The sequence below is a fragment of the Phyllopteryx taeniolatus genome, chromosome 1, assembly GCF_024500385.1.
Source record: "Phyllopteryx taeniolatus isolate TA_2022b chromosome 1, UOR_Ptae_1.2, whole genome shotgun sequence".
Lineage (NCBI taxonomy): Eukaryota > Metazoa > Chordata > Actinopteri > Syngnathiformes > Syngnathidae > Phyllopteryx > Phyllopteryx taeniolatus.
In genome coordinates this window covers 17,365,636-17,653,993 of record NC_084502.1, presented here as the reverse complement: position 1 = coordinate 17,653,993, position 288,358 = coordinate 17,365,636, and the positions used below count along the sequence as shown (strand labels likewise).

The 288,358-nt window shown below is 42.5% G+C and overlaps 11 protein-coding genes and 1 long non-coding RNA gene across 27 annotated transcripts in view; 6 read left to right on the top strand and 6 right to left on the bottom strand.

Annotated features, from left to right (window-relative positions):
* Positions 1-64,603: 64,603 nt before the first annotated feature.
* Positions 64,604-68,534, bottom strand: LOC133479731 (transmembrane protein 182-like). Its single transcript, XM_061777071.1, has 5 exons — positions 68,234-68,534; positions 66,957-67,050; positions 66,765-66,887; positions 66,556-66,693; positions 64,604-65,239 (listed from the first exon to the last, which is right to left on the bottom strand). The coding sequence occupies exons 1-5, from the start codon at positions 68,405-68,407 to the stop codon at positions 64,965-64,967; spliced, it is 804 nt and encodes a 267-aa protein (XP_061633055.1). The 5' UTR covers positions 68,408-68,534; the 3' UTR covers positions 64,604-64,964.
* A 37-nt stretch (positions 68,535-68,571) lies between these two features.
* LOC133479725 (actin-related protein 3-like) lies at positions 68,572-77,324 on the bottom strand. Its single transcript, XM_061777057.1, has 12 exons — positions 77,112-77,324; positions 76,709-76,764; positions 75,198-75,322; positions 75,007-75,117; positions 74,813-74,908; positions 74,612-74,719; positions 74,389-74,532; positions 71,256-71,429; positions 71,095-71,187; positions 70,901-71,026; positions 69,417-69,500; positions 68,572-69,334 (listed from the first exon to the last, which is right to left on the bottom strand). Exons 1-12 carry the CDS (start codon positions 77,153-77,155, stop codon positions 69,239-69,241), a joined length of 1,257 nt encoding a protein of 418 aa, XP_061633041.1. The 5' UTR covers positions 77,156-77,324; the 3' UTR covers positions 68,572-69,238.
* Positions 77,325-84,071: 6,747 nt separating this feature from the next.
* On the bottom strand, positions 84,072-88,952 carry LOC133479720 (ly6/PLAUR domain-containing protein 1-like). The gene is made up of 3 exons (XM_061777043.1): positions 88,568-88,952; positions 86,406-86,540; positions 84,072-85,335 (listed from the first exon to the last, which is right to left on the bottom strand). Exons 1-3 carry the CDS (start codon positions 88,614-88,616, stop codon positions 85,109-85,111), a joined length of 411 nt encoding a protein of 136 aa, XP_061633027.1. The 5' UTR covers positions 88,617-88,952; the 3' UTR covers positions 84,072-85,108.
* Positions 88,953-94,521: 5,569 nt separating this feature from the next.
* Positions 94,522-198,144, bottom strand: LOC133479653 (nck-associated protein 5-like). 11 transcript variants are annotated; one of them, XM_061776899.1, is made up of 20 exons: positions 197,960-198,139; positions 192,412-192,508; positions 171,796-171,869; positions 151,324-151,387; positions 140,602-140,735; positions 122,808-122,898; positions 118,241-118,414; positions 115,357-115,425; positions 111,372-111,410; positions 111,173-111,292; positions 108,325-108,429; positions 107,676-107,864; positions 104,060-107,592; positions 103,559-103,664; positions 102,914-102,998; positions 99,832-100,137; positions 99,173-99,294; positions 98,574-98,709; positions 98,106-98,272; positions 94,522-96,122 (listed from the first exon to the last, which is right to left on the bottom strand). In XM_061776899.1, exons 1-20 carry the CDS (start codon positions 198,076-198,078, stop codon positions 95,838-95,840), a joined length of 6,015 nt encoding a protein of 2,004 aa, XP_061632883.1. In that variant the 5' UTR covers positions 198,079-198,139; the 3' UTR covers positions 94,522-95,837. The 11 variants fall into 11 exon arrangements, with proteins under 11 accessions (XP_061632883.1, XP_061632890.1, XP_061632908.1 ...); XM_061776906.1 differs by lacking the exon at positions 115,357-115,425; XM_061776924.1 differs by lacking the exons at positions 192,412-192,508; positions 197,960-198,139 and adding an exon at positions 182,260-182,378.
* Positions 195,846-203,761, top strand: LOC133479714 (uncharacterized). Its single transcript, XR_009789054.1, has 3 exons — positions 195,846-196,679; positions 200,629-200,701; positions 200,787-203,761. It is a non-coding gene; the product is annotated as an uncharacterized LOC133479714 (long non-coding RNA).
* Positions 203,762-203,797: 36 nt separating this feature from the next.
* On the bottom strand, positions 203,798-219,190 carry LOC133479693 (oxysterol-binding protein-related protein 11-like). 3 transcript variants are annotated; one of them, XM_061777014.1, is made up of 14 exons: positions 218,804-219,189; positions 217,356-217,459; positions 215,030-215,098; positions 214,754-214,929; positions 213,541-213,620; positions 213,285-213,470; positions 212,932-213,130; positions 211,934-212,079; positions 211,702-211,842; positions 207,857-208,319; positions 207,590-207,776; positions 207,335-207,517; positions 204,619-204,772; positions 203,798-204,530 (listed from the first exon to the last, which is right to left on the bottom strand). In XM_061777014.1, the coding sequence occupies exons 3-14, from the start codon at positions 215,089-215,091 to the stop codon at positions 204,474-204,476; spliced, it is 2,034 nt and encodes a 677-aa protein (XP_061632998.1). In that variant the 5' UTR covers positions 215,092-215,098; positions 217,356-217,459; positions 218,804-219,189; the 3' UTR covers positions 203,798-204,473. The 3 variants fall into 3 exon arrangements, with proteins under 3 accessions (XP_061632998.1, XP_061632992.1, XP_061632983.1); XM_061777008.1 differs by lacking the exon at positions 217,356-217,459 and having other exon boundaries at positions 218,804-219,190; XM_061776999.1 differs by lacking the exon at positions 217,356-217,459 and having other exon boundaries at positions 215,030-215,120; positions 218,805-219,190.
* Positions 219,191-219,804: 614 nt separating this feature from the next.
* On the top strand, positions 219,805-222,952 carry gpd1c (glycerol-3-phosphate dehydrogenase 1c). Its single transcript, XM_061777027.1, has 8 exons — positions 219,805-219,963; positions 220,808-220,985; positions 221,259-221,399; positions 221,474-221,612; positions 221,698-221,810; positions 221,882-222,115; positions 222,453-222,559; positions 222,638-222,952. Exons 1-8 carry the CDS (start codon positions 219,923-219,925, stop codon positions 222,732-222,734), a joined length of 1,050 nt encoding a protein of 349 aa, XP_061633011.1. The 5' UTR covers positions 219,805-219,922; the 3' UTR covers positions 222,735-222,952.
* Positions 222,953-224,309: 1,357 nt separating this feature from the next.
* fam171b (family with sequence similarity 171 member B) lies at positions 224,310-233,167 on the top strand. The gene is made up of 8 exons (XM_061776888.1): positions 224,310-224,756; positions 225,116-225,349; positions 226,002-226,094; positions 226,185-226,337; positions 230,061-230,231; positions 230,302-230,415; positions 230,478-230,592; positions 230,669-233,167. Exons 1-8 carry the CDS (start codon positions 224,546-224,548, stop codon positions 231,960-231,962), a joined length of 2,385 nt encoding a protein of 794 aa, XP_061632872.1. The 5' UTR covers positions 224,310-224,545; the 3' UTR covers positions 231,963-233,167.
* Positions 233,168-234,946: 1,779 nt separating this feature from the next.
* On the top strand, positions 234,947-241,833 carry LOC133479636 (calcitonin gene-related peptide type 1 receptor-like). Of its 3 annotated transcripts, XM_061776874.1 has the most exons (13): positions 234,948-235,101; positions 237,176-237,241; positions 237,319-237,472; positions 237,563-237,673; positions 238,494-238,606; positions 238,682-238,773; positions 238,955-239,081; positions 239,153-239,306; positions 239,377-239,437; positions 239,510-239,576; positions 239,795-240,013; positions 240,153-240,194; positions 240,633-241,833. In XM_061776874.1, exons 2-13 carry the CDS (start codon positions 237,197-237,199, stop codon positions 240,837-240,839), a joined length of 1,392 nt encoding a protein of 463 aa, XP_061632858.1. In that variant the 5' UTR covers positions 234,948-235,101; positions 237,176-237,196; the 3' UTR covers positions 240,840-241,833. The 3 variants fall into 3 exon arrangements, with proteins under 3 accessions (XP_061632849.1, XP_061632840.1, XP_061632858.1); XM_061776865.1 differs by having other exon boundaries at positions 234,947-235,101; positions 238,494-238,773; positions 239,861-240,013; XM_061776856.1 differs by having other exon boundaries at positions 234,947-235,101; positions 238,494-238,773.
* Positions 241,834-248,364: 6,531 nt separating this feature from the next.
* Positions 248,365-274,225, bottom strand: LOC133479611 (collagen alpha-2(V) chain-like). Its single transcript, XM_061776816.1, has 55 exons — positions 273,973-274,225; positions 268,915-269,127; positions 268,083-268,304; positions 267,915-267,931; positions 266,071-266,103; positions 265,950-265,982; positions 265,814-265,867; positions 265,521-265,613; positions 265,343-265,420; positions 265,217-265,261; positions 264,241-264,294; positions 264,071-264,124; positions 263,877-263,930; positions 263,737-263,790; positions 263,606-263,659; positions 263,471-263,515; positions 263,344-263,397; positions 263,210-263,254; positions 263,015-263,068; positions 262,829-262,927; positions 262,704-262,748; positions 262,531-262,629; positions 262,400-262,453; positions 262,179-262,286; positions 261,986-262,039; positions 261,416-261,514; positions 261,248-261,301; positions 261,072-261,170; positions 260,942-260,995; positions 260,796-260,849; positions 256,125-256,178; positions 255,992-256,045; positions 255,821-255,865; positions 255,637-255,735; positions 255,431-255,538; positions 255,295-255,348; positions 254,532-254,585; positions 254,353-254,406; positions 254,218-254,271; positions 254,035-254,142; positions 253,361-253,414; positions 253,207-253,260; positions 252,958-253,119; positions 252,761-252,868; positions 252,575-252,682; positions 252,442-252,495; positions 252,261-252,368; positions 252,064-252,117; positions 251,883-251,990; positions 251,744-251,797; positions 251,564-251,671; positions 251,153-251,489; positions 250,868-251,058; positions 249,081-249,320; positions 248,365-249,001 (listed from the first exon to the last, which is right to left on the bottom strand). Exons 1-55 carry the CDS (start codon positions 274,067-274,069, stop codon positions 248,855-248,857), a joined length of 4,743 nt encoding a protein of 1,580 aa, XP_061632800.1. The 5' UTR covers positions 274,070-274,225; the 3' UTR covers positions 248,365-248,854.
* pjvk (pejvakin) lies at positions 274,204-283,352 on the top strand. Of its 2 annotated transcripts, none has more exons than XM_061776846.1 (6): positions 274,204-276,705; positions 276,784-276,979; positions 277,310-277,451; positions 281,283-281,400; positions 282,803-282,860; positions 282,953-283,352. In XM_061776846.1, the coding sequence occupies exons 1-6, from the start codon at positions 276,492-276,494 to the stop codon at positions 283,305-283,307; spliced, it is 1,083 nt and encodes a 360-aa protein (XP_061632830.1). In that variant the 5' UTR covers positions 274,204-276,491; the 3' UTR covers positions 283,308-283,352. The 2 variants fall into 2 exon arrangements, with proteins under 2 accessions (XP_061632830.1, XP_061632820.1); XM_061776836.1 differs by having other exon boundaries at positions 282,803-282,946; positions 283,006-283,352.
* A 708-nt stretch (positions 283,353-284,060) lies between these two features.
* pwp2h (PWP2 small subunit processome component) overlaps positions 284,061-288,358 on the top strand; it is a 14,928-nt gene continuing 10,630 nt past the window's right edge. Inside the window, exons 1-10 of the mRNA XM_061776828.1 lie at positions 284,061-284,323; positions 284,731-284,843; positions 284,911-285,005; positions 285,089-285,188; positions 285,274-285,417; positions 287,152-287,287; positions 287,378-287,610; positions 287,724-287,867; positions 287,943-288,013; positions 288,082-288,218. Coding sequence (XP_061632812.1) covers positions 284,306-284,323; positions 284,731-284,843; positions 284,911-285,005; positions 285,089-285,188; positions 285,274-285,417; positions 287,152-287,287; positions 287,378-287,610; positions 287,724-287,867; positions 287,943-288,013; positions 288,082-288,218 — 1,191 coding nt within the window. The 5' untranslated portion in view covers positions 284,061-284,305. The remainder of the gene's footprint in view (positions 284,324-284,730; positions 284,844-284,910; positions 285,006-285,088; positions 285,189-285,273; positions 285,418-287,151; positions 287,288-287,377; positions 287,611-287,723; positions 287,868-287,942; positions 288,014-288,081; positions 288,219-288,358) is intronic.

The following is a 288,358-nucleotide window of genomic DNA, read 5'->3' as shown; positions in this document are numbered from 1 at the left end:
AATAAAAACGTACCAATCACGAGAGATGATGTCCGCGGCATTCTACGAGCAGCAAATTTTTTGCCGTGTGCACGTCAAGTGACGCAGTCGGTCACGTGATGCAATGCGGCCATTGTCGGCTGCAGGAGCGTGGGAGTATAAAGAGGCCTTAAGTCGCGTTGCATGTTTAACATTTTGTCGAGTCTAAAGTCGTCAAATTCATGACTCGAGTCCAAGTCATGTGACTCGAGTCCACACCTCTGATACAAAGGCGTTGCCTGCAAAAGTTTTGACACTTTACTTTGGACATGTTACCATGCACAAATTTGCACTGTTCACTTCTGTAACATATTACACTTCTAACTGTTAAACAGGTCCGATGTCATTTTCTGGACTTGAATGGCACATTTGAACATCCATGAATTATTTGTTAAATTCATTGGCAGGTTATAGTCTGTCACGCTGCTATGTTATCCAACCATTTACAAAGCTAACATAGCATTTCCCATCCTACTTACACACCCAACATTGGACAGAACGGAGTTTACAGTAGATTAGGGGACCTCATCAATCATTGCCGAATGTGGGCCTGTGAAGCCCTTTCAGACTATTCAAATAAACTTGACTCGGCATAACATAAGCAAGATCAGGATTTACTGTCCCTAGCTATACTGTGGCAATTTGAACTGAACTGTACCACTTGGTGGAAGCATGTCTTTATCATGCTTGTACCTTTTTGGCTCAGGGAAAAGTACAAACCTGGGATTAACCTGGAATCCATCCGTCCAACCATCCATCCATCCATCCATCCATCCATTTTCTGTACCGCTTATCCTCACGTGAGTCACGGGCGTGCTAGAGCCTATCCCAGCTATCTTCGGGCGATAACCTGGAATCCAATACTTAAATCCAGTACCCAATAATCAGCCCAATAGCGTATATTAATGTAGATTGTACCTAAAGGGAGAGAAAATGACTTCTACTGTTGCTTTTCTGAATAGGCACAATGTCTTAAATCGTCACTGACATCAAGACTTTGTGGTAATACTCACTCAGCCCAATGGTCTCAAGTGCCCTTACATGTACTCAAAAATGGCTGAAGAGTGTAACAGAAACATTTTGGAACTATTATTGCAAATGAGACAAACCAGCTCAGCAGAGTTTGTAGAGATGTGTCAAAGTGATTGGTCGCAGCTGGTTGTAGACATAGCAGCCGGCCAATCAGGTTGTGCAAACAAGGAAGTCAAGTTGGGAGTTCAAAGCGCACCCTAATGACCCTTGGGTCTATGCCAGAAAGATGCACTCATGTTCATCGGAGAGCGCAAACACGCTCAAAGACCTCTGAACCTCTGCAACTGTCTGCCTCTTAAGGAGACTTTAACGGTGTTAATGCAATCACAAATAGTGTCTTCATAAAATAAAAATAAGCAGAAGGCAGTGACCACACACACGCAACAGGAAATTTGGATCCTATACAATCAGGGGTGTCCATTCTTCTCCATGATCTGCCCTTCAATTAGAGAAACACCAGCCTAATAATGATTTCTGACACCCAGGTGATGAATGATAGAAAAACAGCCAACCAGACACCTTCCTGTGTGTGTTTGTGCGAAAACATCTGGCCTGTCAAAAAGCACCACAGGACAGACATTAAAATGGCCTCAGTAGTCAAATCCCCACTACCTCCTTTAACGAAGCCTGGGCTTTGCTGAGCATGGGGACTCATGGGCGGTCAAACGCGGAGCCAATAAGCCATCACAAAAAATGACGCTGGCCTCTTTATGTCAAAATTGAAGGATATATTTCTTTAAATAATCGATTATCTGTCCAACACACCATACACCTTCTGCAAGAGCTCTTTCTTCTGTCCTATTCCACTCACCATCCTCTCTTTGACCAACACCCCATCCCCCCATCACCACAGAGCACCCTTCCATCTCGTCTTCTCAATCTGAGGGGTCCAGGAAATGAATGCTCTTTGTAGGATTAATTAATGGCGGGAGCTGGACAGACCTGTAATTGCTCCTCAGCAGAGGGAAGGGGGAGAAGAAAGTTTGGGCTGCAGTTTGTGGGAGCGCATGTTACGCGGTGCAAGAGTAGGGAGGGTGAAGGCACGGAGGGGTGTTCCTGAGTGCTTTGAACTAAAGAGCTCTGCCACAGTGGATTAAAGTGAGAGGGGTGAGATGGACGAGGGAGGAGGTGGGCGGTTGTGGGGGTGCTTTTGAAGTTACAGAGGTCTAAAAAAAAAAGAAGTTGTCTTGCAGAAATCCTGTCATGTAATCACCACTTTCACCTGTTGACATCGGACTCATTTTCACGTCAGATACTTTTGTTTACGCAAACTTGTTTGGTTCAGTTCCAAGACGAGAGCGCTTCTTCACCTGAGCTCATAGGTCAGCGGTGTGCCGAAGCCAACTCTTGGATCATTAGAACATTCTTTTTCCTGCCCTCCTCCCACACGCGTGCAGACATTCTACATCAGAGTGCAACTGATTGTGAAAGGTCGTAGACTGATTGGCGAACAGGTTCACTCTCTGAATTTTAACACTTTAACTTTGTTCTCAAACAAGGCTAATGTATTCTCTGCTGCTCTGCAAACAGTGAGAGTTTGAAAAAACTGAAAAACCAAGGGCGTGATTTTGGGCTGTCAATCCAAACGTAAATCAATATCATTTCATTCTAAGTCACATGGATGGAAACATCAAACCATTTCATCTAATCAATAATAATAATAATAACAACAACAACAACAATAATACTAATGATAGGCGGCACGGGGGACGACAATAATAATAATAGGCGGCACGGTGGACGACTGGTTAGCACATCTGCTTCTGAGGACCCGGGTTCAAATCCGAGCTCACCTGTGTGGAGTTTGCATGTTCTCGCCGTGCCTGCGTGGGTTTTCTCCGGGTACTCCGGTTTCCTCCCACATCCCAAAACATGCATCCATCCATCCATCCATTTTCTGAGCCGCTTCTCCTCACTAGGGTCGCGGGCGTGCTGGAGCCTATCCCAGCTGTCATCGAGCAGGAGGCGGGGTACGCCCTGAACTGGTTGCCAGCCAATCGCAGGGCACATAGAAACAAACAACCATTCGCACTCATAGTCATGCCTACGAGCAATTTAGAGTCTCCAATTAATGTATGTTTTTGGGATGTGGGAGGAAACCAGAGTGCCCGGAGAAAACCCACGCAGGCACGGGGAGAACATGCGAACTCCACACAGGCGGGGCCGGGGATTGAACCCAGGTTCTCAGAAGCAGATGTGCTAACCAGTCGTCCACCGTGCCGCCTATTATTATTATTGTCGTCCCCCGTGCCGCCTATCATTAGTATTATTAGGCCACCGTGCCGCCTCAAAAAGATGCATTGTATGTTAATTGAAGACTCTAAATTGCCCATTGGTGTGAATGTGAGTGTGAATGATTGTTTGTTTATATGTGGTGTGCGATTGGCTGGCTACCAGTTCCGGGTGTACTCAGCCTGCAGTTAGCAAGGATACGCTCTGGCACACCCGCGACCCTAGTGAAGATAAATGGTGTAGAAAATGGATGGATAATAATAATAATAATAATAATAATAATAATAATAATAATAATAATAATAATAATAATAATAATAATAATAATAATAATAATAGGCGGCACGGTGGCCGACTGGTTAGAGCGTCAGCCTCACAGTTCTGAGGTGCGGGGTTCAATCCCCGTCCCCGCCTGTGTGGAGTTTGCATGTTCTCCCCGTGCCTGCGTGGGTTTTCTCCGGGCACTCTGGTTTCCTCCCACATCCCAAAAACATGCATTAATTGGAGACTCTAAATTGCCCGTAGGCATGACTGTGAGTGCGAATGGTTGTTTGTTTCTATGTGCCCTGCGATTGGCTGGCAACCAGTTCAGGGTGTACCCCGCCTCCTGCCCGATGACAGCTGGGATAGGCTCCAGCACGCCCGCGACCCTAGTGAGGAGAAGCGGTTCAGAAAATGGATGGATAATAATAATAATAATAATAATAATAATAATAACAAATACTTACAAAACAAAAAACTTTTGTCAGGGCTTCAGCATACATAGCTAGACAGACAGACAGACAGACAGACAGATAGATAGATAGATAGATAGATAGATAGATAGATAGATAGATAGATTTTCCACGGATTTTTCTAATGCTGCAGCACCAAAGTAACACTGTCATGTACTTTATATGGAGTTGAAAGAGTACATTATTTTTTCCATTCGTGGTGTGAAGCACTATCAAGCATTCGACAACAGTTGACTTCTGGCTACTGCTGTGACAAAACGCTCTCAAAAATATAATTGGGTGTAATACTGATAAATAATTTTTTTGTATATTTGTTGGGATTTGTCATTTTTGCACATTTGTGGTGCAATTCAGAATTTGTTTTTAAACTTTTTTTAGATGCCAATTCAGAACTCATTTCAATTATTTCAAGCGTGATAGCAGAAGTTTTGTTGTCCACTCAAGGGTAAAGTGATGAATAAAGACAATTTTTAACAAATGTAGAAAGCAAAAGTAAAATATATTACATTCTTGCATCTTTTCAGTGACTTTTCCGCAGTGTGCTCTGTCAATCATGGTGTCTGTGATTGTCACCCATCAGCAGCTCATTGTGAAGCAAAATATGGACTAAGGATGAAGACACGATCATTCACTTTTTGGTTTGGAATTAAACTCCCTTGAGGCAGTCATCATATACATTGCTGACACCCAGAGGCCAGAAATTGTGCATTCATTCATTAATTATGGATGAGGGCATCTCAAATCCTCTGCCAGGTCCAGTCAGATGGGAGCCCGTAGCTGGACACGCTCTCCTGTACTTTTTGGGAGGAGTTTGATCACAGCACAGGCAACCTTGATAAACACAGCATGTTGGTGGTGTTTGGAAGGAATGCTCCTGCTTTCTCCACTGTGTTTTCCTGTTCAGATGAGGGGCAGTTGGTAGGACGCGGGGAGGAAACAGGGCAGGAGGAGGAGGAGGAGGTAGGAGGGGTCGCATCTGATTCGGCCATCACGTCCCACTAACAATTTCTGTCAGCTCCCCAGAAGTTCCTTAATGAGCCCCACCGACACGGCCCAAGGCGAGAGCTCTGCACCGGCCCAGTGAAGTGAGAAGTCTGCAGAAGACCAGCAACTCGCAGCTTTGCAATTATTAATCCGTTTTTTTTTCTTTTTAAACATCATCCTTCAGCCTGTTCATCTCACTGGCTCATTTTATTTTTTATTTTACATTTTTTAAAAATTGAGAACATTGAGAACAGGGAAGACTGATGCAGCAACGTTGGCAAACATCCATTTCTGTACTTAAAACTTAAAATATAAAAAAAAACTGAATTGTTCTATGGGCCAAGAAAATGTTGCACGTACACAATCTTTGCTTCCTTATACTTTACCACCGTTTTTCATTGGGAGATGTATTAATTTTTATAGCTACTGTAAATTGCTGTTAAAGCCTGCTTTCGAACAAACACATGCACGTGCGCGCACACACATCCATGCAGCCATGCACCCACACACACACACCCGTTTCTCCCTCGTTTCTCTGTGGACAAAGTTGCCCTCCGACATGCCCAAGGCCAAACGTAACCTTTGCACCAGAAAAGGTGAGGTGTTCTGTTCTCATTGTTTTGAGAAGAAAATGCCTTCAGAAGTAACATTTTTCTCCCTTCACATCTCATCTTTTCATCGGCTAGTATTTTTCCCCTCCTCAGTGGCCCCTCTATTCTCCATTGAGTGAACCCCCCCCCCCCCCCCCCCCCCCCAAATCCCCAACTGTTCTTCTTGCCATTAATACAGCACCCCCTACCATCCCTGATAGTCCCTATAACATTTTTATGCGCACTATGCAGCCGTACATCTACTGGCGACACGGGTGCTTCTTTTGAGCTCTGAATGTTGCAGGTGCTATAAGGAGGTCATGACCACTTGGACCCATATGCATGTATCCCCTCCATGACACAGGAAATAAAAAATGGTGGAAAAGCTGGCCTTTTGATGTAATGCTTCATCCACTGTAGGTGAGCCACATTTCCTCTTTGTGTTGACTTTTTTACTGTGCATGCCTACTGAATGTTCTTTTGTATCCTCATTTACTGTACATATACAGTAAATAGCAAATATTTTTTTTTGAAAGGTGAGTCAAGTTAAAAAACACGCTTTCTGAGCTTACAAGGGAGAGTATTTCTGGCTGGAAAGTAAATTTTACAGCATAATTTCTTTTCTGAGCTGCCATTTCATCCAACGGCAAATACTGTGCTCTTGAATAACAATTACTACATGTATTAATTGTTTGCACTTAATTATTTACTTTTACATATAATCCTGTACATTAAAATTGTTTTTGACACAAAATTATCAGTTGAACTGTAGATAAGAAAAGATTTTATCATAATCATTAACTGTAAATAGAATAAGTAAATAAATAAAAATTAGATTTTTTACTTATACAGATGAAAAAGTAGTTGGCAAATTCGGATTAAAAACGAAATCAGGTTAAAAAAAGTTTTTAAAAAATTCAAGTGCAACCTTGTCATGGATTAATGAAATTATGTTCATGCATTTGAATTTAAGCACTGCTATAAAGACACATGCACCTACACGCACGCACACACACACACACACACACACACACACACACACACCTACACACACACACAAACACGCACACACACACACACACACACCTACACACACACTTTCATGCAAATAAACTCCATGGTCAGCCAGGCTGAAAAGGCAAGAGAAGGCAGGAGCGTATGGCAAAACAGTGGGGTGACCACCCGGACCAGCCCAGACAGTCCTCCACCACTCACACATAGACAGACACATACTCACACAAACACAAGAACACTTACACGCTGTCCTCCCTGTTAACACACACCATTTCCATCCGTGACACTCTTTGTCTCTGCAACTGTACATTTTACACTCTGAGTGTGTGTATGTGTGTGCAAGTGTGTGCGTGTGTTTATGCATGTCAATGTGTGTATGTGTGTGTGTACGTGTGCGCATGCGTGTGTGTTTGCACGTGTGTGTGTGTGCGCTTCTGTGTATATTTGTGTGGAGATGGATGAAGAGGTGGAGGGGGGTTAAATTAGCTGGAGGCCTGTCTACACTTCCAGGCCGTGTCTGTGTGTGTACGTGTGTGTGAGAGAAGGAGCTCAGCGTAGGGGGCGGGGTGATGGAGAGCTGGCAGAAAGAACGTGTCACATGTATGTACCCATTTCTCCCATCCCCCAAAAAAGACAGCTAGCATGCCTGCCTTCCACGCCAAGTGAAGAAATGCAGATAATGCCACATGTTATGTGAGAGAGACAGAGGGACCCTGGAGCCAATCCCAGCTGACTATGTGTGAGAGGCAGCCTTTCCCAGAAACTGATCTCCTGTCAATCACAGAACTGACACCTAGACAGACAACAATTCACAGTCATAGTCACACCTATGGAAAACTTGATTACTCATTGAAACAAACGTATATGGTTTTGGACGGTGGAGTATACTCACAGTGAAACCACGCAATCACAGAAACAACATGTAAATTCTAGTAAGAGAGGTCAGACCCAAGATCCAAACGTGTGTATGCGTGTGTTTTTGTGTGTGAGTATATACACTAGCAGTTCAATCCCATTCAGTGTTGTGCTAGTGACCCCTAGGGGCAAAATGACTAATGATCTGCATGGATGAATATGCACACAAGAAATATTCAGCCACTCTGATTACAATAATGTACTTTGTGATGGCACATGTTAATCTACAAACCCCAAATCCAATAAAGTTGATACATTGTGTAAAACATACATAAAACATAATACAATGATTTGCACATTCTTTTGGACCTATATTCAAATGAATTCACTACAAAGAAAATATATTTAATGTTCAAACTGATGAACATTATTGTTGTTTTTTTGCAAATATTCTCTCATTTTGAAATTGTTCCCTGCAACATGTTCCAAAAAAAGACCACTTTGGGAACAATTGTGTGAGCCAATAGTCCAAAAGTTTAAATCACTCCCTTTTACCTTAACTAACATGGCCACCCACAGCTATATGTTGAATTGGGAATCTCCTTTTTCTCCCGCTCTTAACCACCAATCAATAGTTATCAAAACCGTTACGTGAATACATCTGTCACACGCAGATAAAAGACACGTTACATTAAGAACAACGTTTCTCAACGTACATTTGAAAGGAATTTAGGGATTTCCTCATTTACGGTCCAGGATCTCATCAAAAGATTCAAAGAGTCTGGAAAAATCGCTGCACGAAAGCGGCAAGGCCGAAAACCAACATTGAAAGCTCGTGACCTTCGATCCCTCAGGCGGCACAAAAACCGGCATCATTGTGAAAAGGATTTTGACATGGGCTCATGATCACTTCAGAAAACCGTTGTCCGTTAACACAGTTTGTTGCTACAGCTACAAATGCAAGTTTAAACTCTACCATGCAAAGCAAAAGCCATTTATCAACAACACCAAGAAACACTAGGTTCGAGCTCATCTGAGATGGACTGACGCAAAGTGGAAAAGTGTCAGACGAGTTCACATTTCAAATTGTTTTTGGAAATCATGGACGTTATGTCCTCCAGGCCAAAGAGGAAAAGGGCCATTCGGATTGTTATTAGCGCAAAGTTTGAAAGCCAGTATCTGTGATGGTTTGGGATGTGTGTTAGTGACCATGGCCTGGGTAACTTGCACATTGGTGAAGTTGCCATTTATGCTGAAAGTTCATACACGTTTTGGGGCACATATGCTGCCATCCAAGCAACAGCTTTTTCAGGGACATGTGGGAAGGGGTTTAAGTTTGTTGTAGATGTACAAGTGTTCTCTGCACATGTGTGTACTAATCCTTGCTCGCCCGCTCTCGCTGAGCCGCCTTGTATTCTATTCTCCCTGCTTTCCCTCATTCCTCTCTAGACCATTTAAGTCCCACAGAACCGGCCGAGTGACAGGCCCCATTCAGCAGCATGCTGGGGGCGACAGCTGGTGAGAGGCCCGAGTGAAAGAGCGCTGCCCCCGTTGTATGTACGGCAAAGGAAAAGACGGCTGGGACTGTGCAGAGCCACAGCTGAGCCAGGCCAGCGTCCCTGTCACTTCCTGCGCCTGCCAGTCACACAATTGGGAAATGATACATTGAGGGAATTTGTTTTCTGATTTAGTGGGTTCTTTCTGTGCCTGTCCTTCAGAACAACTTTCCTGGCTTTTGCTTAGATTTTGTCGCTTGACTCAAATTGTCAATTTAATCCCACGTACACATACATATTCAAAGTGGGTGGGTTGGGGGGCTTTCCTTTGCCCATCATGTTGTCCATGACAGCACCTTTTTTCTTGGCCCATCAGCCTTCACGTGCACCTGTGTGTTTTGGTGTGTGTGTGTGGGCTTCTGCCTAACGAGGGTCTCTAGTCCATATGTGACTTCCTCATTACCGGGCCACATGACAGGAACAGAGGTGCTGGCCAGTGGCCCAGTTGAGTTGACATCGCCAGACCCCAGACACCAGCAGGACTGTGTGTGTTTGTATACATGTGTGCGTGTATCAGTGTGTGTGCGCTCTCGGCCACAGATGCCCAAACCATGTGGGCCCCCTGTTCTCTCTCCCAGTTTGGACCACTAATTACAGGCTGGATCAACCTCACTTCCTTCACCATCCCTGTCTCTTTGTTTGGGTCTGTTTTGAAGTGATAATGGTATCACTGAGTTGTAGCGGCCGGCCAAGGTTGAAGGGACCAAATCAAGTGTTATATCCAGGATGGAGATGATCCACAACAGGAATATGGGTACGGCAGATGTCAAACTAGCAGAGCGGATAAGTTTGACGCACGCGGGGCTCACTAGTGCCAGTACCAGTGATGATTGACGGGTCTTCACCGCTTGTTGACTGCCTTCCATGACTTCCAGTCAACTTCACAGCTCCACATGCCGCACCTGGCAGGGGTACAGTCGACATACAAGGTGGGCTGTTTGCACAGCCGCATTTGTTGGGAATCGAGAACGACAACAAACGGCTTCTTTCATCTAGTTAGTAGTTGCATGCTTTTACCCAAAAGCTGAGCTCAACAATACACAGAAAACTGCAGGAACATCCATCCATTTTCTGAGCCGCTGTTCCTCACTAGGGTCGCGGGCGTGCTGGAGCCTATCCCAGCTGTCATTGGGCAGGAGGCGGGGTACACCCTGAACTGGTTGCCAGCCAATCGCAGGGCACATAGAAACAAACAACCATTCGCACTCACAGTCATGCCTACGGGCAATTTTGAGTCTCCAATTAATGCATGTTTTTGGGATGTGGGAGGAAACCGGAGTGCCCGGAGAAAACCCACGCAGGCACGGGGAGAACATGCAAACTCCACACAGGCGGGGCCGGGGATTGAACCCGGGTCCTCAGAACTGTGAGCCTGACGCTCTAACCAGTCGGCCACCGTGCCGACTGCAGGAACAGTCCCGCTTAAATTGTTGCTACAAAGTTGCAATAAACAAAAGTGCTGCAACTTCACCTTTTGGGAGTAGAAAAAGTTGTACAAATTAGCCAGTTTAATCTACAATGAATGTACCATTTTGAGGTCGCACACAATATATTCCAGGGCGCCATTTGAGGCATATAGGCAATTCTAATGATTCAATAATTATTTTAATAATAGAAGCCAAAATAATGCATTCAAAATAAAACCACACCATGCCAAAGTGTTAATTGACAACAGTAACAGTGAAATGTAAAAAACAATAAAAGCTAAGTAGGTCTTTGGTAACCTCCTGGTGCTCAAATTAATGACACATTGCTGACCCCAGACAACCATTTGACCTCTGACCTTTCATTTGTCTTGTTGCCTTTCTAAAATAAACATAGAGAGACAGCAGCCAGGCTGCGATGGTTTGCTTGTCTGCTTCACTGTCGATAAAATCATCACCAAAAATTATGAATGGTGATTAGTGGGACCATACAAACTTGTGTTGCAGCGTTCCAAGGAGCGACAACCTCATCACTGAATTCTCTATCAGTGTTTCATTCAAAGTGTCTGCCAAAATAACATCAAGCTTGAGTTACAAGGGGCAAAAGATCCTGTGCTCTCCAGAATTTCTTGTTTGACACCTTCGGCGAGCATGAAGCATGTCAACCTTGAAGCCATGTCATCTCTTCAAAATGCCAAAAAATCAAAACATGACCAGTGTCTTGAACTTTTTGACAGGATTGTGATGAACCTTAAGGCAGTTCGTCCATAAAAATTGAAAGATTTGGCGATCTATACAAAGATACAATTCTATCATATTCAACAATATATATATATATTTTTTTTTATTTTCCTACTGAGAAGGAAGGTTTAATAAAAACAAAAATAGTTGACATTTTGAACAAAGCATTCTAAAGTGTCTGTGCTTGGGTAACAGGGTCAGTTAAGCAATCGTAAATATTTTGTATTAAATGTTATTTCTGAATTATAATTACAAAAAAAATCAGTTTAATATACCTGCGATTGGATGGCAACCAGTTCAGGGTGTACCCCGCCTCCTGCCCGATGATAGCTGGGATAGGCTCCAGCACGCCTGTGATGAGAAGCGGCTCGGAAAATAGATGGATGAATGTTCTATCGCCACATTTGACGGGGATGACTGTTTTTTTTTTTGTTTTGTTTTTTTGTGCTCACACCGTCAGGTACTGTGGCACAAATAAAGTGCAACCCCAGCAAGCACTCCTGGTGTGTGTTGTCAATACTTGAGTACACACGCAGAGTCCAACACCAGAAGTTACACTTGAAACAAATTAAATCCAGTAATTATTAAAGAAGGCATGAAATATTGGGGTTGTGTATAAACATTTGGGGTGGCCACATTCTTTCTTGATAAATTGCACTGGCAAAAATACCTTATATCAACAATATGAATTATTGACAATGACAAATAAACATCTTGACTCTCTTCTTCTTCACTGTTAAGCCTTAAGTTGCTTCATGAGACTCTCTCCCACCCACATGCCTGACTCACACAAATCCACTCGATACCCTGGCATAAGCTACTCTCAAAAACTTAAATTGGATCAGCTAGTTTATGTTAAGCGTTACAATGCACTTAATTGATTCTTGTGTGCATACTACATTATTGACCAGAAAAGCTGCTAGAAAGTTGTGAGGGTTAAAATGAAACTTTTGTAAATTCCATAAAAGTCGCGCAGGTTAAATTACAAGCGCACTTCAAAATTAGTAAATAAATATTTTATTCATCCTCGAGGGAAATTCACAAATAATAGGTCAGGGTCTGTACAGAAATGGTACCTGGGTCCGAATCCAGACCTTACTATGGCTTTTGAGATCTTCTGCCATAGAGGTTTTATTCTGTTAACTTTTTTTATTTTTGTTTTTTAATCTTGAAGGGGATGCAGTTTTGGGATAATGCTCCCTCACTAAGCAGGTTCACTTAAAGAACATTTGTGGACAACTGCTCCACACTGCACTCAATCACTTTTGCACCAGTTGTTGTTTTTTTTTAACCTTTCTCTCCTGAGAAAAACAAAATACAAGCTTTTACTCTTTGGCTGCATGTGTGGCACGGTGCACAAACAACACTTGTTCTGTTTACTTGGAGCCGGTCACCTGGGTACTTATCTGCAACGGTTTCTGCTTATTGTGGTGTAGGGTGCATCTGAGTGGGATCAGAGGCATCAGGGAGGCTGCAAGGACGTGGGTGGTGTTTATAGGGGCTTCAGTGGTGTGTTATTGATGCAAACTTCTTTCAGGCTTTCTGGTTATGCAGCGGCTAGCAATTAGCTGAGCAATGTAGTAAGCAAGCTCTGTAGAAGGCCTCATTTCTGTTCATACCCTCAGGCTCTGTAATTCCTCCAAGCTCAGAATAACTGTCAGAACCAATCATAGGTAGCCAGGGAACAGCATACTGAGGCTTTCATTTGTGTGCAACATTGCATGTAGAGTACTTAGGACTGGAACTGTATTTAATGTATGCGGGACAGAGAGTTATGTGTTTTGTGACAATTACATCACTTGAAATAAAAACAGTAGAAAATACATATAATGGGTATGTGAAAGTGGATGAAGATTTATTGGCAAAATGCAAAAAGGCATGAAACATTCTGTAATCTTTGACCATGTGTCGTCTGCCTCCTTCCGTCCCCAACTGGGCTCTGTCTGTTGAATAGAAGGTTTTTGTCACACTTGCAATTCCCAAGTTTGTAGAAATGTAAAACATCTACAGAAGGTGGACCAGAAGATGGAAGTGGAGGTATCGTTGTGAAGTATAATTACTTCGCATTTGGGAGTTTGGGCTGGGGTGGGGCGGAAGCTCAGAAAGCAGAACCATAACTATTTGTGTTGCCTTTATAAAATGTTTTTTGTTTTTGTTTTGTTTTTTTAATTCTTCAGAAAATACATTATTTACTAGCTTAAATTGCTGTTCCTGAAAACCTCATGGAGATTTAAATGCCATCCTCCAAGGGTGAGCAGCTTGTTTCACACTTTCCCCTTCATTTGTAGAAGATTCAGCAGCAACGTTAACTATGGAGCCAGTTGTTAATTTCTTCTCCCACTTAGACACGACAGGAGTCAAACAGAAAATGTTTGAAATTTTTTGGGGGCTTAAATGTGGAGTTCGTTTAAGTCGTATTGGTGCATAAACAGAACCTGAATTTCATCTGATATTGCGTAGCAGGGTATCCCCGCTAGGCCTGGTTCCTTTGACCGTGAGGCCACGGGTCATGTGTTGTGTAGCTGGTTGGCCTAGGGAATCACCATTCTTAACAACAGCCTAATTAACACTAACAAGATATGATGACACAGGTCAGCCAAAGGTTACCTGCTTGGATTTAGGGGCATGGGGGTGTTTGACAATGGACCAGTCTTGGTCTGCAACACAAGATAGATTTTAGTCCACTATTCATATTAAATTGAGTAATTTGTACTCCCCCCCCCCCTCAAATTAAATGCTTTTCTTTTATTATGCAGTTTATGTGACACATTAGAGGCAGTACAAATGAAAGTAACATTATGAGTACATGTCACTATAAACCCTAGCCCATTTCAAAAGGAAAGCACCAATAATCAATCTTAGCGTGATGGCAAAAAAAAAAAAAAAATGCAAAGCAGTGAATTAACAAGCAGGTGTGAAAGACTGATTATTGATTTAATGTCAGCGGCCGGCTGGCACATACATCTCAGAGGTGCCGCACACTATTAAAATCTCTTAACGAGGGTAATTGCATTAGACACCTTTTTATGCCATTTTGTGCTTCTAATCGACGTGTAATAAGCAGTGACGGGAGACAGGGGCTGCTATTTTGCTGAGTCGGTGGCAGTGTGACGTCAGCTGGAGAGCAGCAATTCACCTTTTTGTAATCAGAGTACATTGCCATGCATGTGGACCACTTGTGCAGCCCATCTTCCATGATAGTGAGACATTAGCATTGATCAAAGACAAATATACAGCAATAAACAGATTTGTGGTTTAGCACCGATTTGTTGTCATTTAAAAAAATACCCCATGAATGTAAAGAAAAATGGCTGTTGCCACTATTGAGTAATAGAATGTCCTCAGGATGCAAAAGGACTTGAGCCCAGTCCTCAACAGATAAGGTTTGTTCTGCTTTGTACAGGGCCGTTGTGTTTGTAGACCAGTCTAGTTTACAGTTTTGATGAACACCCAGGTACCTATCAGAGTACACTATCTCCAGACGCGGCTCGCCCTTGAGGCAACACACTATAGGCAAATGGTAAGGGTGCCATGGCTTCCAGGGGTGCTTCACAAAATTTGTGGAAAAATAAATAAATCAATCAATCAATCAATCAATCTAATTATAATAAAACTACCTAATGAGAGTTAATTACTTTTAACCCTTAAAAATGGTAACAAAAAAGCTAACAGAGTCCAATGTTAATTAATTAATATGATTAGAACTGATATTAGGCGGCATGGTGTGCGACTGGTTAGAGCGTCAGCCTCACAGTTCTGAGGACCCGGGTTCAATCCCCGGCCCCGCCTGTGTGGAGTTTGCATGTTCTCCCCGTGCCTGTGTGGGTTTTCTCCGGGCACTCCAGTTTCCTCCCACATCCCAAAAACATGCATGGTAGATTAATTGACGACTCTAAATTGCCTGTAGGTATGCATGTGAGTGCGAATGGTTGTTTGTTTGTATGTGCTCTGTGATTGGCTGGCAACCAGTTCAGGGTGTACCCCGCCTCCAGCCCGTTGATAGCTGGGATAGGCTCCCTTGTGAGGAGAAGTGGCTCAGAAAATGGATGGATGGATGAACTGATATTACCAAATAAGACCACCCCCCCAGACCATATAGCAATTGAGCTGTGTCATTAATTTATTACAATGTACTGTTAAGTGGCTGACTGGTTAGCACATCTGCCTCACAGTTCTGGGGACCCGAGTTCAAATCTGGCCTCGCCTGTGCGGAGCTCACTGTTACTGCGTGGGTTTTTTCTCCAGGTATCCCAGTTTCCTCCCACATTCCAAAAAACATGCATGGTAGGTTAATTTTAGAATCTAAATTGCCCAAAGGTGTGAATGTGAGTGTGAATGGTTGTTTGTCTATGTGTGCCCTGCAATTGGCTGGTGACCGGTTCAGGGTGTACCCTGCCTCTCGCCCAAAGTCAGCTGGGATAGGCACCAGCATGCCCGCGACCCTAGTGAGGAGAAGCGGTACGGATGTTAAGTAAGGATGTTAAGTTTAAAACTTAGCTTAAATTTCAAGCAGTTAACCTCAATCAACATAGTATGCTAATTAGTAAATAACCAGTTTTATATTTCTGTAGCTATGTGGCTTGAAGGGGTCTTCCTCTTAATTGTTTTAGATCATCATCAGCAGGTGTCTACATTGGTATTATCTATGCTTTTAATTATGTGTTGTATTTACAGCTGGCTAGTTAACATTTTTCCTGCTTGTAATAGTCAACCAAAATACTGTTACTTTTTACCCCTTAAGATATCAGATTTGTAACCTTTGTTGTTCGTCATGCTACAGTCCAAATTGTCCATCCATTAATTTTCTGTACCGGTTATCCTCAGTAGGGCCGCAAACGTGCTGGAGTCTATCCCAGCTATCTTCGGGCGAGAGGCGGGGTACACCCTAAACTGGGTGTACTCTGAACAGGGCACATATAAATAAACAACCATTCAGAATCAGAATCACAATCATCTTTATTTGTATGTCCAAAAAAAAACACACAACGATTTTGTCTCCGGTAGTTGGAGCCACTCTAGTACGACAACAGACAGTCAATTGACAGAGAGCACTTTTGAGACATAATGACATTGAGAAAAACAGTTACTGAGCAATAAAAGGTTGCTAGTTATCTGGTAATGCCGGTACATTTTATTTTTTATTTTTTTGACAATTGTGCAAAAAGATGCAGAGTCCTCGAGCACGTAGAGCAGTTTGAATGACTAATATAGCAATAGTCCGGTGCAATTACCATTATGCAAAGGGCGCCGAGACTTCAAGGAGTGTATGCAAGTTTAAAGTGACTAGTAGCGCGATAATCTGGGACAATTTCGATTGTGCAAATGTTGCAGGTACTCTCCAGTCAGTGTGCAAGTGGTGCAGATGCTACTATGGCATGAGTGGCCAATATTGGTCAACAACAGATATGCCAATAATGGTGCAGTGTGGAGAGACCACTACAGTGAGTGCATGAGTAATGTATAATTGGCCCGACAGAAATGTGACAACAAACTCAAGACAAAAAAACAATTGGCAGCATGTTGCAATGGGGCGGCACGGTGCAGACTGGTTAAGAGCATCTGCCTCACAGTTCTGAGGACCGGGGTTCAACACCCGGCCCCGCCTGTGTGGAGTTTGAATGTTCTCCCCGTGCCTGCTTGGGTTTTCTCCGGGTACTCCGGTTTCCTCTCACATCCCAAAAACATGCATGGTAGGTTAATTGAAGTATCTAAATTGTCCCTAGGTGTGAATGTGAGTGCGACTGGTTGTTTGTTTATATGTGCCCTACGATTGGCTGGCAACCAGTTCAGGGTGCACCCCGCCTCCTGCCCGATGATAGCTGGGATAGGCTCCAGCACTCCCGCGACACTTGTGAGGATAAGCGGCTCAGAACATGGATGGATGGATGTTGCAATGGAATTTTAGGTTAGCTGTTTAAGAAGTCTGACGGTGTAGCGGTACACTCGCCTGACTTTGGTGCAGGCAGCGTGGGTTCAGTTCCCACTCAGTGATGGTGTGAATGTGAGTGTGAATGGTTGTCCGTGTCTATATGTGCCCTGTGACTGACTGGCGACCAGTTCAGGGTGTAGTCCGCCTTTCGCCCGAAGTCAGGTGGGATATGCTCCCGCGACCCTAACCAGGATAAGCGGTGTTGAAAATGGATGGATGGATGTTTAAGAAGTTGATGGCAAGAGGGAAGAAGTTGTTGGAATGTCTGCTAGTTCTTGTTTGCATTGATCGGTAGCGCCTACCTGAGGGAAGGAGCCGGAAGAGCTGGTGACCAGGATGTGGAGGGTCCAAGAGGATTTTGCACAATCTTGTCTTAGTTCTGGCAGCGTGTCGGTAGGGGGGTACCGACAATCTTTTCAGCAGTTTTGATTGTCTGTTGCATTCGGAGTTTGTCCTTTTTTGTAGCACCACCAAACCAGACTGTGATGGAAGAACACAGGACTGATTCGATGACCGCTGTGTAGAACTTCCTCAGCAGCTCCTGTGGCAGGCCGTGCTTCCTCAGAAGCCGCAGGGAGTACATCCTCTGCTGGGCTTTTTTGAGGACGGAGTTGATGTTGATTGCCCACTTCAGGTCCTGAGAGACTGTAATTCTTTAGTCAGCTGGTTTCTAGCTCAATTATACAGGGCCCTGTCCCCGCTTTGATATGAGTCCTCCTTAGCTTTGCGAAATTGCTTAAGTTTGGCAGTGAACCACGGTTTGTTGTTATTGAATGTGCGAAATGACTTTGTTGGTACACACACATCTTCACAGAAACTACTATAGGATGTGACAGTGTCCGTATATTCATCCAGGCTGCCAGCTGAATTTTCAAAGACACTGCAGTCTGTGCAGTCTAAACAGCTTTGAAGTTCTAGCTTTGGTTCATTGGTCCACTTTTTTAATGTTGTCACTGTAGGCTTCACACATTTAAGTTCTTGCCTGTATGTCGTTATTAAGTGAATTAAGCAGTGATCAGACGAGCCCAGGGCTGCACGAGGTATGGCACGGTATGTTATTTAGCGTAGTATAGCAGTGGTCTTATTTTCCCTGGTAGGACAGTCGATGTGCTGCTTGTATTTAAGGAGTTCGTGGTTGAGTTTAGCTTTGTTAAAGTCCCCGAGAATAATGAGGGGTGAGTCCGGGTGTTTTTTTTTTCAATTTTGTTTACTTGTTCGGCGAGCATTAGCAGTGCGGCGTTCGTGTTAGCTTGATGAGAAATCTAAACACCGGCGAGTATGAACGATGCGAACTCACAAGGCGAGTAGAATGGCTTACAGTTCAAAAACAGCAACTTTAAATGTGGGCTTCAGTGTGTGCTGAGCTCCGTGACCTCCGTACACCATTTTTTGTTGATATAGAAGCATATCCCGTCGCCTTTTGTATTCCCCGATGATTCCATGTCGCGCTCTGCGGGGTGACGATGGAAGCCGGGAACCATGACGGCGCCATTGGGTACAGCCTCATATTCGCACTCACATTCACACGTACGGGCAATCAACATACCATGCATGTTTTTGGGATGTGGGAGGAAACCGGAGTACCCGGAGATAACCCACGCAGGCACGGGGAGAACATACAAACTCCACACAGGTGGGGCCGGGATTTGAACACAAGATCTCCTCAGTACAGTGAGGCAGATGTGCTAACCAGTCGGGCCACCGTGGCGCCCCAAATTGTCTAAACAATGTTAATTGTTTTCAACTTAATTAACAGTTCTGAGGAGCGGGGTTCAATCCCCGGCCCCGCCTGTGTGGAGTTTGCATGTTCTCCCCGTGCCTGTGTGGGTTTTCTCCGGGCATTCCGGTTTCCTCCCACATCCCAAAAACATGCATGGTAGGTTGATTGACAACTCTAAATTGCCCGTAGGTGTGAATGTGGGTGCGAATGGTTGTTTGTTTGTATGTGCCATGCGATTGGCTGGCAACCAGTTCAGGGTGTACCCCGCCTCCTGCCCGATGATAGCTGGGATAGGCTCCATCACGCCCGCGACCCTAGTGAGGAGAAGCGGCTCAGAAAATGGATGGATGGATGCAGTTTATGTTTTAAATTGAGAGACAGACAACAATTAAAGACAATGGGCGGGGGGGGAAGTGCTATTCAACTTATAAAAACAGGTAAATCGCCACAGGAACGCTGCAACATATACAATTTCGGCAATACTGCTTGCCGTGCTTCTTCCACAATCATATAAATGTTTACATAAAATAACAAATGCTTGTTTATTTGCATCTCATATATTGTTCGACAAAGTTCGACAAATTATGTGCCACTTGTGTTGGTCTATCTCATGAAATCCCAGTAAAAGCATTAACATAACAAAATGTGAAAATATTCAGGAGGTATGAATACAGTGTATATACAGTATAATGTATGCATGTACAGTATGGCTGAATAGAACTATATAGAATGCTCAGAGAGGGCACATAGTCCGAGCAGCGGGGCGGCCGGGCTTTCATACCAATTGGCGACCTGCCGAGTCGCCACTCTGTAGATGCTGCAGGAGAGGTCAAATACTCAGTGGCCCTCAAACGCACACGCGTGCACTCTGAGCGATGACAAAAACAACACAGCTCTGTGTGCACACTCAACACTCGTGCACAAGAGTGGAGGATGAATTAGGTCGGCTTCGCTGGTCAAACAGCATGAACACATCCACAGCAGGCCGCTAAACACACATTATCCTCACTAGAACACCCTTACTATAAAACAGGAGCAGAACAATCAGTGAGTGGGCCGCCTCCATTTGGACCTCCCCACTGCTCAGTGTGGCACCGAGTCATGAGTGCACCTACATATAAACACACACACACACACATATGCACACACACACACACACACACTCGAGAACTTAGTGAAATAGAGCCAAGTTGGTTGTGTGTGTGGAGATTCTAATTCTTAGGCTCGTGATAATCCATGAAGAGCAAATGAAGTTCTTCCTTGTTTTTGGAAAACATTTCACCATTTATCCAAACTTTTCACCATTTATCCAAAAGCCGTCTTTACTTCTCACTGATTGCGAGTGGTCTCTCCAGTATTTTTTTTTTTTTAATTTCCTTTTTGGTCACAGCGGCGCTGCAAGGCAGAAATTGACGCAGAACCTATTTTTGAAGTCGACTTAGCCGAATTATTTGATATTTTCCCCCAGCCCTATCAACATGCCTATTATTATCATCAATCAACATCAGTCTCATATATGGAGTGCTGAAATAATTAATACATCTACCCTTCTATTTTCCATACATGCAGCTTGTTTTCATTAGAGTCCAGCTGAGTTGGACTTTGGGCGAGAGGCTTGGTACACCCTGGCCTGGTCACCAGTCACTTGCAGGTCACGAAGAGACAACAACCATTCACACTCACATTCATACCTATCTATTCTTTAGTTTACCAACAGTGTTTTTGGAATGCAGCACAAAATCCACACAAGCAAGAGGAGAACATGCAAACCTTTCAAGGAAAGTTAAGATTTAAACCCATAACCTCTCGACTGTGAGGCAGGCGTGCTAACCACTGACACCATGCTGCACATAATTAAGACCAAAGGTCCCGAGTATGGAGCGATATGCACTAATGGTGACACTGGCCTGTCCATTGTGTGACAACAACATACTGGCCGGCATATATCAGGGTTAGGTATAGCAGTTCCTGGTGCCTTCAGTGAGACTGCAGATCTTTCATCAAGGTTAAAAATTAGAATAATCTGTGATGCTAGCTAATTATGAAGCTGATCATCAGCAACATATTGTCATTTCCTAATCATCTATATAAACATAGAGTGACTCGGCCACTAAATAGGGTGGGAGGAATAACAATCCTGCTCTGTGTTCTTGCCCGCATGCAACTCGATCATAAATATATGCTGTTGCACTTTTTACATCAACTACTTTCCATGCAAATATCACATTTTATGGCGTCTCTTGAAGTGATGTGCTTGCATCTTGAAAGACATCCATCAAGGTAGTGGATAAACAATGTAACAGGCCATCGCAAGCCCATGATAACCTCAACTGCTTTTCTCATCTACTTTCATGTGCTTTGTCTCCTTTTTTTTCTTATTTACCCCCACCACCACTTCAGAAGCTCATTACCTTGGCACATAGTCCCAGACGGAAATTATAACACGACTGGCAATGGCAGTCGTTAGAGGCCTTGTCAATTCATCGGCGCGGGCAGAGAGGAAAGCAATCGGCAGTGGGGTCAGCGATGAAGATGTTCATTCCCTATTCATCTTCCGGGAAATCAATTTACACTGCATCGGCATCACAGGGGCTCAACAAAAGCCGTGATAGGAAGGAGGAGGGAAACATCTTCTGAGACAAAGATGGAGGAGAGCGTAGGATTCATTTAGATACAATCTAATCAATGTCAGTCATCTTGTTCCTTTTTTCTCACTACCTGAAGAAAACCAGCAACTCACTGCACGTTCGAAACTGTAGTTGCTTTTCTATTTTCATTCTGATGCTAAACTGGCATTAATAGCAACCGAACTACCAACATATTTCTACTCACTCCTCAATTGAATCCTTCAACATATGCGTCTGTATTCTTGTAGGCTGCTGGCAGGTGACACAGCAGCTCACATTATTGTTGGTTTCCTGCAGGTTTCAGCTTCATGCTTCATTAGTGGTGTTTGGTTTATAGGAAACTGAAGACAAGGCGGATAAAAGGAAGATAGAGGAAAGTAATTTTCAGCAGAAATGAACCCCAATACCACACTGACACTGTCCCTTCACAATAAAATGTCTTGAATGTGAATGGCAGCTCTGTGCCAGACACGGAGGTCAGGTGAGAAACATTCAATTGGAAAAAGGATAGACCTCCACTTTGTGCGCATGGAAGCATGTGTCAGTGTGTGTATGTGTGTACGCTTTCATTCCAGGAGATGTCATGCTGTTTGAGCAAATGCTTCTCTGTGAAGGCCATCCACTGCCTGCTGCTGGTGCCATCACCCCTGCTGCATGAAGTCTGCCTTGTGCCAACGCCACTAATGCCAGGAGCCTGCATGAACCCTCAACGCCCCCCTCCCTTACCCTCCATCTCAACAGAGCAGATGTCACTCAATTGCCCTCCGCCTCCTCCTTGCAAAAAAAAAAAAAAAAAAAAAAACACCAACTAAGCACCCCAACAGGCGGCCGCACCAGTGTGCCAGGCAGGCAACACCCAACATGTGCGTGGTGCGGGTGGTTGGGTGTTTTTGGTGTTAGGGGAAGGCACAGCATGGAAGCGTTGTCGAGATTTCGCACTTCATTGCCCTCCTACCACCCACCACCAGCACCCCGCCTGAATCCCACAGCACAATAAACCACTCACCGCCCCAGCGATCCCACCACACCCAAAGCCTCGCTAGAAATTCGCCCATGCCACATGCACTGGCACAGATACAGCCCCTACTACAACTCCCATCCACCCTCCCTCGCCCCCAAGTTACCTATCCTCACCCACCACATTGCAAAAAGAGACCAACTTTCTTCCAAGATGATACACCCTTTAGGTAATTGACGTATAGTGATCTCCCGTTATATCGTGGTTCACCTATTGCGGACTCAGTGCTTTACAGATTTTTTTTTCGTATTCATATCGTGCATAATTCTTTTGGATTTTGAGTGTATGCTGTACTTTTTGGGGTGATAATGTAAACTCTTCCCAGCCTAAAACATTAAAAGTACCCAAAAAATAATAATAATAAATAATAAATAAATAAAGAAAAAGTCCTTAAAACCCGTATTACAAAGAATATAATGTATAATACTACAGTCCATTCCTCCATGTTCAAGAGTTTAAAAGGTGGTTACGAATATAGAAAGTGTTTATAGGAGTATGGTAGAGGTTAAAAGGAGACTGTGGAAGATTAGTAAGAGTCTGGGGAGGTTCATCCATCCATCCATCCATTTTCTTTCACCACTTATCCTCACTAGGGTCGCGGGCTGCTGGAGCCTATCCCAGCTATCTTCTGGCGAGAGGCGGGGTACACCCTGAACTGGTCGCCAGCCAATCGCAGGGCACATAGAAACAAACAACCATTCACTCTCACATCCACATCTAAGGGCAATTCAGAGTTTTGGGGAGGTTTATACATCTTTAAAGTTTTTTTTTTTTTTTTTTTAATAAATAAATAAATAAAACATACAAATAAAAAAATGTAGTTGATACTTTGCAGATTTCACCTATTGTGGGGGTGTTCCGGAACCTAAATCCCACGATAAATGAGGGATTACTGTATTCTAATTCTGTTCCCTAAGTCCTGTTACTGTATATGTGGCGCGTGCGGCATGTGAATCATAATTAGCTACTCTGGGGTGAGCAGAAAGCGAAGCACCTCTCACCCCACCCCTCTAAAAAAAGGGAAGGGAACTACAGGATGAACAACGTTCCAAAATATTTCATTCAGTTTAACCTCCCAACCATGTTTTTACCACAGAAGTGCATATATGTTCAGCCCCTTTGGCATTTGTTTTCACTTCAGGCGCTGACAAAAATAAAAGGACAATAACATTCCTCTGTCAAGCCACTGTAGATCTTATCTGAAAGGGAAGCCTGTATCAATAACCTTGCAGCCTTCTCTTCCACAAGGAGGTTGAACGGCAGGGGCTAGCTGCAGGGACGGAAGATAATGGGATTGAGGTGGTACTTAAATCTCAACGAACCATGGAAGCTCAAGTAATTAGTGGATGCGATCCATACTGGGGGCGCTAAGCGTCAGAGTTAATGCTGCCCAGCTCTCTTTCATATACTGTAGTTGAACCAAAATAGGTCGAGTTATGTGCTGGAAGCATATTATGATGGTTCATGAATAGCTTTTCCAAGGGGATGAGAGTATTTACCTGCTCAAAGAGGCATCCCTGTATTTTTATGGTCATGTTTTTGGGTTGTTGGGTCCCCTATAGTGGAATATATTCCCTCCCTCAATTAGATCTTCCGCCTTCAGTGACATTTTTCACAGTCATTTCACAGCAGTGTCAGAGGAGACAGTCAAGGCCCAGTCTTTCTATTTAGCCCTCATTAGGGCGAACAATGGACTTCCCTGCCATCTAATTAGACATGGTTAATGAGCAGAGGAGGGCCCCAGCAAAGTTCTGTCTTCAGCAGGGGAGGTGGTCAAGGGTCCACAGAAGGTGAGAAAGTGTCTCAATTCAAACCATTCTCTAGACAGTTGTTGAGAAAGAAAAATGAAGAAGAAGCCAAATAGTTCGAAATTTTCTGACAAGTATTTGCAGATTAAACCTTACATACACGGTTCGGGAAAAATTTGATACATTTTGACATTAGACAGGGAAAGAAAATCCCATAATGACGTTAAGTTTTGGATCTTTTTGACGACCCTAAAATTTGATAACTTTTGCTGAAGTGATCCAAAATACACCAAAATGAAAATATTTTAAAATGTCATTCTTTTGTTTTGGTGCTACAAAGTTTGCGTTAGGTTGTTCTGCAACACATTTGACCTGTGTCTCCTCTGATGAATTTTAGATATACTGGCATGTGTTCAATCAAGGAAGATGGCGGTAATGGTGGAAATCTTGAAACAGCGAAACCGTACATGTCATAGATACAGTATGTGTATCTATTATGGGACAGTTGTAACAGTGTTCAAGAGTGAGCTTGAAACAGCAATGAGAACTCTATGTGTTCCCACCATACATACATCTGTCTGCATGGAAAACGAACAGCGCCCGCATTGCATCACGTGATTGACGCACTTGACGCGCACACGGCACAAATTGTCGCTGCGCACAGAATGCCGCGGTGATGCTCTCTCGTGATTTTAGTCACATGCTGTGATGGCCTACTCAGCTTTCCCCATGGTTCCACATACCACCGCCGCCTCCGTCTTCTTGATCTAGTTTGCAGTATAGTTAAACATATCATCTGGTCATCTGGGTCCATTTGTTCTAGCAGACACTGTTCCACGGTCACCATTGCTGTTGCTTTGTTCCTTGTTCCGGAAAGGAAAGTAAAAACGGCTGCCGGAAATGGCCATAAAATGCAGAGAAAACTCCACCCTGTAGTGTCATAGCCAATACCAGCCGTAGAGACACCCCCGAATTGGAGGAAAACTGCAGGACATTTTCAAAACAGCGTGCGTGGGTTGCGCTGGAGTATAAAGGCAAACTGCGCGCAGGATAGCCACAGTGATGTCAGCGCGGTCGCCGCCTGCGCGAGTATAAAGAAGCCTTAAGAGGTTGAATGTCACACCAGTGTTAAGCGTAGTGTGAAGTTTAACACTTGAGACTCACTGCCCACTCCCGCTGTTGTGCTGACATTGCCACACAGCTAATCATCTCTTTGCGAGGAGCCGCAACGGCTGTGAGAATGCATACTTCAGACATAACTATGTCCTGCTACTGCCTGAAAGAGGCAGGCAAATAAATCCCTGCTCTGCTGTTACATCTTTGATACGCCAATTTACCGGGAATCCGGCGTGAAAGTGGATACCAAGAAAAGACACAGCTGGCTAGAACGCAGGGCAGGCTCGGAGCTGAATGGCTGATTCAGAAAAAGTAGGGCCAAGCCGACATGAGCAGGTAAAATCCATAATACAAATGGAGTAGACTCATGAGCAGGGCCGATTCTAGCATCAAACGTTTAAGGGTGCTGACAGTCTTGGTGACAGAGTACATCCGATGGGGGGGACATTCGGGCACACACACAATCAAAAACAACACTAAGCCTTATATGACAGTTAGCCAGCAAACATGCACCCACACGCACACGCATACGCACATACATACACACACACACACACAACTTTAAACGTTATAAAAAAGGTATGCTACAGCGAGCAGTGGGTAAATTAAAGGTGCCATATTTTACCAAACCAAAATCGGCCTATGTCTCCACTCTCGAGCCGGCGCTGTCAACGTAACACGTGTGCGCTCACAAGTGGGTCTTCTACACGAAAGTGGAAACAAAACTGGGTCAAACAGAAGTAGCTGTCAGAGGGGCCTTTTCTGGACACTCGTATGACAAAACCAAGGTGTTTTTTTAAATTAAATTGACACTTTTATACTAACTCCATGTTAGAGTGTCACTCTATGGAGGTCTAAATAGCCAAAATATGTGACCTCTAAACACATAAATTAGCATTTAGCAAGATTTGAGGTGGCATTTTTCTAAATACGATGGTGTTCTCCCACCTACGGGTAAATGCAGAAAAATTTGTGCCTCGTAATGATAATAATGTGTTAGTAATGAGCGGTAGGAGATTTGGCACATATCCTGGTTTAAGCAAGGTCGACTTAAATCACTAATCCATATGACCAAATAAACCACAGATGTTGCTCGCCGCTCAGAACCAAGTCGAGGAGAGGTGGGAAGAATAGGGTGAATCAAATCATTTGTGAGGGACAGTCAATGGAAGTTACACAACACGAGAAGCACAGCACAGATTCTTCGGCTCATCTATGACAAGTGCTACCTAACACTATCTTTAGCAGTTCCCCAGTCTGACTGTTTAGCCCTTTTTTTACTTGTTTAGAAAAGTTGTGCACGATAGCCCACCTACTTCAGTCTTCATTCATAAACAACGCGGCGGCTGCTGGTCGCATCTGTGATCAGGCGGTTGCGCTGAGGCTTTAACGACATTAATCATTTGTTGTCTTAATTAAAGAGACACTGCAATTAAATAATTAACATACATAATGTAAATAGTATTTTTGGGGGAAAAAAAATAAATTATTTTCGGACTTCTTTTACCACGTCAATCAGACACAGACGCTATTAGATTTGTGATTGGATGATCAAGGATGCAGAGGCGGAACTTCTGCCTACAAGCGGAACACCTTTCCACCTACGCCTCGGAATGGCGTAAATAACTAGTTTTCATTTTTACAGAAATGCGTTATGCACAGAATCAGTGATCGTCATGCAGTCCGAGAAGAAGCAGAACATAAATCCTTCTGTGCGTCCATGCCAAGACCGTTCGCAAACCAAAATAATATGTAAACAGAGGTAATTTTTCTACGAAAATGTTGGCCGTTAATAGAATTGTTTGTAAAATGGGTACACAAAGGTTCCACTGTACATACATACAGTATATTACTACATTAGTTTTAAACAGTGGCACGGTGAACGACTGGTTAGAGTGTCTGCCTCACAGTTCTGAGGACCCGGGTTCAATCCCTGGCCCCGCCTGTGTGGAGTTTGCATGTTCTCCCCGTGCCTGTGTGGGTTTTCTCCGGGCACTCCAGTTTCCTCCCACATCCCAAAAACATGCATGGTAGATTAATTGACGACTCTAAATTGCCTGTAGGTATGCATGGTTGTTTGTTTGTATGTGCCCTGTGATTGGCTGGCAACCAGTTCAGGGTGTACCCCGCCTCCAGCCCGTTGATAGCTGGGATAGGCTCCCTTGTGAGGAGAAGTGGCTCAGAAAATAGATGGATGGATAGTTTTGAACAAAAAAAGTGAAACGCACATTTTGAATAGTTTTTCACAATTGTTCCACAAATTAAAGGGTGATTAATATGTAACATTGACGTTATAATATTTACTTGCATTGCATTTGTTTCTTAACCTGTAGTTGATGTTGCCACTGCATGAGTCCAGCTCACAGTAGAATTTCTGACCAAGTCATACTCTGCAAAAACATCATCACTCGGGCCAAATGAAGGCCTCAGCAAACATGATCCACATATCAAGAGTTAATAGTGGAGGCACAATGTAAATTAGAGGAGCTCCACGCAGAGATAACAGTTAACGCGTGAAAAAAAGCTGTTAGTTAATGTATGGCATGAAGATACAGTGAAAGTCTATTTCTATATTACTTCACTGCTCTTTGTTTTCATACTTTGAAAACAAGGCTTTGCATTGCAGCACACAGCAGGGTAGCTGTTTTTAAATTACTATCTTTTTCCATAAATCACTGCTTTTCACACATCCCACATTAAGGCACATTACATTAGATGGAGGCCAACGTCTACCTGAGCTACAAGCAAGTAGCGTTGCTCTCTAAAAGGGACGTGTGCATGTGAAATGGGAGTTTTGTGAGCTGAGAGGCAATTTAGAGATGGCAAAAACAGTGTTATCACCGCACTGCAGAGTCTGGCTGTAGCCTGGACATATACATACGTTGTATAAATGCACACACACACATGCAGGGAATTACGTCAAGGTCAGGGTGTGCAGAAATAACTCAGGCTAATTTCACATATTTGTTCTCAGGGCAGCAGAAATGCATTTTACCAGACCTACAGAGAGTCATTTGCAATGATACCATTGAAAGTGACACACGCAAGCAAAATGCTAATCAAACAAACCCATTTCCCCTTAACAGCTAAAGCAAACAAACGGGCCTCAACTTTCCCATTCAAGGCAGAATGACAGCAAAACACAAGACACAGCGGCAAACGCCGTGCTTCTTTATTCACGATACATCAGCCGCACGCTCTCCTGTGAAAAATATCAACTTCAACTTCAAGAAAAGACGGGCGTTTTGTCTGCCTTTGTTGGGCCAGGCTTGATATGGTGCGTGGGTCTTTCAAGCCATTTATTAGACTCAATTTCTTCCTGTTTTACATGTGCAGATGAGGTTTCAAGCAACTAGCAGCAGCATGAAGGCACAGCAGCGCTATTATGGGGAGAGAATGACAACGTGCATGGGTAAAGAGCGGGAGGAAATACAAGAGGTTGGGGAAAAAAGAGTTGATGTAAAGAAAGCGAAGGAGATTGGAAGGAGGTGGTGATAGAAGTGATGTGAGACTGCAGTGATGGGATGTGTGTGTAGATTGTAAATCCATGCAGGTTATGCAAATACAAACACTTTGGTCCTCTCTTATTGTGTCCCTAATCTTTTAACTATCCCTCATGGTTTCCAAACAGTTCCTGAAATGCTTCAGCCTGAAGCACCTGACAGAGTCTTGGGTTTTGCTTGGCTTCAATGTGTCCAGCAAGTTTCCATAGAGAACCACAGGATTTGATTTATGGTGATCCAAACTAGAAACCATTCTCTTGGCCCGTCCATTTCACTAAACCTCCTGACTGAGATCAAGCATTACGCTATTGCACGCAACAGCTCCCTTGAGGAAGATGATGTCCACATTTGCCTTACCTTGGAGCCTTGATTTGTTTCTGCGTCCAAATGTTTTGCAAATGTTACCAGTTTCCAGCCAGTGGGCACAAGAGGATGCTAATTCATGCATGTTTCCTTTCACATGTCTTCGCTGCCAGCATCTGTCCAAACACTCAAAATGAAACCTATATACTGTATTTTCAAATAAATCTACTAGCTCTCCTATTCACGCTCAAGATTGTTTTCTTATTTACTTGCAGAGAGCCGAGATTCTTGTAGAATCCGATGGCAACACCATCTTTCACCATTTTCTTGGGTTTGGAAAGCACATGTGTTGCTCTTTTTCTGCCAGGGAATTTGTGAAAAACAATTCAAAATGTGTGGTTCACTTTCTTTCTAGAAAGAGAGAGAGAAAGATAGAGATTATCATTAATTTATTAATTTGGGGCCTTTACGGTTACGGTCTTGCTGAAGTTTGTATTTTGTTCTTTTTATAAAGAAAGGTGGAGCCAAAGTATGCTATAGGTTCACCTCGCAGCTTACAGGTTAGTTTCATCTGTTGCCCTTTTTCCTTTTGTCTCTGAAAATTAGAATTTTCTAGTTGATCAAATGAACATATGACTATTACAACATATGAAACTTTTTCAAATTCCCATAAACCTATGCAGAAATGTATGGAATGCAGCACAAAATAACCCTTTCAACTTTGTTCTAGATCCATTTGGGTGGAGGGCGTTGGAAATCAAATACTTTCCTGGACAGAAAAATAACATAAAAAAAACATATAGTAGGTGGGACTCTGAAATCAGCGTTGCTTTTAGAAAACCGTCGTTTTTTGTATAATGCATAGTGCATTTTTATTGCAGGTTCTGGCAGTAGTCTGGTCACACTACTTTAACCTAGATCGCCATCTAGTGGTCATGCTCAATCCATCTCCCCTGAAAACGACCCAAAAAAACAAACAAACAAACAAAAACGCCACTTCCTTCTTGTCAACCACTTTGTGTGCGCCTATCGGCAGAATGGAAACGTGTTTTATCACGGAGGAATATTTTATTGATGCTTTATCACTCCGTGTGTTTCAATAGTGTATGTTGACGTGGTCTGGTTATTTAATGGTATAAATTTACAGTCCAATTAGGCCAGTATTACCTTTTTTAATTTTTTTATTTAATTGCAACATTTAATGTGACTCAGAAGAGAAAGTTCACGTGATCTTTGTGTGTGTGTGTGTGTGTTTGGTAAAAAAAAAAATCCGCACCATAAAACTCAAGCATGCAAGTGCAGTCGCAAAAAATGTACTTGATGCATGATGCATGGATGTGTGCACATGTGCAGTGTGTTTCCAGAGGCGGTGCACCTTACCTCTCTGTAATGAAATCACACGGGTCAGCAAGGCCGCAAGACTCAGGCAGGTCACCCAACAGATCGGAACTAAGCTGCTTTGACCTGGCCTGGTACTGCATGCCAAACTTACATATACACACACACACAAGTGCACACACACGCGCACGCACACACACACACACACACACACACACAACACAAAACAGACACACACAAACACAAAACACACACACACGCTACACTATGGAACTTCAAGTCCAGTCAAGTGCTTCACACACAGAAGTCGGACTTATTTCAAATATATTTTCTTTTTTCCATTGGGTCGCTGTCCTTTAAGGATAAAATTATGAAATGAAATCAACAGGCAAAGTGATTCATGTGGCTGCAAACACAAAACTGCTACATCAGATTAGACTTCAGCAACTTGTGTTCCACTAGGGTTATTATGGGCTAAGCTTTAATCATTCCTCTTCTATTTGTTGCGTCTCATATTGCCCGGGGACCTCCATTAGAATGAAATTAAACAGTGGAAATGTAAATATTGACAACACACACATTATTTATTCCACAAGCAACAAGATCAGAAAATTGCCACTGCATTGTGCTAATATGAAAACATGTATTTGCATTAAGTAACAAAGAAATGCAAATCCATGTTACGGAAGAACATGGTCACAGCTTCTTTCTGTGACCTTTACAGTCATCAGTATGTCTGAGGTTAAAAGTCAACAACTTCAAGGCCGTGGTCCTCCAGAAGCCTTCACAATTCTGGAAGAGAATAATCAATTACCACAAGGCGGATCTTTGCCGTCACGTTGCTACGCGGATCCGGCATACATCCATCCATCCATTTTCTGAGCCGCTTATCCTCACAAGGGTCGCGGGAGTGCTGGAAACTATTTTCGGGCAGGAGGCGGGGTACACCCTGAACTGGTTGCCAGCCAATCGCAGGGTACTCACATTCACACCTACGGGCAATTTAGAGTCTTCAATTAACCTACCATGCATGTTTTTGGGATGTGGGAGGAAACCGGAGTGCCCGGAGAAAACCCACGCAGGCACAGGGAGGAAATGTAAACGCCACACAGGCGGGGCCGGGGATTGAATCCCGGTCCTCAGAACTGTGAGGTAGACGCTCTAACCAGTTGGCCACCGTGCCGCGGATCTGGCAGGTCCCCATAAATTTGAATGTAAAACAAGCTTACCAGTTCAGGGTTAAACACGTAATTAGTCGGGACAAGTTGATGCAAGGAGCAGCCTTTCTCGGCAGCGGCCCTCCGAGGCATCGGGATCTCGCATGGAGATATTAGAAATGCAATTGTCCTCTGCAGACGCCTGTTTGTCTGCAAATTGACTTTTTTATTATGCACTGGGTGCAATAATTAAATATTCGATGCCCTGGGTTGGTGCAGTTACTGAACCACACCGGGGAGAGTTAACAGGTCCTGACGTTTGTTTGAAATAATGTTTATTTATCAGTACTAATACAAAGTGCCCTGGACTGTCACACTCCTGCGACCTGCTCCGCATTTCTCCAGGCTTTGCATAAACCACATGCATCCAACTGTGGGGAAGGATGCTGAGAACTTCACAAAAACTAAGAGTTATCTTTTGTTTCCTTACTGTCCCCATGAAGCCACATCCAGATTAAACTATTTGGGTGAACTAATAAATAAATACATGAACACCCAAGCAGTATCCACACAGGGGAATTAATACATAGATAAATGGCCATATTTATTCATAATCTCAAAATGGATCAGATCAGAGAGGTTTAATAGACCAGATACGAAATATTCTGCACTATGTGTTCACATGTGGACATGTCAATGCCATTCAGCATCATGGTGTGATTTGCAAGTCATGCAGTACAGAGGAGCCACCAAGGAGAAGATAAAAGTCCACCGAAGAATAGGAGGGAGACAAATGGTGGACTGAGGATGGAGCAGCTTTCACGTGGGTAAGTGCTCTTGTCTTCACCATTCTTTTGGCCAGTTTCTCGAGTAGAAGAAACTCGAGTAATGCAAGCCACGGTGGGTCAAGGTGAGGTTTACACCCGTTTCCGTGTTCAGGCTCACGCATAGTTGGGTCTCTGGTGTTCATTTTTTCACTGGCAACAGCAAGTGGAGGTCTTCTATTGAGACAAATATGGTGAGCAGGGGGCAAAGTTGTTAGAGTGCTATTGCTGACAGGAACCAACAACTTCTAATCGTCCTTCATTGCAGTGTTTGACAGATGTGAGTAGCACTTGTGAAAGTGTGGGGGAAGGTGAGGGGAGGGTGTGGGTGCGTGGGGGCGGTTATGCTGTGGGGGGGCACGGGGGTGTCAATGCAGGGGCTGAGGGAGTGTGTGCGAAAGCACTGAATTGAAAAAAAAAATAAACAAATCAGAAACAATTAAGTGTGAACTCTCATGGAATATTCATAGGCGAGCAGCCTTTCCATGACAAGCCATCACGCCACCTCAAGTCCATTTTTTTTGGTTCCTGCTCTCCGTGTCCTGTTCATGGAGATGTGGCTGCCACTTAAATCAAATTAGTCATGAGCAAATTGAATCAACAATTAGAGCAAAAGAGCTACATGGCATTAGCGTCAGTTCAGTCATGTTTGTCAACCGATCAGAAAAAGCGCTATTCTTGTTTTTCCTGCGGTCCTTTAACTCCTCGCCGGTGCGTTCAAAGTCACGGCTGTAGCTCAGGGCAGAAGGCCCCTGCGTCCTTTTTCTGCCATGGTCACCTACCGTCACAGCAGCATCAGGGCCTTGTTTCTTTGCCAAAGTGAATTTGTTTCCTTCGCCGACTCTTTGATGGATCCGGTGGCTGCGCCTCTCTCGCATGATTTCTATCGACATCTTTCACTCGTTGCCACTGCGACATTTTTGTCAAAAACATGGCTGGCGGAAAGGAACCCGTCCTCATTATGTAAATATCACTGACAACATGTTCGCTTTTATAAATCAGAAGTCAAATTGCATTTGAGGACCTTTGGAGATACTGTCAAGACTATTTCAATGTAGTTTTGTTGTTATGTTGACACCGAAACGAATGTAGTTAACTTTGAGTGTGTTCATTTGTTGTTATACAAAATACAATTTGGCTACCAATTGGCAACAAACACAAGCTTTAGATTGTATTTGCAAAACATTCCTAGAAGTCTCACAAAGATTTACATGCTGTCCATGAAAGGCCCTCAAACATGGCTTTATTAGGCATATCATGTTTTGTTGCGGGCCACATTGTAGGTACCGTTTCCCTTCAAGGGCTGATATGACTGTGAAACCATGAAATAAATATTCAATCGCCTCATCATAGTATTACTTACAGTATGCAGTACACAACAAATTGATGGATAGTGTAGAAATCAGAAGTCAAGGATAATAATTTCTTCAATTATTATTCAAGGAACAGTAAAAAGGAGTTTGGCAACCAAAAAAATGCTTGCAATATCGCAACATTAGTTTAATTATTATTTGTTACATTTGACGATTTGAAATTTTGGTAGAGATTTTGGCAAGAATCATGGAAGTTGGCACAAATGATTTGCTTTCAGGGGCCACGTAAAATGATGTGGCGGGACGGATGTTTCCCCCGTGCCTTGTGTTTAAAACCTGTGCCCGAAATTCTCATTATATTTAAAATTTTTTAGATGTTGTTGTTTCTGTTTGAGAAAGTCCATTTAGTAACATACCTTGGTAATATTCAATATCCAGCTAATATAAGGAAAAGTCATAGCATCTGTGAGTGCCTGTCCATATGATTCTGCATCACAGGAAGTGATTCCTTTGTGAGCAAGGCACCAGAATCTCCCAAAACTTCTCCTAGGTCAACTACACTAGCAATACATTTTTATATTATTGCTTTAGGTCATCCCTGCTCACCTTGTGTCCTTTAGGTCATCCCGGCTACAGTGTGTGCTTGCCATGTTTACTACTGTGATGGTTTACATTTTGTAATATGCATGTAAAATAGTGTGACTTAATGACAATAATGATGATTCTTCATTTTTTTTTTTCTTTGTGTCGGCAAAATGTCAATAAGAGGGGTAAAATTTGGGGGCTAAGGTTTTTCACTCCTTCATTTTCAGGCCTCTCTCAAAACAATACAAGGGGAAAAAAATATGATAATGACAATAATAATTATTTTAAATAATAAAATGTTTCCACCTCCCATCCTTGTCGCAACTGAAAAGTGCTAAGGAAACATGACGCCTTGATATTAGTCGAAAAAGCACAAAAAAAGAAAGCGAGAAAAGAAAAAAAAAGATCAAGAGTTGATTTTAATATTCATGACTTTTCTACCAGCTCAGTTCAGCAGTTTTGATGAAGCATTAATTAAGAGCCAGAGGGGAAAGCAAACAAAAATAAGGAGCTGAATGACTAATGATGGTGGCGTAGATGTGGATCCTGCATGGGTACGAGCACCAGTGGTGTGGGCGGCCAGGCGCACCTCTGCAGACATCACGCTGACCGTGGAAAGAGATCACAGTTCTCACAGGCCACTAGCCAGCTGCACAATAAAATACAACAATTATATAGATTTATATAGATTTTTTTTCATTATTATTATTTTCACTCTTGCACTTGGTCAACATTTCCAAAGATTTTGCAATTGGCATTATACTGGGAATTCATTAATTGTTTATTATTATTCCTAAATGAGTCACCATTTACAGTTTAAATTCAACGTATTTGAAATTTAGGTCTATTATTTCAAAATTCAGCTTCGAATTAAAAACTAAATGAGGTTAAAAAAAAGAAAGAAGCAGACAGGAAAAGGCAATAGGATCAATTATATTCCATTATCATTGTTATTTTTGGGGGGAGGAGACAGGGTCAGGTAAGGATAATTTTATTTCATCAAAATTCTCTTCACAAAGGCAGCGCATTGCAATTAAATAACCAAGGTTTAATTCATCTGTCTGCATATTTTGAAATACATGAATGCTGTATGTACAAGATTTTACATTACATTTCTTGTATTCCATTAGCAAATTTTTGATTTAAAAAAGTCTTATATATACAACCAAAAAAATGTAAAATAAAGGCAATTCAAATGTTATGAAATCAAATGAAGATGGGATTTAATTGGTATTTTCCATAATTTCCAAATTACACTTTTGTGACTGCCCAACATCAATTTGACTAAGAGTTTTTAACTATATTTTATTAATTAAGATTTACACAAAATTGCCCTTTGGTTTCTTTCATGTCAGCAAAAATATAAAAATGTATTGCTAGTGTAGTTGATGCAGAAAAACATATTTGCAAAATATGAACATACATTCAAATCATTATTGTCATTGCTCCAAAATGTTAGTGCAGCCACAATTTACATCTTTTCGCCTCCTCCTAAATTGAAATAAAGTTATTTTCTTGTCTCATTCTTAGAGAGGGCAGAAATAAAAGGGTGTTTGAAGAAAGGCTTTGCAGTCTATCCTGCCACAAAAAGCAGGGATGCAGGGAACAAGAAAAGAAATAAATGATATTGTTGCAGAGGTATTACCCTTAAGCCTGCTCCTGATACTTGATTGTATTGGTGAATTGTAAGCAGGTATTTCAGCTCAGCGGTGTCGGTGTCCAAGGCCTACCAGCTGGTATTGGACCGCAGTGTGACAGGGAAGAGAAAGCCGTTCTATCCCAGCCTGTAAATCTACACATTGTGATGTGCACGCACAGACGGAAATGCCAAGCAAACAGGATCTACAAGATGCACATATGGATGGTAGAGCCGTTTCAATCACGGCAACAAAATGCTCCCATTAATGCAGCAAAGCTAGAGCTCTAAAGTCTTTATATTATTCTTGCTTTATTTTATCTTTGACTCAGGATAAAGTTTGGGGTGCTTCAATGAATACAATTCAGTTCTGAGGTCATTTTGTGGGTTTGTGAAGGTTTTTTTTAACAATTTTGGAGCCCCACTAAACCATACAGAGAAAAAAAAAGCATTGTCAATTTTAGAAGGTTTTTGTGATAGAAAGTGACACTCTCACATATTAAAATATTCTCATTGCTGATTGTTCTGTTAAGGTAAAACCTGAACATTGCTGGTTACCTAGTTGGAACACTTAACAAATGGCAGTATGTGTGTTGTGTGGGGGAGCAGCCTCACCACCTTTCACAATTCATTACCACAAATTAGGGTTCAATAAAATTTCTATTCAGAGATAATTAGGATTTCTTTTGGCGACAAGCTGGAGGAGTGTGTGTGTTGGGGGCTGCGGGCTATCTGGCACTGCCAGGTCAATGGGGTGGAAGGACACAAACCGCCTGACCACAAGCGTCCGCAGTCACACACAGAAAAAAGGCCTCGTGCTCACCTGCTGAGCTGTGGAGACGCTCCAAATTAAATGAATTATCTCGGGCCCCCCATTTTAGGCAACGAGCATGCACATAGAGGATGGCTAATAAGGTTGTACGAGAAGGTTGTTCTTTCAATAATTAACACTTTCCGCAGAGCACACGCTAACTGTCGTCACATTGCAGCGAGAGTGAAATGTCTGCTGGGGTGACAGAATCCGACCGAGAGCAACTAAGAGTGCGAGACTGTGATTATTTCCTTCAACTATGCTTTATCTTCTCTAGCACTGTCCTTCATATTTTCATCTTAAACCCACAAACTCATCTTTGTAGTTTTAACATGACTAATTGTATCTCTGAAGCGTGTAAAATAAGATATAACTACGTGCACTTTTTAGTCTTACAGAGCATATAACAAATAAAAAATAAAAAGTGGCATGTGATTGTTATTTGGGAGAACTCATAACAATTGTGAGGTCTTTAGTTTTGATTACTTTCAAGTGTCTTTGGCTGCTTCTGTCATCCATTTGGTTCTTTCTTTGGGCTGTTTGTGCCCTTCATCCTCCTTTTTCACTTCCTCCCTTTCCTCGGGTCGCCTTAACATTGGCTGCGGTGCCGGCGCGACTGCAGGGGCCGTGTGAACCAGCGAGTCCGGTCACCTCGCATCAGTGTCGGCCTGGAATGCGCCGTGGCCTGGCCCCAGCCAGGGACGCCACTCTGGGGGGGGGGAAGCGGGGAGGGGGTCGAGCAGGTGTTCGGTGTAGAGTGGGCAGGGTCTGGGGGATGGATGATGTTGATGTTACATCCCTGCTATCCATTGTGGTCGGGTGAGGTGGACACAGAGAGCCTGTGGGTGCCTCCCTGCAGAGGTCACCATGCCAGATCAGAATCACAGGGTGTCTTTGCTTATTAAGTGGCCTCCCGATGGTTCGCTGACACTACATGACAACCAAGCCTGCTCAATGCTAAAAAAAAAAAAACCTGGTAAAGGTATTTCTGCTCTGCTGTTATGTTGGTCTTCTGAACTCATATGAAACCAGAAGTGTAGGATTTCTTTTTTCCACTCCTTTTGGAACGAAAGAAGTCTTTTACTCTACAAACATTCCACACTCTCTGATCAGCAATTATGCACTTTCAAGATACTAAATACTGTTGGCGACCCTCTGGGGACCACCACAGCCTGTAAACACACTTCTCTCCACAACATGAAAGGAAGAAAACGACCATTCATACACATTATGCGTAAGTGGTATAGTCAATGATGTTGCATTGATTTTACTGTGAGTGTGAATGTCTGTCTCACCGCGTACGTGTTTATGCTTTCCCTGTGTGTCAGAAGGCTTGTCACTAGAACAGGTTGGATCCTAAAAGAGAAACGATCATTTTCACCATCAACGTCAATGTAATAAGTGATCTGCTTCTGTGTGGTTCAGCAACACAGAAGGTGTCTTACGGTGAGAAGATTCAAAACAATGCAGAGCCCTGTGATCACCAGTTTACGTTCTCTTTTGTGAGATGCAGCGAGTGGACATATTAGCAATGCACTTGAAAACAAATTTACGTAAAGACACACAGAGGCCAACATACATGCAGGAGATGAATGCACCTGCACTGTGGGAAAGATCTGTTTGACCTTGACCTCATAGGAAGGCGCAAGTATGGATACCAAGGTTGCTTGGGGCTCTCCATAAAACACATTTATCTGCTGTTTAGAAAGTGCTGCCATATACTCTATTCACATCTTTTTTCTGACTTTTTTTTTTGAAAACCCAATCAGTAAGAGCACATTAAAAACACAGATAATCAGTTTTAAGGGTATGCCAGCTCAAATGTTTGGTAGGTCATGTTTTTAAAGGAATAATTTTACATTTACGACATTTGAACGCAAATAAAGGTGCGCTGTTGTGTCCCTCACAGTTGACATGGTGATGGTAATAACCACTATGATCATAATTTATATTTTCTGCAATATATCCATGCATTGAAAATAACAGCAATGAAACAATACAAAACAATTTCAAAATAGAGTAAATGAACTGTCCCCTCACATTTGAGCTGTATATTTCTTAAAAAATAAACAATAACTAACTTTTCTTCCTGTTTTTTGACGTAATTCGTTTTTTTCCCCCATCAAGTTAAATTATAACCATTTGATAGAGGCACCTATTTTTAAACTAGAAATGGATGGATTGAATAGATGATTTTTGTTAGAACTTTACTAAGGAAATATAAAATGCAAATGATTTTATGTTGGTTGTTCAAGGGTTAAACTGGTGAATGAAATGGTTCCAAGCAGGGCCAGCCTGCCCATAGGGCGGGGTTAGCAAATGTTAAGGGCGCCGCAGCCTCAAAGGGGCGTGGCAAAAAATTGGGGGGTGGAACAAAAATTGAAAAAGAATTTGCTTTATGGAAAAAAATAACACTTTTTCCTCTACTAACCCCCCCCCCACCAGCAACACACATCAATAAACACACATAAGAGTTCCTTACACTATTATAGGGCAATAAAAACATGTAAATACATAAAACGGTTTTATTGTTAAATTAAAAAGTTAAACAACAGTGACAGCCTTATTTGTTGTAGAGAAAATTAAAAAATGAATAAATCTGAGGTTGGAGCTTGATGTTATAGAAATGAGAAATTTGTGTATTAGGTTTCTCTCTTACTACTTACACTTATTTACAATAACATATTATCTCTTATTTTCATAGATATTTCTTAGAATCCTAAATATAATTAAAATGCAGATGCCAATGAACTTAAAGCCCCTCACTGAGACAAATGTAAGAAATGAAACTTCTTGATGAACTGTCAAACTACTAAATGCCAAAATAAAATGAGACAAAAGGAAAATGTTTCTTGGTCATTTAGTAAAATTTAGATGAAATCTTCCATCCCTGACTCAATTTCTTTCAAGTGGGAAAGCTGCACATATTTGCAATAACTTGACAACCAACATTTACCATCAAAAACATAGACAACATAGATTCAAATATAAAGAAATATCCTATTAACATTATTACAAATGAAAATACCAAATATCTGGCTGATTGGTTTACTGATTACTCTCTGTTGAGGTAGGGGCAAATTTATTGATGTGACCCCAGAGAACTGTGTAAACATGTCGAAATGACCAAAAAGGGGGGGAAGACAAGAAAAGGTCAGGTTGTTGCTATTTTTGTTTTGTCCCATTACATGTCGCAACAGCAAGTTACTCGGATGATTTGGCACTAACAATACAGTAATGAAATGAAGAAAATGTTCTGTTTTCTATTTTAAAAAATTTATGCTATCTATTGAATTGAAGGCAATGTTTAAAATCTCGCCTAAAGCGCCACATTGGCTAAGGCCGGCCTTGGTTCCAAGCAGCCGAGACCTCGCCAAAGTTCACATGCTCAGGCCGTACAACCAGGGTGTAAGAGCGGGCTCAGGAGGTGGTGTTTAGGCGGTGACGTGAGGTGAAGTGACAGTTGACAGTTGCCGCGTACTCCATCAGGCTGCCAGTGTCACACCTGGCAGCTGTCAATCACAACGCTCCCGAACACCTCGCTCGCCGACACCACCGCGGCCGCTGCCAAACATGCCGGGAGTGTTGACATCCATCCACACGCGAGTGCTGGCCCACTACGACTGCACTCGTCTTGTCAGGGTGAGCAAGAGGGTTTGGGTGGGGGTTAGTCCGAGAAAGGGAAGCAACCAGCTATTTACATATCACACAAAAAGGTCACAAATAGCCTGCAGCCACTGTGCTAATTACAGTACGTTACAAAAAAAAAAAAAAAAAAGCTAAATTGAAAGAAAAAAACAGACTTATCTAAGTATGTGATGAGATGAAAACAGGTGATGAATTGAGTGAAAGCAGACACAGAGTGGCCAGCACCTCAAAAAGAAACTTGCTTCGAGGTCAGAAGTTTGAAATAAAGGCTTTTCACTACAAATACAAAAAATTGAAAGGGTCCTGCCGCTGTCTAACCATGGCAGCGGATGGATGGTTAGACGGTGGTCCTAAAGCGAACCCGTGTAGCACGGCCCTCCCAAAGTAGACGTACACCATATGACGCTGTTCAGACAGACGAGCGTGTGGGATCTCCTGTAGCCGAATAAGCGAATCAACCTTTATAATTCATTGTGACAAGCTGACAAGGAAAATGAGTGTAAAATTTTATACTTACATGAATTTTTGTGTCACACCGCCGTCTGTGCACTTGTTTTTCCGCCTGGCCATAGCCGAGGGCTTCTTTCTCTGTGGGCTCGGCGGACCTTGTTTCCAGGCCTTCAGACACATCGCCCTTCGCCCTAGTGAATTTGCTGATTAATTTTGGATGCAACCCTTAATTAACACCCCAAAGGAAAGTGTAGACTTCTTAGCCTGTATTTGCTGCAGAACAGACAAACTGAAAGAGTCTGAAGAAGGATGACCTCAGGGAGATAGACGCGCTGATGTCCGAACTGACATTAAAGGAGCAACATGAAGGCCCAGTGACGCTGGGCCGAAACCTACACAAGGGCGATGCCTCAGGAGCTTCCAGGCCTTTTAATCAGCGGCTGGAAACGAGTTCCCTATTAGTCTCATTTCATTTGCTCTAGCCTCGGTAAAGAAGCAAAGCTCGGCTGATGCCACCCGACGCTTGAAACATGCTGCTCCTGTGCCAGCGCTGGTGGCGCCTCCGGCCCACTGTCATTAATTGGTGCCACTCTCTTACTTCCAGTGAAATTGGCAGGTGACGGAAAGGAGCGAAATAAAAATGTGATTTCGCTCGTGTTGTTGTTGCTTTTTTTTTTTTTTTTTTTTTTTTTTACCTCCTTCCGCCTCTCGTCCTAACATCAGAGCGGATTTCGCTAATTGGGTTGAATGGCACCCATCTCGCCTTGTGACAGCCAAGCAGGATGCATGTGAAGCTGCGGGCAGCTTGGAGAGCTCTCACCCGGCTACACTAGCTTGTAAGCGACGGAAGTGGGAAGCGCGGGGGTGTGGGGGGGTCAGTCACAGGGATGGCGGCCTCACTTTTGTCAGACCTTGAACTAACAAACTAGGGCTTTGTCTCACTGAGGTTGGGAGGACGCACACATCTCGCGAACCGCAAAAAATAAAACACACACAAAGGAAGTGAAATGGGGGTGTAACAGTCCCCACACAGTGGAAGAAGCACTGACTGCAGTATCCATATCTGCCATGTCCAATTTGCGGTAATAAACACTCGTACCACCCACCTGTCATCTTGTGCATCTTTGGGTATTCGCCTCAGTTCCTTTGTGCTCACGTTCAAGGAAAAAAGGCAGAAAAGCAAAAATCCATTTACAAAAGGACAAGAAGTGCAGGTGTAATTGGGACATTTGAGGGGTATCTGGTTTCAGGAACAGCGGCGAAAACCAAGCCCGTAAGATGAGAGTGTCAGAGTGGCCAGAAAGGAGATCCTGATCACCTCAGTTTCAAGTCTCATTTTCCGTACATCAACTCTTCGGCATGGTCTTTGGCTGCAATGATCGGGCGAGTATATGGAACAAATTAAGGATGATATCAATTAACGTGACTAAAAGGGGCTCCTACTCCAGAGTCCAGTTGCACTAAATGATCTCCTCATCTTTTGTTTCCCTCCACAGGATTCCATTTGCAATCTCGCCATTTTCCAGGCCCAAACAGTGCAGCCGATTGTTGCCAAAAGCCTGCAAGGCCCTACGAGAATCTTTACCATCAGGAGTCAGGACGGCATGCGAGCGGGCTGTAATGGATCCATCCATCCAGCTATGCCGCCCTTCTCTCCATGGCCCTATCTCAGCTCGACAAGCATGATTTGTATCAAATTTGTTGCTCCTGAGTGTCGATGACAAGTCACCCAGTGAGATCCCAGAAAGTGGACATTCAACATAGGATGCTAATTATATTACAGAAATACAGGTGCATCACATTGTATGAAAGCATATGTCGAGAGGTGTCAAATCACTCAGCACTTTACCCGAATTCCTTTGCTCGGCATTCCCATCAACCTATCTCATCAGAGTTACTCAGGTGCAGCTATTTCTTTTTCTTGAGCACGCGTCCAGCTTGCTTATTTGGAGGAGTGCCATCAACAAACGTGGGAGAAATCACCAGCAGTTGAGGCAGAGAGGAACAAAATGATCAGTACAGAGCGTTTGGTTTAAACCTGCGCCGTGAACCCTGATGAACGTCAACCATACCGTCCGTCTGCGACAGATGCACGGAATTGTTTACCCTCTACCTTCCAATCACACTGGCTCCGCTGACAGGCCGCCATTAGCTCCGACAGCAGGCCGGCTGCAATTTAGCCTCGAAAAGGAAATATATGTATGAAAGGCAAAACGGTGGGACCTGATACCTTATTGATGGAGCGTCAGCCCTGTTATCTTTGGGCCCAATTTGATTTCAAGAACTGTGATTTACATTTCACTGGGATTACACCTTTTAATGCTGCACCAGAAGTGGGCAGCGGCTGAAAGGAGGTGGCGACGGGAGTGATGGGATGAAGGGTGGCGGGAGCAGTGGGGGGTTCAAACGATGCATTTCCAGGTCCTCAAGTGGAGAGGATTACAATTACAATTAAAAATCAAAGGCCCCTGCGTGTCCATCAAACAACTGTCCGCTGCTGCCAAGTGGCCGCAGATGTAAAACCGCTTTGCAGCTAATTGTTCTTTATTATCGTTTGTTGGGATGTTACGCAATAAGTGTTATTACAGGCAAGGTCCAAATGGAATGCTAATGGGAGCGGGTTAATAAAAATCCACACATCACCATTAGTACATCAACAGCTGTGCCAGTAGTAAGGTTGAATGAGATTGTTCATGTGGTCTGGTCCACGACAACTTCACCAGATCAAAAGAAATATGTATTCCTATATTCCTATGTTATCTGCATACCTTGTGAGACCTCAATTCATTGAGTATCAATTGTTTTTTTTTTTTTGATTGTTTGTTTTTTGCAGTTTTTGCCTCAATCACTGAGAAAAAAGGAATGTGAAAATAAGACTTCGACGTCGACACCATAGGCATCGTCTCACTGGGAAGTTAAGGTGTAGGGTTTGACAGTATTTACATTTAACCATTCGTAGCAAATAAAGTATGAATACTTAAATCTTTCAGGTATCAGTACTGTACTTGTACTTTACTTTTACTTCCTATCTATCTAGTCTATCAAAATGTGCTCATTACTTTTTTCACCCTCCACCGATGACAGTTGAAGTAATGATTAATTGAGATCTAGGGGTATTATAAGCGGCACGGTGGACGACTGGTTAAAGCGTCTGCCTCACAGTTTTGTTCAATCCCCGACCCCGCCTGTGTGGAGTTTGCATGTTCTCCCCGTGCCTGCGTGGGTTTTCTCCGGGCACTCCGGTTTCCTCCCACATCCCAAAAACATGCATGGTAGGTTAATTGACTCCTCTAAATTGCCCCTAGGTGTGAATGTGAGTGCGAATGGTTGTTAGTTTGTATGTGCCCTGCGATTGGCTGGCAACCAGTTCAGGGTGTACCCCGCCTCCTGCCCAATGATAGCTGGGATAGGCTCCAGCACGCCCGCGACCCTTGTGAGGATAAGCGGCTCAGAAAATGGATGGATGGATAGGGGTATTATAAAGCAGAAAATATAGGGATGAAGATCAGAGTTGGGTGCGGGGGAGTGGGGTCGGGGGGTCCAGAAATTTTTGGGCATTGGTGGGGGGAGGTTTTTCTTAATTTTTTTCTATATTATTCCCTGTGGGACACCCAGGAGCCCTCCAAATGCTCATCACCCAGGGACAGTAGTCCACTTCACTACCCTGCCGTGACTGTTGCAAAGTCCAAACTAATTGTAAGTCAAAGCTAGAACAGATTTTGTTTGACCTTAGAGGTTCCACTGTATTATTATAATATTTCTGTTGATAGCTATTTCTTTATAGAAACGTGGCTTTGTTGTTGCTCAGGGTCCATTTAAATTGAAGGGATATTTAATTTCATTTTGGGGTGTTTATCAAAGTTTTGGTATCCTCACAGACTTTCAAATATTGTTCAAAGTGGATTAAATGTACAGTAATTAAAAATAGTGCATACAGTTTGAAGCATTCAGATGTATTACAACGAGTTAACCAAAGGATGTTTTCAAACCATGGTTGTTGTGGACCTAAATTAAACTGGGTCATTTAACTGACTGGTCGTTGTTGTCGTGTCTGCCCTCTTTTTGTGCATGAAGCCTGCCCCCTTACTGCATCATAATCATGTGCATTAATTCCGTAATTCTGATCACAACATTGCACATATTTTTTTATTTATCTGCTCAGAGTCAGTGAAATTATGCAAAACACACTCTGTGTGCAAAACTGCATGCATTATTATAATTATTATTTGTGATTCTGACACATTTCCTTACTCAGAGGCAAAGACACCCATTGAAATCAAAATTACACTTAAATGTCACGTGGTTTTATCCACGTTTATAAAACGTGGTATAATTATATCAAATGTGTGCATCCTAAACATGGGCCCGCAGCAGCTGGGAGACTTGTGACAGACTAACGCCAATTTGAATTGTAAACACTTGGTTGATGCAGGCAAGTAGAGCACCTTAAGGACTGCTTTCCTGCGAATGAAGAAAAACATTAGTCTGCCTTTGTTGAACTAATTTCAATCATTAGCTGAGCGTTCAAAGCGTGCAGCTCCTTGAGAAGGCTGCCACGACAACAGCATCTCAGTTACTCCAATAGCCAACAGTCTATCACCCAATCATTTCTGAGCCAAGTTATAATAGCAGACCCCTCATTCAGCGGGGTGTAAGCCTCTTACACAAAGACAGCAAAACAAGGTGCTGACAAAGAAGAGTGAACTCGTTTGCCTCGTTGATGGCCTTTGTGCACCACGGGTGAGCTGATGTCTTCATTCATTACCCAAAATAGTCCCATCTTGTGTGACTTAAAGAAGAATTCAGAACGTAACGTACCCAGTCACAAGCAAACAGCACGAGACCGTGCGGCTGTACATGCCGAGGACGTCTCCCATATGGGCATGCATTGTGATAAAGGCAGGGGGGATTAGTTCCATACAGATGTTCACCTCTGTTTCGGCAGCGGCCGAGTCCATCTGTCTTTACAGTGAGCTACTTAGCACGTCGCCATAGCAGGCATATGGACTTTTCACAAAAGGTTACCCCACATAAATTAGGCTGAATGACAAGCTGTTGATGACAGGCGTCTCTCTTTCTCTATTATAGGACTAAGTACATCACATTATACTGTACAGCTACAGGTAATACAGCCTTCCTCGTGTAACCAATATAACCATTTTGAGGTGAGAGGATACAGAGCAGTTAAATGCCACTGAAAAATACAACTGTGCAAATAGGTTAATTAATACCTCTTGATTATTATCTTCATAAGGGCAGAATATTTGATACAGCTCTTGTAAATATCATGTGATTCTGTTGAGTCTGTTGAATGTAATCAGTGCTTAAAAATATTGAAAAGAAAAAAAAATGACATATGCACCTCTGCACAATTTAATAGTGTACTGATCAGGTTCTATTAATTGCAAAATTACAATTTGCTAGGATTGTGTGCTTGTCTAATCAAGAGTATCACAGCTACTACATTTTAGGACCTTATAATTTGAATTGTTTCGAAGGGAAGAAAAAATACGAAATGATAATATAATGGTAAATGTTGATTGCACAACTTTCCCATATTTTAAAAACAAAATTAGGCTGACATCTAGTGGACAATTGACGCGTAACATTCACATGACACGCACGACACTTTTCGAACAGTGAGTGCATTCTGCATTTTCTTGTTCTCATATAAAAAAAAAATTTAAATATGAAAATAAACATCCTAATGGTTTTGAAGCTTGCTTCTGCATGAGCTACACCATTATGACCAGCAATAATTCACCACAACAGAAATGACTTATTGTAAACCTGCCTGCGATCAGAGCGGGAAAGTTCCACCTCCTCCATCGCCAAGTGGTGGATTCATTGAGGCTTTGTTACGCAGATCAGTGTGGGGGATGTTCAAAGGATGGCGCTGGCTATTTTGGGGTCACTTGCCGTCTTTCATGTGCTCCTTTTCTACCCAGGCCAGAAACAAGAGGTCATGGCAGCCCAGATGCGTCACACCCGTGGGAGAACCGACCACGAGAGAGCTCAAGTGTCCCATCCACATCCATATTCATGCAAAGATCATATACAGTTGGTTTAACCTTGTCCTCTGATGGCCAACTTGGCTGACCAGCGCAACAACAGTGAAGGGAAGAGCCTACCAAGTTTTTGGCACATGAATATGAAACGCAAATAAACATGAAAATCATGTTAATTAATCAATAATAATAATAAATATGTTTGAAAAGTCAAGAGTGAACTTTGAAAATAGACTATTTGATATCCCGAGCACGCAAGAGAATATTTGCTTCATGATGAGTCTCTTACTGAGATAATGATGGGAATGTTGTTAATGCTGTGTTTTTATGCTGTGACTCAGTGACTGCAGCTTGATGAGAAGTCAACAGTGGCAGCACGTCAACAGAGGGCGCTAGGGTGCCACACCACCGCTGCTGACTCACATTGAAAATGACCAAAGTGAATGAAATGAAAGAAAGTAATTGCAAAGAAGATATTATCACCAAGGTATTACAAATATGTATATATATTTTAGATTAGTAGGATAAACAGTATACAGTTAATGATGAGTAAAATCGGCATGTTTACATCTGGTTGTTTCATTCTATGACACTACTTCCGGTTTTGGGCGCAGCGACGTTTGCCATTAACGTTCGTTAAATCGTGACATGCGCAGTGGGGTCCTGTACAATGCAAACGCTATATTGCTGAGGTAGGACGTTGAATTCCAGCACCCGTTAGCCAATAACGTTAAATGAGTTATTGTTAAACCCTTCCATGCCCATAAATGGAAACCAAGTCAGCCTGTGTCACTTACGGTCCCATTCTCGCACCAGCCAGTCTGCAGCGTTACAAATGTAGAAAATGCCAGGACTAAAAACAGTGAAATAACTATTTATTAGAAGATGGATGGATAATTTCGAAGCAATTTTGTAGGTAAGATACATTAAATTGTTGTCCGCACTGAGAAAGCAGCCCTAGCTTTTCACTCGGTTTAAGAATTGAGTTTTGCCACTTGACCGATCATGAATGATTGGTTAGAGACTACAGAGTTACTGATGGTTGTTCATGATTTTCCAAGCCTGAGTTTGATCCCCACCAGATTAACAGTTTTCTTTCAGCTTGATAAAAAAATAATAATAATAATAATAGGAATTAATATCAATAATAATAATAGATACATTTTATTTGTAATGCACCTTACATGAAATGGTTTATCTCAAAGTGCTACAGAACAACATTAAAAGAGATAAGACTTGGAACTATGGTACATCTGAAAGAAGCAGGGCAACATCGAAAGAAACAATACCAATGAAGGAAAGAAAACTACTAAAAACAATGTCCACATAAAAGAAAATGATTCTAACCAAGCGGCACGGTGGCCGACTGGTTAGAGCGTCAGCCTCACAGTTCTGAGGACCCGGGTTCAATCCCCGGACCCGCCTGTGTGGAGTTTGCATGTTCTCCCCGTGCCTGCGTGGGTTTCCTCCGGGCACTCCGGTTTCCTCCCACATCCCAAAAACATGCATGAATTGGAGACGCTAAATTGCCCGTAGGCATGACTGTGAGTGCGAATGGTTGTTTGTTCCTATGTGCCCTGCGATTGGCTGGCAACCAGTTCAGGGTGTACCCCGCCTCCTGCCCGATGACAGCTGGGATAGGCTCCAGCACGCCCGCGACCCTAGTGAGGAGAAGCGGCTCAGAAAATGGATGGATGGATTCTAACCAAAAGGTTTTCTAAAAGGGTGCGTTTTCAAGCCTTGCTTAAAAGCATCCACAGGCTGTGGTGCCCTTAGATGGTCGAGGAGAGCGTTCCATAGACTGGGTGTGGTGGAGCAGAAGGCGCGGTCACCCGTTAATTGAACCGTGGTCCTCAGAGGCTGGAGAAGGCTTGCCTCTCCAGAGCGCAGGTGACGTGTGGAGGAATAAGAGGTAAGTAGTTCTTTGTGGTAGAGGGCAGCAATGCCATGGAGGCATTGGTGGGACAGCAGGGAGACCTTGAATTCGATCCTGTATTGGACAGGAAGCCAGTGGAGGGATCTGAGGATGGGTGTGATGTGATGGTACTTCCGCACTCTCATCGGGATCCTGGCAGCGCTCTTCGGTATGTATTGCAGCTGCTTCCCGATGGGGATCCCGATGAGAAGTGCATTGCAGTAATCCAGCCTGGAGGAGACAAAAGAATGGACAAGTTTTTCGACATCGGAGGGAGTGATTGTGGGGTGGAGTTTAGCAATGTTTCTGAGGTGAAAGAAGGAGGTCATCCAGAGGTGTTTGATGTGGGGCTCAAAGGTCAGGTGACCCAGAGCATTGTTTAAAAGCTCCGAAGGGAAAAAATGTGTGTGCTTGACATGCGCTTGAAATTTGGCATGTTTTTTGCCGAATTGTCCGACGTAATCATCACACACCACAATTAGATTCCTTCACTAGCAGCATTCTGTGTGGAGTGTGCCGCGCCATCTCCTCGCCATGTAATTACCTTAGAAAGCAGCACCTCAGCGATTGAGCCTCCTTTTCCATGTATCATAACGGCCCGCAATTTGAATCAGTTGGATTTTTTTCTCAACAACACAGAACAATTGGCCTTGATCTTCGCTACTCACATACAAGTGACCCTCCTTGTTTTGAGGCATCAATGAAGGAGAGCCCTCGTTTGGAATGTGCAGAGTTCATTCCATCTAGAGCACAGGTGTCAAACTGGTGGCCCGGGGGCCAGATCCGGCCCGCCACATAATTTTATGTGGTCCGCAAAAGCAAATCAAAATCACTTTTACAATTGTGTTCTGGTGCAATACCCTTGAGATATTTGCAAGCATTTTTTTTGTTACCAATCCCCCTTTGAAAAGAAATGTAATAGTAGAAAAGCATGTTTTTATAGGCTTTCAAAACTGGTTACTGTATACTGTAATTACAGTGTATATACGGTGTGTATAGTGTAATTACAGTATATGAGGTAATCTTTCATTCATATGGGTCCACAGTCGTAGCGGCCCTCCGAGGGAAGTCAGAACTGCGATGTGGCCCGTGACAAAAATGAGTTTGACACCCTTGATTTAGAGGGTGATCTGGTGGCATAAGGCAAGAATCTAGTGAAACACAGTACAGGAGGTTTTGATATGAATCAATGTAATGTACCGCCAATAAAAGATACAAGAATATTAGTGTCAGCGCAGAAATTGGAGAGCTGTCTTTTGTTGGTGATTTAGATGATGTTCGGTAGTAGTTCACTTGCTAGTGTGGGTTCAGTTCCCACTCAGTGACTGTGTGAATCTGAGTGTGAATTATCATCTGTCTCTATATATGCCCTATGTAGAAAAATGGAAACGTTTTGAAATGCATACCAGGCCAGTTGATAACGACGTCACTTTATAAAGAAACACAATATGCAACTGTTTTTTTTCTAGGGTATTATCTATAACTTTATTTCAAATATTCTTTAACCTGTGGAATATGCCTGTTTAAAATTTGATTATCAGTATCTATATAATGTGACTGTTGGGGTGTTAAATGTATACTTTGCAGCACAAACGCTACAACAGCATTGTCGTCTGCCATGGCAACACTTAACACGCATGCGCAGTCCTCCCGTTTTATAGACAACTATTTTCAGCATTTACACCAAAACAACAGTGTCGTTTTCCAAAATGTCTACTATGGGAACCATTGCAAAATGTATGCGTTTACAGGCTCCAAACATTATTAACATGAAAACGAACAGCCAAGACAACATTGTTTGATTCTGTTTCTGTTGGTCTTGAATAAAAGGTTCCTGAAACGTGACTCATTTGATTTTTGGGGTTTGATCTCTTCACTTTGAGATCACGGAGAGCTTAACAGCAGCATGAATGCTCCTCGCACAAGCAGCTGGGTGAGCTGCCTGTAAATGACACATTTCTGACATGTAGCATTTCCTTCAAACCTTATTAGACAAGTTCCAGGTTGAAGTCCCTCTCAGCCTCTCAGTTTCTTATCACTACTTCTCCTGAACCAATCATTGAAGCCCTTACTAGTACATGGAGGCTTATAGTCCTGTGTTGGCGGCTTCCAACTACACTGGGTGCCAAATGATCAACAAACCATTGCAACTGTTGACGCATCATTGCTCTTGATATGAATATGCATTTGAGGAAAGACTCATTTGTCATTTCAGCACAATTTCCACGATAAAAGTTCTATTTGGGTGCACAAAAACATTCATAAATCGTGCAATGAGAGCACTGGGGTGGAAAGGGAATGCGGATGTGGGCAGATAGGCAAATGCCTGCCTTCTTCTACTGTTCAAATAGATTGCGGCTGGAAGAAATGCACCTGAGTAGCTTCACTTGTCAGAAATGTTACTGAGAAAATATAAAGAAAGAAATATCAAATAAATAAAAAGCTGTTTATGTAAACACCTTTGAAAATACAATTTTCTTTTTTGCGACCTGGCAACATACTTTAAGATCATAAGAAGATTATGGAGGTGTAAGAGATTTAATATGAGAGAGCTTTCTGACTGGCTGACCCAGCGGGCATACAACAACCCTGAAGAGCTGAAAAATAACCCTTTCTACATTCACCGGCAAGAAGGCTTGTCAAAAGTCAAAATTCGTTTAAACTGTCAAACAGGTCCTCAGAATGCAGCTAAGTCGAGAATTCAGTCTTGAACTCCTTGTTTAGCAGGACTCAAAGAATAGAGCAACAGCGAATCATTTCAACCAAGCAGAGATGATTGTTATAGTAGTATCAGAGAAGGATTATCTCTGACAGCAAATCTTCCCTGCCAAGTTCTACTTTATTTCGCCCTGTTTCTTTGCCAGGCTCTCTTCCTGCTTGGCACCTGGACGGATTCCGAGCCTTTATTTATCGATGGCAACACAAACAGTAGTGCAGCGGTGTCAAACAAGTTTTAGCTCAAGTGGGCAGGACCACTATTGTATTCATGCCCTAATAAGCTATAAATAACAACAATTATCCCTCCCCATTTTTCTGGGTGCAAATAATAACAAGTACATTTGGAAATATTCATATTCATTATTATCTTATTATAAATCACGAGCAATCTTTAATTTCTTAACAAAAATTTCAACACCACAATACATTTGATCAAACTTATGATTTAGAAATAATTGAAAATTTACATCAACCCTATTATCACATCCATTTGGAAATCTTGAAAACCTCAACTGACTCTTCACACCATACAAATTAAAGTGGGGACTAGAATGAAAGTACAGTTATTCACTTAACTTTAAAATGTATACATAAAAATACATACAAGTTGTGGCAGTGCATGAAAAGACATAAAAGGGTTCAACCAAGCCAACCTCTTTTGAACTGAAGCTGTTGAGTGACATTTTGCAATATTCCGTCTCTTAAAATATTTCTACAGTAGGTATTCAATTTAACAGAACTGTATTCTTCACAGTGCAAAGGTGGCACACAATTTTATTTGAAGTAGGTTTACTTTGCTCCTGAAATATGGAATCTTGCATAGACGAAGCATATCCTCATAGTAGTTTGAAGGTTGAATTTACAGTCTTGACATCAGACAGATTGACAGAGTGAAACTAGAAAATGAAGACAATAAATGTATTTGCTATGACCATCCATCCATCCATCCATTTTCTGAGCCGCTTCTCCTCACTAGGGTCATGGGCGTGCTGGAGCCTATCCCAGCTATCATCGGGCAGGAGGCGGGGTACAGCCTGAACTGGTTGCCAGGCAGTATTTGCTATGTCTATTAAGGAAATACATATTCATATATTCATAGTAGTTTAAAATATTAAAGTATTCATAGTAGTTTAAAATGAGCTACTAATATAATAGTCACCCAGTAGCTTGCCATAAAAAGCTGGCATACTCTAGCCAAAACACAATTAATCTATGAGGTCTGCACAAACAATGAGCAACTGATCTCCAACGATTAGCATGCATCAAATTAGCTTGTACAGCTACAGTAACTAAAGAAGTGACGTTCAGATTTTCCCTGTCAGGGGTCACCACATCGAGTGACACACACGATTTGTTTGGCACACTTTTTACGCCGGACGCCTTCCTGACATACCCCACCCATTTTTATGCGAGCTTTGATAAACCCATGTCTCAATTCCTTTCACCAACTCATTTTTCACTGCATTTTTACACTTGAAATAACTTAACATTAACAACATATGATATGATACATACAGATGTTGCTTTCGCATACATGGACTGGAAACCCACTCATCCTTTTTCCCTCTCAGGTACATGCAAGCATGAGTCACATCACTTCCGGTTCTAAGGTGCTTGTGTCAAAATAAAAGTTTACATTTCAAAATACGAGTCAAAGTACAAATGAACTTAAACTTGCCTGGCAGGCAGAACAATCCCCACAGGCCGGATTGGACCCCCTGAGGGACCACTTCTGGCTGGCGGTCCATCCATTTGACACCCCTGCATAAGTGTCTTTAACTTCTTGTCATTTACTTTTTTGATGGTGCACGAGGTGGACAAAAGTAATGAAACATATTTCTTACATAATTAATCAGTCAGTGTTGGGCTACATACCATAATTTCCTCTAAATTTCAATTATTAGTGTTTGTTAGTGTTAGCCATGCCATGAATAGGGAAAATCCATACACTAAGTAATTGACGCCCCCCTCATTCATAATTGGCTATAGATGCCACAAGATAGCGGCAAAGCACTACATTTGTTAAAATGACTTACCCGACGTAGTTCCTTGCCACCAATATGGTACCAAGATGCCACAAGATGGATTGGTTATTGTTTTCAAAAACAATCGCAAACAGGTGAATCCGCAAGTCACAAATATGCAGGGGAAAAAAACTGCATTATGTTTCCAACTTTGTGAGATCACTTTGCGGAAGGTATTATCCAGTGGAGCATAACCATTGGGTGAGGCTGAGATGACCTCAGGTCTACTTTATTCCACAAGACTCAGAACAGAGCACTGACCCCAGTGTGACAATGTAATTTGTTTTATGATCAACACTGAGTGACATTGGGTCATTACATCACTGCACAACCTGACAACCTGCAGGCCTTTCTCATACATGCTACAGCAGATTATGTATTTTGGACATGTTTGCAACCTCTGTGTGTTTACGCAATACATCAGCCCCCTCCCACCGCTGGCTAATTCTCACCTTGCTGATGAATTCCTAGGCTGGCTGACAAATCACATAAGCCCAACAATCTCCAAGAGGTGGTGTAAGGCGACCAGACCAGCTCACTCAGCAAGTATGAAAGTAACATTAGATGTTAAATCAACACTAAGATGACGGACATGTGGAATTCTATCTCACAGCTTTTCTTGTGAGGAGGCCTTGTCACCTCCCAGGTGTTTTATTAACTGCTGGTGATGAGAATGTAATGCATTTTAGAGGAAAAAGAAGGGACAGCTCACTAAAACCTAATAAATGCAAAGAATATATGTTTCATCCATCAAAAAGTGTATTTTTTGTTTGTTTTGTTTTTTCAAATCTGTCATCCAGAAGCTCCGCCTCGGTTTTGTGAGCATCTGTGTGAGAGCGCAGCCTGCATCACAAGCCTCGAAGCCAAGCTGTTTGCTCAGGAATCTGGGCTCGAAAATTGTATTCCATCGACCATGCTTTCTATCAACACACAATTATCTGGGTTAATCATGTGGAACTGTGGCCAATTCACCTGGGGCTAAGGAACTAATGGCATTGGCATCCGGCCCTGCTTTAGCGGAATGGCACCTGCAGCAGGAACACTGAGATTTCCAAAGAAAAATGTGGTCTTATTTCGTCCACCTTGATGCTTCCTCACCATCCAACCCTCCCACTCCTTCTCTCTTGTTGCCAGTATTGTCACCCTCCTCCCTCCTCTGTTTCCTCCCATTCACCCTCAAACTTGTTCATCCTCCAGTTTTTTATCCATGTTTGTGCTTCTGGCATTTTTCCCACGACGCCCGACCTCCATCATAACAAAGTCAAAAAATATTCACACCTCATCTATAAAAAAAAATTCCAGCCTCACCACCTGTGTCACACTTGTACCGGCAGTAAAGGTGACATGGAAAATGATATTTTGCAAAAACAAGTTAGAGACTTCGCTTCCAGAGAGACAGCGTCTCGGATTCTCGCTGCATAATTAAGAAGGTAATTGAGAGCAGTCAGCCGGGTTTTTGATGCGAATGCTCTCGCCAATGCCCTCTTTGTCTTTCCAACACGACTTAGACTCAATCCCACCAACTTAGAGGACACCAGGGCTCATAATTAGACATCAATATAAACATATGTTTTCCAATCACAGATGTCAGCCATGTGTGAAATGGGTGTCACACTCTTGGAGGTCTCATTATTTGGCCGCCAGTCACAGAATCTATGCAATGTACCTCCACCTCTTCTCAGGATCTCAAAACAATGACGGCTGTGACAGCCTCACACCTTTGGACGGTGGAAGATGGGTTGCTCACTTTTTTCTTCACACCTGCATGACAGCTGAGACTGTGTTAATGTTCCGAGGGATGCTTTGAATCTTAAACTGCAAAAACAACAGTCAAAGTTGAAATTAAAAAAAAAAAAAAAAAAAAAAAAGTTGTCCAACTTTGACTAAATTCATGGGGAATGGGAATGTTTGGAATCCTATCGAGTTGTTCCAGAAGTGCATTTGTAGCCAAACATCTTAAAGGGGACATATTTTACCAAACAAAGTTTTGTTTCTAGCATTTGGGATGTAATATTGTCTCTATGGTGCCTCAGTAAACATGTCAAATATGAATTAACGCATTCCTGAGTTGCAAAAATGTTTCTGCCGAGAGGCCTGAAATCAGGTCATTCGAATTTCTCGAGCTTGTCTACATCATTAGCGAAGATCTCTTCCTACCTCTCCGCTCCGAGCCAGCCCTGTCAACATATCAAACATGTGCTCTCACAAGTGGGTCTTCTACACAGAGACAACCAATCAGAGGAAAGGGGGCGATCTTCGCCAAATATGCACAAAGCAGATACAAAGCTGGGTCAAACAGAAGTAGCTGTCAGAGTTCCTTTTCTGGACACTCGTATGACAAAACCAAGGTGTTTTCTTTTAAATTAAATTGACACTTTATACTAAGTCCATGTTAGAGAATCACTCGATGGAGGTCTAAATAGCCAAAACACAGGAACTTTAAAATCAGATGATTTTGATTCCCAATTTTATAAATAACCAGTCAAATGACTGCAATATGTGGCCACCCAACAAGCGGTTTGAACTTTAGCGGCCGAAAAGTGGATAATTATGTTGGTACATTACTCACATTAAATAGGTTTTGATGAAAGGCTCTGTAAGGTGATTTCAGTGATTTGTTCCCAAATACATTAAATATGTACTGAAAACCTATGCAAAAACTGAGAACAATTTAGTACTGAATTGCTTAGATGTATAACATTCAATTCTTTTTCACCTTTTCAGTTGTCTTGTCTAAAACCAAGCCCAAGTACACACCAAGGCTTTCTGGATTAGTCGGCTCCCCCCCACTATATAAGTACTGAGCGCCTTCATTCCAGACGACCTGGCCGCCGGTACGCTTGCTAGCCCGCTATCTCACTAACCCACAACGTTATGTGGACCCACAAACAACACAAAACCGAGTGAATGGGTGACTTATTGTACGATGCAGATGCTGGCCCACGAGCTAGCGCGCTAACGCACTACAGTGTTGGCGAGCTAGCTTCAGCGTCGTCCAATACAGTAAGTCACCGCCTCATGCGGTTTTGTGTTGTGCGTGAGTCCACAAAAACTAACAGGGAAAGTTAATTGTTTATTAAACACAGTGGCACACGTTATTCAGCCTATAGCTAACACTAGAGACATTTAAGCACACATTGTACAGCACAGGTGTCAAACACAAGGCCCAGGGGCCAGATCCAGCCTACCACATCACTTTATGTGGCTAGCTAAAGCAAATCATCAACTTGTGCATCAACTTCCACGATTCTTGCTAAAATCTGTACCAAAATTTCAAATTGTCATGTGTAATATATAATGTTAAAATATTGTAAGCATTTTTTATTGCCATTCCCTTTTTTAAACAGTAACTGAACAACCTATTATCCTTCTTCTGATTTCAAAATTGTTTATCCATTAATTTGCTCAGTAAATGCAAAAATAGGAGGTAATTAACCATTTGTATGGTTTCACAATCATAATGGCCCTCTGAAAGAAACCATAACTACGTGGCCCATGACAAAAATGAGTTTGACACCCCTGCCAAGTAGTTGAGTGACAGGTGAAAACCAAGCAAAGCGGGTTTTCAGCACTTTTAACGGACACGCCAATAGCGTCTCCCAGCTGGGAGGAGGGCTCTATTTTTCATGATTTTGAAGCCTTATTTTCTATATGTTACGATTTTTTTATTCATTCAAATTTGGCAGGCTTGTTAATAACACGCTTCTCTTTGGTATGTCAAATTTATAACACTTTTATATTTTTTTTCACTTTAAAGGGGCTTTAAGGACCCCCGCCAAAAAATGTATGCTGTAGAGAACTGATCCCAACTGTACTGCTTTGTGGAAATGGCGCTTTACTGTAACCATGATAACCAGACCATGGTGCACCTGATTCCAAGCAGGCTGACGCCCATGAGCCAGAAAATTTTACATGAAGGTTGCAGCTTTAAAGATTTGGGGACTAATTGAAAAACACTCAACAAAATAATCAAATTTAAAGCTTAAAGTTGCATGGTGTGCCGTTGCACACAAACAAAAAGGGCTTGGCTCATCGCTGTGGCGTCTGACATGGTTTAACATTCTCATAGGAGCCGCAAAACGCCCCTGAAGGCTCAGTTTAAGCTCCCCTTCTTTTACTGCCAATTAGGAGATAATGCAAGTGTGAAGCCCAATGAATCAATATGCAACAGCAGCTTTAGTTTGATAATTAATACCAGTGTCAAAAATAGATTTGAGATTTGGCGGTGTGGGCCTGATGCGATGGTACTCTAATTTTCCACTCAATGGTGCTGATTCTTTCTGCTAAAGCCTGTTAGCTCACTTAGGCCCTGCCATGAGATCCGATGGCATGCTGACATCTGCACTCTATCCCACCCAAATTAGTCCTGACACACTTTTCAATGAAAAAAATAAAAATGAAACAGTTGAGATAAGATGTCAAATATCACATAGAGGAAGGGATGGTGCCTGGGTGTGGGGGGTTTGAAAATGTTCTTCTTATTTTTGTTGCATTTTGGGGTAATGTCGTTCTGTTTATATTGCACCAAAGTTGAGAACTTGTAGCTGTAATTGATTATTTTCCAGGTGGCAGAAAAGTGACTGACTACCGCTGACTTGAACTGAAACAATGACAAAAACTTGTTGTGTATGGGGTTGCACCACCAGATATACCCCAAAAGGTTTTTCTTTTTAAATTATTTCCTGAAACAAAAACAAATCTAAAGTATAGCAGCACAAGTGGGTGAGGAGGATAAATTGAGAGGATGTCTGAGGGCATAATACCCTAACTTCTAAAGGTACTGACTGGGAACCAAGCCTCCATCATTGGCTTTGTGGACAGCGTTTTTCTCACAGGAATGTTTGGTCAGTGTGTAAATAATTTAGCAAAACAAAATGACTACCTTGCCAGTAGAATACAGCATGCTATCAATTTCAGCATCAAGAGAGCAACCGAAAAGTCAATTAATTAGACATTCCCTCAATGATCATGTTACAGTAGCTATGTCTGAATTTCCACCATATCTATTTTTGAATCAACTTACCTGTTAATATGTACAGTAAATTACAGCTGGCATATTGTTCCTCTTTCAAGGAATTTAACACATGTAACATCTTCTTTTCGATGGACACCTCACATATTCAAACTAGGTGGTAGAGAAGAAGGCTAAAATCATCTTTCAAGTCATTTTCCATGTTTTCTCAATCGTTCTGCCTTGGACAAATGACATACTGTAGATTCCATAAGTACATGTAACGTTATGGTGAAATGTGCAAGAGTAGGCTCTAATTGGCAATCCCTAACTAAACACCCCCTTTTCACTACCCACTCCTCCACAAGCCATGCCCAATAGCATGAGCAGCCGTACCGGTACAACATTTTTTTATTTCTGTTTGTAGAACAAAAGGAGGAAAGCACTCGTGGGTGAAATAAACTTATATTCAATCTTCTTCCCCATCGCTACCTTCCATTTCTAACATTGTGGGAAGATGATTGAGAAGCCAAGTGATCATATTAGGTGGCATTATGACAAGTTGACACAGTGACCAAATGAAGACAGTGGTCACGAATCAGGCGAGAGCCATTCTGAGAACAAGTACTCCAGTTCGTATCTACAGTATAAGTTCATTTGATCTGCTGTTACTTCATCATCTGTTGGCTTTCTGTTGTTTTAATCATGCGCAGCTGAGCATGATTCTGGCCTGCTTGAGCTCATATGTAGGGAAAAGGTTTGGCAAGGAGAGCCATGATGGGGTTGATATAGTCATAGCATCAGTCTGAGGTCAGAGAGGAGGTTAGAAGGTCTTAGATGAACAGGGGAGGCTAATTCTTCTACTTGGTTGAACAAAGTCCTGAATAATTGTGGCCCCTGGGTCAGCCTGCGGGAAACAGAACACGACGGGAGGAGCAAAGGGGAGGATTTTAGAGCAGATTGTGTCTGCCTTTTATGTGTTTTAAATTGACCTCTAAGTAAGTAACACCTCTCACAGAGAGGACTCACAAAGTGCTTTACATGGTTGAAAAGCAGTCACAAAGATTATAGGAACTAGGAATGCCTGCCTAAAATAAATCGTGTTTTTAACTGCTTTATAAAAATGTCTCCAGAAGAGGCATGCCACAATTCTGGGGCCAATGGTCTGCTCTCCCATCGTTTCTAATCTTGTTTGAGGGGCAGTAATAAAAAAGCAGTCAGCAGAACAAAGTGAACTAACAGGAGTGGACAATAAAATGACACCAGAACCATCAAGTATGGAGGAGCTTGACAATTGTGGGCTTTGTAAATGACTGTTAAAATTTTGTACTTAATCCTACAATAGAAACCAGTTGGAGATGGTCTACTCTAAACTAAAGACATTTTGTTGAGACGGGTCAAGAGAGAATTCCAAGTCAAGATGTGAGGAGACAAAAGTATGACTGATCATTTTGAGGGGTTACAGTTATAATGTTTCTTGATTTTTACCCCGCAAGGTTTCTCAAACTCTGATGCACATTTGTAGGTGGTGACACTAAACAGATGTCAACTTTAGGAGCCAAGCTGCCAACAATTAATATATACAATTAATTAATAGTTTTCATGGTATTCATTGCTGAACCAGTTATTAAATCCATGAGTTAACTTACTTGTTCCTCCCTGTCCTGTAAATGTTTACGTTATTTTCAATAAAATATGAAAACATATAATTGTTTGTGTGATATTAGTTTAAGAATACTGTTTATTCGTGTGATTTAGATGAAGATCAGACTATATTTGATGACCAATCTATGCAGAAATGTAAGAAAGTCAAAGGGTTCACATACTTTTTCCTCTCATTGCAATATAAGACTCAAATTGATTGAGGCAGTGGCATCGTTAGCCCCCCTAAAATGTTCTTAAGCCCCCCTAAAGGATTTGGTTTATTTAAAAAAATATGTTTTACAATTTATTTATTTTTTTAAACCCAAAATTTCTTGAATAAGCAGGGATACATGAACAATAAACCTTTTTGGGATTGGTTCGGCTTAACTCCTTCTTCACCACAACGGACGGATACAAAATCCGCATCACTGCAGACGTTGGACCGATCCGCCTGTCGATCTCCCGTTCCATTCTTCTCTCATTCGTGAACAAGACCCCAAGGTACTTGAACTCCTCCAATTGGGCCAGGATCTCCCCGCCACCGTTTTACGATTGAGGACCATGGTCTCAAATTTGGAGGTGCTGATTCTCAATCCAGCCGCTTCACACTCGGCTGTGAACCGCTACAGGGAGAGTTGGAGATCACGGCTTGATGAAGCCAACAGAATCACATCATCTGCAAAAAGGAGAGATGAAATACTCAGGCCACCAAACCGGATCACCTCTACGCCTCGGCTGCGCCTTGAAATTCTGTCCATAAAAGTTATGAACAGAATCGGTGACAAAGTGCAGCCCTCACCGGAAACGAGTCCGACTTATTGCCGGATATGCGGACCAAACTCTGACTCCGATCATACAGGGACCGAACAGCCCGTATCAGGGGGTTCGATACCCCATACTGCCGAAGCACCCCCCCACAGGACACCCCGAGGGACACGGTCGAACGCCTTCTCCAAGTCGACAAAACACATGTAGACTGGAACTTACATGCACCCTCGAGGACCCTGCCGAGGGTGTAGAGCTGGTCCACTGTTCCGCAGCCAGGACGAAAACCACACTGCTCCTCCTGAATCTGAGATGCGACTTCCCGACGGACCCTCCTCTCCAGCACCCCTGAATAGACCTTACCAGGGAGGCTGAGGAGTGTGATCCCCCTGTAGTTGGAACACACCCTCCGGTCCCCCTTCTTAAAAAGAGGGACCACCACCCCAGACTGCCAATCCAGAGGCACTGTCCCCGATGTCCACGCGATGATGCAGAGGCGTGTCAACCAGGACAGCTCCACAACATCCAGAGCCTTTAGAAACTCCGGGCGAATCTCATCCACCCCCGGGGCCTTGCCACCGAGGAGCCTTTTAACCACCTCGGTGACCTCAACCCCAGAGAAAGGAGAGCCCACCTCAGAGAACCCAGACTCTGCTTCCTTATGCTTGAAAATGGTGTTCGTTATGGACAATCCGTGATGAGCACAGAAGTCCAATAACAGAACACCACTTGGGTTCTGATCGGAGGGGGGGGGGGGCATTTCTGCCAATCATGCCCTTCCAGGTCTCACTGTCATTGCCCACGTAAGCATTGACGTCCCCCAGCAGAACGATGGTGTCCCCACCGGGAGTGCTCTCCAGCACCCACTCCAAGGACTCCAAAAAGGGTGGGTACTCTGAACTGCTGTTTGGTGCATAGGCACAAACAACAGTCAGGACCCGTCCCCCCACCCGAAGGTGGAGGGAGGCTACCCTCTCGTCCACCGGGGTGAACCCCAACGTACAAGCGCCACACCTGCTTGGCGCCTCTCACCGTGGGCAACTCCAGAGAGAGTCCAACCCCTCTCGAGAGGACTGGTACCAGACCCCAAGCTGTGTGTGGAGGCGAGTCCGACTATACCTAATCGGAACTTCTCGACGTCACACACCAGCTCAGGCTGCTTCCCTGCCAGAGAGATGACATTCCACGTCCATAGAGCCAGCTTCTGTAGCCGGGGATCAAATCGCCAAGGTCCCTGCCTTCGGCCACTGCCCAGCTCGCACTGCACCCGACCCCTATGGCCCATGGGAAGGGGGACCTACGGGGCCCGGCCGGGCACAGCCCGAAAGCGTAACGTGGGTCCCTGGCCACCAGGCGCTCGCCTTCGAGCCGCACCTCCAGGCCTGGCTCCACAGGCCAGCCCCGGTGACCCGCGTCCGGGCAAGGGAAACCTTGATCCATTCATAATTTTCATCATAGGGGTCTTTTTGCCGTGCTTTGTCTGGTCCCTCACCTAGGACCTGTTTGCCGTGGGTGACCCTACCAGGGGCGTGAAGCCCCAGACAACTTAGCTCCTAGGATCATTGGGACACACAAACCTTTCCACCACGATAAGGTGACGGCTTCCAGGAGGGGAGCCAGTATTGTATTTTTTTTTAATCTGTCCAAAAACATTACAAAGCAATTTCTCAGTCTTCGTTAACTGTAATGAAATTTTGTGGTCGTGTGCTACATTGGCTCACATCCTGTGCCTCTACTGGAGGCTTACCACCCCCCCCCCCCGATCCATAAAACCGAGTGACGCCCCTGGATTGAGATATCCATTTATTACTATGTTTTATTATTGTGGTTGTCTTTTGCATTGGTTTACAGCTGGGGCACTTGTTCTTTTTCAAACAAAAGTTATGACGTGGATTTAGAACCATGCTTGGATCTCATCAGATTGTGTTGGTGTTTTTACTGTTGTTACTGTTGGGTGTACAGCAATGTATAACAGCAATAATGGAGCTATGCTGTGTCATCAAGATCCATTTGCCGGGTGCACCGCCACACCCCGCCTGGAACTCAGGAAGTCATCACGATGCATGTCCACAATTGCAGTTTGAGACGCTATCACTTCTTTAAAAGCCAAGAGCCATGTGCGTGGCACGCTCACGTTTAATGACAGTCACCTAGCTCAGACGGGCAGATTAAAAGCACAATTGAAGTGATGGAGAATGTCTTGACAATTGCATCAAACGGCCTGTGTTTGCCTGTTTCCAATTATCCACTTGTAAGATTCCCCTCATTCCTTCATCCAAATCACACCTAACTGCATAAAATTGTATTTATGTAGGAACAAAAACAACAAAAACAAACACAGAATGATTGCCACTTTACAGTTCTCGCGTGTTCACTCCTCTGAAGGCCCTCCTTCATTGGACGCCAATAAGAAATATGATGACGAGGCAACACTGCTCTCTAGCGGGAGCGCCATGAAGTAACATCCCTGTCAGGAAATGGATTGTGACAGTCTCATTTATTATCTCCATCCCTGTGACCCAAGCATCTCTCTCACGTCCGAATCGTGTGCACATTCAAGCTCGACACCCCTCTTTTCAGCACTTCTGTCAAATCTAATTGATCATTTACAATGAAGGAAGAGTGGCTCTATTCATTAGATTAAAAAAATGATTTAAACTACAAATTAAGTATTCTAATTACCTTCACTGATGGAGGTCAGAAGAATCCTGTGGTTTATTTTATACTCGATGAGAGATGGATGATGTGTGCATTTGATGATGTGATGTAATTTACACAAAGTCTGATCTTGAACACAACATGCACTTAGTAAGGAGCAGAATGGTGCTAAAGAAGTGTAATTTCAATATTGTGTAGCTTAACCCTTACATAATGTTCAGGTCAAATTTGATCCATTTGGCAATTTAAAAAAAAAATCCCCAAATGTCATTCTTTCACCCGACAATTTGATGCCTTTCACCAAAGTGTACCAAATTACATAAAAATATGTTTGTATCTTACTGACTACTGAGGCTTTTCTGGGTCTAATTCAGCTTCTCTCTACTGAAATGGATTTTAGATTTACCTGTGTGTTACAGTAAATCAAGAAAAATGGTGGGAATGATGGCTGATGCTGATCTTGAAAAGGTGAAATTGTAGATGCTGTTGTATAAAATAGTTGTATTTTCTATGGGACAGAGATAACGTGTTCAAGAGGAATCTTAAATTAGTCTCGAGTACTGACTGAGTTTCCACCGCATTTGTACACGTTCCTGCAGAAATATGCACCTATTGGTTTTTGAAGGGTCATGTAGAAGAATCTTGAAACAGTAAGAGTCTACAACGTGTACAGTATATTTGTGTTTTATGGGACACTGAGGAGAGTGTTCAATGGGGAGTCTGTAACGGTCCCAAGGTTCCAGCAGAAACATTTCGAAACAGTGAAAGAGTTAAACAGCATAACAACAACAGCACTCATACAGAGGTCAAAGGTGTGAGATCTGCACAAAACAAGTACCTGTGACGTAGCAAAATTAAAAAAAAAGTATACATTTATTCAATCAAGATATATATATATATATCTATATATAAATATATATATATATATATATATATATATATAAGGGTCATAATCTTTTTAGGACCTTTCCCGAGCAGACATCTCAATGACTGAGGTTATAACATACAGACAGCTCCTCGTAGATGTTTTTATTTTTTTTAAATGTGGTTAAAAACAATACCGTTTCCTTTTTCTCTGATACATTGATTAAGGATTAATCATCAATTTATGAGTGCCAAATAGGCTTAAAAACATTTTGAAAAGATCTGTAGTTTACAATTTGATATAGACAATAATTATGAGGATATTCGTATTTGACCCGTAACATACTACATGTGTATGGAAAAAGAACTGTGTGTAATACTTAAGATGGACCACTCTTTACTCTTGATTGGACTTGAGTGACCTTACTTTACTGTATGCTTCCTTACATGCCACTTTTTGAGCCATATGATGATAGGTTCCTTTTAGCATAACAAATTGAGATACTGAGAGTCACAAGTCAGTTTGCAGCTCTGGAGATTGTGGCATTTTGTCTGTGCGGTGCGATCTTAAAGAGCGAGCGCTCTGCGCAATGACGATGAAGAGCAGGCCAGACAGCAGGCTAAAGAAGGAGGCCACGGGAGCCAGAAAGAACGACACTCCATTCTGAATGCTCAGGTGGAAAGACGTGCAGCCACTCACACGCTGCCCTTGAGCAAACTCCTCCAGTGTGTCCAGCACTTGGACCCATATCAGAAACATTAACACCACAGCGAACAGACACACGCCTGCAGGACAGACAGACAGATGAAACAGGGTGGGTGTATTTATAGTATTTGTCTTTTTCACTGGGGCAAATCAAGTTTTTGACACAACCTCCAACCAGACATGCACAACATCTACATGAGCACACGCAGCCAGGAGGACGTGTCCACATCAACATGGCTCATATTAAGATTTGACCTCAAGTAGATTGTGTTCTCAGTCACTGGAATCAGATTTTTTTATTTATTTTAATTTTTTTAAATCCTGGCCATGAAAAATATTTTCCAATTTTCTTTAAATTCAAGTATCATTTTCTGCAGTAAGTCCACTCTACTAATCATCCACCCGTGTAAGATTGCTCTACACATCACCATTAATGCTATGTTGTGCTGTTTTCAGAAATGACTCTTTTCACATATCTGATAGTGTTACAGTTTGGGGCTATATAGCGCCATTTATTGCTTTGGCATTTCAAATGTACTGCCATGTGAATAGTTATTTTTATTCCATTTGAAATGGACAGATTTAAAAATATGAGAATAAAAGTCAGTTGCTTCCATTGATCCGACACAAAGGAGTGGGTAGAAATAAAACCCTGTTAACCAAAATCTGTTCTTGCAGACTTCTCATGCCTATTTTACATCATTTGTATGTGTTATATACTGTAAACCTTCTGGATGTTTATTTTAGCTGCTGAATGAACCATTTATCGTCTACATTGTGTTTGGTACTGATATCACGATTGTTGCTAACACAAGATATAGTATTGGATACTGCTTCATCCTTTCAGTCTCAAGAAACGTAATTGTTAAAATCCTATTGTGCTCCTGTATTAAGAAATAATTTGGTAGCATTTTTGTGAGCTGCAAGTGATTATTGTCTGCAAATTTAATAATAATAATAATAAATAATTTTTATTAGGCGCTTTCCTTAAAACTCAGATGCTTTACAGACACAAGTTACTTTTAAGTTTGTTTAATTAATCACATTATAGATCAAAATGTTCTCATTTCATGGTTAAATGACACACAGTGAGTGTCCTTGAGTTGAAGATTTTGAAAACATTCGAAATATTCAGTTATCATGATGGTTAAACCTGAGAGTGCATTTCACATTTCACTGCTTTAATGGCCTTGTTTATGGTCGAATGTTGTCCTTTCATAATCATGTTACGTGCCACTGTGATGGTTTATTTCCTGGCCAAGTTGGTTACAAAGTCAGTCATTAAGTGTATGTTGAGGCAGAATCAAATTTCCTGTAAAAACTCTCTTTATGGGATATCATATAATCAAGCATAAACTGGTGCATTTGCCTGGGGAAAAAGGATATTTATACTTACCACCACAAAGCAGAAGGACTCCACCCACTTTATAGAGCTTGTGGTTGGAGAGAGAGGCAGTACAGATAACCGAGAGCCCACCAGTGACCACAGCGGCCACACCCGTGATGAGGAAGATGCTCCAAAAAGTTCTGAAAACTAAGAAAGTGGCACTGAGGTATACTGAAGACAGAGTGTGTGGAACACATGTGAAGGATGAGATATCCCACCAATGGCGGTGTGATACTCGTAGGGTTCAGCAGGTGAATCCCGTGAATTCACCCAAAACGGGTCCTTGGCAGGAAATGGGAAAAGGAACGCTGGCTGGCACACTTTGACATGTGGCCCTTTTACTGAAGAGTAAAAAACATTATATAAAAGCAGAGTCAAAATTATGCTGGGTTGGTGCAAAATGATCTTACATATCCAAACATCCCAAAGAGCGTATTTAGGAGATGTTGCTGGGAAGGAGCAGCGCCAGAACAGTCCCTCATGGAAGAGCACGCCGTCTGTGGCCTTGGGTCAGAACACCACTGGTTAATTATCAGCTATATGCATGGACATTTCAGTAAGGAAGGGGTGTACAAATGTTTTCCTCCGATGATCGCATACAGAAAAACGGAAGGATGCAAGGGCCACGTTGAAATTCTTTGATTTTATTTTATTAAAAACACTAAAAACAATCAATCAAGCAGCTATATATTGTTTACAGTATATACGATAGTAATTTAAAAAAATTGCAATGTCAATGCTTTCTTTTAAAGGTAATTAATCAAATAGTTTTGTCACTGTTTTGTATTATTCCCCCAAAATTATGTCGCTAATATATTTAGTAGAAGTCGCAGTAGTTGTCAGGGGCATCGCACCCATAGGAGCTGTGGGTGTCACAACACCCACACTTTTTCAAAAAACACTTTTTATACAGCACCCTCACCCCACCATCACCATTTTTTTAATAGCTTTGCAGGCTGTGAAATTATATTCTAGGTATAACAACAAAAATAGGAAATTATCAATGTATAATATATATATATATATATATATATATACATATACACATATATATACACAGTGGGTACGGAAAGTATTCAGACCCCTTAACATTTTCACTCTTTGTTATATTGCAGCCATTTGCTAAAATCATTGAAGTTATTTTTTATGATACAACTAGGGTTGTCATGGTGGACGACTGGTTAGAGCGTCAGCCTCACAGTTCTGAGGACCCTGGTTCAACCCCCGGTCCCGCCTGTGTGGCGTTTGCATGTTCTCCCCGTGCCTGCGTGGGTTTTCTCCGGGCACTCCGGTTTCCTCCTACATCCCAAAAACATGCATTAATTGGAGACTCTAAATTGCCCGTAGACATGACTGTGAGTGCGAATGGTTGTTTCAAAATGCCCTTGGCTGGCAACCAGTTCAGGGTGTACCCCGCCTCCTGCCCGATGACAGCTGGGATAGGCTCCAGCACGCCCCCGCGACCCTAGTGAGGAGAAGCGGCTCAGAAAATGGATGGATGGATGGGTTGTCATGGTTAGCAACATGCTTTTGGTGGTATGACAGAGGGTATTTAGAAACAAAGAAAAAAATATGTATTGCACTTAATTTCTATAAAACTGGGTCACAACTTTGCAACAATAGGAAAATGTGTGTCCCAGGGTGACAACAGTTGAGAACCACTGGTCTATGAAATACTGTACACTACCTCTGTCTGTCTTGATCCACTTCCTGGACGGCAGAGCTCAGCAGAACCCAGCAGCCAGTAGTCAGTCGCACAGGAAAAGAGAGTGGACAGAACCCCCAGTGCACCGAAGAACAAAGCAAAGAAGAGCAGCAGACTTAGGCGGACATTCGGGCTCAAGTGCCACCGCTCCGACATGTTGACGGTCGGCTCCACGTGTTTCCAGTGTTGGGAGCGTGGCTACAGGACGTCTCCGTCAGTCGAGGGATGAAAATAAACACTTGCATCATATGTCAGGAAGGAGAGGAGCAGATGCCACAACTAAATATAATGACATGCTGAGCAGAAAGTCAAGACAAGTGTCAAAACATCTCAACTTTTATTGGAATGGCAGCAATGACACCTGGATTCAATAAGTCCTACTTTATTTTAATGCATGACTACAACTTGTTTTAAAATGTGTCTGACAGGAAAAAGAAGTTCAGGAGTGGAGTGATGGTGATTTTCCCAAAGACTCAACTCTGTATCAGAGCATGGCTGGCTGCTGGGCTTCTTCTGGTGATCATGTTGCTCTCCAACATCAAAAAGACTAATTATTCCTCTACTTTTTCACTGATTCTTTGTAATGTCACATGAACTGTTATGAAGTATTCTTGTTCCAACACATTTTTTGAAGGACAATATTGCACATTTCTTGACTCATCTTTTATTTAGTCCCACCTCCTGACAGACAAGCTGACCCAGGTTTGTTCAAGCAGACTCATGTTGCGTTAGCCATATTACAATCCGGTGAGCACAAATTAAATATTTACCAGCGATTATTAAATTACTTGCAGGAAACGCGATTGGAGTCGTTGCTTGTCCCTTCTAATTGATGGAGGACGTCGCTACCATTGTTGGCAGTTTGTTTGGTCCGCTGTCACTCAATCTGAATGAAGGGGTCGATCGGAGAACCAAAGGCTCATGAGACCGCCACAAATGTGCTTCCTCCATTTCCCCTCCAGCTCCAGCCAACACACTCCCCATGCCTTAAGACATGACCCCGAACACGGGGTTGTGGCGGCAGATACTTGGACCGATTTCCTCATAGTCTTTCTTGGTGTGGCACACTTGGTAGAACTCGGGCTGCCGATACAGAGTTAACATTAGAAAAAAATAAATAAATCAAGAAGAAAAAAAATGGCAAGCAAAGTAGTTTCACACTCACTGTGGACGCCAACATGGAGCCCCCGAACCAGACGGCGTATCGCTGCATGTGATGTGTGATGACCTGCACATCAATGGGCTTTGGCTGCAAAAATACACAAACAAATAAATAAATCTCAATGGCAATCAGTCAAACGGAAATGTTTGAAGCATTAATCGCTTTGAAATGTTAGCAAAAATAAATGAGTCATTGGCACGCCCCACAAAAAGGTTTAGAGTTAGATGCCACAAGATGGCTCCAAAGCACTACTTTTCTCATAGATGGAGTTTGGTCCCATCTTGTGGCAGCTTATGCCTAGCTCAGACTACAGGATTTCAGCCCCGATATTGGCCCGTTTAGCTATCGCAGCCGATTTCCCAGACATATTTTGTCAGGAACGACAAAACTTCTTGTAGTGCGACATAATCCACGACCGACTATTTGGCCCTGCGACACCAAAATGAAAAGTCTAGCATATTTGATTTTTTGGGATATCTTCCATGTAGTTTGATATACCAACTACAACTCTCCGACAGTGCACCTTGACGTCGACCAATAGGACTGCGTATTGTGAACGGCGCATCGCCTCCCGTGCTTGCTGTTGTCAACATTTATTCACATGCAAAAAACAATGTTTACCGAAGCTTTAGAGCATGATTCGACAGAATGCCAGCATGTTTACGTACAACTGTTAGTGCCAGCACTAGCTTGCTAAGCTACATAATTTGTTTCCTGCTTGTGAGCTTGTGTATCGTATTAAAAGTATGTGAACATACCTCAAGCAATCCTTGAATGAACCGTCTCTCTCGATCGCCCCACATTTTTCCTCATTTTGTTAATCCCCCCACACACACACACACACAAACAATACATTGGCGCTGCACATTAGTGCTGTTATCACCATGGTAGCGAGTGTATCAGATCGCATTGACCAGTGACACGTTTTCTGGTTCCACCTCTCCGACAGTGTTTGGTTTTATAAGATAAGATAAAGCCCAGTGATCGTAAAAGACGGGATACGTTGGTATCGGAATAGATGTCGTGCAGTGCTGCCACTGTCTGACAAAGTGCAATCGTGAAAGACCAAATTTGTCTTGTAGTCTGATCCAGGCATTAGGGTGTTTCAGAAACACAACAACAATGGAATATGGTGGATAGGTTTAAAAAAAAAAAAAATAGAATTCTGTGAATAGGTGAATTTCCAAGCAGAAAATTGCTTATAAGCAAGGTAAAACTCTATTTATAGTCTGTCTACTATTATTTTAGTACTATAGTGATACAACAGATGATCGAGAGAATTTCGGTCAAAATAATCGTGTTTCAGGTTTGAGCTTGGTTAAAGCTCCAACCTTTTATGATTTTGTTTTATATTTAAAGGCAAACAGTGAAATAGTTTTTGTATAATCTTGTTAAATAGAACAGACAACTCCCTTGTGAAGATAGTCCAATAACTGTAAATTTGAACTTTACACATTTAATGCAGTTAATTTCTCTGTGCTCTATACCTTTAACTTGCCACCACTCAGTTCCTCACTGATTTTCAGCCGTGCGTCCACAGTCCGCTTGAGATCCCTCTGCATGCGTCTACCGAAGTCTCGGAACATAGTGGAGCCTCCAGAGAGCACAATGTTCTGTGGCACAGTTGACATTTTAACACAAACGTAGATGCACAGAATCCGCTTATATGACTCTTCTGTACCTTGTAAAGAGGGCGGCGGACATCAATAGGGCAGTTCTGAATGACCTCATCCACTACCTCCGAGATTGGCTGTGTAAAATCTGGGTTGGCAAACTACGTGAGAAGAAACGATTGTGAATTCCGTCTTTTGTAAATGTGGCCGGAAGCAAAGTCAAAGGTACCTCAGGGTGGAAGAAGATCTCAGGCCCTAGGAAGCGCTCATAGCCCACATCTATCTGGAACTCTTTCTTGGTGATGGCGTTGACACCTGTGTACTGCCTGATCCACTTGGACGCGTCTGTGTCGTACTTGTTAAATTCCTTTACAAGGTCAGGGCAGACATAACTGAAGCGCTCCTGTAATGACACACAATTACACACATGGAGATTCAAGCAGCACGAGAAAGTCAGTGGTACATTGATAGGATTGCAATTCGTGATCGCAATACATTTAAGGTCTATTACAGTGATCAACTGTGAGCATATTTACTTGATCAAACATGGCGGACATGTCCACGACAACAGACAGTCAGAGCTGAATGAATGTGGTTGGTAGACTTTACACCGATCTGATCGGTTTGATCGGTATCGCCCGATAATTAGCATTTCATACTGATCAGCCGATCCGATTTCATGTCATAATTTGCCAATCCGATCAATGACGTCATCGATCGGCTCTGCAAAAGACATTTACACCGCGTCGCCGTCGCGTATGGATGGATCCAAAAGCTAGTTTATTTTTAGCCTTGTCACATGTCTTGTGGCGTAGTACTGTAACTACCTGATGGCCAATAAAGTTTTTTCAATCTTGTCAGTGAACAAACACGTCGTCGGTGTGGGACTATTTTGTGGACAAACAACACGCAAGTTATTTGCAGTCGGTGCACAACTGAAGTACGTCGTGGGGAACGTCATCTAAATGCTTCAACACAACAAATTTGATCGGGCACCTGAAGAATGTACACAAGGAAGAGCATGCCACGTTCAAGCAATGCAGCGTGGAGAAAAAAAACTAAACAAACAAAAACCAAAGGAAAAGCCAAACGGACGCAAACTCTGGACAACACCTGTCCATATAGCTGGGACAGTGAGAAACTTAGAGTAAGCATCTCATTAACAGTATTTGTTAAAGTAATTTAATTGCAATAAAGTAATTTTATTACAGTAAGTTAGCACCCATTATTTTTGTCATGTTGTAATGTTGATTTGACCTAAACTTATGTCAGTGGCCAATCCTTGAATGCCCCCTTGAGGTCGTTGATGTTTTAAAGTCTGTTTTAAAGATGTTTTTAAGTCTAAAATGCTAGAGAATAATTTTGAAGATACGTACTCAGTATACTGTACACAAGTATATACAATAAATGAACAAGTCATGTAGACACATTGCTCCATCTTGTGATCGGATCGTGATCGGTTATCGTTTTTTTAAACTTGCTGATGAGCCCCAAAAATCGTGTCAAGCCTAGTGGTTGGATGTTTGGTGGTTGTCGGAAAGGCTGTAGGCGCAGAATGTCAGACACACTTCTGTCAAACTGCCCCAGGGCAGCTGTTGCTTCACAAGTAGCTTGTCACCACCAGGGTGTGCCTGGGGAGTGAATGAATAATGTGTGCAATTGTAAAGCGTCTTTTAGTTCCTTGAAAAGCGCTATATAAATTGAATACATTTTTATTATTATTATTATTAGGGGTGTCCCAATCTCATCTTTGAGATCGGAAATTGGTCCAATCTCAGCAAAAAAAAAAAAAGGATTGGCTCAGATCGGACTGGATCTAAATTCTCCGATTTTACCTCTCTTATACAAGCAGTCCATTCAATGCTCTGCTCCAGCACTGAGGTACTAACATAGTAGCAAGGAGTAAGAGTGAATGTTGCTTGCTTAAATTCCTTAATTGACACTCCAGTTGAAGTTCACCATATAACTGAATAGACATAACAAAAGAATTACACCTATTGGATGTTCAAATACATCACAGACTTAAGTTTCTTTCTTCATTTTTGTTCACAAAAATCGCTAGCTCAAAACAAAAACACAATGAATGAAAAAGACCAATGACGAGCAAACGAAAACAAACATCGTACTCACGGCACTTAAATCTCTCAAAATAATTAATATTGGTATACAAACGCTGTATAAAAATATAATAATATAACAATAATCTCTGGCATATATTCTTCAAACGCTGTGAAAAACAAGTTATAATAACATTAGCCCATGACTTCTACTTCTTTGTTACTGCAAGTGTGTATCTCATTGCGTGCACCACACTGCCCCTCAGGGGTCAAGACATGCACATCAGTTACTTTATGTAACCCGTTGGTTAATAATAAATGGGTCAGTTTTTATCATAGCAACTGTTAGTGATTATTGCTCTCTGTTTGAGTAATATGACTTGGTCAACACTTTTCTAACATGCCATAATACAAAATAAGTAAATTATGTATGATTATTGCTGAAATCAGATCGGACCGCTATCAGTATTGGCCAAAACTCAAGGCTGTATCTGTATCGGATCGGAAGTGAAAAAGTTTAATCGGGACATCCCTAATTATTATTATTAGAGTCAAACTTTTCCTGCTCCACTTTGCAAGTTGTAGAAGTAAACAGAAAGTAATAGTAAGTAAACATAATGACCAAACATGGAAAAAAAACATAGCTGAGGGGAGCGAAATAGATGTCAGAGGCTATTTTGACAACAGAAGTTGTGCAAGGTATATTGGCGCCCTCAAAAACAAGCAACACAACAAACTTGTTGCAAATCTGCTGCCAGCAGTGGCACACGTAGCATTAGCAGTTTAGCCACTGCTAGCGGTGCAGTCACTATAGTAGCATGAGGCAGATGCTCACACTGAACTAACCGTGTGGTAAACAGCCAATACGACTGATTCCAGCTACCTGACATCAGTCACTACAGTAGGCCGTCCCCCTAAAAGCTAATATCAATATAAAATGTATTGCAGTCTGAGTGTGCTACTTTCGGCTTAATACTAACAGTTTGTTTCTTTACATTCTATTTTATTATGGTATGTATTTATTTTACAATACAGTGCTACTTTATATTTTTAAAAAGAGGTATTTTTTCACGGATTGACATTTCAGTTCATTTTAATAGGGAAAACTGATTTGATAAATTAGTAAATTGAGTTACGAGAAGGTAAAGGGCCGAATTAAACTTGCAAGTTAAGGTACCGATGCGCATTAACTTCTCCTCTCTCTTTACTACCATCTGAGTCACTCTACTGCTTTCTTGTGACCCAGCAGAGAAATGAACAGAACAGATCAACAGAATTTTTTAATTCCAGGAAGGAAAAACTGACCTTGACAGCTTTAGCAGTCTCCAGGGACTGCTCAGGAGGGATCCCCACCTCTCGTTCCCTCAACAGCTGCTGGATGAAGTACGTGATGTCCCGACCCGCAATTGGGATGTGTTTGATGCAGCTGCCGATGACGTAGCCTTCAGCCTGGAATGCAAAGAAGAAACAGAATGAGGATGGCAACGTGTGAAAATAATCAAGCACAATGTCAGCCAGTAAAACGCACCACTGGGATAACGTGCGTGACGCCATCGCCGCTGTCGATCACTGTCCCCGTCAGGGTCCGCTCGCCTACCTGTCGGGACGTCCAGGAGGCTGCCAGCGCCAGGACAGCCTGCAGACGACAATTTTATCAACCCAAACTAAATATGGCATCACATAGTGATGCGGTTCCCCACTAATGAAAATGTTAGTCCTGTTTTTGTACCTGAACAGCAATGTAGAGACCTGGGACGTTGAACGACTCAAACATGATCTCTGCTGTGTACTCTCTGTTTTCTGGTGTGTTTAACGGTGGTTCTGTCTGGAGGACGAGATGCAGAACACATTATCACAGAATAAAACAATCTCGCTATCTCTGGGTAGATAGGCAACGTTGAACGTAGGAAACTGAGGTATTACCAAAAGGAAGTAATGATCTTCAGGTTCTGCCCGCAGATACTTGAAGATGACCTGCTCCATGAACCTCTCCATCAGGTCCCAGTCTTCCACGATTCCATGACGGATTGGCCACTGGGAAGGAGAAAATAAAAACAGTGTCAATCATCTACTGACGTGTGTAACCAGACTGCTTCTGCATGGCAAAATCTCACCTTTGTTGCATATGATGGTTTATCGATGGCTTCGTCCCCAATGAAAAAATCCAGATCGTCAACACCCTTCATCATCCGGCGCTGCGCCTGGTCGCCAACCTTGGCTGACTCTTTGATTGCAATGCCTGATCATGAAATAGTTGAGAAAAGAAAACAACAAAACTTGTTTTAAAAAGTCCTACCATGAGGCAAAATCACATGAGGGATTTAAAAAAAAAGAATGGATTTAATTTGACTCACTATTCTGATGGGTTTCAGCTACCATGAAAACATTTATTATTTAATATTTACTGTAAGAATAGATTTTGAAATCTTACTGTTAGTCTACAAAGCTCAGATTGACCTTTTTAGTTCACTGAGACTTCCAGACCCCTCAGGTTTGAGTGTTTCCAGAACCAGAAGTAAACAAAGTGAAGCAGCATTGTGTTTCTATGCTCCTTCACTGTGGAAGAAAACCTACACAACACCTGAGATTTGCTCCCACCATTGGCAGATTTGAACCTATCCTGATATTTTGTTGTTCATTGCTTCTTTTTCATAAATCAAAAATATAATTTCACCATCTTACTTTTGTTGTGTAATTTGTGTACCTATTTTCCCCTGTAGAGTATGGAAGCATATTGCATTCACTTGGATAAAAAAAAAAAAAAACTAAAAAGTAATTTTTTGGAGGGCTTTGTTTTTCTGACTATTTTTTTGTTTTTCAGACAAATTTTTTTCCACCTGTTTTTTCTGACTATTTTTTTGACAAATTTTTTGCCCACCTATTTTTCTCTAATTTTTTCTGGTTTTCTAACTAATGTTTTTTTCCACCTGTTTTTCTGACTAATTTTTTTGAGTTATCGGGACACATCGAACTCACGCGAGTACCTGCGAACTGCAAGTGACTCTTTGCGGACTCACTAATGGCGGATTACTGCTCGCACACCTTCAACCTGCCCATACACGTTTACCGGTTCAATTAAGGTGCCTGCGTAATGTCGACAAACTAATAACAATACCATCTATGTGACTCAAAGACAGGAGTATCTCCCAGTGTCTTAAACCCATATCAAAATAAAACTTGATCAAACTGAATAAGCCGGTCATGTTGCTTACTACGGATTCCGCAAAGAGTCACTTGCAGTTCGCAGATTCTCGCGTGAGTTCGATGTGTCCCGATAACTCCGGAAAAAAATTGTCAGAAAAAGAGGTAGAAAAAAATGTCTGAAAAACAGAAAACAATAGTCAGAAAAACAGGTGGAAAAAAATTAGTCAGAAAAACAGGTGGGGGAAAAAAAGTCAGAAAAACACTTGGGGGAAAAAAATAATCAGAAAAACAAAGCCCTAAAAAAATTACTCAGAAAAACAGGAGTTTTTGTTTTTTTGTTTTTTTTTTAATCCAAGTGAATGCAATACGCTTCCGTATTAGAGCACTATGAAGTTGACTTTTAAATGGTGCTACACAAATACACTTGCCTAGCCTTGAGTCACGCCATTCAATTGTGGTTCTCTCATCTCTTTTTACTTACATGACGGTATAATGAACTGGGGTTCCGTGTTTCCAGCATAACCAAGCTTTGTGTACCTACAGGGGGAGGAAGATCAACAGTCACTCTAAATTTGCATTTCCAGCGTTCAATGGGAATGCATCGGCAGCTAAAACATTTTGACGTGGTGGTTTGTGAGTGGAGAATGGACCAGGAAGTAGCATTAGCCTCAGTAGCTAACGGAAGAAACCGGTTTTAAATAGCAGCGCTATTAAACAAAGCAAACCTTGCCAATTTTGGGTGGCCCCTTCTCCCCCACTTGAAATATTTGGAAACTTTGACGAAACAGATAAGAGAGAAAAGCGGTACCACACAAAGCAGGGCGTTAGCCGGGAAATTGACACGCAAGCTGCTGCTAACAAGCACTAGCATGTTCCGCACCTACCCTGTGCCACAGTCGACAACGCAAGCCGGCAGTCGACCAGCCATGCTCGCTCGCCTTCTAGCCAAATGCAAGGTAAATATGCCGGGTGCCCGATACGGATGGACGTGCCGATTGCAGGTTATTTAAATCGCCGCTGCCTCAATGGACACAGCAGCCGCCACAATCGATGGATGAGCTCTTCCGGGTTCCCACACATTTGCTGAAGCAAAAAGAGTCGTCAAAGGCGAAACAATGACTCCTTGTGTATGGAACTAGCTACTGCATCAGGTTTTGTTCAATTACCAATGCAGCTGTGCCTTGAGATACGAGTTAGATTCTCCGGTGACAACACTCGTAACTCTAAACAGACTTCTCTCAAATCATCTTTCCCTATTAAAATGAATGGAAATTCCATTAATCTGATCCAGCCTACCCCCCAAAACATTTTTTTCTTGTAATGTGTTTTTTTAAATACGGAAAATAACACTCGATAACAGTTATTGGGGGCCAGACAAAAAGACATGTAGCCCAAATAATACAAAACACGTTAAACTTTAGAGAAGATGTATTTTTTCAAGTTGTGGCCATAGATTGAAGGCCCACCCCCAAAAAAATCTGTCCAAAAGAGATGAAGAAAAAGATTCTCAAGCTTTCTCAACAATTCAGTAATATATTGTTCTCAGTCTTTACACGTTTTCAGCACTTACCTTTGAACATATTTAATGTGTTTAGAAACAAAAGATGTCGAGGAGTTTAGTTCAACTTCAAAGGGTTCTAAATAATTTAGAATTGTCTTGTATAATTGTCTTTGCTTTGTGTTTAGTTTGAGAGTAAACTTCAACTGGGCGTGGCATTAAATATCTTGAATCAACCTTGAAGAATTGTTCACAATTTACCAAAGTGCTGCTTATTGTGAAGTGAGTTGAGTTGAGTTCACTGCCGCCATATAGCTCTCATATATCGAGTTTGCGCCCACAAGTCAAAGCAAAAAATAAAAAATAAATTGTCCGAATGATGGCTCGTATCTCGTAAAACTTTTTTGCTGTGTTTATGCTAATGTATGAAACTTCACAAAGGTGTGGATTTTGATCTGAAGTTGTATTTTCCATAAATAATGTACTTTTTTTTTTTACATCAGATTATCTCTATCGTGGCCACTATTGGTTCATTGAAATGCACGAAGAATACATCTTTTAAATCCTTGGTGATTATTAGATTGAATCATAAATGTTTGGGTAAAATGTGTATCATTCATGGCTCAACACTTTGAAAATGTTTGTGAATTTTCTGTTCTCTACCAACCTACACTATTGATCACCATTCTAGCTAGGACAGCCACTGCTTACTGCACTCCAATAATGGTGCAAATTAATGATGCATTTGTTTACAGTATTTGAAGAAGTGGAGATACCCTGTGCTGACAATGGAGAAGAAATACATTTTCAATTAATGTGAACGTTCCCTCTGGTGACTGTAGAAAGATGAAAAAGCTGGTGACTGAGCATATGTTTTAAAACATCGTTTTTGATGTTGTTTTCCAACCTGCACATTGTGCAAACAAACTAATTTGCAGGGTTACAAAATAAAAATGAATGGATATTTTACTGGACACCAATGATGGAAACTGATATTAGGTAAACACTAAATGCAATAAAAGTAGCAAAAACAAACAAACAAAAAACACTAATGACGTGTTTTGCTTGTCACAGTTGGCTGGAGCAAGTTTTGCTCTGCCCAACCAATCAGATGGCGGTTAAAAAAAAAAAAAGAGGACGTAGTGTAGTATATTTTAATAGGACCACAATCAGAGTTCCTTTGCAAGGGCCAAAATGTTTGGAGATCTGTATTCAAGCCAACCATCTTTTCTTTGAAGTTCTACATCAAAGGACTTCCTTCAACCCTTTGTATGTTTATTAGGGTTTTCATTCTCCGCCCAGATAGTAACATGTCTTGGGTTCACAACAGGTCTCCCGGTCTGCAAAGAGGACTGTTTTGCATCTTACAAGATGAGGGAACCGAGTGTGAGCGTAGCTAGAAGGTGAGGCGCCAACAGGCGGGTGTGATTCCAAATATGGTCATGAGGAACGGCCATCTGCTGGGTGCGCCCAGGGAGGGGCTAATTCCACGCCCAGAGAATTAAACCTTGATAAACTGAGATCCAGGGTTTTTTCGTTGTTCTGGCAATGTAAGCAGCTGTTATGACACTAAGGCTTGTTCAATAAATCGAATTAGCCCAAACGCCAAGTGTCTCGAAGTCTTCATTCATCCCATGCCCGACGGAAAGCCGCAGGTCTCCCGGGTGACATCCGACTCGGAACCACAGGCGAAAAAAATCCACCTCACCAGGAACCTGACATTGTGAAGAATTTGTTAACCCAACTATCCAGTACGGAGCCACAGCTATTTCATCCATATTGTGGACAGTGGCCACAATTTTCCATATCATAGTATCAAGGGCTTCCATCTAACAATAAAGAGTTTGAAAATGAAGGGAGGAAAACGCTAGAGGGCAATAGTGCACAATCCATAGTTTCCCCCCTTTGTATATTTATTTTCTGTGAGTACTGTAAAAGACTGTAGTAGCCATAATGCCAGCCATTTTGCTGAGGGACAATGTATTTCACGTTAAACTGCTGCTTTACCAGATTAATTTTCACATTAATCTTCCCTAATTTGCCGCTGTAACTTTGATTCCAATTAACTGTTTGCCTGCATTTTATTTGCAAGTAGCAACAATTAAGTAGTATATAACACAGGTTAGCCAATAGATTTCAGATCAATGTTCAATTGAGGAGATATTTTATATAGTTTATAACTAGACACGAGAGATGTTTGAGTCATTGCACTTTAGCTCCCCTCCCATCGTAGAGCGAAATAGTTCTGAGTTAAGATGTTATATATTTCTGCCAGAAGTCTGATGTGACTTGTTTGTGCGCACATCATTAGAGCCAGGCTTTAGGTTGACCTTACCCTTATTATTTTTAATAATGTGCTGCGTTTCCTGCTCCTTATCCCCTTCCGAAGGTGTGTCGTGGGCACAGTGACGGCCTGTGAGATCCTCCTTTGTGTTCGGTCCTAGCAGAGCCCATGTTGAAGCAGTATTAGAGCTGTGTGGTTGTTTGCGTATAAACCAATTCATGTGATTTAATGAGTCGTCAGTGTGCTAATAAGTCATCTGACTTGTCTCTCTATGTGACTCATCCAGTGGGAGCGGCTATGTTGTGCCTGTGGCGATGCATCCCTGAATCTGGTGCCTGACAATTTAATTTGCCCCTTTTCCACCTACAGATCAGGAACTTTGAGTTCCTGGTAGCAAAAGGTTCCCATGACCCATGTGGTTTGCACTTCCACTGTACCTATAAGTTCTGGGTAGCTTATTCAAATGAGAGTGTTGCTCATTACAGAGACTTGCTGGAGCTAAAAAAAATAAAAATAAAAATAATAATAATAATCCATCCATCTTCTGTACCACTTATCCTCACTAGGGTCACGGGCGTGCTGGAGTGTATCCCAGCTATCTTCAGGCAAGAGGCGGGGTACACCCTGAACTGGTTGCCAGGCAATCGCAGGGCACATAGAAACAAACAACCATTCGCACTCACATTCACACCTACTGGCAATTTAGAGTCTTCAATTAACCAACCCTGCATGTTTTTGGGATGTGGGAGGAAACTGGAGTACCCGGAGAAAACCCACGCAGGCACGAGGAGAACATACAAGCTCCACACAGGCGTGGCCGGGATTTGAGCCCTGGTCTTCAGAACTGTAAGGCAGACGTGCTAACCAGTCGGTCACCGTGCCACCTTATAAAAATAATAATAATAAAAATAATAATGATAATAATAATAATGAACTTATTGTTATTATTATTGTTATTCTTATTATTATTATTATTGCGGCATGGTGGCCGACTAGTGGCCAAACATGCATGGTAGGTTGACTGAAGACTCTAAATTGCCTGTAGGTGTGAATGTGTGCGTGAATGGTTGTTTGTTTCTATGTGCCCTGCGATTGGCTGGCAACCAGTTCAGGGTGTACTCTGCCTCCTGCCCGATGATAGCTGGGATAGGCGCCAGCACGGCCATGACCCTCGTGAGGATAAGCGGTACGGAAAATGAATGAATAATGGATTTTCGGAGAGTCAACGTGTATCGAACCGAAAAGAAAACAGTACCACAAAACCGAGATACAAACCAAACTCATCCATCCATCCATTTTCTGAGCCGCTTATCCTCACTAGGGTCGCGGGCGTGCTGGAGCCTATCCCAGTTGTCATCGGGCAGGAGGCGGGATACACCCTGAACTGGTTGGCAGCCAATCGCAGGGCACATACAAACAAACAACCAGTCGCACTCACAGTCACACCTACGGGCAATTTAGAGTCTCCAATTAATACATGTTTTTGGGATGTGGGAGGAAACCGGATTGCCCGGAGAAAACCCACGCAGGCACGGGGAGAACATGCAAACTCCACACAGGCGGGGCCAGGGATTGAACCCGGGTCCTCAGAACTGTGAGGCTGACGCTCTAACCTATCAGTCACCGTGCCGCACAAATCAAACCGTTGATTTTATTTTGCTTTGTTTTACTCTTGTGTCTGCAGCCCGGTCGGCATTGCAAATAACTTACCTGGAGAAATAAAAACACATGACTGATGGCGTGGGGCGGCACGTTGGGCGACTGGTTAGAGCGTCTGCCTCACAGTTCTGAGGTCTGGGGTTCAATCCCCGGCCTCGCCTGTGTGGAGTTTGCATGTTCTCCCCGTGCCTGCGTGGGTTTTCTCCGGGCACTCCGATTTCCTCCCACATCCCAAAAACATGCATGGTAGTAACCTACCATTGACGACTCTAAATTGCCCGTAGGTGTGAATGTGAGTGCGAATGGTTGTTTGTTTATATCTGCCCTGCGATTGGCTGGCAACCAGTTCAGGGTGTACCCCGCATCCTGCCCGATGATAGCTGGAATGGGCTCCAGCACGCCCCCAACCCTAGTGAGGAGAAGCGGCTCAGAAAATGGATGGATGGCTCTTATTATTGACTTATTATTGACTGATGGCTCTTATTATTGACTTTTTAAATAGAGCAGTGTGACATATTTTGGTATCTCTAAAAGTGTTTTGGAGAAGAAGAAAAAAACAGATTGTACATTACAAATGTTTAATATTTGTGCACATACAAACATACAAAGGCGGCACGGTGGGCGACTGGTTAGCACATCTGCCTCACAGTTCTGTGGATTGAGGTTCAAATCCCGGCCCCGCCTGTGTGGAGTTTGCATGTTCTCCCCGTGCCTGCGTGGGGTTTCTCCGGGCACTCCGGTTTCCTCCCACATCCCCAAAACATCCATGGTAGGTTGATTGAAGACTCTAAATTGCCCATAGGTGTGAATGTGAATGCGAATGATTGTTTGTTTCTATGTGCCCTGCGATTGGCTGGCAACCAGTTCAGGGTGTACCCCGCCTCTCGCCCGAAGATAGCTGGGATAGGCTCCAGCAGCCCACGACCCTAGTGAGGAGAAGCGGTACAGAAAATGAGTGGATGGATGGACAAACATACAAAGCATTTCCTTGTCTTCAGTATGGCAAATACAAGATTTTCTACAGACCAAAGGAGTTCCTGCCTGGCAAGTTTTGTTTTTCCAGTCCACACCAACCAATTGGCATTGATGATCCGCCATTGGAGGTCCTCTGCTGGCCATTGTTCGGCTCCACAGGTGTGCAGTGCTGACGGCGCGGCTGAGGAAAGCATGCACAACCGCATGGGCTTCGACCCGGTGACGACGAAAGCGACCGCAGCGTGCCGTGCTGTCCAGCGAGCACTGAGTTTCTCCAGCCTTCTCCTTTTCTGCCACACACGGCTCAGCCGAAAAAAGTACTAATTGGTGATTCAAAGTTTTGCTTTTCAATGTGTTTTTATAAGGCACAAAATGCAAATTTTTACCCACAAATTGTGGTACGAATCCGCTTATTTTTAGTGATGCCATAACACTATAGATACTGTAATTGCGGCTCTGTGAATGTGGAAAGTAACAATGTGATGCTAATGACAGACATTTGTGTAAACCAATTAGCATTCGTCAGCACAGACGGCCCCCTCAAGAGATCGTGGTAGGTTTAAGAAGACCTTGGTGGACATCCATCCATCCATTTTCTGAGCCGCTTCTCTTCACTAGGGTCGCGGGCGTGCTGGAGCCTATCCGAGCTGCCATCGGGCAGGAGGCGGGGTACACCCTGAACTGGTTGCCAGCCAATCGCAGCCCTGGTGGACAGGAGGAACTAAATAATCCTCAGGCAACCTTCTGTACCCTGGTAGTTTGTTTACAGTAGAAACATTGGGGGAACTCAAACTACCAGGACAGATAGGAAAGTTCCTGAAAAGGTTAATGCGGTGGAAAAAGGGCTATTGTCTTTTAATCGGGACACGATTAACACAAAGCTGGGAAACAATTTAGTGCAAAAGTACATGGTGGATGGCTTTAATTTTGGGGAAAAAAAGTGGTTTACATCATGGGTTTGTGTTTAAATTATCTATTCACCCTCTTGAGGTGACCATGAACCATCATCTATGTGAAGCTGTTACCAACAAACAAGCTTTGTTTGAAGCCACCTGAGGAGGAAAATGCAGAAAATAATTAATCAAAGAGTATTTGGGTGTTCTAAATGTTTTGTGGATCTATACAAAATGAGTACCTTCACAACTCTTGGCTCTGCACGGGAAGATTTAAAACAATAAGAGAAGTTCCACTGCAAAGATTTCCAGACTGAGACATCTGTTCTCATATAGAGTTAGAATTATGTCCATTCTGACTTTGCCAATAAGATAGGCTTGAAAATCCACTCACATGAAGCATTCACTATCCAAAAGGTAACCATAATGCTCTTTTTGCATTAAAAGGCATTTTATAACATAAAGTGCAGCACTGTCCTGGATGTATGACCTGGAAAAGTCATGCAAGTGAGTGCAAATGCCATTAAAACACTGGTTGTTTCAACGCAAGATTTATTGACAACTCAAATCAGAAGACGTTTCACTCTTCATATAAGATCATCAGAACAAAGCAATGATATTTTAACACAGTAGATTCTAAACAAAAACTATACATATTGAGGAAAGAATTTCATGCAAGCATGAAAGTGTCATTTATTTTGAAATAACTGAACATTGGATCATACACCAATCTGCTAAACACTAATAATAACCTGAAGCCGCTCACAAGTGGGAGTAAAATTGGGCTTATGGTCCTTCTGTTGCCTTCACCCAATTCCCACTTGTTGTTCTTGAGGTCTGGCTCTTACACCATGTGTAAAGTAACAATATATATATATATATATATATATATATATATTTATTTATTTATATATGGTGGATGACTGGTTAGCACATCTGCCTCACAGTTCTGAGGACCGTGGTTCAAATCCCGGCCTCACCTGTGTGGAGTTTGCATGTTCTCCCTGTGCCTCCGTGGGTTTTCTCCAGGTACTCTAGTTGCCTCCCACATGCCAAAAACATGCAAGCTAGGTTAATTGAAGACTCTAAATTGCCCGTAGCTGTGAATGTGAGTGCAAATGGTTGTTTGTTTATATGTGCCCTGTGATTGGCTGGCGACCAGTTCGGGGTGTACCCGGCCTCTCGCCTGAAAAATGTGAAATGAGACAGGGAAAAAGTATTGGACACATAAGGGAGGTGCAAAAATGCTCACTTGGCAACTACAGAAACACAAAGTGCAATGCAATTTATGAAACATATAGTAGCAGCTATGACAGCAGATAATGACCAGAGCAAAAGTCCACCTTATATTTTGTCACACAAAATGCAAAACAAAGTGTGCAGGATTCTAGTCCACAGTACAGACGGTGATTGAGAAGGTGTGTCCACTGAGATTCCCACTGGTACTGGCAGGGTTCATGATGTTCCTAAAGTATTTTTTGGATGTGTGCAGCAACAAGCTTTAATAAAAACCATCCACGATCCCATGGTTCTGACAGAACAAGCATGTATGCGTTGTGATGCAGGTAGTGTCTATGCCTGAGAAAGAAGCGGCAGAAGGAGAGTGATGATCCCGCTCATCTGTGGGCTGGGCGCTGCCATCGAGGGAACGGGCCGCTTCCTCTTGGGCCCGTTGCAGAGCGCTGTGTTGCAGCAGGAAATGCAGACAGAGTTCAGCCTCCCAGTGCAGAACTGCTGGTAGCCAGAGGAGGCGATGAGGCACGCTGCAGATGATGCACATGACTTCCGATAATGAATCCCTGCAAAGAAGGGACAAGTTGAATCATTCATTTACTCCTTCTGGAGCTGAACAATCTGCTGCATAGTCTCATAGCATTAGGCTGACAGTTATTTATTCTGGAACCCTACAGAGCCAAGTGACAGAGTAATACAAAATCTGTATCACAGAAACCAGACGCGATTATTGTTTTTTTTTTTTTTTTTTTGCACTTGACTTTGTGTCCATCATGGCAGGGTCATCTTAGGCCCGCCGCACACCGAGCGATGCGGCTGAAACCAACTGAACTGTCGTGCAGTCTGTGGGGTTCGGCAACAAATTTTCATTAGTGGGTTACCTTCGGCCACTGGTTTTGCTGTGACCTAAAATTTGAGTTGCAGGTGAACGGCGTCGGAATGTCGCAGATGTGACTGCCAATTAAAAATGCAATGTTCTATCACATGAGCTTTCACAACCAAAATATACATTTTCGGTTATACGCAAGATTCAGCAGGGCGCTGCCATTGCCAAGCCGTACCAGTAAAGTACAATACAGTATATACATTATTTTATAATAACATAATTATATAAATGACTTTTCTATATTTATAATATGTACATGTGGATGAAAAAGCAAAGCTTGGAGAATCCCTATCGCTGAAATGTACGCGAGTTTTTGCTAGAAAACCAGCTGACAGAGATGCCATGCTGGAACAATACAGTATATACAGTATATATTTATATTGTTTTACAAAAATATTTAAAATTTCATAAGTACCAGTGGAGGAAAAAGTGAAATGTTTCCCGATAAGAACACCGGGAGTTCCAGATTTTCTGTTGCAGCGAGTTGATTTATACTATTGCTGTCATTTTTGCTGTGAAAGATCATGTGATACAACATGGCATTTTTAATTGGCCATTACCTCTGTGAGTTGGGAGACTATTCACGTGCATTCAAAATTTCACTTTGCAGCAAAACTAGTTGGAGACGTGAAAAGTATTTGCAGAACTGTTCAGTCGTGTTGGGTAAGATTGAAAAGAAGTTTGCATCGACAAATATGATGCTTAGGACTGTTGCCACGTCAACAGGGTGAAGTGAAACTCGTCGCTCACCATCAGGTTTGACAAGCACCTCCTTCTGGCACATGTCCTGCACGTTGACAGTGCAATTGACGATGTACTCAGGCGTTGAGCAGTCATTGTGCTTCATCTCCTCACACTGGTAACACTGGATCTGAAGAGCGTCTCCTGCAAACCCCAGCAACCCAAGGAGGAAGGTGAAAGAAGATAGTGTTTATTTCTCCATTACGGAGCTTGTGTTTTCAGGGGTGGGGCACCGGCCATGATAGAATCAATTATATTTCGATGTGGATCTAGATAAAGGTCCAGATTCAGGATTTCCCCCCACCTTTTTGCTGTTGTTGACATTACAATATTGTGTTTCATTTTTCTACATTTTCCCTATGCATGACAACATCCAGGTTTTAGCAGTACCTCGGTATCCATGAAGGTGTGCAATTTGGTGGGATTCTTCGGCCAAGTTTCATTTTCATTATGGTTGGCTTTGTGTGATGTGTATCTGTTCTCCCTGTGCTCGATTTTCTTCAGGTGCACTGGCTTCCTCCCACATTCCCAAGAACATTAACACTAAATTCTACTGGTCGTCGGTGTGGATGTGAGTGGCTTTTTGTGTCGCTTCTATGATTGACAGGAGATCGGTCTATGGCGCAGGTGTGCCGAAAGGAGGGGAGTAATGACATTTCAAGGCCCCTAAAAAATTTTATTTTCAATTTGCCGCATTGAAATAGTAGAGCCCTAGTGATATTATTTTCACAGGGCCACAGCTTTATTGTGACCCTGCACTCTATAGCTGTATCAACAATTGACAAATGCATAAACAAAAGAGGAGTTATACATAAATCTGGGATTTTATCTGATCTGATCTGTCATCCATATCGTCATACCTTTTCTCTCTATTCATTTATTGTCACCTTGTTCTTGTTTCAGCATAAGTCATGTCTGCTTGCTTGTTTTCACACTCAAGCACGCCCACTCACAGTTTTCAAAGTCCACAAAGGCCAAACAAAAGGTATGGTTCCATATGGGTCCAAACAAAACTAATGGAGTCTTCTCTTTTGCTGCACTGGTAGTTTGAAATCACCTTGAGCTGGAGGGCAGCTGAGAATTTTTGGCAAGGATGCTGAGCACATAATGATGGCTGTGTCCATGAAGAGGAAAGGCCGTAAAATCACACCAGTGGTATTTTTAACAACCAGCTTTCTTTAAGGTCGGTTAAGTTCAATTTACAATGCAAACAGAGGGAGCTTGATGTTGTGCCTGAGGGGAAGTGCCACCATGTCATCTTGCAAACAACCCTTTTACTGGATACTTTTAAAGCTGCGGCGTATGTTTGTTCTACCAGCACTTCCACAGAAGCCTCGGTGACTGTGGCAAAAGCACATGTAGATAATACATTCTGTATGTGCAATGCATAACAGCATCAGTGAACCGTGAGAGTCGTATACTTAAATTAGTACCACTAATGTGAACCAATCATGCAAGCAGCACTCAATCAAGCCAATCACAGAACATCTGCTCATTGCTGCAATTATGGAAACGGTAGAAGCCATTAATCTGCCACGTTTGTAACTGATAAACACAACCAACCACACGAGAAAGCGAGTGAGTGGCTCCATCCGTCAGTTGGGATCAGATTGAGGATGCAAGCGGCTTTTTATTATTTCACAGGGACTCTGTCATGCTGGGAGGGGGGAATGCAACTTATCAGCATTAACAAATGGCATTCGATTATTCAGGAGGGAGAATTCAGACTGATAAGAAAATAAATGTAGTTCCTTGCACCCTCGAGGCAGTAGAAAGAAAATAATTGTTTTAATCAAAGAGTGCAGCTTCTTTTGAAAGGAGTCGACTACAATCACTCTGATTGCAGTTATGAGTCAAATCATTCAAAATGAATGCTCCCATTTTGAAAAGACATCGTGCCTAAACTGCGCAAACGAGGCTGGGAGCTACACAGTTCCAACTGTGCGCAAAAGTCATGTCAAAATAATAATAATAATAATAATAATAATAATTACACATGCAGCTGCGTTAAAGTTGTCTCACAATGGTCGCTCTTGAAATGTAAGAATAAAGATTTAAGCATCGAGAACAAACATATTACAATGTAAAAAGCAGATGGTGCACGTTGCATTTAAGTACAATCAACGTGCACATGCGCGTGGCTCCCCGCGAAAGGGGTTGGCTGCACCCACCTGCGTGAACCAGGACTCCAAAAAGAGTCGCCAAAACCAGCAGACGCATGTCTCCCAGGAGGGCATCCGACCGGGAGAAAGTTGCTCAAAAGGCTAACCGCGGGACTAAGCGTCACAGATGAAGCGCACACACGCTCGCCCTCGTCAGCATCCTCCACGCTCCTCGTGGGGCTCCGCCGCCACTGGACGCGCACGGCGAGCGCAGTACCCTTATAGAGAGCCACGTGACGGAGGCGCGCATCACGCAGGCATGATCACTTCTCCGCACTTAGGATTTCGCAAATTGGGACGTCTATACACACCTCTGTAAATTCGTGCTAGAGGTACGAAATGACTTTAGTGCAGGGGTGTCCAAACTAGTGCCCTGTTGCGCTCCACTATCCATTTTTTTGCAGCCAGTGGCACATACGATAACAGTTGACAAAAAAAGGGTGAAGGGGCAGAATAAAAAGTGTGGGTCTCAGAAATGAGAATGTGTGTGTGTTGGGAGGAGGGGGGTGGGGGTCTGGTTGGGTGCCAAACACACATCCATGTGTCCTGGTCTGTGGTTTAGTTTGGGTTGTGTTTAGTTTTGTTCCATATTTTCCTGTGTTCCATGTTTGTCTTGTGCTCATTTGGTTATTGTGTCCACCTGTTCTCGTCAACCTTCTACCTTGTGTCGACCAATCAGCTCTCTCCAGCCACTCGTGTCTTGCTCAGGTGTTCCTCGTTGTCGCGTCAATCTGTTTGTATTTAGTTCCCTTGTTTCTTTCACTTCTTGTCGGTTCATTGCTGTTGTCGGGTGTCTTTGCAGTATGTCATTGTCACTGTCTGTGTCATGTCGTGTCATAGTTGCCAGTTGCGTCATTCAGTTATTTCACCAGTCATGTCTTGTTTCTTGCTTTGGGTTTACTCAAGTGTTTCTTTGTTACTTTGTTTAGATTTTGGACTTTAATTTAGCATGTAGACTTTTCCATGATCCTTGTTTTCCTTTGTTTTTGGAATGAAATATATATCTTTTGTATATACTCCTGCACTACTGCGTTGCCTCCCTGTTTCCCTGCACTTGGGTCCTCTGTGTTTTTGCCTTGCCTTCCTCTCCTTTGACCACCCCAAAACGTGACACCATGGGTGTGACGCTCATAAGTAGTACGACTCCTACTTTGGTTTTGTATAGATATGCAAAATATGACATTAGCTATGCAAAGATTAAAAGTAACCTTTTACAATTAAAATAGTAAGACCATTTGTCGTCATACAATGGTGAATAAAGATATTTCCGTTTCAGATGCAAAAATGGGTCCTCTGCTCAGTGTGAAGGTCAGATTTCTCTTTCTTTTTTTTTTACCATATAACATTAATGATGGAACTGCTTCAAAAATGGTGAGCTTATTGCAGATTCCTCTTGTTTTAACTCTGCTGCTGCTGACTGCAATGGCAGATCAATTGTAATGGGATACAGGTATGCTGGCCACCCGCAAATGCTGAAAAATCAGTAACTGACTTATCACCTTTAATATAAAGTTGTTCCGGAGCAGTATCTAACTATAAGTAACTTAATACTCGTAACTATAATACAGTATAGAAACAATATATAATTGGTTACTGCATTGATGTCCGTCCATCCATCCATTTTGTGTACCGCTTATCCTCACAAGGGTCGCGGGCGGGCTGGAGCCTGTCCCAGCTGACTTTGGTTGAGAGGATGGGTACACCCTGAACCGGTCACCAGCCAATCGCAGTGCATTGATTTCAATATGTTGAATAAATTAATGTAAAAGAATGTAAAAGTGGCCCTTGCATGCTTTGATTTTTCTGCATGCAGCCCTTGGACATTTGGAAACCCCTGCTTTCGTATACTTCAATCAAGTCATAGTGAAAATGTTGATTTTATGATAGCATTGATTATGGTACATTTGTAGTCAAATATTTGTTAGAGCAACTTTGAAGTCTCACCTTACAGACACAAGAGCCATACAATCTGTAATTGTTAAGCTATGTACACGTACACTCAATAGCCACTTCTTTTGTTATACTTAATGTAATGAGACACAACATAAAACCTTGATTAACAATATATGTTGTCAAACAGACATTCGTTTCTGATTTTAATTTTCATTTTAACAATACAATATGTTTATGACTATGGTTGGCCTTTTCAGTGGTTTAGAACTGCATCAATCCAAGAGTTGTGTGCAGTACGTTGACCCTCTAATGTAGATAAATTATCCATCCATCCATTTTCAAAACTGCTTGTCCTCATTAGGGTCACTTATGAGCTGCATGGTGCCTATCCCAACTGACTTTGGGCAAGCGGTGAGATACACCCTGGATTGGTCCCCAGCCTTCACAACTACTGAATGTGGGACAGAGAAGTACTGGATGTAAACCCTTTGGAATGTCTCAAATTTCTGCATGAATCAGTCATGAAATGTGATCTGATTTTCATCTAAATCACAAGAATAAACAAACAGCGTATGCTTAAACTAATACAACAAAAACAATTATATGTTTTCATATTTTTATTGAAAATAACATGCACAGGACAGGAGATAAAAAAGTAAGTAAACTTCTAGGCTATGGATTCTCCAAGTGCTAATCAGACAAGATTGGAGGTGTGTTGTTGAATTGTTGACTTGTATAAAACTGGAAAGTCTTGATGTTTTGTAGTATATTTTAATAGTAACACAATCAGAGTTCCTTTGCAAGAGTCAAATGATTGGAGACCTGTATTCACACCAACTATCTTTTCTTTGTAATTCTACATCAAAGGACGTCCTTTAACCAGTTATATGTTTATTGGGGTTTCCTGCTCCTCCCTGACAGAAACCTGTCTGGGGTTTACAACAGGCGTCCCGGTCTTCAAAGAGGACTGTTTTGCATCTTACAAGATGAGGGAACCGGGTGTGAGCGTAGCTAGAAGGTGAGGCGCCAGCAGGCGGGTGCGATTCCAAATATGGTCATGAGGAACGGCCATCTTCCGGGTGCACCCAGGGAGGGGCTAATTCAATGCCCAGGGAAGGAAAACCTTGATAAACTTAGATCCAGGGGTTTTCGGGGGCTTTTTCGTTGTTCTGGCAATGTAAGCAGCTGTTATGACACTAAGGCTTGTTCAATAAATCGAATTAGCCAAGTGTCTCGAAGTCTTCATTCATCCCATGCCCGACGGACGTCGGAGTTCTCCCAGGTGACCTTCGACTCGGAACCACAGGCGAAAAAATACACCACAGTTTCATATACAATACATACGTACACACACACATTCAAAAAGACAGGTCTTTACAATGTCTAGGCAATACAAAATAATAACAAAACTATTAGAAAAAAATCCCTGGCCAAAATTAAACAGACCTAATGTTAAAGCACATTTTTTAGGACAGTTTATTTATTTAAATTTGTTGATTTATTTTTTTTAGAATAGTATTGCCTTTAAATTGTTTCTGAGTGGCAGTTGAAAAGTTGGATCACATATCAGAGGGTCGAAGTGCTACGGCGGTATGAAAACTCATTTTGCACAATTTGCCCTAAACCACACGTATGAAGGCTTTCATTCCATTGGGTAGTTTATTTATTTATTTATTATTTATTTATTTTCCTCCCATCAGTCCGAGCAACTCAATTTCATCCAATACCTCCATTTTGGTAGCTGAGCCCTGATGTGTGCATCAGTGTAATCGGTGTACCAGGAAAAGGTGCACAGACAAAGGTTCCGCGTTGTTAGAAACACAAAATGCGATTAAAAACCCTTAATTTTGTAACTATTTACTTTGTCTCTAATTAATTAATTTTGTTTAATGCATTGAAGTCCAATATATATATATATATATATATATATATATATATATATATATATATATATATCAGAATCAGAATCAGAATCAGAATCATCTTTATTTGCCAAGTATGTCCAAAACACACAAGGAATTTGTCTCCGGTAGTTGGAGCCGCTCTAGTACAACAGACAGTCAATTTACAGAACACTTTGGAGACATAAAGACATTGACAAAAAACAACAACAAACAACAATTGTGCAAAAAGATGCAGAGTCCTCAGTTCGAATGGCTAATATCGCAATAGTCCAGTGCAATGACCATTGTGCAAAGGGCACTGAGACTTCAAGGAGTGTATGCGGTTTAAAGTGACGAGTACTGCGATAATCTGGGACAATGGTTGTGCAAATGTTACAGATATATATATATATATATATATATATATATATATATATATATATCACTCAACAGACATCCACTGGCAACAAAAGTGAGTATACGCTAAGTGAAATCCATCCATCCATTTTCTGAGCCGCTTCTCCTCACTCGGGTCGTGGGCGCGCTGGAGCCAATCCCAGCTGTCATCGGGCAGGAGGCGGGGTACACCCTGAACTGGTTGCCAGCCAATCGCAGGGCACACACAAACAAACAACCATTCGCGCTCACATTCACACCTACGGGCAATTTAGAGTCTCCAATTCATGCATGTTTTTGGGATGTGGGAGGAAACCGGAGTGCCCGGAGAAAACACACACAGGCACGGGGAGAACATGCAAACTCCACACAGGCGGGGCCGGGGATTGAACCCAGGTCCTCAGAACTGTGAGGCTGAAGCTCTAACCAGTCGTTCACCGTGCCGCCATACGCTAAGTGAAAATGTCCAAATTTGCCCTAATTAGACATTTTCCCTTTGGTGTCACGTTAAAATATCTCTGGTGTGAATGGGGAGCAGGTGTGTTGAATTTGATGTTATTGCTCTCACTCACTCTCACAAATTGACTTACTCGGTGTGAAATCCGGGGCCTGTTTAATTTAAGGGAAAGCTGATACACTCACATAAGCCATGCTTATATTGTATGATTGTTGACAAGTGGATACACGGGTTTATTTTGCCATCTGTCAGCTAACGGAAAAACATTACATTTGTTCTGCCTGTCACTATACAGTATATGTCAATGGCATAGGTAGATAAACAAAGATATATTTGTAATTTATAAATATTATTGGACAAATTAAGTGAAATTGGATACTTTCCGCTGCACGCCTGATGACCCGTGGCGACACGTGGCACCCTGGTTTGAAATCACTGGCCAAGGCTGTAAGAAGCTAGCCAACACCCTCGAACGGAGCAGCAGCACAGTGGCCAAGACCGTACAATAGTTTAACAGGACAGGTTCTGTTCAGAACTGGCCTCACCATGGTTGACTAAAGAAGTTGGGCTGTACTCACGTTTGTAAGATGCTGTATTGCGGAGGTAAAATAACACATTACAGACGACTACAGTGATGTTCTGCATGATGCAATCTGAACAAGGAATTTTTGTACGACCTTAGACACAGTTTTGTTCTTTTAGGGAGGGTGATTTGTGTGGCCTGAGGGGCATTTAACTCTCGATGCACCACTATATTTTTGTTTACTGCTCTGTTTCTCCATAAAAAATTTTTAGACTGGGTGTTAAGCCAAAAGAGAGTAATACTGTATCCTGCTGTCTACCATCCATCCATCCCTCTATCGTTGTACCACTTATCCTCACTAGGGTCACGGGCTGCTATCGACCATTATTGTGATATCTGTGCTCTTGTTATCTCCTGAAAGGCAACATTTCTCATTAAATGGTGAAGGTGTATGTGCTACGGTACATATTGCGGTGGCACTGTGACCTATTACCCTCTGCACCCTGCAAGGAGCAACTCTTACTGATAAACAAAAGTGCACATGAAACATCCTGTTGCACCACCAGATCATCAGAAGAATATTAGCCAGATTATGGTGCAGAATCACCATGATAGAGATTAACTAATTGCATTTATTCAAGCAGCATAATGAAGCATCATGGGACTGCTTACTTGGAAATCCCTCTGCAATCTCCTATTCACAGATTGTTTGTAGAAAACTGATCACAGGCATAGCCCTTTGGGGTTCTTTCGCTTCCTTCCTGGAAGACTCAGTGTGCATTCTCGGACAGACAAACTTGGCTGCACCAGAAAAGATTTTTTCAGATTTATTTAGGAAATAGTTACATAAAATAGAGCATTAGTGTAACAGACAAGATTGCACGCAGGAATATTTATTATAATGAATAATTAATAGTATTTACCAAAGTAACACTGCTGGTAACCATTTCCGAGGGAACATTTAAGGAGAGAGGTGAATCACACTACAGTCTCATAGTACAAAAACATCGGTATAAATAGTCAACACCTAGAAAAATACACAAGCTTTCTGCACTCGCACACTATCAACAGTTTCATTAACAAATAATAATAATAATAATAATACAAATTGCGACACGCAGTCGGCTGTATTGATTAGCACCAGCTGGTCAAGTTCCAGATAGGAATTTGGCATAACATTACCTATATATGTCTTAAAATAAAACATTTGAGCTCTTTTTGATCAAAATAAAGAGTTCTATTCAAACAAGAACCCCAAAAGAATTCAATAAGAAAAGTTACAAGCCATTTTCAAAAGCACATTTGAAAGATTGGCAAAAAGAATGTATGTTTTTTTGTGTGTAGATTTGCATATATAAATCAGCAAAGCCCCTTCCAATATTATCTTATAGCACTTTTATTTACAAAATAATCATATGTCTGAGAGGTGATGTTTGGTTCTGGTTTGCTTCAGAAAACCAAGCATGAGTTGGACTACGCATCACGGAAACTGAGAAACAAACTATTCATGGTGTTTGTATGCGAGTCAACATCTTCCTGATGGTACAATCAATTTGAGTTCAGTTTGTTCCCTGAGCTACCAACAGTCTGTTAATCTGAGCTAAAGAGGAGTTTCGTAAATAAAGAATAACCTCCTCATTTGTCTCAAGAAGATGCGAGCCAAGAGATGTCAAACGTCTTTATGGATGCATTTAAACAACAAAGAACATGTTGGTAGACACTTTGACCAAGTCAAACCAAGTGTCCACTTCCTGGATATTGGAAGAACTCATCAAATTAGTTAACAACAAAACTGAGCCAGTTGCACTATGAAGGGCCACATATAGCAGCAGATTAAATTTCCTGGAAGATCCAAAGCAACTGCCAGTATAGTCATTGGCTTGACACCGCTAACAAACAGTGCTAACCCAAAAGGTCACCACAAGTTGCAAAGAGCCACGTATTGCTACCATCAAAGTACTGGATTTAACTTCCCGCCTCTAAGTGCTTTTTTGTTGGGCTCTTCATTGACAGAAGAGGTGCAGGACTGAAGTCATTCAAATCAGCAGACAGCAGCAGCGCTCGCAGCAGTCTGTAAATCTATGCTGTTGGACACCCAAATAATCACGCATGGGGAAAAAAATCCTGTCACACATCGTTGGAGATCTGGCTGGTGCAGGACGAAAAGCTGTTGTAGAGCGAGTCACTGAGGGAGCCTGCTGGATCAGCGCCAGCCTTGCTGGAGAAACCACTGGAGGAGGCAGGCTCGTCCACCTTGCTGCCACACAAAAAATCAAGCCTTCCACCGTCTGGGACGGTCTCTTTCTGGACGCTCAAGCTGCTGTGATTGAGCTTGTTAAATGACTCCAAGGTGACGTCCAGGGAGCCCGGCTGTTTGGGGCAGATGGCCATCTTCCCCGGCGAAATTTCCTTCTGCGGAAATACAAACATTAGAAATCTTCAGATCTCCTTACATTACACAAGCTGGTCAACACACCCATCCAAAGCACTTGTTGACATTCTTTAAGGTGCTTTGGAAAGCACACTGGAACAATCATGCTTTCTCTTGAGATGCCAGTAAATGAAACTTGGGAGCAAAACAACAAATTAGAAAGGTATTGAATAACATAAGTGGATTGGATGGGGGTGTTTGAGATGGTCCAGATTAGTTCTAAATATGGGCGAGTGGGGCTTTTTTAGCCTCCCTTACAAATCTGAACAACAACCTGGAGCATGAACACATTTTTTGCTGCAGCAACACACATGCCTGGTTTTTGCAGAAAGTCATTAAAACTACCTAGAAAACACACATAGGTGTGTGAAAGGTAAAACAACAATTCTCTCTTGCCCAGTCAATATTAGTATTTGTTCTTTCTCTGTCAAAATAAGGAGTGCAATATTTCACTTTTTATTTTTTTTTCTAGAATTTTGACATTTATATCTTGCAGCTCATGAAAACCCCCAATCCACAACATAAACAAATTAGGATATTACAAAAAAATCTAATGATTTTAAATATCGAAAGGTAGTAATTGGCCTTCTGAAAAGTATTTTCCCCATGTGTTGAATGAATCAGCATGACACGAGTTGTACTTTTTGAAAATAACTACTGAACTATATATAATGTATTCAGATGCACCTGTATATACTCTATATACAATAAATACTGTACATAAGGTGCTGTGGTTTTTAACTCAAGTTTGGGTCTTAAATCAGAGGAGGCAAGTATCTCATAGTTCACATTCCATGTTGAAATGTAATGTTCCCTTTCTATTCTCCATGCAGCCTAAAATTTCTCAAGGTAATACGAAGCCTGAGAAGGCGATGCATTTAGATATTTTGTCTATTCCTTTGGACCAAAACAACCAGGAATCTCTCCAACTCTATTGTTCCTGAGGCAATTTTATTCCCCGTCACTAACAAAAGGAAGATGCGCACGAGCAGGACAAGAATGAAGGGAGGATAAGTCCAGTGGGAGGAAGGATGATGAGCTGAAAACAACAGTGTGATGAATAGAAAAGAGAGACATAAAACTGAGAGGAAGACAGCAGGAGACATGTTCCTGAAAAGGAGGACTCAAAGGAAAAGGGAAGCAGACGCGGTTAGCGGGACTGTCAGGTGCTGTCAGGATGATGAATGGGAGGCCAACGTGGGCCATGAGGGCTCTGATGGGAGCCATTGAGCTTTGCATTGCTCTCCTGAGTGTTTGTGGAATGTTATTAAAAGAGCTCAAACCACAGATCTTTGACACCAGCCACCAAACTTCCCCAAACTGTGGCCGGTGGTGATGCCTCACAAGTGTGCAGGTCTGCAGCAGGTCTGGACGTGAAGAAATGGAGCAAAGATGCTTGCAATGCAGTGATTGGCTTCTAGGTGTAAATAAAACCTGATGGTCTGTTGCATCAATTCCTGCAGAGAAACTACTGAACTCATTTTAACTTTTTGTAATTTGTGACCCATACTAACTCTTGTTTTGCAGTAGTTATACTTTCACTTGTCCATTGTGTGTTTGGTGAATTTGACATTTTGCAGATTGCTTAAAAGTGCCTGCATCACTGCTGTGTGACTGACAGAATTACAATAAAGTTTGATTTGATTTGAAGTCATCTCGATTGAGTTCATCAAAGGCCAAGAATAAAAATCACTGATCAAACTCAAATGTCCACAAGTGTTGAGTCAGATGTTTTCCCCCCTCCAGAATATAGATTTTTGTGTCAGGGCCGGCATCAGGGCAGTCGAGGGTAGCTCGGCTGTCCTGCGGCGGCAGCTGGAGGCCATTTCACGGTCTCTGGCCCTCATTTGTCATTGGGCGTCATTAAATAAGGGTAGGCAAATACCCTCTGACACGAGATGGCGAGCCGATCGAAAGCAATTAGACAGCTTTTGCTATGAAAATCTCCCAACGTAAGCACTCACACTGACACAACTTGTGTTGAAGGGTGTTTCTTTGTGCAACAGGTCACACTGGCAGATCCTCCTTCTGTCCTTCTCCAGGTGAGAGAACATCTCATGTTGGTAGAAGTCCATGATTGACAGAGAATTTTCCACGCTGCCACTCCTCAGTGTCTTTTCACATGGGTCGACTGTAGGCGGGCGAGTTAACAGAAGACAAGCTCTGCATTTTTCACAAGTCTCAGTTAAATGATGCATTGAAGAAAACTGGGAAGTGGGACATTGGGATTGAATGTTTTGCATTAACGATGGGCATCTCCGTGGCCATTGCCAAATCACCGCATCCTGATGAAGTTAAGGTGGATCAACTTGCCCAGGTTCACTTGGAGGAACACTTCGAGAAGCATTACAATTTTCCTAATTGGAGGTCTGAAATGTCGACTTCCCTGTTTTCTAAAAAGAATCACTATTTCTTCCGGATAGGCGCCTGACCTAAGGTAACCACTTCGCTGCAGTTGATCCTTGAGCTTTGCAGGGGGCTCAAAGTCATTCCAGGTCGCTCAAGTTCTATCTCAGTGTCGCTGCCACTGCTGCTGCCTGAGTACGTACACAATCGCAGGGCTCTCTCCTGATTGAAAAAAAGAAGAATATTTAAAAAAAAACAATGCATGAAGCATCTTTTAACGTTCAGTCATTTCTGTTATTACTACTAGCAGTAATATTATCACAAGTCCCCTTGATAATAGAGGTACACAACCATTGCATATAATTTTGAAGCCTCATCCACTTTTTTCTCACTCTGTCAGCCTAAGCTGTCGAGGCAGATGGCTGCCCTAAACTGAGCCTTGGTTCTATTAATGGTTTCTTCCTGTTATAGGAAAGTTCTTTCACCATTGTGGCCAAAGTGCAATGCATAGAGTGTGGTCCTCCTGAAGCTACTCTATTTTGAAAAGTGCCTTTCAACATTTTTTTTTGTTTTTTTTGTGCACTTCCAAACTCAATTAAATAGGATAATGCAAAATGCAAACACAACAACAAACCATTTTTATCCTTACAAGTGTATTCTATGCATATACATCATTCTAACTTACGGCAGAAATGTCATGCTCCTTTGCTTTAATCTTCTGCCCAGTTTCATCGTCTTTGTCCTCAGTTGAGGCTGAACCACTGCTTCGTAGGGTAAACATACTCAATCTCTTGGTCCTGTTTGCACCTGCAAGTCCAAAGAAACAGCAAAAGGATGAGAAAAGAGTGGTGTTGGCACTCAACTATAGAGCCATGGCTGTGTTGAGGTGAAACAGGCTGCGGCATGAATCAGTCATCTGATTGCACCCAATGAACTTGGCCAAGAGTAAGGCTGGAGATGCTTTACGATCCACATTGACACGCTCATCTAAATGCATTTGTTTGGTGTCTACAGAGCACAGCGAGCTGCGCAAGAACATGAAGTCGCCAGTCTGTTAGTTAGTGCTGTATTCTTAAGTGGCCAAACAAGAAGAACATTTAATCTCAGCTGCTCAGCCCTATAGGCTAGAATGTAAATGGGTAGGAAGGTACAATAGACACTTTATTGATCACATAGGAAATTCTGGGTGGTGTTAAAAATGATGGCATCAAATCTTTCAATTTAGTGTCCAAGAGGTGCCTCTTGAGTAAAATAATTATGCATATGCCTCTAAAGGATTAAGGCATTGATGACTAATAACAATAAGAACCTTTTGACTGAGTAAGTTAATGGCTCTTGACTTACCAGCTGGTTTGGGCAATCGGGTCTGGGCATCCGGATTGGAACCACTGTAAGTAAGGGATGGGTCAGAGAAGGAGTGACCCAAGATTCCAGGAGCATGCAGGCTGGTGTTGGGTCGGGAAGGCACTTTGACACTGGGTTGTGAGCATTCTGGAGAAGAGGAGGGGGGCTCAGCTTGGAGTTCGGCGGTCACCCCATCCGGGCTGGAGTCACATTTTGGGATGTGGCGTCCGCTGGCTCTTGTGACAGAGTCAGGGAGAGGGAAGGTGCCAATCCCACTGTCCAGTGTTCTCATCTGACAGCTGGAACCTAAAGTGACAAGGAAATGTGACGACTAGGGGAAGCAAGGGTCAGCACAAAGGATGAGGAAAGAGGGCTTCACATGCAACGGAAAGGCTGGTGAGAGTACAGGCTATCTGTGGTGGGTTCAATCGTCGGTATAAGGGAGAGAGAAAAAAAACCATTTTGATCATGTTAAGAGGAATAAAATGAAATAATGTGTCATTGCAAGGTCAGATACTTCCTTGAATATAAACTGACACAGAGCAAGTCCCGCAACAACCTGAGGATGCACTGGAGTGATTGATCAGGGTTTACAGGTTTATTTTTATATTGACTATCTGGATTCTCAACAGGGTGTGTAGCCTCACAAACACACTCAAGGCTTACAGGCAAAAACAAAACAAAACAAAACAAAAAAAACAACCACTGATTTTCAAACTACAACTACTGGTGGCACATTATCTTTGGTATATCCATCCATCCATTATCTGAGCCGCTTATCCTCACAAAGGTCGCGGGAGCGCTGGAGCCTATCCCAGCTATCATCGGGCAGGAGGCGGGGTACACCCTGAACTGGTTGCCAGCCAATCACAGGGCACATATAAACAAACAACCATTCACACTCATGGGAAATTTGAAGTCTTCCATTAACCTAACATGCATGTTTTTTGGGATGTGGGAGGAAATCGGAGTGCCCGGAGAAAACCCACGCAGGCACAGGGAGAACATGCAAACTCCACACAGGCGGGGCCGGGATTTGAACCCCGGTCCTCAGAACTGTGAGTATTTAATGTTCAAACTGATACTTTATTGTCCATCCATCCATCCATTTTCCAGGCCGCTTATCCTCACAAGGGTCGCAGGCGTGCTGGAGCCTATCCCAGCTATCTTCGGGCAGGAGGCGGGGTACACCCTGAACTGGTTGCCAGCCAATCGCAGGGCACATACAAACAAACAACCATTCACACTCACATTCACACCTATGGGCAATTTAGAGTCTTCAATCAACCTACCATGGATGTTTTGGGGATGTGGGAGGAAACCGGAGTGCCCGGAGAAACCCCACGCAGGCACCGGGAGAACATGCAAACTCCACACAGGCGGGGCCAGGGATTGAACCCTGGTCCTCAGAACTGTGAGGCAGACGCTCTAACCAGTCGTACACCGTGCCGCCCTATAAATGCACCCGCCACCGAAGAGATCTTTTGCATTTCGACTCAAAGCGGTAACGTGCAGCGAAGTCACACGATTTGTGTTGTTGTACGTGCCCGTGTTTGCAGCATCTCTGGTATAGTTTATCGTAAACGTTTTTGAAAAAGTTGGTGTGACGAGTTCTTTTGACTCCAAACTCATCAAAGCATGCCTGTCTGGACCTTACGTTGCGCACTGTAACAGAAAAAGGCCTTCCCCAAACTGCACCCACACAATTGGAAGCATATGCAGTATTGCCCAAAATGTCTTACGAAGATGAAGAGTTAAGATTAAGGGAAAACTAAATGGTCAGGCTAACCCCAACCAATTGCTCAAGAGGTCTTCTGTCCTGAAATTTTTGTCCAATGAGGCTCTGCAAGTTGTTCATTCGTATAACATTTGTGCCAGTTGAAGAATTAAAAACAAAAACATTGCTCAAATTGTTTGGTGTGCACATGATGCATTTGACATCGACAGGTACGAGCAGCACCTGTGAAAATAATTTGATGTAAACATGCACTGATAAACAGCTTGTTGCTTGACTCACTTGACAACATTCGCTGCACAGCATTAAAATTCCGAGCAAATAACACAGGGGAGGGGTGTGAGTGTTTGGGGGATTGGGAGGTGGGGGGGGGGGGGGGGGGGGGGGGGGGGGTTTATATGTAGGAGAGAAAGCGCAGAGTGCAGGCAACCATAGATTACTAAATCAGGCCTGACAGTTCAAAATGCCCCCTATAAGCAAACTATAACAAGTTCCACCGTAATTCCAGCCGGAGGCAACAGCAACTGGACGTAATGTAGTTTTTCATGATCTGCTATCACATCCAGGCTGCATGCTCGGAGGCGAGAAGGCTGGTGTGATGATACCTTCATTGTTTGATGGTTAGCCTCTATTTGTTTTGATGTATTTATTGTTATTGTGCTCTGGACCATAAAAAGGCTTCTTTTTGCTTAGGCAGCATAAGTCAAAACATAGAGAAAGCTTCCAATTGACTTGCTCGTAGAGCTTCTTTTTTTTTTTGTTTAAATGTAGATTATTCTATAGAGAATGTCATCTGTTAGTTCATCTATCAAATTGGAATTTAGCTTTCTGGTTTGCTCCTGTTTCTCATAATAGTTTCACCTGAGGTTGTAAGCACCCCCTTTCTTCTCTTGACATCCATCACTGTGCTCACTTCTCATCGGCTCATCACCTCTGTATAGTTTTGCATTACCGCTGTCAAACATTTAATTTATATTAATAAGTGCTTAAGAACAGAATGATGTGAGATGGACTTTTTTTTGTCCGACTGGACATAATTTATTATATCTTCCGTCGAAGGTCGAATTTTATAAAGGTTACCTTGGTACTTTCCACAATAAAAGCTGTGATAACACAGCGGCCACTCAGTCATCATGACCTTTAAAGATAGATGCCTGAGTGACAAACATGCTGTATATCCCATCTGCTGAATAAGAGCATCACACTGCAATAATAACCATCATGTCTTCCAAGCTAATACATCTAGTTTGTTCCCCACTTCATTGGCTACTAAAGCATTGCCACATTACGTAACGTCATTCTGAAACACTGAAACAGCCAACAGTAACAATCAACAGTAACACTTACCCATCATGCGGTCCTGACCAGCAGCATCTGCCATGTGCAACTCTTTATCAGCCCTTATGTTGAGCTTCTGACTCATTAGGAGGGTCTGTGAAGTAAAAATCACAAAATGGCCTCAGTATGCAATGACTAGATGCTACACTTTCATCGTCAACATTGTAAAGTGGGTACATTAGTGTAGTCAATTATATAGTAGTTGCTATCGTTGGCAATTGGGTTATTCAAGTGTGAGGTGAAAAATGTTGCAGAGGTCATAAAGTGTCTTTCTTTTGTGCTGTTTAGTGGGTAGAAGATGGATGGAAGGCTCGGGAATGGTATCAAATGGCCCTTTGTCAAATTGAGTGCTTCTGATAAGGAGCCTCCTCATTGCTATCAAAACCCCACATCAGGATTAAATTTCCTGCATTATTCTGCAGGGCTCTCTTTTTGTCTGCATTTAGTCCTCTGTTAAATTTCCTTTTTCAGCTCTCAAGAACACCCCATCCATGTACAAAGTGGTGTGATTTTGAACAATGAAGACAGAAAGCAAAGGATTATTTAAGGTTCCTGTGTGTCCTGACACCTTAATTTGTGGTGAGATGTGAGCATATAAAAGGAGTCCAATCTATGAATTTGTGCTCATCCCAACAAAGCAAAATGTCCACTCACAGCAGCGTCTGGATAAATCTTCATGTCTCCCTTCATCTCAGAATGTTTCTTAGGCGTGGCGATCCCTGTCGGCAATGCAGTGACTAAGTTGCCCTTTCCAACAGTTCTGTGAAGAGATAAATATTGTTATTTAAGGATCTATTTAAGGCTGCTTAAAATCTTGCCTTTACTTGTGTGACCACAAAATGCCCAAAAACATGCTTCTCAGAGGGTGTGAAAAAACAACAGATCAATGGAGTGAAGCGATGCAATGTGCCTGTGTAACAGTTGTCATGGAGTCAGAGCTGGAACAGGCAGCTGTGTTTGAGATTTGTTTTTTGTTTTTCTCACACACATTGTGAGCAGTAGGGGCTCATGTTTGAATGAACACAACCTATTTGTTTGAAGGATTTGATACACTCGATTGAGACACAACTCAAGATAGCTGCAGTGACAGGAAGTAATCAGTAATTAATTAAGAGTAATTCATTTATTTTGTGATTGTCTTGTTGATTTACACACCTGCCAAGAAGCTCTTTCACAAACTGGTCTTTGCCGATGAACGCTGTGGTGCACTGGATCTGACTGGCAATCTGGCCCATTTGATTGTTGCAGTGGTCCATGATGGAGGTCAGCTTGTTGTTCATCTCTGAATGATTCTGCGCCTCCATAATGTGATTTTTCTTTTTCTCCTTCTTCTTGTCCAACTTTGTCTGTTTGCCTCCGAGCACCAAACCAATCTTCGTCTCTTTCCTTTCCTCTTTTCCTTTGGGCAAGTCTGCTTTCTTTCCAGTCAGAGCTGGAAGTTTGCTCTTCCGGAAGCCAAACCAGTTTGCCAGCGAGGGACCCGTCTTTTGTTTGGCCTCACTAACAACGACCTTCTCTTGTTCTTGACATTTTTGCAAATTTTCTTCAATTCCCATCATGACCTTCTCTTCAATAGTGCAGGCTGATGGGCAATTTTTTTTGTCCTCTATATCTGGGGGTTTGTTTGGCGAGTCTGTCTGGGTTTTTACTCTTGAGCTAAATTCTTCCTCATTAGGGCTGGTTGCTGTGCCTCCTGTCTCTCGCACCAGGTTTTCTGAATTACAAGGACAAGAGGCTGGAGGCTGAAAGTGTGAGGTGACTTGTCCAGGCTTACATACATTATTTAGACCATTTTTTTCGCTGATGGACAAACTGCACACCTCCTCCTGAGAGGGTGATGTGACTATCTGTCCCTTCACTGTGCTCTGAGATTCCTCACCTTTGGAGATTAATTTAGAGGTTCTCTCAGATGGTGCATTTTGATTGTTGGGCCTCAAACTGGGGGAATAGATTGGACTCTCTGCCAATCCAACACTGGGTACCTCCAGGGAACTCTGTCTCGACAGAGAGTTCCCCCTTTCTGTTGAGTTGGTGATGATCTGAGTTCTGATTTTTCCTGGACCCTCCAGAATATTGGTGTTGGGTTTCTCATTGTAGTTGGTGCTGAAACTCTGGCTCCGGGCTTTAGCACCATTCATTCCCAAGGCTGGCTTTAGATGGGATTTGGTAGTAATGGATATGGATCGAGAGAAAAGTTGACTACTCCTTTTCCCTTTATCACAGACATCCCCCTCCTCTGGTGTCAGAACGGGATTTACTGCCTCTTCCAGTAAGCTCCAGTGAACCTCACCTTTTGCCTCTGTAACAGACATCTTGGGTGGAGAATCAATACTGTACGCAGGCTGCAAGCTGTCACACTGGCTAGAGGCGTTTGAAGTCACAGTCTCCTTGGAAACTAAATTGATATGATCTTTCTCTTGCTTGTCTGGCAAAGAGGGACTACGTTTATGGCTGGGGGGATATTTTAAAAATGCTTTGAACCCCATCGAGATGCGAGTCTTTTGACCCTTTTCTGATGAGTTAGGGGAAGTCACAACTGGGCTTGGCGGACTGATAACATGTTTTAAGTTTTGTAGCTCTTTTTTCGTCTGAGGGGCTTCCTGAAGTGAAACTGATAAATTAACTGAGGATTTCTGCACAGACTGGTGGTCATATTCATGGGTGGACCCTCTCTTACTTGCAAATGAGCTATAAAGAGAGGACCCTCTGACGGCACAGTACGGAGGAGGGACATTCTTTGAGCTTTTAGGTGCATTTTCAGACTCCAGGTCAAAGCCTGAGTTTGTGGGAGGGAGGTAGTCTTTTGTGGTGTTCCGCGTGGGAGTGCCTGTAATAGGTGTCATGCCAGAGGGTTTTTGAAGGTGCTGACTGGTTTTGTCAACCAGTTTCTGAGGTGCAAGTGCAGTCCCATAGCCGGCATCCATGTCTACGTCTTTATCTTTAATGGGTAGTGTCGCTTGCATATTTGGTTGGAGAGAGGTGTAGTAACTTGGGGGAGGGCCCCTCACAGTGGTTGGTGTGGATGGCAGAGCCACCCCTATTTTATGTGCTTCAGGTGACCCCTCGTAATTTGGTTTGATCAGTAAGGAGGTGGTGCGACCAGGGGGAGGGGGTGGTGAAGGGGACCTGAGTTTGTTTGTTATGCTTTCACAGTGTTTGTCTCTGGTTGGCTGTTCACAATTGTCAGCATACTCTAAATGACTCCTTGAGAGTCGAGGTGAACTGGGGGAAGAGCCCTTACTCCATTCAGACCTATTGGTAAGCTTGGAGTTCACCACCTTCGGGCTCTGGGAGCTCTTGATGAACCTGGACATTTTAGTGATTGGAGGTGGGGGTGTTCTCTCCTGACTAGGAGTTCCTGAGTTTCCACTGTTCAGCTCAGTGGTAGTGCCCCTTGACAGTCTGATTGGAGATGCAGAAGGTTTATTACAACCTCGTAGTTTTGACCCACCAGCTACAGAACTGGCAGAATCATTTAGAGGCGGGATAGAATGTCCTTTGTTAGCTCGGCTGCTGGGTGGTTTGATTAACTTCCTCTGTGAAGTAAGCTGCATCGATAAACGATCTGAATTGCCCCCTCTGCAATTATTAGTTTTGCTAGTCCTGAGCTGATATTCAGATGGCTTCTCTGGAGAATCAAGGACTGTGTAGTTTCCTGTATGTGTGGATTTTTGCCTTGTTGGCTTTTCCTGAGGGGCTAATTCATTGTATTTATCCACTACTTTGATAACTGGAATACCAATTATAGGTCCACCACCCTTGGTAAGATTCTGAGGACTTAGTTCAATTGGCTCCCCTTGTGCATCAAATACTGCCAATATGCTCTCCTCGGACAGATAATTATTTGTCTCTTTAGGTGTCTTGACAGGTTCTGGTCTCCCATCCGCAGACTGGGCTCGTACTTGGTCCCTTTGCAAGCGTTGTGGCATGAGCGGCTTGAAAGTATCCCGGGACATCGTCTCCACTTGCTCTGTTCCTTGGCTTAAGGGCACCTGCAAATTCCTAGAATCACAGTTGAGTTCTTCTAGATCGTCCATATCTGAAAAGCAATTGGAACCTTCTGGGTCTGAAGGGGTAACATGCAGCACTGACACTCTAGTGAAAGCTGATGGCCGTCCACCCTCGGTGAGACAGCTGCTGATGAAACTTGTGAGTTTCTCGGGACGCTCATTTGAGTCAAATTCAGTGGGGGGCTTGGTCTCCACACCGTCGCCCGAGCTATTGTCACCCACACCTCCACTGTCTTGTTTCCCCTCCCAGCTACAGAGCGTGTCAGAGATGCTCTGGGAGAGCCTCTTGCAGTAGAACCAATTGTCCTTATTGGGGATGTCAGCTGCATGGCCGGATTGCACAAGCTCATCATCTGCATCGTCAGAATCATACAAAAACTTTTTTCCTACAAGAACCGATGCTCTTCCAACAAGGGTGGGCTTAGATAGACATTTACTGCTACTCTTGATACCAAGTGTGTAAATGCCTTCGTTAGAGTTCATACAGTCTTTGTAGCCGGACTTGGAGACCCTGGATGAAGATGAGGACCTTTGCTTCCTCCTCTGTAATTTTCTCAGTCCCTCTAGTATGTTGGTCTCCTTGCGCCTGGTAGGCGTATGTTCCTCCAGTGGGGCGCTGATGTTACCTGGGGCAGATGAACCCAAACTTAGGCTCTTATCCCAGGTGAGAGATGAATGCTGAGAGTGGGTCAAACACACAAAAAGAAGATTAAAATCCTTATCAAACATGCTTTTGGAGAAATGAAGAAAACAATTTTTACCACTTTCCCACAGGATCGGCCATCGTTCCAGGTGTAGGAGCCGCTAGAGAGTTCACTGCATGCGCTTGACAGGGACAATTCACTGCTGCTACAGCTGCTGCGTGGGTACACTGGCATCGGCGCTGTCAGACTCAGCTGGCTCAGACACTTTGTGATGGGCAAACCTAACTTTCCATTCAAAAGGATCTCCTGTGAGATATTCAAAATGAAAACGATTCTGAGATTTAGAAAACTGAACACCTCTGTTCGTAGGCTTATCTTTTATTTTGTATATGTACAATGTAAATTTAATGAACGTAACACAAGGAAATCTGCACATAGGTAACAATTTAAATTACCCTTTTTGGGCATTGTTATTTCACAGCCAACTCCTTTTCTTGCCTTAATACATAATATATAAGGTGACTAATGCAGCACATTGTCCCATAAAGTCATTTTTAATGATAACCATCTCGATCGATTACTTTCTGGTAACATGACAAGGATTTATTCCTCTTAGTGTTAACTGATACCATGAGCTATTTCTGCTAAGAGTGGGTAGGGGTCAGGTCTTTTGATACTAAGGGCTGTATTTTAATATCATGTAATGATTTCTTCAATAGCTTCAGGGCACAGTTTCGGTACCAGTACCAAAAAGAGAAAAGCTTACAGTCGAAGCAGAATCGGTGTTCCTGGACAGTAAGAAAGCCTTGCTTCTCTCGGGCTCTTGGAGCAAGTCAGCCGCAGACAGATCCATGATCCGTGACTGGAGTTTCTGGAATGCAAAAGTTATGAACACTTGACATCTGGGATTCTGGGGAATTAATAGGAGTCTTGCTATGAATTTGTGCAGCACATAGCACAAAATGCATGTTGAGCTTGAATGGGGTAACGTCATACAGTATATTAACATTATTTCTTCAAAAGATCCATCAGATCCTCCCTAATGGTTTCATGCACAGCCTGAATTCCAACTCACAGACATAAAGTTGGAATAAAAAAGAAGTGAACCAGAAATAATTGCGTGAGGGAATAAGGGACCCCTTTTAATATTTCCCCCAATTCATTTGCTTGAGTTTGAAGAAGACAAACCAAATAAAGCTCCATGTATTAACCTTACAGTTTAATTAGTCTGGCTTGCCCATGATCAAATTAACTTAATTTGAATTTCCTGCCAGAGCACAGTACAGTTTATGTTTGTATATGTTTAAGAAACAATGTCATAGTAAATAGCAGTTCAACAACCAGCTGCAACTGAAAATTTTCTTCATATGCCTTGAACATTTAGAGGGTAAAAAAAAGAAGCTACTAATGAGACACCAGTCGTTTCTCATGAGTAAACCTGAATGACTGCCTGAGGCCAAAGCACAAAACAGTATATTTAAAATTCTAGAGATAACCACAGTACTACAGCTTCTTGTAATTTGAATGCCATTTCTATGGTTTACATTTCCTAAATGTGTATGTGATATAATTTAGGCAACTTGAACGTTTTCATTTTTTAAAAGGTAAAATGTCAATGTCAAAGTGATCCAGCCTTCCTGGGAGTGGCTGAAGTGTCACAGAGTTTCTGATCTTATCGTAAGGTGTAAAATTTCACCTCCTCAGCATCCTCATCAAGCATTCAGTCGATAGTGTCGCTGGGTCAAGGAGGGAGGGGGTTTGTAGTCGGCCAAAAAGTCGAGTGGATGGCACGGCCGCATGGATTTTTCCCTTTTTAGGGTTCAAGGCCAGAATCAAAGTTGAATACACTGCAAAACATTTACAAGCCTGCAGTTTTTTATGTAAATACTGTACTTATATTTTCAACAAGAAGTTGATGACTGACAGTCTCACTTGTTCCTATCAACATTTCTAATACCAGGATAATAAATATTGGAGAGAAAGAAAAACACCCACTCTACACTGATTTGTCACTATATATAGCCAGATAAATCAGAAACACTCATGACAATATGTGGATACAGAACTCTTATGTGCTCGTAGTCAGCCTTTGTATACGAATAGCAAAGCCAGATAATTAAGAAACACTCTTTGACAATAAAGTGTATACACTTGTGTGTGTGGTCCTATTCAGCCTTTGTTTGTGATAATAGCAAAGGAAGATAAAAAAGAAACAGTTATGTAACAATAATGTGCATACTCTTTTGCGGTTCTATTCAGCCTTTGTGACATTAGCAAGCAAGAGGTGCTGCAAGTACAATAGCAGCAATGAGGTCATGCTCTGTCCTTGAGGCCCTGAAGTAGTGCAGCGTTTGTCCCAAATAATGGACACTTAATTGCCAATTGCCGGCCATATTTGATAAGCACTACAGACTCGTTAGGGCTGGCTGCACACCCATACTCCATCATTTCTAACAGAGCGCAACCATCATTGTTTTCTACCTTTTTCAAAAGCCCTGGTTAGACTGTTGTTCCTATAAGGCACAAATATGCAGCCTAAACTGGAGGCAGTGAAGGTGGGCGGATGGCGACGACACCATCGAATTCATGGTGGCTTTTTATCAGGGAAGCTCAAGATGCCCATGGGGAATGAGAGACCAGTTTAATTACTGATAAGCAAAAGCTTCAGACCTGGACTTCAAATACTGTAGCACACAATTAAATCTCGAGCACTTGAAGCTGCAGTAAAGAAGAAAGTTATTCAATGTTTTTACTAAATAACAATAATAAGTTTGCACAACAATCTGGATTGTTAATCATGCCCATTTATTCCCGTTCATTTCAATTGAGAAATAAAATACATAATCTTGTGATTGCGTTGTAGCTCAAACACCTTGGATTGCAAGAAAATCACTGCAGAGGCTGAACAAGCTCGACCTCAGTAACATGATTACTGTACCATCCACTTGAAGCCTTTGCCATGTTTCAGATTGACAACACACCCACTGCACTTGTTCTCTTTTTGCCTACTCCTCTTTCCCTGTGGCACTAGGGCTCACTGATAGCTTCATTTTCAACTCGCCGCTCTTCCCTTCTTATCTCCCTTGGCTCTCCTTTTATGCCTGTTGACCCTCTCTCTGTTCTATTAGATAATTTTTTTTCAGCCCTGACAGTCCTATCCACTTTTTTTTTTATTTTTTTTTTATCAGCCTGTTGTTTTCATATTGACAGTGTGGAGCCCTGTGGCCCCGGTGCTGACCTTCCATACCTGCAATATTATACCATCACTAACAACAGATGGGTGGGTCTGGCTCATTTCTTCAGCTTTCTTTCCTTCAGCCTGGCGCTTTGCAATAAAGTGCTTGTGTTCAGGTGGAGCTGCAATGATCTGAGGCAATTTCCAGCTAATCTAAAACCACATTGCTTTAGAAGGCAAGAAGTGCAAAGTCATTTACTTCACAGCCTCAAAGAGAAACTTGGAATATGAAGATAAACCAATCAGCACTTTGCAGCCCATTTTTTCATCAAATTCTCTTCATTATCAGCTGAGACCAAGCAGCCTAATAAGAGCAAACCAAGTGGAAAATACCTTCAGTTCAGAAAAGGTTCCTTGCTGTTGGGGTGACGCAGCCTACCTGTAGGAGCAGCTCGGAGGTGGGCTTGATACGTTGCTGGAACAAAATCCCCAGCACCCGATTCTGCTGCTCCAAATCAGAAACTCGAGTGCGCAACTTTAGACATTCTTCTCTCAGGTCCTGGTGTCAACACAGAGCCAGAAAATAAAACACTGTGCGTGTGAGCATTTGCTTCATGGAGGGGAAATAATAGACAAACCTTCTGAGTAACAAGTGCCTGCACGACTTGATTGGCGACCTTGAAAGGGATGCAGAGAGACAAGAGCAAGGTCAATCGTAAAGGGACATTTTATGGAAAATTTACATTTTGCTTGTAAACAAATTGGCTTTAAGGTGCCAACCCATCAAGTGTGAACTGATGCAACCAAGTCAATCTTTTGAGAGCTGTTATGAATTTTGCTGTACTGTGATGTAACAGTCTGGTTAATATACATGATACCACCCCCAGACCAAGTTCGACTTGGCAGCTAGACTGGGTGAAGATCTGCCATTTGCAAGCGACGGGCAGACTACATGGATACACTAGCACGCCAAAGCCAAAAGGGAAGCGGAGCTGCAGTGTTAGCACGGATTAACATTAGCTAAGAGCGTTGTTTGGCGAAGTTAATGACGTGTTTGGCGATGTGCATGTGCCCGCTGCACGCACACCGTGGACAGATCCGCACACTAATTGGCAAGTGTAATTTGGTGGCTTGGTGATAAAATACATCCCCCACTATTGAAAATACAAATGATGCTTTTCTTTCTCAATTAAGGGGCTCGCTTTTCTTCTTTCTTCAGTCTTGACAACAAGTAGCCACTCGCCGAGTAACACCCTAGCTAAGCCCCCAGTAATTATGGCAACAAAATCTTTACTCTGCATTGGCTCAGCGATACATTTGTTTAAGAAACTGAGTGTTTTCAAGTGGAAGTTAGATGTGCCAAAATACATGTGCTGCTCAAACCTTTACATAACATTTACATTTACATACTGTATATACTGTATAAACTAATGCTAAAGAACAAAATATACTGTAAATTAGACATTACACCGATTTTATCGGGCTGATTGGTATCGGCCGATATCTAGCATTTTATGCTGATCGGCTGATGGGCTTTAATGTCATAATTCGCGGATCCGATCAATGACGTCATTGATCGGCTCCACAAAAGACATTTACTCCGCGTCGCCGTGTGCACAGTATATTTGAATCCAAAAGCTAGTTTATTTTTAGCCTTGTCGCGTGTCTTTTGACGAAGTACTATAAATATCTGACGGCCAATGAAGTTATTTAAAACAAAAAAAACAAAAAAACATGTCGGCGGTGTGGGACAGACAACACGTCTAATGCCCGGATCAGACTACAAGACAAATTTGCTCTTTGACTACTGCAATAAAATCTTGTATTCCGATACCACCACATCCCGTTTTTTATGATCATTGGGTTTTATCTTGTCAACTCAAATGCGACCGGATACATTCGTTACCGTGGCGATGACAACAACAGTGGAGCGCGCCGACAGTATAATAAGGACAAAATGGGGAAAAACGTGCGTTGGTGGTCACCGGTGCTCAGGACAGGAGAGGACGTTCGTTTGAGGCTTGCTTGAGGTATGTTCACCTACTTTTAATACGATACGGCTCACAAGCAGGCAATAAAATGTTATGTAGCCGAGCAAGCTACTGCTAGCACGAACGGTTGGACGTAACCATGCCGCCGTTCTGTCGAATCATGCTCTAAAGTTTTGGTGTGGGTGAAGTAATTTACTAAAAAAAAAAAGTAATTTAATTACAGTAAATTAGCACCCATTATTTCTGTCATGTAATCTTGATTTGACCTGACTGATTATAATACACGATCTGACGAGAGCAGTGATTTCCAACCTTTATGGCGCCAAGGAACATATTTTACAATTGAAAAATCTCACGGCACACCAACAAAAAAAAATGTCACAAAAAGTGGATACATTAATTACTGTATTTACTGCCTGCCATCTAATAGAAGACCATTCATTTGTTCTGTCTGTCACTATGCCTCACTGGCATAAATATAGGAACAAAGATACATTATTTATTGTAAATATAATTTTTTTGAGCAATTAAGTACACAAGTATATATAGTAAATAAACAGGTCATTTAAATAGACACATTCCTCCATCTTGTGATCGGATCGGTGATCGGTTATCGTTTTTGAAAACTCGCTGATCGGCCCCAAACATCCTGATCGTGTAAAGCCTACTGTAAATGTATTACAACACAGACAAATCAAAAAGTTCAGCTACATGATGGCATATGGTAATAGAATGAATAGCAACCAAACATAAAAAAAATGAATACTTACTGGCAAAATTATATGCGTCCATTTTTGTGGGAAAAGATTATGAAAGGCCCCTATTATTAGTATTATTAATTATGATGATGATGATTATTTCTTCCATGGCTGGTGTCCCTATATTTTTCAGGTGCTTGAGTGAAAATTGACTGTTATTGCTTTAAAAGTTCAATTTCCTACCAGTGAAACAGAGTAATGTAGTGCCAGACCAGAGCAGAGGTGTATGTAGCGTAAGTGCTGTTGTGCTGGACCACGTGTTTACTCTAACCACAGTGTCAGTAGAGTAGCGGCTCGCATTACTGCTTATCGATCCCTCATTAAGTCCAAGTTGGCTCGGGAGTATTCATGGTTATTGAATGAGGAAAGGTGAGAGTAAATATGGTCAGTTGAGCCTCAGCATCTGATTGTACTCGTCTCTTATTTGACAACTTAATGTGTTTGCCCACACACTCAACAAGCTCATGTAAACAATAATCTTCTTTAATCACCCACTTTCATCTCCAATCTACTCCACCCTCCAGCAGATGCTGATGCTGTCTGCTTGCGTCCCCTCACCTTCCTCGGACCATATACTCCCACTCACAGTGATTCAGCAAGCAGCTACACTGATATTTTCCCCCCATGTGAAACCATAAGCAGCTTTCAGCTCGAAAACAACCACAAGGCAAAGATAATTGTGCTGTATCAAAGCCAACATACAGCTTTATGGACATTTTATCGTGCATTGACAGCATGTGAATTGACCTCAGGTTAAGGGTACACGGTAGAATAGTTGCATTCAAACTACGCCTCAGGGGCCATTGGTGGCCAATCATCCATTTTTTTAGTGGCCCGCAGCACGTACTAAAAATAACCTTTGATACAGCCCACATAGGCGGCACGGTGACCGACTGGTAAGCCTCACAGTTCTGAGGAGCGAGGTTCAATCCCCGGCCCCGCCTGTGTGGAGTTTGCATGTTCTCCCCGTGCCTGCGTGGGTTTTCTCCGGGCACTCCGGTTTCCTCCCACATCCCAAAAACATGCATGGTAGGTTAATTGAAAACTCTAAATTGGCTTTAGGTGTGAATGTGAGTGTGAATGGTTGTTTGTATGTGCCCTGCGATTGGCTGGCAACCAGCACGCCCGCGACCCTAGTGAGGAGAAGCAGCTCAGAAAATCGATGGATATATGGACAGCCCACATAGTTATTTTGAAGAAAAAAATGGGTGGTGGAGCAGCACGAAAAGTGTGGCTGTCGAAAAAGTGGAGGGGTAACCCATATCCCCCACTGGTGCGACACCCCTGACAATGGCTACTACTACTACGACTACGACTACTACTACTAGAACTACTACTATTACAGTACTACTAAATTGTTTTTGTATAGAGCTTTTCTAGAATGAAAGAAAGAAAGAAACAAAAAAACTTCACAAACAAAATAGTAAAATGTCTCTTCATCAAGGTGATAAAGATAATTTCATTTCAGAAGGAAAAATGGTTTGCTCCAATTTCTGCGCTGGCCAAGGTCTAATTTGTGGACATATGGAATTTAATGATCTTCAAGTAACTTTAAAAATTGTCAGGGTATTACAGATTGCTCTTGTTTTGGTTCTGAATGTGGAGATCTGTTCAGTGCAGGGTTGGATCTATTCCAGTGGGATACAGCACCGTGGGCACCCCCAAATCTTGAAACAATGTCAAACTATTGACCTTTTATCACCTTTAACAGAAAGCTGTGTGTAGCAGTTGTTCAATATATGATGGATTGATTTTAGTGTGTTTAATAATTTCAGTGGCCCTTGCATCCCTTGATTTTTGTTTATGCGGCCCTCAGAGGAAAAGGTTTAAACAACCCTGCAGTAGAACATGTGACAAGTGAGAAGGCCACTCACCTCATCCAGACAGCGTTCATACTGCTCCCTCTGGCTTTCATTCTCCAATGCCAAGACTGAGTTCCTCTCCTGGAAGGAACACGTGCTCTGTTCAGTCAGTGCTGTCAGTGTCGACATTGTTAATATGATGCAACAAAAAACGACAGTGAAGGAGGTGTATACAACAATCATGCTTGGCTTTAGAAAGGTCAACAGAGCGTCGGTGCAGCCAAAAAAAACCTCCAAGGTACCACAGAGGAAAAGGTCGTGGGGATGCGAGTCATGATACTGAACTTTGGGGTTCGGATCTAATAAGAATATCTCCTTCACTTGCAGAGAGACCAGTGACAGTGGTATTGATCTCTGGGGGTTTCCAATTTGTCAAAGGCCAGCAGCGTATTCGGAGCTGTCAGCCAGCTTGGCGCCACTCACCCTCTGCCCTTTTGGAGGAACTTGCCATTCTTCCAAGGAACACGAGAGACGTAATTATAGCCCCCGACATTCTGGGGGAGGAAGGTAAATTAAATCCCCAAAGCTTAAGAGATGGATGCAAGTGTAATGAGGAACAAGTTATTCTCTCAAGGAATGCTTCAACCCCGACTTCTTTCAGCAGTTCTTTAAGGCAAGCTGAGATAACTCCAGGACATCACCATGGTTACTGTAGCAACTCCTTCTTTCATCCGTATCACTCACTCTAAATAACACACTTAAATCATGTATTGCTCAAAGTATTGATCATAAACTGGGGTGACTGTATTATCTTGGTGTTGTTTTAACAGGTCTTCCATCAAACTGCACACATGTACCTAATAAATTAATTAGTTACCTTTTGCTTAGCGTACGCAATCAGCCGGTTTGTACAGACGATCTTCAAAATCTCATCATTCACATATGCATGTATAGTATTTATTATTCATGTACAGTTGACTGATATGTTGCTGCTCTCATTCTGCTCATTCTAATGCCCTGATGTAAATATGTACATACAATATATCCATCCATCCATCCATCCATTTTCTGAGCCGCTTATCCTCACAAGGGTCGCGGGAGTGCTGTAGCCTATCCCAGTTATCATCGGGCAGGAGGCGGGGTACACCCTGAACTGGTTGCCAGCCAATCACAGGGCACATAAAAACAAACAATCAGTCGCACTCACATTCACACCTAGGGTCAATTTAGAGACTTCAATTAGCCTACCATGCATGTTTTTGGGATGTGGGAGAAAACCGGAGTGCCCGGAGAAAACCCACGCAGGCACGGGGAGAACATGCAAACTCCACACAGGCGGGGCCGGGGATTGAACCCCGGTCCTCAGAACTGTGAGGCAGACGTTCTAACCAGTCGTCCACCGTGCCGCCCATACAATATATATTTATGGATATTTGATGCGTCTTTCTTGCTGCTGTAAAATCTTAATTTCCCCATTGTGGAAATAATAAACTAATAAAATCAATAAATATAATTAATAATATATTATTTTCTGTTTAAATAACTGCAAACATTCGCAAGAAAGAATGAGAATCAGCTATAATACAAATACAAATCTGCTTCTCTGACAATGTGCTTGCACTTCTGCTGCAAGAATAATTGATTGACATGCACTCATAAGCCATTGCAATTATTCAGTAGTACTGCGTATAAAGACTAATACAGTATATAGAGCACCAATGATTGAGACTGAAAAGCCAGTACGGACATAAAACTGGAAAATCTAAAGAGATCAAAAATACACTGGACCATTTTTCATTTTCTGAAATAAATGCTATCAATAACAATATTTGTAATTGGACTTCGGGGGTCATATTGTCAGTGGGTTATAGACCAAAACAAAAATGTAAATTTAATTAAATAACTAGCCAAATCATAGACATTTATATTTTTGCAGTGGTCTCTTAAAGGTCCCATATTTTGGCTATTTAGACCTCAGTAGAGTGACTCTCTAACTTGGACTTAGTATAAAAGTGTCAATTTCATTTCATAAAACACCTTGGTTTTGCCATACGAGTGTCCAGAAAAGGCCTCTCTGACAGCAACTTCTGTTCGACCCAGTTATGTACCCGCTTTGTCCATATTTGGCTAAGACCACCCCCTTTCCTCTGATTGGATGCCTCCATGTAGAGGACCCACTTGTGACAGCACACGTGTTTGTTATGACAGCGCTGGCTCAGGAGCGGAGAGGTAGGCGGGGATCTTCGCTAGTGACGTAGATAAGCTGGAGAAATTGGAATGACCTGATTTCAGGCCTCTCGGCAGAAAAACATCTGCAACTCGGGAATGCGTGGATGATGTTAATTCATATTTCACATGTTTACTGAGGCACCAAAGAGACAATATTAGATCCCAAATACTAGAAAAAGTTGGTTTGGTAAAATATGGCACCTTTAATTCTTTCCAGAGCTGTGCATTTCAGAACAAAACATGCCCCAGTGAAGTATAAGAATAAATGTGGACTGATAGTGATGAGATGCAAATGTTGTCATACTTTTATAAATCATCTGGTTTGAGTGCAGTTTGCCAATTTTTTGTTTCGTATAGCTGTAGAGCTGCAGGTCCAACAATAATCAATGGATTGCCGAGTGATGTATAGCATCTGCCTTGCTCCTGCCGCTCCACCAAGTGGTGCATCAATCACATCGTGTTGCGTGACAGGATTAAATGGCACCTAGCTTGTGATAAAGGTATTTCAAATGTAATTTGGAGGTAATGTTCTTCATCAAACTTGAAGGATGAGCAACAGGAAATCATCTTCGGCTGAATAATTATCTCTGGTGCTGTGTGTACTTCCTGTTAGTGAAGCTCTAGAATGTCGGTCTTAAGTTTGTTGACAATCAAGCGTGGAAGAAGAAAGGTGGGGGTGAGGTGTGTGATTTAAAAAAAAAAAAAAAGCTATCAGTAGAGAAGTTACCTCCAGGGTCTTGAGGCGTTCCAGCAGGAGCTTGGTTCTGTCATCGTTATCGTATGTTTGGCTGGTGTCGGCGTGCGGCCGCTTCCCAGATTCAGGCTCCACCTGAGTCGCCAGCAGGGGGCTGTTCTCTTCTGGGCAATCATGCTGCTTTTGCACTTCCTCTGAGAGTTTCTCCTGAGGCAAAAACAAAGAGGGCAGGTTAGAGGAGGTAGCGTGGGGAGTGTGGGGGGATTTGGCAAGAAGAAGCCATAGCATATGGGCTGAGAACAAAAAAAGAAGGATGACTAGCGTTTGGAAAGGGTGGAGGAAGCAGTGAAAGACAGAAATCACAGAAGGAGAAAATGACATACAAGATGAAAGAAGAGAGAAAGAGGGGAGCGGATCAAATGGGCAGATGGGTTGACGGGGAGGCAGCTTCAACTAAACATACCATAATCCCTAATCATGTTTCTCTTGTTTTCCAAATTGTAGCAACGACCTTCATGGCGCTCCCGTTTGGCCCTCCTACATCTCTTTGCCAATTATCTTTGGAGTAGATGGAGGTCTTGCTGGTATCCCGTAATTAACTACTGGTAATAATAAGCCTCTAATTAGGCACTTTCTGACTGGCTCAGGGAAAAAGATGGGGAGTCTGCCTGGTGCACAAAAACGGAACAAGAGTCACACACAAGCGTTCTTCATTCAAAATTGCCGCATAAGAGGTGTACCCGTTTTCCTAGTATTTTTTGGCCTGTACCTTTTAGACAGAACTCACGAGTGGGGACTTTGCCATGTCTGTTGGTGAATTTATACCGCCGACGCAGCTTCTCACAATCGGATCATTTTTGTTAGCATCTGGTGTGTTAGGGTTGGGCGATATAGCCTAAAATACATATCTCTGTATGAATTGAATCCCTACATGGTAACGGTATATATCGCAACATAAATTTGTATGAAAAACATGAATGAATGAAATGTAAAAATATGATGGAAGTAGTTCTGAATAGTTTGTGTAGTCCTTTCATCGATAAAAAGCGTGACATCCAAAACGACCAAAACAAAAACAAAGATATAATGTAGTTTTAAGAACATTTGTTGTGCAGTAATTCAAACTCAAAACTAACACATAACATTGCTGATATTGTAAATATTTAATATGCTAAATATAGTACAATATAGTACATTTGAAATTATTGGTTCTTCCTCCTGGTTGACGTATGTGATAATGAACTTTCTGGTTTTCTGACCTGACGTGTGCTTACGGTATGTGTAGCGGTTGTATTTTCTCTCTATAAACTAATAATTTACCTGCTTATTTGCTGTTCATAGTTCATTACGCTCTGCTGTAAAAGGGTTCCAGCCAGATTTTTGTGAAAAGTGTACTGTACTACCAAAGTAATTATTATGGTGTTTCGCGACCATACATTTCACAATAGCTTAGGGGTTTGCATGGCCTCTCCATCTTTTGTCTCCAACTTGATTTAATTTCTTGTAAATATACAATGCTTTGAAGAAGTATTGGCCCCCTTAAAACAATTCTGCAAGGAAGAGTGAGACAAAATATCACCACAGAGATGTGAAAGACTCATTGCGAGTGATAGAAAATGCTTGATTTCAGTTGTTGATCCTGAAGGTGGGTTTAGGGGCCATTACTTTTTCACACAGGGCCAGGGAGCTTTGAATAGTTTATTTTTCTTAGTAAATAAATACAAATTTAAAAACTGCCTTTTATGTTTGGTTGTGTTATCTTTGTTTGATATTTACATTTGTTGATGATCTTAAACTTTACTGGGGAAACAATACAAATAAATAAGAATTTGAGAAAGGGACAAATACTTTTTCACGGTACTGGATAAGGTTTTCAATCATATACAGTGCGACTGCATCTTAAAGTTTTGTGGTGGGCTCCATATGCTTGTTTGCAGAGGCTGCTCAACAGGCAGCTTTAAAAGACCCCATAATAGCTTCAGCAGAGAGAAGGGCAGGAACAATGTCCCTCGTGCTGCCCTTTCAAGTTATTGAGTTTGTCTGCTGAATGCACAGAAAGCAACTGCAGAGAACATGCTGGCGTTCTGTTATTCAGCAACTGGGAATTGACTAATAGCCCTCCATGTTTACGCTTGTCCACAAAGTCCACAGGCACCATTGTGAGACCTCACTAAGATAAGACATTTCAATCCTACCTTTTAGTTATATTCTTCTTTTATATCTGTCTCCATGTAAAATCATCTCCATCTCCAACCTTCTTTTTGTTCCTTTTATATGTTATAAAAAAGCTTTTGCACCTCAGGCCAACTACCAAACTATCAGTCAAACTGGCTCCTAATCCTCACTGGAGCACATTAGCAATGACATTTAGCCACATTATTCTGCCCTCGTTTTATTTTCCCTCATCACTCAATGGCAATACACAACAACGAAAGCATGCACTCACTGGAATAATCGGATTGGATGACCTTTTCTTTGAATCCCTTGATCACTTTGAGCATTTGAAGCTTAAAATAATTACAACCCCAATTCCAATGAAGTTGGGACCTTGTGTTAGACATAAATAAAAACAGAATACAATGATTTGCAAATCATGTTCAATATATAATTAATTGAATACACTACAAAGACAAGATATTTAATGTTCAAACTGATTGGCTAATTGGGAACAGGTGGGTGCCATGATTGGGTATAAAAGGAGCTTCCCTGAATTGCTCAGTCATTCACAAGCAAAGATGGGGCGAGGTTCACCTCTTTGTGAACAAGTGCGTGTGAAAATAGTCAAACAGTTTAAGGACAATGTCCCTCAACGTACAATTGCAAGGAATATAGGCGATTTCATCATCTACGGTCCATAATATCATCCAAAGGTTCAGAGAATCTGGAGAAATCACTGCATCTAAGTGGCAAGGCCGAAAACAGACATTGAATGCCCGTGACCTTCGATCCCTCAGGTGGCACTGCATCAAAAACCGACATCAATGTGAAAAGGATATCACCACATGGGCTCAGGAACACTTCAGAAAACCAATGTCAGTAAATGCAGTTCAGCGCTACATCTGAAAGTGCAACTTGAAACTCTACTATGCAAAGCAAAAGCCATTTATCAACAACACCCAGAAACGCCGCCGGCTTCACTGGGCCCGAGCTCATCTAAGATGGACTGATGCCAAATGGAAAAGTGTTCTGTGGTCCGACAAGTCCACATTTCCAATTGTTTTTGGAAGTTGTGGACGTCGTGTCCTCCGGGCCAAAGAAGAAAAGAACCATCCGGACTGTTATGGACGCAAAGTTCAAAAGCCAGCATCTGTGATGGTATGGGGCTGTGTTAGTGCCAAGGGCATGGGTAACTTACACATCTGTGAAGGCACCATTAATGCTGAAAGGTACATACAGGTTTTGGAGAAACATATGCTGCCATCTTTTTGCACAATTGTAAAAAAAAAATAAAAAATGTACCAGCATTACCAGATAACGAGCAACCCTTTATTGCTCAGTGACTGTTTTTTTGTCAATGTCTTTATGTCTCAAAAGTGTTCTCTGTCAATTGACTGTCTGTTGTTGTACTAGAGCGGCTCCAACTACTGGAGACAAATTCCTTATGTGTTTTTTGGACACACTTGGCAAATAAAGATGATTCTTATTCTGATCCAAGCAACGTCTTTTTCATGGACGCCCTTGCTTATTTCAGTAAGACAATGCCAAACCATATTCTGCATGTGTGACAACAGCGTGGGTTCGTAGTAAGAGTGCGGGTACTAGACTGGCCTGGCTGCAGTCCAGACCTGTCTCCCATTGAAAATCTGTGGCGCATTATGAAGCGTAAGATACGGCAACGGAGACCGCGGACTGTTGAACAGCTGAAGCTGTACATCAAGCAAGAATGGGAAAGAATTCCACCTACAAAGCTTCAACAATTAGTGTCCTCAGTTCCCAAACATTTATTGAATGTTGTTAAATAAAAGGTGATGTAACAAAGTGATAAACATGACCCTGTCCCAGCTTTTTTGGAACGTATTGCAGCCATACAATTTAATGATTATTTGCTAAAAACAAGCAAGTTTATCAGTTTGAACATTAAATATCTTGTCTTTGTAGTGTATTCAATTAAATATAGCTTGAACATGATTTGCAAATCATTGTATTCTGTTTTTATTTATGTTTAACACAATGTCCCAACTTCATTGGAATTGGGGTTGTAATTGGGTTGGTGCAATAAAGTATGCTGTTTTTCCAAATAAACCCTGCACATCTGGATGCAAAAGTATATATATATATATATATATTACCCATTCTGCAATGTTCTCATTTTTATATACAAAACAATGGAATACAAATAAGGCAAGTGTGCAAACATACTGTCAAGTGTGACCCAAAATGTGACCCTGTGAATATTACATATTCGTTCTATTTCCCTGCTCCACCCCAACAGCTTTTTATGCTAAATAACAAGGTCAGCCATGATTGCTTTCCTCCTTGCTAAACTGAAAAATACAACTAAGGAACCTATTCACATGAAGTCCTCCCATCAATTCAGATGTGTTACTGATATGATAAAAATTAGCCACATTTGTCTTAATTGTATGAATACATTGTTTACTTTGTAGGCCTTCATGATGTCCACTGTCTCTGTTGCCGTCTGCTCCATGACCCCTTGATTCTGCAGCAGTGACTGCACTGTCTCTTCCAACCTGCAAAGACAAGACATGAAATCAAGGGGGTCACTTTAAGCGATCCTCTCTCAAAGTTGCCGTTCAATGGTTTTCACAGTATTTATTTTTGTTGTTGTCAGATATTCTATAGAAACAGAACCTTGGATTAAGATTGACTCCCAAATTTTGCTTTGTAGCACAACATGTGCTTTCAAATGAGCAGCTGCATGCGTAAATAAAAGTGCAATCACAGCAGCAACCGCCGACCGAGTGACTTTGACCTTGAGGGCTCGGTCGCCTCAAAACAATCAGCCGCCAAACATGCAGGCTGCATGCATAGCAGGCATCCAAGGGAATAGTCAAAATTGCCCTCTATATTTTCAGCAGACCTCCCTTGAGCTGCAGGTTGAACTTTGACCCTGTCCTGCCTGCATTCCTCTTCTGTAAGGTAAAATAAGCAGCTCAAGTTGACATCATGCAGGTTTCTCAGCCTTTTTGGCAGCAAGGCATATATTTTACATAAAAATTTCACAATAAAAAGTATACAGCATACTGAAATCATGTCTCAATTCAGGGCGTACAGTGGGCGACTGGTTAGCTCATCTGCCTCACAGTTCTGCGGACCGGGGATCAAATACGGCCTCGCCTATGTGGAGTTTCCATGTTCTCCCCTTGCCTGCATGGGTTTTCTCCGGGTACTGCGGTTTCCTCCCACATCCCAAAAACATGAATGGTAGGTTGATTGAAGACTCTAAATCGGCCATAGGTGTGATTGTGAGTGTGAATGGTTGTTTGTCTATGTGTGCCCTGCGATTGGCTGGCGACCAGTTCAGGGTGTACGCCGCCTCTCGCCCGAAGATAGCTGGGATGGGCTCCAGCATGTCCACGACCCTCGTGAGGATAAGCGGTATGGAAAATGGAATGGAATGGAATGTATCAATTTACACACAAATTACTCACTGGTTGTTAAAATCTGGGCCTTAGTTGAAAACAATGTTATGCTGTTTTATGAATGGTTGTGAATACAGCAAGTAATGTTTCTGTAGGGCTTAATGCATGTGTTGTTGGTTTTGGGTCAGTCGTAGCCCAATGATTAAGATCATCACCTGCCACCATGGGGAGGTTCAAGACCCCGACCGGACCATCCACCAGCATCTCCCGGGTAAACGGCAGTGGTGTCCTTGACACCGATACCCAAAACTACTCCCCGGGTGTTTAAGTTGCCCCCTGCTCCAGTGTTTTCCACTAACAAGTGTGTGTGTGTTCACTGTGATAGGTAAAATGCAGAGAACAAATTTCATGTGCATGCATGCATGTTCATGACAATAAAGATGATTCTTCTTCTTCTTGTCATCTAGTGGAAGAGCATTTCATTGTTTTGCCTGTCACTATACGTTGGAATAGATAGATGAACAAGGATACATTATTCATTGTAAGTCAATATTTTTTGTAAAAATCAAATGGAAAAAGGTGAAGTTGGACAATCTCCTGTAGTACACCTGATGATCTCTCACAGTAAACTCAGATGGTTGGGAATTACTAATATAAGTCAAACATGAAGGTGGATTCTACCTGAAACAGGTGCCAAGAAGAAGGAGCATTTGTACACTTTGTCACATACAAACTGTTGCTAGTCGGCTGATCTCCCCTGCTCCATCTGATGAGTAAATGCAGAGAAGGTTTGTCTCACCATCTGTCCAGGCTGCGCTGCAAAGCCGCTTGTAATCAGGCAGCGAGCGAATGCGCAAAGAGTCGGCGAGGCAGACTGCTCTAGTGAGCACTTCAAACTGGCCTAAATCAGCAAATTGTGACATTGGCGGCTTGCTGTGCATTGTCTCAAGAGATGCGGAGATGCTTCCGGTGATCAGGCCATAACTATCAGCACAGTTTGGGTGAAACAAATTCACTTTGAATCTGATATCCCTCACTTACAATTCAGACTGCGCTTCTAATCCAGAACAGATGGCAAGTATCCTTGCTCATTTTGAATTCAAATAGATGAGTGTGTCGACAAGGCAATCAATCAGTATGTATGACTACATAATGTTAGAGTCTCATTGATGGACCATGCTGTGCTTATTTGAAAGTATAATTTAAAAAAATATCATTAGAAAATTTGTTTGGGTTCACAAGGACAGTGTGCCCAACATAGGTGCTGGCTCCATGCACTTTCCCTTTTAGGGAGTATTGTGGTGTTAAGATCAAAAGAGGAGCAATTTGGGGTCAAATGTGGGACTGTGACCAGGGGAAGAAAGTCACAAGACAAAAACAAAAGTTGAAACAAATTCTTTGACAGCATTGGTTGCTGCAATTCCCTTCACTCCCAATTCTTTTAACCAGATCACTGATCACGATCATCACCAAAAATTCCACTGTACCAATAACATGGCAAGAAGAAAACACTTCTGTGAGCCTGGGGAAGGACAAATGGGCATAGAGGGAGGCAAAAGCAAGTTATGACTTGCCCGACCCATTGCAACTTGAACTGAATTTGAAAAAAGCCAGCAGTCCAGGAAATACAATTAGAGGGGGCAATCCGTTTACAGCCTGAAGACGGTCAATTTTCGATCATCTCTCTCTCTCTCTGACTCAAGCATGCACGTACACATGCACGCACACACACACACACGCACACATATGTGCAAACAAGTTGCCAAATTCATGAAGAGACGCAAAGGGATCAGGACACACAGAAGAGATTGTGTCATAAATTAGTTTCCCCTAGTTGGAATACGGCACGGTGGGCGACTGGTTAGAGTGGCAGCCTCACAGTTCTGAGGAACCGGGTTCAATCCCCGGCCCCGCCTGTGTGGAGTTTGCATGTTCTCCCCGTGCCTGCGTGGGTTTTCTCCGGGCACTCCGGTTTCCTCCCACATCCCAAAAACATGCATTAATTGGAGACTCTAAATTGCCCGTAGGTGTGACTGTGTGTGCGACTGGTTGTTTGTTTGTATGTGCCCTGCAATTGGCTGGCAACCAGTTCGGGGTGTACCCCGCCTCCTGCCCGATGACAGCTGGGATAGGCTCCAGCACGCCCGCGATCCTAGTGAGGAGAAGCGGCTCAGAAAATGGACAAACTGCCATACTGGTACATCTCAATAAATTATAATAGTGTCAAAAGCTGAATTTAGTTTAGTTCAACTCAAAAAGTGAAACTCATATTATAGAGATGCACCACACATGGTGTAGGCATGGTGGCCGACTGGTTAGAGCGTCTGCCTCACAGTTCTGAGGTCTGGGGTTCAATCCCCGACCCCGCCTGTGTGGAGTTTGCATGTTCTCCCCGTACCTGTGTGGGTCCTCCCACATCCCAAAAACATGCATGGTAGGTTAATTGAAGACTCGGAATTGCCCGTAGGTGTGAATGTGAGTGCGTATGGTTGTTTGTTTATATGTGCCCTGCGATTGGCTGGCAACCAGTTCAGGGTGTACCCCGCCTATCTGCCCGATGATAGTTGATGATAGCTGGGATTGGCTCCAGCACTCCCGCGACCCTTGTGAGGATAAGCGGCTCAGGAAATGGATGGACCGCGCATACTGAACTATTTACTCATTTTTTTATACACGTATAATTTTGACGATTAAAGCTTACATGACAACTCTAATTTCACCATCTCGAGAAACTAGAACATAACGTAACAAACTATTTTGAAATAATGGAATTTATTTTTAATGTAGAATTTAGGCAGAAATTTGCCCTCTAAAAAGTATTTTCCCAAGTGTTTCATGACTATTTCTATGAGTACTGAAATCAATTGAGTTTTCTACCATATTAAATTTTTCTTTTTTTTTTTTAGATGGACCTTTATATGATTACTACCATTTTGGAAACAGTTACACAGTTACACACACAGAATCTATACAATATTATTTCATGTGAACACAATATTTGTTTTTTTGGGTCATTCATAGTAATTTCCAAGTGCCACAGTAACCACCACATTGCAATGCATTACACATTATGTAACCTAAGACACAGTTGACTGTGATTATAACTTGGCCAGCAGGTGCTTTCGTTTGCACATAAAGCATCAAGATATGGATCATTACTTGAACCAATGGCCAAAGTGTTACGATGCTTCCTGAAGCTCCTCTGTGCCGATGAATAGAAGAAAGCAATTGGGAAGTGATTGTTGATTCTACAATGCACAGTGACAGTGCAGTACCATGAAAGTGCAAATAAATGCACGATTTCACAGTCATCCCACTATTTTTGTTATTTTCCTTAGTAAAAAGTGTATTTGACTGTTGCTACGTTTTTATTTACACATTAAGAACATAGTTTTACTGGAGTGTTAAACATGCAATGCATTGTGGGTTAATTATTCATACCATCAATCGGTCATGGAGGTTAAGGATTGACTCACTGAAGGACTTACAATACTTAGCTTAATTAAAAATTAAATGAAAAGTGAGAACTCTCAACTTTGTCTGTGAGCTGGTTGAACGCGCTGCACGGCTGATGTCACGTAGTAAGAAAAAATGTTTTCTCGCTCTGCATCAAAATTACTGTGGTGGGAGAAATGGTGTGTGTGTGTGTGTGTGTGTGTGTGTGTATGTGTGTGTCACTCACTTTTACGTTTACGTACACGCACGCACAAGGGCACATACTGTACACGCACACACACACACACACAGTTGCTTTCATGGACCACAATCGGCAGTGTACTGAGAATAGTGTGTTTATTTACGTTTAGGAACTTTCTGTATTGTGTTGGCATGTCAAGTCTGCACTACGTTGCTGTGGCTTCAACTACACTAATATTTAGAGCAGCATTCTGTAACTTGTGTGGCGGACATTACCAAGTAATGGGTACGGTTAAGCTCATGTTTTTTTTGTACTGTGGATAAGTGATATTCCTGCCACTTGGCAGCTGCCGAAAGTAACAAAAAAGTTACTTTTTCTAACTTAGTTACTTTTGAAATCAAGTAATCAGCAAAGTAACTAGGTTACTTTTAAGGTCAAGTAATCAGTAAAGTAACTAAGTTAAATTTTCAAAGTAACTGTGGCAACACTGATGGTGAACCTTCATTGGTGCATACTCATCTTACAATAGTCTAACATTGAATGAATTTGTTTTTTTTTTTTTGTATGCACGTTACCAAATCTCATTTGTGTTTGCAATCAATACCACACCTTCGTGGGAGTATTTCGTACTTCTGTATCGTATGCTACAGAAAGTAAGTATACTGAAAGTGAATTCAGAATATATATTTTCTGTTGGTGTGTACTCATTTGCGATTAGCACAGTACAAATTAATATACAGTTAACTCAATGTTAAACAAAAAAAAAGTGAAAAATATCTAATGAAAGGAGATAATCGTCCATATACGGTGTCTTACATACAGACAAACCAATTAAAAAAATGCTCCTTTTGAAAATCATTTTGGAATTGCCAATTACATTAGATGATAAAAACTGATGACGTCACTTTTGTAAGTCTGCATTTAACAATTTGAGTTAAAATTAAAAAGTAAAATCTATCCTTGTAATTGCTCAATTTCCAAGTTTCCTAACTTAGGAAATGTGGAAATATATATATATATTTTTTTTATCAAAGACACAAACTTTTTATTAAAAATGTCAAAATATATATATATATATATATAATAAATAATATATATATAATACATATATAAATATATACAAACTATCACAATTGGACTGAAATATATTATAACAATATTTGAAAGTAAGAATAATTATTTATGTTGTTTAATCTAGTGCTTTGATTGGGCATGATACTTAAATTCAACAAAATTTTCAAAGTCCCTTCTCTTCAGTCTTTATAATAAAATTTTATTTGTACATTGTTACCTTGAAGCTTGTGCAAAATAAGAAAGGCGCTCACTTAACTTGGAAAATGATTTTTAACTGACCACCGGTAAACTAACTTTTTCTTAACTAATTTTTTTGTTTATATAGTTATTGATCATGTTAATTACTATTTGATTGTATATTTTATTTTATGTACCCTAATGTGTATCAATTCATACATTGCAGTGTATTGCAATGTATTTTGGGAAGATATTGACTTTTTCTAAATGACAAGGAATCAAAACATACTGTATCTGTGTTTATGTGGACATCTCTGTTCGACTGCTCGAACACTACTTTTTGTGAGTCCCTTACATAAGTGGAAGAAACTGATCAGTTCGGCTCCAATTTTAACAATGTCAACCGAAATACAGCACAGAAATTTCTGAGCCCCATGTGTAGAAAATTGAAAAAAGTGGGTGTCGAGACTAAAAAGGGCAACACTGTCATCAAGTAAACCTGAGTGCTCAAAGCTAAAGCCATATGCAGTGTGGTCAGTCCATGTTTCTGAGCCAGCCTGGAAACAGATCCTGTACTAGTTACGCTCACGCTGTGTCATTATCCCACAGTGGCGCTGTCTACTGATGTGGTCGAGACTTTCCCATATGGGTCATGTAAATAAGTCCTCTCCCGCTGGGATGAAAACCGGCTGGTAGTCTTGGATCATATAGGAAACAAGGAGAAGCTTGCTGGGATGAACTGTTGACGTGGCTTACTCTCTTTCATCAGTGTGCATGAATGCGTGTGTGTGTGTAATGGCTCTTTAATGGGAAATAAGAGGCTTTGGCCTCATTAAAGTCAACACTTTCTGTGCATACTGACATGCCAGGACTCACTCTCAATGTGCCGTCGTATACCTCTTCTTTTCTCTATATGTTTCCTTTTCCCCTTTCCACACTGACACGTACTGCTGGTTTGTTTACTTATAGTAATAGCTCTCATACTGTTAGAACGTTTAGACAAAGCGGGAGCAAGATGATTGGGCTTATGGGCTGCCAGCATATTTTTGGGGAAAAAGCAATCATCTACATTTATAAGCGTGAGACCAATATAAATGTAGATTTTTAAGATGAACACAATTTACCACTGAAAAATAGGGTCCAAGATGCTGTCACTTTTTGACACCAGTGAATGACAATAGCGAGTAGATCAGAAATTTTCTTTGTCCAACTCAACAGGTCACACTTTCACTTTATCGCCGCTGTCAGACACACAAGTTGACCGCAGCCATTAATCAGATTTGACAAAAGAACAATTGCACAACCCCAAAGCTGCTGAAGCGATAGGAAGAACAATCACCTGGTTGTGCGTCTGAATTGAGGCCATCGGGGGGTGGTTTGCGGTTTGCGTGCGACAAATCGCCTTACGTGGCCGCAGAAAATCCATGCAAAATTGTGCGCTTTGGCTCAAGAATATTCTATTCTTCTTTACACTCCTCATGTGAAGCAAACAGATGATTGCCTGGCTTAGCCTGACGCTAAGCTATTCTTATCCTCTCAGAGCTGTTGTGCCGAAAACATGCAAGGAGACCCTTTCTTATATGTTGGAGTGCCGGAACTCAAAAAGTGTATTTTAATCCACTTTCCAGAACCATACATGGAGGTTACAAAAGCTTAATCACCACCAAGTCTCAACATTTGACCACCGGTATTTTACTTCCTTCCAACAAATGATGATTAAATTCAATAAACTGCATGATGCCAGGTCTGTATGGCAAGCCCATGGACAAAAAGACAGAGAGGGAGCCAGATCAAGAGTCTTTCTCTCACATCCTGGACATATTTGGAAGGACTTAAAGTTCTCCACATGTTCACCTCTGGCCAAAGGAAGCAGCCAACACTGAGGAAGACATTGGTGGTCGACTACAGCATGGCCGGAGCCTCTGAAGACATTTACACAATAGATAGCAGGCGTGTGTGAGATACTGAAGAAGGCCTTCCGGTGTGAAACCTTAGTCATGATCACAGGATGGACTCCGACACTGCTCACATATGCATGCATGGAGTAAATAAACACCAACACCATCCATTCATCCATCCATTTCTTTAACGCTTATCCTCACTAGTGTCGCGGGCTGCTGGAGCCGATCCCAACTGTCTTCGGGCGGGACGCGGGGTACACCCGGCAGCCAATCGCAGGGCACATAGAAGCAAACAACCATTTGCACACACATTCACACCTACGGGCAATTTAGAGTCTTCAATTAACCTACCATGCATGTTTTTGGGATGTGGGAGGATACCGTAGTGCCCGGAGAAAACCCACTCAAGCACGGAGAGAACATGCAAACTCCACACAGGCGGGTTTTAAAGCCCGGTCTCCAGAACTGTGAGGCAGAACTGTGCCGGCTACACCAACACCAAATAACAACAATTTCAGACAGAACATTGGTCACAACAAGTATAACTGTGGTGAAAGTCTAAAAGATACACTATATGGGCAAACGTATATGGACACCTACCTGGCCATTAAACCCACAAGAATGGAAGAATCTATGGAGTGTGAATTACAAAAGCTTCCACTTATGGGAAGACTTTCCGCAAGATATGTGTCTGTGGGAATTTGTGTCTATTTATCCAGAACATTTGTGAAGTCAGAGGTCAATGATGTTGTCTCAAAATCTCTATTCTAGCTCATCCCAAAAGTGTTTGATCAGTTGAGGTCAAGACTCAAGTTTTTCCACACCATACAAGCATTCCGTTATGGGAATAATTTTGTTCTCTGAGAGAGTAGAGGCTGGAATAGAAAATGGCCATCCCCAAACTGTGCCCACTAATTTGTGAGAATTTTTCCAATATGTCTTGTTAAAATGAAGAAATAAGATTCAGGAGTAACCAAGAGGTCTAGTCCAGCCACTGATTGGTCATTAAATTAATTTGTAAGACTTCATTTTGTACATATAGAGTAGGTGAATGAAGGATTTAACACTCAAAGTGCAAGAGTGACGCAGTGGTTGTGTTTATTGAAACCAGAGCAGCTGCCAGACAAACAAATCTATACTGCAATCATGAGGTCAGTTTGAATTACAAGCTGTTTGGCTGTAGGCGACAATCAATGAGAAAAGGATTCGCGCGCCGGGGAGAACAGACGAGCCATTTTGATGTGAGGATATGCTCTACATCCGCAAAGGCTTGTAATGTGACCTCTTTCAGCATGCTTTTAAACATCAGATCCGGCAAGTTTAATCTGTGGCGGAAGTCAGCAGGGTGGCGTGCGTCTGTGTGCGTTTACGATCAGCTGACAACAAGAAGTAATAGGTTGAACTTAACAACACAGATTGGAGTAATGTGTTAGCTAGTAATTTAGTGAAGGAGTTAAATGACCAAAACTGAGATGTATCAAACTTATTTCCCTGTTCAAGTGTGGAAGTGGAAAGTAGTACCAATAAAGCTTCTAAATGTGAGCTACTTCTAAAATAGTGCAGACACTTATTATCATTTAACAACCCTCATTGTCATTTGGAAGGAGCCGTCAAGTGCCTTTAAAAGCCCAACCTCCTTGTAATGAACCCAGATGTGCAGTTTGGAACAGGGGCTCAATTCATACCGCAGCATCCCAAGCACAGCAGGGGGCCTTCGCCACTGTGCCAAATTAAGAGACTTGGTCCAGACATGGCTGGGTACTAGAATGATTAGAAGAATGGGCATTGATCAGCAAACAGAGAGACACCACTCTGCTTGTTCTTTGAGTGTGTTGCTTTCTGCAGCTCAAGCTCTGCAGAGCTACCGAGAATGAATAACATAAGCACACATAACGGTCAAGTTCAACTCTTAAATTTGCTCAGCGGCGGCATCTCAATTTGAGCATGACCGCCCGAACGACAAGTTCAGACTAAAAAAGCCATTCGTACCTGTTTACATCACTCACATGTGTCCTAATGCGTTAAATAATGTGCCGAAAGGATCTTTTGCCGAGCTACAACACGGTTGTCACCAACCATCTCGACAGAGTACGCCAAGCAACAAAACGGTAGGGCAGGTTGGTGAATCATTGTGAGTCTTGATGCTGCAGTACAATTAAGTGACGTTAAGGGCCTTATTTACTCATTCATCTCCCATTCTGCTTATCCTTACTAGGGTCGCGTGCGTGCTGGAGCCTATCCCAGCAATCATCGGGCGAGAGGCGGGGTACATCCTGAACTGGTCGCCAGCCAATCGCAGGGCACATAGAAACAAATAACCATTCACACTCACATTCAAACCTACACGCAATTTTGAGTATTCAATTAACCTTCCCTGCATGTCTTTGGGATGTGGGAGGAAACCGGAGTACCCGGAGAAAACCCACGCAGGCATGGGGAGAACATGCAAACTCCACACAGGCGGGACCGGGATTTGAACCCCAGTCCTCAGAACTGTGAGGCAGATGTGCAGATGTGCTAACCACCATGCCTCCGGCTTATTTACTAAAATCCTGAATAGCAAGTGCTGAATTGCATGATCACTCTAACAGATTGGGCGGTGTAAAAGTGGTGGAGACAGCCTTATTTAAGAGGGTTTTGCGTTTTAGGTAGCGCAGATGGTTTCACCATGTAAAATTTGGGTCAGCACAGCAAGTGCAAAATGAAGATGAGATGAGATGGAATTGGTAGTGTTAGTGGAAGAGGAAAGCAAACATAATACAGAAAAGAAATCTATTGCTCCGATCATTTTCAGGAGGTCAGCAACCGCATAAAAGGAGAGCACACCCAAAAAAACCTATCTGGGAGAGACCAGCACCAATTGCCACACTGAACTGAAATGCAGAGCTGAAAGGAGTTTTGTCATATGTGATATGGCATGACTCCTTCTTGTGACTGGCTCAAAGTCAGCCATTGGATCTTCCAGAAGCTCCAAAATTGCACTGTCAAACAGATATGTCATGATCATTTGTGTTTCTGGCATTTCAAAAATATTTACACGCCCTCACAACAGTAACCACAGTCATCGTTACGCACAACAGTAGCATTTTGCACCTGTCTTTCAGACACTGTATTTAAAGACTCAACATTATCAACCGTAATGTGTCTCAGCGTTGATAAATCACATTGCACGTGCTGAACTAATCTATCAATCTTGCATACATTCCTCCCAGAAAGTGCAAAATAAACTGCCAGAGATTTTGCCCATTTGGCAAACACAATCCAGGGTGCACCTAGTTAGTAGATCAGTTTTCACATCTGTGTGCATGAGCAATCAAGTTTGCGCCTGTTTTTGCACACGCACGCATTTATTAAATCAGGCCCAAAGTTGCTGTTTTCAGACTGCGTATATCTTGCACACATGGCCCAATAAATACCGTAAAGCCCAGCACGAAAAATGACAAATAGTTAAAAAAAAAACATTAAAAAAAAAATAAGATAAGGCACACAAGCTGTTCAACCTATTACCTGATGACCCCCTCCTTCATCCTTGGGCAAGTATACGTGTACGGGCACCAAGCAGCCCCCACGCCTCTGCCTGCACACCAGTCTTCCTGTCTGCGTGGTCTCAAGGCCTCATTGTGCCTTTGCAGGATACAAGTCCAAATGTAGTTGTTAGTTGATCATGTTGCTCTCAGTGCACAGTTTTCCTTCCTCTGTCCCTGCTCTTAAATATCGCAGCCCATATGGAACAAGGGACGTTCAGGGTGGGCTGAGCAGGCTGCAGGGCTGTGGGCTGCAGTCCACCACTAAGCCGTTGTAGTTTAATGACAGCAGGCCACACCAAGTGGCGTTGAAGCTCTGGGGGGGTTGACCCAAGTCAGGAGGGGTTGAGCATGTGACCCACATCAAGCTTAGAACCCAGCCGGGGGGAGGGGGCCTGTATGCTGGGATGTGTGTGCACCTTCGTCTGGAGCTAAGTGACCAGTCACTTGAGGAATGTATCGTTTTTTTTTTTTGTTTTTTTTTTAAATCTCAACTATGAAAACATGAGCAAACTGCGATTTTTAAGTGCTTAGGTAAACAAGTAAAGCCAGTTGTTCCAGGGGCAGATGCCAGTTCTGAACACCACCGCCAAAATGTACAGGCAAGCAACCAAAAATTTAAGCAAAGTCTTTCATAAATTATTTCTGATATTGCAAAAAAACAAAAAAAAACAACAACAACAAAAAACAGTGCTACACAACTCAAAGAAGATGCCAACATGTTTAGGAGATATGGGCAGAGACATTTGCTGCATGTTGCATGCACCTAGAAATGTGCACCATCCATCCATCGTTTATAGCGCCAATCCTCATGAGGGTCATGGGTTAGCTGGAGCCTATCCCAGTTGACTTTAGGCAAAAGGCGGGGTACACCCTGGACTGGTCACCAGACAATCGCATATATACAAACACAATCATAATGATACCTGAGGACAATTTAAAGTCTTCTATCAATCTAACATTCTTGTTTTTGGAATGTCGGAGAAAGCCGGAGTCTTCTTTTCCTTTCAGCTTGTCCCATTAGGGGTCGCCACATCGTATCATCCTTTTCCATGTAAGCCTATCTCCTGCATCCTCCTCTCTAACACCAACTGCCCTCATGTCTTCCCTCATGACAGCCATCAACCTTCTCTTTGACCTTCCTCTAGCTCTCTTCCCTGGCAGTTCCATCCTCATCATCCTTCTACCAATATACTCACTAGCTCTCTTCTGGACGTGTCCAAACTATCAAAGACTTCTCTCTCTGACTTTGTCTCCAAAACATCGAACTTTGGCTGTCCCTCTGATGAGTTCATTTCTAATCCTATCCAACCTGCTCACTCCTAGAGAGAACCTCAACATTTCCGCCACCTCCAGCTCTGCTTCCTGTTGTCTCTTCAGTGCCACTGTCTCTAATCCGTACATCATGGCTGGCCTCACCACTGTCTTATAAACTTTGCCCTTCATCCTAGCAGAGACTCTTCTGTCACATAACACACCTGTCACCTTCCTTCACCCGTTCCAACCTGCTTGGACCCGTTTCTTCACTTCCTGACCACACTCACCATTGCTCTGGATGGTTGACCCCAAGTATTTAAAGCCCTCCACCCTTGCTATCGCTTCTCCCTGTAGCCACACTCTTCCCCCACCACCCCTCTCATTCATGCACATATATTCTGTTTTACTTCGGCTAATCTTCATTCCTCTCCTTTCCAGTGCAAGCCTCCATCTTTCTAACTGTTCCTCCACTTGCTCCCTGCTTTCACTGCAGATCACAATGTCATCTGCAGACATCATGGTCCAAGGGGATTCCAGTCTAACCTCATCTGTCAACCTATCCATCACCACTGCAAACAGGGGCTCAGGGCCTGAAGTGGGCGATCAACATCAACTCCGTCCTCAAAAAGGCCCAGCAGTGGATGTATTTCCTGCGGCTTCTGAAGAAGCACGGTTTGCCACAGGAGCTGCTGAGGCAGTTCTACACAGCGGTCATCGAATCAGTCCTGTGTTCTTCCATCACAGTCTGGTTTGGTGTGGCTACAAAAAAGGACAAACTCCGACTGCAATGGACAATCAAAACTGTCAATTTTTCGGTACCCCCCTACCCACCCTCGAGGACTTGCACGCTGCCAGAACTAAGACAAGAGTGTGCAAAATCCTCTCAGACCCTCCACATCCCGGTCACCAGCTCTTCCAGCTCCTTCCCTCAGGTCGGCGCTACCGATCAATGCAAACTAGAACTAGCAGACATTCCAACAGCTTCTTCCCTCTTGCAATCAACTTCATAAAACACCTAACCTACAATTCCATTGCAACATGCTGGCAATTTTTTATTTTATTTAATTTTTTTTGTCTTGAGTTTGTTGTCACATTTCTGTCAGGCCAATTATGTATTACTCTTGCACTCACTGTTGCATATCTGTTGTTGACCAATACTGGCCACTCCTGCCAGAGTAGCATCTGCTCCATTTGCACACTGACTGAAGAGTATCTGCAACATTTGCACAATCAACATTGTCCCAGATTATTGCACTACTCGCTTGAAGTCTCGGCGCCCTTTGCACAATGGTCATTGCACCAGACTATTGCAATATTAGTCATTCGAACTGCTCTAAGTGTTAGAGGACTCTGCAACTTTTTGCACAATTGTCAAAAAAATTAATAAATAAATAAAATAAGCGACTGTTTTTTTTTTTTGTCAATGTCTTTATGTCTCAAAAGTGTTCTCTGTCAATTGACTGTCTGTTGTCTTACTAAAGCGGCTGCAATTACCGGAGACAAATTCCTTGTGTGTTTTTTTGGACATACTTAGCAAATAAAGATGATTCTGATTCTGATCCCTGATGCAGTCCCACCTCCACCTTAAATTCCTCTGTCACACCTAAAGCACACCTCAAGGGTCGCGGGCGTGCTGGAGCCTATCCCAGCTATCATCTGGCAGGAGGCGGGGTACACCCTGAACTGGTTGCGAGCCAATCGCAGGGCACATACAAACAAACAATCGTTCGCACTCACATTCACACCTACGGGCAATTTAGAGTCGTCAATTAACCTATCATGCATGTTTTTTTGGGATGTGGGAGGAATTCGGAGTGCCCGGAGAAAATCCACGCAGGCACGGGGAGAACATGCAAACTCCACACAGGCGGGGCCAGGGATTGAACCCCGGTCCTCAGAACTGTGAGGCAGGCGCTCTAACCAGTCGGTCACCGTGCCGCCGCCCTCATACATGTCCTGTATTATTCTAACATACTTCTCTGCCACTCCAGACTTCCGCATGCAGTTCCTCTCTGGCTTTCTCTAGAGCCACAAAGACACAATTAGCTCCTTGTGACCTTCTCTGTACTTTTCCATCAACATCCTCAAGGCAAATAATGGATCTTTCTTGGCATGAAACCATACTGTAGTTCGGAAATACTCACTTCTGTCCTGAGTCTAGCCTCCACTACTCTTTCCCATAACTTCATTGTGTGGCTCATCAACTTTATTCCTCTATAGTTCCCACAGCTCTGCACATCATCCTTGTTCTTAAAAATGGGCATCAGCACACTTTTGCTCCATTCCTCAGACATCTTCTCACCCGCTAGAATTCTGTTGAACAAGCTGGTCAAAAACTCCACAGCAACCTCTCATAGATGCTTCCATACCGCCACAGGAATGTCATCAGGACCAACTGCCTTTCCATTTTTCATCTTCTTTAATGCCTTTCTAACTTCCCCCGTTACTAATAATTGCCACTTCCTGGTCCACCACACTTGCCTCTTCTACTCTTCCTTCTCTCTCATTTTCCCCATTCATCAACTCCTCAAAGTATTCTTTCCATCTGCCCAGCACTGGCACCAGTCAACACATTCCTATCTCTATCCTTAATCACCCTAACCTGCTGCACATCCTTCCCATCTCTATCCCTCTGTCTGGCCAACCTGTATAGATCCTTTTCTCCTTCTTCAGTGTCCGACCTGGCATACATGTCATCTTATGCCTCTTGTTTGGCCTTTGCCACCTCTACCTCTACGTCACCTCTCAATGTATACCTTTCTCCTCTCCTTGGTCCTCTCAGTGTCCCACTTCTTCTTAGAGAACCTCTTTCCTTGTATGATTTCCTGCACTGTGAGGTTCCACCACCAAGTCTCCTTCTCCCCTTTCCTCACAGAAGATACACCAAGTACTCTCCTGCCTGTTTCTCTGATCACCTCTCTGTTCTGCCTTTGTTTTTTTAATCTTCCTCCCCACCACCAGAGTAATCTTACATACCACCATCCTATGCTGTCTAGCCACACTTTCCCCTACCACTACCTTACAGTCGGTAACCTCATTCAGATTACATCGTCTGCACAAGATGTAATCCACCTGGATGCTTCTACCTCTGCTCTTGTAGGTCACCCTACATTCCTGCCTCTTCTGGAAAAAAGTGTTCACTACAGCCATTTCCATCCTTTTTGCAAAGTCTACCACCATCTGTCCCTCCAAGTTCCTTTCCTGGATGCCGTACTTAGCCATCACTTCTTTATCACTCCTATTTCCTTCACCAACATGTGCATTACAATCTGCACCAATCACGACGCTCTGTCTGTCTGGGATGCTCAGAACTACTTTGTCTAGTTCCTTCCAGAATTTTTCTTTCACCTCTAGGTCACATCCTACCTGTGGGGCATAGCCGCTAATCACATTGTACATAACACCCTCAATTTCAAGTTTCAGCCTCATCACTCGATCTGATACTCTTTTCACCTCCAAGACATTCTTACTCTTCTTTTAAAATAACCCCTGCTCCATTTCTCTTCCCATCTATACCATGGTAAAATAATTGAAACCCTGCCCCTAAACTTATAGCCTTACTGCCCTTCCACCTGGTCTCCTGGACACGCAATATATCAACCGTTCTCCTAATCATGTCAACCAACTCCCGAGATTTTCCTGTCATAGTGCCAACATTCAAAGTCCGCACATTTAATTCTAGGCTTTGTGCTTTCCTCTTCTTTTTCTGCCGAAGAACCCGCTTTTCACCTCTTCTTCATCTTTGATGCACAGTAGCTGAATTTCCACCGGCACCCTCCAGGTTAACGGTGTCGGGGCCGGACGTTGCTAACCTGGGCCACGACCAATCCGGTATGGAATTCTTTAGATGAACGCTCATATTTGTTTGGCAAAGTTTTAAGGGGGATGCCCTTCCTCACGCAACCCTCTGCATTTATCCGGGCTTGGGACCGGCCTACAGTTTGCACTGGCTTGTGCCCTCCATAAGGCTCCTTTCAGAGAAAGCCGGAGTACCCGGACAAAAACCCGGGGGGAACATGTTAATACCACATAGGAAGGTCAGAATCTGGATTGAAACCCCCAACCTGAGAACTGTGAGGCTTATATGGCAACCACTCGTGCACTGAGCTGAGCTGCCAAAAGTGCACCAATTAACTGAAACTAGCAGAGCAAGCAGCAGATGCCATTCAAGGGAAGAAACCAGAAGTCTGGATTTTAGGTTAGCATCATGTTCTCATCCATCTGCCCACCTCTTCTTTGCCCCATTGAGTGCCAGGTTCCCATTTTATCCAATGAATGGCCAGGTTTAATTCATAATAACAAAAATCCTTTTGGCTTCTTTGTGTGCAGTCGCATGAAGCTGGTCGCTGACCTCTGTGAGCCCTCCCCACTCCAGGTGTCTTGAGGGCAGAAATGACAGAGATCCAGCATACTGACAATGAACAGAACCCTTGCAGAATGACAACAATAGCTGAGCAGGGAACTGAACATCTGAACAAAAAGCACCTTTTTCGGAGGCTATAATGGAATCTTTGGCGAGACAGTCTCAGTAGTCCGACGCCCAATGAGAGGCATCCATCCAGATGATTCTTTTGGGACCTATGCAGGACCCAATCAGGTATAAGCTTCTCTCTTATTAGAAGGACTCTTCCCATAAAGCCGCCACACTAGCTACGTGAATCTCACTCAGAGGGGAAGCTAGCTGCTATGCTACAGCTCTCAAATTATAATCACATGTCTGTGCACGCTGGCAGAAGGGGAAACGGTGGTCTGAATGAACAATTTCAACACAGACAGACAGAAGAATGCATCCTGCTACTAGGTGGGAAACTGCTTTGAATAGACAGACGTCAAAGTAAAATATCATAATTTGAGAAAATGTGAGCAAAAAATATGCAGTGCTGTGGTGCAAGGATGCTATGCAGACAGAAGAGAGAGCAATTGAGGGCATTGTTGCATCAATGGGACATTTTAAAATATGCACTAATCATCGAAATGTCTCTTTAAAATATTACAACCCTCCCTTGCCGAAGAGTCTGCGGCTGCACGCTGGGATCATTAAAGTGTGAAGCGCTTTTCTAATGAGGAGATAAGCAGCTAATATTTAAGTAAGCTAATGTGAAGACTCCTGCATGACTACTGACTGTCTATCTGCAAATTATGACCTCCAGACCAGCTGGGAAAAAGAGGTGAAGGGAGGCTTTGTTTGAGCACTTTACATTTTGTCCTCTTACTCATAGCTCAAGCGTCATGGAAGATAACAAGGTCAAGTGAACATATTGAGTTTTAGGTGCTCATTCACCTGGAGAATTGCTGCTGCAGGGAGACGATCTGTGCCCGGCCCAGCTCGGATTCCTCCGTCACTTCTCGGAGACGCTTCTCGCTCTCCAGACGCAGGCGTCGCTCTTCCTCTAGCTCATGGATCAGCTTTTCTCGCTGTGGAGGCACACAAACATCAACATATTACTTGAACGCATCTGCATAACAGCCTGACCATGTTAATTGGGATTTTTTAAAAATTATTATTATTAAACACATTTTTTTTAAATTCAGAGAACAATCAAATGACCTTATCAAAATTTAAGAGGTCCATTCCCCTCCAAAAGTGTGGGAACAGTGAGGCCAATTCCTTTATCTTCATTTTAGCGTTTAATTCCAGGTATTTAAATCTTGATCTGATAACTTAGATTTAGAATTATAATGTAATTTAGATTTAATAGATTTAGAATTATATGTAATATGTCTTTTGTAATTTGTTTCATCTTTTGTAAAAGTGTTGCTGCTTTTGTTAATCTATTTTCTGAAATGTAAAAGTATTTTGGTTTTTGTTCAAATGTTTTCTGAAATGTATAAGATTTTCGGTTTTTGTTCATTTGTTTTCTGAAATGTAAAAGTGTTTTGGCTTTTGTTCATTTGTTTTCTGAACTGTAAAAGTGTTTCACAATTTGTTACATTGTTTTGAACTTCCAGGCCACCGTAGAGATTAACTAATTGCCAGTTTAAAACATTACACTTCTTATTCCTGATAAGCTCCTTTGTTGTTTTGGCAGTGTGTTTTAGGTTATGTTGCTGCATGATGAAGTATCTCAAAATCAATTTGGGTGCAAATTACTGTATCGATAACATACTATGGAGATTAACTTCTGATAAACGGCAATCAGTGAAGTTGTTGCCGCGGTTCGGGTGGGAGTGTTTGTATTTATGTTTGCCCACGTGTCTGTTGCATTTGCCATATTCAGATCTGCACTCTTAATTGAAAAGTATAGTGAATGAAGTGCTCCCTCAATGACTGAAAATGTTTTTATCGTCTTTACGGACGCTCACTTTTTTCGCATTGGTTCCGCATTATATGTGGCAAGGTGAGTCGTTGTTAATTTTCTGATGAAACTGCTGTAATTCTCTATACTTGGGGTATTTGGAATAAAGCATGTCACATGTTAATAAGACACCCGAGAACTGTTTTTACAGTAATTGTGGGAAAAAAATAATCTCCTTTATATTGTCTGTAGACTAAGTCGATATTGTTGCTTACATCAATGAAGATAAACGACCCCATCCCAAAAGAAGCCAAGCTAGGACAAGCTATGACTCTGTTTTACAGATACGCTTGTATGCATGAGAATATGAGCAAATCCTTTGTTTTGCCAAACTTTAGTATTTCCATTACTTTGGTAAAGGTTAATCTTTGTCTCATCAATCAGTAAAACATTTTCCTATAATTTTTTAGGCTCATTGTGCCAAATTACAGTCCGACATACTGTAGGCCTACCTGTTCTTCTTGCTCATGAGTGATTTGCATCTTCTGGTGAAGCTGCTGTACTTTTGTTCATTAAATCTTCTGCAAACAGTAGATTGTGATACCTTTACTCCTTGTCACTAATGTCACTAACAGTTGTGTCAGGGTTTTTCTTTGAAGCGTTCACAATGTTTCTTCCATCAACTGCTGCTGTTTTCATTCATCTACCCAGTCAACGCCTTCTACAGCTTTAGGACAGTCAAAGTTGTATAAGCTATGACCAATCTTTGGAACGACTCATATTCATCTTTTGATGTCTACATTCAAAGTTGTTGTACTAGCTATGACCAGTGTTTGGAACGACTCATATTCATCTTTTGATGTCTACATTCAAAGTTGTTGTACTAGCTATGACCAGTGTTTGGAATGACTCATATTCATCTTTTGATGTCCACAGCAAAAAGAAAGCTATTGGGAGGAGCGTATATTCTTGGAAGAACACCCATCGATAAAACCTAGGTTGACATCAAATACATTAGATAGGAAGTTGCACACAAACAAACCCACTCCGATGAAAAAATATCCTCCTTGGCAAAGGTAAAAATTCTGAAATGAAAGTAAATAACGATGACATTTAATACTTAGTTGTTACTACTTCGGGTGTTTTGAAAGGGGGCTGCATTGCTTCTATCAAAGAAAGTTCACACAAAATGTCAAAAATGATCACAGCTACAATTTTTCACTGCCGTGGAGCCTTTGTGCTCTGCTTTGGTTGGAAATGCATACCCTCCTTGGCCTTGATATTGACAGAGGAGCTCAAAGCGGCAAAAACGACTTGTTGCATAAAGTCAGCTTTATGCCATCTTAACCAGTTTTATCAGTCTCTTTCTCACTCAATACAAGTCTGAAACTAAATCTTTGTTCCCCCTTTAATTGGATTCTTCTGTCAGATGGCCTCAGCTATCCGTTGCCAATGAGAACCGTCTTCAAAATGCTCTTCAGACACTCCTCTGGTTGGGTGTTTGAAGTCATCAGTTAGTTACTGTAGTTCAGCTTGGTGCTGGGAAAATTTTCTGGCTTCTCTTTGCTTCACAAGCACCATCCATCTGCCCTCATCCCCCCAAAAAATGGGTCAAGGCTAGACAGCGCTCCTCACATGAAATTCAAAATGTTTAAGATTGAAACTATGGACTAATTAACTTGATTAATTACATGAATCATAAAAGCATCAATTAACTATAGCTGGTTGAGGTTTTGACCTGGAAGTCCATATTTTATCTACATTGTTGTATTCCATCTAGCTTCTTGTATTGTATCTACCATCTGTTTTATGTACCTTCTTAAAAGTCTCCTGTGGACATCTATATTAAAGGAACGAGTAAATAAATTAAAAAATAATATTCACTAACACTTGAAAGATATTAGAATTTGTATTGTAATCCTTCATTCCTCATCTTTGTTTGTTAAATCTGGCATCATTTAATTTGTGGAGTAAAACAACAACTACAGATGTCATGATGAAGAACAGCACTAGCCACTGAAAATACACACGTATTCACTGTACACAATATTAGAAAATTGCAGATACTCTTCAATAAAAAAAAAAATGGCAAACCAAAATGGTCACAGAACTAACTCAATAAAAGAACATTCTCTGAAAATTTAAATCAAGCATCACTTTATTTTAAAAACAAAAGAAGCTGTCTAAAATCATGGTAATAGTTTGTTGCATAAACTTTTAAGGCAATTAACAAATAATTTGAGGCAACACTCAAGACTCTACATATACTGTACTGTATGTTGTTGAAGCTTATTTTCCCGCATTCAGTCAAAAAGTATCTGGTCGTCGCAGAGCAGTTTGCAGAAAAGCATGAGGAGGACATCTAGTGGTGGAATAAGGGAAATGCACGTAAATATATTGAGGGAAATGTGGCTGTCCTCTACCAGCTATCTTCGGGCGAGAGGCGGGGTACACCCTGAACTGGTCGCCTAGCCAATCGCAGGGCACATAGAAAGAAACAACAATTTGCACTCACATCCACACCTACGGGCAATTTAGAGTCTTCAATTAACCCACCATGCACTTTTTTGGGATGTGGGAAGGAAACCCACGCAAGGAGGACACACAAACTCCACACAGTGGAAATTAGGAACATCACATTCAAATTCATTCAATTCTTCAAATTACTCAACAATACAGAGGCCTGTTTTCCAGTAACCATACAAGACCAATGAACAACCAAATAGCACTAATGTTGTATAACACAGAACAGTTCAATCACAAAGGCACATTGTGTCAAGTGGAATCCATTAGGGCATGAATACTAAACCCAAGACACCATTTAAAACCCTTGCACTGTCTTGTCGTGGTTATAAATTGGTGGCTGCTACAGTATGTGTAACAGCTCTTTACACAACACAGATGCTCTCCTTTTCAAAAGTAATGGCTGCTATAAATCCAGCTGCAAAAAAAAATAAAAATGTAAAAAAGTGCGACATCCCTCATACCTAAACGCGAGACCTCTGCACCTGGACCCAGACTAAACTTCTTCACTTTGTTATGGAGAAAAACAACTTCTTCGCAAACGTGCAAGCGAGCGAGGCGGGTGAAAATGGAATTTGAATGACAAAGCTCCTAATAATATAAAAGACAAAAGCCTTTTCTTCATGCAGTAATGTGCACGGTATTGTTGCACGTTCCTCATGCAACAGTAGCTTTTGTTATTTTTTGTTGCCCACATGGCCCCGCAAAGGCCCAAGTGTAAGCACCTATGTCTGCCGACAGACTGATGCCAAGAATCTCAATAACAAGGCGGGATTTACAGTCTTATTCCAGTAAAAGCTCTTGATAGCTTTAGTTCAATATATAATTGTGATGGTTTAACCAGGCAGGAGGCTGTTAAAGCCAACATTACCATATCTTTATGCTGTGGCCAGAAATCCACAGCAATACATCAGACTGACTGAAATGTTTAATGCCTATGCCGCCTCCATGACTTCTATTCCTTGGAGTGTTCTTTAATGGCATGCAGCAAACCTCTATGAGAACATTTATTTCAGTTCAACCAACGAAAAATGATGCTTTCACTCACGGTCGTCATATGTATATGTGTAATATGGGCTTCTGCCTGTAGAGCACGCCATTTTGCTGGAGTAACAAGGGCTCCAACAAATTTGCTTCCCAAACATTACAGGGAAAAAAATAAAACAACATCAAACGGAATAGGAAAAGTAATTTGTAAAATGGCCTTGGGATGGCTTTTTTTTTATATCTGATGAGCAATATTCATTAGTTTCAATAAACTCAGATTGAGCCTTTGAGGATAAAATTTGACCCCCATCACAGATAAGGGGGGTTTCATTTCCGGGATAATAAAAAGGCACCCATCTAGAGATGAATCAATTTATCAATGTGACCATACAACGCTCAGAATTGAACAGACTGCAAGAGGACGTAGATTATGTATAGAGACCATGCTTGTTACGTTGTAATTGTATTAGCTGAAGCGGGGGCCAGCATGAACTCTGCATCTGAAATTGCTCTGCATTAGAAGGTAATGGTGCCCATCCAAGCTGAATTACTACAAGGCACAACAACTGCACCTCTCCCCCTTCCCCCTCCACCCCCCATCAAAGATCCACGGAGGGTTATAAATTAATTAGAGACCTCAGTCTCTGCCTGTAGTTCCGAATCCCATTTAGGAAGAGCTACATCAGCATTATCAGCTCAAGTGCACGAGCAGGCCCAGAATGTCCATCAATTGCTGTCTATCAGTAAGTCTGTACTTCCTCATGCAGCATGCGGGTACAATTTTGGGGCAGCTCAATAATCTCTTCATTACCCAGACCTTCACCTTCACCCCCTCATTCAGATTCTAATCAAAGGGCCTGGAGCGGGTCTCTGGCTCGTTGCTAAAGCAAACATCAGGGACACAATACACCATAAAGGTTCTTAGTTCATTAATAAAACATGGCAGTGGATTATGTGTGCGTGCGTGTGCGCTCATCAGAAGGACTGAATTCAAATGAAAGGGTACAACAAGGAAGACTTTGGCTGCCTTGCTGGCACATAGAATCTATTTGAATAAAGACAAATCCTCCTGTCGTGGTATTATTATGCATATTGCAGAAAATGTGCATCAGTTCAGTTCATTACTTTGATAATAAGAACACTAGCAAACCGTCCCATATCATTGCAACTGGCTGTGTCATTCTATTGTTTTACATCTCAGCAAATAGGTGCATTATTATTGCACCTTATGTATTGTCAAATTGTCCTAAATACGTTCTGTTCCTTAACGCTGCATACATGGCAGCCACATCATTAGGTACACTTGCACAATCTTAGCAGACCAAATACATTAAATATATTTTAAAAACTGCCTAAGTTAATAATGCTCAGCAAACAGCAAACAGTCAAAGATGTATTCATGCATTTGCAGTGGTGTAAAAGTGCAATGCATCATACTGAGAGCTGCCCTTAATATTTTGGTTACCTCATTTCGCAACATCAGGGAGTCCAAATATTAGACACAGCTGCCAGTATAATGTAAACTACAACTATGATAACGATCAATACTGTATATTATATTCCTTTATTCATATTTACGTGTCCGTCTTTATCAATGCCTAGTTTTTATAGAGTTCTCCTGGAACAAACCAAGAAAATCTAACTAATACAGTACTGTAATAAAATGCACCAAATAGAAATGGAGAAGAATCGTTATTTACACATAATAGCAAAGCCACAAAGTATTTTTTAGTATGAGTAGAAACTGCAACTTGGACTTTCGTGGATTTACGTCAAATATAAATTGTCTCAAGGGACATCGATTCAATTATCATGGAGAGCACTTCTCTGAAACAACCGCTTGCACTAGCATATTAGGGGAAGAATACACACTCCCCAGGAATATGCAAAATTATACCAGTGGCAATTTATCATCACCAAGGGAGAACCTTCTTCCACACCCGCGCACTCTGGGTCATTCATTCAGTGCCGTGGCTGAGAGTGACGGTGTGCAGCTTTGATTTTCACCTGGCCGTCAGCACTCGTCCACCGGTCAGGTCGATGTGTTCAAGGGGGAGGCAAGCTGAGGCCCGCGCTGCCCCTGGACGTGGATGATAAGCTCCATGTGCTTAGGCAGCACCTGAGTTCAATACCCCCCTTTCCAGCCCCTCCACATACACACAGAAGGCTACACTGTCACACATTCAGGCAACGGCTGTCAGAAACACTCCGTGAGGACCAAGAAGCCCTGTGAGGCGTTTCTTTATCGGCTACAGAAAAGATCTTGATCTTAACGGTGCTGTCAATGTGCTTTCGTGATAAATATACGGTCATTAATCATGGTGTCATTGCTCATTTAATTACTATAAACTACACAGTACTGAGTATTTACTACTATTTAAAAATGACTGCTGTCAAAAAGATGTTTTAAAAAAAATAAAGATTGTGGTGGCCTGAGACTTCTGCCTTTGACTGCACATACCAAACAACAAAGGGCTTCGGTACTCATGACACTAATAACCAATAATTAATATTAGAGCAGTGATTTTTGTTTCCTATCTATATGCACATGCTGGAGGGGGACTTACCATGAGGCGAGAACAGACAATTCCCTGGGACTTCGAGGCTTCCAGGGTCCCCCAAATGTTTCATAAAATCTGATCAATAAAGTTTTCTTTGTTTGAATGCAATTATTCTTTAAATCTTACTTCACAATCTTAAAATAACATCAAAATGCTTAACTATCACAATGTTATTAAGCGTACGGCCTGCGGGCCATAAAGATAGAGAACACAATAACTGCTACTTCTAAGTGAAAGAAAATGTTGTCCTCTGGAGGGCAGAGTGACCATCACTTTTTAAATGGCAATATGAAACTAACTGCCCCTCCGAATTTGACAGAGGTGTGGAGTCGAGTCACATGACTTGCACTCAAGTCAGGAATTTCGTGACTTTAGACACGACTTGACAAAATGTCACAAGACTTGGACTTGAACAGCAATGACTCATGACTTCTCTCGGACCCGAGCCCATTGACTTGAAAAGACTCGCCATATTTACCAAAGCACTGAGATACGAACACTGCTGTTCTTTCTCAATAGCTCAACATCCATCCATCTTCTCTACCGCTTATCCTGTAGCTCAACATACCAAAGTTTATTTTACTAAGGCAACTTCAGAATGATGTAACCACGATGTTGATGCTTTCAAGGAAAATTACTCAAGTGGAAGTGTCCCACCATATGAAAGCTATCACTCTGTTGGGCACACAAACGACAACGACAATTAACGTAACATTAAAGACAGTAATTATTGAGAAAAAAAAAACAAAAACATATTTTCGTCGATTACTTGATTATTCGATAGAATTGTCAGTAGAATACTCGATTACTAATTGCAGCACTACTGGATGCAAATTCTTATTTGTCTGTTTAATGTCACTTCAGAAATAAAGTGAGAAAAAATAAGTCATAGCATGTATAATTTTTCATAGAATAACTGAAAACATACTACCCAAAACTAAGCCCCCAGATGGATGTGGAAATTTATGTAAATTTTATATTATTTCTAAATCTTAAGTTGTTTAATAACGTAAAATAATAGGATCCACTTTGATTAGTAAGTTGCACGTTTAAATGAAACACTGATTCATAATACGGGTAAAATTGCAATCGTTTTTGTTAAGAAATTTCAGATTGCTGATTTGCAACGACATTTGCAACAAGACAATCCTACATAAATGTGAATATTTTTTTCATATACTTGTCATTTTTTGCACCAAAACAACTGAAAATTTGGAATAGTCGTTATTCATAGGTTATTCACGAATATACTGGTCGGGCCCACTTGAGATCAAGTGGGGTGAATGTAGCCCCCAAACTAAAACGACTTTGACAACTCTCATCAATCATCATTGTTTTGAGTGCCCCCTCCCCACCCCCAACCCCATGTATTGGACTTGTCAATCTCCTTACTGCACATGCGCTGACTTTACTTAGGAAGACAGCAGCAATTAGCAAAACAAACAAATTTCGTGTTCATTTCAACATGTTACTTTTATAAAGAAGATTATATGAAGAATCTCGCAAATGTTCATTACACATTTCACACTACAACAGCAAAATTGTGTTTTCATGGCAAAATATCCTTTTTTCACTTTTACATTTCATTCTTTTATTGTTCTAATTTAGTCAAGCACGGCCTCAAGCATCAAGCCAAACCTTGACAGCAGCACCTGTGTGAGTATGCTGTCTTTTTGGCTGACGTATCCCCAAGTCGAGATGGTTTATTTTCACGTGTTGTTTACACAGCCGTTTCCAGTGGCCATAATCTTAGCTAACAGTCCAAATGCCTTTTTAATGGGGAGCCCCGCCCCCTCAGCAGTGCATGTAACACTCTCTTTATGAGTCTGCATGTGTACGTGTGTTTTGAGCCTGACAGGAAACCTCGCATCCTGCACACTCCCCAAATGGACTGAGATTGCGGCTTTAAAAAAACTGGCCCTGCCCAGCACCACGCCTCTGGGAAGAATTCTAGAAGAAACCTAGAGAGGCGATGAGCCTGTTAATGAGCAGTTGGACTCAGAACAGATGAGCCTTTTGGAAGGAGACCTCAAAAAAACAAAAATGACCTATGCCAAACGCTCCTGTTTTTCTTGTAGGAGTTTTAAATTTGCATTTCCAGACTGTGAAGGTCCAGCTGAACTAATATCAAATCCCTCTGGTATGACAATAAAGTTTGCGAGTTCGCACCAGCAAATTGTTCAATAGGCTTCTAGTGATTCTCCCAAAAGATCCATAACCAGAAGTGTTGTAAGGTGGTGCAGTCAGTAGTCATGTGTCTCAACAGGACCTCCAACTAAAACACAACACACACTGTAAACTCTGTTGTTAATGCTGCTTCAGTTGTGTTACTGTGCATGAGAGACCTGTGGCTTGCGCTGACCTGCATGATGTGCCGCTAACGGTGTGATGTCCCTGCAGAGACATGCAGTGAGACGACTACCATCTGCCTGGGATCTGTTCCCAACGAGAACCATCACACGTCCTTTACTAGTTAATCTCCCGTGGCTTCCACTTTTCGCCAACCGCCAGCATTTTTACAGTTATTATCTTCCCCATGCAGCTTTTTTCCTTTCTAGTGAGGAGCTGCGATGCCTCCCAGGAATGCCAGAAAGAGACAGAAAGAGAGTGTGAGGGGACTCCAACTGGGATAATCCCAATTTCAAATGGTGCTTAGTGATACCCCCCTACCAGCTCCTGTCTCGTACAGATAACTCATCCCCTCTTGCCACCATGTGCATGCCTTTATTACACACACACACACACACACACACACACACACACACACACAAACACAGAGTCCTCCAAAGACATAATTAGCATGTTATGCGCCTGCTAGAGTGTGAGCAGCTCTCCATGGCCAATGAGATGTTTTCCTTGGCGGAGGTCGGCGAAGTTAGTGTTATAGGACGAGGCAATGACACAGATGCCACACAAATAATTGCAGCGTCTGCACGTACACAGTGAGGAATCAGCGGATGTGACAGCTACTGTATAAACTGAGAAGGACAAGTATCAATTTGATATATTTTTTGCTGAAGCAAAAACTGGAAAAAGCCAGTATAAGTGCACGTGAGACTAATGGCCATGCAGCCATCTATACTGTAAGTTGGACGCCCATGCATGAGTGGCATGATGGCATGGAAGGGTCAGATGGAGGTCAGAGAAGGGGCGGAAGGGTGGGAAGATGACTCGATGTGACTTTGCTGGCGTCAGTGGTCATCTACTTTTACTACATAATATATGCGTACATTCTCGTGTAGATTTGAACCTCCATGGCGGTCACAGTATGCTAAAGTGCCTTTAACTAATACTCTGGTTGTGTGAGCTGATACGCTGACCTCCTCAACCATGAGACGAAGCAGCAAAAAGAAGAAGGAAAGAAATCCCTCTCAGGGAGAGGCTCACACAAGACCGTATTACAATATATGAATTTTGCTTTAGGAATTTTGCTTTCGCGCCATAGCAAATCCGAGACAGGCTGTGGTCGGAGCTATCAGCCGAACTCCACTGCATCACGGGGTTTGTCGGCCCTACCGCGTGACCTCCCCATATGCATTAGGAAGCCTCGCTTAGCATTCGGATTTCTGTCTGTAGTCTGTTGTCTTTTTTAGATCATTTAATCATCATAATTGTCTCCTACAAAACCAGTTGATGAGGTTGCACCATGTGACTGACTCGTGGGTGTGTGAACAAAGATGCTCCAGGGTACTTTACCATTGTTCCCTCACTCTTGCTCCGTGCGACTTCCCTCTGCAGGCGAGCCACGGACAGTTTTTCCCTGTACAAAAATGAGAGAGAAATTGGGAAAATAAGCAGTGTGACATGATTATTCCGTCCTCCTAAAAAAAATATTGAATTTTCCATTCATCATGATTCAGAAGTCAGTTGATTTCAATAATTTAGGTCAACATGGCTCATTAGAAACGGCAATCAACTACACAGTCCTTGTAGCTAAAACACACTGTGAGGAAAGTTTGAGTAAATCAAGAAACTTTCTATTCTGTGAAGAAAAAAAATAGGATGAAACACCATGCCAGTCTCTCCTTCCCTCTTAAACCTCCAACACGTGAACGAGCCTAAACAAAGAAAAGAAATATGTGGGTTAAAGCCGTCCCCCACGTGAGGCCATTCCAGATTGTTAACGGGATCACCGGGCAATAAAGCGTTATGTTTTATGGTCTCTCCACAAGGCTAAACTGAATCGAGGTTCTGCAACAGTTTAGTCATGTTTAGTCTTATATAGTCTTAGATAATCTAATATAGTCAGGCTCTAGGTTAGCCTACACAGATGAAAAAAAAGAAGTGTAGTACAGAAATGGGGGATCCAAATTATTGTTGTTCCCTAAAATGGGAACTCAAACACTTCCTCAAGTGAATACATGTACACGTACGTTGCAAAGCCACCTGAGGCGCCTCCCCTTGAAAGAACTCTAAACTCACACCTTCCAAATCTCAACATGACATCACAGTTTGTGAGCCGCCTGCATACCTGTCCAGGCAGAAACACCTGGAGATTAAAAATCAGCCGGGGGACTTGCGGCAGATTGATGAATGGTCTGTCTGGACTGAAACAATGGCGCTCCCTTTAAATGACAACAGATGTATTCCAGCAATGGTGGCATTGTAAAAAAAAGCAGTGAGGGAGTGACTAACCAAGGAAGCGCAATCGTGTGAAGTCTAAAGTGTGTGTGTTTGGGTGTGTGCGCTCTCATATCAGAGGGCAGAGGCGCTCAAACTGTTTGCACCATGGACAACCTCAAAAGAAAAAAAAACAACAACACTTAACTCTCCAAGTACCACCATAATGACAGCATTAAAAGAAAGTAACAGAGTAGGCCTAATCATTCAAAATGAGGCATATGTTTTATTCCTAAAAAAAGTATACTTGATCAACATAAAAACTACCTAAATGATGATTAAATTAAAATGTACTGCACATAAAAGGTAATAAATGTCAAAAACTAAAGAGCTCTTAAAGATCAAAATGGAACTGTCCTTAAAAGTTCAAAAAGTTAAATAATACTGAACTGTCCAAAAAAAAATGCATCATACTAGAGTTTGTTTTTTCTAAATAGTAGCAGAGCAGAGCTAAAATATTAATTATAATATGTTTGATTGTGTTATTACACTCTATATATATTTTATTTTATTTGTATTTAGTTCAGTGATTCTTTCGCATACTAGTGTTGGGGCGTGCGTGTACATTCATGAAGGTGTTGCAATTCCACGTGGCAAATCATGAAAGAGCTAAGTGTGACCAGTTGCACAATGCTTTCCTGATACTGTCCACTTGTTCCATCACCTTGAGGCTTGGTGGGGGCCAGACGTCATTTCAAGTCTTGCAGTTTTTGTTTTGTTACAACAAGCTTGGCCTGGCATCAGTCTACTTTGTGTTATATTTCAGGCTTCCCTCACGTAGGCCTGTCCCATGTGCCAACTACACACTGAGAAAAGCGCTAGAAAACATCAGATAATTGGAATTTAAATCTAATTAAAGGCATTGTTGGCGCAAATAAAGAAGATTTCCTTCAACACGTGAATGGCACTGATGTGGGATTGATGGAGCTCAAGTACAGTTAACACTCAAACAATTTGCTGGTCCACCGATTCAGAATTCAGTTACCATTTTCAATAAAATCCATAGTCGTACGCACATGCCCCAACACCACTAGTACACCAAAGAATCACTGAATTGAATAGAACGAGCTAGTGGAATAAGTATTTTTTAGCAACTAACTTGATTTTATTTGTAAAAACAAAATGTTAATGTTTGATTTTCAGAAAAAAAACTATACTTACTAATTCAGTTGGAAGTCTTCTAAGATTATCATTTGTCATCTGTTGTTGGCATTGTTGTCTTGTTAAAGTTATGTATATATGAAAGTTAAATGCCAGAAATACACAGATGTTTTTTCTGAAAGTAATTCAAAACTAACACATAAGCAGTGTGACACAGTACAATTGTAATATTCATATTTGTATGAATTGATTACTTTCGGTGAACCACAACAAAAAGTGAGTTTGTCACTAAACATAAAAGTAGAGTTTTTATGGTTTACTGAACTATTCTTTTTACTATTTTATTACATTTGGGAAGGTTAAAATGTCATAAACATTGTCTGTACTGTTAATAAATATTTTGAAAAATAAATAAATAAATAAATGTTCCAACAATGTCTTCGACCTGTTGTGTTAGATTTCAGAGGTTGCAAGTACCGGTACTTCACTCCCTATCTTTCTTGATCGAGTAGCTCATATCCATCCATCCATTTTCTGAGCCGCTTCTCCTCACTAGGGTCGCGGGCGTGCTGGAGCCTATCCCAGCTGTCATCGGGCAGGAGGCGGGGTACACCCTGAACTGGTTGCCAGCCAATCGCAGGGCACATAGAAACAAACAACCATTCGCACTCACAGTCATGCCTAGGGGCAATTTAGAGTCTCCAATTAATGCATGTTTTTGGGATGTGGGAGGAAACCGGAGTGCCCGGAGAAAACCCACGCAGGCACGGGGAGAACATGCAAACTCCACACAGGCGGGGACGGGGATTGAACCCCGCACCTCAGAACTGTGAGGCTGACGCTCTAACCAGTCGGCCACCGTGCCGCCTAGCTCATATTTAGTTTGAGTAATAAGAATAAAAGTGAATAAACCTCATGACCACACTAAGATCATAGCTCCCCATCCATGTTCTTAGAATGTGGGCTGGTGGGTTCGTCATCTTCATCATTATAATTTGTAACCCCCAACAGCATCCAGAAGCACGAGGATATCATCAGGGTAATGACAACCAATCACAGCAAGAATGCAGACATATTGGACTTTGAACTGCATTGTGGGAGGTTTGCAAGTGTTTCTATTGCTGTCACTGCTTGTTTGCTGTTAATGAGAGCGAAAACCACATGCATGCACTGGTTTAATCTCCTCTATGCAGAAAGAGGCTGCCAGATTAAACATCCCAAGATGTTTTGAGCATTTTGTACAATGCCAGAGTATATACTTGCATCAGACTTAAGGAGAGATATAGTTTAAAATGTAGAATAGTTTATAAATATTTCCTCTATATTGTCACAGAGTTTGCCAGTGACCTGTCGTTCTGAGCGACAAGGGTAAACAGGGTTGCACAAATGATTGCATGTTGGGCAGCGCTGCCATGCATTTATGTACTAGTATCTGTGTTCCTGCTTGGTTAAGAGCTCTGATGTGCACGCAATCCTGTGGCCCACATAGAGGTGCTCCCTACATACTGGCTCTGGTTCAACACCCGTCATTCCCATCCTTAATCGGCCATTGACTGTTTACATAACTGTCAGATCCGATCCAAAACCCTCTTGTGTGAGCCAGTGAGCCTACCGAGGCATCCCTTACAGTGGTCATTTAAATATCAATTTGTTTTACACTTCCGATAATTTGGTTCCTCCTTTATCAATTATACTGGGGATAACACGCTTGTAACACAATCACAGCACACTATCCAATAATGCTTACAGTTTCTAGGAGCTGGGCAGAGAAAGCATAAAGTCAGCAAACACTCTCATCTGTTTCAAGTGTTTGAGGGGCGGGGCTCACACATCTGTGACCGCTCAATTGGTCCAAACCATCAGTGAGACTCCCCATTTTACAACCCCAATCCCAATGAAGTTGGGACGTTGTGTTAAACATAAATAAAAACAGAACACAATGATTTGCAAATCATGTTCAACCTATATTGAATTGAATACACTACAAAGACAATATATTTAATGTTCAAACTGATAAACATTATTGTTTTTAGCAAATAATCATTAACTTGGAATTTTATGGCTGCAAAACGTTCCAAAAAAGCTGGGACAGGGTCATGTTTACCACTGTGTTACAACACCTTTTCGTTTAACAACATTCAATAAACGTTTGGGAACTGAGGAGACTAATTGTTGAAGCTTTGTAGGTGGAATTCTTTCCCATTCTTGCTTGATGTACAGCTTCAGCTGTTCAACAGTCCGGGGTCTCCGTTGTCGTATTTTACGCTTCATAATGCGATACACATTTTCAATGGGAGACAGGTCTGGACTGCAGGCAAGCCAGTCTTGTACCCGCACTGTTTTACTACAAAGCCACGCTGTTGTAACACGTGCAGAATGTGGTTTGGCATTGTCTTGCTGAAATAAGCAGGGTCGTCCATGAAAAAGACTTTGCTTGGATGGCAGCATATGTTTCTCCAAAACCTGTATGTACCTTTCAGCATTAATGGTGGCTTCACAGATGTGTTAGTTACCCATGCCATTAGCACTAACACAGCCCCATACGATCACAGGTGCTGGCTTTTGAACTTTGCGTCCATAACAGTCCGGATGGTTCTTTTCTTCTTTGGCCCGGAGGAGACGACGTCCACAACTTCCAAAAACAATTTGAAATGTGGACTTGTCGGACCACAGAACACTTTTCCATTTGGCATCAGTCCATCTTAGATGAGCTCGGGCCCAGTGAAGCCGGCGGCGTTTCTGGGTGTTGTTGATAAATGGCTTTTGCTTTGCATAGTAGAGCTTCAAGTTGTACTTAGGGATGTAGCGCCAAACTGTATTTACTGACATTGGTTTTCCGAAGTGTTCCTGAGCCCATGTGGTGATATCCTTTACACATTGATGTCGGTTTTTGATGCCGTGCCACCTGAGGGATCGAAGGTCACGGGCATTCAATGTCTGTTTTCGCCCTTGCCACTTAGATGCAGTGATTTCTCCAGATTCTCTGAACCTTTTGATGATATTATGGACCGTAGATGATGAAATCCCTAAATTCCTTGCAAATGTACGTTGACGAACATTGTCCTTAAACTGTTTGACTATTTTCACACGCACTTGTTCACAAAGAGGTGAACCTTGCCCCATCTTTGCTTGTGAATGACTGAGCAATTCAGGGAAGCTCCTTTTATACCCAATGATGGCACCCACCTGTTCCCAATTAGCCTGTTCACCTGTGGGATGTTCCAAACAGATGTTTGATGAGCATTCCTCAACTTTCTCAGTCTTTTTTGCCACCTGTCCCAGCTTTTTTGGAACGTGTTGCAGCCATAAAATTCTAACTTAATGATTATTTGCTAAAAACAATAAAGTTTATCAGTTTGAACATTAAATATCTTGTCTTTGTAGTGTATTCAATTAAATATAGGTCGAATATAGGTTCTGTTTTTATTTATGTTTAAGACGTCCCAACTTTGGCGGCACGGTGGACGACTGGTTAGAGCGTCTGCCTCACAGTTCTGAGGACCGGGGTTCAATCCGTGGCCCCGCCTGTGTGGAGTTTGCATGTTCTCCCCGTCCCTGCGTGGGTTTTCTCCGGGCGCTCCGGTTTCCTCCCACATCCCAAAAACATGCATGGTAGGTTGATTGACAACTCTAAATTGCCAGTAGGTGTGAATGTGAGTGCAAATGGTTGTTTGTTTGTATGTGCCCTGCGATTGGCTGGCAACCAGTTCAGGGTGTACCCCGCCTCCTGCCCGATGATAGCTGGGATAGGCTCCAGCGCGCCCGCGACCCTAGTGAGGAGAAGCGGCTCAGACAATGGATGGATGGATGGACGTCACAACTTATTTGGAATTGGGGTTGTAGATAGAGCCTCACCCACAGGAGACCTCCTGTCTCCTGATGCTGACGCTGTGTGTGCTGGACAGCAGCGGAGAAACAAACAGGAGCCACATGTCAGCGGTGTACACACCCTTGCGGCTGGCAGGAGCGGCCTGATAAAGCCTTACCTCACAGTAGCAGACCATTAATTATTGACTTGGTGAAATGTGAGGAGCTGGTGCACACAAAGAATCTCCTCATGCTAGATGTGAATGTCTTTAGTCTGCACAGTAGCACATTCTGGATAATCATGTGGGCTGTTTGCATGCCCAAAGGCAAAGTAGATCAGGCTCTTGAGCTCATGGCTTGTTGCGCGGAGTCACACAGTGACATGATCAGCATCAAAGGAGCTTAGAATTGTTTACACTTTTCTTACAAAGATAAAATCTGTACTTTCTTGACACTGGCTCAATTGATACTTTCCTTCTGTACATAAAAGATGCAGTAACTTAAAACCAAAGTGGTACAGTTCAAAGAGCTCACCATGGCACCGATTTCAATGGTGAACCCTGATCATTTCCATCATGGAAATATTGCCCATATTATTACAGGCAGAATGTTGGACTGACATGCAAGTGAAGGATAAACCAATCATGGACTGCAATGTGTCTGGCTCTCTGGCTCCTCCCTGCTGGTGATATCAAAGATATAAAAGATGTCAAACAGTAGTATGGTTTTTAAAAACACAAAAAAATGATGTACCGTATCACACTGAACCGAATCATACTCATTGGTAAAAATGGGTTTTAATTAATGAATGCAATGAGGAGAAATGTCTTTGTTCTCATGCAATCTCTGCAAATTATCTGTAACATTAAAGAATTTAGTGGGGTTGTTTGGAAGTCGGCGGCACGGTGGCCGACTGGTTAGAGCGTCAGCCTCACAGTTCTGAGGAGCGGGGTTCAATCCCCGGTCCCGCCTGTGTGGAGTTTGCATGTTCTCCCCGTGCCTGCGTGGGTTTTCTCCAGGCACTCGGGTTTCCTCCCACATCCCAAAAACATGCATTAATTGGGGACTCTAAATTGGTAGGTGTGAATGTGAGTGCGAATTTTGTTTGTTTGTATGTGCCCTGCGATTGGCTGGCAACCAGTCCAGGGTGTACCCCGCCTCCTGCCCGATGATAGCTGGGATAGGCTCCAGCACTCCCGCGACCCTAGTGAGGAGAAGCGGCTCAGAAAATGGATGGATGGATGTTTGGAAGTCCAACACGGGAATGTCGTTGTGCACACACGGACTGGATCACACAGATACACCAACCGCTCCAAACATCTCAAGCAGCAAAAAACAACAAACAGGTAATTCTCCAAGACTTCTCCTGAGCTGCAAAGAATGAGCTCAAATGTTCGTCGAGCATGGCAAACTACCACCTCACTGGCCATCCCCCAAATGTTTTCTTACACTGATGCAGCGCCAGACCTCAATTGTTTCCATGTCATGGACGCATTCCTGATCAGATGGAATGAAATGCTGCGGATGAGCGGATGCCCATCTGGATGACTCACCGGGCCTAAGGATAGAACTCGGATGCCAATACATACTCTGAAGACTAGAATTTCTAAACGTAGAACAAGGTAATGAAGTGGAGCTGAGCAATGATGAGTTGAGATGAAAAATTATTAAAGATTTCAAAGACAACAAACTGCCTTCCAGACACACCTTGTTGTGAAACACAAGCATTCCTGGCCTTAAGCTCAAGGAATTATCTTGGGCATTCATTTAATCTTTTCTGACGAACATTATTCACTTGTCTTACTCACTTGCCTCTAGGCTATTTCAGTTTAACAAGCCCAGGCTACTCTTGGTTGACTGAGGCATGAGTCGGAAATCGCATTTTAATGGTAGATAAAAACTGCGTGGTGTAGAATCTCAGTTAAACAAGAGGATACCTTAAAAAATGTGTTTAGTGAATTTGTCCTGTAATAAATGCAGCCACCAGGGACACATTCGCGCTCGCCTGACTTGACATTTGAGAGGAAGTCGGAAGAAGACGAAGCGAAAAACTCTTAGCACTACTGTGTACTCACAAAAACTGTCATGGCCCTTTGGCAGCATGTCTTTTTTTGTTGTTGTTGTTGTTGTTTTTTTGCTGATTTGCACTTTGCAGTTGGGCAAAGCGAAGCTTTTGTCTGAGGGAACATTTAAAAGTTCATTATAACGCTCCGTGTGCACTGTAATTCAGACTTTTCCTGCATTGTTCTGCAATACTGGCTGGGCTGGCTTGACGCAACTGGGCAGTAGGGACTCATATTTACTGGAATGTTCTGCTGACTCAGGGAGACCAATCAGCTATAGGATATTTTATGTTGGATGTCAACACATCGTTTCCTGAGCGTTGATCAAACAGTAGCCCTTTACAGTAGTGGACAAACTGCTTCACATACAATAGGAACATGTGTAAACAGGAGCACTTGAGCTAAGCGTCTGCTATCCAAACCCTTTCAGGAGGGGAAAATCGGCATAGCAGCCTCATGTTGGACTTCTGGCATGCCGGCACTGAAGTCATTCGAGGGCTTTTACTTGTAATAATTCACTCTCAGCAAAGACAAAAGGCAAATGGCTAAAAGGTTTAAACAGAGCACAAGAGGTGTTTGTAAAAAGAACGGCACTGTGAGTTTCTCCAGCTGCGCCGAAACCTCCAGCAGCTGGACTCCAGCCTGAATGTTTCTGTGACTATTACCTGCTTATTTATAGTCCAAATAGTCTGAAGCTAAAGTTTGTTGACATTCTCTGCCCCTGTATAGCCGCATATAAGACCCCTCCGTTTTCAGCAGTTCACTACCATAAACCTGCCTCCGTGACAACTTCAGAAATCTGAAACTATTAGCTCATTTCTTTCCTGGCTTTGATCCAAAAACATGTGAGATACACTTGATTGTGAAAGTGTGCCAGCGCCTTAGCACTGTAAACAAGGATGGCACCATATCCTCTTGCTCTAAGTAGGAATGCGGGACGACCATGAGACCTAAAAACATCTTGTTTAGGAGCTAAAACACTCAAAGGCATCACCATAAAATTCATCAACAATAGAGGTTTGTGTTAGCCACACATTTTGGAAAGTAGGCTGTTTACTTGCACACCTTGGTGCAGTCACATGGAGCCAGCCTGGCCATTCAGAGACCACGAAAAGGCTAACAGCCTCGACAAAGATGTGTCTCCAGCCAGGAGCATCTTTGTATGCAACAGGCAATTGACTGCAATCAAATAAAAGCTTTTTATTGTTCATAAATGGTGTGTTTGTGTGTGGCCCATTGAACTTAATGCAGCTTCCTGGCCCAGCTAACACAGCAAAAACCACATCGTCTTGATTTTAATTAACCTTCAATCTGCTGTGCTGGCATAACTGCGATGGTGGTGGGAATCCTGTGGGAAAGTTGTCTGGAAGGAGGACACCCCCACTTCCTAACCCTTGGCTGTCAAAGAAAGGGGAACACTTCCATGCTGTGGCCTACTAGACCATCCATTAAACGGGGGAACATTCCTCAGTAATTCACTTTGACCTGAGCCCAACACGCTAGCTAAGGGTCAACGAATACAGCGCGCTACATGCAGGCAAGGAAGGAGGGGAGGAGTCTGTGAGGGAGGTTGGGGGTTAGGTTGGAAAACTGGATGTAGAGGACTTAAATGCAACGTGTCGAAAAGGAAATACAAACGCAGTCATACATCTGCCAGTGGGCTCTTCATGGTGATGTGTCTTCTCACCAAGCATATAATTCAGGGTAATGATTATCCAAACAGTCCCAGTGGTGGTGTTTCAATCCGACTTGTTGAACTGTTTCTAACAAAGTGACTTTTTAGCAGCCCAAAGGAATAGCATGATTAAAAATAAAAATGTCTAGGACAAATTTTTGTAGCATGGTCACAATGGAGAGAACTACAGTTTTAATTCAACAAAATCTAATCCCTCCATTTGCCAATCCTCTTATCCAGTAATCCCTAGTTAGATTTCACATGGAGGCAGGCTCAAACTGCTCAGTGTGGCAACACATCTGGCTCAGTCACAAGTTGACATATTGCCCAACTTCCCCTTTAAAGGCACAACTGGAAACTGTACTTGCATGCAAACAAAGCACTGTACATGTTGGTGCTATCCATCTTTCTCTGCTAAAATGGTGAAATAACTTCTCTTGATGGGTGGCATTTAAGCAATGACTTCATGAAAGGATCTATTTTTTGCTGATTCCCATGGCAGAAAAAACTTTTTTTTTCTGGCATTTTGTCAAAACCAACAAGAGTGATAGTTCCCTGACTCTCCCATGCTTTGCTATCATCTTCTCATATGGTTCTGTTTTTAGAGATAACAAAATAAGATAAACTATCCATTCATAGTACAGAAGGGCTGCAGCAACCACATGCATGTCTGTGGTCTTTAAATATGGCTGGGCTTTAGTGGGCCGCCAAGAAAATCTTAATCTGTTTGAGAGTGTGAGGGGACAGAAGAGGGGGCAAGCAGTATTCCTGTGTATATAAATCTCCCTGCAACGATAGTCTACATGACAGCAATCCATTTCCTTCTGCTATCAGTCACAGTCAATGCCACATTCTGTTGCCACTAGCAACAGGACACGCAATTCTCCCCGTCCACTCTCCGACTCACCCTCCCAACTGTCCGGTTAGAGCCAAGATTGTTACTTGCACATGAATATTGGGAGGTTATTCTATACAATATATACTTATTTATTCATATATGTGCAAATATTCCTTTAGTGAACTGTGGACCACAACCATCAAGCCATGGATACTGAGTCTTACCCTGGTGGAGATGCAGCATTCTGGTGCAGTCAGAGGATACTCATGGTAATCCACCAGCTCGTTTGCCTCCCTCTCTGGAGCTGGCGCCCGCTGTTCCCCGTAGATGATAAAGTTTACATCCACAACTCGTCACAGCTCCCGACTGGACTGAACGCCAGCCGCCTCCCTTTCTCTGTGACCCCTCTTAGTGTTTCACTCTCTCCAGCCCTCTGTCAGGCCGCCAACATGCACGGACCCTCCTCCCGACACTGCTTTCCTCTCCTCTCACTACATGTGCTCTGCCTCTCAGCTGTGGTTTCTTTCACATCGACACACAGCGTTGTGAGCCTTCCCCCTGCCTGCCCCGCCCCCGAGCTTTATCTTGGCTCAGTAGTATTGTACATCTCGGCTTCTGCCTCTCCCTCAGACCTTTTCTCTCCCCTGAGCAGGACACTGAACATGTGTTCACTGCTGCATCTCTGAAGGTAGTGCCTTCCAGGAGGGGGAGAGCCAAGTGGGGGTTCGCATCGAGGAGGAGGTGGAATTTTTGGGAGGGGGTGATTGCAATGTGGGGGTGGATAAGAACGAGCAAGCTGGCTCCTGTATGTGATGTTGGAATAAGTGCTATTTAGGACTGCTAGCAGGAGGCAGGAGGGTTTGAAACAAACCTTGTTACCCTCAGTGTTTAGAACAAGCATCAATTCAGCAACATATGAATTAACTGCATATAAATCATACAGAAAAATGTCTAGTGTGTCACGTCACAAGAATGGGCATTTTAGAGGAAAACTTGGTGAAGTCAAGCAATGCTTACTGACGGAGTGAAGCAGCGGGGAAGGTGAAAGGCAAAGTGAGAAAAGGAGGTCTGCTTGGGCTGAGCTTTCACCCATCTGCTGCAATCATAATCAGTCTCAGCTGAATGGCTGTGACAAAATGCAGCCTCCACCGGGCCTGCGAGCAAGAACGAAGAGAGATGGGACGAATGGGGAGGAAGAAGATGAGGAAAAAAAGGAGGAGTGGGGGGGGCACCCTCTTTTGTCTGCCTCCCAATGGGACCAGTGAGAAGGGAGGCGGGGAGGGGAGAAAGGGGGAATTAAAAGGGTCCCGTTGACAGAAGCGGACAGTTAAAGAGGGAGAAGAAAGGGACCGGTCTGACTTGGAGTCGAGGCCATCACTGCCACTTGGCCCCACATTCGCTGCCACTAATGTGCTGAAAGAACAATGACACCAACCATGTGAGGAAATTAGCCTGCAGGAGAAGGGAGAATTGTGGAGGAAGGCTGGGGGCAGGGGAGGTATCCAGAGAAGGTTGATAAAGAAACAGGAAAGATGCTCCACATTGTTTGGACCCCGCTGTCTCATTTATCATCGTAAAAATCAGAAAGATTCATGATGGCTGATGATGATGAGTGTTATGCAGCGAGATAATCGTGTTGAACATAAGCGCAGCTGTCTCGCAGGCAAATCTGAATATGGAGCCAGCACGATTTGATGCTCAGAGCAGGTGGCTGCCAATTAGAAGCCATTGTCCCATTTGGTTAAAAAAAAAGACAAATGGCCGCCTGAGTCAGCATTAACACGTTCATGTTTGGCGTAATCAAAAAATATCGAAGGCAGTGTTCCATGATAATTAGATCAGCAGCAAGCGGCCAATGACTTAGCGATGGTTTTATGTTTGTTGTGCACTGACGTCGCACATGCCCTCTGCCTCCTCAATTTAGGAAAAATGACGTGGTTGTTTAGTTGAACTTGCAACAAACTACAGTATGTTGTTACAAGTTTAAACATAAGCATCTCTCTTGCACACGTGTTTAAAGCCTGTCCCATATCGGTGCATGCAAAATGGTCCAGACAGATCTGCTGTGGTCATTAAGGCATTGTAAACTGTACTGTTAGTTGTGTCATTGAGAAATTCCTCTGTTTGGAAACACTTGGCTGCCCATACAGCCAGCCTGGCTCCACTGGTGTCACATGTACATATAGACACACTAAGGCTAGGCTAGCATTCCACAGGGAGCCTGTAGGCGAAGGGAAGGAGACAAGACGCTGCTGGGACAGTCACCGGCAGATCGATATATGTAAGAGTGAAGGGCTCTTGGAATACAAGTGCAGTGGAGCATGGCCTTGTTCAAGGAATGGCTAATAAAATTGGATCTGCTAGTAAAAAAAAAAAAAAAAAAGATTGCATGTTGGCTTGGTGTGTTGAAACTCATTTTCTCAAATCAGCATGGTTTGCTTCAATTTGGTAAGAGTGCATTGTTATGTGTATTCGTTGAAAAGGGTAACAACATATATGACTTGGACAGGATACATTTCAACAGCCTTTTTTTCTCACTTTTGAATAACTAATATCCACTGATTGGTTAAAGGAGAATTGTCTCTATGTTATAATGGAATATATAAGAGAAGACCAAGAAAAGGCACAATATTAAAAAATGCAGTTGAATAAATATAGTTTGACGAGCTTGTTTATGGATAATGTCAGCAAACACCACTTTACAAGGCCCCGTTTATCTTCTTTAACATATCACCTAAGTTCCTCACAGTCTCAACTCTATGAGAGCCATGTCTCTGATGCTAAATACAGCGGAACCTCGATGCAATGGACCATGATATAACAGATATGAGATAAAATGGATCTTCTGGACTGTACGTGTCCAGAAATAGTGTTCATTTGTCACTTAAAATGCCGTTGACAAAGGGCCAATCCCAATTCTACCCCTGAGCCCTTCCCCTTCGTCTTAGCCCTTGGTTTTGCTAGTACACGAGTATACCGTGATGTTCACTTTCCATATAGTTAAGCTGTAGCCTCTTCACTCATGAAATGCAGTATTTCATCGGTGTGATGGCGTTAGCTGTGATTCCGCGTGAATATCCTCGTCCGGCATCGGGTTTACAAGACACACGAGGTCAACGTAATAAATTACCAGACGGCTTTTCCTCCACAGGGACGCGACAGGGCAACCGTCTTCTACCACAGCACACAACACTCAGAACGACAAACCTTGTGCCAGAATGACAACGGATATTCCTGTGACAGTGACAATAAAGTTATTTTCTATTCTATTCATTTTGAGATATTTTCCTTTTTGTGTGTGTTTACAAATGTTTGATTATGTGTTTTGTGATGGTTGTTCTTATTTATTGGCCGACGTTAGGCCATAAAGTTTCTCAAAATGTTCCTTCCTTAAAAATCTGTTTTTAGAATAGCGAAAGATGAAATATAGAAATGTATGCACCCTGTTACGTGGTAGGAAACATTTATTATAAACAATTTTTAAATACCAGTCACCTTTAGAAATTGCACAAACAGACACATTTATATAAATAAAAAAAACAATTTATAGTAATAGTAATTTCATTTGACACAAGACGGCCTCTTGCAAATACAGTGGGTACGGAAAGCATTCAGACCCCCTTAAATCTTTCACTTTTTTTATATTGCAGCCATTTGCTAAAATCATTTAAGTTCATTTTTTCCTCATTAATGTACACACAGCACCCATATTGACAGAAAAAAAACTGAATTGTTGAAATCTTTGCAGATTTATTAAAAAAGAAAAAGTGAAATATCACACAGCCATAAGTATTCAGACCCGTTGCTGTGACACTCATATATTTAACTCGGGTGCTGTCCATTTCTTCTGATCATCCTTGAGACGGTTCTACACCTTCATTGGAGTCTAGCTGTGTTTGATTATACTGATTGGACTTGATTAGGAAAGCCACACACCTGTGTATATAAGACCTTACAGCTCACAGTGCATGTCAGAGCAAATGAGAAGCATGAGGTCAAAGGAACTGCCTGAAGAGATCGCAGACAGAATTGTGGCAAGGCACAGATATGGCCAAGGTTACAAAAACATTTCTGCTGCACTTAAGGTTCCTAAGAGGACAGTGGCCTCCACAATCCTTGAATGGAAGCCGTTTGGGACGACCAGAACCCTTCCTAGAGCTGGCCGTCCGGCCAAACTAACCAATCGGGGGAGAAGAGCCTTGGTGAGAGAGGCAGAGAAGAACCCAAAGATCACTGTGGCTGAGCTCCAAAGATGCAGTCAGGAGATGGGAGAAAGTTCTAGAAAGTCAACCATCACTGCAGCCCTCCAGCAGTCGCTGCAGTCTGCAAGGAGGAATGGTAAGAGGATCCCCAAATCCAGGTGTGAAAAACTTGCATGATTCCCAAAAAGACTCCAGGCTGTATTAGCTCAAAAGGGTGCTTCTACTAAATACTAAGCAAAGGGTCTGAATACTTATGGCTGTGTGATATTTCAGTTTTTCTTTTTTAATAAATCTGCAAAAAATTCAAAACTTCTGTTTTTTTCAGTTTATATGGGGTGCTGTGCGTACATTAAAGAGGGAAAAAATGAACTTAAATGATTTTAGCAAATGGCTGCAATATAACAAAGAGTGAAAATTTTAAGGGGGTCTGAATACTTTCCGTACCCACTGTATAAACAATTGTCGCGTCTGCCTACAACACAGCCAGCAGGTGGTGAGGGATAATGATGTGTCATCCCAATTCCTACGACCATTTACCCCTTCCCCTCCCTTCAAACGAAGGGCTAAGGGGCAGAATTGAAATTGCCCCAAAGTCTCTTAGTTCCAGAATTGGCCGCTGTTGTCTACTGGCGCTGTGGTGCAATACAGGCAGAGAATGGGACTTACGTATTTCCAGGTCACATACAATAAGAGTTGATCCTCGCATTCCTACATGGTGGCCGTGTTGAATGTGGGGCATTGGCATTGGCTATGTGACGATGGTATATCTATTGTCTATTGTACACAGAGCAGAGCGAGAGTGTTATGGCTCCAGTGTTACCTCTGAAGAATACAAAACAAAAGTCTTTGGAGTCTGGAACATGCTATTTTTGTTACAGTAACAGTTTTTTGTTTTTTTTAACAAAGCAATCATTTTGTAGTGTACAGTAATATCAGTGCATGGCCTTAAAAAAAATACTTCAATGTAACTGACAATTGGCTAATAATCGTCCCTATTAGTCCGTTCTATCGAGGTTCTACTGTATGTCTAATAACAGTCTTTTGTGGTGCATGTATAAATGGCTGTAAAAGTTTGTATTCCATCTGAAATCACCATGATCCGGAACCAGTGGGCACCCATGTCAGTCCCATGAAGGTGATGGGTGACAAACTTAACAACTGAACCTGATCGCTAGTTCAAACAGAGAAGACTCGGAATGCTGTAATCTCCAGCTTTGTGGAAAACTCACTGTATGTTCTTATTTAACATAGCCTTCTTATTGAGGTCAATAAGTCACCATCTTTTTAAAGAAGTTCTCTAGCAAGGTTTTTCTTTTCTTTTCAGCTGGGTGCTTATCTTGTGGGCTTACTGAGGTGCAAAAAATGAAGTGCCACAAAGACACATGGCCACTTTTCAGAATGAGACAGTCGGCGGATGTGCATGCTTGTAATCAAATGAAATTGTCTGAGACTTTGTGCCAAAATGATCTATGGCCCGGCACTGGCCCGCAGCCCGGTGGTTAAAGATCCTTGCTAGGGTTCATTAAAATAGTTCAGCATAAATGTGTGAATGTACTTTATGGCAGTGAGTGGAATTGCCAGAACCATCAGCCACACTTTCCCTCTTTGACATTAATCCGCTGCGGTTTGATCACAGACTAGTAACCAGAGGCACAAGGGGGACACCAGCATGCGTCACTGGAGTTCACTACTCGACTGGTCCATTCAGCTGTTTAGGTGTGTGTTCAAAGAGAGACATTTATCATTGGGGCTAACTAGTTGTTTTGCTGAAAAGACAGTTAGCAGTGCTTAATAATTTCAGGATGCTTTTTAAACGTCACGGGGAAGCATGTGTGGTTTGCATCCAGCAGACATTTTAAGTGTCAACATGGCAACTCTCATTTCCTGCAGCAGTATGAGTAAAGGAAATACCAGAATGCAGACAGAGAGCCTGTTTGTTTACCCAACACAAACCCACTCAGATCTGCGAGTGGCCCGACAGATGCAAATCACAAGACGGCCATGCTGACAGAACCCATGAGTGTCTTTGTTTGAAATTGTATGCGGCGAGACGAGTGTCTACTAGAACAAAAATGTTACAGCACCTCAGTCATTGCTAATTAAGCAGGAGTGGCTGAGCCGGGTTGTGCGTGGTGCGATGGAAATCTGACGAGACATCACCATCATAGACTCATTTCCTCTCTGGATTCAGGAAATGCTGAAAGTATTCCATAAACAGAATTAACTCTGATTGGGTTCATCCAAAGAAACGTTCAGGATTAATAACAATCTTGTTGTTTCCAGTGTTATTACCATAACAACAACAACAAAAATGTCAGTGGTAGTTATGATCTCTCTGTGATGTCAAAATTTGTAAATATATCAAAACCTGAACTGAGTCATCCGGCAAGCCGATATAGGATTGTTTTGCATTTCACACATTTTCCCGCTTTCCTGTTTCCTCTGGGACAAAGGGATGTTTTCAAAAGACCTCCAAGCTGTATGTAAGTATCATGGAAACCTACTATCAGTATGAACTACACAAGACACTACAGAACCATAAAAACCACACCACCTCTACGGGTCTTCATGTTTGCACAGAGGATGTTTTGGTAAGAAACGCTCAGAAGCTCAGGAATTGGTCCAAAAAATGTCACGCTATCATGAGCACCAAAGGGTACAGAGCACACTCTCCCGGTACTGTACTGATAACCCGGATTTCATTACATTGTGGAGAAGACCTCAAACTGCACGTTGAAGCCACATGCATTGACATTCTGTGCATCTCAAGTCTTGAATAAAAGATGAATATGTGCAGAGAAAAACAACCTGTAAAAAAACAGCTTAGCTTTGTGCTTAACCTTGACTGTGGCACAAGCTGAAAATGCACGGACAGACGCTACCATACTACCTCTTAAGTACTGCAGCTCTCACAAGGTCAACCTTGAGGGAGCAATGGTAAAAGGCTTCTTTAAACGACTAGATTAACCTCTCACAGGCTATATAAAACTGATGCATGCATTTAAGCAGAGAGAAGAGGGAAACGTAAATATCTTACAGCTAGAGCTTTATTAGACAACATGGGCTTGTTTTTTTATTCAAACACCCGCCAACATTCCAGCATTACTTGAAGGTTCTGACAAAGGTTTTGCAGCTTTATTGTCTAACGCTGAAGGTTATTTGAGGCGCTTTTACACAGCAAATTGACCTCAAAGGGCTCGATTAGGCAAGTCATTCACTTCAGAGGCTACAATTATACAATTTAGGAGTGTGATTTCTTTGGAGCTTAGTGTGATCAAATTATTTCATTCAACTCATCCAATTAAAGTTGTTTAATGCATAGCTTTGGTCTGAACAAAAGACGGCAGATCCTCAGAGGCTGAAGCGTACCCGCCTCCTCATCGATAAAACAGGCCTCACTACGTACTTGGACGAAGGATTAGGCTCTTTCATCGCGCTCAGACCGCCGCCAGCGCACAGGCGTCTCGCCAGCCTGATATGCCTTGTAGTAACATCAGCAACGTCCTACAAAGTAAAGCTGTTTCCCAGTTTGGAGCTCCTGCTATGTTGAGCGCTCATGCTATTCAAGGACATTGTCTTCAAAGGGCGTCCCCTAGCCGTCTCATTCAAGGTCATTTTTAGTAGTATTGTTTTTCCATTACTTGAGGAAGAGGTGGCTAAGAACAATTACATGTTCTAACGGCAGGAAAATTCCAACAATGAACCCTTTCACTACCCAAAATTCCTTAGATTAGCACAGATCTGTTACGTTCTATCTGGCTTGCCTCAGAAGAACTGTCTATGAACATGGAAAATGGTTATTGATCAGCAGATTCATTCATTCATCTTCCATTCCACTTTATCCTCACAAGGGTCGCGGGCGTGCTGGAGCCTATCCCAGCTATCTTCGGGGGAGAGGTGGGGTACAACCTGAACTGGTCGCCAGCCAATCGCAGTTGATCAGCAGATGTCATTGCTAATTTTGTTTTGGCTGGGGTCACCCTAAGAGGGGCTTCCTTGGTATCCTCACTGTCCTCTAAAAGGTGTGTGATTTGTGAAGGGTCACGGAGACACCAGCTTCTTCAACAGGCGGGTGCCTCTCGGTCAACTGCTTCTCTAAACACCAGCTCAGCACAACAGTGGGAAATAGCTTGTGGAAGAAAGTGCTTTAATCCACATGGAGTATTACACAGCAGCTTGTCGTAAATATCACTCCCCTTTGCCCACCAACCAAGAATGTTCTCCTTCTAAACACATTTTATTCCTGTAATGAACATTATTGTTGTGAGAGAAATTATAAAAATAAACATTAGTTGTCAAAAAAGGACAAATGCTGAGTTTCGCCATCTGACGTCGACACTGTATCGTGGAGCTTTGTCTTGTCTTGTCAGAAATGTCCTCATATTGAATAGACAAGTGCAGGGAGAAGTGACCCCATCCGGCTGTGCATCAATGTTGGATGCTGAGAATTTCACAGATGCTTCTGTCACACAATGAATACACAAGCTTTCAATTATCACTTTTCAGAGGAATATTGAAAACTCTTGCTTGAATCTGCAATCTTGCAGTCACAAAGCCTGTTATAAATAATCGGGGTTAAAAAGAAGTCATAATTGTCCAGTCTGTGTACTCCACCAGTGTGAAAGTATCCTATAATACGGTACAATGAATGACATGAATGCACCGGGTCATAAGGTCATGAAGTAGAGGACGGAGGAATGTAAGGGCATGACGGATTGATGGGCCCCATTGGGGTCCAGTGGGAGATGTCTACCACACCGCGAGGTGCTGCCTAATGAGGGGAGTGGTGTTTTTTTTTTTGTTTTTTGTTTTTTTCCACCAGTATGCAACATTGTAAAAACCTTGTCGGGTAAATGCAGCCACTTTGACATTAAACAGTGAAGGGGAAAGGACCTTTAAACCTGCATAATTATGGGTTGTCTCTAGGAAAAATAGTTAATAGTAGTTAATTAAAGAAAATGAGCCACATATCAAGAAACAGAGTGAAACTCAAACAATGTATAGCTTATTGATGGCAAGGTTCTCTCATCAGGTTTGTCAAGTCTTACGTTAAATCTACAAGTGAAACCCGAACAGGCCTTTTGGCTGCATGTTATACTCATTGTCTGACTTGTCAGGACACAGGTGATTTCAAGAAAAGATGTGCTCAAGTTTCAGTGCGAACTAAGACAGCAACAAAGTTCATGGCCTCCTTAAAAAGACACATCAGGACCCTGTGAGGTCATTGTGGCCATACTAAAAGGCCATCAGGTCATCGACAATGACTCTCGTGTCTAAATAGGGATGCGGACGACATGGACAAAAGGGTCATTCCTTTACGCATCCCTTTTCTTTATTATGGGGTGGCCTCGCCTAGTAAAGGGGCTGGCCAGTGGTCATCCACCTCCCACCTGCTTCTATCCCCCCATCCTAAGACCCCTCACCCCAAGCACCTCTCTGCCAAATCAAGGGGAAAATGATTTTGAGCCAGAAGAATATAGCTGCATTGAGATGGAGAGAAGGTTCTTTCATAAAAGGGTGACGTTTTTTAAAAATGTCTTTGGAAGGATGGTCTAGAAGTACAGAGGTGACAAGGTCATTAGGTTGGCATTTCCATCAGTGCTGCAACCCCATTGTCCTGGAAAATCCTCTCCATGAGAAATGCCCCCAGTCAACCCAACACTGGGCCCAGACTTTAACTCCCCCACCCATTGTTGTCAGACACAAAACACATCTTTTTGTGAGAGATTTGACGTAAAGCTTGTCTTGGGCTCAAAACCAAACAACATTGTTCTGCTGCCTCTGACTGGAAATGGATTGCCAGCAGCTGCTCATATCCCTTATTCGTACAACATCTGCCCTAAAGTCTTAAGAAGGTCTTACCTCCGAATGTTGCAGCGCTGCTCCTCAAGCTGTTTGAGAAGGTCATCAATGCATTGGTTGGCATCCATGTATTCCTGTCAAGAGTATATAAGAACAGTTAGAAATTGAAGTGGCATACTTGAAGACTCTAAAATATCCGGAAGTTTGAATGATTGTATGAATGGTTGTTTGCCTATATACAGTATGTTCTGCAATTCGGTGGCGACCAGTTCAGTGTACCCCGCCTCTCACCTAAAGTCAGCTGGGATACGCTACAGCTCACCCATGACTCCATTGACAATAAGCAGTCCAAAAAATGGATGGATGGGATGTCAATCCTAACCATGCTCATTAAACAGCAGCAGCCTCAGCACATCACAGACAAAGGCACTGTGTCCACTGCACTTTTGCTTCCACCATAAAGTTGGTAAAGTGTGTAACTCCAGAACAACCTCTGCTTCCTGAGAATGTGTGCATTGTAAACTGGGAATAACTCACACTCAGAAATGTACAGGTTAAAGTGGACAAACATGACAGTTCTGTAATTCAGCCAGAAGTGCTATTAAGTCCCACATGTGAGGTGACCACAGCCCCGCTGAGTAATGAAACATGGCATACTTTGGGTTGGGCCACATTTTGCAGTCCTTTTTTTGATGTCAAAACAAGTTGAATTTACTGTTGAATCAAACACTAGGTCACCAATAGAACAACAATATATATATATATACACACACACACACACACGTTTGCTCAAGCAGACAAAATAACTGTCTGGTCACAAAAGTATTTCTCCCATTAGCAACACAATCCCATAATGATTTCGACTGCCGCACAAAGGGGATCCTTCTTTGAGAAAGGCGCATGTCGGGAAATATTTGAAACACGAAGTAGGGCTGCCTGAGACAGTCAGTGTTGTCATTAGGCAGCCCGCTCCTAATGACAGGGCATGAGAACACTCCTCAGCTCACATGTAGGATTGCCAGGAATACCGTGTGCTTCTTGCCATGTGGAGGGTATTTAAAGCGGAGATTTAAAAGCCCTGCTCACGCATGCAGTGCAATGTGTTGTATCCTCAGCCGGCCAGACTTGAATTCTTTTACAGCACAAGAGAAAACAAATGAAGCGAATACGCATTCAGTGTGTATAAATAACCCCGCGATCAAACTCATGCAAGGGACGCGAGGCCAAAGTCCGTTTTGCGTCCGACGATATGGATATTGATATATGGTATCGATGGTAAGGTATCGAAAGACGTGATGTCGCTATGAATGCATTGCCACCCCAAGCGTCTAGACTTTAGCAGACACTGTGATATGGACCAATCAGAGCCAAGCTGTTTTACATATTTAAAATAAGGAAGATGAGCGATCCAATCAAAGCAAAGCTTATTTATATGTCACGTATTAAATCCGTCCCTTTCAAATACCAGGCAGCGAAGACCAACTAGAATAGCTTGAAAAGGGACATTTTGGACATTTCCAACCCAAATTATCTTGCAAACCCGATAAAAGGACATCAAAGATTATAAAAATTAAAAAATTTTTTTTTTTTTTGAAAAGCTGGAAGGGCACCTTTAAGTTTGCACCTCTAGAAGAAAGGCCATTAAATGATAAAACAACACATGAATTGTTACTGTGCAGTGTTTCAGATTTTCTCTCAACAACCACCATACACACTACTTATCTGCATACTTACTCCACCCTGCACAGTAATGTTTACGTTGTGTTCGGCAAAAACCTGGAAACATATAATTGTTTGTGTGGTTTTAGTTTCAGAACATTTGTTTGTTTATTTTGTGATTTTAATGAAAATCAGATCACATTCAATGACCAATTTTTGCAGAAATCGGCGTAATTTTAAAGACTTCACATACTTCTTGCACCTGAATGCCTTTGACACAAGACAAGTAGCTAGATAAAAATACCCCGGTTGCACCTCAGATGAGTTTATAAATTTCACCACTACTCTTGCTGAATTCATAGATCCGCCAAACTTGATACTCTTGCAATAAAAAAAAAAAAAACAGACACAATGGTTACTGAAATAACCAGTTTACATAATGACAAGCTACAAAGCTTCTGGGCGAATGTCCTTTAGACAGATTTGCTTTGCTGATTCCACTACAAGGTGCCTTGAATCTGTGCAGGGTACAATAACACCTCAAGACCATCAAGACATTCTGGAGAGTAATGTGCTGCCCAGTGTCAGAAAGCTTGGTCTCAACCGCAGGTCATGGGTCCTTCGACAGGATATTGACCCAAAACACACAGCTAAAAAACACCCAAGCAAGAACAAAAACATGGGACTCTTCTAATAAGCTCTGATTTTAAATCTTATTGGTCATGTATGGAAGGAGCTGAAACTAGCAGTCTGGAAAAGGTACCCCTCAAACCTGAGACAGCTGGACCAGTTTGCCCAAGAGAAGTTAATACCTGTCGACAGGTGCTCAAGTGTCATTAAAGTTAGAGAAATCAGTCGATTGCAGTGACGACCGCAAAAGGGTGTGCATCAAACTACATTACTATTATTTCCCAGACCAATCAGATTAGTTAGTAGTTTTTTGAGGTTTTTTTTAAATAATTTTGTTTGTTTGTTTCAATGCAGTGTCTGAAAAAAATGATGTTTAGCAGTTAATTTCCAATACATTTTATTTACTTTTATCAATTTCAAGTTACTGCGATTGGCTGGCGACCAGTTCAGGGTGTACCCCGCCTCTCGCCCGAAGATAGCTGGGATAGGCTCCAGCAGGCCCGCGACCTTAGTGAGGCTAAGCGGGACGGAAGATGAATGAATGAATGAATGAATGAATGAATTTCAAGTTATTTTGGTGAACGCTGTGGATTTTTCTTTCTTTAACAGAAGGGTATCAAGTATTTTGTCCATGTGTACAAATAAAACAGCAGATCACACTAAGGACAAGATTGTGACGTATCCTCTCTCACCCTTCACCCCCGCCTGCTTGGCCTCGCTGGGATATTTCTGACTGGTTGGGCCAGCATGAGCGCTTGGATTGCAACACCAAAAACCCTAAATTGCAGCTTTAACAAAGACAAAAGCCTTGGCAAGTCAATGGTCCAGCCAACAGAATGCTAAATCTGTCTTTGTGTGTTTGGACGACAAACAGAGAACATTTCTCTGCTGTCCGCAATCAAAATTCAAACATTCATAATAGACAATATGATTTGCAATAAGAGTGGTCTTCTGCCAAAGTGGAAACGTTTTCCACACATGAAATCAATGCCTGAAGGACTAAAATCTGTGAAACTATTTACAACCTGATCTATTAGACTTGGAATAAGTGTGCTAATGGGATTTCCATGTTCAGTTTAACTTGTTGTCACATCAACTTTTATGCAACCTTTATCACATGCGGATTAAATCTGGTTTGACACCTTTTGACACATTAAAACAGAGATAGGATTATTAGGACAAACATTTACCCTCTGTTTTTGTTTACTACTACTAATAATAATAATTATATATATTTATATTTATATTTTTTTTCTTTTCTTTTTTGAAGCTTAGTTTTCACAAGTTGAGAGTCATATTGCTTTAATTGTAGGTAGGAAGTTCAATAAGTGGCTTCACAAAGTCGCCTTATTCAGCTGCGGACATGCACTAAACAAATGTTTCCAGTTCACTGGACATTCTTTTCCTGCTTATCCAGCCCAAATGCCATCGTTTCAGCCAATACAGATTTCCTGAGAGACAAAAACGACCCTGTTCATCCTTTTCAGTGAGTATGGGCTATTTGATGTCCCGACTCTAGCAGCACCTTTGGCCGTGCCCAGCCGAAACATCAACACCTCACCAACATCAAGTATCGTTAGCGGATTATCTTTCCAAACATGAGCCACCAGCAGTGCTCAAAATCGCTCCCCTTGTGTTGGAGTCTTTATCGGGCTCTTTGAGTCGCACAGAGCGTCCTATTCATGCCTGCAGGGAACAGTGGCAAAACTGTTCACGGTGCAAACCCCACATGGGAAATTTGGAAAAGGGGCTGAGGAGTGGAAGTGTACAAAACCTGTGGCTTTCTTATAGGATAAGAACTGCTACACTTGGAAACTGCTTATCATTAAATGTTGTGGATAATTCAAACCAGGTGGTGACAACAACAGTATGGTTTTGCTAATTGTGTTAACAAAGCCACACTTCAAATAGGGTTGTTAGAAACACCTGTGCTATTCCGTCTTTGACTTGGAATAATGGCCCAATTTACCCAGGATAAAACTAAATGTATGGTCTGTATTTATGTGTTTCCTTCAAAAATATGTGTAGAACCTCTCTGTGGACGAGGACAAGAGGGGGACAGAATTGCCCACAGTATTTAAAGCCTGCGTTTAATGATCATTTGGGGGCTCATATTCTGCCAGGTGTAGTCAGACAGGGAGATTTTGGATGGGGGGGGGGGGTGGATGATGAAAGAAATGAAAAGGAAACAGGGAACTGGGTGGAGCGAGGAGTTCAGGGGGGCTGAGGTGAGGCTGGCTGCTGCTACAAAGAGAAAACTGGTCAGAGAGCAAAGACTAGAGACTGCTGACTGCTGCTGGCCCCCAAACTAGACGCCATCTCAGCATTCCAATCATGGCTTGGAAATGAGTGGAAGACAAAAGTCAAAGAGGAGGAAAAGGGCAGACTGAGCTGAGTGATGCCAAACAGATGATTGCCTTTTCGCAAGTGGGCAGTAGAGCTTCTGTTTAGCTTTTGACCTTTTGCACACCTTACTGAGCAGGTCAAATCTGGGGACAGCCCGGTGAGTGAGTGGTTAGCACAACAGCCTCACAGTTCTGAGGCTGAGGGTTAAAATCTGTGCTCCGACTTTCTGTTTGAAGTTTGCATGTTCTCCCCATGATTGCGTGAGTTCTCGCCGGGTACTCCAGCTTCCTCCCACATTCGAAAAACATGCGTGGTAGGTTCAATGAAGACTTTAGATTGTCCTTTGACATGAATGTGTGTGTGAAATGCTTATTGTCAAGTGCCCTGCGATTGGCTGGTGACCAGTCCAGGATGCATTCTGTCTCTCGCCCAAAGTCAGCCTGGATTGGCACCATCTCACCCGTGACCCTAGTGAGGATAAGTGCTACAGAAAATGGATGGATAGGCCTCTGGGGTTGCTGCCAAACAGTTTTTACAAGCCAAGGTAAAATGCAGTTGCAGCAACAATCCCAGCTCCAAGCATATCTTCTTGCAGCGTAATTCCCAACTGAGCTTTATCATAGCCTGCGTCTTTTCCCCCCTAAATCTGATTGATTGCCTCAGCCCATTTAAGCACCAAGCCTGTCGACCCAGGTGTCGGGCAGATGGTGCGGCTACTCAAGAACATTCACGTCAGGGCCCATATAAGTAGCCAAAACCGAGAAAAGGTGAATGGAAATGCAACGTGTTTGCGCAGCCATCACCACCTGTGCCACTCAAGCTTATTATACTTCCTGACCTGGCTGACAAATCTGTAGATGCTACAGTTGTGAGATTGCTTCAAGAGTAAATAAAAAATATCAGTGAGAAAGACCCCTATGACAGGACAGAGTACAATGATTAATCCCGGGGTCACAAATTATTTGTCATCTTTTTGCTGCAACTGTGGAGGAGGCTGCAGTCTCCAGGTGTGCGCAGGCCTTTGCCAAAAGAACTTGAACTTGAATGGAGAGAGAACCCAGAAGACAACCATGCACATGTGGGTGCTGTAAATCCATTCTTCCCCCAACCCCCAGGTCTAACTGTAAATAGCACGGTCTTCAGTGAGCTGTCCGTGTTGAAGAAGCACACCACAACCAATATCCTATCTTTATACAAAGGTTGCAGTAATACAGCAGCTTACTTAGATCGCAGTCTTGGAATTCCAAAGTGAATCCAGAGCCAGACACGTGCTGTATTTACACAATTAATGGCACTAAATCCTTGTTATCGTCTCATGCGCAGTCTTATTTTTAGCAGCTACGCCAGTTTTAATGTTTCCAGATGCGCGCTGGTGAGGAATTTGACATCAGTGCTGGTTCTCATTAACCCTTTCAAACGAGTGACATCACTAGACTTCTTTTCGACTTGGCAATAAATCACATTTTTTAGTGAAGTGTCAAATGTATTTTTTTTTTTCACTCATCCTTCCTTGATTAAATAACCCACTTCAAGCAAAGGAACCTGATTCAGAATATTGTTTATGTTCCAAACTGTCACTTTTTCTTGAATGTCCTAGAGCGTCACACTCAGGTAACCACGCCACTGCTGTGGGAAAATGTTGCAACACAAGGACCTAAACTTCCTTTGCTTAGGCCAGCTATTTGCGCTTACAATAACAACACTGTTCTATCATTACTACATGTTTACTCAGCTAACCCTTTTATCTGGGACAACCCCCCCCCCCCATTGACCTCCCACCACCAGCCCCTTCTAGCGATTTACTCTCCCATTCTCTGCAGTCTCTGGAAGCTATTTCTCAAGCGGCACTGCCCAACGGGCTGATTGAAGAGAGGTAGCAGCTTCTTTCTAAGGGTTTACAATAGCTCACCCATCAGATGCCCTCTACCCCTGAAAGCATTACCTTCAGCATGAGCTGTTTGCCATGGCATTGTGCACCACACACTGGGCCTTTCTGCATTGTTCACTTGTAGGTCACAAGTTGCATCGACCACATGGTGTGTATTATTTATGGAGTCCGCCAAACACGCACGCTATTCACTCCATGGTGAGCCGGGAAACATACTCGGAACATACTGTAAGGATGGTCTTCCATGCTAGAGTAGAGCCATGTATTCTTTTGACAGAAGTGCAGAGGTCTCATTGATTAATTAATTTAGCCCCAACATGCCCCCCCAAAAAAAAAAAAAACTACCACCTTGTCTTCACGCAAAGAGAAGACAGAAGTAAAGAAAATTGTGGTTATTTGATGCATGGGAGTTAACTGGCTGCTCCAGCTGTAGTACCAGATGGAGGTTGGGTCGCAGCTTGATAGCCCTTGGGTCCTCACAATTGTCCCTCGGTGACCGCTGCATGTGGTCGTGTAAAAAGACAACCATTGACCACTGACTCAACACAATCAGCTGCTGTGCATCACCTCATCCCACACAGAGCATGCCCCCATTCCAAATGTTCACCTGGGGGCCCAGCCCGCCTCATAAAATCCTAATCATGGTTCTGACGTCTGGCCACAGCAAGCGAGCGCGGCAGGAAATTATTGAGTGCCACGAGCACATCACCATAAACATGAGTTAGACTCATGAGAGGCACACAGCTCATGTTGTGTCCTCTGAAACTGACTCTATATAGCCCATGTGGACAAATGTTAGATGGTATTGATTGTTTTCGTGGATCTTTAACATTTAGAGCCAACATACATTCTACACACACACACACACGGAACTGACTCCATAAGTAGCATGAATTTTTAAAGTATGGTCATGGGAATTGACGAGATACACACCTCTGCCGCCTCCTCTGCTGTTGTTCCTCGCATCTGACAATCAATTTGCGGTTATCTATTCATACACCGTCTAGGGCGGCCATTAGAAGGAGCATAGGTAAGTAATGTGACGTCAAACAGAAGCTATGCGTACAAGGTTTAGAACTGCGTGGAGAAATGTAGCTTTTGTGAACGCTACAGTGCTGTGATCATTGAAAGTAGCCTCACGGGTGAAAAGTTATTTGATGTTGAAAACAGCAAAGTTACGACAAAGCTACTGATAAATATAGTAAAACTAGTAAGGCCCCTACTTGTAACACTGCTACTGACTAACACTGTTTAAATACATGTTATACTGTTAATTATTTAAGTATGGCTCCTATAAAGCCCTGTGTGATTTACAGTACGGAAAAGCCATGTCATTGGGCCCTGTGGAAATATTAAATTTACTGACAAGCTGCGCCGACATGAATTTTCCTGCAACCATCAAATGACTCTCTAGAGTCAAGTGATGATTTTGTTTAACTACTCGCTGTCGCCACGTTATGATTGTTGCTGTAAGGTACAACGGGCGTATATTTTACAAATAAATGAGTAAAAATGAATTCTTACCTGCAACAAACTGGAAAAGCAGGAGATTAGTGCCATGAATGGAGAAAACAGGTTCCCTCCAACACTTTGTTATATGACAAAGGTGGCACACTTTGAGTCAAGACAGATGTCGAAGCCTATGTTGCCTCAGTCCTACTGCTTAGCATAAAAGCATTTTAGCGAGAAATTAAGGGAGTGGCTCCTGCTATTAAAATAACCGCTTTAAAACATGCCCGACAGGATTATAAACATTTTTTTTAAATGTGCAACACAAACCAACTCTGCACACACGCAATCAAAAACATGCAAATGTGCGCTGGGTGACACATCCTGCAGCCACGCAGGCAGGTGATTTCCTGGACACAATTACTCTCAATGTGAGCCTGAATAGAAAGACCTTCTCCATCGTGCAGAGGTGACACAGAGAAGTGTATTGTGCGAATGGCCCTTTGAAGCTGTCACCAATGAAAAAGTGCACAAGCCCCAGGGACGCTCAGTCAGGGCCACCACAGGGTCAGCTGGAGGGGGACACACAGACACACACACATGGACACATATACAGTGAGCTCACATGACATCTATGTGTTACACATATACGTATTTTCGCCCATAGTGCACATTTTACAATTGGACGTGACCTCCTGAGACTCAAACCTGACAAAATGGATGTAATTTATTCATGTATTGATTTCTGTATGACCACATGGTAGATGATAGGTGAGCTGCACAGTCATTATAAAATAATTGTAATCACAGCTAAGGTTACCCATCAGCTGAAACAGTAACAGCTTCCTCCTAAAACAAACAGCCTCCTACAAAACTGACACTTTAACAAGCAATCTTGTGCACATCCATCATGGCACTACAAACAACATAGCCTCAATATTTGGGAAGTGTGCCTGTGTGTTGGTCAGAGAGCTAATCTATGCAAAGCTCTAAAGCAGAAACACAGTGTGTTTAAAGCCAATAAGGCACTATCAAAACCAGGGCACAGTTAATTAATCATCCCGGCATCCTTTTTATGGCCCTCCCATGACTGTCCCAAGGGTGTGTGTGTGTGTGTGGGGGGGGGGGGTAGGGAAGCAGCAGGGTGGTGCAGCTTTCAGCTGGGGGATATTTGCATAAACTTCAATGAGGTAGCAGATTGCAAAGTAATCCTCAAGATACTTTTAATTTGCAGTAATACAAAAAAGGAGCACCATTGTATACTATCCAGTAATATACTGAGTCACCCATACTTACATGAAATTAATCATTTTCTGTATTATCACGTTCTCACTCAAGCAAGTAGAATTTATGGCAGATTTCATATTCAAACCTTACTGCTTTTACAACACCTGGTATTGGTCATGAGGGGAAAATATGAACTATACATTTCTCAAATAACCTTTAATATTATTTATATGGAGACAGTTGATGCCAAAGGGATCATCCTGTTACTCTCTTTTTATAAAGCGCATTAATTTTGCAAGCCCGAGCCAGCTGAAGATGATGAAAAGTAGGTCTGCTCGCCAAGAAGCGCAGGAAAGACATAAATATCTGCAATCACTTACACCTTTAGTGTGCGTAAAGCTTTCATTGGATTGCCAGTAAAAGCAAGATGAAAATGACTCTGGAGGCTCGACAAAGGTTATTTTTGATCCAGACTCCGGAGAAATACGACATCAGCTGTGATGCCAATGCTTGTGATGTATGTTGTTGCATGGAAGTGTTTCAGGCTCAGTGGGTTGTTGTCTGAATGTGTGAGGAGGTTAGAGTTGGGAGCTGGGTGGGGGTTTCTCAGGAGGTTATCTGGGCATGAGAAATAGGATGTAAAGATTCAATCGTGCATCGCAAGGCTCGTCAATTTCTGGCTCTTTATCTCATTCATTCTCTCTTCATGAGCCATTAGTTACTATTCGGCTCCTGTTAATGTAATGTAGACAAAAGATATATGGCATCTCAGGGCTCAGCAGAGACGTAATGTCTGTTTGATTGCAATACTGCAATCCACTAAATACTGCTTGCACAAAGTGATTTGAAGCATGAAGATGGGACGAGAAAAAAATGGATCAGGTCCCACACTTCTTTTTTCAACATTCTGTCACAATGTTAGTCACAGTCCAAACTTCAGGTCAACACGTACAGATGGCAGCCGGGTTCCATGATACATGCAGCCTTGTCGAGATATGGAACAAGTCAGAATGTAGTGCATAATTAGCTGCATCACAGCTTGTCTGCAAGTGACCTAAATATGGTACAGAGATATGGTTCATTTTGCACACAGTGCACAACGGAAATCAAATAGCTTTAAGTAGAAATACACGCACACAAACACACACACACACACACACATCTTAATCCTCTAACCCACAGCGGTTCATTTCTGGCTGAACGTACGGTAGGTGGTTGTAAATTTGCCCTGACCGCAGGGCAACCTGATTATCGGCCAGCTCCCCACAGTCTGACGACTGCCCCAGTTACCTCTTCCATGGACGGGATGGAGGGGTGACACTCACCGCCAGCCGCTCAAGCAGGGGAACGTTCCTGATCCTCGGGACGGCGTGGTCGGCAAACTGGCTCATCCTCGCTCATCCTCGTTCCCGTCTCCCAGTTGCCCGCTCCCTCTTCTTCCGCCTCATTCCACACTTCTGCCCCAGCTGAGTCTCAGCTGCTGTACGCCGCAGCATGTGCATGCGGGTTTTATGGTGTGTTCGTGTGTGTCCGTAATACTCTGTATGCATACAGTAAGTGTGTGTGCGAGTGTAAATGTGATGTAGCAGGGAGCCAACTGTCTTGTCTGAAATCTTGTCTGCCCTCGACTAGGCCGCATCAGCTCTTGTCAATATTTAATCATTCTTGTGAGTGTGATTTAAGTGTTTTCATGTTTCCAGTTCAGTGAGCGACTACATTGTGTGCGTGTCGAAGCATACACTATTCCATCATGTTGGACTGGATTTGCTTCTTGCAGCTCTGTGAATTGTGAAGACATTTAATGATCATGGCTGATACTCAGAAGATGCTCTTGGATGGTTTGGCAGGAAAACAACGGAAAAGTTGTGTGTGCATGGAACACATTGGGGCAGGGGGAAACTTAGCGCCCAGGGAGCAGTTAAGATGTCTTCATCAAGTTCTACAGTTCTACACAGCGGTCATCGAATCAGTCCTGTTTTCTTCCATCACAGTCTGGTTTGGTGCTGCTACAAAAAAGGACAAACTCCCACTGCAACGGACAATCAAAACTGCTGAAAGGATTGTCGGTACCCCCCTACCCACCATTGAGGACTTGCACGCTGCCAGAACTAAGACAAGGGCGTGCAAAATCCTCTCGGACCCTCCGCACCCCGGTCACCAGCTCTTCCAGCTCCTTCCCTCAGGTAGGCGCTGCCGATCAATGCAAACTAGAACTAGTAGACATTCCAATAGCTTCTTCCCTCTTGCGATCAACTTCTTAAACACCTAACCTACAATTCCATTACAACATGCTGGCAATTTTTTGACTTGAGTTCGTTGTCACATTTCTGTGGGGCCAATTATGTATTACTCGTGCACTCACTGTAGTTGTCTCGCCATGCTGCACTATTTGCATATACTGGCCACTCATGCCAGAGTAGCATCTGTTCCGTTTGCACACTGATTGAGGAGTATCTGTAACATTTGCACAACCAACATTGTCCCAGATTATCGCACTACTCGTCACTTTAAACGGCAACTCCTTGAAGTCTCAGCGCCCTTTGCACAATGGTCAATGCACCGGACTATTGCAATATTAGTCATTCGAACTGCTCTAAGTGCTCGAGGACTCTGCATCTTTTTGCACAATTGTCAAAAAAAATAAAATAAAAATGTACCAGATTACCAGATAACTAGCAACCCTTTACTGCTCAGTGACTGTTTTTTTTTTGTCAATGTCTTTCTGTCTCCAAAGTGTTCTGTAAATTGACTGTCTGTTGTCGTACTAGAGCGGCTCCAACTACCGGAGACAAATCCCTTGTGTGTTTTTGGACATACTTGGCAAATAAAGATGATTCTGATTCTGATTCTGATCAAGGACACCACAGCCATAGTTCCAGGAGGAGATGGAGGTGGATGGTTCAACTTCTCTAGCTGTCTGCCGACACTTGATGAAGCTGATGTTTCGTTTAATTTTGCCCACATTCTTCTGCTGGTCGACGACTTGAACTGAGATCCCCATGGTGGAAGGCAGTGAGCTGAACTATTTGGCCACAGCTACCCTTGACATTGTCTCAGAAGTATTTTGCTCTGCCTTATCTCCCCTGTGCTCTGGAGTACACTGCTTGATGTAGGTCCATTACAGGACACGTGACCTTTGAAATTAGACTTGCTCCAAACACTGTTCAAACAGCAATTATTTCATGATGATGTTTACGAAACATTCCTCTAAAAGGCAACCAAATTTGGCTTGTAAGCCAGTGGGAAAAAGATCCCGTAACAGCTGAATATATTCACCAAATCTAAATTTTTGTCTTTTGTTGATATTGCCTGCTATGCTCTAACAACCTGTTAGCAAATACAAGATTTGGGGAATACAGTCTCAAGAGAAAATACAAATTTGGATCAGCATCAAACTAAGTGTACACCTTCATAACGACGTGCATTCCTGAAAGGCGCTAATTGTTTTCAACTACGCAGGTTCCACCCATCTCATTTATAAAATAGAGAGATTGGTGTCTATAAAATAAATATTCAAGTTATTTATTTATTATTTTAATTATTTAATCATGCATGCTTTAGAGTAGCGTTTCTCGTCAGTGAGCAGGAATCATCACACTGATGATAGTGACCCTTTGACTATTTTGGGTGCAGATGTGATGCTTCATCTTTCAATTATTCAAAATAGTTCAAATAAAATACAATAAAATGATGACCTAAGGAAAGAAGAAATATCGATAGATAAGATAGATAGAAACATTACTGAATAATCATTCATCATCCATCAACTAAAGAGAAAGACTAGAAGTGAATGATTGAAAATACACACACACACACACACACACACACACACTACTCTCCAGGTTACCTCGGGTTTTAATCTGCACATCTAATCCTGTTAGCCACCTTCTGCCACTTTCAAATTTGAACCTGTGGTTGGAAGACATTACCCCATTTGCATACTGTAAACAAACACCACTTTCGTTTGAGACTTCCTGCCAGCAGGGTGAATGAGGTTAACACCCCAATGTAAGCACTGGGCGGATGTGACAAGAAGTTGGTATGAGCACAGAATTCCAACAAGCAAGATACAGCAGTTTCAAACCTGTGACTCTTGATTCCAAGCAAAAAAACAGAAAAAAAAAAGATAAGGAAGGTCACCAGAAAATCACCTGAAAATCACACTGATCCAGTTGCATGTTTGGATATGATATCATCAAGAAATGATGAAAATGATAAAAATGAAAATCAAAGACCTTTTGTCAGTGATGCCACATCAATCTCCTCTGAAATACGACATACAACAACAACTTGAGTGTGTGCTTTCTTATCTACCGACACACTGGTACTACTACAACGCCACTGCTTCCCTCATATAGTACTTCTCATAAGGCGTTTGTGCTACGGTGTTGTGACAAATTCTGCGACCCCCAAAAAAACATTCAGGGAATGTTTGCGTTCGGGGGCACTCTTGGTGCCAACTGTGATCTTCATTGTGATTGGAAGAGTTGATAACTCTACCCACTCGACCAATCAGTAGAGCACATTGAGAAACCTAGATGCCAGTGCAACCGCTAGGTAGACTGTTTTTAAAGAAATGATTTAACATTTTGAACATGTTTTGTTATTGTGGAACTTAAACAATGATGTGCTGTTGCACCCTACACAGATGAGCTTTTCGTAATGGTAATATTTCATATTTTAGCAATTATATAAATGTAAAAATACAGTCAATCCAATTCCGCCAATACTTTGAGATGTGCATTTCTTTTAAGAAAGGAAAAAAATATGTATTTTTTTCTGTTTTTGCCATTATTTTGCTCTTTTTTACCATCAAGTGACATCTCAATCTTTTTGTGGAAAGTCATATTTTAAAAAGTACTGTATCGATGGTTATTCTAACTGCCCGTAGAAAATATAAAATGCAAACGTTTGTGTATTGGTCGGTAAAGGGTTATTGTGCTCGACTAACTGGTCGAGAGGGAAGTTAAAGGGTTCACTGTAACTTGTTTTTTATTGAAATCAAAACAATACATGTAATGAGTACTTAACAGTGTAATAATGTTAATGTATTCTGTATATCAATGTATAGATTCTATCACACCCTTCATACAAATTTATACTGTTACTGACCTATGTATTTTTGACTTAATTGTGCCAATTCTTCTCCCTTAATTGCCCTGCCGGGATAAATGGTGTTTTATGAATAGGAATTCAAATTGGAATCTGAGTAACTGGCTCATCAACTTGTAGTGGACAAAGTCATTGGAAACAGACATTCAATTAGAGTGGGAAGTGTCTGATTCAAATTATTCTGCTTTCCAATTAATTTGTGGACATGTATTTACCTACACGCATTAAACACGGAAGATAACGGACGCTCATGTTAGGAACTTTTTACTGAGCATCATTAGTGAGGCGCAACACGCAACCTGTGACACAGGTCACAGATTTCAATGCCAGGCAGAGGAGTGGGTACACATGCCAAACCAGGTCAGTCAGAAAACTTGGCTGCAACCCGAAGCAAAATGTAGCGCTTGTAATCACCTGGAATCTCCACTGAAGTCACTGTGAAACAAATGTTATGTTCATGTGAAGCAGAGCTGGCTGTAATTGGTCCAATAAAAGCACAGGCGAGGGGCGACGGCCAATCTAGCAAGTTGGAAAAACATGTCTCACGTCAAAACGGGCACGACAGTTATTAAACCGATTTTACAAGCGAATGGGGAGGGTGGGAGGCGGGGGGGGGATTTCCCATAAAGTAAAATCCCATCTCAGAGAGCATGCTGGGTTCCCACAGCGACTGTCTACACATAAAGCTCGTCCAGGTATGCATGCTATTTCACCTGCTTACTGGCCGGCGTGAGTGACTTTTTCTCACCCAAGCTGGACAGGCAGCTCCACTCTGACAGGCTACTCTAGAATCAAGTGCAAGAACTCAACTCCTGAAGCTGTGTCAGGCCAGTAATGGGCAAAACACTGTCTGAGAATAACATTGTTTCTGAACCTCTCCTATATATTTTACTTTAATCCTCTCTGACAGTGCAAGAGCCAGTTGGCTCTCACCGAGCATTTCTACTGCAAACTCACTCGCCTTCTTCATTTTGTCTCTTGTCTATTTTTGCAGTGTCTTTAAAGGAAGAGGTGATGACTCACAATTTAATTAACTACTGTGGAACCTCGGTTTTCATGTCCTAGTTTGCCTATGTTTCGGTTTTCGATGATTTTTTTCTTTGTCTAAATTTTGTCCATTTTTTTGGTCAAATGTTTTCATCCCCCCCAAAAAATGGTTCCACAGACGGCAATGTGTATTCCACAATGTAAGCTTTTATTCACTATTTAAAGCAATAACCCTTCCAGTCTGCTCTGCAACACCAAGTCAACATCTGCCTAACAGATCCTGTCAAAAGTCAGACCTTCAAACAAAAGCATACAATTTCACCACACTTTCATGGGCCACATGGCAGCTTATTTAGCGGTTGCACTCAATAAACAGGTACAAAAAAATACAGGTAGTTGGGGTGCGACTGCTAAGTAAGCCACCAGAGGGTCAAATAAAGTGTGGTGAAACTCATATTATATTGGTGTGGGTTTTTTTGAAGGCCTGACTTTTAAAAGGATGCTACGCCGATGTTGCCCCAACTTGTCTGAGTGTTGCCGAGCAGACCAGGGGCTTGCTATTGCGTAGAGTTCCTAAGAAAGCTTGTATTGTGGAATACGCCTTGCTGTTTGTTGAACCCTTTTTACACAATACGACAGAAAGTTCCTAGTGCCAGCCATTCGATAAATATGGCCAGACACACTATGGAATTCAGGAAAGAACGCGGAAAAAGGTTCCCCTTTCTCCCCTCATAGTTGTTTTCATCATCAAGAAGCTTCAGTAGAGGTAAAAATGAAGTCAAAAGTCAAATTTATGCACTTCATTAGTCAGTTATATTTATTTCACACCGTTTTTATGTGCAAAGCTGTAGTTATTCTCGATAAAATGTATTTTTTTGTTAATATTTTTGGGTCTCTGGAAAAGATTTATTGGATTTACATTATTTCCTATGGGAACTACTGCTTTGGATTTTGTAGAATTCATTTTAGTCACTTTCTGGAACCGAGGTTCCACTCTAAGGCTTTAATTTAGTATGAATGAAACCAATGAGCGGCACGGTGGCCGACTGGTTAGAGCGTCAGCCTCACAGTGCTGAGGACCCGGGTTCAATCCCCGGCCCTGCCTGTGTGGAGTTTGCATGTTCTCCCCGTGCCTGTGTGGGTTTTCTCCGGGCACTCCGGTTTCCTCCCACATCCCAAAAACATGCATTAATTGCCCGTAGGTGTGACTGTGAGTGCGAATGGTTGTTTGTTTGTATGTGCCCTGCGATTGGCTGGCAACCAGTTCAGGGTGTACCCCGCCTCCTGCCCGATGACAGCTGGGATAGGCTCCAGCACGCCCCCGACCCTAGTGAGGAGAAGCGGCTCAGAAAATGGATGGATGGATGGATGAAACCAATGATGAGCTCTTTTTACTGTGAAACTTTTATCATTGCCGCCTTATATAAAAGCATGTGGGGCCAATAATCTTGGTAAAAGATAATGGTTTAGTAACTCTTATTATCAGTAATATGGAGTGCTCATGATTACAGTATTAACTTCATCCCATCCCCCCGCTTAGTGTTTTCAATTTAGCCTCTTGTTTTCTGTTATCTCCCAGCATGAGTGCATGGCTGTACACATCAGAGGCTAGCAAAGACAAAACAAGTGCAGATGACAACAGATTAAGCGAGGACATACTGCTTTTTGCCAACCTCAGGCTGATGACTTCACGTTTGGAGAGAATGCATTTGTCACTGCAACACTTGCGAGAGTGCAAAAGGCTCTTTTGGTGAGACATTTACAACAATGACAGTTTGGTCACTCAGAGGAGCGTATGACCTCTCATATAAGCCTAAATGTTGGCCATGTTCATTTTCCTATTTTCTTTTTTTTTTTTTACTAATTAATTATGGAAAATGTCAACAATGTCTTGTAATGTTAAATAAAAAAAAAAATAATAAAAAAAAAACTAAGATTGCAGCAGCTCCACATCAAAATGATTGGTTATTACGTTCTTGCTTGAACAAATTTACCATTTCATGAGATTTTTTTGAAACAGTTACATTGTGTTTGGGTAATCCAGCAAAATAACAAGCAAATAAACATCCATCGATCCATCCATTTTCTGAGCCGCTTATCCTCACAAGAGTCACGGGAGTGCTGGAGCCTATCCCAGCTATCTTCGGGCAGGAGGCGGGGTACACCCTTAACTGGTTGCCAGCCAATCGCTGGGCACATACAAACAAACAAACAAACAACCATCCGCACTCACATTCACACGTACGGGCAATTTAGAGTCTTCAATCAACCTACCACGCATGTTTTTGGGATGTGGGAGGAAACTGTAGTGCCCGGAGAAAACCCACGCAGGCATGGGGAGAACATGCAAACTCTACACAGGCGGGGGCGGGGATTGAACCCTGGTCCTCAGAACTGTGAGGCAGACACTCTAACCAGTCGTCCACCGTGCCGCCAGCAAATAAACAACGTCATGAAAACTAATTTCATCATAAACTGCATGTGTAAATTGCAAGGGGAAGAGGTACACAAAAAGTGGATATAGGAATTGATTGGATCTTTTTACCATTTGAATGATAATGGGATCGATCCCCTCCCCAACCCCAGAATACAGGCCATCTAATCCAAGCATTTGATGTCATTCTCCATGAACCAGAAACTTGCATATGGACAGATAAACAAACAAAAAAACTGAGCCGAGCTCTTCACTGTTTGAGTCACAATGGATGCAAATCTAATTAAGATGGATTCAAGGATGTGTGTGTGTGTGTTGGTGGGTGCTGCATCCAAACTTCATTTTAGAGGAATGCAGCAATGGGAAGATAACTAAACAACACATTTCGGATGATGGTGTTTTTTTCAAACTGCACCCAAAACCTTTTGACGAGTCAAAAAGATTCCCAAAACGCGTTTTGCTCCATAGGACTTTTGGCCAACTGAGTCAGTTACGGCCACGCTTGACCTCAGGCAACACTTTGTCAGTGACCTAGTTTAAATCTCACTGGCAGCCGCTCACCGTGCACATCCCCGCGTAAGCGTCTCCACCACAGGCGGAGACCCAGTGATAAAAATAAATAGTGCCGTGGAATCAACCCAGCAACACTGCTCTTATGTAATGCTGACAGTGCCCCAGTTACACACTGGGTCCTTCCTGAGCTGCACAACCTGATTCAGATCAGCCTAGTTCTTTTCAAAAGGAGGGAAGCAGCATGGTGAAACACAACAATAAAATGTAGATAGTGCTGACTCACAGTCCACTCCCTTCACACCTTCCACAAACACAAAGACTCAAATTCAATTGTGAATTTAGCCTAAAGCCTCGAGGAAGCTGATTGCTATGCATTCTACAAAAGGAAGGTGTTTTCCTTACTTACAAGACCCACACCAATACTCGTCCACGCGCAAACTGTATCTCAGGACCCTGAAATTTGACTTTTTGGAATGCTCCAGGTGCATGAAGCTCTTCCAAAACTCTGCTATCTATTTGCACACCTCCTCTCCTCCTTATGAAATCAATGTGTGTACTTCTTTTTCCTTTTGTGGGTTTCTTTTTTTTTGCTTTGTTAACTTCATATTCTAGTGTAGAATTTAAGACCCGATTCACTATCAGTTCATTAACATGTCCATTATTGGCTTTTCAAGGAATTAGTTTCTCCAGCCTCCTGTTTGGCTAAAACGGCCTCATAGTTAGTGGTTAATAGCCTGTCTTTGACATTATCTTTTTCACCTTGGATAGGGGGAAAATAGTTCTTAAAAAAAACTTGTCTTTATGTGCAATACCAAGGTGATTATCTTAGGCTGGACACTTCCATTGATGCCAAAATGATTTAAACAGTGATAGTAAATCTTTATATCCGCCACAGCTTTATCCAGATCCTCACCAAATTTTAATACACAAGGAATTATTTGTCCAATGGTTGTATTTTCTCAACTGCCTGAAAAAATAAGATCGTGTTAGACTGAGCATCAATCTATCTATCATCCATGCATCTGTCCATCAATACTGTATATTGTTCTGGAAACGCACTAAAGCGCACCAGCATACATGACTAAGTGTACAATTGGGAGCGTCTGGAACCACAAAAATGTATTATGAATATGACTTACTTTTATTTTCACACTGTATCAAGTCATTATGCACCCTGAATCTAGATGGTTGGCGTGAACTCATAGTTGAAAATGTGATTGCTTATTAACAAGGGAATAGGAAACAATAAATCTGGTGTTACAGTATGCTCCGCTGACACAACAACTCACAAATGGTGATTCATATTTCCTGTGCAGCAACAATGTACATGTGAGTGGGTGGTGGACGGGTGTGTATATGGCTTGGGGGTGTATATGTGACACAACACAGTGCAGGGCTACACTTGACATTTTAAAGAGGCACTTGTAAACGGATTCACCTTCAGGCAACCTCCGGGCACAGTAAGTTTCCACCTCTGATAACTGCCTGTCAATCACCCAGTCAGGACTCCGCTGTGTTTCACAAACCTAGGGCATGTGTGCACGGTGGCATACCATGTGAGGCTTTTAATGAGTGACTGACTAGGGGCAATAGTATATGTGACAAAACGTCCTGTCTTTGTGTCTGTGAACACTCCACCGCAGTATGTCAGCTCTCCTAATGTGAATCTTTCCTGGGAGGCGTTATAAAACCAGTGCTGTGACATGCTTTTGGTACATGGACCTCCTATTCCACCTCTTAATACCGCCACTATCACCTGGCAATTATATAAAAAAAAAACGCCTCATCTAGAGAAGTTTGGAATCAATCTTTAACTAATAACATGACAAAAAAAACATTACATTTATTTAATTTGTATTTAAAATATATCATACTCCCCAGAGATGCTTATTATCCAATGTATTAATTCAACAGTTTGTTCAACAGTTTTGCTAGTTGAACAATTTTGATCAGACAACCAATCACACAACAGAAAAATGCTGACCGTGTGAGAACGCATTTGAAATTGGATTGGTTAAAGAAACTGTCCCATTGCTAATCTACTTTAAATTATATGGGCCAGCACTGCTGATTCTGAAGGCCCTTAGATTGGCTTTGTTGCAACATAGAGGTTGACATATGGTTGGACAAACAAAATCTAACATTCACATTCACACACTTGAAGCAGTGCACCTAAGAGAAATGCTACAAATGAAGAGAACGGACAGTTGGGAATAAATAAATACAATTTCATGGAACAAATATTATAATTAGGTTGTAAATGTAGATCAGTGCTTCTCATACTGTTTAAGGCCAGCAGAGAAGGCCTTGCTGGCCATGACTCCTCACCCAGGAAGTGAAAAATATATATATTTGCATGAGGCCTGAGCATTGTCAACCTGTATGAACCTTAAACTGGTGTGACAAGAAGAGTGATTATAGATGTACTTACCAGTGGTCTGAGGGACAATCTCTTTAATTGCTTGTTGCGCTCCATATGTCTGCTCAATGTACCTCCATCCGCCTTTGTCTCACTCACCTGGGATGCTCTGTGGGGAGGGAAAGAGGGTCGGAGAGCGTATAAGCACCTCGTGTCCAGCAGCTTTTCACTCGTGTTGAAGTTTTCACCTTCTACACAAGATCAGAGTCCAATTTCCCTCCCTTTTTCCCGGCTTCACAAAGCTAGATCTTCCAGCCCCTTCCACCCACCCTGAGCCCTTTGTTTTTCTAGGCCTTTCCAAACAGCGCTGGGAACCAGTTCGACCTGGCTAAGGCCACAGCCGAAGACAAACACTTTACTTCATCCATACTACTCCTGTACAAAGGGACCCAGCCATGGTTGTGCAAAGAGGAGTCACCGCACTTCCTCACTGGCAAGGGAAGGGTGAAAGGTCAGCTGATGGATGCCCTGGGTTCAGACGCCTTAAAAATATGACTTCTCCTCTGCTTAGTAAAGGATAATATACCTGTTAATTAATTTGATCTGAGGATAATTAGAAACATTGAAAAAGGCTTCAGTTCAGGTCATTTATATGTCCGTGATTGGCATGTGCTGGGTCTATGCGCTGTGCGAGGTCGCCACTGCGTGAGTGCACTTGTCAAACATCCTCACACATCAACATGACACATACCGTTCAGCGCCACACCACCAAATCCAAAATGATCGACGTGAAGCCTCAGTACATCTGACCTACCATGGTGCGTTTTCAAACCCACTGCCCCATTTCTAAATGTCCACGGGCAGTTTAATCGAGAAAGAAGCAGCCTAATCAGTGAACAGGATGTGAAACGTGCAGCCTTTAAAGACTAACTACACAAGTGTCTTGCATCACGTGTAATTACAGTACATGTAAATGTAACAGAACAGCCTGCAGCTTCAGTAGATGTGGGGGGCGGCGGGTGGGGGTCGGGAGGGGGGTCCATAGGAAACTGAGATCAAAAGGTGTCAGCACTGGACCTGATTGGCACCGCTTTCATCAGCGCATTGAAAGTGACTAGGGAGGAGGTTGCGGACCGATCGGAAGTGATAAATAAACACATTCATGTGCCCGTGCAGATAAGGGAGCTGATAAAAAAAAATAATAATAATAATAATCATAATCCAACCTTTGTTGAACAAACCAAACAGTGATTAATGTTTGCTCTGCCAGCCTGCTGGAGTTTGAATGTGCAACAAGTTTAGATGCACAAAACCTAGATGAAATTATAGTTTTAATTTTAAAAAAAAGTTTTTTTAAATAAATAAACCATTCTCCTACTATGTAAAGGAAGAGTTTTGTAGTTATTTATTCAGGACTGCCCTCCCTCCCTCCTGATTTGCTGTGATTTACACCTAAAGCAATTACTGGTATGTTAAAGCGGTCTGGTGCTGACCTCCACAGAGTGACACGCGTCGACGCCTACAGCTAGCACAGCCCCCAGCCGGCCATCCAGCCAGTCTGTGGTGTGGAAAGAAGGCAATCAAAGGAGGCCAGGAGGACGCTGACATCTGGGAGTCTTTGTGCTGGAAGCCTAATTAGATACCAGGGTGATGGGCGCTAGTTTGTGTGTCTGTGTGTGTGTGTGCGTGTGTTAAAGGTCGGAAGAGGGGTCTCTTTCTTTTTTAACATCTGCTGCAGGAACAAGGGGGGAGCCCCAGACAGCTTCAACACAACGATGAGGATAATGTGAGGGGATAACAGCGTAATGAGAACACTTAGGCCCATTGAGAGCTTGCTTCTCTGAAACAGACCGTGAGCTTTGTGGATAAATGGTGCTGAATCTATGAATATGGATTGTCATGGCTCGGATACTGTTCTTTTGTAAGCTATTCATCTTCACGTTTTTTGTAAGCAACATTTTCTTATACAGTTGATTGTTGCGTGTTGCACCTTCTGTCACTGCCACAAAGGAGCATGTGATGTGAACATGATGATGCTTTGTATGTTTAAAAAAAATATCAAGTGGCTCACATCCACCAAAGACTTGTATGTTTGGATAGCTGTTTCCTTGGCAATGGCCTTCATCATCATTCAGAATACATGTTTAAATGGCCATCTGGGGGAAGCCAAAGTGGAAAGTGGGAGTTCCAGAGTTTTAAATTTTAGCACTCACATTTTTACATCACTGAAAAGTTCTCGGAGAGGAGGCCAAATAGTTGTTGATGGGGAAAAAAGACAGCTATGCCAGGAAATGAATCGTAAAGATATCAGACATTGATTGGTACAGCCCCTTCCGAACGGGATTCATTCGTTATGCCTCCCTTGTGCCTGTGGCAGTGGAAAGTCAGCCCAAGTATTCTGAATGCTTTATCCCACATCGTGAAACGTGAATGACTGCAACGATTATACATTGGATACATTTAATTCTCCTGCTACATGGGGGAAGTAGGAGGGGACCCGGAGATGGTGCATGGGGGTTAGGCTATTACTTTCCATTCATTGTGAGTGTGACACAGGGTTTAATGTGCAGAGAGAGGGATCCATCTGCAGCAGCACAGATGGTCTGCGCCGATCGGATGTTTCGGGTCCCTCTGCTGGCCGACCCGTCCGAGCCTCTGGGCCAGTTTGGAATTATGGGTGCCTCCAACAAAGCTTACAAAAGCTTGCTCTGAGGAGCTTTTAATTACTATTTCATTTGTTTTCTCTGTAGGTAACCGAAGTGTTACGATGGATGTTGGCTCTGTATTTTTGACAATAAGGCCTTTGAAGTACGCCTCCGCACAGAAGCAACTATAATTACATTTTGGAATGTATAAGGTGGGTGTGGAAAGTGAGCTTTCTTTGCGCATCATTATGTTAAGTGTTTCCAAAGGATTATGTTGATTATTAGTGTCGGGGTGTGTCAGAATATTGAAGACTAACACGTTAGCACACAGAAAGGTAATCAGAATGATTGCATTTGGAAAAGTAACACTGTACTTTGTAGTCAGAAGTGCAGCGACATTTCCGCAACTTTGAAACGACGAAACAAACACAGAGACAAAGGTGCGATAATATCCAAACAAGGAGATAAGGGTGTGGGACGGTAAATAAACCAGAAGATACAGTAGATCACACAAGCAGGCACAGTTAAGAAATTAACTAGGCCAGGCGACATGGGTGAGATCTGAAGCAGATTACATAGTTGGTATAATAAACAAAAAAGAAATGTGACATATTAACCTGAATGGGGGACACGGGTGAGAGAATAACCAAATAAGAAGACTCAACGCTCAAGGGAATGATAACCAAACTATGCAAGAACAGAAGAAGGCAAACAATTTGTGAGAAAAGTGAGTTCTCGCTCTTGAGCAGTGGTTCTTAACATTGTTGGAGGGACGGAACCCCGCAAGTTTCATACGGAGTGCACGGAACCCTTCCTAATTTGAAAAGACAAAACATGGTTTATTTCAAATTCAAAACAGGTATATATTTTATTGTCTGTGTAGATTCTCAGTCGTACAGGTCATGCACAAAATGAACCACGCATCAGTTGCACACAAAATCACTGTGTTAAAAGAACAAAACCAACAAAACATGAATTTCACACAAAAATAAAATAAAAAATTCAATTCAATGAAAATTTACTGTAAGTGAATGTGAATTTTGCTGTTGCCATTCCCCTTGGTAAGTGCCACTCGCATATCAGAGGACTGGACTATGTTGTTAAAATTATGTTCCTTTTCTTTATGTTATTTCTATAATCCTCGAAAAGGGTTCATTGGTAAGAGTAAGATTTTTGGGCTGTTTTTTTTTATTATTGGATGCGCTGTCTGACGGTACAGCAATGCTACTCAAGTCCACTGTATCGTTGAAATGTTCTTCAATAAAGATAGTTTAAAAAAGAACAAAGCATTTCCACGTTTGGAACGGCATGAACAACGCATTCAAAATGCAGTTTAAAAATGCTTTTACGGATAAAGCACGCACGTACACGCGGTGTGTGTTGAGTCCTCAGCGACTGCCTCACCGAAGCCGGTTTAAGAACCACTGCTCTACAGTGACAGCTTAGAAAAGATACATGCATGTGTTGAACTATTGTGAGACTATTACAAAATTATTTGACCTGTTCACCTTTGAATCACCAGCAGGAACACTAATCTACGGAGCCCCAGACATGACATGTTAAAAAAAAATACTAATAATAATACTTCGTGCGCACAAACTACTTCCTTGTGCGCACGCTGTAACTACGCGCACTTTTACGGACTTGTTACAAACGACGCAGCCGAAACTGCAAGACACATGCGATTGCTTAAGGGTAAGTTTATGTTCTTATGTTCTAGTCAATATCTTATTATTCTACATTTGGGAAGTTATTTGATTGGGTCTATGTTTGCTACTTTGTTACAGCGAGTAGAAGACTACTCTTTGTGTGTTTGTCGGAACTGCAACTCTGCCTCGACTTTCAACTTCGAAAGAGGGTGCGCTTGATTTCCTTACCCTCCTGTCCAGTATGGACTTCGTGCACACCCTGTAACTATTTCGTGAGCACAAACAACTACTTCTTACGTACAGAATAACCATTTCGTGCGCACAAAGTGGTAGTTCATGCGCACAAAGTAGTACTTCGTACGCACGAAATAGTTCATTATAGTAGTTTGTGCACACAAAGTAGTTGTTCATGCGCACGATGTAGTAGTTCGTGCGCACAAAATAGTCACCCCCTATGTCCTGTCTGGGGCTCCGTACTAATCAGTGGGCTTCTTCATCAAAACAAAAAGCTTAGCTTTTCAACTCTGTCTGGATTACATCACCAATCTCTCAATATTTGGTCATGCCCAAAGCTCCTCTCAGATGAGTGACTGAACCAGTTCTCTCTGCAAAAAAATCCTAAAAGACAAGATCATCTGCATACAAGAACACGTTAAGTCGTGTTCAGTCAGCAGGATACAGATTAAGTTGAGGCTTTGAAAGTGGAAGGAGGTGCGAGGGAGCAACTGAAACTCAGCATGCTCCAGCCATGCAACACAACTATACCCAACTCTCCCATGATCCTGCTTCAGGTACAAAGATATACTGCCAAGGCCCAGGGGGGAAGGACTGGAGAATTTTCCCTGCAGCTACCAAAATACACAAATTCTTGTTGGCATGAGGGCATCAAGAAGGCGGGCAATGAAAAACTGAACTTGCACATTCTATCAAATGGCTGTTGATAGCTGGACAAATAACAGCAAAGCATGCCCCTCTCAGGATACGTCGGGAGCTTTGGTCTGAGTTGGCAAATATGACTTCAAACAATCAAGGCCATACCACAGAGAATGTGAAGCGTTGAGCACAGAAATCAGCATAAAACTAGTGAGCTGCACACAAGACTAGAAAGGGATTAAACTCATCTAAATGAATCCGGTGGTCATTAATTATTTCAATTGTTGAATGAAATAAGATTGGATGTTAAAGCCAACCATTATTTGTCAATACAGCGCATTCATTCAAACTTGAACCAAAAGGATGTTTACATTACACAATACAGTTACAAACCATCATATATATTTCTATTCTCAAAAATTCAGAAGGGCAACTAGCAGAATACAAACTTACTCGGTGCCGGCAGGGCGGTTGGAAGCCGGCATCTCTACAGCTCCCTTACTCTCAGACGTGTTTGAGTTCGGAAGACAGAGTGATGAGGTGGAATTTCCTTTGAAGGCAGCTGAAAACATGCTGCTGCAAATTCTCCAGGAAGTGTCGCAGGGCTGTGGGCCTGTGGGGTTGTCTGCAGCAACACTCAGTAAGACTTGTAAATACACACAGGGAGGCGGGCTGGGGCGGGGGGGACAAGAGTGAGGAGAAGTTCCACATGACATCATCAGCAGCTGTTGACAACTGTTTATTAACTCAAGCGTGGTAGAGGTACACCGCAGACTGACAGATATAGTATACCGCTGTGTATATTTGCCAACATGGGCTTTTTTTGTCAACAAACACACAAAAGCATAACTACGCATGGAATTCCTTAACTGGAGGACAATATGTTTTTCTTTGTGATATGAGCTTTCCTTTTGGGGAGTGCCATATGTTTACACAGTCTGGGAGCTGCTGAGCTGTTTTCCTGACTCACATGGCCGCTGCTGCTGCATTCCTCAAGTGTGTTGGCTTGGCAGTCTAAGCATGTCTGTCCTGCATTGCCTTCTCATTTAAATGGACGCACATGACTCCAAGGTTTACTGCCAAGTAGATCTCTTCACGCCGGCTGGGAGCCACTGGAGCTTTACTTTGCATTGGCTTCTCTGCAGGGCCCTGCATTCCTCTTTGCCATCCACCCTTCACGGCCACAAAGATATGCAATGAATTTCGTCCCAGAAGTTATATTTAGTGTCTTTTAACTTCTCTGAGGATGCACATTAACTTGAAATCAAATTGCATGTTTGTTAGTTGATGCTGGATGACAGAAGTCTCGGTCTCAGCTGCCCACTGCCGCAGCAAACAAACGGTCCACTTGAGCCCGTCTTTGGCACATTCCTCTCAGTCATCAACACAATCGCTCTGACCGTGATTCCATTTTGTTGTTGCATTCTTTCCCGTGAAGCTCACTGCATTGTAACAATATTAAGTCAGACAATGACACTAGGGAAGATACAATGATATGAGACTTTGCTGCAGTCAAAAGTTCCTTTTTTCAGCAAAAAAAAATATAAATCATAACATGCATAATTTCTGAGCTTAGCCAATGCAAGCAAACAATTATGAGCTATTATTGGCATTCAATTCCAACTAAATGTCAGGAGCTAATCATATAATAAATGTTGTATGACATTAACTGGAACATAGTCAAATACTGTAGGAGACAAACAACAACATTGACCGTAACCTTTCCAGGTCAGATTTACTGCTAACTTGTTCTTTTTAATAACATTGTTTTCTGATGTGGTTTCAAGATTTTTATTTTTTTACATAACTACATTGTTGACTGAGAGCAGAAACATTCAATTTGTGCCATAAATAATGTGACTATGTTTAAGCTGTCTTTTGTGAAACCTCTAAGCACATGCGCGGGCTCATCTGGTCAAGAAACACAAATCCATTCTCCATCTTAAATCACAAGCTGCCCACTGCGTCTCTAACCTCTCACACTTGCAACCTGACGTTAAGAATCAGAAACAATTCATCGTTTTGGCTTCGGGGAACTTCCCTTTTGCACGAATATGGCCACAGTTTGGCCAGTTTGATGCTTGAGGTCGCATTGCTAATCAGACTTCCATGTGTAAACTGACCCATGGCAAATAAAGGAAAAGTTCAAACACTTGCAGGTTTGAGAAAAATGAAGGTCAATGATTAAGCAAAGCTATTTAGTTGCTGTTGCGTTTTTTTGAAGCACTGAGTGATAAGCTTGCTTCATTTAGTTGCTGTTGTGTTTGACAACAGGCCTGCTAGTAAGGGGGCCCCATTTGCAAAATACTTGAATCCAGAGGTGTACTTTCAGTGTCTACAGGGGGTTCCAGTTATGTCGTTGATATGGACCAATATGATCCGCCTCGCTGAGGCCCCGTACTATCCACCATGCAGCAAAAGATAGTAAGGGGTCATTGATGGTATAGTGGTAGTCGCCTATCTTCGATGCAAGCAGTTTGGGTTCAGTCTCCTCTCAGTGACCTTGTGAATGTGAGAGTGAATGGTTGTCTTTATTTACATGTGCACTGCGAATGATTGGCGACCACTCCAGGGTGTAGTCTACCTTTAGCCCAAAGTCGGCAGGGATAGGTTTCAGCTCCTTGTGACCCTCTACATGCTATGGTATGGTATAGTATGGTATGGTATGGTATTGGATGGGATGGATGGATGCCACTGCCCTTAACCCAGAACCCAAGATAATAAAATATCTATAAAAATAATGGCCATGTGTAGATCTGCCCGCTGAAAGGCAGAATTTTGTGCTGATGTCAGCCACTTTCAAAGAGGAGACCAAACTGAGATTTACAGTAGTTGCAGCAAGCGGAAAGAGAGCTCTTTGCAGTCTGACATATATTATTGCAATAATTCAAGGATGCCGTTTTGGTGTTTTATCTGCATGTGAAAAGACTTTTATATCTTTTTTTTTTTTTTTTTTTTTTTAACAGAGGCTTTTTAAGTGTGAAATTAGGCTGGGCATCCTGCCAGATCTTTACTGCAAGTCGCCTTTATTTAATGGAGTTATGGTGAATGACTTCCTGACATGGACCTATTAGTGTGAATGGTATTCTAAAACCTTCATCTGCTTTCTTCTGCTCCCCCAGATGTAAGATAGGATGAGAGTCACACAGGCCTTGTGTATCCACCCCATCTTTGGATGAGACATCAGCAAATCTTGTGAGACTTCAGTTCAGTTATCACCAAATTGATTAACTTCACAACTGTTTTTCATATGTAAATCCTTTTTGTGTTGCCACCACAGCAGGGTACCACTGAATGGCAGAGAGCAAAAACAACTAGAAAAAAAACAACAAATGCAACTTAAGTGGGACGGCAGTACAGGACACGTGTCCGTCCTGGCTCCTCACTGCAACATGGCCGTCATAATAGTAAGAGAGCAATGGAATCTACACAGCAAAGTGAGCTGCTTTTAGTTTTTATGTGGAACAACTCACCCCAAGCAGTCAGCTCCCACTTTAAGATTGAATTTAAAGTTTCTATAACACTTTTCTAGTCAGGCTGTACAGGCACAGTTAATTAAGGATCTTTGATGGCAACAGTTTGACCCTAGAATGGATTGTTACAATCTATTTGCAATAGATTGTTTTCCAAATTACACATTCAACTGGAGTAACAAAGAAAAAGGCATCCCTGACTGATGGCTGAGAAGATCATGACCTTTAATTAGCAAAGTCGCTGCCAAATTGACATGTACTGTGGGGGAGTTGCTTGTTTTGTTTATGAAAACGATTGTACTATTTGGTATTCAAAATCAAGTGTTATGGACAATTTTAACATTTAATTTTGGATTTGAGTCACTGATGTTGTAGTGGTGCACTCGCCTGACTTTGGTGTGGGCAGCATGGGTTCAGTTCCCACTCAGTGATGGTGTGAATGTGAGTGCAAATGGTTATCCCTGTCTATATGTTTCCTGCGACTGACTGCCGACCAGTTCAGGGTGTAGTCCGCCTTTCGCCCGAAGTCAGCTGGGATAGGCTCCAGCACCCTGTGACCCTAACCAGGATAAGCAGTGTTGACAATGGATGGATGGATGCAGTTTGGATTGGATTTTTTTGTGCAATTCACACTTGTGCATATATGACAAAATATAGCGGTGGTTATAGTAGCTTCCGCCATTCTGAGAAAGCGTTTGGCAACTTTTGAAAGCACATTACTTGTCCATTTTTTCATTAATCCAAAGTTGGATGCATACTGTCCAAAATGTCTGCAGAAGATGGTCTAATTGACTTATTATTATTATTTTTTTTTCTAATCTTCAGTCTGAAAAAAAATGTTTCAAGAGCTTTGATGAGTTATCTACAATACTTCGTGTGAGGTTTTACACTGCTTCACTTGGTGTTGTAAATCTAAAAACGTGAGCCGTACTGTCTGGCTTGGGGCGGCCCACATGTGAAGAAAAAAACACAACCAAGGAGGACTGAGGGAAGAGGTTTGGATTACGCACTGAGACATGAATGGAGACACAGATGTGATAAGTCACTGTGAATAACAATCTAATTAAATAATGGCTAATAAAGTAAATTAAAACTGAATGTGGAATGTACTGAAGAAAGTGCAAACGTTTGGCTAACTAAATGTTGCATGCATGCATTCTGTTTCTGTTACTAACTTGTTTCCCAGTCCACTACTGTCGACGCTCCTAACCCCCAAGATGCAGCCAACTGCAGTGATAACAGTAATTATTTTTATTATGAAAAGTACTAGTAATATTAGCAGGAGTACTGAGGATGTTAGCGACATAACATAGAATTGAATTTGTACTATATATATATATAATCTAAATGTGTTGTATGAATGATGGGTTGTATGTACCAACAGACAGATAACCTTGGTCATTAAGTGACTTTCAAACTTAGAAGTCATCCCAAAGTGAAATAAATGAGAGCGGCTCTTTCAAAAGGAGAGGAGTCGAGCCACCAAAGAGCATGTGGACAAGCCCTAGGTCCATTGCTCCAGTGTGGGTGACTTAACCATAAGCATCTTCAGATCTTACTGTTTAACACGTTGATGCCCAGGGACTGTGACTTTGGAGCCAGCCAGCTGGGGAGGAGCCTAGTGATCACTCACTCCACAGATGGAAGTGATAGCTTCTGAGCATGTCTGTTAATTATAGTGCCATCCTCTTTTGAAAACTGCAAACAAAAATTTGAACCATTTTTGACAGCTATAAAAACACCCTAAATGTGATTCTTTTACCTAGAAATGTGATGACTTATCCTACATAGACCAATGGTGTTGTCAATGTACAGTTGACCCATGGCAACTAAAATGGATTTTAGATTTACCAGTGTCTTAATTCAAAGAAAATGGGAGTAATGTTGGAAATCTTAAAACTGGACATGCCATTGATGCCTGTGTTTTTTATGGGACATTGATAACAGTGATCAAGAAGGAGCTTGAAACAATCCCGACAACTGTCTACGTTTCTATGACATTTACATAGGTTACCACAGAAACATGCTCCTATTGGTCTTAAAAAGTCATGGCGGAATCTCGAAACATCCATCCATCCATTTTCTGTACCGCTTATCCTCAGTGAAGAGTAAAACAGAATTTGAATGGCTGTTATTTTTTCCATGGCTTAGGTAAAATGGGACATTGAAATGTTTTGATAGATGTTTTTATTCAAAAAAGGAATGTAAAACATAAAATGCACTTCCCCTTTTCTTTAAAACATTAAGGATTAGTTTTATGGCAGACAGGCTGTTGATACACTTTGACAAGATCTGTAGTTTACAATTTAGGAGCGTGATGCAATAAACTGTAAAGTGTGCATGTATACTTGCACACATGCATACACACACGCGTATTTCTGCTTGTGTATTGGCTTTTGTTTTGGTGTTCAGAGAAGAACCACCTTAATTTTCATTCAGCAACTATTATCACACTAGTGTGAAGATAGCGCCATCCTGTGGAAAACTAATTTAACACAAGACAGTGTAAGGCACTTGAGTCCACTACTGTACTGTGCAGTAGAGTACTCTATTCTGTTAACCTGGCCGCCACCTTCTCGGTGCAGACATTTAGGGTTACCAAAAAAAAATAATAATAAATAAATCTAAAAACCAGAACACAGCAGTGCAGGGACATCAGCAGCTATATGGTTAAAACATTGTCAAAAGTCTGTTATAAACTTTTGAGTAAATCTCAATTTCTCCATACATATAAATAAATGTAGAGTATAATACTGGCGTTCTTAAAATATTGGGATAACTGGGCCCCCAACTGTTTTGGAATAAATGCGAGAGCGTGTTTAAAGAAAATTGTATTTATTCCATTACAAAACAAGCACAATTGGTTAAAAACCTTTAATATATTGTATAAATGTGTGTAATGCAGATGCAAGAGGTCTAGCATGCATTTACATGAAGTTCTTTCATCCATTGCAATACAACAAAGGACATAAAACGATGGGGGGCGTGGGCATTCCCTCAGAGTCAATGCATACTCAATCTGTGATAATCTGGCTAGATCACTCCTCGTCCATCTGACTATTTTAAGGCTATAGAATACCTGTACAAGAACAAGTTTTATTGACAGTAGATTATGTACACTGAAACAATATAATTATTTCCCACACGAGAGCTGCACTCCTGTAACTACTTAGAGTTAACTAATATTTTAGACACCGCTCCCATGATGATGCAGTACAGTTCTAACCACAATAATGAGTATATTGTTAAATTAAGACCGATCTGACACGTGTCAATGAAAACTAAACATTACGGTCATTGGAAAGACAGCTCTGGTATTGGATACCATTATATTGTGCAAGTGCTCATAATGTTGTGGCTGGTTGTTGGATAATGTAGCTATATAATCAGGACAAAAGCTTGGAGGCTTTGTGAATATTATGAGTCCATCTGTTTGTGAGTGCAGGTCATCTTGCTCTCATTCCACAGGCAAATCGACCACAGCAGAGATAAAACTAGGATTTAACAGCAGAGCTTTTGGAGAGTAGTTTGTGATAAATCCAGCCATCACCCTGGAGGAGCGAAATCTAGCTTTAATACATTATGCATTGTCTGCAGGACAGTAAGTAGGAGGTTCCACATTGAGTTATTACTGCTCACCTCCCTGTCAAAGTATTTGGTCCTCCAAGAGGTTTCTGTCTCAGCCCGGTGTCTCTCCTCAGACCGCTGTCTCTCTTCAAGGACCCTCTTGTCTTCGGTGGCTTTGTCGATGTCTTTCTGCCGCAAGGCCTCCGTAACATGCTGCCACAAACGCCTGAAACACATGCAAATATATTCAACGTATAATACATTCCCCTAGAATAGTTTGTGGACTTGTAGAATATGTTATTGTACAGCATTATTAAATTCTTGTCTGACAATGCCAACCTTTATTTATTTTTTTATCTTTGTAAAAGCATATTCAATGATACAGCTACCTTTTGGGCTCTCATTAATGATGCAGCCCCTCCTCAAGCCATTACCTTCCCGTGGTGGAGGGGTTTGCGATTTGTGTGTCCCAATGATCCCCAAAGACAGGGTCTCAGGGGCTTTATTTTTTTTCAGGGGCCTGCACCATGGTGCTCGGCCTAGCACAGCCCAAATGGGTTATGTCCTCTTCTTCACCTGTGGGAATGTCCAATGGGGTCGGGTGCATTGTGAGCTGGGTGGTGGCCTAAGGAAGGGACTTTGACTGTCTCATCCAAGGCTGCAGAGGCTGGCTCTAGGGACATCCTTATTATGCTTGCAGAGCAACTCCGAACAACTCTGAGTAGTAATGAGTATGTGTGGCAGTGTTGATTAACGAGCTTGTCTCCCAAGACGCATGCAGTGTTGATTAACGAGCATGTCTCCCAAGACGCATGCTTATGAGATTTAGTTAGTGTGGGGCCACGCTCTGATTTCTTTACACAGCCCCACAGCCCTTATGATTATTTTACTGGAATATCCTCTCATTTGACAAATGAAATGAAAATTCTTTACAGGGGAGTTTGGCACTTCATAGCCACTCCCACCACACACCGGTCGCAGCGTCTGGCTCACTACCTGTCCTTTCCTGTCCTATATCCTGACCATCGTGACCCATCTTTACAGGATGGAGCACTATAAACACTATAAATAATACACCATACACCAATTGTATATAATAATATTGCTGATGATTTAAATATTAATTGATTATTGTTTTAATATATTTATATATTCATAAAAAATCAATTATTAAGATTAATAATATAAACCATAATACACCATAAATAAAAACAAACAGCCGCGACCCAATGGGTAAGATCATCGCCTTCCACTGTGGGGGACCGAGGTTCAAGACCCCGACTGGACCATACGCCAACATCCCCCGGACTCACGGCTGTGGTGTCCTTGAGCAAGACACTGATAGCCCGAAATGCTCCCCGGGTGCTTCAGCTGCCCCCTGCTCCAGTATGTTCCACTAACATGTGTATGTGTATGTGTTCACTGTGATGGGTAAAATGCAGAGAACAAATTTTGTGTGCATGCATGCATGTTCATGACAATAAAAGGTGATTCTTCTTCTTCTTACCCAATGGTGTTGTGTGATTAAAAGTGGGTTCCACAGACAGCAAGAAGTATTCTATTAGCAAGTCTTTTTTTGACCATTTTACAATGGTCTCGCCTCCGGTCCCTTCGGAAACACTTGAGTAACATCGCCGCATACCCGGAAGTATCTACTCTCTTTCATTTGTGGGAGATCTTGTGTGATCACGCGATATTTCGAGCTCGGCAGCAGAACAGAATTTTTTGTGTGTGGTGTTCTGTGTTGACATTATTGGAGCACACCACACACAAGACCAAAATTGTTAAACACCAAATTTTTCATCTTCATGTGCAGGATCTGATGCAGAAACAAATCTTTTAAGATATGAAAAATCCTTATTTGTGTACCAGGCCTAAGATTACTGTTGTTGATACAGCTATTTTTTTGCCCATTGTTCTCTTGTTGTCCCTCACCTAGTCACTCAACCCCTCCATCCTGTTTTCTTTCTCCAACTATCCTCTGTCCCTCTACTTCATCTCAACCCAACCATCTGAGACAGACATGGGTTCTGTTAAAGGTTACTTTCTAGAGAGGGCGTTTTTCCTTGCCTCCATTGCCAAGTGCTTGTTCATGTGGAGTTCAGCTGCTTTTCTTTACTATATAAGGAGGGTGTTTTTTGACCTGCTCAATGTGTAAAGTGCCTTGAAATAACTTCAGTTGTGAATTGGCACAATAGAAATAAAATTGACCCGTCTCCCTGATGACGTGTTGTGAGCAAGGAGGCCCCAGGGAAGACTAATGCTGGAAAGACTGTGCCTCAACTGGCCAAGGAACGCCACGGGATCCCCTTAGAAGAGCTGGACAAAGTGCCCGGGGAGAGGAAAGTCTGGGCCTATCTGCTTATGCTTCTGCCCCCGTAACCCAACCCTGGATAAGCAGAAGAAGATGGATCCACCTTTCGATTATGCAGGCCTACTACAGCCACTAAATGTTGTGGCCTGAGGGTGTCTAAACTTCCTGTTCTGTGATGGGCGAAACTGACCCATTTTAAAGTTAAAAAAATTATAGTTAATTTTAATTTTAATAACATTTCTACTGAGCTTAAGAATAATCAACATATAAAATGCAATGGTTCATTTTTTACTTATTTGTGAGTTGAGTTAATAACGAGAGAAAAAAACAGTTTATTGAGAGTTCTTCATTTCTGATGCATTATTAAACCTCATGAACATTGACTCAAAAACATGCTGTTTACATGTGTAGAAACAAACGTAACAAGAATGTTACACAGCTATGACAAGGGACTCCCTGAGTCCATGTACTGACCTGGATTCAGTTGGTCCTTGCTTCTCGATGGGCCGAACCCACTTTTTTGTTACAGGCAGTTTGGTGACATCAACCACCCTGGTCTCCCCACTGGTATAAGCAAATTCCAGAGCGCCATTCCACTCACCCTGAATGCGGCACACGACCACATTGGTTGGGTTGTGCTTCACCTCTGCTGTTACTCTACATTTGGGAAACAATGTCATTCATTGTCATTTTCTTGTCCTTGACTTATAAGTGAAACAAAGTCCTTACTTGTGCAGTTTACCACCATAGAAGGGCTTTGTCTGGAAAGTGATGACTGCAGCGTAGCCTGTCTTGGCGCAAGAGATGTTGACTTTGCCCCCCAGTTCTACCCAAGGGACCGTGAGGATGGAGCGTGCATATGCGCATGGCAACGTGAAGCTGTACTCTTCATGATGTTCCAGCAAAGTTAGGCAACCTGACAAATATCAACATTAAAAACTTCCACATCAGCTTTCTCTTAATGTGAGGTAAAATAAATAAAAATGACCTGCTAACCTTCCCCGATCATGGAGACTCCAATGGACATGCCCATGAACTTGCTCTTAGTCCACACGTGAGTGTTTACACACATGCGCCTCTCCTGGCATTCTGCGTAGAACCCAGACACAGGAGGGTGATGGGATACTTGCTCCGCCACAAAGCGCACTTGGTAGGAATCCTGGGAAGCCGTGGGGTCAGGGCTTCCTTGTGGGGACTCAGCAAAAGGGCCCTCTGGTGTCTTGGGGACTTTCCAGGAGCAGTGGAAGGTTTCACCAATGATGGGATTGTAGGGCTTCTTGGCAATGGCGCCCTTGCGGCCCTCGTGGAAGGAGGTGAGGTAGTACTCCACAAAGCGGACCATTCGGTCCTCTGGGGTGCTACCGTCGGTGATAGCCACAAAGAGTTCTGGGTGCGACATGAAGTCTGCGTACATCTCCAATAGAGAACGCTTCTCCAGGATGAAGGTGGGCAGAACAACCTGGAGGACAGTCAAAATAATTGATCTATTTTACTTTTGTGTATTATGTTTACAATTTTCTACATGGTATTTTTGTTAGAAGCATTATCTACACTCCAGACATATAGACAATGGCTCATTCACCATTTTAAAGCATCCCTACATTTCTTCTAACATGTAAAAATATCACTAGTGATACAAAAAAATGAACATTTATTGATTTTTCGGTGGCACAGTAGACCTCACAGTTCTGAGGACCGGGGTTCAAATCCCAGCCCCGCCTGTGTGGAGTTTGCATGTTCTCCCCGTGCCTGCGTGGGTTTTCTCCGGGTACTCTGGTTTCCTCCCACATCCCAAAAACATACATGCTAGGTTAATTGAAGACTCTAATTAACCCATAGGTGTGAATGTGAGTGTGAATGGTTGTTTGTTTATATGTGCCCTGCGATTGACTGGCCACCAGTTCAGAGTGTACCCCGCCTCTCGCCCGAGGATAGCTGGGATAGGCTCCAGCACGCCCGTGACCCTAGTGAGGATAAGCGGTACAGAAAATGGATGGATGGATGGATTGATTTTCAACACTTTTTACTTGTGTTTTCACATTTGCATCAAAACCGGGGCCATAACATTGATGAATCATTTCCATCCATCCATTTACCATACCGCTTATCCTCACTAACCTGTTCATGGAATGTGGGAAGAAACCTGAGTACACGGAGAAAACCCACACAGGCACGGGAAGAGATGAATGATTTACTATATGTAATTTCATGAATATTGTAAACATTGGGCAGTCTTTTTATGGAAAAAAATGCGGCACTCGAAGTGGGGATAGAGCCCTGTATAATCAGGCTAGAAATCAGCTGACTAAAAAAAAATTACATCACAAAGAGAAATTATGCAGAAGAGATGGAAAAACAGTTTACTGCTAACGACTAAGTCAGTCTGGTGTGGATTACAATCGCTAAGCATCTACAAGCAACCATCCCCTCAAGCAACAATAAACGACTAGCTAACAACTTGAACACATAATGCAAATTTGAAAAGGACACTTTAACACACCACAGCACCCAGCCGCACCACCATCATACCTCTGACTCCCCCTTCTCCGTTGACAATCCATGAACAGGATGTGCGACGCATCTTCAAACAACAAAAGATCAACAAAGCGGCAGGCCCAGACCCCCAGACCTCGTGTCCCCATCATTCCAGTCCCTAAGAAACCTGCAATCTTGGGTCTGAATGACTACAGGCCTGTCACCATCACATCTGTGGTCATGAAGTCCTTTGAACACCTCGTGCTGGAACACCTCAAGAGCGTCACTGTTGGACCTCCTGCAGTTTGCCAACAGAGCAAACAGGTCTGTAGATAATGCAGTCAACATGGGACTGCACTTCATCCTAGAACACCTCAGCAGTGAGGGAAGCTACGCGAGGATCCTGTTCGTGGACTTCAGCTCTGCATTCACTACCATCATCCCCGAACTCCTCTCCTCCTAGCTTCTCCAGCTCAGCGTCTCGTGACGTGCAGGACACAGCAGGTGAGGCTGGTGGACACCACCTCATCCACACTCACCATCAGCACCGGGAAGACGTGTCCTCTCTACGCTACTCTTCTCTCTCTACACAAACGACTGCACCTCAACGCACCCAGTTGTCAAACTCTTGAAGTTTGCAGACCTCACCACAGTCATCGTCCTCATTAAAGACTGCAGAGTCCTCATATAGACAAGAAGTGGAGCAGCTGAAGCAGTGGTGCGCCCAACACAACCAGGAGCTGAACACACTCAAGGCTGTTGAGATGATCGTGGACTTTAAGAAGCATACTTCACCGCAGCTGTCCCTCACGCTGTCCAGCTGCTCTGTGTCAACTGTTGAGACCTTCAAGCTCCTCTGAATTACAGTCTCTCAGGACTTGAAGTGGGAGACGAACATCAACTCCATCCTCAAAAAGGCCCAGCAGAGGAAGTACTTACTGCGGCTTCTGAGGAAGCACGGCATGCCACAGGAGCTGTTGAGTCAGTTCTACACAGCAGTCATCGAATCAGTCCTGTGTTCATCCATCACAGTCCCTCTGAATTACAGTCTCTCAGGACTTGAAGTGGGAGACGAACATCAACTCCATCCTCAAAAAGGCCCAGCACAGGAAGTACTTACTGCGGCTTCTGAGGAAGCACGGCATGCCACAGGAGTTGTTGAGGCAGTTCTACACAGCGGTCATCGAATCAGTCCTGTGTTCATCCATCACAGTCTGGTTTGGTGCTGCCACAAAAAAGGACAAACTCCGACTGCAACGGACAATCAAGACTGCCGAAAAAAATCATCAGTACCACCCTACCCACCCTTGAGAACTTGTACGCTGCCAGAACTAAGACAAGAGCATGCAAAATCCTTTTGGACCCTCCTCATCCTGGTCACCACCTCTTCCAGCTCCTTCCCTCAGGTAGGCGCTATCAATCAACACAAACTAAAACAAGCAGACATTCCAATAGCTTCTTCCCTCTTGCCATTAACTTCTTAAACCTTTAACTTTCAATTCCATTGTAACATGCTGCCAATTTTGCATTGCGATTGTTGTCACATCTCTGTCGGCCGAATTATACATTATTTGTGCACTCGCTGTAGTAGTCTTGTCACTCCGCACTACTTGCATATCGGTTGTTGACCAATACTGGCCACTCGTGCTTGAGAAGTATCTGCACCATTTGCACAATTGTCACTGTTCCAGCTTATCGCACTACTTGTCATTTTAAAATGCTTACATTTCTTGAAGTCTCTGCACCATTTGCATAGTTATCACTGTACCAGATTATTGCTCTATTAGTCATTTCAAACTGCTCTAAATTGCAAGAGGACTCTGCATCATTTGCACAACTGTCAAAAAACCAAACAAATAATTGCATCAGCATTACCACATTACCGGTTACCTTTCATTGCTCAGTGACTCTCCCTACTGTGTTTTATGTCTTAAAAGTATTTTTTGTCAAATGGCTGTCTGTTGTACTAGAGTGGCTCCAATTACTGGAGATAAATTCCTTGTGTGTTTTTGACATACTTGGCAAATAAAGATGATTCTGGTTTTGGTTCTGAAATTTGTTATTACAACTTCAGACCCTGCAAGCACACATTTCATTATTCAAATCAGCTTTAAGAATGGTAGGTGTTTTTTGAATAGGGAAATAATTGACAAATTACCGAGCCATCATTAAGTAAATTAATCTCGGTTCAAAAACTGTGCCTCGGAAGTTGCAAACAAGCCCTTGCTAATATAAACACAACCTCCGACCAGAGAAAATAACCAGATGAACTCCACAGCACACGGTGGGCAAGACATGGTGCTTATTTTAAGTCAGCACGTCAAAATTTGTTTTTTTTACCTGTCAGCACAGGGAACTCGACCTACCCGCGTGAGGTCCATGCCCAGCTTCAGCTGCGAGAGCAGGTGTAGAATGACACTGCGCTCCTCCTCCACTGCACACAGGTCCTCCTCTTTCTCTGTGACAGAGTCCATTATCTCATCCTCAGCATCAATGTCTTCTTGCTCCTGAAAGAGCAAGACAATAATGAATTCATTCATCCATGTTGTCCTGTATGTTGGTACACCTTGGGAAAGACTGTAGCTCTTAGTGTCTTACCCCAGAGAAACTGCAGGACTCCGGGCTGCTGAGCTCCAGACATCCTTCCATCAGCATGCCCTCTCCTGTTGTGAAGCTGCCCATTGAACTGCTGCCATTCTTCAGAATGTCAGGCAGCTTGGGCTCCAGCCACTCAATGGTGGATCCTGCCACGAGCGGGGGGTGCATAGCAGCAGATTCAGAGGTACTCATGATATTAATTTCCCCCCATCCCAAGGCCTCCCCAACACTCACAACTCTGTGCGCGCGCATGCGCACACACACACACACACACGCACACACACACACACACGTAGCTCGACAGGAACCTACCACTCGCGATACAACGGCCACAACTGCCTGACATGTGGTAGACAGATGGTTCTAGTTCAAGATCAGCGGAGTGCAACTCGACCCTTCAGACAAACCGTGGCTCACAATACTTGCCCCGCCGACAGGAAACCTCCTCGTCGTTGGATTGGTTTAGGCCTGCCGGTGTGGCATCTTTTTATGCAAGTTTAGGGGTGGGCCAATCCCATTCAAATTCACCTTGCATGCTGCCGGGCAATTTAATCTGATTGGCTGTTGCGATTGGTGCTGTCTGATGAAATATGCATTGAGTAATAAGATCTGCTTCAGAAAAGTGGGACATGACCTGGCTGTTTTCCTGTTTCAAATTATTTTCAACAGAGAGTGAGTTTTAAAGTCAAACATGAATCTGACATGAATACTGTACTATGTGTGCTGCATACAGTATTTTTAAAAAACCTAATTAAAACTGCTATGTGTCACAGCGCTGCTTGGATATTGTAACTACCTGAGGTCCAATTACTGTTGACACAGGTGGCAATAATAGGTAAAGTTCCCTATTAATAATGCAAAATTATTCCACTGTTTGTCTAGAATGGATGGAGGCCAGCTGAACAAGAACATCTTGACTTGTAGGCCTACTAATTACGACAAATTCTGTTTCGCTTTCATTACAATTTTAAGATATGGAAAGGAAACAAGCAGCTCACCTCCCATCGAACCGCTCTGCCTGGCCACCTGCTGCAGGTTCAGGATATGTAGGCACTCGTTGAGGCAGGTCATGGTGGCCATGGAGGTAGCCTTGAGCATTAGCAGGTCCTGGTCCAAAGCAGAAAGTCCAGGACCTGCAGGTAGGCCCTCTATGCCCTGGATCAGGTCTTTGTGCTGGCTTTGAGCCTGGCTCATCATCTAGAGGGCGAGGTGTAATGTGTTTGGTTATTGGTTACAAACATATCAAAAGAATATAATAACATGTATTTGACACCTTTTGACATTGCCTTCTTTTGTATAATTAAAACAATACACATTTCTGTCAATCAGTGTAGTGTGCTTAATTATTGACTTCTCTGGCATCCATTAGGTGGTCTGGCAGCAGGGAACGCTTGCTGGAGTACAGTGATGAGCCCTTGTGCATTTGCCAGTGGAATAAGGAGGCGGGATTCTGGCTAGGTCGACGCAGAGACATGGGTGAGCTGCTACTGCCTTGAGACACCATCGAGTAGCTGCGTGACTTAGGTGGAGGATTACTCTAAGTAAAGCGAGGCAAGGTTTAATTAAATCAAGTGAAATATTTCCCCACCTGTTTCAAACAGTCTTACCTTCCCCATGGCCTCAGTGTGATGCTGTGTGCAGATTTGCAGTCTGCTCACCCAGTGTTGCCTCTCTTTGGCGTCTGTGGCTGAGAATGACACATATATATATTAGGCTTTACACGATCAGGATGTTTGGGGCCGATCACGGAGTTTTAAAAAAACGATAACCGATCACAAGATGGAGCAATCTGTCTATTTAAATGACCTGTTCATTTACTGTATATACTTCTGTACTTAATTGCTAAAAAAATTATATTTACAATAAATGTATATCTTTGTTCATCTATTTATGCCAGTGAGGCATAGTGACAGACAGAACAAATGAATGGTCTTTCTATTAGATGGCAGGAAGTACACACAGTAATTAATGTATCCACTTTTTGTGACATTTTTGTTTGTTTGGGTGCCGGGAGATTTTTCAATTGTAAAATATGTTCCTTGGCTCCATAAAGGTTGGAAATCACCGCTCTAGACAGATCGTGTATTCTAATCAGTCAGGTCAAACCAACATTACAACATGACAGACATAATGGGTGCTAACTTACTGTAATTAAATTACTTCACCCACACCGAAACTTTTCGACAGAATGGCGGCATGTTTACGCATAACCGTTAGTGCTAGCACTAGGCTTGCTAGGCTACATAACGTTTTTGTTGCCTGCTTGGGAGCCGTATCGTATTAAAAGTACGTGAACATAACTCAAGCAAGCCTTAAATGAACGTCCTCTCATTTCCTGAGCACCGGTGACCACCAACACACGTTTTTCCCATTTTGTCCTTATCATACAGTCGGCGCGATACACTCTTGTTGTCGTCGCCATGGTAACGAGTGTATCCGGTCGCATTTGAGTTGACAAGATAAAACCCAATGATTGTAAAAAAACGCGATGCGGTGGTATCGGAATACATGATTTTATTGCAGTAGTCTGACAATCGTGAAATAGCAAATTTGTCTTGTAATCTGATCCGGGCATTATGTGTTGTCTGTCTCAGACGTTTTTTTTTTTTTTTTTTTTTTTTTTTTTTAAATAACTTTATTGGCCGTCAGATATTTACAGTACTACGTCAAAAGACACACGACAAGGCTAAAAATAAACTAGCTTTTGGATACTGTGCACGATGGCGACGCGGAGTAAATGTCTTTTGCGGAGCCGATAATTGACGTCATTGATCGGATCGGCGAAAAAGTGAGAAACAGACAGCAATGTGTCCAACACACCCCTTAGCTTGTACTGTTCTCCACTGATGGCATTGACAGTGAATGTATGAGAGTCCTCGTCACTGGGGGAGATGACTGCCCCAGCCAGGGGGAGCATGCCACGAGGTTTCTGAGGCCGGGACTGCTCATTGACAAAGTACTCCAGCAACCCCGCCTCATTGTTTAAGACAAAGAACCTGGAAACAGCAAGATAAAGTGTACAACTCTGTAAATTACAGTGACAAGGCAATGCAAAGTTGAACTTCAATGGTTGCGCATTTGAGTATGTCTCTTCACCTATACTGCCAGCCTGTCACGAGGTTGGTATACTTCATCAAGTAGCCATCGATATTCTCCATGTGGTCACTTGCAGCCAATGTTATCATGCAAAAGGAGACAAACAGAAGATAAAAACCATTGGGACTGGGCACACAGCCATAAGGTGACGTTTTTATTTTTTGTAATTTGTCCGGTCAAAAGTAAACCAAAAGAGGCTAAATACAAGGACCGAAATTCTAATCACAAACTCGTTGACAGTCTTACTATGACACCTGCGATTATGTGTGTGTGTGTGTGTGTATAATTATATATATATATATATATATATATATACATACATACACACACACAACACACACACAAACACACACACACACACGCCGGACGACTGGTTAGCACCCGGGTTCAAATCCGACCTTGCCTGTGTGGAGTTTGCATGTTCTCCCCGTGGCTGCATGGGTTTTCTCTGGGTACTCCGGTTTCCTCCCACATTGGGCATCGTTTGAATTTGAGCGATTCCGGTTCCGATTCCCGTTTCTTATTTCAATTCCGGTTTCAAATGAGTCTCAATTCCGATTCTTTTAGGGGGTTGGGTCAAAAATGTTTGCATGGTTTAAATAAAGGGTGTCCAAATTATGAACATCCATTTTCTTAGCAGCCCGCAGCATAGACTAAAATGAACATTTGACTCAGGGTTCTTTATAACAAGTATAACTATCAAACCTATGAATTAAAAGTCTATGTGTGTGGAACTAATTCAATTGACTTAATATTCATTCATTAATGTTTCAACTAAAACCTAAATATACCATTGTTAAAATCGTTATTTGGGACTGTTTTATCACATCAAATGGTTTATATGTGCATGTTTTAACTTGACTTCCTGTTTTAAGCTTGTAGCATTTTATTTTGAAGGGTCCACACCAGAACTCAGCATTTTGGCACGAAAAGTAACTTCACACAGCACTGGTTATTTTTTGTTTTTTTGTTTTTATGCGTGGAACAAAATGCTATAAAATGTTGATTCCTTTCCTTACCCACTGATGAGGGACAAGGTTAGTGTTTGCGAGACTGTGAAATAACGTTTTTGTGAATTTTGTCCCAATTCATTGTTAAAGTTGCTACGGTGAAGTTTTAGCTCAATGTTAAGATTTGGGGTTTTTTTCTGTCATCGGCTCTAAAAACATAAGTGAAAAAGTGCAACCAACCATTTGCCTTGTTAGCTGTCTCAATGTTGGCATAGATGTATTTTATTGTTTCACTCACCCAGTTGACTTCACTGAAGCTGTACACGGTGTACGCTGATGCTCGGAGAGCGTCAGACGCTACACGTCATGAAAGCCTCCTTTGCACAATATAATCTAATTCCAAGTGTTGCACTGAGGCGACTGGTCATTAATTTTAACAAAGTTAAAACACACTTTTGTTCACCGCTGCTGTTGGGCACAAGCACGTCTTCGTGCGCGTTATTCTTCTTCGTTGATTTTCACCACTTCTTGACTGTAGGCATCAAAACTGGGAACCAAAATTTTTAAATTTGAACCGATTCCGGGAGAACCGGGACTAACGTTCCGGTTCCAATCGGTTCTCAATTCTCGATGCCCAACCCTACCTCCCACATCTCAAAAACATGCATGGTAGGTTAGTTCCATCCATCCATTTTCTGAGCCGCTTCTTCTCACTAGGGTCGCGGGCGTGCTGGAGCTTATCCCAGCTATCATCGGGCAGGAGGCGGGGTACACCCTGAACTGGTTGCCAGCCAATCGCAGGGCATACAAACAAACAACCATTCGCACTCACAGTCACACCTACGGGCAATTTAGAGTTGTCAATTAACCTACCATGCATGTTTTTGGGATGTGGGAGGAAACCGGTGTGCCCGAAGAAAACCCACGCAGGCACGGGTAGAACATGCAAACTCCACACAGGCGGGGCCGGGGATTGAACCCCGCTCCTCAGAACTGTGAGGCAGATGCTCTAACCAGTCGGTCACCGTGCCACCTGGTAGGTTAGTTGAAAATCCTAAATTGCCCAGAGGGGTCAATATGAGTGCATGTGGTTGTTTGTTTATACTGGAGGTGCCCTGCGATTGGCTGCCGACCAGTTCAGGGTGTATCCCAAAAGTCAGCTGGGACAGGCTCCAGCACGCCCGCGACCCTAATGGCGATGAGCGGTCCAGGAAAAATAAAAATAAAATATATACATATACTTACACACACACACACATACATACATACATACATACATACATACAGACCCTTTCCAAAAACTTCATATTTTCAAAATCTATTTTCATAGATTATAGAATCAGGGCCCACAATTTAAACAAACTTATTTTACTTACATATTTTGATTGATTTACTGTGACCCTATTGGCCGGCGACCGGTTCAGGGTGTACCCCGCCTCACGCCCGAAGATAGCTGGGATAGGCTCCAGCAGCTCACGACCTTAGTGAAGATAAACGGTAAAGAAAATGGATGGATGGATGGATGGATGGATAATGTGACCCTAATTCCTCTCTTTTTTCTAGAAAAAAAGAGAAATGGTGATTTCTTCACAGTTTTAGAATTTTTTATTTTGTGGGTTTTATGAGCTGGAAGCTCAAATTATGTAAAAATAAAAACAAATAAATACTTGAAATTGTTTACATTTGCGGGCCCTGAATCTACAAGCTATGAAAGTTTAACTTTTTTAATTCTTCTTCTTTTCCTTTCGGCTTGTCCCGTTAGGGGTCGCCACAGCGAGTCATCCTTTTCCATGAGAGCCTATCTCCTGCATCCTCCTCTCGAACACCAACTGCCATCATGTCTTCCCTCACGACATCCATCAACCTTCTCTTTGGTCTTCCTCTAGCTCTCTTGCCTGGCAGCTCCATCCTCATCATCCTTCTACCAATATACTCACTCTCTCTCCTCTGGACGTGTCCAAACCATTGAAGTCTGCTCTCTCTAACTTTGTCTCCAAAACATCGAACCCTGGCTGTCCCTCTGATGAGCTCATTTCTAATTTTATCCAACCTGGTCACTCCGAGAGCGAACCTCAACATCTTCATTTCCGCCACCTCCAGCTCTGCTTCCTGTTTTCTCTTCAGTGCCACTGTCTCTAATCCATACATCATGGCTGGCCTCACCACTGTTTTATAAACTTTGCCCTTCATCCTAGCAGAGACTCTTCTGTCACATAACACACCTGACACCTTCCTCCACCCGTTCCAACCTGCTTGGACCCGTTTCTTCACTTCCTGACCACACTCACCATTGCTCTGGACGGTTGACCCCAAGTATTTAAAGTCCTCTACCCTTGCCATCTCTTCTCCCTGTAGCCTCATTCTTCCCCCACCACCCCTCTCATTCATGCACATATATTCTGTTTTACTTCGGCTAATCTTCATTCCTCTTCTTACCAGTGCATGCCTCCATCTTTCTAACTGTTCCTCCAGCTGCTCCCTGCTTTCACTGCAGATCACAATGTCATCTGCAAACATCATGGTCCACGGGGATTCCAGTCTAACCTCATCTGTCAGCCTATCCATCACCACTGCAAAAAGGAAGGGGCTCAGGGCTGATCCCTGATGCAGTCCCACGTCCACCTTAAATTCTTTTAACTTTTTTAATTGAATTATGGAAATAAAACTTTTCCATGATATTCACATTTTTTGGAAAGGGTCTGTGTGTATTTATAAAGAGAGATGATTCTGAAGAGAGAGATGCCGTCTAATAAACACATGATACGATTGGATAACCAGCTAAATAGCGTCATCAAGCTAAAAAAAATAAATAAAAAAGACTCACCTATACTGCCAGCTCTTGGCACTTGCTCTACCCGAGCTTGGAGTCCTGTTCTGGGGAAATACATCCAGTTTTCCTTCGTTTTCCGTGATTCGTATTGACGTGGTTTCCCCTTGCATAGTCACTTGCAACACCACCACCTTTAGCTTAGCCGCAGTCTGCTGCTGGCCTTAAGCTAACCCGTCAAATCAAGACGTGATTAAAGAAGACGATGTTACTTTAAAATGCAGATAGACGTTGAAAATCCATTTGGTATTGATAACACGAGCTACAGAAAGCCATTTGTCTTCTTGCTATTTTGTATAAAACCTGATAAAACATGTCTAGCTAAACTAGCTTGAGAGCCTTCCTGGTAGCTCGACCGGAAACATATCACGTGACTAATTGTCATTGATTCGCATCAGAATATTACAAAACTAAAATCAAATGCATTTTTATTTTTATTTTTTAAATAATATATGACTTATTAAGCAGTCAAAAATAACTAATCTATATCTTCGTGGATTTCGAGAAGAAAATTCTGTCCTACTTGATCCAGTACCGCTATCATACGGGCATAGGTAAAACTGTTTCAGTGTGTACTAAAGCCGAATTCATCAATCACTGAGTACTGACGTTTATTGATGAACATTATTTTGGAAATACATACAAAAATAAATAAATAAATAAATAAATAAATAAATAAATAGCATCTATCACAGGAAATTTCCACATCGGTATCAACATATCCGGTGTGACGTCAGAATAAGATTATATTTTCAATTATTTCACCTTGTAAATTAATATATGTGATATTTTATTATATCGCTAATATAAATAAACAATTGGCCTTACTGTGTAGCTATTACCTGCGATGACCCTGAACAGGAAAAATGGCATGGAAAATGTCTTGATGAGTTCATCGGCGTTACTCTTGGCAAATGAAGATTTGAAAGAGTCACTGTTTTAAAACTATTGACATTTTTTGTTACAGGAAAAAAAATAAAAATATCAAAAATCTAATTTTCAGTGGCAAAATGTGTTAGTAAAACCTGCACCTGGTTGAATCGTGGGGCGTATAAGGAAGTCAGTTGATGCGGAAGACATTAAACAAGATTTGAAGACAACGACCATAGGCCCAAAATGCCTGGGACAAAAGTCTGCATCTTGGGATCGGGAAACTGGTACATTTAAATTTTTAAAAGTGTCTCTCAGAATGCTATTTTACATTAACAGTTTGCGCTCTCGTGCGTGATATATTTGGTTCCAATTTTTTTCGTGTAAACTTCGATTTGTTTAATCCATCACATCAAAGAAAAACGACGCCAAACTGATTGCACACGTAGTCCGTTTTAGTCCGAACAGTTCTCATACTTTTAAAAAGAAACCTCTTAAGTAAAATTATTAGCCCTCAGCGTATGTACTTATGACCATATTGATCATAAGTAAAATAAAGTGGCCTATAATGAATCAAAAAGTATATGTTATGGTAAGCCACTTTAACACTATGCACAATTTGAACACAAACACTGTATAGGAAAATTAAAAACTAGTTTATAAAGATATATAGTTATAAAAAAAACTATGCAGATGGATTTTACTTAAAAGTTCAAGACAAGTGAGCTCTTTTTAACAAATGTACTGTTCTGGACTAAAAGGAAAAAAGTTTGAAGCCACAGTCATGCCGTTTGCGCATTTCATTCAGTATTTTTTTTCGCTTCCACGAGAGGGTGCCCGCGTAACATAATTTAAGAATCACTGCTTTAGCACAATATTGTTATGTCATGTCGTTTTAGTAGGACCCACAGCTACGCTTACTTTATACACACACACACACACAAACCTGTATCCACAGCTACCATTCATTACTGTATGTTTACATAGAAAGCCATTTGCATTTGCACCTGTTGACGTTTTAACATCCTATCATACACATCTGTATGTATTTTTATTCTTTTTGTTCAGTGACTATGGCTGTAGGGTTCACACAAATCCAATTTTCTTTCACTGTTTTGCTTTGTTTTAAAGGGGTTCTTCGATTGCCAAAATCATTGGGTGCAATGTCAGATCATCCAACCGGTTTGACCCAATGGTGAACATGTGGGTTTATGAAGAAATGATCGATGGGAAGAAGCTTAGTGAGATAATCAACACGGAGCATGAAAATGTCAAATATTTGCCTGGTCACAAGCTGCCAAAGAATGTGGTAATTGTCCAGTATAAAAAGGAATCATTAGGAAATAATGTTTTTACAGTATCTGAACCTATGGTTTAGATAGTGTGAGGGTCTGTGTATTGTGGTGCATTCAACATTCACATCAACATACACAAATAGCGTGATGTCACAATGTGACAATAAGAAGGTTATACAATTGAACACAAGCATCAAAGACACCTCTGACAATAAGATGGAGCTTTTGAACACTGTAAAGGATCAGCTCATTATTGTATGACCTAACTTTGTCACTGTTTTGTATAGGTGGCTGTTCCAGATGTCACAGAGGCCGTGACAGGAGCAAAGTTGCTAGTTTTTGTCACCCCGCACCAATTCGTCAGCTCACTTTGCGACCAAATAAAACCTCACGTTGCAGACGGGGCGATTGGCATTTCACTCATCAAAGTAGGATCCTCTTTGCATGTTCAGATGGCAAAATAAATCAAAGTTGCTTGATTCTGGGAATGACCTTCCTTTAGGGCATCAACGAAGGTCAAGACAGGTTGCATCTAATATCAGACATCATCAGAAAGGAACTTGAAATTGAGGTCAGCGTCCTGATGGGGGCCAACATTGCCAGTGAGGTGGCAGATGAGAAGTTCTGCGAAACCACAATTGGTGATTGGTTTAGTTGATCGCTTCATTCTGTTACTTGCAGTTGACATTTGTTGCACTTTTTCTTTACTATTTCCAAAACCTATAGGCTCAACAAATGAGGCAAATGGACTTATCTTCAAAGAGCTGCTTCAGACTCCCAATTTTCGCATTACTGTGGTGCAGGAGAGTGACACAGTGGAGCTGTGTGGAGCCCTAAAGGTAAATGTGCAGATATCGTCAAATCAATTTACAAGGGGAGCTAATGATTGTGTGCCCATTTGGCATGCCAGAACATCGTGGCATTGGGGGCCGGATTCTGTGACGGCCTCGGATTTGGAGATAACACCAAAGCTGCTGTGATCAGGCTGGGTTTGATGGAGATGGTTGCCTTCGCCAAGTTGTTCTGCAAGGGCCAAGTGAGCGCCAACACCTTCTTGGAGAGCTGCGGCGTGGCAGATCTTATCACTACTTGCTACGGGGGACGAAATCGCAAAGTTGCAGAGGCCTTTGTCAAAACTTCCAAGGTGACTGTTTGCACCAGTTCCTCTCTCCTGGAGTCCATCTCACAACAAAGACACAAAAAAACACTGTACTACTCATGCGTCACTTTTTTTTAGTTTGAGTTTATTAAAAATCCACACTCACAATAAAAAATGAATTGATGCAAGAATTTACAAATTTAATGATGAAACTACATACAAATGAAAGCATATTACCTAAAAAACTGTATCTAAAATTATATAGAAACAAAGCATCACATAATCAGAGACTCAGACAAATGATAATAACGTGACCAAAAGAAGACAGGAACATAAAACATTAATCGTGTTATATTTATTAAAAACATTTTTTCTTAACAAGTCCATCGCAGAGCTGGAGGCTGAAATGCTAAATGGCCAGAAACTACAGGGTCCACAAACCTCGGCTGAGATATACAAGATTCTACAGAAGAAGAATGTGGTCAACAAGTAAGTCACCTGGCCTTCCTGGCAGACACTGAATAGTTTACTGATTCGTTTTCAGAAATTATTCTCTTCCTCCTTTAGGTTCCCACTCTTTGCATCCATATACCAGATCTGCTTTGAAGGCAAAGAGGTGAAGAAGTTCATCACCTGCCTTCAGAACCACCCAGAACACTTTTAGCCTAAAGTGACTACACTACAGTAGTGTGCACTAATGTCCTACTGTTGAAATTTTTGACCAAAAGGGGTCCACAAGTCTCATGAGCTGAAAATGTACAGCCCAACAAACCAGCACTTTTAAAACTGAATTATTATAATTGATGAGTGTTGTTTCTTATTTTTGTTAATTTTATGTAAATCAGATTCAACATTTCAAAATAAAAGCCTTCTGAAATCTTCCTCTGTGACTGTCATTACCTCTGATTTCAAATATCCCTGTAAATATTCTCCTTCATCCATGCAGTATGCTCAAAGCATTGAATTAATCGCAACTGGACTGTTCTGGTTGTTTTAGAACACTTTCCACCCCTCATCAAGTAGGATTCATCAGTCCATGCACAAAGGCTAGATAGGACAGCTCCATAGCCTGCTTGTTGGTGTGGAAACCCAAGTAAGTTGGTAACCCTCTTTAAGTTACAGGCACGCCCCAACCAAGAATGGTTTCGCTCTTTTGGAATACAAAACCACAGTTGTTAAGATACACAGGAGAGAGACCAAGAGTTGTCCTATCTAGCGTTGGTGCACTGATGAAGCCTGCTCGGGTGAGGCAAAACGTCTTAGCATCGGAACAGTCCATGTTTCGATTCATTCAATTCCCTGAGAACACATGAACTGGGTGAATGAGAATACTCACATTCACAAGCACCCTTGTTAACGTTTCATTCAGTTGTAACAATGGTTGTGGGTGCCTTGAAGTGGTTGTTTGCTTGTTACTTGTTAGAGGCTAAATTATTTCATCTCCTCAAAAACACAGCATCATATGCAGTGGTAGATTGGTGGTGTCGTAATCCGCCTCCACTGTTTAGAGATTGTTTCTCAACCTTGGCGTATGGCTTGCCTCTGATTTCAAAGTAACATTAAAATGTTTTTATTTTTTTTATTTTGAACCATTCGACTTTTGGAAGATACAATTTACCACACGATGCCTTTCAGGAAGTTTCAGGAACACCTGAAGTACTTCAAGATAAAAGCACTTTGAAATCAGTTATGTGACGGTCATTGGTGACAGTTTAAATAAGGGTCGTAACATTTGCTCATGTTTGCTTTCTGCACAGCGTTCACTTTTCATCGACATCCCCTTTGTCAATCATTCTTCATTAGCGAGATCTGAACGAGACATTTCACTTTGTAGAGCTACTAAATTGTCACCAATCTTGACACGAAGTGAGTTTGTTGTGATTCAGGCGTCGGAACAAGTGAAGCAAATCGTAAATGATCAACATGAGTCAAAATCAATTGTAACTAGGTGTTTTCAGCTTTGATTACCCACTGCATGCTTATGTTAGGGGGACAGACTCGTCATGTCCTAAACATTACAGAGGTACAGTAGCCTACAGTTAATAAAAAAAACATTACGATAATGATACAAGGACAAACTAACTGCACAAAGGGTCCGCTTACGTCAGAGCATTCCCTTTCGCAAAGAGCAAAGCAATGGAACAACCTCCCACTCTGATGCTTTCGTTGTTTTTCAGTTATGGCATCTTTTTCCCACATTGCTTCTGTTCAAATATCACATACACTGCACAGCGTGAAAAGCGGTTGTCAATGAAAAGGAGAAAGATGCAATTGTTGTAGCGTTGGCAGCGCCTAGTGATCCATCTTTCTATTCGAAACGATCTCTTGGACTACACACGCCCAGCCTCAGCATCAGCATCCTCACAACTCGCTCGATTTGATCAGCTCAAGCCCTACCCCACAACAATCCCCTTTTTGGCCTCGTTCTCCTCGCTCTCTGCGGTTCGTTATGTCTATATACATATATGTTTCGCCATGCCCAATGCCGAACGCCGATTGACTGCATTATTGCCGCCACCGCCGCTGCTGCCGCTCTTTGTACGCTCCTTGCTTCTGATTTCTTTTGATGCTCCAGTGGGGGCTGCTGATGAGGGCGGCGGCCTTCCCCCCTCCTTGCCCGGGGACAATGGCCAAAGCGCCGCCACCACCACTGGGATGTTTCTCGTGGCCCCCGCTTTGACCGCAGGTGAACATCTGAGCCGGTCATTGTTGCTCATGTAATCGCATATAGATACTGTCTGTAATGTATTTTATTGTTAGTGATGCTACTGTTGTTTTGGGATATATATACCTGGACTGCATCTGATTAAGTGATGCATTCATTTAAAATTAACTATATTGTTGGCTAGTAGGATTACAGTGTAGGACACAGGGCTCAGATCCTCTGATATGTTGAGGTAGGCATCACATTGTAATCCTGCATGTGTTGCTCCGCAGGTAGGGAAGTGTGTGTCAGCAAAAAACAGCAATAGCCAGAATAGTGATGGGGTGTGGAGGGCGCCTGCTTCAAATGAGTTCAGTTAAATTCTTCTATATGAATTCTAGAGCCCCAGTTTCCCCTAAAGGTTCTGGTGAGAGACATGGTGACACGTCAGCTTTTGCCAGGGGCCTCGGTGGGACTTTATGTGAACCACAGCTTGAGCAGCTCCACCTGGACAGGGGAGAAAGGTGAGGCTCTGCTCTGGGTGCCGTACATCCCCCTGCTAAGTCTGACCCTGGTGGCCACTATGGAAGGTTATGTCCCCAGCCCACTGCCTTGGAGCACTACCAAGAGACCCAGTGAGTAGCATCTGCTGGAATTTTCCACACATATTTCATTTAAGGGGAGCTTGAGACTAATGCAGTATCATTTACTGAAAAAAAGGGAAAGTAATGTGTCATTCATCTCAAGTGCATTTAATGCGTAACTGAAAATTGTGATTTCCAATTCAAACCTAGATTTACTTTTTACTTAATAGTTTTACTCAATGTGTGTGTGTGTTTTTTTGTTGTTGTTGTTTTTTTGTGGTGCTCATTTTTAGTTACTGTTCTTTTGTCATTTGGAAAGAAACATAAAGTTCTGGGTTCGAATCTCACAAAGCAAGAAATAAATTACTGTAATAAAGAAGAAAGAAAAAAAGAAAGACAAGAAGATGGGTCAGAAAGAAAGAAAGGAACCAGGGAAATGAATAAAGAAGTATAATCCATATAATCTAAAACAAAGTAATACATTTATCTGATACAAATTAGAGTATATGTTTAAATTGGTCCAATAAGTACCATTTAAGTATCTTTTTTTTTCAGTGTGCAATCAGTTACAAAAATCACGTTTCCGTCAACTGCAATAGTTCAGTTCAACACACACATTGACGGAAAATACTTACACCCATTATAAGTATTTGACATAAGTTTTATGTAAGAATCAGTTCATAATGTGGCTATCTCATTGCAGTCTTCTCTGCTGTGACATTGCTGCTGCTTCCTCAGAGGCAAGGCAACATCTGGCTATTTGAAGACTCTGTGGTCATCACAGCCAAGTTACCAGGTATGTTAAGACATTGCTTAAATGTCAAGTCTTAGGCTGTAAAAACAAAACACAAATCTGCACGTTTTTTATCCTGCCTTATTTTTATAGACAGTGCCTCTCAACCAAAGATAAAGATTCCCAAGAACCTGCTCAGACTACCCGACAAGAGCAATGTGTCATCATTGACAGCTTACCTGACCGTGCCGCAATTAGCGAAGAACTGTGCCAACTGCACCCCAGGCATCATTGTCAACACAACAGGTGAACCCCAATAAAAATGACCATCAAATTACTTGGACCTCAATTTTGGCTAGTTTGCAGTCTTGTATCATATAACGTACCAGAAAGTCATACTTGAATGAAAGTATACACATATCCAAACAGAGAATAGAAGTCATCTTGTAGAATATCACTTGAATCTTAAAAGTAACTTACCTTTGAAGAACTTCAAGGTGTAATTTGCCGTTTAAAAAAAAAACACAGTGTCATATACGTTAAAACTGTCTGTATGATTTGACAGTAGAATATTATTAAAATGGTCTTTTGAAAAATCATCCCTCTATGTCCCCATCTAATACGTATAATTTAAATTTAATTATTATTTTACAACTGGACATGACAGCACAAGAATAGCCAATCATAGAATGTAGTGACAGGAGGCGTGACCGAATAGTCTGTCAATCATTTGCATATACCCACCATGCACACGAATGCTCACGGGGACATACTGCACTCTCTCACAGAGTAAGCTATTATAGTTTCTATATTTAACTCCGGTTAGCAGCAAAAGTTAAAAGGAAGGACAAGTACAACTCTTTACTTCAAATCGAGGGTTGAGATACTGTATATAACAGTAGTGTGTGTCTTATATGCGAACGGCTGCATCGGTGAGCTTGGAACACTACTGTGTATGTCAGGTCACCGTTCACACCGATTCGTCAGGTAAGTTGATCACCTCTCTGATATTTTTAATAGATTGTGGATTCCAAAAAAAATACATCTTACCGGCTATATTTCGTGTAACACTGCCTGCTTGCGGCTGACCCCGAGATGCACTCTGGCCATGTGGGCACAGCGCAGCGTTCTCTTCATGGATCATTTTTGTTGTCCAAGTTTAGTGAGTTTTGTTGGGCAGATTGGCCAGGTAGTGGAGGCAGGGGCGTGGACTGAAATGAGGCTACTTTCAAAAATAACTAGCAGTTTGAAAACTGAATATAGTCCCTTTAAATATTAAAAGTAAGTTTCTGATATTAATGTACAACCCCAATTCCAATGAAGTTGGGACGTTGTGTTAAACAAAAATAAAAACAGAATACAATGATTTGCAAATCATCCATCCATCCATTTTCTGAGCCGCTTATCCTCACTAGGGTCGCGGGCGTGCTGGAGCCTATCCCAGCTATCATCGGGCAGGAGGCGGGGTACACCCTGAACTGGTTGCCAGCCAATCGCAGGGCACATACAAACAAACAACCATTCGCACTCACAGTCCCACCTACGGGCAATTTAGAGTCTCCAATTAATGCATGTTTTTGGGATGTGGGAGGAAACCGGAGTGCCCGGCGAAAACCCACGCAGGCACGGGAGAACATGCAAACTCCACACAGGCGGGGCCGGGGATTGAACCCGGGTCCTCAGAACTGTGAGGCTGACGCTCTAACCCGTCGCCCACTGTGCCGCTTTGCAAATCATGTTCCACCTATATTAGACAGCACAAGATATTTAATGTTCAAACAAACTTTATTGTTTTTAGCAAATAATCATTAACTTAGAATTTTATGGCTGCAACACGTTCCAAAAAAGCTGGGACAGGGTCATGTTTACCACTGTTACATCACCTTTTCTTTTAACAACATTCAATAAACGTTTGAGAACTGAGGACACTAATTGTTGAAGCTTTGTAGGTGGAATTCTTTCCCATTCTTGCTTGATGTACAGCTTCAGCTGTCCCAACAGTCCGGAGTCTCCGTTGTTGTATTTTACGCTTCATAATGCGCCACACATTTTCAATGGGAGAGAGGTCTGGATTGCAGGCAGGCCAGTCTAGTACCCGCACTCTTTTACTGCGAAGCCACGCTGTTGTAACACGTGCAGAATGTGGTTTGGCATTGTCTTGCTGAAAACAGGGCCGTCCATGAAAAAAACATTGCTTGGATGGCAGCATATGTTTCTCCAAAACCTGTATGTACCTTTCAGCATTAATGGTGCCTTCACAGATGTGTAAGTTACCCATGCCATTGGGACTAACACAGCCCCATACCATCACAGATGCTGGCTTTTGAACTTTGCGTCCATAACGGTCCGGATGGTTCTTTTCCTGTTTTCTTTTCCGGAGGACACGGTGTCCACAATTTCCAAAAACAATTTGAAATGTGGAATCGTCGGACCACAGAACACTTTTCCACTTTGCATCAGTCCATGTTAGATGAGCTCGGGCCCAGAGAAGCCGGCGGCGTTTCTGGGTGTTGTTGATAAATTGCTTTTGGTTTGCATAGTAGAGTTTCAAGTTGTACTTACGGATGTAGCGCCGAACTGTATTTACTGACATTGGTTTTCTGAAGTGTTCCTAAGCTCATGTGGTGATATCCTTTACACATTGATGTCGGTTTTTGATGCAGTGCCGCCTGAGGGATCGAAGGTCACGGGCATTCAATGTTGCTTTTCAGCCTTGCCGCTTACATGCAGTGATTTCTCCAGATTCTTTGAACCTTTTGATGATATTATGGACCGTAGATGATGAAATCCCTAGAGTCCTTGCAATTGTACGTTGAGGAACATTGTCCTGAAACTGTTAAACTATTTTCTCCCGCACTTGTTCACAAAGAGGTGAACCTCGCCCCATCTTTGCTTGTGAATGCATCTTTTATACCCAATCATGGCACCCACCTGTTTCCAATTAGCCTGTTTACCTGTGCGATGTTCCAAACAGGTGTTTGATGAACATTCTTCAACTGTCTTTTTTGCCACCTGTCCCAGCTTTTTTGGAACGTGTTGCAGCCATAAAATACTGAGTTAATGATTATTTGCCAAAAACAATAAAGTTTATCAGTTTGAACATTAAATATCTTGTCTTTGTAGTGTATTTAATTAAATATAGGTTGAACATGATTTGCTAATCATTCATCCAACTTCATTGGAATTGGGGTTGTATTTCAGTATTGGATGTAAAAGTAAATCAATTTTAAAAAGATGAGCGTTTAGAATTTGGATTATCCATCCATGCATTCTCTGTAATGCTTATCCTCACTGGGGTCGTGGGTGTGCTTCAGCATATTTGACTTTGGGCGAGAGGCGGGGTACACCCAGAACTGGTCGACAGCCACTCGCAAGGGCACACATAGACAAACAACCATCCACACTTACAAAACAATTTAGAGTCTTCAATTAATTTGGGAGGATAAAACCATGCAGGCACGAGGAGAACATGCAAACACCACACAAGAAGGCCAGAGCCCGGATTTGAACCCACAACCTCAGAACTGTGAGGCGGATATACTAACCAGTCGTTACAGTAACTTACCTTCATGTGAACTTCAGGTTGGAAAGGGAGTTTTGGCATGCTAATATGTCTCATTTCAGGTAGGCATAAGAGGCACTTCATCCAATGTATGAAAAGCATTCCTGTAATTATGCTCATGGGTGTGTAATGTTATCCACATTGTAACCATCATCTTGGTTGTTATCTGTTGCTGGAGATGTGTGATCAGTGGAGTCAGCAGCAGGTGCAGTCACCTTTTCAGTACTGCAAGCAGGTAATTGCGTGCATCATTGAACAATATTTTGGTAATTTTATTTTGCAGACATGAGTAAGGAAGGTGGCAGGGAAATGTAGCAGAGTAAAAAAAAAAAAAATAATCATTTTAGCAAGGAAGTAAAAGTTGCCCCAAATATAAGTAAAGAAGATACAGATACGTGGAAATTGCACTTAAGTACAGTAACACAGTTTTGTACTTGATTATATTACATGACTGCTTGTTTGTGCAGGTTTTAGAAGCAGTGGGTTGAAGCCGGTAGCAGCAGTCAGTGTCCTGCTCTATGCGGGAGGCGAGGAGCTCCAGGTTCGAGGGCCCATCCAGTTCAGCATGCCTCTGGGGAGCAGCACCCACCACCGTGCTTCTGACACCATGCCAGCCTGGTCCTTCAACCTACAGACAGGTAGGAGTCATACATGAAGCATGAGGTTTGAAGTATTACATGTCTCTGGGATTAATTGTTGTGCTTCAAGGTGCCTGGCAGAATCAGGGTCTGGGAATAGTGAAGACACTTGGTGAGGAGCTGGTTTGGACATACACTGCTTCCCACCTGGGATATTGGATCGCTGCCCCGCTGCCTTCAAATGGTGAATATACATGCATAATTGCTGTGGTGTTACGATACTAATAATCAATCTTAATGTATTAGAACATGGAAGCTCCTTGGATTTCCTTTCTTATCACAACCTTCTCTTGGTGGGAATACTGGCAGGAACTCTGGTGGTAGTAATCGGATTCCTGTCTTTGCTGTTGTGTCAGTGCAGGTAGGAAATCACACATTTTATTTGATACCACAAGCCTAGGTATTTCTGACAATTATCAATTTAAATGTTTCTCCAGAAGTTCCCACCGAGAACCCAGGGGGAGACGAGCCCGTTTTTCCAAACTCACAGTGGTGAAAAAGGACCAAACCACTTCCATGCACATGGAGGGGGGTCTGCTCTTCCACTCAGGTGAGAATATCTTGGCCCCCTGTAACGTTCAGTGTGACCCTTTGTCCACCCCAAGGCACAAAGCCAACTACAACATCTATGTGGAGGACCCAGCTAGTCAAGCGAAAGCTCCACTTTATGAGAATATTTCGACTGATCGTATCAAAGTTCCCAATGTACGTTCTCATTACATCAACAACGAGGAGGTATCTCGACTTATGGAGCAGATGGAACTGAACCGCAGCAACATAAATTCTGACAGCTTCTTTCCAGACAAGCTGGTACATATCTACAACCATCCAGTGGCCATCATTCAGGCACCAGATATTTTCAGCAATCAAGAGCCACAAAAAGCTGGGTGCAAGTCTGCCACGTTCCCCCGCAATGGAAATGATTTTGATGCAGAAGCGCCAAATAAAGACAGCTACGCCCAGACACTTGGCAAAGTGCAAAGCAGCCAGCAGCAAAGCCACCAAGATGAACCCCAGCCTCTGGAGACTCCTCCCCCAAGCCAAGGGTCTCCTGCTGTATGGGGCCGCTACAGTAACCTCCTTGAGTCCTCGGTTTCGGTGCCAGGGACCCTCAATGAGGCAGCAGGGATGGAAGGCTTCAGTGGCGCTCACGGCATTTCAAGCGAGCTGCAAGGCATCTCAGAGCGCACTCTGTTGGAGCTGACCAGGGGTAAGTCTTCATCATCCCACCCCAGGGCCTGGTTCGTCTCCCTGGATGGGAAACCGGCAGCTCAGGTGCGCCACTCAATCATTGAGCTCCAGAGCCGCCACCGCCCTCCCAGCAGCAACGACACCAGCCTGGACTCTGGGGTGGACATGAACGAGCCTCAGCAGAATATCCGTGAGGTGCGGCGGGAAAGGACATCAATCAGGGCTTCCTCGCTTCAGCACCACAGCAGAAGCGCGAGGTATGGTGAAGAGCAGGATCTGAGCAGCAGCGAGAGTGGTACTACTACCACTGACACTCCAGAGGACCACTACCTCAGGAACATTCTAGATGGAAGCAGTGGGACTATTCCCAACATACCCGAGGAGCAAGATGGGATGGACACATCCAGCACTCAGGAAGACAGTGAGTTCAGAGAGACACCCCCTCCACGTCGCCTCAAGAAAGGGAAGGAGAAGGTGAAATCAGAGAAAAGAAGTACCAAGCACGTTCGAGAGGGGCGACCTCTGACAAAGCGACGATAGATGAAGAGTTATGTCGAAGCATCCGTCCTTCCGCTTGATTTTCCTCTCCCAGGCAATGTTGTTGTCGAACTGTATGATTGTACAACTTTGCCAAAGATTGCACAAATGTTCTGTTGAAGTATCAAATACCTGCAAACACATTTTTAAGATCAACAGCGAGATTCCTCCTGTGGACTTAATGTCCCACAATCCCTGCACTGAGGGTGCCTTCTTTCTGCCGTAAAATGGAGTTAATGCTGGTGAGTCTGCGGGACGGACACAACACAGAACCACATACAGTATGTAGTGCACTTATCCTCACCATCAACACCCGCCACACAGTGCTGACATACTGCTTTTTTTTCCTCGAAAAGAAACTTATGGAATGGTACCAAGAATCAAACTGGAGTGTTTTTTTGTTTTTTTTCGTGTAATAAAATTTGTAAAACTCAGCTGCCATTTTGTAAGTGCATGAAAAATAGATTTACTTGTTTTTTGGAGAAATACTTATCACTATTGTGCAAATATCTTATCTTTGTGTAGTTGCCTGAGTGTATGTATTATTCATCCCAGTGCGTTCAATTTTAACATCACAGCAGCAGTCTTTTTCATAGTTATATGTTTCTTGTTAAATTACATTTAATGCCTTGATTTGCTTTGAAAATGTTCTTTAATCTTTATTCGTTGTATAAATAATAGGATGCAGGCAACGTCATCCATCATGATATCCAACCTGGGATCCATTTTCATGCACAATGCTGAATCTAGAAATATTTGCAGCAAAATTGATGTTTAAAGCTGAGCAGTTTTGCCAAATGTAGTCTTCCATTATGGATTCAGGATTGCCATGCATTTGTGTGTAAATCCTCAAATAGCTTCTGTTATGTGACTGTGATGTTGTTGGTTGTGCGGTTTTGTTCTACTTCTCCACTTGAAGCTTAATTGGTTTAAAAAGTTGTCACATAAAATGTGACAATTGTTTCGGAGTTTATAAGAAGTGGAGCAGAAAACTGACCTATGTTCTTTTTAAATGTAGCAACAATATGAGCACTTAATGAATCTGGAGGCTTATAAAAGAACAGAGCAAACATTCACATGTAGTAGTTGTATTTAAATTGATCAATGTATTTAGCTCTCTGTCAGTCAAGCCATGTTTCTTTGCAATGTACTGTATTATGTACTGTATTTTGTGCTCTAAATTATTAAACACACTTGTTTAAACTCTTCGCCTGAGGCTTTATCACGAATCCTTTCAAGAAAACATCTGTTCATTAATATCTTTGTTCTATGTCGGTGTTGGGTCATATTCTGGCCACAGTTGAGCACATTACATTTATCCCCAAAGAATATCAGTAACCAGAACCCGACTACAGCAGTCAGTGCAAACTGCTCTTGATTGATAGGGCACACATCCTGGACCTGGAACACCTCCCGGCAGATACTGCCAGCCACCGGGCTTGTGGCAACTTGATTTGGGGTCCCAGATGCAAGACAGGAATCATTTCTCATCCTATGGGCCTTATCTGTTCGGGTTTTGCTTTGTGTTGAACCAGAAATGAGGAACATTCACGATCTGCCATCGTAAAATAATTTTAGATGTCAACAGGAGTGTGTACAGGTAGGAGGTATCCTTTGTCAATGTCATAGCATTAATGTCTTAAACCAAGGGCCAGATTAATTGGAAATTACATACAAAATAAATGAATAAATATGACATTTCTCTGCATCTACAAGGTCTTTTCGGATGGCCATTATATTAAAGTAAAGGAGGGACTTCATTGGTTCCTGTAGATGTGAACATGTTTTTATATGTGCCATTAAGTAAAAGTGTAAAGGAAAGTGTAAAAAGAAGAAACTTTTCAATTCAATTCCACCTTTCAAAAAATGAATTCGAACATACCTTAAGTAATTATGCTGTTGCAGCCTTAAAACCCTATTGTTGTCTGTGCAAAAATAAGTAAAATGCAATCGCTGGTAGCAGAAGCGGAACCGGAAGAAACAGCATATTTTAGTATTATAAAATAAACATTGGGAACAAAATAATGTATTTGGACACAAGAGGGCACTGCTTGGCACTAAATAACACGTGCGTGTACTATTGCACTATAGTGTGTACGCGCGCATGTGCATGTGTTTGTGTGGAGCGAAGCCAATTCCTTTATTTTTGCTGTAAACTGAAAACATTTGACTTTGACATCAAAGGGCGACCCTAACCCAGATCTGAAACACAACTTAAAAGATAGCACCTTGCCAAGGAGTGTCCTGTGACATTGTTTTTCATACAAGAAATAGCACAGTATGGGTATAGAAAAAGAAAACTACATTTTCTATAGTATGTCCCGTTTTAAAGAAAGACACGACCAAACTGAATGGGAGATCCTTCATCATGCAGCAAGATATTGACCCAAAACACACTGCCAAAACAACAAAGGCGTTCATCAGGGGCAAAAAGTGTAAGCCTGTCCAGAGACTGGAAAAGTCAAACTCAAGACGTAAACCTTATAGAGCATCTATTTTACCTGCTAAAGACGAGACTGGAACGAGTAACACCCCCCCCCCCCCAATAAGAGGTTGCATCTCCATAGAAGAATGCAAAAGTTTGGGATGTCAATGGGTCACAGGCTTAATTCAGTTATTGCAAGCAAACACTTTGCAACTAAATATAACGTCTTATTCACTTTAATGTACTGTACTTTAGGTCTATCTATTCCAATACTTTTGCTAAAGTAAACATTTGGTGCCATGTTAGGAATACTCTTCTGAACTGTGTATCTGGTCCAGATGTAAACATCTGGAAATAAAAGTTCACATGTTGTAATACTCCCTTTAAATACTTTGCATACATACACATTTAGATAAATATAAATATTATAAGTGTACATATCTTGTATAAACTGTGTACTCTGTACATAGTATGTGCATGTATACTATTGTCATCTCCTCTGCAGGGATGTCCCTTTACGCCTCCATTGACAGCAAACTCATGATGTCATCCCCAAAGTGTCCTTATCAGGACAGCTCAGTGTTGCCTCAGACTGTGGAAGGTAACACTGCAGACACACTGACTCCTCAAGAGCAGATCTTAAATCTTTATTAATTCAATGACGAGAGGTGGCAAGTCGAGGGATTAGTATTCAAAATACCCCAGTCACCTGCTAAGGTAAGCTCTTGTTTATGCTTCCATTCCACATTGACATGATTATACATTGCGTACACATGGTGCTTGAAACATGGCATGCTTATTCATTTGAATTAGGCTGAATGGATTTACAGGGACCATAATCAGGGACAAGGAAAGATCAACAGGACATAGATTACAAATACTGTAGATGAAAACAATAGATACAGCTTTGCTTTGTATTGGGATAGTTTGAGCAATAATTCATATTTTGAGGAGCCACACTTCAGGTGAAAGCAAAAAGTTAAAACAGAAGTTTGGTCAACGTAAGGCAGTATCTCCAGCAAGTAAATTCAAAGATTGTGCGGCTTTGACATTCGTTTGGCTAAACTTGCTCAACATGTTGGCCTATAAACGCAAGCAGGAAGGAAACTAGAGGCCAAGGGAAGAGACAGGCTAAATCTAGTATTAAACTAGAAATCCACCCATTACAAATATGAAAAAAACATTTGCATTTTTCCTGTGCCTTGATTCTACAACTGATCATTTTTATTATTATACTAATTATGATCCCTGAGGGGAATTCAAGGAACACTCTGTTGTCTACTTTGTGTTGCACATAAAACAGAGAATGAGAGCGAGTGAGGGGTGTGCAAAGAAATTCCGAACGGGTTCGAGTGTCAGAAGGGGGTTTGAGTGTCTTGCTAAAGGCTACAAAAATAACTCACTTTTCTGAATAAAACAAGAAACATGTAACTAGTAGTCAGAAAATGTGCAGTTTAAGAACTCGCTTTCACAAAGGAATAGTCTGAAAAGAACATATTGGTGAAACGGGTACCTCCATTTTTTTTGTTTTGTTTCCAATCTAATGGCAGAACAGCAGCATGTCAACAATCTGCAATCATAGCTCAAAACACATGTATGTCGCTCATCAATCGGATTCAGGGCTATCTCTCAGATCAGGAAGTAAAAGAAACATCCTTTCCAAAAAAAGAGGTGGTTTAGTGCAAAATGTTACAGATGCACCAAAAGTAAACTAGAACACAAAAACAGCCTATCTCTTTAATAGTCTCGCTGTTATACAACAAATTAAGACTGGATTTACACTGCAGGTCCAAGATTGTCTATTTCCATGAACATTTCAACTGACACAAATCGGATTTTGCCGTATTTACATCCACCTCATACAGGAAACGACCCACAGACACCCAAATTGCACGAAAGTAACTTCAAAAGCCTCAAACGTGAGCAGTAACAATACACAAGTAAACAATAATGTAAAATAATACAAACATTTAATACTAGTTAGTTTGCCTGTGCTTATTCCCACCCCATTGATTAAAATGAGGGTAACCCACTGGCTGCTGTTGACATTTATTTCCTTGGCACGTCTGAAATGTACCATATTAACGCCATATTTAATTGTGTATGCGTTTGCTGTAATTTAGATTTCAACCAGGTGTTTTTTTTAGCTTGTTTATTTGTGTAGTTTGAGCAGATGCACGTTTATATCGACCTTTTCAACATGGCATCCCATGTACTTCTGGATGGCAATAGCTTCAAGGGCGCTAGTAAACAAATTCTAATATGGCATTTAACTGAGGCAGAGTGATTGAGAAAACAGGGTTAATGGCTTGCATGATGATTTAAACCTTCTTCTTTCCTGCGGTAGTTTGAATGTGTGATGTGTCAGTCAATACGTGAGGTAAGCTGCTTGGAAGGATAATGGAACTCCGGCGGTTATTTACATTTGAACAGGTGAGTTGATTCAAAAATAGATGTGGTGGAAACACAGACATAGACATGATGGTTGAAAGAACCGCTAAGTCATCGACTTTTCTGTTGCTCGGATTACTGGCACATTGATTTGAATCTGAACATATCCGATTCCACACATTTTTTTCTATTCTTGCCGCCATGACTTGAGAGCAAAGAAAAGGGCTTTGTTTAAATCCAGCCTAATATACAGGAAACATTGTAAAAGAAGAAAAACAACAACAACAATATAACCCCCAAATCTTCCAGAATGGGTTGCACTTGATTTAACTAATTGAACTTCAAACTTGCTTTCACATCAAGGAATTCTTTACTTCACATCATTGTCCATCTTCCCCAGAAAACGCATCTGAGACTACAAATGGACTGCTTCATGTTTCTCCTGGTGATGTGCTCCCTGTGCAAGGTAGTAAAGATCCACATCCTGTAGAAATTTGTTTCCATGCTTTAACGACAGTCGTAATCAGGAAGGTTGTGTTTCAGTCGGGTCAGCTGCTTGCAGCTGAAAGTTCTGAAGATGACTATCAGGAACATCTGAACCATTACGGGGAACACCCAGCAACAATCGCCATGGCCCAGTACAAGTGCTTCCAGCGGATGGTGAGAGGAGACAATCACCGCAAATCCCAAACAATGGGTGAGGAAGATGATGATGTTGCAGAAAATCTACAGCATGGCCAAAGAGGCGAAAGCGGCTTTGGTTGGTTATTTCATGTTTTGTCTGCAGGACCAATGTGCAACATGACATGGGATGGTTGGTTGTGCTGGGATGAAACCGAAGCAGGACTCTTAACAGAGCAGAGCTGCCCAGACTATTATAAAGACTTTGACCCTTATGGTACTATTCTTTGCTTCTATACAATTACCTTGGTTGACTTTGATACTATCCATCCATCCGTTTTCTGAGCCGCTTATCCTCACAAGGGTTGCCGGAGTGCTGGAGCCTATCCCAGCTATCATCGGGCAGGAGGCGTAGTACACCCTGAACTGGTCGCCAGCCAATCGTAGGGCACATATAAACAAACAACCATTCACACCTATGGGCAATTAGAAGTCTTCAATCAACCTACCATGCATGTTTTAGGGATGTGGGAGGAAACCGGAGTGCCCGGAGAAAAATCACGCAGGCACGGTGAAAACATGCAAAGTCCAAACAGGCGGGGCCGGGGATTGAACCCCAGTCCTCAGAACTGTGAGGCAGACACTCTAACCAGTCGGTCACCGTGCCGCCGACTTTGATACCATCGTCATAAATAAAGGAACAGAATCAATGCATTGAGGTATATCCCTTTATAGGGCTAAAGGGTCTGCTGCATGCGCAACATACACTGATCCGCACACTAAAACATAATTCAGCAGCGTGGTGATGAAGTGTACCCGTGATTGAAAATAACATAAAAAAGACCAGTGACCCATACAGTTAAAAAGGTTTCATAAAATAATTGAATAAATGTTAGCAATTAAAATTCTATTCTGAATTATATGTCCCCTTTATGTTACCTTATATGGTTCCGTATCTGAGAGTTGAATAAACTCATTGACACCTTGTAATTTTAAATATTTTGGTAATGTTAAGCGTTTTGTGTAAAAGGTTCAATGGTAAGATATGCTTTAGGTGCATGTTTATATTTCACTTTAAGTCTGCATTTTGTCATCAGCGCTAGCATCCAAAGTCTGTACGGAAACAGGCAATTGGTGGCGTCACCCAGAGAGCAACCGGACATGGACAAACTTTACCAACTGCCAAGCCAATACAACACATCATGGCACGGTGAGAACAAATCAAATCTCATTAAACATACGTGGATTCTCCGGAATGTTCTGTTGTGAAATGTTGTCCTTCCAGGTGGCAATGACTCATTTCTATCTGGTCATGATTGGTCACGGGCTGTCACTGGTCTCATTGATCATATCACTGGGAATATTCTTCCATTTTAAGTAAGCGCACGCTAAAAAGTACAACATAACAGCAGCATGTGACTGTATATTTCATCATTCAATCATCTTCAGTTCAATTCATAAAAATGGAGATGTCTGATTTTGTGTTTCAACTCTTCAAACGGATCTGTGATATTGTGTGGACATCAAGCAGAATCTCTCCTTGAACTTTCCCCTGCAGGAGTCTGAGCTGCCAGAGGATCACGCTACACAAGAACCTCTTTGTGTCATTCGTTCTGAACTCAGTCATCACTGTTGTGTGGCTGACAAAGGTGGCCAAGAAACAAGGGTATACGTACAACGACTCGGTGAGTGAGTTGCTCTCTTTCCAGAAGCAGGACGTGGAGTTGTCGTCATGTCGTTGTTCTCCTGTTTATAGGCGAGCTGCAAGCTGCTCATGTTCATCCACCTCTACCTGTTGAGCTGCAACTACTTCTGGATGCTGTGTGAGGGCATCTACCTGCACACTCTGATTGTGGTGGCCGTGTTTGCAGAGAAACAGCATCTCATGTGGTATTATCTGCTTGGCTGGGGTGAGCATGGAGTAGTAAAATCTTATGCAACCTTTCTGTGGACAAGTAACGTATGTGCTCTTTACTACAGGTTTCCCCCTGGTGCCAGCACTGTTGCATTCCATAGCACGCCACTGCTACTATAATGACAAGTGTGTTTTTATAATCCAAAATATTAATGTGTTGCTTTCATCCCATATTTGAATGATGTTTTCTTTTGTCAGGTGCTGGGTTAGCTCGGATACATCCCTACTCTACATCATCCATGGGCCGATCTGCGCTGCATTGGTGGTAAGTGTCAAACATTGACATCTATCTATCTATCTATCTATCTATCTATCTATCTATCTATCTATCTATCTATCTATCTATCTATCTATCTATCTATCTATCTATCTATCTATCTATCTATCTATCTATCTATCTATCTATCTATCTATCTATCTATCTATCTATCTATCTATCTATCTATCTATCTACCTATCTATCTGATGCCTTTCTGCTTTTAGGTGAACCTCTTTTTCCTTTTGAACATTGTGCGGGTTCTCATCACTAAACTGAGAGTTACCCACCAGGCTGAGTCCAGCCTGTACATGCGGGCGGTGAGGGCCACACTCATCCTCATTCCGCTGCTCGGCATTCAGTTTGTGCTGCTGCCTTACAAGCCTCAGGAGCACTGGGTCTCTGAGATATATCTCTACGTCATGGAGATCCTCATGCACTATCAGGTGAGTGCTGATTCAGACCCTCCATACAGTATCTAGGAGCGGTCTGCATTTGTTCATCCACAAGCAGCAACAGGTTTCCAGGTGTTAAAGGATTTGTGCAATTTCATGACTTACTGAAGAAACTCTCTTCCACTTTCAGGGTCTCCTTGTGTCCACCATATTCTGCTTCTTTAATGGGGAGGTAAGCCATGCACACGTGAATTGGAGGCTAATGATTTGCCCCTGATGTTAGCTGCAGCAGCAGGACATTTCACCATGACGTCACACATACAGTACTTCTGGGTGGCAAAAAATGGAGCTTTCTCCAATGGCACCACTAGAAAACAAAGTCTTACATGGGATTTGACTAAGGCAGAGACACTGAGAAAACAGGGGAAATATATGAAAATTTTGTGTGAATTGTCAGTCGAAAAGAAGATGTGACGTGAGATAAATTGCTTGCAAGGATGACGGAACGAAAATTTATATTTCAAATGGTAAGTTGATTCAAAAACAGATGCAGTGGAAATTCAGTCATAGTTTACATGATCATTGACAACTCTCAGCATTTTGCAACCCCAAATAGGACTAAAGTCATTTTAAAAAACATTTTTTAACCTCTACCCTACCTTCCTGTAAGGTTCAGAGCGTTCTGCGGAGACACTGGAATCAGCAGCAGATGCAGTTTGCCGGCACATTTGCCAACGCCGACCTCTTCCGCTCGGCCTCCTACGTGGCGTCATCGCTCACCGAGGTCCACCGTTGCTACAGCATCGAGAGTCACACCGAGCAGACTAACGGAAAAACCTATTCGGACATATTCCGATCTGACAGCCCGTTTGTGTGACAAGGACTTTACGCTCAGGAGGCATTCAGATTCTTGAAGAGGATCCAAGGAAGTGAGATTTTTCATCTTTTTACAAGTTTTTGGTTGAGTGGGCCATTTTTCTATTCGTAGAAAATGGGCCACTCAACGAGAGGTCTTTCTCACATCCAGGGGATTTAACAACAACAATGACAACAACACCACCAACAACAATGTATTTTCAGGCATTTTAAAGACCCAATGAAGCTGCTCAGCCTAGAGTCAGTTTTCAACAAGACTAGCTGATATACACTACTCATAAAAATGTAAGGGTATTAGGCTTTCGGGTGAAATTTCAGGATGAACCTAAAATGCGCTATAACCTTTCCAGGTTAACTTAATTTCACTTTCTCTAAACTTTTGAATGAGCATGTGCTGCCTATGTTAATTTTGCTGCTTGTTCAAGAACAGCAAGTTGTGCAGAAAGCACTGTAACATTGAACATTTGCACGTGTGCGTTGAAAGGTTCACCTGCAGTGCATTTTAAGTACATCCTGAAATTTATATCCCAAATATCCCTAACTTTTTTGAGAGTAGTGTACATATTTGTCGAAGCATGTGGCGTTGTAGTCACATTTTTTTTTTTACATTTTCTTCTGCTATCTAATTTTTTAGTGTGGCACGTTTTGTCTCTGTTGTTTATTATTATTATTATTATTATTATTATTATTATTATTATTATTATTATTATTATTTATAATTCCGTCAATGCGCCACAATTACTGAGGTTCATATTTTTCTTATTCCAAAATGCTGGAGAAGAGATCATGAAGTAATGATTATCGTATTGTATATAAATGAAATACTTTATCTTGACTATTTTTATAGTGTGTATTAAAACTTGTTGTTATGGTGACTTGCTTCTCATGTAGGTAACATTGCTTTGTCATAAGCATTAACATTGTATAGACTTACAAAATTATATTGTTGCTGTAAATAAAAACGGCTGTGGAAAAACTGCTGTTACTGTTTTGCAGACATTTGAAACATTTCTTTTTGACACATTAAAGAAAAGGTGGGATTTCTTTTTCTGACCTGAGAACTCACGGGGGGGTTCCAGACAAAGTGATGGCATGTTGCTGTTTTCTTTTCATCCAGCATATGAACACAGAGGAAGTCCCAAAGGAAACCCCTTGCATCATTTGGCAACCTGAAACAGAGAAGCTAATAAAGCAATTAATGTGACACACTTTTTACATCGTAGTTCACCTACAATGTGTACACATGAAGCAGGATGTTTACCCTTTGTTTGTCCACACGCTCCTTCCCCCACCCCTCCCATATTTACCTCTGTGGTTGAGGCATCCCTGACTTCCCATTTCTAAGAATACTTTTGCACTGAACCAGTGAAGCTCGCCAGAATAGACTTCCTCCGTCTCGTGACCAACAATTGTTTACTGCCTTCACTTCCAGATGCAACACTTTGTAGCATCTGTGTGAATAAATTGGTGATATGTTCTGCTTACATGAAGGACATAATGTACCTTAGCTTGTTGTGAAGAACCCTAGTGGTTAAGTGGTGAAATGTCCCTTGATCAAGAGACACAGCTATTGATCTGTCCATTTATTACACCACTGATCCTGTTCAGGGTCACGGGGAGCTGTTGCCTCGCTCAGCTGACACCAGACAAAAGGTGGACTACACCCTGGACTGGTCACCAGTAAGTTGCTGGACATGTGAAGAGACAGACGAGGCTTTACTCTCACATTCACACTGTCACTGAGTAAAAATATGTTTTTATTGCCCTTCTGACATCCCCTTACCTTCACCCAGACACCAACTATTCTAAAATCGGGTCCCTAAAAGCTTGTAATACAATGGTCACAATTTATGATAGAGAGACCTATTACGCATTTTTAACGTAAGTAGTTTTCTTCTCTTTTGCTGTCAAATCTCAAATGCACTCAAATGTATGCCGTGGGCAACATTGCACCCTGGGGTCACAAATTCTAATGGGCTGCAGATTTTTTCGTAACATCAGCTTTGTGTACTATGTTTGTCTACCTTCACCTCCACCGGTTCTGGAATATGTTGAGTTGTATTATAGTCCTGGAAACATATATACTGTATTTTCCAGGCACAATAGAACATTTGAAAGCAACGTATTAAAAAAAAAAAAATACCGAATGTTACTTATTATTAGACATATATAGCATCAGGGACATATAGTAATTCTATATTATCACAGCCATTGCTGTATGTTGTACTTGTTTTGATATTTTGAAGCAGACATCGTGTACATATAACTTCCATGTCTGTGTTATAATGGTCTCCATGAGAAAGTGATATTTATGTTCAATATTGTTACTCTTAATATGTCAAAATCATAAAGTATAGTTAGAGGATTTTCATTCATTCATTGGACAGCGACAAATTAACTCAATAATATGACCTGTGTATAAATGATTGGACTGCGATTGGCTGGCGACCAGTGCATTGTGTACCCCAACTCTTGCCCGAATATAGCTGTGATAGGCTCCAGCACGCCCGCGACCCTAGTGAGGATAAGCGGTACAGAAAATGGATGGATGGATAGATGGATGGATAATAATACGTATGTATAATAAATAAATAAAATGCATAAAGGCAGATGTTCCACATAAACACACAGATACACACACACACACACGTACGCACACACACACATGCGCTCATGCACACACACACATACACTGTTCTGTGAAATTATTGTTTTGTGTGTGAATGATGGTCCACGTTGAAAGGATGGTTGGAGACCACTGCTATCTATAACCTGAACATTTTAAAATGGCAAACAAGAAAAGAAAGAAAAGAGCTGGAATGGGGAGTAGAAAAAACTGAACATGATGAAAGTGAAACGAATGAAGAGGAGGTGTCATGCTTATTAGAAATGTTTCCACATAACACACATCTCACACATCTGGCTCATGCCACGATGTAGCCACTTGAGTGCTGGAACTCTTGAGAACAATGGAACGAGTTCTTGGCCGCACTTGAGGGTGTGGAAGGCATGCAACTCAAGGGTGAGCTATGTGGCCTGCCCGTGTGGATGTGACCCGGTCTGGGCGGGGACACAGGATGTCCGCACGGCCCTCCCGGACTCATAGCCTCAACACAGGGTTGCAAGGGTGGCGCCGTGCTTCACGTGATCATGTTAAAATGTGAGGCTCCTGGAACTGATCAAATTTGATAAATCATGTCAAACTGTTTACCACCCAAAAAATATACTTATCTCTCCAATATAGATAGTAAGTAGATAGTAATCAACATTTAAATAGTGTAGCGGTGTAGGCCTAAATGTTGAGCTAAAATTAAAAAACAAGGCAGGGGTTTTAGTCTAAAAAAGTATATTTAATATTGTTGTAAGCCACCGCAACATTATGTACAGTTTTATATATAAATGTGTGTGTGTGTGTGCGTGTGTGTGTGTGTGCGTGAATGCGTGCGTGCGTGTGTGTGTGTCTAGTGCTTCCAACTACGTCTGGAGACTCTTCATAGGAACGATTAATGCTTTTTTTTAACTTGTGTGACAGTTAAGGATGCTAAATATGTTATTACACCTTCCTCATATATCATTAAAGGTCAAAGAGTGTTTAATTGTTTATTATTGTATAAGTATTGATATTACAATAACATAAAGAGTCTTTACAGTTTATAAAATGTTTTATGATGCCAAAAATTTGCACTGGAATGAATGTTAATTATACACATTTTTTATTATTTAATTTAGATATTGTTTGTTTTTAATTTTGAGGTCAACCAGTAGAGAGAAATAGATTGTGTTCATCTTCCACTGTAAAAACAAAAAAACAACTACAATGTGGTCTATAACAGCTATAGGCCACCAACAATTCTGCCAGTGTGAAAGTAACTTGATCCCTCATGATGATGGTGAGGATTGGAACAAACTACTTGAAAACACCATAAGCAATCACAGTATTGCAAAGCTGGAGATTTCAGATTCTTCAGTTGGCCAATACGTGCAAGGCGCATGGTCAGTCTCGTCTTCAGCATCGTCATCTGCCAACAGGAACACCCTCGCTCTTCTTCCAGTTTCCTGCCATTGTTCTCTGTGCTGCCACCAGATGCAGGCTCCGCCCAGGATCTTGGAAAAGGTGGGACGTTAAAGTCGTCGATTTTCCCTTAACAACTGTGGATGGGGTAGGTGTGGGTGTGTCAGAAAAGAAATTGTGAGACATTAAATATCAGCAACCATTTTCAGTAATGTCCTCTTCAGATTTGCTAATGTACTGTACATTTTGTTGTGGATGTAATCTACACTGCCAGGCAGAACATTACTAAATGTGTCATGCCACAATAACAAATTCCCACAATTAACAAACCATTTTGGCATAACCTGACTTGAATGTATAATATGAATGCTGCAGCTCCTTTGATCATTTCTAGGGATGTTCCTGAAGCATTTTGGAGGGATGGAGGTGAGATGCATTTTTGTATAGAGTGCAGGAAGGAAAAGGAGTTGCTGGGAAGTTGTATGGAGTCTCCTCAATGAGCAAAAGAAGACACCCCAGCTGGGCGTTACTGCCAAGTCAACTCAGGGTCGCATGCATCTGGGGAGCTTGCCTGGATAAAGGAGTTGCCAATATATACAAACTATTAGCATGTAAGTGCAGCTGTGTATGATAACGTAAGGTAAGATAAATAAAGTAAGATAAGATAAGATAAAATAAAAAGATAAGAAATTCAGGTGTGACAGCAGGACACAGCAAAATATTAGAATAAGATAAGAATAACAATATCCATCCATACATTATCTTTACCGCTTATCCTCACGAGGGTCACGGGAGTGCTGGAGCCTATACCAGCTATCATCGGGCAGGAGGCGGGGCACACCCTGAACCGGTCGCCAGCCAATCACAGGGCACATAGAAACAACCAAACATTTGCACTCACAATCACACCTACAGGCAATTTAGTCTTCAATCAACCTACTACGCATGTTTTTTGGGATGTGGGAAGAAACCGGAGTGCCCGGAGAAAACCCACCCAGGCACGCGGAGAACATGCAAACTCCACACAGGCAGGGCCGGGATTCGAACCCCGGTCCCCAGAACTGTGAGGCAGATGTGCTAACCAGTTAAAAAACTGAAATGCAGTTGGCCGTGATGACATACATGTGGAGGTATGAAATCATCTAGGAGAGGTGGCTGTGGAGTTTTTGAACAGCTTGTTCAACAGAATTCTAGCAGGTGAGAAGATGCCTGAGGAATGGAGGAAAAGTGTTCTGGTGCCCATTTTTAAGAACAAGGGTGATATGCAGAGGTGTGGGAACTATAGAGGAATAAAGTTGATGAGCCACACAATGAAGTTATGGGAAAGAGTAGTGGAGGCTAGACTCAGGACAGAAGTGAGTATTTCCGAACTACAGTATGGTTTCATGCCTAGAAACAGTATCACAGATGCATCATTTGCCTTGAGGGTGTTGAGGGAAAAGTACAGAGAAGGTCAGAAGGAGCTACATTGTGTCTTTGTGGATCTAGAGAAAGCCTATGACAGAGTACCCAGAGAGGAACTGTGGTACTGCATGCGCAAGTCTGCAATGGCAGAGAAGTATGTTGGAATAATACAGGACATGTATGAGGGAAGCAGAACAGCGATGAGGTGTGCTGTAGGTGTGACAGACGAATTTAAGGTGGAGGTGGGACTGCATCAGGGATCAGCCCTGAGCCCCTTCCTGTTTGCAGTGATGATGGATAAACTGACAAATGTGGTTAGACTGGAATACCCTTGGACTGTGATGTTTGCGGATAACATTGTGATCTGCAATGAAAGCAGGGAGCAAATGGGGAACAGTTACAAAGGTGGAGTCATGCACTGGAAAGGAGAGGAATGAAGATTAGCCGAAGTAAAACAGAATATATGTGCATGAATGAGAGGAGTGGAGGGGGAAGAGTAAAGCTATAGGGAGAAGAGATATTAAGGGTGGAGGACTTTAAATACTTGGGTTCAACAGTCCAGAGCAATGGTGAGTGTGGTAAGGAAGTGAAGAAACGGGTAATGGGTGAAGGAAGGTGTCAGCTGTGTTATGTTACAGAAGAGTCTCTGCTAGGATGAAGGGCAATGTTTATAAAACTGTGGTGAGGCCAGCGATGATGTACGGATTAGAGACAGTGCCACTTAAGAGAAAACAGTAAGCAGAGCTGGAAGTTGCAGAAATGAAGATTTTTGAGGTTCGCTCTAGGAGTGACCAGGTTGGATAGGATTAGAAATGACCTCATCACAGGGACAGCCAAAGTTCGATGTTTTGAGAAAAAGTTAGAGAGAGCAGACTTCAATGGTTTGGACACGTCCAGACAAGAGAGAGTGAGTATATTGGTAGAATGATGATGAGGATGGAGCTGCCAGGCAAGAGAGCTCGAGGAAGACCAAAGAGAAGGTTGATGGATGTTGTGAGGGAATACATGAGGGCAGTTGGTATTAGAGAGGAAGATGGAGGAGACAGGCTTACATAGAAAAGTATGTCACTCTGTGGCGACCCCTAACGGGACAAGCCGAAAGGAAAAGAAAACTCCGGTTTCCTCCCACATTCCAAAAACATGCATGTTAGGTTTATTGAAGAGTAGACTAAATTGATGTTTATGACCATGAGTGTGAATGGTTGTTTGTCTTTCTTTGTGTATACGTACCCTGCGATTGGCTGGTGACCAACCTTGGGTTTACCCAGCCTCTCGCCCAAAGTCAACACCAGCTCACGTCTTTTAGTGGAAGAATTTCCATCCCTTTGGAATTGTGTGACCAACAATTAAATTAAATTGAATTTACGCCCGCGACCCTATTGAGGATAAGCGGTACAGAAAATAGATGGCTGGATTGATGAATTTATGGATGACCTATGCATACGCACCACACTTACCCACCCACCGCCTCCACACACACACACACACCACACCCGCACACACACACACCTCAAAATCACATCATATTCCTAATGTTGAAAAACCCCTCACTACATGAAAATAGCAAGCTATCTAAAAATGACCTCCAAACACAGATGCCTGGCCTGGCTGCAGGAAGAGGCGAGAGTGGGCTTTCTTTCAGCGTTGGTGTAGCGACGAGGTCGACCCAGAAACATGTGCAGGCTGAACTTTGGCTTTTGTTCTTCCTGTAAGGATGCCTTCCCCCTCTCGAGCTCTTTGTGCTTGCTCACACACCCCACCATTTACACACGTTGAGATTTGAGGAGACGCCTGCCTTGTCAGCATGTGTTCTCGAGCTAGAAGGGATCATTTGTGGCCCAAAAGAAATACACTTTGTGTGGACTGGTTAGTTTCATTTCAGCCACCCAGTGAGGAACTTGTTCGAATTGGGGGTGGGGATGTGGAAGGCATGAACTGTGATTTGCTGCAAATGAATGGCACCCCCTCGAGGAGGGATCCTCACAGCTGTGAAACTATTCTTTGGGAGTACTCTGCTGTTTTATGAGCGTTCAATACATGTTTATTTTATTCTTGTGCTTTATTGTGTGGAATGAGCTCAGCCACCCCAGAAAAAGACATTTATTCTAAATCAATTGTCAACAACAAACAAATAAATTTTAATTTACAGTCAAGCATGTAGCATTTACAGGTGACGCTTTTAGAGTTTTGGCAACACACACACAAACAAACGTTTTCTTTGAAGAACGTAATATGTTTCTGAACACAAACAAATCATTTAGAATCAATCATTTTATTCTATCCAGATTGAGGGCTACACGTGTAAACTCTTAAACGTGAATTTTCAACATTAAATATCTTACTCTGTAATTTTCTTAATCAAATGCCTAATAAGCGATTTTATTTCTTAGCATTAGGCATTTGTTCAGAACACCCTTTACTCAAAAGACTATATGAAGGTTTCACAGAAAAGATGAATAAATAATGGTGGCCTTCTACCAGTCACGTCTTTTGCAGCCACGTGTTTTGACTGCAGGGATGTAACTTTCATCCACAGCGCTCACAGGAAGTGGAGTCATTTTCTCAAATTCTCACATAATTTTTTTTCCCGGTCTTGTGTTTTATGAGAAACACACGGGTCCAATGTCAAGGCCAAACTCCTGATTGGCCTTTCCAATGTCCATGGGCGCCACGTCCGCAATGGGCAGTCTGATTGGGGTTTGAGTCCTGTATTCCAACACTGTCTTAGCCCAATTATCATTGGACGTCTGTGGAAAAAGTAGACAAATAACATGCAACTCTTTCCTATTTCTGATATTTTTTTTCTTTCATTTGTTGAGGACTTACCACACAGCCATCTTCAATGACGGTGTATCGCAGGCGGTTATTGCCTTGTGCCCTCAGCTCCTGACCGTTGGCCCCTTTTAGGATCAGGGCTTTCTTCATGGTGCCCTTGCTGTCTTTATAAGCCAGGCTGTTCTTGCAGTGGTAGGTGAGGCTCTGGTGGGACTCTTTGGAGAGAAGCTGGAGTAGCTTCAACTGAACTGCCACCGTGTTTGGCTGCTCCTCGTTGTTTCCATAGTGGAACTGAAACGGTTTGACACATTTATGCTCATTTATTCCCAAGAATACTCACAAAGTACGAGTGATCTCATTTAAGTCACAGCAAGACACTCAACTTATTAATGTGCTTCTTAGCTAGGTTCCAGGACTGGTATAACAAATCTCTTTGTAGATGAACTGGTTGATCATCTGGCCCACATGGCAGTTTGTAGTTTGGATTTGAAATACATATCTTTTGAGACACAATTTTTGAAACTTTTCTGACACACCTCGCATGTTATTTAACCAAGGTAGTGCGATTGAAAAAAGAGGGCAAAATGGCTTGAATGAAGATTTTATCCTTCTTCTCTACCTCCGTAGTTTGAATGTGAGATGTGTCAGTCAAAAAGAAGATGCTACGTGAGCTAAACTGATTGGAAGGGAGAACCGGAGGCAGCCATAATTTACATTTCAACAGGTAAGTTGAGCGGCACGGTGGCCGACTGGTTAGAGCGTCAGCCTCACAGTTCTGAGGTGCGGGGTTCAATCCCCGTCCCCGCCTGTGTGGAGTTTGCATGTTCTCCCCGTGCCTGCGTGGGTTTTCTCCGGGCACTCCGGTTTCCTCCCACATCCCAAAAACATGCATTAATTGGAGACTCTAAATTGCCCGTAGGCATGACTGTGAGTGCGAATGGTTGTTAGTTTCTATGTGCCCTGCGATTGGCTGGCAACCAGTTCAGGGTGTACCCCGCCTCCTGCCCGATGACAGCTGGGATAGGCTCCAGCACGCCCGCGACCCTAGTGAGGAGAAGCGGCTCAGAAAATGGATGGATGGACAGGTAAGTTGATTAAAAAATAGACATGCTAGAAATTCAGACATACTGTAGTTAAAATGATAATTGAGGGACTGGTTAATTAATTCAGGAGAAAAAAATATAAAATGCCTTAAACTTGGTCATGGTTGATGTACTACAATAATTTGTAAATGAGCCCAGCCTACTTTTGAGTGGTTGATGACTGTTGCAGTTTGACTTATATCTGTTAGGCTATGGTAACAATCTATTTCACTGTTATCTAACTAAGAAGGCTATGAGCATAACTATGCTTTTAATGGCATATTAGTGCTTTTTTGATGGTGATATTGGAAAGGCTATAATTTAGCCAGCAAAGAATTCACCTAAACTCACTTCAAACTTCACACACTTTCACACTGCTGCAACTTCAAGGTTTGAAGTGGAGGTTTGGTTTGTAGTCTGTGACTTTCGAAGTGGCTATTTCGCCATTGGGCAGTCTTGCTATCTTCATTCTTGAACTATTTACAAAGTACATTCATCTCATCCTCTTCACACACAAGTTCACTGGATTAAATTAGATTTTTTTTTTTAAGGATCTCCAGAAAAACATAAACATTTCGGTATGGCGCAACCACAACCAGGTTTTTGGTTTGGTTTCAGTGTAAGTTAGCAATATTCACTTTTGTTTTGCTTCCCAAAAGTAGGAAGCCTATTGTTTACAGACATTATAAATTGCTCTATAGTTTCCTTACATGAAAGTAATATCAGTACACAACAACAATCACGTTATCTGCTTACTGTGGTTCCGCCATACATCTGGGCTCCGAACCAAATGGGTTTGTTGAGAGCGGGAGTGGATTTTGTCCACCAGGATTTGCGGGATATATTGGCTGGATTAGCAGAGATGCAGGTTTCACCGCTATCCATGTTGCAGAAGACCTTGATGGCATCTTTGGTGCTTCCTTGGTTTGGATCAATCCAGTACTCACCTGGAGACATAAAGAATGTAGGTTAATGTATTTTTTAAATTTATTATTATTATTTTTTAACACCGTTTAGGTATTATTGAAAAGAAACTGTTACCACTTGTTTTTTGTGGATAGCATTGCTTGATGTCCTGACATGTTTTTGCAGGGTTCTCCTTTGTCCCATCTGGACTGAGAATGTTCTGCATACGCCTGCTGAGGGTCTTCAGAGTGGTATGTACGATGATGGGAGTCTTATTAGGAAGAGCCTCATCTTTATTAAACTCTGGAAGTGGAGGAGTGTCGGCCGCCACGTCATCCTTGAAAAACTCCACAGCTTCTGGCACACCGTCCTCATCAAAATCCATGGGAGCTGCAAAGTATTCTCTTACAGCTCCAGTGGGAGGTCCAGGTGGGCCTGGAGGACCTGGAGGTCCTGGTTCTCCAGCAGGGCCCTGACAATAAAGGGCAAATAGCATGGAAACATTGGTCTACCTGAAGACAGCTGAAAATTATACCAATGTGATACCTGAACTCCGATGTCCCCACTGGTTCCTCTGCTTCCAGGTGCACCCATTGCTCCTGGCTGGCCAATGTTCCCCTCCTTCCCAGGTGGACCCACCACGCCTGGAGAACCCTGTGCAGTTATAAGATAATGTAATTCTATTGGGTTTTATTTTCTGTTCTGAGAATATTTTATGCACCTTACCCTTGGCCCAGCTGGTCCGACAATACCTGGAATACCTCCATCCCCTGTAGTACCCTGATGAACAAACAAAAAAAAACAGTGGTCTTTCATTTTTTTCCTCTTCAGAGACACAAAGACACAAGCTATAACATCCACTTACAGCAATTCCAGGCAAACCGTGGAGACCAGTAAAACCTCTGTGACCTTTCTGACCCCTCTCTCCTTGTTCACCTTCTGGTCCTTTCTCCCCCTGTGGTCCTTGAGGGCCCTAAGAATATTTTATAAGCGATTCAAAATCCTGTTTAATGATAGAGAAAATGAGACTGCAGGGAGATTCTCACCACTTTGCCTCGTACTCCAGGTGCTCCATGGGGTCCAGGAGAGCCTTTGGCACCCTAAACCCAAAACACAAATATGTCAGGAAATTAAAAAAAAAAAAAAAAAAAATTTAAAAAAAATAATATATATATATATATATATATATATATATAAAGTGCCATCAAGCTGGTGTCGCCATTCTTGCTTCTGTGAAACTCACGTTTTCACCTCTTTGTCCCGGATTACCCGTAGCTCCCACCGGACCCTCATTTCCTGGAGAACCTGGACCTCCAGCCAAACCCTCGGGACCAGCATTACCTCTATCGCCCTGTAAAGTCACACAGTGGTGATGAGCATACAACTGTGTAAGCTCTCAGGCCTCGTCACATGTCTACACCTACCCTTGCTCCTAAGAGTCCGTCGGTCCCGGGAGGTCCTTCTTCACCGGCCACGCCCTGGTTGAACACATAACAAACATTACAAACACACTCAACCAAATAACTTTCAGAATAGCCTGCTGTAAGACCCAACAACCTCAGGGCCCGCATCTCCTCTCGGCCCGGTGGCTCCCACTGGACCAACTCCACCAGGAGGACCTTTTCCCCCTGGAACTCCAGGAGCTCCTGGTTTTCCAGGAAGACCCTACATAAAAAAGTGGAAGATAAATTGTAATCATTTTACACCTGCATGAAGTGGTTGAGCAAGGTGGTTCTTTCATACCGCAGCACCAGGCAGGCCTGGCATGGCTCCCTCTCCTCTCACACCAGGATGACCCACAAGTCCCCGCTGTCCTGTGGTGCCGGGAGGTCCTAGAGGTCCAGTAGGACCCTCATGGATAAACAGAAGACTAGTCAAGGACTGTGTGCAGTGTGTGCAGCAGGTAGAGTGTGTGTGTAACAAAAATATTTTCTACTCACTGGAGAACCGTCCTCTCCAGAATCACCCTTCTCTCCAGGGGTGCCTGCTGGGCCTGGAGCACCAATCTCGCCTTGAAGTCCAGGGGCCCCATTTTCACCACGAATACCAGAGGGGCCCTGCTTTCCAGTTTGACCAATAGGCCCATCTGCTCCAACGGCACCCTAGCGCACATGCAAGATTTATAGTTATAAAACCATTTGACCAATTAGAAAGTACCATCTTTCCAAATGTGATCCCAGTGGACTAACAAGAGAACCGGGCGGACCGACGCCCCCAGGTAAACCAGGAAAACCAGCAGAACCCTGTGAGAAGAGAACACCCCATTAATTAAACTTGTGTCAACAGCGGGTGTGCCATTGCTTCCAGACAAAACCATGGTGGGGGTTGCTGAGGCCAACTCACCGCTGAACCCTGCGTTCCTCTGCCACCTTTCAGTCCAGTCAGACCGACCGGGCCCTGAAACATACATCTGCATTAATTCAAGTAAAATATTAGGAAAAATGTACTTTGTAATTACTTGTAGACAAAAAGTTGGCTCTCTGAAGTGCCAGCCAAGAAACCACAACCAAGTACATCTTTTGTTGGCTTCCTACTTCCAAAATTGTTTCTGGTAACGAGCTGTTGTGACGATGTGGCTACATTTCCATATAAACCGCCCCCACACTGAGTTTCTCCGCCCATGACTTGGCAGCTAGGCTGGACAAATATCTTCCCCTTTCAAGCTACAGCGGACTACAATGTCTGAAACACTGTGTCAAATCCAAAAGGAAAAAGAGCTACTTTGTGTTTTTTTGGATGCGCAGATTAGCGTCAGTTTACGATGTCAGTGGTGTCTTTAAAGGGGCTTGCATGCAGTTGACAGATTGCTCTCATTTGTTTAAACGCCGGGCTCACAACAAGTAGTCATCGCCTCGCGCTGCAACTCTAGTTTACAGTGACCGATTCACATGAGACAGGACTGCCCCCTCAAACAGGCTCATTTCCATGAGGTTAAAAATACAGGGTTATTAAGACACCTGGGAACTGTGAAGATGTGAAAAAAGCATACCATGTCTGCTTCGATGTAATCCTGTTACCTGTACTCCCGGTGTGCCAGCCATTCCGGGTGGTCCGGGTGGTCCTGCCTCTCCCTTAAGGCCTGATTCCCCGGTCTCACCTTTCACGCCAGGCTGACCTTCAGCACCCTGAGGAAAAAAAGAAAGAAATAATGTGTAATTTGAATTGATTATTTGTCATACTGATTTGAACTGGTGACTTACAGCAGCTCCAGGGAAACCTGCAGCACCAGTTGCACCAGGCTCACCGGCTGAACCCTGTTTATATCACACACTAAAACGTCAGAAGCTGCAATGATCAGTCATCATAAATTCTAATTACAAAAGTGCTTTACTCACAGGTACTCCTCTTGTACCTCGGCGTCCGTTGGGTCCTGGTGAGCCTGGTTCGCCCTGAAAAGCGCATACCGCACGTACATAGCAAAGTGGGGTTTTGCATTACAATAATCAATTAAGTCAATAATGTTGAATGTCATTGTCGTGTTTTAATGGAAAACTTATACATCAGGAAGTCTTACCTTGGCACCGTTAGCTCCAGCGGCACCCGGAGGTCCAACTGGACCTGACACACCCTTTGATAGACAAATTTGTGAGAGAATTTTATGAATATTTTTGTAATATATAGCAAAACATATCCATCCCACACATTCATCAGTCCCTCTCAATGTTTAAGACTACACTATACTGTCTACACTTTTTTCTCAGAGAGCTGCACGCTGAAAAAGTGAGCGATACAAGGGCCACTTTGAAATTCTTTCACTTACATTTTTTAAACAAATTAAAACCAATACATCAAGTAATTATATGTTTTAATTATTATGAAACTGTTTAAACCTGCATCATCACATATTTCTGTTCAAGGTGGTGACAAGGCCATAGTTTAGGATTTTGGGGCACTGAACCCTGTTTCCCACTAGAATGGATCTGACTCCCAACTCCACTATCAGAATAAAAATGAGAACAATCTGTACTAAACTGACCACTTTAACTGGAAATGCTCTATATAGAGACAATTTATTATTAGTCGTAGTAGTTGTTGTCAAGGGTGTCACACCCATGGGGGATGTGGGTGTCATCCCCCATACACAGACTTTTTCGACACCCACACTTTTCATAATGCCCCCCCATTTTTTTTTTCCATTTTACGGGCCATGTCAAATGTTTATTTTTAGTACATACCTTGGGCCACAAAAATGGACAGCCCTGTTTAGTGATATTTAAAAAACAATAACCAGGATAAATAATTCCTGTTTGAGCGAAGTTGTGGGACAAAAAACTCACCCGAGTTCCATCAATTCCAGCTTTGCCTTCTAGTCCTGCATCACCGACAGAGCCCTGTGGGACATAATCCTTATCTTGACTTTGTGTCAAAGACTGAAATGGCTTTAATCACGATGAGGTTGCAGGCGGCACTTACCACATCCCCCTTGGGGCCTGGGGATCCTGGAATGCCTCTTTCCCCGGGCATCCCTTGAAGTCCTGGACTTCCTGTTTCTCCAGCAGCTCCCTTTACACCAGATTTTCCCTAAAGTACACAAGTACTCCCATTAATAATTAATAATTAGCTACAGCTACAGTATAATTCCAACATGAAAACATTAGTGGCATTTTTGCCTCTGATACCTTGAATCCATCTGGGCCTGGACTACCTGGACTACCCTTAGGTCCCTGCAGTCCTTTGGGTCCGGTTTCACCTCTTGCACCTGGAGCACCTCTTTCTCCCTGTTGGAACAGTAATGTCCCATAATGTACAACGAATGGATACAAACTTGACACTGTAAAAGCAGAACAAGCGCTGCCGACTTACCCTTAGTCCTGAAGTTCCAGCAGAGCCTTCCTCCCCAGCAAGTCCCTGAATGCAACATTAAAAACACTTCATTTGTGGGTCATTACTAAACATTTCTGTAGTACTTCATTTGATACAGTAAACATTTTTTTTTACACAGTAATATGTAATATTTCTGATTTATTTACATACCTCAGTTCCTGGTTTACCAGATTCACCGGGTGGGCCTGGCACTCCAGGCAAACCCTGAAACACACCCACACTTGTATAAACAAGCACAGTCCTGCGTAAGTTAAATATAATTTTTTTTGTTGCGGTTTATCACCTGGAACCCAATGGGTCCCTGTGGTCCCTGCTCTCCTCTCTTCCCTGCAGGACCCTGCAGGAGAGAACACGGGATGAAGAGTAGCAAAGCCGCAGAACATTTAGCAGATACATTTTGGAAATAATAAAAAGAAATTATGTATATATAAGTTGTAGACTTGTAATTGACTCAAATGTATACAAAGTATTGTATACACACATAACGATCATTTCTTAAAATTAATATTACATGTGACTTGCACAATTTACTTTTCTCAATGCATGCAGAGGATATGGCCTCGATAGCAATGCAATATGTAGTGTGCTTTGTGCATAAGATTGAGAGATGCTGAATGATTGAAATTTAACTGGATTCTGCTTGTTTTAACCAAGATTGATCTGCAAAACCTTTTGTTTTTAACTACATTTCAGTTTCACATTCTCTGCAAATTCCCACACACAATATTCCTGTTTATTCCCATTGAAGTTTTGAAAATTCGTGCATGAATTCCTGTATGAGGGTTTCTATATTTTTTTGTGGCAACAGGTGAACTCTTGTACTCTAACATACCTTTGTTAATGTAGCATTTAATTATAATATTTTTCCCACACCACACAAGGTTTTATTACACCCCCCCCCCCCCCCCCCCCCCCCCAAAAAAAAAAATATATATTTTTTTTTTTATTCCAGGCTGCTACAAAGCTTAGAAATAATGTTTTCTTCATAAAATGTCGCTTTGTAACATGTGCCACCACAATATTTTTGAGAATTAAGGTCTTGGATAACCCATTCATTAACTGATTAGGCAGACTTCCATCCATTCATCCTTTCACTGTACTGCTTTTCCTCACTTGGGTCGCGGGCCTATCCCAGCTGACTTTGGGCAAGAGGCAGGGTACACCTTGACCTGGTTGCCAGCCAATCACAGGCCACATCTATAGTTAACAAACAACCATACATACTCACATTCACACCTAAAGACAATTTAGAGTCTTCAATTAACCTACAATGCATGTTTTTGGAATCTGGGAGGAAATCGGAATACCGAGAGGAAACCCACACACGAGGAGAACATGCAAACGCCATACAGGAAGGATGGAGCTCAGATTTGAACCCACAACCTCAGAACTGTGAGGTGGATGTGAAAACCCTCCACCCACCATGCTGCCATAGGCAGACTTGTACCTGTAAATTGTGCTCTTCAAACATTCACTAATCAGCAGGTGTGATATAATGCTGCCACCTTGAATAGTCTCTAAGCTATACTTCATGAACAATCTGTCCTTGATAAACATGTCACTCTGTGACACTGACATGAATTTTGCTGTCCACTCAGCATGTAAAACAAGTTTTTTTTTTTTTTTTTTTAAATATTTTGAACATAGGTTAAATGATCTGTGTAATTTAAATGACTATTCAAATTGCATCAGCCATGCAGCAAAAAGAGAAATTTTGAAGTTAAGGTGAATAATTTTCTTTGTCAACTCTGTGACAGGCCCAGTTTAGTGGTACTTAAACTATAAATATCGTTTATGCGATCAAGTTACAGGATATCCATCCATCCATCCATCCATTTTCTTCCGCTTATCCGAGGTCGGGCCGCGGGGGCAGTAGCTCTAGCAGGCTCCCCTCTCCCCAGCCAGTTCAACCAGCTCTTCCGGGGGGATCCCGAGGCCAGCTGGGAGACATGGTCTCTCCAGCGTGTCCTGGGTCGTCCCCGGGCTGTCCTCCCGGTGGGACGTGCCCGGAACACCTCACCAGGGAGGCATCCGGGAGGTACACCTCATCTGGCTCCTCTCTACTCTGAGCTCCTCCTGGATCACCGAGCTTCTCACCCCATCTCTAAGGAAGAGCCCGGACACCCTGCGGAGGAAACTCATTTCGGCCGCTTGTATCCGGGATCTTGTTCTTTCGGTCACAACCCACAGCTCGTGACCATAGGTGAGGGTAGGAACGTAGCTCGACCGTTAAATTGAGAGCTTCGCCTTTCGGCTTAGCTCTTTGTGTACCACAACGGTCCGATACAAAGTCCACATCACTGTTGATGCTGCACCGATCCGCCTGTCGATCTCACATTCCATTCTTCCCTCACAAGACCCCAAGATACTTGAACTCCTCCAGGATCTCATCCCCTACCTGGAAAGGTCACACCACCCTTTTCCGACTGAGGACCATGGTCTCAGATTTGGAGGTGCTAATTTTCATCCCAGCTGCTTCAAACTCTGCTGCAAACCACTCCAGTGAGAGTTGGAGATCACAGCTTGATGAAGCCAACAGAACAGCATCATCTGCAAAAAGCAGAGATGCAATACTGAGGCCACCAAACCGGACCCCCTCTATGCCTCGGCTGCGCCTAGAAATTCTGTCTATAAAACTTATGAACAGAATCGGTGACAAAGGGTAGCCTTGGCGGAGTCCAACCCTCACCGGAAACGAGTCCGACTTACTGCCGGCAATGTGGACCAAACTCTGGTCGGACAGGGACCGAACAGCCCATATCAGGGGTACCACATACTCCCGAGCACCCCCCACAGGACCCCCCGAGGGACATGGTCGAACGCCTTCTCTAAGTCCACAAAACAAATGTAGACCGGTTGGGCGAACTCCCATGCACCCTCGAGGACCCTGCCAAGGGTGTAGAGCTGGTCCAGGATGAAAACCACAAGGCTCCTCCTGAATCTAAGATTTGACTTCCTTCTCAACGGCCTCACCGAACTCCTCCCATGCCAAGTTTTTTTTTCCAGCGACCACCAAAGCTGCATTCCGCTTGGCCAGCCGATACCCATCAGCTGCCTCAGGAGTCCCACAGGCCAAAAAGGCCCAATAGGACTCCTTCAGCTTGACGGCATCCCTCACCTTTGGTGTCCACCAACGGGCTCGGGGATTGTCGCCACGACAGGCACCGACCACCTTATGGCCACAGCTCCGGTCGGCCGCCTCAGCAATGGAGGCGCGGAACATGGTCCACTCGGACTCAATGTCCCCCGCCTCCCCTGGAACTTGAGCAAAGTTCTGTCGGAGGTGGGAGTTGAAATTCCTTCTGACAGGGAATTCTGACCGATGTTTCCAGCAGACCCTCACAATACGTTTGGGCTTGGCACGTCGGACCGGCATCTTCCCCCACCATCAGCGCCAACTCACCACCAGGTGGTGATCAGGTGACAGCTCCGCCCCTTTCTTCACCCGAGTGTCCAAGACATGTGGCCGCAAGTCCGATGACACGACCACAAAGGCGACCATCAAACTCCGACCTAGGGTGTCCTGGTGCCGAGTGCACGTGTGGACACTGTTATGCTTCAACATGGTGTTCGTTATGGACAATCCGTGATGAGCAAAGAAGTCCAATAACAGAACACCTCTCGGGTTCTGATCGGGAGGGCCGTTCCTCCCAATCACGCCCTTCCAGGTCTCACTGTCATTGCCCACGTGAGCATTGAAGTCCCCCAGCAGAACGATGGAGTCCCCAGCGGGAGTGCTCTCCAGCACCCCCTCTAAGGACTCCAAAATGGGTGGGTACTTTGAACTGCTGTTTGGTGCATAGGCACAAACAACAGTAAGGACCCGTCCCCCCACCCGAAGGTGGAGGGAGGGTACCCTCTGGTCCACTGGGGTGAACCCCAACGTACAGGCGCAGAGCCAGGGGGCAATAAGTATACCCACACCTGCTTGGCGCCTCTCACCGTGGGCAAGTCCAGAGTGGAAGAGAGTCCCACCCCTCTACAGGGGACTGGTACCAGAGCCCTAGCATTGTGTGGAGCAAAGCCTGACTATATGTAGTCGGAACTTCTCGACCTCACACACCAACTCGGGCTCGTTCCCTGCCAGAGAAGTGACAGTCCACATCCCTAGAGCCAGCTTCTGTATTCGGGGATCGGATCGCAAAGGTCCCTGCCTTCGGCCACCACCCAGCCACACTGCACCCGACCCCTACGGGCCCTCCCACAGGTGGTGAGCCCATGGGAAGGGGGACCCATGTTACCCTTTCGGGCTGTGCCCAGCCGGGCCCCATGGGTGCAGGCCCGACCACCAGGCTCTCGCCTTCGAGCCCCATCTCCAGGCCTGCCTCCAGAGGGGGACCCCGGTGACCTGCGTCCGGGCAAGGGAAACCTCAATCCATTAATATTTTTCATCATCGGGGTCTTTTAGACGTGCTTTGTCTGGTCCCTCACCTAGGACCGGTTTGCCATGGGTGACTCTACCAGGGGCGTGAGGCCCCAGACAACTTAACTCCTAAGATCATTGGGACACACAAACCCTTCCACCACGATAAGGTGACGGCTTCTAGGAGGGGCAAATTGCAGGATACCTTTTGTTTTATTTTGAGATTGAGTGCTAATAAAAGATTTTCAGCTAAATTCTGTGGCTTCATTCAAAAATGTCCCCCCATGATAGTCACTTTGTGACATGTCCTTTTTATTTTAACAGTTCTAAAAATGTCTGTTAGAAGCAATCAGCTTTGCTGGCAATCGTAATTTAATGCAGAGGATCCAATTCATTTTAGCAAAATCAAACATTTTAATTTTAATGCACTTTAAAAAATATATTATTTTACCTCAAGTGGCCACTAAAAATATAGAAACCCTCATATATTGTATGTACAGTATGTATTGAATATATCTCAAACATGCTTTGATCAAGGGAATGTGGTGAGAGAAGTCTGGTTTGGGTTCTAATGATGAATGAGCTACTTACCGCTGGGCCAGTAGGACCGGCAGCACCTTCCTCGCCATCTTTTCCATGCACTCCCTGGACGATGTTTACAGTATTGTATCATCACGTCAGTTCTTTGCTGGATTGATAGTAAATGTATTTTGAATTTCTAATTGAAAACAACATACTCTTTGACCCTGTGAGCCAGTACTGCCAGCATCACCATTCTTCCCAGGATCACCCTAAAAGAGGAGTCAATATTGTTTATATAAGAAAATGAATTTTCATATTAAGCAAAATGAGTCAAGTCAAACTAACAGTGAGGCCTTTTGGTCCTGGCAGGCCCATGGGTCCAGCTAAACCTCGACCTCCTGTAGAACCAGCTGGGCCCGGTTTTCCATCGTCTCCTGCTGAGCCCTGCAGGAGACATCATGAAAAGCTCAAACATGAAGGATTGGCTGCGGAAAGACTTATGAAAAATAATTTTTACAAACCTGTGGTCCTGGCTTGCCCTCTTCTCCGTCGGCACCTATAATTCCAGACAGCCCCTGTGAGACAGGACATAGCATCAGGATTTAATTTATGAGGAGTGAAGATATGCGACAACAAATAGATGTGTTCCTACAGCTTTAATCAAAATTGCAGATCTAAAAAGGCCTTACCCGAGCACCAGTTAAACCGGGCTCTCCAGGTCGTCCTAGATCTCCTGTCAGCCCCTTTGTGCCTGCTGTGCCTGGCAGCCCTCTTTCGCCCTGCGCTCCCTGTGACAGCAGAACAGCGCATGTTGAAAATGTGTCAACAGGGACAAATATCAGAATGGCGATCGGGTTAGCGTGATAAGGCAAGTAAAGGAAGGTTTATTTGTATAGAACCGTTCTTTTGCTAGGCTATTCCATAGTACTTTACAGAGCCCCAAAAAATATAATAAACACAAACAAGATTACATTAAAAGATAAAAACCAATATAAACGTCAACATGCAAGCAGTATAAATAAAAGACAAACGGAAACACTAAAAAGTACAAAATAAAACCAAGATGGTGGAAGAATATTTTATATTTTTGAAAAAGTTTTCAGGCCATATTTATAGTTTGAGTATACAGTATCTCATATTTTCAGGAAGTTAGCTTCAAAGGCCTGTAGAAACAGAATCCTGCTTTAGTTCTTGTTCTGGAAAGACTCAGTTATCCTATGGGTCTGGAAGTCTGAAAGGGAACTATCTAGCTAACTCACTTTTGCACCTGGAAAACCATCCGTGCCAGGGAAACCACGATTCCCAGGGACGCCCTAGAACAAATCCATAAAATAAGATTGTGTGACTATTTATGTCACAATACACAATGTCACAATATTTGCCATTGTGAATGACATTGACAACCACTTAACTAACAGAGCATCCTTGTTATGGCATATCAGGTCAACTCACTGTCTCGCCTTGAGTTCCTGGGTCACCGACAGACCCTGCATCACCTCGGGATCCACGCTTCCCTTCATCTCCCATGGGGCCTATCAGACCTGGAGCACCATGGTCACCCTGACGACAAGTTGGGATCACACAAGTTTAACCTGCACTCCACTAAGCTATACAATATTCAAAGGTGAGCTATAAAAGAAGCATTTAAAATATTTTGGTGTTTTTTTCCATACTCTTTCGCCTTTAAATCCAGCTTCTCCTTTAACTCCAGCCACACCGACGTCACCCTGGAGAAAAGATTACTCTTTTCAAGTAAATGCGAAAAGGCACAGAGAAAGCGATGTCACTCATTTTAGGATTTTACATCTTGGCCCTTTGGTCCTTGTGCTCCTGTGGTTCCCTGGGGTCCTGGGGGCCCAACCGGGCCCACAAGCCCGGATGGACCCAGGACACCTGCTAGGCCCTGGAAACAAGTCGGAGTCAATCACAAACTTAATTGATGCAATAATAAGAGAAGTTGGTAGTTGGCTGACGTACTGTTGCGCCTCTGGTTCCTGGCGCTCCATCAGGCCCCACAGCTCCCTGTTAGCAACCACCAATGTACTTAATAACAATATCAACTTTTCATTTCAGTCATTAAAAAGAATACTGCTATTGCTCGCCTGTCGTCCAGTAGGCCCTAGTGGCCCAACATGACCAGCATCTCCTCTGGATCCCTGCTGACCCAGACTTCCTCTCACACCAATTGGTCCGACTTCACCCTGGAGAGATTCAAAGTGTCATGAAAGGTCCTTAATTGTATTGGTTAACCTTGTTCATCTAATTCAAAGGGAAAACTACAACTGCACCTTCTGTCCTGGGGCACCTGGGAAGCCTGGTACACCGGAGATTCCAATAGGACCCTGTGGTTGAAAGATATAATCATCATTATTATGGGTCAAAGCTTAACACCAGCTTTGGAAAATGTTTGATACACTTGAACTTCATTCTGACTGCGTGATGACATGAAATGACAGAATTAAATAATTTTACTTCATCCTTACCAGGGGACCTGGTTTGCCAATATGTCCTGCTGCACCACGTTTTCCCTAAACCATAAACAGATCAAACATCTTAATCCTGCAACTTTAGTTTTCCACACTACAAATAAACATAGATGAAGGAGGATTTTTCCTACCACAGCACCAGATGGACCTGCTCTTCCTCTTTCTCCCATTAAGCCTGGTGGCCCCTGAAAGACAATGATTTCACAATACCTATCCACAAATACTAATTGTTGAGTGCTTACTGTCAGTTTTGCCTACCACTGGGCCAGTAGCACCCATGGCACCAGGAGATCCAGAACCACCCTGCAAAACACAAAGGCAAGGAGCGAATGAAGGTCAAAAACATTGGCCCTGATGTTGGTTTTGATTTTGTCATTAATATTAAAATCCTACCTTCACACCGACAGCACCGGCCTCACCTCTGGGACCAAAAATGCCCATCTTACCCTGTTGGAGAGTGACTTACAAGTTCTTCACTCATATCCAAAAATTAAAGAAAACAAAACAAGCAAATATCAATATACCTTGTGACCTTTTTGACCAGGGACACCTGGAGTACCCGGTAACCCTCGTGCACCCTAATGAGGTGACATTGTAAAATATGAAATAAACTGAGCAGAACAATTAGCCAAATTGGAAGTGGATGTGGGAGCTATTTGTTTACCACTGATCCTGTAAATCCCAGATCTCCCGGTGCGCCAGTAGGTCCAGGCTCCCCCTAAGCAAATTAGAATCAATAAACTTATAGTCAAGCTAACCATAATTTTAGTACCACAACCAATCTGAACAACAAAAGAAGATAACAAGCTTATTGAATGAATTTATATATATATATTGCTGCTGTGTTGTTTCACTGACATCAGGACCACTTTTTCCTGGCAACCCTTCTGGCCCTCGAAGACCTGATTCACCCTATGGACAAACACAAGGAAACGCCAAAATTTTAGACACTTAGAGCATATCTGACTCCATTCCATAACTGCAGGCTTGGCGGAAAGGTCAGTATGGTAGCGTGAAGGCATTTGTACCACATATCCTGGCTCTCCAGGCTCGCCTGGGAGTCCCTGGCCGCCGCTTGGTCCCTGAAAAAGAACACACAGGTATTGTTAGCTTATTTTACCAGCCAAATAGCACTGTTTTTATACCTACACATGAAAAACTGGTCATTTGCACGTGTCAAACTTAAGTCTCAGAGGCCCGCCTTATCACTTTATGTGGTCCACTAAAGCAAATATAGTGTGTCTACTTCATGTTTCTTCCTAAATAAATGTTTTATTATTATTTTGGCAAAAAATCTGTACAGAAATTTGCAATTTGAAACAGAGCTTTTTTCCCCACCAATTCCTTTAACATATATTAAACAGTAGTTGTGCCTTTCATTACTTGTATGAGACAGTTTTTCAAACCTTTTAATTTCTATTTTAATTTGTTGTTAAGAGTACATATGAGGCTGGCATGGTGTAGGAGTGGTTAGCATATCTGCCTCACAGTTCTGGGGACCGGGGTTCAAATCCCGGCCCCGCCTGTTTGGAGTTTGCATGTTCTCCTCGTGCCTGGGTGGGTTTTCTCCGGGCACTCCGGCTTCCTCCCACAGCCCAAAAACATGCTTGGTAGGTTGATTGTGGACTCTAAATTGCCCGTAGGTGTGAATGTGAGTGTGAATGGTTGTTTGTTTCTATGTGCGCTGTGATTGGCTGGCGACCGGTTCAGGGTGTCCTGCCTGAAGATAGCTGGGATAGGCTCCAGCAGCCCGTGACCCTAGTGAGGATAAGCGGTGAAAAGAATGGATGGATGGATGAAATATATATGCTAATACTCTATGGGCAACAGTGTACGGTATATGTAATAATATCCTGAGGTGACTATAGACATTTACATACGTAGCATTTTAACAGTCAGGATGGCTCTTTGAGGGAAACCATAACTACGATGTGGCTCGTGACGAAAAAGAGTTGGATACCCCAGCTGTATAAATCTTTTCATGTGTGTGATGGCCAAACTTACTGGCGGTCCAGTTCCCCCAGAGGGTCCTCGGGGTCCTGGTTCACCCTTAAACAGTAACAATTCAATTACTGGTGGGCCGCAACATAAGATTCCTAACAATACACGAACACACTATATTACACTCACCCTTGATGCTGATACCATTCCGGTCAGGCCCGCTGACTTCTCATTGAAACCTGATGCCATTTGTGACACGAAATTGCCCTTAGGGTGACAAACAAATTGAAATTAATATCAGTTTTTTGCAATTTGAGTTTTTTTTGGTTTGTCTGAAGTGAAATGCTGTATAAAGAATCAAGCTCACTCCAGGGAGGGAAGGGAAACCCGGGGGGCCCGGCTCGCCTGGATTCCCTGGTATGCCAGGCTCGCCATCAAAACCCGGGGCCCCTTGGAATCCCTGCAGATTGTATAGTGAAATATTAACATCAACACATTTGTAATCAGTTTTAAAAACACAATAAGCTGTACTGTTCTTCTTCTACTTGTATTTAAAGACAGAAGCGAAGATTATTACTAACTTTCCCAAGTAATTGACGCTAATGTTTCTCCCAAGGTCAAACTTCAAGGACCAAACCTGCCGCAATGGTTCGGACTTACCCTTCTTCCTTTAAAGCCTCTATGTCCAGTTCTCCCCTGAGCACCTGGAGGACCCTGAAACAATAGAACGCCAGATACATTCATTTTTTAAATACATAAGCACATGCTAACCTTGTTGGTACTTTTAAAAACTCACCGAGGGTCCTTGAGGTCCAGGGATTCCCACCAGCTGAGCAAGAAAAAAAAATCATATGTCAAGTTTAAAAAAGAAGAAAAGATAAGCCTTTCACTTGAAGACATCGCTATTTATAACTTACATGTGGAATATCACCTGGTTCACCCTTCTGTCCCTATATCAGAAAGAAATCAACATTGTCTTTAATACATAGGGAACTGATTTACAGTGGGTACGGAAAGTTTTCAGACTGTCCATTTCATGTCCATTTCTTCTGGTTCTACACCTTCATTGCAGTCCAGCTGTGTTTGATTATACTGATTGGACTTGATTAGGAAAGCCACACCCCTGTCTATATAAGACCTTACAGCTCACAGTTCATGTCAGAGCAAATGAGAATCATGAGGTCAAAGGAACTGCCTGAAGAGCTCAGAGACAGAATTCTGGCAAGGCACAGATCTGGCCAAGGTTACAAAAAAATTTCTGCTGCACTTAAGGTTACTAAGAGCACAGTGGCCTCCATAATGGAAGACGTTTGGGACGATCAGAACCCTTCCTAGAGCTGGCGGTCTGGCCAAACTGAGCAATTGGGGGAGAAGAGCCTTGGTGAGAGAGGTAAAGAAGAACCCAAAGAGGCTGTGGCTGGGCTCCAGAGATGCAGTCGGGAGATGGGAAAAAGTTCTATAAAGTCAACAATCACTGCAGCCCTCCACCTGTCGGGGCTTTATGGCATAGTGGCCCGACGAAAGCCTCTTCTCAGTGCAAGACACATGAAAGCCCGCATGAAGTTAGCTAAAAAACACCTGAAGGACTCGAAGATGGTGTGAAATAAGATTCTCTGGTCTGATGAGACCAAGATATAAATTGTTGGCCTTAATTCTAAGTGGCATGTGTGGAGAAAACTAGGCACTGCTCATCACCTGTTCAATACAGTCCCAACAGTGAAGCATGGTGGTGGCAGCATCATGCTGTGGGGGTGTTTTTCAGCTGCAGGTACAGGACGACTGGTTGCAATCGAAGGAAAGATGAATGTGGCCAAGTACAGGGATTTCCTGGATGAAAACCTTCTCCAGAGTGCTCAGAACCTCAGACTGGGCCGAAGGTTCACCTTCAAACAAGACAATGACGCTAAGCACACAGCTAAAATAATGAAGGAGTGGCTTCAGAACAACTCCGTGACTGTTCTTGAATGGCCCAGCGAGAGCCCTGACTTAAAGCCAATTGAGCATCTCTGGAAAGACTTGAAAATGGCTGCCCACCAATGTTCACCATCCAACCTGACAGAACTGGAGAGGCTCTGCAAGGAGGAATGGCAGACGATCCCCAAATCCAGGTGTGAAAAACATCATTCCCAACTTGCATCATTCCCAAAAAGACTCATGGCTGTATTAGCTCAAAAGGGTGCTTCGACTAAATACTGAGCAAAGGGTCTGAATACTTATGGCTGTGTGATATTTCAGGTTTTCTTTTTAAATAAATCTGCAGAAATTTCAACAATGCCGTTTTTTTCCCTGTCAATATGGAGTGCTGTGTGTACATTAATGTGGAAAAAATGAACTTAAATGATTTTAGCAAATGGCTGCAATATAAAAAAGAGTGAACATTTTCAGGGAGTCTGAATACTTTCCGTACCCACTGTAAATACTTAGATATTCACATTTCTAATGTTATTATCGAAGACAAATTTTGTATATTGTAATTATATCTATGATAAGGATACGGCTCTGGAAAAATTTAAAATATCATAATATATATAGACATAATATAATAGACATTGGACTGGTTTGGTATTCTACCAATTTTTCGTTTTCTGCAGATAAATGCTTTAATAATAAACCATATTTGTTTTGGGAATGTTACCAATTCTAATTTGTTATGTTGTCACAAGAAACTGAGCCGTATGTCCGTATCCTAAACATTTTTATTTCCTTCCTATAATGCTTATTTTACGTGATGGTATTGTAAATAAAAATGATCGTGACTTACCCTATAACCCATGATTGCTTGAAGAGAAGGTGGTAAAACAGCAACAAACAAAAAAAGATAATTGAATTATCAAAGTGTATATGAAATCTGTTTCATGCTTTCACTTTATACAGCAGCGCATCCTTGTGGTTAAAGTGTCGAACTACATATTGATCTCTGTGGTCTCACCAATGTGCCTGGTGGCGCTGGCCAGGTTGTCACACACTGGGCAGCACTCGCCCTCCGGGGTCACCATCTTGTGGCAGTTGGGCACCACCTCGCACTGCACGTCGCTGCAGATGCTCACGCCGTTGTCGCACACGCACACGCGACACGGCACGGGCTTCCAGATGTCGTTATGAGCGTAGATCTCACCCTCCACCTCGCAGCTCGAGCCCTCCTCCGTGGGTGCTGCAGCAGGGTCGAGCACAGAAGGAGTCACGATGGACAATCAACAGGGCAGTGATTCCCCACCACGACAAATAACGTACAGTATCTTTGTTCATCTGTCTATGTCAGCGATGTATTGTTGTGTTGAAGTGATTTGTGAAGGTTCATTTCGAGAAATGTAGTGCTTTTCGGCCATCTTGTGGCATCTTGGTGCCAAGGAACTACGATGAAGTGAGTTTAGGAGCTTCATTTAGACAAAAGCTCTGCTTTGCCAACATCTTGTGGTATCTTGGTTCCAAGGAACTATGTTGAAGTGAGTTGAGGAGCATCATTGAGAAAAAAAAGTTGCCCTTTGCCACCGTCTTATAGCATCTTGGTGCAAAGGGACTATGTAGGGGTGCCTGATTTAGACAAACATAGTGCTTTGCCACCATCTTATGGTATCCATAGGCAATTAAAAACTTTTGGGGGGGGACATGGCTCAGTCCCTATCGTCCACCAATAGCGGGCTAAAACAGAATATACTTTTTGTGTAATTTTTGTTTGTTGGTGTGCCGTGATATTTTGGTCTAAAATAGGAGCTTTGGGTCAACAGTAAACACTGACATAGGGACACAGCTGACACACGAACCTGCAGAAGGGTTTGGCGTGGGAGTGGTCGTGGGGGTCATGCAAACCGGGCAGCACTCGCCCTCCGGGGTCACCGAATGGGCGCAGTCCCCGAGGTCATCGCAGACAACGGTCTCACACATAGCGCTGCCGGACTCGCACACACAGATCCGGCAAGGTTCAGGGCTCCACATATCTTTGTTGGCGTACACTTGTCCATTGTCAACACACGTTTCTATGTGGAAGAAGTCAAATGTGCAGTTATATAATAATAACTGAATACTTTTGTTGCTGAGCAGCATGACAGCCTACTGGTTAGCATGTATACATCACAGTTCTAGGGTTCAGGGTTAGCATGTTCTCCCGATGCCTGTTTAATTTTTCAACTGGTAGCCCGGCTACCTCCAAGATTCCATCAACATGTAGCTTTCAGGTTAATTGAAGATTAAATTACATTTAAAAACAATGAAGTCTGAATTTGTCGGTATGTGCCCTGTGATTGGCTGCCGATCAGCCCAGGTTACACTGCCTCTTGCACATCTATTTTTAGACTCCATCTTCGACTTCTGCATAGGGCGGCCGTTGCGCCAATCAAACGGGATCACTAATGTCATTTGACTCAAATTCACCAATCAGACGACACAAGGCAGTCACGTGACTGCGCACATAGCCTTCACGAGCCAATCAAAATGACTAATTTGGGGGGGGGGGGGGGGGGGGGGAACAGCCGCTCGAGTGTGTTTACAGACCAAAAAATAACAGCTTTGTCATGCAGCTCTTCAATTGTGACTGCCCAAACTTGTATATTTTAGCCCACTTCTAACTTGAGAAAACACTTTGCAGTAAGTTGCAGATGTTTCTATTGTTGTTTTGGCAGTGGATATGTCAAAATTTACACAATCACTAAGTCTGGTCAGCAAACAGCTTCTTCATTAAGTCATTTAAGTGAATAAAGCAAATAATGTTTCTGTAGGGCCTAATGCATGTGTTGTTGTTTTTGGGCTCTTCAAAATTGAAATGGTGGCCACCCCACATATATATATATATATTTTTTGTGTTTGTTTTTTTTTGTTTTGTTTTTTATGTTCATGCTCTGATTTAAAAAAATCTAAAACATTTCAAAGTTACTCACAAATGACTCTTTACTTGAGTAGTGTTTTCATTGAGTACTTTCTTCCTCTTACTCAAGTAAATATTTGTATGACTACTTTTTACTTTTACTTGAGTCCCATTATTCTAAAGTAACAGTACTCTTACTTGAGTACAATATTTGGCTACTCTACCCACGTCTGTCCACAACCCTAATGAAGACAAGCTATATACAAAATCTATGGCTGGGTGGACTTTTGTTGCCAACAGATTGGTGTTGCTCAGACACCAGTCGAGGGTAAAATAGTGCAAAGAAATTAAAAGTTGTAAAGATTATATAATGGGATATATAATTATTATAAGGAAATATGGGAAATATAATTAGTATAAGGAATGTGTGTGAATGATTTGACATGTCACTATATACTATATATACAGATAAAAGGGAAATACATTGCAGAGTATGTTGCATTTTACTCAGGGGTGAAGCCAGGAATTATTCTGTGGGGTGGCCATGAAAACCAATCATCACTAGGGGTGTTGAATTTTGTGTCCCTTCAAAACTGATCGGCAACGAGGGGTCACTGATAGAAATTTGACCAGGCACGAGTGTGGTGGCCAGCAGGGTGGCTGCCCTTCCTTGTATGGTAGCCACGGCCACCCCTAGCTCCACTCCTGATTTTACTCGATTGTGCTAATTTGTTTGTCGCCACTCAACAGTTATTTTAAACCATATGCATTTAGAATTGCATGGTTGATATTACCACAACGTACCCTACCAGACATCATCCAATTTTCCATTCATGGTACATGAAATGTCAATGTCCCATAAAAGTAATTTAACAAAACTACCTAGCGGAAAATCATCAAAATTAAAGAAAGGGATCAATTAGTGATGTAAATGCAAAAGGTTTGTTTCTGTTCCTGATAAAATAATATAAAATGTATCCCCTGAGTTCTCCTGCAGGTGGAATATGATAACTGCCTCAAAGCTACAGTGAAAAGGTCCTTGCCAGTGTCATCCACTAGATCAGTGATTCCAAAACAGGGAGTTGGGGCACACTAGTGTGGCATGAGAGATCATCAGGGTTGCCACAGGAAATAATTCAATTTCACTTAATTTGTCCGAGAGTTATTATGTTATTAATTACAATTATATACTGGTCAGCACATCTGCCTCACAGTTTTGAGGACTCGGGTTCAAATCTGGCCTCACTTGTGTGGAATTTGCATGTTCTCCACTTGCCTGCGTGGGTTTTCTCCAGTTGCTCTGGTTTCCTCCCACATTCCAAAAACATGAATGGTAGGTTAATTGAAGACTCTAAATTTCCCATAGGTGTGAATCTGAGTGTGAATGGTTGTTTGTTTATATGTGCCCTGCGATTGGCTGGCGACCCGTTCAGGGTGTACCCCGCCTCTTGCCCGAAGAAAGCTGGGATAGGCTCCAGCACGCCCGCTCCCCTAGTGAGGATAAGCGGTACGGAAAATGGATAGATGGATATTTGTCCACCTATCTTTGCCAGTGACGTATAGTGACAGGCAAAACCATTAAATGCTCTTCCATTAGGTGACAGAAGATACAATAAACCCTTGTATCCACCTGTTGCCATTCATACAACAGAATAAATCATGGTTTACCTTGTGTATCTGAGCTTTATGTTCAATTAAACAGGTCCGGATTACCCACTGAGTATAAGTCAATTTGTGAGTACACTGATACAAGATCATCCTTTTTTTCAGTATTAATACTTTTTGTGACATTTGTGTTTGGTGGTGTGCAGTGAGATTTCTTTAAATGTCAAATGGCTGCTTTGGCTCAATAAAGGTTGGGCAATGCTGCATTAGAGAGTGTTTGTGATTTGGGGTGTGGGGTTTAAACTTAAAGAGGTTAAATCATTCATGGGTATCTATGTTTAAAATAACAATTTTTAAAATTACTTGACTAAGACATTCTTATGTTAATACATACTGATTTTTGAACTATTTACAGAGACTCGCAGAAAGAGTGTGCGATGGTGAATTTGAATGGGGGCTTTCCACTGTAGTGTATGATGGCATTTAGTGATTGAGTAGCAATTAAGGTGCGGTTCAACACATGTATCATCATGACAAGAATTCACCAAGTGACAATAATCAGTTTGACTAGACTATGATTTTGACAGCTCCTGGCTGCATGACGAACCTGTGATATATAAAGAAATGTTTTCATGTGATTGTTGATGCAAACTTATTTTTGGTCAACTGTTCCCTATTGGTGATAGATCTAAATCTAGAGCTCATTCGGGCCACTTTTGTCCAGAACGTGGCCACCTGCTGCAGGCTTTGTGAGCCTTTCCATCTGGGTTATAATTATGTGGTGAAGCCTTTCCCCTGCGCAAGACGCTCCTTCTCACCAACAGCAGTTATTTTAAGGCAAACCACAGTAAATGTTATATACGTTGGCTTTGGTCAGAAATGTGTGGTTTGCCTTTATTTGGGGTATGCCACGCCCGCAGGAGCCTCCTGCAACCCCCCGCTGCAGAACCAAGGATTTGTCTGGATATATAACATTTGGATTATCTTCCTTCTTGTTTGCAGGATCAAAACTGAAAGCCAGGTTGTGTGTTTCTGAAGAATTACACAATATTGTGCCTCTTTTCAAGACAATCCTATGAAATGAAAAATATATTCAGACCAAATGTTGATGACTAAATGATGAAATGCTTGTTTCATTATTTTGAATGTCAGCACTACTTGAGGTGGTTGAAGCCCAAAAAAATGTCACACAACAGTCTAGTCTAAATATTGACAGCCCACTTAATGCAGAATTATGGAACAATTGGTGACACCTGCTCGAAACGCCTTCATACACCCTAGCAGCACAAAGCAGGCAATGAGTTAAATCGGTAATCCAGCATATTGAAGATGTCTTTTCTAGTGGAGCATTCAGCATCCTTTCACTCAGGGTGTGTCCTGTGTGCCTCTGGGCTCAAGTCTGACCAAAATTAGTGGCCTGTTTTTGTCTGTCCCGTCCACAAGGCCACATCATTACAGGAGTGGAGCTCGGAACCCCTTCATTGGGTGCCGAACTCGCACTGAAATAGACCAGCTGCCCCGCAAGCTCATGTGAGCACATACTGCATTCAGTGCGGTCAGAGAAGGATGAATTTTCTTCCAGTTTGGCATCTTTTTGGATGAAGAAAAAGTGCCCAAGAAGGTTCAATCAACCTTTTTTATAGTTTGTCTAAAAGTATTTCAAATTGTATTTTATTTCGCACATCATTCATGTAGCTTCATCATTAAGTCAAACTTCCAACCTGTAACTTGTGGGTGCCACTTGAGCAGGGATGACCTAGTGGATGGGAATTAGAGCTGTGACCATCGGACCTACATTTGATTCTCTTGATATGACGTCACAAATGACATCACTGTGATGCAGGCAGCCTCAAAGTAAAATCTTGCATGTGACAATGTAATCATGAATATAAAAGACTCTTAATCTTCTTTATCTGAACTACAGATGCTCTTTCAAACCTCGCCAGATTTTGGATAAGGAAATACAGGGAGAAAAAAAAATATCCATCCATCAATTTGTGTTCATTAAGGTCGTGGGTCACCTAAAGGCACATACAGACAAACAGCTCATCACATCACATTCACATCTATGGATAATTGAGAGTTTTCAATTAACCTACAACCTTTGGAATGTGGGTGGAAGCCAGAATACCTAGAGAAAACCCACACAAGCACTGGGAGAACATACAAACTCAACACAGGAAGGCTGGAGCTGAGATTCAAACCTAGAACCTCTTAACTGTGAGGCAGACTCACTCCCGCACCATGCTACCAGGACAAAAAAAAAAACATATTTTAAGTAATGATGAAAATGTGTGTGGTAAAATGTAACACCTCCATAAAAAAACAGTGGGGCCAAGAGTCAAGAACATACTGGAAACATGCAAAAATTTATTGCTATACAGGAGAACATACGAGAAGAAGGGAAGCTACTCACCATTCTTGGGGTTTTCCTGGCAGGAGACAGTGATCACCTGAGTTAAGGAGATGGCGGCCAGGAGTACAGTAATCCTCATGTGCACGGAGGGACCCATTTCTGCACGGCAGGCATGCAAGGACCTCACGTACACACTTAAAAAAAGAGGGCCGACCCCGAGCTACAGCATTCAGCCCGAAAGTTCAGAATATCCCTGAGTGCACCGGACTCCCGGATGAAGTGAACTCCTTCTCCTCCTCCTCACTGCGTCTTCATCCCGCCTCCTCCTCCCTCTTGATCATCGCTTCTCGTTCTGCTTGAGGGCCAACCTCCCTTGCAGACGCCAGTCGAGTCTTTGAACAACACACATAATTAAAGACCTGCACCTAAATCGTCCGGGATCAACTGAGAATTTTGAAAGATGGGAAAGCAAAAAAAAAAAAAAAGAACATTTATTATGCATGACCTTTGACACTGATTTACAGTGATATTTCAAGATTCAACACATCAGCTTTTTATAAATTGTTTTCTTTGTCTGGTTGATGAACTTTTCTTGATTTTAATTTTGTTGTGCACACACACACGGTCATGATATATTTGAGAAGATGTGTCCAAACCTTTGACTGGCATTATATATATTTACAGTGTGCAAGTTACATCATCACTTGGAGTATGATGATACCAAAATTAGAGCATCAAATGGGCCAGGACAGGAGAGGCATGGATGGAAAACAACATTAGGAAAACAAGATGAGCACACTTGTGGCGCGATGAACTTCAAGCCAGAAACATTTGGAACGTAAACAAAACTGCAGAGAAATCGTTAAAACAAAACAATTTCATCCAGAACTCATGCACATGAAATATTGTATATAAAAATGAACGTTTCGTCGTTGTCAGGTAGAAACCTTGTTTGTCCAAATATGGTCAAGTTCATATTTTTTCACAAATCGATACTAATCTTCAGTCCCCACGTGGTCCGTTATGTTTCCAAATTATTACCCAATACAAAATGTTGAAAATAGCTCCAGAGCAAATCTGTCATCTCTCTTGGACACTTAAACTGTCTGAGAAGTGTCATATAACTCCCCCTCTTCTTGATTCCGAGGGAGCCTCGCAGCATTATGTCGCCTTAAAATTGTTTTTCAGACTAAAACAAGTATTATGTTAAAAATCGACGCAACGTTGCAGAAGGAAGCCAACCCGAGCTACAGCCACAAAGGTAAAATTGCGAGCAGATTAATTTCTGTCTATTACACTGTATCGTCAGATCATTGTTTTTTTATTGCATCACTCATGGCTTTTAGCCCTTTGCAATATCATTTAGGAAGATGAAGTAACCCCAGTCATTAGGTATTGTTAAGGATTAAAGCTTTTTTTCTAGTGAGGGACTTGGTACGAGTGCAGACTTTAAGGGGCACAGGTGCCAGCGGTGACGTGTCTGTAACATTCTAATCAATGACAGCATTATAAATAAGCAAATCTTTTAAGTAATTAGCGATCGAACATGAATATGGGAAAGTTCTGTGTTGGTATTGATGCACAACAGTGTATGATAGCAATATAAAGTATAATACCAAATTCAACAATGCTGTGTTTGGTAACTCAAACTTTTTTTTCCCACTTCCTGAAGGTTTTGGAGATGCGAGGACTCTGCCCGACAGTGATGATATGTTCAATCACTGGACCATATGTCTTCCTAGATGTAGTTTGGCTCTCGGAGGACAATACAAACTGAAATTGCCCTTGATAGGAAAAACTTTCCCTACCCTAAGTTATGTTGAAATTACATAAAAAAATAATTTCAATGTTATCTATTCCTGGGGCGGCACGGTGGGCGACTGGTTAGAGTGTCAGCCTCACAGTTCTGAGGAGCAGGGTTCAATCCCCGGCCCCGCCTGTGTGGAGTTTGCATGTTCTCCCCGTGCCTGCGTGGGTTTTCTCCAGGCACTCTGGTTTCCTCCCACATCCCAAAAACATGCATGAATTGGAGACTCTAAATTGCCCGTAGGTGTGCATGTGAGTGCGAATGGTTGTTTGTTTGTATGTGCCCTGCGATTGGCTGGCAACCAGTTCAGGGTGTAACCTGCCTCCTGCCCGATGATAGCTGGGATAGGCTCCAGCACGGCCGCGACCCTAGTGAGGAGAAGCGGCTCAGAAAATCGATGGATGGATCTTTTCCTGGTCATGTAGTCAAGTTAGAAGAGGAACCACAAAAAGAGCAGGTTGTCCCACATGCATGGATGACACACACCATGAATAATAAAAACATTTTTTACAAATATATTGAAGCTGGAAGATGAATTTCTTTAACCTCAGTTTAAAAAAAAGTGTGCTCTCTGTAATACATGTAGTTCACATTTCCATCATTTGTTTTTCCAAAAGATTAGTCATGTGACAGGAAGTTGCAGGCTTATAGTGACCTAGGTGAACACACATATTACATTACAAGCTCACTGCATTATTTACACAACCAACGTGAGAAGGGACACTGTGATGAGCATGCTAGGTTAGTCTGAGCTGCTGGGCCTGCATTTGAGATGTTTGCAGCGGCCACCAAGAACTTTGTCAAGCAGGTTGGAGACACTGGGAGGTTGATCCCCGTCCCGAGTCTGAGCGAGGCCGACCGCTACCAGCCTCTCAGCCTTGTCACCAGGAAGAGAAAGAGGCGTTTCTGGAAGAAGAAGAAAAAGTACGCCTCCACTGCATTCTCCCTCAAAGATATCCTGGTAGGGGAGAAGGAGATCACAGCAGGTACAGTCAGCATGAGGAAGAGGTCAAAAGTCTGCGGATTCAAAATTGGAATCACCAAATTGTCTTCGCTTTCTTCAGGCGTATCCTCTTATCAGCTGCTCAACTATGAGGACAAATCAGATGTGGCCCTCAACGGTCGCCTTGGAAACCATCTCATCAACGACGTGGGCTTCAACGTCAGCGGCTCCGACTCGGTGGCCGTCAAAGCTTCCTTCGGCATTGTGACCAAACACGAGGTGGAAGTGCCCACGTTGCTGCGGGAACTCAACTCCAGGTATAACGCAACTTTGAATCAGCCTTCATTGACGTTAGGCTTAGATCTAAAAATCCTCTTTAGTGTGTTTCTGACCTATGATAGCTTACGATATCGTAGGCCAAAAAAACAACACATTATTTTCTAACCTGAATTGAAGATAACGCATACAGTATAATGATTATTGACCAATTTGTGACTGAGGCAATATGAGAAGAAGGCTTCCCTGAATAACTGATCATGTTATTCTACACTGACACAAAGTACACTTGTGTGTCAGTGTTGGATTCACAACCAAAACTAAAGCTTTGTAGAAAACACTTACAGTACTGACAGCCAACTGTGTTTTAGGAAAGTGGACGTGGAACACTGCCTTGTCCGCCAGTCCAGGGAGAGTGGATGGAGCGTCCTGTGTGTCGTCATGGAGAGCATCCGCACCACTCGTCAGTGCGCTCTAACAGTGCATGCCGGAATGAGGGGGGCCACCATGAGGGTAAACAAAGCCTTCACCTGAAAACAATTCTGAAAATAATTTTCAATTAAAAACAGGTTAAAGACACTCTTAAGGAGGTTAAACCAGTTATTCTCTATTGTTTTACACCAAGTGCAACTCCACAAAATACCAAGGTCGTGAAGTACAGTAATCCCTCGCTATAGCACGGTTCACTTAATGCGGCTGGGATGCCTCGCTGACTTTTTTTTATGCGTCAGTGTGGAACAGTTACTTACCTGTACATCTCTGATACAGTTTGCTTTATTGGGTAATAGACTTTGATGTGGCAGCAATGACTCATATCAAGTCAATTGGCCTCTTATTCTTACCAGAAAAAGAAAGATTGCAGAGTAATCTCAACCCTTAACATTTGGTGAGTGACCAAACTGCTTAATGTTACAAAGAACATGCCCGGAAAGCCACTGGCTAAAGCAGAAGCCGCAGTCAGATTTTTATCAAGAAATTTCACAGATACCAACCTTAGCCCAACAAATAGCTAATGCACACACTCATAACAATATCGACAGGAACAAATGCATGCATATAAAGCGCAACGTTTAGCTTGATTGATTTTCTACAACTGCAGTACTATAGTGAACATTAATCACCCAAAATGAATTCCCATAACACTTTTAGCTGACATGACCTGACTTGCCAGGAGGGTCAGTGTGAGGAATGGGGACAATGCTTAAGGCAGGCTTTTCACACCATGTCCACATGGGCTGCTGTTCACATCATTCAAGCAGAGTGTACCTGCCTTCAGTAGGTATGTGCATGTGGAGAGTGTGTGGCTGGTGACTTTAAGTGGACAAAATCTCTCTAAAGAATCACATATTGGCAATGATTGGCATTTATGAAACTTGTAAATTTATATAATAATATAATAAATAGTTGGTCGCTACTTTGTGGATTTCATTAATTCTCACTCACAGTCACACCTACGGGCAATTTAGAGTTGTCAATTAATGCATGTTTTTGGGATGTGGGAGGAAACTGGAGTGCCCGGAGAAACCCCACGCAGGCACGGAGAGAACATGCAAACTCCACACAGGCGGGGCTGGGGATTGAACCCCGGTCTTCAGAACTGTGAGGCAGACGCTGTAACCAGTCACCCACCGTGCCGCCGCTTCCCCACACAGCGAGTCAAAAATATGAATCCTACCCAATCCAGTGCTACCCAATCAGAGGCAGAGTAAGGCGGGTTATTGTCCCATACAATGGACACGGGATTTTTTTCTGGACTTGATAAATTGGCAATTTTCATTGTTGTGGTGACACCAACCGCAAGGCTCACTATGTAGCAAGCTGGTGGCAGAACGGCTTTTGCATTCGCTAGCCTGCGAGCTAATGAGCTAGCGAGCTCTGGGCTGGAGCAAAAAAGCTCACTTGACCGCGGCGACATCGTTAAAATGTCAGCGCTTGGAGTTGTGTGTGTGTGTTATTATTATTATACAGGCAGCAGAAATTATACAGTACATAACACGACAACCTTCAGACAGCCATCCATCCATTTTCCATACCGCGTTATCCTCACAAGGGTCGCAGGCATGCTGGAGCCAATCCCAGCCATCTTCGGGTGAGAGGCGGGGTACACCCTGAACTGGTCGCCAATCGCAGGCACATATAAACAAACAACCATTCGCGCACACATTCACACCTAAGGGCAATTAAGAGTCTTCAATCAACATACCATGCATGTTTTTGGGATGTGGTAGGAAACCGGAGTGCCCGGAGAAAATCCACGCAGGCACGGGGAGAACATGCAAACTCCACACAGGCGGGGCTGGAATTTGAACCCCGGTCCTCAGAACTGTGAGGCAGATGTGCTAACCAGTCGTGCAACTTGCCGCTCACCTTCAGACAATAAATAAAAATAAGATAAAAAAAATAACTGTTCTATTCAAATGTAAGGCATCTGATTTAAAAACAGTGACAAAGTCCAAATGCTTTCAAGAACATTCATGGTGGGTTTTTTTTTCTTTCTTTTTTTAATTAATTCAAATTTGTCAGGCTTTAAGACATTTTTTGGGCCTCTTAATGACTCTATACCTATGTGGCAAATGCTTAATATTAGTTCAAGTGCAATATTTGCAAACAGAGCATGAGTCTGATTTATTTATAGTGTTTCTGTTTTTTTTTTTTTTTATATCTAAGATTGCGGCATGGTGACCTACTGCTTAGAACATCTTCCTCACAGTTCTGAGGAATCCGGCCTTGCCTGGGTGGAGTTTGCATGTTCTCCCCGTGCCTGCGTGGGTTTTCTCCGTGTACTCTGGTTTCCTCCCACATCCTAAAAACATGCATGGTAGGTTAATTGAATACTCTAAATTGCCTGTAGGTGTGAATGTGAGTGTGAATGCTTGTTTGTTTATATGTGCCTTGCGGTTGGCTGGCGACCAGTTCAGGATATAACCCGCCTCTCCCCCAAAGATGGCTGGGATAGGGTCCGGCACGCCTATGACCCCAGTGAGGAGAAGCGGTACTGAAAATGGATGGATGTTATTAAAAAGGATGTACTTGAATTATTATACTTTATAATATCATTATATCAGTTCGCATTAAAAAAAACATCAATGATACTATAATTTATCGTGATAGTTTTGGGGAAAATATTTCGCCCTAAAAAAATTTGCTATCGTGTAAGGCTGAAACATATATTGAGAGAGAGCAAGAGCAATAGATAACACAAAAATATGGTACAAATTGTACAAATAAAAATTTGCAATTTAGCGGGACCGGGAAACAACAACCTTCATTTAGCGGAGGATTACTGTATCTGTACTCCGTGATGATACGTTGCAGGGCCTCTGTGTTGTAGGGCTGGGACTCATTGTTTCAGACATGCGCATCCTAGGACTCACATAGTATCAAGTGTAAAATTATCTATGCCACTAGTGGTACACATACCACACTTTGAGAATCACTGGGTTAAAAAATACAAAATAAAAATGACATTCAGCAGAGTGCAGTCCTGCAACCAAGGTCAAACACTTCGAATTCGGCACCAAATCGCCATCGTTCACAGCCTATCCCAGCCACCGTGCCGCCCTGTTGCCAGATGTATTCATTAAATATCTCTGACATTATTTGTTTAAAATACACAAAAGATAAAGAATTATAGCATCCACTTAGAAGACTGGTTAAAAATAATTTGTTTTTGGTTTTGGCTTGGCCTCCTGTGAATAAGCCACTGTTTACTCCGCCCTCCTATACAATGCCGAGTAAAGCTTTCATGGTTACTTAGGGCGGAACTTGGGTGTTGTGACTAGGTGAGCAGGTACTTTCTCTCAAAAGGGCCATCGTATAAACAGAAATGTGAGTGAGCATCCATAAAGTGGGAGTATAAGCATCGTTTCTATTTTCACTTGTGGAATCGGCACTTCATGAAGTTGCTGAATGACACTTGTAATTTTGTGTGCAAATCCGTGCACGTGGTGCATGCAGCAGACATTTTGCCCAAAGACAAACTGGCAGCATAATTTTCAAGTCATTAACGGACCCGATGTGAGGCAGTACTATTTACATTAGCCACAGTGCTACGGCTCCCTTATTGATCTTTTTGGAAATAGGCATATGAATAAAGATTTACTTGGTTTCTATAATTTAATACTTGGTGGGTTTTCCTACATTATTCACTGAGAATGTAAGGGAAATCATTCAGAACATTGAGATCGGTTTTGTGGAGATTTCTAGTTATGTGCAATGCTTCAAATACACAAACAAACAAATAGCAATAAAAACACAACCTGTGGCAGAGCAATGATATCAATCTCCTATTTCAAGAGCAGCATGTAAATGGACTAAAAAGAAACTTTCATGTTTTTATTGCAGTTTCAGATTGAGGATGGCAGGAACCCAAAAGGTCGAGACAAGGCCATTGTCATCCCGGCTCACACCACCATCTCTTTCAGCATCTGTGAGCTGTTTGTTCGACTGGACGGGCGGCTCGGTAGGAAGGTTACGTCCATCATTAACCACAACAAAATCAAGCCTGCAAGTGCACCTCTCAAGCAAAGGTGCTTTGCTCTGTAAAAAAAAAAGAAAAGGCAAAAGTCAATGAGTCACTCTGAGGAAGAGAAGTGTGTTATTTTTGGAATGACAGGTTCATATTTACAAGGCCACATGAAAAACTCATGTGGTTAACACCTGAGGCTCTTCTCCACTCAATGTTTACCAATCATGAAAGGAGAAATATGATTGATGATGAGCTCTTTTTGCATAAAATGCCTTAAAGCAGTGATTCTCAAAGATGGTACTCTCTCCCTCTCGAGCTACGCAAACAAATCACTGCAAATGTAGTTCAGTTACTGTATATTCATTCAGTCCTTGTTGTGACTTGTTTCTTCATTAAATACGTTTGAAGTGCTGAAAACGTGCAAAGATTGAGAACAATATATAGTAAAGAATTGTTGAGATGTAGCTTAAAACTAACTCTTTTTTACCTTCTCAGCGGGACAGATTTTGTGGCTGGGGCTAAAAACTAGCCCCATGACAAAAGCAGCACATCCCAAAAAACATGCATTAATTGAAGAGTCTAAATTGCCCGTAGGTGTGAATGTGAGTGCGAATGGTTGTTTGTTTGTATGTGTCCTGCGATTGGCTGGCAACCAGTTCAGGGTGTACCCCGCCTACTGCCCGATGACAGCTGGGATAGGCTCCAGCACGCCCGCGACCCTAGTGAGGAGAAGCGGCTCAGAAAATGGATGGATGGATGGATGTCTCAGCCGTCTGGCCCCACATGCACTGCATTGCCAGACAGCGGTGTACCTCACAGGATCCTGCCGCCCCTTGCCAGCTTGCCAGTGGTTAGAGTAGACACAATGCAATGGCATTAGGGTTGTCAGCCTCGCAGTTGCCTTGTTGTTGTTGCAGTTGTTTTTTTTAGGTGATACTTGGTGCCTGTGAATATTCTCATTCATCCACGTAATTTCATTCTCAGGGGATTGGAGTGATTGCAACTGAAATGTTCTGGGTGTCTTAGTACACGTTTCTGCTCAGATGAGAGGCGAAATTTCTTTTAAGACAAACGGAATCAGAATCACTTTTATTCGCCAAATGCATCAATGGACACAGGAATTTGACTTGGCATCTAGCGCTTAACACAAAACTAGACAGACAGTAAAATGTGCATAGCTCTAGTAAAACATGCAATTTAAAACAATGTATAAACAAGAGGATAATAAAAGTTAAAAGTCCATAACAATCTAGTTGCGATATATTAAATGCCCTTACCCATCCATCCATTTTCTGTACCACTTATCCACATTGGTGTAAAATGTTTGACACTCCTGACTTAAAGGACCAGGAAGTCTACTTAAATGATTTAACTATATGTTATTTTGCTGTATTAGATATTTGTGTTGCACCGGGGTCTCAAGGTGGATTTGAACAAGAGCAAATCAGGGAGCAGTTGGGTGGTTTCATCGGTCACTTCTCAATGGGCCGACTGCGCCGCTTCCTGTCAGGCATCATCTACGGGAACCCCTTCAGAGCAGGTACAGTAGTGACTGCTTTACTGGTTTATATTTTGACCCTACGCTTTCCGTGCATGCAGATGATAGAACATTCGAAGAGCTCACTCACTCTGATACCTTCATGGACGACACGATGACCGACTACTACGAGAAAGCCGCCAGCATGACTGACATCTCCACTGCCTACCTGAGGGAAAGCTCCCACACACGGGTCAACCTCCTCAAACATAACATCCCCAAGGGGCCATGTGCACTGTGCGGCATGGGCAACCAAAGAAGAGAAACCGTTTACGGTTGTGTGGAATGCTCATTCGGTGGTCAAAAATATGTTCGGCTGCATGTGGTACCCTGCTTTGACCTCTGGCACAAAACTCTTAAGTGAAAAAGTAAAACACTTGTGTTGCTCAATAAATAAAAATACTTATAGTGGTTGGAAATAACAGAGTACAAATATGTTGTTACTGAGCTGTAATTAAGAATAATCAAGTGTCTGTATCTTTACTTGGGTATTTATTTTTCTGATGACGTTTTACTTTTTTCCCCCTCCACATTGGAAAACAGATATCTGTACTTTCTGCTCCTTAACTTCCGTATATTATGACACAACATAAAAAAAATATGTCAATAGAGAGAGGTAAAGTCAACTACAGTTGAGATTTTGATTGATTGAGATGTTGGGGACTTATCCGGTGAAAAATGACATGGAGGAACTTGAACTCGAGCGCATTAACAATGATGACACAACTGATTCTGAGAAGCAAGATATTCCCAATATGTGTAATTATTTAAGATAATTGTTTAATGTTGGGGGGCACGGTGGACGACTGGTTAGAGCGTCAGCCTCACAGTTCTGAGGACCCGGGTTCAATCCCTGGCCCCGCCTGTGTTCTCCCCGTACCTGCGTGGGTTTTCTCCGGGCACTCCGGTTTCCTCCCACATCCCAAAAACATGCATTAATTGACAACTCTAAATTGCCCGTAGGTGTGAGTGCGAATGGTTGTTTGTTTGTATGTGCCCTGCAATTGGGCACTCCCGCTACAGTTTGTATCCCCCCACGTCCCCCCTATGCATTTTTTCTGCACATTTTCATAATACACTTAAGTCCAGCCAGTGATCATCATGAAGCTTGTAAATTTGCCAACCGCCATCAAACCCCGCAGAGGAAAAAGAAGATTGGTCCTCCTTGTCGCCAGAGGGCGCATGTTAAGCATTTTTGACGCAACTCCAGGCGGAAGTTCCAAGTGTCAACACAATGTATACACGTGCGTCTAGAGGAACAAGCATGTGTGTCGTTAGACCTTTAGTTATACTTCACTTCACACTTATTAGGAATTAGAGTGACCATACATTATAAAATCAGTTCAAGGAATCTCGAGCAGAATGAAGTTCGCTTATAAGGTGAGTAACAAACCTTTGCTCGGCGAATTAGCAGAAGAGGTTGCTTTGGACAATCAATCTATCGTACTGCGTTTTGTTTGTTTGTACATTCACTTTTGCTTCGTTCCAAAAGTACTGTTATTAAGTGCAGTTATCAACGCTGAGGTTCGGCTCGGTCATTTTTTACTAGATTGATGTTAACAAAGTCATCGCCCTACCGAGAACGTGGTCACCGTATTTCTAGTGTGCTGCTACCGTGTTATTCGTTACCGAACAACATAGCTGGCAAAGGTACTCGCACTCTGTACTTTAGATGACAGACAAAGTATATGTACAACGTTACTCCCCATCACTGCCGAAACAAACGTTTTCCTGTCTTGCATTGTTGAACATTTTGAGTGTGTAAATAAAATACTTTTTCTGTTAAGTTTTCAAATCTGCTTGGAGCAGTCTATCGTCAGGGGAATCTAAATTTCTCTAAGGATGGCAATGCTGTTATCAGTCCAGTTGGAAACAGAATCTCCATCTTTGACCTGAAAAAGTAAGTGTTGTGTATAGTATTCCATTTATTAAACATTGAAAAAGGAAGTAATATGTCTCTCCTTCAGCAACACATCTGAGACTTTACCAGTCTCCACTACAAAGAACATTACAAGTGTGGGGATCTCGCCGAATGGGAACTTGGCAATTGTGGTAGATGAAGGTCAGACCACAATTTTAACTAGTCTTGAGTTTTGTAAAAATGTGATGCTTGAATGACAAAAAAAATCCTGTATGTTTGCACAGATGGCGCAGCATTGCTGGTTAGTCTCATCACGCGTACCATCCTTCATCATTTTCACTTTCACAAACCTGTCAACAGCATTCGGTTCTCACCTGACGGCAGGTAAAGATGTCTGATTGATGTGTGCGGTTACTCAAACCACTGCAGTGTGTAAATACCGACCTCTGATTTATTTTTTTGTTTACAGGAAGTTTGTCGTCACTAAGGAAAATGTTGCGTTGCTATACCATGCTCCTGGCAAGCAGCGGGAATTTAACGCCTTTGTGTTAGACAAAAGTTACTATGGTCCCTATGATGAAACAACCTGCATTGACTGGACTGACGACTCCAAGTAAGTCAAAGCTGCATGACCACTGACATCAGAAAGCAGGAGCAATGGATAGCACAAATATATTGTATGAATAAATGTATAATCTGCAGTATATCGGGACCGTGAAGCAACAATCGTCATATAGCGGAGAATTACTGTAGCTGTAATACGCGATGATAAATTGCAGGGACTCATTGTTTCCAGACGTGCATCCTGGGACTCACATTGTCTCAAGTGTAAAATGATCTACTGTATGTGGAACATGCACTGTTTTGAAAAACAAAAAAATATTGCAAGTCTATTCAGCAATGCACTTTTGGAACAAGGAATTTGTCTCCAGTAGTTGGAGCCGCTATAGTACGACAACAGACAGTCAATTGACAGAGAACACTTTTGAGACATAAAGACATTGAGAAAAACAGTCACTGAGCAATAAAGGGTTGCTTGTTATCTGGTAATGCCGGTAAAAAAAAAAAAAGGCAATTGTGCAAAAACATGCAGAGTCCTCGAGCACGTAGAGCAGTTTGAATGACTAATATAGCAATAGTCCGGTGCAATGACCATTATGCAAAGGGCGCCGAGACTTCAAGGAATGTATGGAGTTTAAAGTGACTAGTAGTGCGATAATCTGAGACAATGTTGATTGTGCAAATGTTGCAGATACTCCCCAGTCAGTGTCCAAGTGGTGCAGATGCTACTCTGGCATGAGTGGCCAGTATTGGTCACCAACAGATATGCAAATAGTGCAGCATGGCGAGACTCCCACAGTGAGTGTACGAGTAATGTATAATTGGCCCGACAGAAATGTGACAACAAACTCAAGACAAAGAAATTGGCAGCATGTTGCAATGGAATTGTGATTTAGCTGTTTAAGAAGTTGATGGCAAGAGGGAAGAAGCTGTTGGAATGTCTGCTAGTTTTAGTTTGCATTGATCGGTAGCGCCTACCTGAGGGAAGGAGCTGGAAGAGCTGGTGACCAGGATGTGGAGCGTCCAAGAGGATTTTGCACGCTTGTCTTAGTTCTTGCAGCGTGCAAGTCCTCAAGGGTGGGTAGGGGGGTACCGAGAATCCTTTCAGCAGTTTTGATTGTCCGTTGCAGTCGGAGTTTGTTCTTTGAACGCTGAGCTGAAGTCCACGAACAGGATCCTCGCGTAGGTCCCCGTGCTGTCAAGGTGTTCTAGGATGAAGTGCAGTCCCACGTTGACTGGATCATCCGCAGACCTGTTTGCTCGGTAGGCAAACTGCAGGGGGTCCAGCAGGGGACCTGTGACGCTCTTGAGGTGGTCCAGCACTAGGCGTCAAAGGACTTCATGACAACAGATGTCAAGGCGACAGGCCTGTAGACATTCAGACCCGAGATTGTAGGTTTCTTGTGGACTGCAATGATGGTGGAGCGTTTGAAACAGCTACACTACTTAAAAGTGCAAAATCGTCCTTTCAGTACGATTGTCTCCACCACTTTTAAATTTTTTTCGAACAGTGCACAGAATTTTTTCCAGTAATTGAACACGCAATTTCTCACGCGCCATTTAGGATTTCTGTGAATGAGGCCCACTAAGTTGTTTTATTAAACTAATAACCATTACATGTCGCAGTGCTACTCCTCTAATTCCTATGTGGGGTATTGCATGTGTTTGAGACGGTGGTTGAAGTGTTCATGAGCAAGGCAGTGGCCAAATGTAACTTGACTGAAGTTGAACTAAATGTGGAGTTATTATTCAAGCTAACACTATGATTTGTGGGTTTTTTCCCCAGGTGTTTTGTGGTGGGCAGCAAGGACATGTCCACATGGGTTTTTGGTGCAGAGCGTTGGACAAACCTCATCTATTACTCGCTGGGCGGACACAAGGATGTCATCGTGGGATGTTTCTTCGAGAAAGACAGTCTGGATGTGAGTCTGTTAGTTCTTTATCAGCCCCCCCCCCCAAAAAAAAAAAACCTGATAATATTAAAATGCCATAATGTACGCATGGGTCTGCAGCTGTACACAGTAAGCCAGGATGGGACTCTGTGTGTCTGGGAAAGTGACACCGAGCTGGACTCCCTCGTTTTGAAAAATAAACTCGACAACCCCGAGGTGCCAAGAGAGGGTGAGGATCAGGAGGAGGAGGAGGAAGAGGTGGAGACCCAAGAGGGACAGGTCATCAGAGGGAAAGCTCAAAAGTCCAAAAATGAGGAGAAAACTAAGAATGTTCGATACAAACAGATGAGCAAGTAAGTATACGGCCACAAATTTCATATTTGTCAACCTTTCACGTTGTCTCAGTCACCCCACAGGATGCTGGTATGTATGCACTACCTGAAAGTTTTGCCCTCTTCCTATGTAGGCATTTCTTCAACAAGGAGCGCGACTTTAACAACCTGACAGCGACTGCCTACCACAAGCCCACTCACATCCTGATCACAGGTTTTGCCTCTGGAATCTTCCACCTGCATGAACTTCCGGAGTTTAACCTCATCCATTCGCTCAGGTCAGAGACAGGCAATGCTCAGTGAAAGCCTGCAAGTGGATATTTGAGTACAATTATCGTTGTTTCTCCTTGTAGTATATCAGACCAGAAAATTGCTTCAGTGGCTCTAAACAGCTCTGGCGACTGGATTGCCTTTGGCTGCTCTGGTGAGAAATTATTCATTTCATCATGGTGTTTGACTTTTGTCTGTTGCTAACTGTAGCTGTGGTTCCAGGGATGGGTCAGCTTCTGGTGTGGGAGTGGCAGAGCGAATCATATGTCTTCAAACAGCAGGGACACTTTAACAACATGGCGTCGCTGGCTTACTCGCCAGATGGACAGTATATCGCCACAGGAGGAGATGATGGCAAAGTGAGTGCAAAAGGAAATACAGTGACAACTTGACTTACGAGTTGAATTTGTTACGTGACTAAGCTCTAAACTCATTTTATTCGTATATCGAATCAATTTTCCCAGCTAAAATGAAATGAAATTGAATTATTCCATTCCTG

What these genes read in the sequence shown, in the direction of transcription:
- LOC133479731 (XM_061777071.1), bottom strand. Translation starts at nt 68,407, where the DNA reads ATGTCGGAGCGGTGGCACTTGAGCCCGAATGTCCGCCTAAGTCTGCTG. An exon ending in TCTTTGGGATGTTTGGATAT is followed by an intron (nt 66,888 to 66,956) that starts GTAAGATCATTT and finishes TTTACTCTTCAG; the next exon opens with TAAAAGGGCCACATGTCAAA. An exon ending in AGTCCTTCTGCTTTGTGGTG is followed by an intron (nt 65,240 to 66,555) that starts GTAAGTATAAAT and finishes TCTGTCCTGCAG; the next exon opens with GCGTGTGTCTGTTCGCTGTG.
- LOC133479725 (XM_061777057.1), bottom strand. Translation starts at nt 77,155, where the DNA reads ATGGCTGGTCGACTGCCGGCTTGCGTTGTCGACTGTGGCACAGG. An exon ending in CCAGTTCATTATACCGTCAT is followed by an intron (nt 75,323 to 76,708) that starts GTAAGTAAAAAG and finishes TTTCATGATCAG; the next exon opens with GCATTGCAATCAAAGAGTCA. An exon ending in GTCTCTACATTGCTGTTCAG is followed by an intron (nt 74,720 to 74,812) that starts GTACAAAAACAG and finishes TGTCGTCTGCAG; the next exon opens with GCTGTCCTGGCGCTGGCAGC.
- LOC133479720 (XM_061777043.1), bottom strand. Translation starts at nt 88,616, where the DNA reads ATGCGTCTGCTGGTTTTGGCGACTCTTTTTGGAGTCCTGGTTCACGCA. An exon ending in TGGAGTCCTGGTTCACGCAG is followed by an intron (nt 86,541 to 88,567) that starts GTGGGTGCAGCC and finishes TGGGGTTTGCAG; the next exon opens with GAGACGCTCTTCAGATCCAG. An exon ending in GGTGCTTGTCAAACCTGATG is followed by an intron (nt 85,336 to 86,405) that starts GTGAGCGACGAG and finishes CCTTCTTTGCAG; the next exon opens with GGATTCATTATCGGAAGTCA.
- LOC133479653 (XM_061776899.1), bottom strand. Translation starts at nt 198,078, where the DNA reads ATGTTTTCAGCTGCCTTCAAAGGAAATTCCACCTCATCACTCTGTCTT. An exon ending in GATTGTCCCTCAGACCACTG is followed by an intron (nt 171,870 to 192,411) that starts GTAAGTACATCT and finishes TACTCTTGACAG; the next exon opens with GAATACATGGATGCCAACCA. An exon ending in AGGCACTTGTTACTCAGAAG is followed by an intron (nt 111,293 to 111,371) that starts GTTTGTCTATTA and finishes TGTTGACACCAG; the next exon opens with GACCTGAGAGAAGAATGTCT.
- LOC133479693 (XM_061776999.1), bottom strand. Translation starts at nt 218,919, where the DNA reads ATGCAAGGGGAAACCACGTCAATACGAATCACGGAAAACGAAGGAAAA. An exon ending in GTGACAGGCTGGCAGTATAG is followed by an intron (nt 214,930 to 215,029) that starts GTGAAGAGACAT and finishes TGCTGTTTCCAG; the next exon opens with GTTCTTTGTCTTAAACAATG. An exon ending in CCAAATACTTTGACAGGGAG is followed by an intron (nt 204,531 to 204,618) that starts GTGAGCAGTAAT and finishes TCGCTCCTCCAG; the next exon opens with GGTGATGGCTGGATTTATCA.
- gpd1c (XM_061777027.1), top strand. Translation starts at nt 219,923, where the DNA reads ATGCCTGGGACAAAAGTCTGCATCTTGGGATCGGGAAACTG. An exon ending in ATCTTGGGATCGGGAAACTG is followed by an intron (nt 219,964 to 220,807) that starts GTACATTTAAAT and finishes TTTGTTTTAAAG; the next exon opens with GGGTTCTTCGATTGCCAAAA. An exon ending in GTTCTGCGAAACCACAATTG is followed by an intron (nt 221,613 to 221,697) that starts GTGATTGGTTTA and finishes CAAAACCTATAG; the next exon opens with GCTCAACAAATGAGGCAAAT.
- fam171b (XM_061776888.1), top strand. Translation starts at nt 224,546, where the DNA reads ATGCCCAATGCCGAACGCCGATTGACTGCATTATTGCCGCCACCGCCG. An exon ending in CATCACAGCCAAGTTACCAG is followed by an intron (nt 226,095 to 226,184) that starts GTATGTTAAGAC and finishes TTATTTTTATAG; the next exon opens with ACAGTGCCTCTCAACCAAAG. An exon ending in TGCCCCGCTGCCTTCAAATG is followed by an intron (nt 230,416 to 230,477) that starts GTGAATATACAT and finishes TTAATGTATTAG; the next exon opens with AACATGGAAGCTCCTTGGAT.
- LOC133479636 (XM_061776856.1), top strand. Translation starts at nt 237,197, where the DNA reads ATGGACTGCTTCATGTTTCTCCTGGTGATGTGCTCCCTGTGCAAG. An exon ending in CCGCAAATCCCAAACAATGG is followed by an intron (nt 237,473 to 237,562) that starts GTGAGGAAGATG and finishes TTTTGTCTGCAG; the next exon opens with GACCAATGTGCAACATGACA. An exon ending in AGATCCTCATGCACTATCAG is followed by an intron (nt 240,014 to 240,152) that starts GTGAGTGCTGAT and finishes TTCCACTTTCAG; the next exon opens with GGTCTCCTTGTGTCCACCAT.
- LOC133479611 (XM_061776816.1), bottom strand. Translation starts at nt 274,069, where the DNA reads ATGGGTCCCTCCGTGCACATGAGGATTACTGTACTCCTGGCCGCCATC. An exon ending in CTGGTAAACCAGGAACTGAG is followed by an intron (nt 255,866 to 255,991) that starts GTATGTAAATAA and finishes TGTTGCATTCAG; the next exon opens with GGACTTGCTGGGGAGGAAGG. An exon ending in CAGGCCCCAAGGGGGATGTG is followed by an intron (nt 255,349 to 255,430) that starts GTAAGTGCCGCC and finishes TATGTCCCACAG; the next exon opens with GGCTCTGTCGGTGATGCAGG.
- pjvk (XM_061776836.1), top strand. Translation starts at nt 276,492, where the DNA reads ATGTTTGCAGCGGCCACCAAGAACTTTGTCAAGCAGGTTGGAGACACT. An exon ending in CTGCGGGAACTCAACTCCAG is followed by an intron (nt 276,980 to 277,309) that starts GTATAACGCAAC and finishes ACTGTGTTTTAG; the next exon opens with GAAAGTGGACGTGGAACACT. An exon ending in TCGACTGGACGGGCGGCTCG is followed by an intron (nt 281,401 to 282,802) that starts GTAGGAAGGTTA and finishes TTGCTGTATTAG; the next exon opens with ATATTTGTGTTGCACCGGGG.